Source organism: Halichondria panicea, chromosome 15 (assembly GCF_963675165.1).
Source record: "Halichondria panicea chromosome 15, odHalPani1.1, whole genome shotgun sequence".
NCBI lineage: Eukaryota > Metazoa > Porifera > Demospongiae > Suberitida > Halichondriidae > Halichondria > Halichondria panicea.
This window is the reverse complement of record NC_087391.1, coordinates 2568820-2804387: the sequence shown is the minus strand read 5'-3', so window position 1 is coordinate 2804387 and position 235568 is coordinate 2568820. Positions and strand designations below refer to the sequence as shown.

The 235568-nt window shown below is 40.7% G+C and overlaps 34 protein-coding genes, 4 long non-coding RNA genes and 1 pseudogene across 67 annotated transcripts; 16 read left to right on the top strand and 23 right to left on the bottom strand.

Moving 5' to 3' along the window:
* Window positions 1-3142: 3142 nt before the first annotated feature.
* On the bottom strand, window positions 3143-5077 carry LOC135349035 (uncharacterized). Of its 12 annotated transcripts, none has more exons than XR_010398849.1 (8): window positions 4737-5077; window positions 4622-4691; window positions 4404-4565; window positions 4130-4310; window positions 3918-4067; window positions 3764-3867; window positions 3552-3635; window positions 3143-3487 (listed from the first exon to the last, which is right to left on the bottom strand). It is a non-coding gene; the product is annotated as an uncharacterized LOC135349035 (long non-coding RNA). The 12 variants fall into 12 exon arrangements; XR_010398850.1 differs by having other exon boundaries at window positions 4404-4463; XR_010398852.1 differs by having other exon boundaries at window positions 4755-5077.
* Window positions 5078-5161: 84 nt separating this feature from the next.
* Window positions 5162-9266, top strand: LOC135349032 (uncharacterized). Of its 2 annotated transcripts, none has more exons than XR_010398846.1 (5): window positions 5162-5321; window positions 5393-5496; window positions 6272-6499; window positions 6579-6740; window positions 6963-7150. XR_010398846.1 is itself a non-coding variant. In XM_064547483.1 (5 exons), the coding sequence occupies exons 2-5, from the start codon at window positions 5401-5403 to the stop codon at window positions 9089-9091; spliced, it is 699 nt and encodes a 232-aa protein (XP_064403553.1). In that variant the 5' UTR covers window positions 5162-5321; window positions 5393-5400; the 3' UTR covers window positions 9092-9266. The 2 variants fall into 2 exon arrangements, 1 of the variants encoding a protein (XP_064403553.1); XM_064547483.1 differs by lacking the exon at window positions 6963-7150 and adding an exon at window positions 8879-9266.
* On the bottom strand, window positions 9250-20171 carry LOC135349012 (WD repeat-containing protein 26-like). The gene is made up of 16 exons (XM_064547455.1): window positions 19993-20171; window positions 19802-19878; window positions 19270-19723; window positions 16486-16585; window positions 15915-15971; window positions 15507-15747; window positions 15038-15188; window positions 14790-14925; window positions 14406-14543; window positions 13954-14073; window positions 13172-13317; window positions 12822-12900; window positions 12396-12525; window positions 10137-10369; window positions 9550-10057; window positions 9250-9410 (listed from the first exon to the last, which is right to left on the bottom strand). Exons 3-16 carry the CDS (start codon window positions 19473-19475, stop codon window positions 9385-9387), a joined length of 2271 nt encoding a protein of 756 aa, XP_064403525.1. The 5' UTR covers window positions 19476-19723; window positions 19802-19878; window positions 19993-20171; the 3' UTR covers window positions 9250-9384.
* Window positions 20172-20215: 44 nt separating this feature from the next.
* On the top strand, window positions 20216-31884 carry LOC135349013 (metastasis-associated protein MTA3-like). Of its 2 annotated transcripts, none has more exons than XM_064547457.1 (18): window positions 20216-20376; window positions 22455-22525; window positions 22979-23072; window positions 23237-23384; window positions 23644-23825; window positions 23983-24076; window positions 25027-25241; window positions 25463-25530; window positions 25596-25773; window positions 26018-26100; window positions 26360-26495; window positions 27803-27859; window positions 28183-28220; window positions 28347-28521; window positions 29420-29589; window positions 29684-29825; window positions 29930-30062; window positions 31673-31884. In XM_064547457.1, the coding sequence occupies exons 1-18, from the start codon at window positions 20349-20351 to the stop codon at window positions 31746-31748; spliced, it is 2088 nt and encodes a 695-aa protein (XP_064403527.1). In that variant the 5' UTR covers window positions 20216-20348; the 3' UTR covers window positions 31749-31884. The 2 variants fall into 2 exon arrangements, with proteins under 2 accessions (XP_064403527.1, XP_064403526.1); XM_064547456.1 differs by having other exon boundaries at window positions 22979-23090.
* A 1255-nt stretch (window positions 31885-33139) lies between these two features.
* On the top strand, window positions 33140-37199 carry LOC135349019 (uncharacterized). Its single transcript, XM_064547467.1, has 2 exons — window positions 33140-35967; window positions 36075-37199. The coding sequence occupies exons 1-2, from the start codon at window positions 34950-34952 to the stop codon at window positions 36827-36829; spliced, it is 1773 nt and encodes a 590-aa protein (XP_064403537.1). The 5' UTR covers window positions 33140-34949; the 3' UTR covers window positions 36830-37199.
* A 483-nt stretch (window positions 37200-37682) lies between these two features.
* Window positions 37683-49934, bottom strand: LOC135349011 (serine/threonine-protein phosphatase 4 regulatory subunit 3-like). The gene is made up of 17 exons (XM_064547454.1): window positions 49775-49934; window positions 49493-49655; window positions 49244-49299; window positions 47813-47911; window positions 47066-47395; window positions 46170-46336; window positions 45893-46010; window positions 41402-41584; window positions 41042-41158; window positions 40851-40905; window positions 40559-40662; window positions 40267-40372; window positions 39423-39581; window positions 39159-39328; window positions 38941-39089; window positions 38465-38756; window positions 37683-37895 (listed from the first exon to the last, which is right to left on the bottom strand). The coding sequence occupies exons 2-17, from the start codon at window positions 49644-49646 to the stop codon at window positions 37776-37778; spliced, it is 2379 nt and encodes a 792-aa protein (XP_064403524.1). The 5' UTR covers window positions 49647-49655; window positions 49775-49934; the 3' UTR covers window positions 37683-37775.
* On the top strand, window positions 42857-44180 carry LOC135349030 (uncharacterized). Its single transcript, XM_064547480.1, has 2 exons — window positions 42857-43621; window positions 43736-44180. The coding sequence occupies exons 1-2, from the start codon at window positions 42983-42985 to the stop codon at window positions 44048-44050; spliced, it is 954 nt and encodes a 317-aa protein (XP_064403550.1). The 5' UTR covers window positions 42857-42982; the 3' UTR covers window positions 44051-44180.
* On the top strand, window positions 49915-54289 carry LOC135349021 (organic cation transporter protein-like). Its single transcript, XM_064547469.1, has 6 exons — window positions 49915-50295; window positions 50559-50986; window positions 51202-51552; window positions 51645-51727; window positions 52861-53045; window positions 54073-54289. Exons 1-6 carry the CDS (start codon window positions 50032-50034, stop codon window positions 54205-54207), a joined length of 1446 nt encoding a protein of 481 aa, XP_064403539.1. The 5' UTR covers window positions 49915-50031; the 3' UTR covers window positions 54208-54289.
* A 53-nt stretch (window positions 54290-54342) lies between these two features.
* On the top strand, window positions 54343-58434 carry LOC135349022 (solute carrier family 22 member 15-like). Of its 2 annotated transcripts, XM_064547470.1 has the most exons (7): window positions 54343-54585; window positions 55360-55787; window positions 55869-56219; window positions 56274-56356; window positions 56412-56493; window positions 57895-58000; window positions 58158-58434. In XM_064547470.1, exons 1-7 carry the CDS (start codon window positions 54346-54348, stop codon window positions 58296-58298), a joined length of 1431 nt encoding a protein of 476 aa, XP_064403540.1. In that variant the 5' UTR covers window positions 54343-54345; the 3' UTR covers window positions 58299-58434. The 2 variants fall into 2 exon arrangements, with proteins under 2 accessions (XP_064403540.1, XP_064403541.1); XM_064547471.1 differs by lacking the exon at window positions 56412-56493 and having other exon boundaries at window positions 57903-58000.
* Window positions 58279-62723, bottom strand: LOC135349026 (cilia- and flagella-associated protein 36-like). Its single transcript, XM_064547474.1, has 5 exons — window positions 62422-62723; window positions 60575-60639; window positions 60425-60526; window positions 59065-59736; window positions 58279-58658 (listed from the first exon to the last, which is right to left on the bottom strand). Exons 1-5 carry the CDS (start codon window positions 62513-62515, stop codon window positions 58380-58382), a joined length of 1212 nt encoding a protein of 403 aa, XP_064403544.1. The 5' UTR covers window positions 62516-62723; the 3' UTR covers window positions 58279-58379.
* A 625-nt stretch (window positions 62724-63348) lies between these two features.
* Window positions 63349-68754, bottom strand: LOC135349018 (D-glutamate cyclase, mitochondrial-like). Of its 4 annotated transcripts, none has more exons than XM_064547463.1 (5): window positions 68437-68754; window positions 64665-65143; window positions 63640-64595; window positions 63453-63592; window positions 63349-63396 (listed from the first exon to the last, which is right to left on the bottom strand). In XM_064547463.1, the coding sequence occupies exons 1-4, from the start codon at window positions 68712-68714 to the stop codon at window positions 63458-63460; spliced, it is 1848 nt and encodes a 615-aa protein (XP_064403533.1). In that variant the 5' UTR covers window positions 68715-68754; the 3' UTR covers window positions 63349-63396; window positions 63453-63457. The 4 variants fall into 4 exon arrangements, with proteins under 4 accessions (XP_064403533.1, XP_064403534.1, XP_064403532.1 ...); XM_064547464.1 differs by having other exon boundaries at window positions 63349-63392; XM_064547462.1 differs by lacking the exon at window positions 63349-63396 and having other exon boundaries at window positions 63416-63592.
* Window positions 68755-70923: 2169 nt separating this feature from the next.
* On the bottom strand, window positions 70924-72251 carry LOC135349029 (erythromycin 3''-O-methyltransferase-like). The gene has a single exon (XM_064547479.1). The coding sequence runs from the start codon at window positions 72102-72104 to the stop codon at window positions 71121-71123; it is 984 nt and encodes a 327-aa protein (XP_064403549.1). The 5' UTR covers window positions 72105-72251; the 3' UTR covers window positions 70924-71120.
* A 2370-nt stretch (window positions 72252-74621) lies between these two features.
* Window positions 74622-90868, bottom strand: LOC135349010 (girdin-like). Its single transcript, XM_064547453.1, has 24 exons — window positions 90538-90868; window positions 88406-88491; window positions 88077-88258; window positions 87381-87588; window positions 86966-87220; window positions 85613-85853; window positions 85280-85503; window positions 84943-85062; window positions 84145-84424; window positions 83882-83972; window positions 83768-83823; window positions 83531-83607; window positions 83358-83468; window positions 82424-82706; window positions 81981-82204; window positions 79578-79642; window positions 79416-79458; window positions 78725-78896; window positions 78533-78615; window positions 77658-77946; window positions 77165-77400; window positions 76630-77007; window positions 76239-76449; window positions 74622-75934 (listed from the first exon to the last, which is right to left on the bottom strand). The coding sequence occupies exons 1-24, from the start codon at window positions 90607-90609 to the stop codon at window positions 74843-74845; spliced, it is 5079 nt and encodes a 1692-aa protein (XP_064403523.1). The 5' UTR covers window positions 90610-90868; the 3' UTR covers window positions 74622-74842.
* An 88-nt stretch (window positions 90869-90956) lies between these two features.
* On the bottom strand, window positions 90957-93733 carry LOC135349028 (E2F-associated phosphoprotein-like). Of its 2 annotated transcripts, XM_064547478.1 has the most exons (6): window positions 93563-93721; window positions 92664-92827; window positions 92114-92325; window positions 91754-91984; window positions 91374-91590; window positions 90957-91285 (listed from the first exon to the last, which is right to left on the bottom strand). In XM_064547478.1, the coding sequence occupies exons 2-6, from the start codon at window positions 92678-92680 to the stop codon at window positions 91030-91032; spliced, it is 933 nt and encodes a 310-aa protein (XP_064403548.1). In that variant the 5' UTR covers window positions 92681-92827; window positions 93563-93721; the 3' UTR covers window positions 90957-91029. The 2 variants fall into 2 exon arrangements, with proteins under 2 accessions (XP_064403548.1, XP_064403547.1); XM_064547477.1 differs by lacking the exon at window positions 92664-92827 and having other exon boundaries at window positions 93563-93733.
* Window positions 93734-93777: 44 nt separating this feature from the next.
* Window positions 93778-95798, top strand: LOC135349015 (alpha-glucosidase-like). The gene has a single exon (XM_064547460.1). The coding sequence runs from the start codon at window positions 93778-93780 to the stop codon at window positions 95692-95694; it is 1917 nt and encodes a 638-aa protein (XP_064403530.1). The 3' UTR covers window positions 95695-95798.
* A 2052-nt stretch (window positions 95799-97850) lies between these two features.
* Window positions 97851-98645, bottom strand: LOC135349260 (CCAAT/enhancer-binding protein delta-like). The gene has a single exon (XM_064547768.1). It carries the CDS (start codon window positions 98643-98645, stop codon window positions 97851-97853), a length of 795 nt encoding a protein of 264 aa, XP_064403838.1.
* Window positions 98646-98903: 258 nt separating this feature from the next.
* On the top strand, window positions 98904-113039 carry LOC135349258 (phospholipase B1, membrane-associated-like). Its single transcript, XM_064547767.1, has 33 exons — window positions 98904-99047; window positions 99152-99266; window positions 99620-99714; window positions 99885-99948; window positions 100235-100293; window positions 100674-100741; window positions 100881-100915; window positions 102056-102164; window positions 102653-102704; window positions 103834-103914; window positions 103962-104027; window positions 104122-104213; window positions 104356-104425; window positions 104476-104580; window positions 104725-104823; window positions 105130-105201; window positions 105260-105532; window positions 105776-105905; window positions 107359-107447; window positions 107503-107569; window positions 107648-107706; window positions 110897-110964; window positions 111028-111062; window positions 111128-111236; window positions 111299-111350; window positions 111470-111553; window positions 111654-111719; window positions 111783-111874; window positions 111934-111991; window positions 112156-112251; window positions 112312-112398; window positions 112458-112529; window positions 112625-113039. Exons 1-33 carry the CDS (start codon window positions 98919-98921, stop codon window positions 112886-112888), a joined length of 3012 nt encoding a protein of 1003 aa, XP_064403837.1. The 5' UTR covers window positions 98904-98918; the 3' UTR covers window positions 112889-113039.
* A 128-nt stretch (window positions 113040-113167) lies between these two features.
* LOC135349020 (UTP--glucose-1-phosphate uridylyltransferase-like) lies at window positions 113168-118977 on the bottom strand. The gene is made up of 10 exons (XM_064547468.1): window positions 118810-118977; window positions 118637-118723; window positions 118025-118318; window positions 117642-117838; window positions 117092-117371; window positions 116096-116239; window positions 115763-115841; window positions 115507-115673; window positions 114499-114603; window positions 113168-113447 (listed from the first exon to the last, which is right to left on the bottom strand). The coding sequence occupies exons 1-10, from the start codon at window positions 118864-118866 to the stop codon at window positions 113340-113342; spliced, it is 1518 nt and encodes a 505-aa protein (XP_064403538.1). The 5' UTR covers window positions 118867-118977; the 3' UTR covers window positions 113168-113339.
* Window positions 118978-118988: 11 nt separating this feature from the next.
* Window positions 118989-121696, top strand: LOC135349025 (RNA-binding protein Nova-2-like). The gene is made up of 4 exons (XM_064547473.1): window positions 118989-119148; window positions 119575-119671; window positions 119989-121176; window positions 121477-121696. Exons 2-3 carry the CDS (start codon window positions 119587-119589, stop codon window positions 121155-121157), a joined length of 1254 nt encoding a protein of 417 aa, XP_064403543.1. The 5' UTR covers window positions 118989-119148; window positions 119575-119586; the 3' UTR covers window positions 121158-121176; window positions 121477-121696.
* A 492-nt stretch (window positions 121697-122188) lies between these two features.
* On the bottom strand, window positions 122189-126941 carry LOC135349034 (uncharacterized). Its single transcript, XR_010398847.1, has 3 exons — window positions 126778-126941; window positions 126250-126535; window positions 122189-122442 (listed from the first exon to the last, which is right to left on the bottom strand). It is a non-coding gene; the product is annotated as an uncharacterized LOC135349034 (long non-coding RNA).
* Window positions 126942-126985: 44 nt separating this feature from the next.
* Window positions 126986-129698, top strand: LOC135349033 (uncharacterized). The gene is made up of 3 exons (XM_064547485.1): window positions 126986-127125; window positions 127222-127510; window positions 129451-129698. Exons 1-3 carry the CDS (start codon window positions 127032-127034, stop codon window positions 129548-129550), a joined length of 483 nt encoding a protein of 160 aa, XP_064403555.1. The 5' UTR covers window positions 126986-127031; the 3' UTR covers window positions 129551-129698.
* A 9-nt stretch (window positions 129699-129707) lies between these two features.
* On the top strand, window positions 129708-130769 carry LOC135349036 (uncharacterized). Of its 2 annotated transcripts, none has more exons than XR_010398860.1 (2): window positions 129708-129928; window positions 130500-130769. It is a non-coding gene; the product is annotated as an uncharacterized LOC135349036 (long non-coding RNA). The 2 variants fall into 2 exon arrangements; XR_010398861.1 differs by having other exon boundaries at window positions 130425-130769.
* Window positions 130770-132793: 2024 nt separating this feature from the next.
* Window positions 132794-137310, top strand: LOC135349023 (gamma-butyrobetaine dioxygenase-like). Its single transcript, XM_064547472.1, has 12 exons — window positions 132794-133339; window positions 133389-133504; window positions 133561-133619; window positions 133674-133749; window positions 134187-134231; window positions 134281-134405; window positions 134461-134601; window positions 136275-136335; window positions 136395-136448; window positions 136625-136693; window positions 136762-136866; window positions 136942-137310. Exons 1-12 carry the CDS (start codon window positions 133000-133002, stop codon window positions 137050-137052), a joined length of 1302 nt encoding a protein of 433 aa, XP_064403542.1. The 5' UTR covers window positions 132794-132999; the 3' UTR covers window positions 137053-137310.
* On the bottom strand, window positions 137295-138936 carry LOC135349031 (isoaspartyl peptidase/L-asparaginase-like). Of its 2 annotated transcripts, none has more exons than XM_064547481.1 (4): window positions 138715-138936; window positions 138375-138516; window positions 137830-138315; window positions 137295-137554 (listed from the first exon to the last, which is right to left on the bottom strand). In XM_064547481.1, the coding sequence occupies exons 1-4, from the start codon at window positions 138856-138858 to the stop codon at window positions 137379-137381; spliced, it is 948 nt and encodes a 315-aa protein (XP_064403551.1). In that variant the 5' UTR covers window positions 138859-138936; the 3' UTR covers window positions 137295-137378. The 2 variants fall into 2 exon arrangements, with proteins under 2 accessions (XP_064403551.1, XP_064403552.1); XM_064547482.1 differs by having other exon boundaries at window positions 138375-138485; window positions 138723-138925.
* A 544-nt stretch (window positions 138937-139480) lies between these two features.
* On the bottom strand, window positions 139481-148376 carry LOC135349017 (serine/threonine-protein phosphatase 2A 56 kDa regulatory subunit gamma isoform-like). The gene is made up of 14 exons (XM_064547461.1): window positions 148182-148376; window positions 147849-148019; window positions 147541-147691; window positions 146936-147135; window positions 146196-146399; window positions 145544-145674; window positions 145297-145356; window positions 144581-144743; window positions 142944-143114; window positions 142634-142761; window positions 141937-142038; window positions 141692-141764; window positions 141029-141136; window positions 139481-139941 (listed from the first exon to the last, which is right to left on the bottom strand). The coding sequence occupies exons 1-14, from the start codon at window positions 148212-148214 to the stop codon at window positions 139771-139773; spliced, it is 1866 nt and encodes a 621-aa protein (XP_064403531.1). The 5' UTR covers window positions 148215-148376; the 3' UTR covers window positions 139481-139770.
* A 128-nt stretch (window positions 148377-148504) lies between these two features.
* On the bottom strand, window positions 148505-150983 carry LOC135349027 (dynein axonemal assembly factor 10-like). Its single transcript, XM_064547475.1, has 8 exons — window positions 150754-150983; window positions 150602-150702; window positions 150252-150382; window positions 149985-150202; window positions 149799-149933; window positions 149110-149210; window positions 148814-148946; window positions 148505-148683 (listed from the first exon to the last, which is right to left on the bottom strand). Exons 1-8 carry the CDS (start codon window positions 150934-150936, stop codon window positions 148609-148611), a joined length of 1077 nt encoding a protein of 358 aa, XP_064403545.1. The 5' UTR covers window positions 150937-150983; the 3' UTR covers window positions 148505-148608.
* Window positions 150984-150999: 16 nt separating this feature from the next.
* On the top strand, window positions 151000-160478 carry LOC135349014 (calcium-independent protein kinase C-like). Of its 2 annotated transcripts, none has more exons than XM_064547459.1 (14): window positions 151000-151586; window positions 151774-151834; window positions 154186-154336; window positions 154757-154791; window positions 155027-155115; window positions 155881-156022; window positions 156533-156663; window positions 156966-157124; window positions 157392-157592; window positions 157984-158138; window positions 158761-158899; window positions 159411-159599; window positions 159722-159865; window positions 160099-160478. In XM_064547459.1, exons 1-14 carry the CDS (start codon window positions 151248-151250, stop codon window positions 160246-160248), a joined length of 2085 nt encoding a protein of 694 aa, XP_064403529.1. In that variant the 5' UTR covers window positions 151000-151247; the 3' UTR covers window positions 160249-160478. The 2 variants fall into 2 exon arrangements, with proteins under 2 accessions (XP_064403529.1, XP_064403528.1); XM_064547458.1 differs by having other exon boundaries at window positions 155878-156022.
* A 37-nt stretch (window positions 160479-160515) lies between these two features.
* LOC135349009 (zinc finger FYVE domain-containing protein 26-like) lies at window positions 160516-176318 on the bottom strand. Its single transcript, XM_064547451.1, has 23 exons — window positions 176010-176318; window positions 175822-175906; window positions 175545-175637; window positions 174072-174989; window positions 173714-173802; window positions 172011-173547; window positions 170471-171668; window positions 170110-170310; window positions 169659-169796; window positions 167012-169119; window positions 166360-166843; window positions 165837-165987; window positions 165282-165420; window positions 164409-164866; window positions 163859-164201; window positions 163590-163703; window positions 163214-163411; window positions 162857-163054; window positions 162374-162658; window positions 162010-162246; window positions 161743-161922; window positions 161575-161625; window positions 160516-160863 (listed from the first exon to the last, which is right to left on the bottom strand). The coding sequence occupies exons 1-23, from the start codon at window positions 176249-176251 to the stop codon at window positions 160693-160695; spliced, it is 9618 nt and encodes a 3205-aa protein (XP_064403521.1). The 5' UTR covers window positions 176252-176318; the 3' UTR covers window positions 160516-160692.
* A 39-nt stretch (window positions 176319-176357) lies between these two features.
* On the bottom strand, window positions 176358-178919 carry LOC135349008 (proton-coupled folate transporter-like). Of its 2 annotated transcripts, XR_010398844.1 has the most exons (5): window positions 177671-178919; window positions 177399-177482; window positions 177015-177177; window positions 176818-176888; window positions 176358-176591 (listed from the first exon to the last, which is right to left on the bottom strand). XR_010398844.1 is itself a non-coding variant. In XM_064547450.1 (4 exons), the coding sequence occupies exons 1-4, from the start codon at window positions 178818-178820 to the stop codon at window positions 176435-176437; spliced, it is 1554 nt and encodes a 517-aa protein (XP_064403520.1). In that variant the 5' UTR covers window positions 178821-178919; the 3' UTR covers window positions 176358-176434. The 2 variants fall into 2 exon arrangements, 1 of the variants encoding a protein (XP_064403520.1); XM_064547450.1 differs by lacking the exon at window positions 176818-176888.
* A 131-nt stretch (window positions 178920-179050) lies between these two features.
* LOC135349004 (uncharacterized) lies at window positions 179051-181497 on the top strand (annotated as a pseudogene).
* Window positions 181498-182827: 1330 nt separating this feature from the next.
* On the bottom strand, window positions 182828-185413 carry LOC135349002 (proton-coupled folate transporter-like). The gene is made up of 4 exons (XM_064547446.1): window positions 184036-185413; window positions 183865-183948; window positions 183217-183379; window positions 182828-183147 (listed from the first exon to the last, which is right to left on the bottom strand). Exons 1-4 carry the CDS (start codon window positions 185354-185356, stop codon window positions 182931-182933), a joined length of 1785 nt encoding a protein of 594 aa, XP_064403516.1. The 5' UTR covers window positions 185357-185413; the 3' UTR covers window positions 182828-182930.
* Window positions 185414-185504: 91 nt separating this feature from the next.
* On the top strand, window positions 185505-187515 carry LOC135349003 (proton-coupled folate transporter-like). Its single transcript, XM_064547447.1, has 4 exons — window positions 185505-186772; window positions 186840-186923; window positions 186994-187156; window positions 187294-187515. The coding sequence occupies exons 1-4, from the start codon at window positions 185566-185568 to the stop codon at window positions 187421-187423; spliced, it is 1584 nt and encodes a 527-aa protein (XP_064403517.1). The 5' UTR covers window positions 185505-185565; the 3' UTR covers window positions 187424-187515.
* Window positions 187516-188596: 1081 nt separating this feature from the next.
* On the bottom strand, window positions 188597-190488 carry LOC135349006 (tetraspanin-33-like). The gene is made up of 7 exons (XM_064547449.1): window positions 190349-190488; window positions 190027-190215; window positions 189720-189797; window positions 189510-189605; window positions 189235-189351; window positions 189088-189171; window positions 188597-188886 (listed from the first exon to the last, which is right to left on the bottom strand). The coding sequence occupies exons 1-7, from the start codon at window positions 190424-190426 to the stop codon at window positions 188809-188811; spliced, it is 720 nt and encodes a 239-aa protein (XP_064403519.1). The 5' UTR covers window positions 190427-190488; the 3' UTR covers window positions 188597-188808.
* A 78-nt stretch (window positions 190489-190566) lies between these two features.
* Window positions 190567-200521, bottom strand: LOC135349257 (apoptosis-resistant E3 ubiquitin protein ligase 1-like). The gene is made up of 21 exons (XM_064547766.1): window positions 199580-200521; window positions 197867-197987; window positions 197666-197734; window positions 197294-197482; window positions 196780-196901; window positions 196224-196461; window positions 195828-195982; window positions 195438-195518; window positions 195047-195134; window positions 194815-194933; window positions 194564-194641; window positions 194239-194365; window positions 193826-193947; window positions 193645-193720; window positions 193220-193332; window positions 192318-192491; window positions 191974-192099; window positions 191680-191809; window positions 191316-191374; window positions 191000-191262; window positions 190567-190866 (listed from the first exon to the last, which is right to left on the bottom strand). The coding sequence occupies exons 1-21, from the start codon at window positions 200519-200521 to the stop codon at window positions 190764-190766; spliced, it is 3495 nt and encodes a 1164-aa protein (XP_064403836.1). The 3' UTR covers window positions 190567-190763.
* Window positions 200522-203316: 2795 nt separating this feature from the next.
* LOC135349005 (uncharacterized) lies at window positions 203317-206592 on the bottom strand. The gene is made up of 11 exons (XM_064547448.1): window positions 206457-206592; window positions 206228-206270; window positions 205775-205839; window positions 205650-205726; window positions 205428-205484; window positions 204468-204564; window positions 204363-204417; window positions 204020-204099; window positions 203878-203955; window positions 203710-203787; window positions 203317-203654 (listed from the first exon to the last, which is right to left on the bottom strand). Exons 1-11 carry the CDS (start codon window positions 206469-206471, stop codon window positions 203457-203459), a joined length of 843 nt encoding a protein of 280 aa, XP_064403518.1. The 5' UTR covers window positions 206472-206592; the 3' UTR covers window positions 203317-203456.
* A 1555-nt stretch (window positions 206593-208147) lies between these two features.
* Window positions 208148-214961, bottom strand: LOC135348997 (uncharacterized). The gene is made up of 11 exons (XM_064547444.1): window positions 214830-214961; window positions 214595-214643; window positions 214479-214543; window positions 209440-209537; window positions 209312-209374; window positions 209161-209257; window positions 209016-209070; window positions 208828-208907; window positions 208694-208771; window positions 208560-208637; window positions 208148-208501 (listed from the first exon to the last, which is right to left on the bottom strand). Exons 1-11 carry the CDS (start codon window positions 214866-214868, stop codon window positions 208244-208246), a joined length of 960 nt encoding a protein of 319 aa, XP_064403514.1. The 5' UTR covers window positions 214869-214961; the 3' UTR covers window positions 208148-208243.
* LOC135348998 (uncharacterized) lies at window positions 212004-213656 on the top strand. The gene is made up of 3 exons (XR_010398839.1): window positions 212004-212460; window positions 212528-212800; window positions 213058-213656. It is a non-coding gene; the product is annotated as an uncharacterized LOC135348998 (long non-coding RNA).
* Window positions 214962-214989: 28 nt separating the features above from the next.
* On the bottom strand, window positions 214990-223263 carry LOC135348993 (steroidogenic acute regulatory protein, mitochondrial-like). 8 transcript variants are annotated; one of them, XM_064547434.1, is made up of 14 exons: window positions 223147-223263; window positions 222793-223093; window positions 222669-222721; window positions 221211-221840; window positions 220992-221046; window positions 220655-220722; window positions 220076-220149; window positions 219933-220007; window positions 218893-218989; window positions 216492-216626; window positions 216149-216229; window positions 215653-215730; window positions 215134-215444; window positions 214990-215071 (listed from the first exon to the last, which is right to left on the bottom strand). In XM_064547434.1, the coding sequence occupies exons 4-14, from the start codon at window positions 221265-221267 to the stop codon at window positions 215050-215052; spliced, it is 1053 nt and encodes a 350-aa protein (XP_064403504.1). In that variant the 5' UTR covers window positions 221268-221840; window positions 222669-222721; window positions 222793-223093; window positions 223147-223263; the 3' UTR covers window positions 214990-215049. The 8 variants fall into 8 exon arrangements, with proteins under 8 accessions (XP_064403504.1, XP_064403500.1, XP_064403499.1 ...); XM_064547430.1 differs by having other exon boundaries at window positions 214990-215444; window positions 221211-221540; window positions 221717-221840; XM_064547429.1 differs by having other exon boundaries at window positions 214990-215444.
* An 8852-nt stretch (window positions 223264-232115) lies between these two features.
* On the bottom strand, window positions 232116-234720 carry LOC135348990 (uncharacterized). Its single transcript, XM_064547425.1, has one exon. The coding sequence runs from the start codon at window positions 234426-234428 to the stop codon at window positions 232599-232601; it is 1830 nt and encodes a 609-aa protein (XP_064403495.1). The 5' UTR covers window positions 234429-234720; the 3' UTR covers window positions 232116-232598.
* Window positions 234721-235568: the final 848 nt, after the last annotated feature.

Here is a 235568-nt window from a genome sequence, read left to right as displayed (position 1 = left end):
GGGCGGAGTCCAACCAGCTGCGTGGGGTTCCAATGTCCAAGTTTTGTTCTAGTTGGGCGTGGCCCGACCGTCTCCCTGATGCCGGTCGAGCCACGCCCAACTAGTTTTGTTCCACTGCAGAAATTTTGCAGCCCAATCAGATTGCAGAGTTCAGTAATTCTCAATCAAAATGCAACAATAATAGACAAGCCAGCTTGATCCAGGAACACACCAGGCCAGCTAGTGCAGTGGCAAGCAAAAGTGACTCCAGAGCATTCTAACTAAGCTTAGATCATGTTTGTCATAAATACTGCAATCTGATTGGTTAGAGGAAATGTTCTATCCAATTTAGAAAATCATGTACTTCAATAGAAAATCATGTACTTCACTTAGAAAATCATGTAGCAAAGATTAGGTATAGGATAGACTACACCTAAGAGTAGAATATGCGTCTATGTAACCTCCGCGGTTGCGGTTAGCCCGAGGCGCAAAGCCGAGGGAATCTAACCGTAACCAAGGCGGTTACTAAGACGCATAATTCTACGAGTGGGTGTGGTCTATCTAACTTGGACTTCATTGCACATGCGCGAGGCGTGGTTATAAAAAGCCAGGTTTGATGCGTAGCAACAGAAATTGAATTTGTGCGAGCTGGACGAGCTGGAGCTGTGAGAGACACCAGTTGACAGAAAAAGACAAGAAGACGGCTTCAAAACAACGAAAAACTACAGTAAAACTTAGTAAAGCTTGTGAAACGCTTCCTGAAGATACTGGAAAGAACAGACACGTAAAAGAACATAGAACTATGCTAGACTCTGACTCTGCAACACTACAAGAAGAAGAATGAAGCACTGTGGTGGAGTGGAGGGGGTATAGAGCAGACTGGACCGGCATGGAACCTCAATAGAAAGTGTCAAGCGACTACTAAAGTGTTTTTGATGCTTCCTGGCCCCCCTGCCCATGCCCAACTGGAAAAAGCAATACAAAGCAACAGTGGACATGGAAAGAATGGATATTGACTGAAAAAACTATTGCATTCTGTGTTTTTTATAATGTTTTTGTCATCTTCTTGTCACTTTCACTAAAAATTTCATTCCAACTTTTGAGAACTTCCTGCAAATTATTTGTCACTTCCTGTAGAATATACGTCCATTTCCTGTAGAATATGTGTCCACTTCCTGTAGAATATGCGCCCATTTCCTGTAGAATAACTACCTGACAACTGCGTGGGGTACGGTGCACCGGCACCAGAGGAGGTCGGACATCACTTGAACTTTCACTAATTATTTATGACCTTTTAATGACATTCCAGGCCAAATTGCTTTTGGTTTTTGCTGACTCAGCAGTAGAACATTACTGGATCTAGCTAGTATGGGTTTATGTGCTGATAGGGTTAGGTCCAGTAACCATCATAATGATGGTTACTGGACCTAAGACATAGACACCAAACACAACTAGCTGTCAACAGATTCAGCGACAGAAACTGTGCAGAATTTTGTCTCATAAATTAGTCGCCCTCTATAACATAGACTCGTGATTAGGCCGCCCAACTTTTAGAGGGCGGCTAAAATAGAGACTAGCAGGAAGTACAGTAGTTTTCTATAGACAAAATAAAAGGTGGATGGTACAGAAATTACAAAGTTTCAGTTTATTGGTGGAGGTGGGCCTCCGAGATCACCAGGTCGATAGCCCCAGATCTAAAGGGGTGTCCACTTGACGATCTGGACCCTCTAATGGCTTGGATAGATGAGCGAAGGAGGGAAAAGATTAGTCTGCAACGGAGCCAGCATAGCGTGCTGCTATACGATTGGTCCCATTTCGATGATAACATAGAGGGGAGCCTCTTGTAGAAGGTAGTTGCTTCACGAGCTAGGCCTCCTGTTGCAGAGAGGACTAGTGGGGAAAAGGATGCCTGTTCAATGTCTATAATTCTTTGTTCATAGGCCCTTTTCTTTATTTGCTCATGCTTGCGTTGGATGCAGCGTGTGGGTTAAATACCCTTACATCAAAATAGGTTCTTTCAAAGGAGCCACCCCATACTCCATTGGCTGCAATGTCTAGGCGTGCACCCGGTTGTATATTGGCACTTGCTCCTGCTAGGTTCTCCCCCGTAACCAGTAACAGTTCAGGTTCGGTGCACACGTTGTTGCAGAGAAGTAGTTGGGTGGAGTCCAACCAACTACGCAGTTGGTTGGACTCCGCCCAACTAGCAGAGAAGTACAGTAGTACATCTAACTGCCACCCTAATGACGGAAGTCTGCAATGATGTATGTGTGGAACCGGATCTCCAACCACTCTCCTCGGAGACCATGGCAAGACGCACCGTACCACCGATAACGCCCGACTCGACATCGCGGCAAACGGCTTCTGGGGAGGAAGACTGGAGAGAACCTTTGTAGATGTCAGAGTGTTTAACCCCCACGCACCATCGAACAGGAACACGAGCCTGGAGCAGTGCTTCAGAAAACACGAACTTGAGAAGAAAAGAGCCTATGAGCAAAGAGTCAGGGAGGTGGAACATGCGTCCTTCACCCCCTTAGTGCTCTCCGCAAGTGGAGGACTAGGAAAAGAAGCAACAACGTTCTATAAAAGATTGGCTTCCCTCCTAGCTGAGAAATGGGACCAACCATACCACCAGGTCATAAACTGGCTAAGATGCTCCCTATCGTATAGTCTGCTGAGATCTGCTATACAATGTGTTCGAGGCTCCCGGTCCTCCCGTGGTCGTGCCATAAAGACAATCCCACCAATGGATTTGGTGTCGGCCGAGGCACACTTATGCCAAATGGACTAACAAGTATATTTTTCCTTATTGTATAATTATTTTTTGTTTTTGTCGTACTCTTTATTATTTTGCTTTGCCAGTACAGTACACAACCAAAAAGTCCTGATCTGTTCTGTGTCCGTGTACAAGTCCGTACAGCAATTGAACTTGTACATTTCATCTGGGCAATGACGTGTTACACAAAGTGATAGCACAGATATGTGCGGAAGCTGTACAGTTGTGATTCAGCATTGTACATAATCTGGTACATATATGTAAATATAAGCTAGAGCTAGTAGCTCGGTTGTATATCATTGTATTTACAGTAATTATGATAATTATAAATATAGATCATGCAGTTGGCAGAGATAATTATGTATTGACAAGTGCATGCATGAAAAGGATGGTTAAAATAGCTAGAGGACAACTTATAAAAATTACTATGATAATGCTAAGTTGCTCTCGTTCTTGTTTGATTGTAAAAGGCTGCGTAGTAATGTTAAGTTAACAACGGACAGTCTTGCTCATTGTATATGGTGAAACCCAACTCGAGCTCCCAGGTCGAATTGTCCAGTGTAACATATGTACATGTCAGGAACATGTGTTTACGTGTTCAGTCCGAAGGGTCAAAAGCCTCTCATTTTGGTGAGGGGGAAGGGGGAAGATTCTTCTTCCATTATGGCACAGACCACTATATACCGTCAATTAAGCAATTAGAATGAACAACAGGAGTCCTGCATACACAACCTGAAATATATTGTCAATGGTACATTGTATAATATTATATTCAAAATTGATATTGAACACTTACATTCAAGCAAGAAGTAATTCGCCGATTGAAAACATCCAAGACTATGATGAATGTATATCGTATTCTCTTGGACTTCACACCATTCTGATTGGTGCCATTGAAAGACAATTAAGGCAATATCTGGCAATATCTCTCAACTTGTTGGTTGAGCCTTGTTTTTAGATAGCATGCAAACAAACATAATTATAGCTTAATCCATGCATGTACAATACCTTTCTCAGTGCTGCTCCAGACTGATATAGCCTTGCCAAGATGTGTGATGAGACACCAGGCCATTCCATGCTGGTTGTAGAGATTAGTCAACCCAGCAACACACCTAAATAAGTATAACGTAGGTAAACCAACAGCATAAATTATAATACTCACTGTTGAAAATCTCACTCTGGTAATAGCCACTTGAATAGACAAATCTCAATGCTTCTAATGTTGAAAACGAAGCAGTAATATCACCACTTAGGGCTCGTCTATTTGAAAAACTTTCTTCTCCCTCATCAATATAAATTAAAGGCTTCACACCTGCAACACAAGACGAAGGAAGTGTTACATATCATATATACGTACACAGTTTAAACATTAACCTTTCAGTGTTAATTGAAAGCAGCAGTGGGACCGAAGAGACAGCAAGGTCTTCCACAAGGTTGAGCAGCGGGTGCACTTCCATTTTTTTTAATGTGTGGGTTGCATTCCTTACCAGGTCTAAGAACCCCTTACATACTTGTCTGCTTTCCAAAATGAAACACACTATGCAACTCTGAACACCTAGATACACACGCAGGGGTAGAGTTTGAAATGTAAAATGTAAAATGTACACGTACACACGTCTAAACGTATACGTACATGTAGTGCACTCACTTTTGAAAGTGCGAGCCATTCATAGTTAGTCACATAAGGGGTCACAATAAAAGCAGCCATCTAATAATTGAAATAAATGTATAATCACAAAGTAACAGGGAAGTAGTGGATCATCAATTAACCCCTCGTCTGAATGTTGTCAAATAATGATGACTTTCAAGCCTAGAAATATATAATTATAATTTTGGTCATCAGTGCATACATAGTTATAGACTCACGCGTTTCCACTCTATAGATGACTGACGTCTATAGCTGTCTGGCATCTAGCTGTCTGGCCAGTTGTTCTACCTAATAAAAATAACCAAAGTATTAAACTCTGGTTATCTAACAAACCTTCATGTGAGTCTGCACCTTTCCACACTGTCAACAAGCGTTAATGCCTGCTTCTTAATAGCTACAGTAATAAACAATTTAAATCACAAGCTCTCATTTGCTCACATGCACAGATGTGTAGCAGAGCAGCTCCTTCCTCACTTGTGATACATAGCAGAACATCACATTGGTAATCACGAGTGAAGTACATATTGCACACACATCTTTAACACACATCTGATCCACTTGTATTACAAAATAGATTTCATACGGTTCTGTACTGTGCACACATCAGTATAATAAGTGCACCTCTCACAGATGCTAATCATAATTATACGTGGATTTTTGGTTGTGATAGACGCTACTGCTGAGTCAGCAAAAAAGAAAAGCAATTTGGCCTGGAATGTCATTAAAAGGTCATAATTAGTGAAAGTTCAAGTGATGTCCGACCTCCTCTGGACCCCATGCAGTTGGTTGGACTCCGCCCAACTAGGCTAGGCCGGCCTAGATACTATAGTAGCTAGCTAGCTGTGTTCTTTCTGATTTTCGCTGTTTGTGCTGCGTGCTCTTGATCTTGGCTCTGATCTGCATTTCTGGCGAATGCACGTACGTGAAGCTGTGAAACCTACAATCAAAATAAAACATCTTATAGACATTATTTGAATATGATTCTACAGGATCTAGGATGGAGCTGAAGATGTTATTTACACCTATACCAAGCCTTGCAATAGTCAGATTCTGGCAGGGGCTTGTGGAAATCATCCTTCGAACACTCTGTATCGTGAGTTGACCATTTTAGAATTTGAATTATCTAGCTGGTTTAAAATAGGTATACCGTCTTTCTACAGTGCCACTGTAATAGAAGCACCAAGTCCACAATAGGTAGCCAGCCTGAATAGGTACAACATAACCTCCAAAAAAGATAGCCCAATTCTAATGCATGATAATATAATATACATTAAAATGTGGTTGTAATAATCAGACATAAACACACGAACTACGAATGACTGAAGAGGCAGAGCTGCAAGATTTAAGGTGCTTTTGGTAGCTAAAATTCAAAAGCACCCTTGTGTAGTGCACTTAGTGGTTTTTGTAACTGCTGCTGCTGCTGTCATGCGTAGGATAGATGTAGCTTTATTGTTTTGTGATTATGTTCTAGGGGAGACTTTTAGTAGCTAAAAGCACCTTAAATCTTGTGGCTCTGCCTCTTCGATTTGTGTGTCTGATTAATTAATTTATCAGACGCAACCACATTTTGGTGCATTTTTTTAGAATTGAACTATCATTTTTGGAGGTTTTGTTGTTCATAGGTAGACCTATTGTTGGGTGAAGAATCAGCTTGTTTCGCACATCCGGCAGCTGTCTGATTATACGTTCTATCAAACTGGAATTCTTGTTCTATTAATCTGTGTGCCATTGTGGAAGAAAGGCTGCAGTTTGGCCATCGCGTTACCGCCTGGGGGTAACGTAACCCCCCTACCTGACAATAGTATCTATAGATCTACATGTAAAAGAACAACAATGCAAAGCAGTTATTTTAATTGAATACACCACAGGTGCTGATTGTGTTGGCATTTATTGGTGGTATAGCTGCAGTGAGGGACCTAGGAGGGCCTGAAACACCTGTAGCCCCCATTGAAGCCCTACGGTACAGGACCAGATCACCAAGTGGGTGGATCCTTCTGGTCACTTTAATTGCACTAACACTAGAAGTTCTTATCCTCATTGTTCGATTTTTGGGTTTGCCAGCTGTCAACAAGTACTCCACAATCTTCATAGTCATTGTAAGTGGTACATGCTGTACTGTGCTTAATGTTCGTAGCAGTATACATAATGTTTATGCATTATTCCTCTGGCTTTCAGGATATGTGTATCAGTTTTGCAATAGCCGTTTGCTTCTTTGGCGGAGCATTACCGCTCGGTATACATGCCACCGAATGGGCTAAATGGAGGAGCAGGGGTACAGATATGGAGAATACCATATATGGCCTTTATGGAATTGTACCATCAGTTGGAGCTGAGGCAGTGAGTGTATTTGTGCACAAAATAATTATAATTTTCTTTAACCTCACCCTTAAAAATGAGGAGGGATAAATGTATAATTATTGCAAGCAAAATATTTTTGGGGCACCTGTTATCCAACAGCCAAATTAAGCTATTACCTAGGGATATGTATATAAGCTTTGTTAAGTTTGTGCACCGAGCAGCGTGCGGCAGTTCAAGATCAGATTTAACATTCAACCATAGATCAACTGACAGTATCAGTCTGCCCTAAGACCCCAAATGTTGTAAGACAGGAAGTGCTACAAGTTGCCTCATGAATATATTAATGAGAACAGTTTTTCTTTATTTTTGTTATAAATAAAGGTTTTTAGAGCTAGCTAAGTTGAAATATGTAACAAGAATACAGTTTAACATATGGATAACACTTTGAATTGAGAAAATGGGTCCAAATAGCATAAAGTTGTGTAAAATGATTACGGGAAGTTCGAGAGTTTGAGCAAGCTGTTCACCATCAACGTAGCAAGCTAAAAATTGGTTGAACGATTAACAAGGATCTAAATAACAACATATTCAAGGTAATTGCCATACAAATGAACGGTGTTGGCAGACCAGCTACACAAAGTTCGACATTAATACACAACTTGACAAGAGCATAGAACACATCATGAATGACTTTCAAGCCTTCTAGTTTGCTGCCAAAGCATGCACATTAATCAGATGTACTATTTGATACTTTGAGCAATCACTGATTCCTTTCACATCTGGAGATATGGAGCCATGAGTACCACCAACCACAGAGACTATTCAGAATGGGCCAACTTCGACAGTTTGCGCAAGCTGTTCACACTATCTCAATCTATTCCAAACTTGCAGAGTCAACACATTCCATATTGAACTGATACATATCCAAGTAACAAGTTCTAGCTCAGTAAATGGTCTGTGTTATGAGCTTTGGAAATCCAGAAAAAATCACCGTGAACTGTGCTTCACTACAGTGTTAATTGAGGTACATGACCACAAAAATGTTATTATCAGCCTGGCTTCACCGTGTGGTCAGAGAAAGTTTACACAACAAAAACCTTTCACTAGGTAAGTACAGTGCAGCATGCAACAAGAAAACAAGTCATATGAGTGAGCATAATACACATATAATTCTAGCCCGGTGTATTATATGAGCTAGCACTAATAAAATATAAGGGAATAATTATCCAGGCCATCCACCTCCACTAGCTCAGTTCATCTTTCAATTTTGCCCTGCATGTAAAGAAGAAAGAAAATTATGATGCCAGGACTGTAAAAATACAGCGACCTCTAATGAAGATCCACACTCAGAATCTGAAACTGACAGTGACAGACGATAATATTATGTCAACAAACCACAGTGGATGATGGTAGTGCTACAAACATAGATTACACAGATCTGGACAGCTTGATCTAGCTTATACAGCACATCATTATTCTCATACATACCTTGTGTTGTTGTTGTTTTCATTCATGCTGCAGTTGGCTACACATGACTGAGTCTTGTTGTAGTTTTATGACAATTTATTACATCATCATTATGAATATCATTAAAATATTTGAGGTTTACATTACGTAATGCTTCCTGTCTTGTCTTAGAAATACTGGAATGTTGGGGGTCTTAGGGCAGACTGTATGCACAAAACATAGACGGTAAATACTAAGACAACAAAGACAGTGGAGCAGAGGCTCCCATACACAAAGGGCGCCGCTAGGAGCAGGCCGCCGGGCTAGAGCACAAAGCAATAAGATAGACCTATACAAAAGAAGTGTTAACTAGTAATGAGAACTCATGCGCATGTACAATTAAACAGTAAACATTACAACACAGGAAACATTAAGAACAGGAAATGACTAAAGTGAATAACTAACTAGCAAAGTCATTACAAGCTTCTAGCTTCTATTCCATGCAGTCAACTCACAATCTTTCACAATCACGCAATTTTCAAACTCTCTTATTGATAATGCACAATAGTAATATACACGTTCCACAGCAAGCCATTAAAAATACCAGTTTTGTGAACATCAAACATAATACTAATGTGAGTGTTTAATGGATTTGCAGCCTTCTAAATGTGGAATGTGGATACACAATTATATAGTAACACCATCAAACTGATACTCGGTTGATTACACAGGCATTCTCATTCTTGGCATCGTTCGGCTTTACTGCCCTTGGAATCTGGATGACAGTATTCTTGATCCTGAAGTGGAACAAAAACCTGGACCAGTACATTGTAAACCCCAGGACGATCGAGATTAAGAAGGTAACAGATCTAGAGGCTGATGTACAGCCTGTTACAGAGTTAAAGGGAGGACAACTGGAGTTCACTGAGGAAAATACTGGCTGACATGTGAACACATTTTTTTTAATGCCCCACGACTATATATTAATTTTTAAGATTTTTAATTGTATAATAGATAAACAGCTGGTGGTTACCTTTGAGTGCCACTGGCTGTTTATGCTTAGCCTCTATAATTATATATACATGTACATGTTCATATTAAGGCGAATTTTCAAACTTAGTCATGAGCATGGAGAGCATAATGATGAGAGCATAGAACATGCCAAAACTCTGACAAGATATGATGTGTATCAGGATGAAAACTAAATAGAGGATGCTGCATAAATATGTACCAAAGATCAGACCACTGTTGATAAACTGCCACCTGCATGCAAGGAAGAGGAAAAAACCAGAATAAAATTAATAACACAATTTGTCCTCCGGCATTGGTAACAGATAGAAAGACTTAAACACACTACAATCAATGAAAAAACGCTTTTAAGCACAGTGCATGCTACTATTACCTTCTGCTTCTGCTAGTTCTTGTTGGGAGGTTCTAGTGGTCTCAATACCTTCTGAAGCTGAGAATTGAATGCTCTCTTCAACTTCAGATTGTGATATGTCACCTTGACTAGTGCTGCCGTTACTCGAGTCTAGGGACAATGCTGAACTGTCAGGATCTACTGAGGAGTCTAGGCCATGTGACGATGACCTTAATCTACTGAGAGTGGCAGATGCACTATCTTCAGGTTCTGAGATTGTGGACCATTGTCCTGAATCAGTTCTTGCTGGGCGTCTCTCTGGGTGACTGCCTGATCTTAGCCTAATAGGTTCTGTTCTTTGACTGATAGAAGATTGGGTGATGTTTTCCACTGCAAGGGCTACTATGTTATCATGAAGTTGCTCACTGGAGAGGCTTAGACTAGTAGCACTCTCGTCTGTTCTCTCCAGTTCTGAGGTAGTGTCCATTCCTTCAGTTTCACAGAAGTCGAGTGCTTGAGACTGTCTCTGGTTAGTGGATTCATCAGATATCTGTAGAGGAAGTATTGTATGAACAATATTATTCACCAGGCTATAGTGCTTGGTAAGTTGGTATTGACCATTAACGAACCACTTTCTCTTTTCTTTTTGACAGATCCTCCTTATCCCTAAGTTGCTGATATTCCAACTGAGCCTTGTGTCTTTCCTGTGTGCTCCACACTCTAACCGTACCATCATCACTGCCAGATGCTAACAGCTCATAGTTGACGGGGTTCCAAGAGACACAGTTGACTGATCTAGAGTGACCCTTCAACACAGCCACTGGGGTCTCTCTTCGTGTTTGCCATATGTACACGTTGTGGTCTGGAGAAGCGTACATACTCAGCACATTGTAATCTACCAGTCATACAATATAACTTTAGTCAAGATATAGACTGTATACTACCAAGGGCTTATAAAGAGAAGAGGGCATGCAACTCAGAGTATTCTCAGACTAAATCAAACTCCATTTTAGACTATACATCTATTGATGTACAAATGAGTGTTACAAGTTGCGCTGTGTTAATGCCTCTCGGCATGTTTTGCTTTCGCTCAAAAAGTATTATAAACATTGGCGTAAGCAGAGGGGGGCTCACGGGGCTAGAGCCCCCCCCCCCCCTTTTGTGCTCCATCAACTCCAACTTAGCTAGCCTCGATCCCAGGCTGCACTTCACTTAGGGAAGTGGGCCTGGTATCGACTGCTTGCGCATGCGCTAATATCCCCCCGGTATCTGGGGGCTTTGGATAACATCGTATATATGCTCAGTAAAACTATGACTTCACAACGAACGGAAGTGGATTGAAGGAAGTAGATAGAAAGTTCGATTGAAGGTTTCTAGCCCGTCGGACAGCATTCTCTGATAGCTACCCTTAGCCTGCTATGTTAACAAAAGACTCACAGGCTGCAACAGTGTGGATGACGATCGTATGAATGGAGTGAAAGCTGACAAGACCCTATATGGACAGGCCACGCCTATTTAACACTAACTTTGGTGAAAGTCTACTATACTACTGCTACTGATTCTATCAGAAGAAATAGCTGTACAACAAACCTACACAGCTCTGTCTCTAGACTAGCTATATAGCTCTGTGTATGACTTTTAGGATATTTCCTCTGATGAATCCAGTATTATAGGAAATTTTACGGGAAAAAATATCCAATAATTTTGCGCATGCGCAAGCAGGCCTTCTTTTCTATGAAGGCCGGTGAAGGAGGCTACAACTTAGCTTGAATCACTGTGATCTGTCGATCTATTCTGCAGTACTGCATGCATAGTTACTAGAATGATGCCATGTAATTGAAATGTGGGCAGGGCCATCTGATGCACATGCTTACTGCTGAGGAAAAGTGATGACCTTTTTGTTTTAGTCTATGAAATTCAGTGCCTATGCTCAACTAATTTGAGCCCTGCCCTTCCCAAAATCCTGGCTACGCCACTGTTATAGAAGATGTAGTTAAATGTTTGCATTTGCAATTGTTGGCAAGAAACAAATACATATGTACATGTACATGTAACGTCTTAAATGACCTGTAGCCAAACGGTGGGAGCAAATCTTTGTCAAAGGCATAGTAGTCTGTAAGAATAGTAAAAGAGAATTTAAGGAAAGAAAATACAAGCAGTCTGCAAAAAATGAGAAGACGTGTGTATATACATAATTATCTATACTGTACATGGTAGCATTGTAGTGTTTTGTGGCTTGTGGCTTACATACTAGGGCCTCATGAAAGGAGATGCCAGGATCTGGGGTTGAAAATAGATTATCTGACACGTGGGGGCTGAGTGGGTATGCGCAGTGGATCTACAGGAGTAAGGGGTGTGTCTACAAGAGGTTAAGTTCACACAAATGGCTACTAAACACAGGAATAGCTAGCTGCTTTAATAGCTCTTTTCTCACTGTTGTAGCTCCAAATAGCTATCACTTACATTTCATTGCATTTCCTTTCAATGTGAATGTTTTTATCAAAAAGGGTGGGATCAAAAAGTTCACAATGGCTACTACATTGTACTTTTTTGCAGCTACTTTCTAGCTACTAAAATAGCTAGCGCTCTAGTGCGAGGCCAACGAATGTATTTTGCTATTCAAAACAGCTTAAAAATAAGTGAAAATATGTGTGAAAAATTGGTTAAATACCTTAGAGCGAGTTATGGCCAAAATTTAAACCACGAAATAATTTTATGCACTGTAGGTCTACGTACGTCACAATTCATTTCGTACGAAAATTTGCACCAATGAAATTACATGCTATACGGTACTGTAACCACTGGCCAATCCTAGTTAGGCTTACAGTAATTAAGGGGGGGGGGGGGGGGGGGGGTTTGTACACACATATGCATACATGTATTTGTACCTTCACTTCCACTTGCAAGGAATGAATTGTTGATGCCACCGTAACTAGAGTGTATGGTGTAGAGACTCTGTGAGACACCTTGATACCGCCTCAGTAAAACCCGATCCTTCAAGTCCCAAACATGTACACTCTGAGAATGAAACAATTCAAAATCTTCCACTGGTTGCTATAACGTAATTTATTTTTTGTGGTTTCAAAGTAGTTGTCAGTAAATTAGTTCAGATGGCTGCACTTACAGTATACCTAATTATAAATTTCTCAGAACGCTTTATTTATATTTAGGGAGCATCGGCACCCTAACTAAGGGTGGTTACTCAACTATGTGTATGGGGCCTTTATTGGCTTCTAATAACTACAACCACTCAAAAGAACACATAGCTACTTGAGATACATAGGCCACGTTTTCATTAATGTAACGTACTGTACCTGAGTAGCAATGTTAATTAGGGCATTGCGTCCATTATCTGATAGGACGAATGACATGATTGGATGAGACTCTTGAACTCTGCAGAAGAAGAGTAAATGTGAGAATGACTTTGGATGATAGCGCATCTACTATATTTACTCTAGTATGCATACCAAGTTACATGCATACCAAGTTACAGTTATATATGTAACTGTACAGGCATAATTATAGATAGACCTCGTGTAATGGTAGTACATAGATACAATAATTATGTTCTTTTTGAACAATACATACGTCATACAGGCACATAAAACAAAATCTTGGGCGTAGGTATACATGTACATCAATTACAGCAGTATTCTGCACTCACAGAGTACTTGATGTTTTATCGGCAAAGTTGTACTGTCTGATTCTACAATGGGTGTCTGCAGCATATATGAGGTCAAAGGTTGGGTGAGTGGCTAGAGCTTTAACTCGTACTCCTTCCCAGCTACCAGTTACCAAGCCACTCATTGACTGCATGAGATCAAGGGAAAAGATCAGTTGACAAACTAGCCTACATTGAAAACATTCATATTGACAAAATATACACATGTACCAACCTACTCTACCGATTCTATAAATTCTTTCGGATTTTACTTCGTACCAACATTTACATGTCACACTTTAGTATGAGAGAGTGAACAATGCTATTTTTGCAAATTTAGTGCTACAAAGTCAATAATTTTTGGCTGTTAGTACTGAAACATCTACTGCCGTATATCTTCCAATTTATCAGACAGCAAAAACTAATTATTTTGAAAATTGTCCGGAATAATTAGAACAAGCAAGCAGCTGCATGCGATTAATAGAACAGTGTATGAATAGTTGCACTAGCTATCTAAAACTAACTACTCAAAGCTATCTAACTGCAGCACTCTAAGTCTTACTTGCCGTCTACTGAACGTAACTCAACTTTTCAAGGTATTGTCCGGATATTTAGAACACGTGTAATATTAAAGCACTGGAGTGTCCATTGTATTAGAACAACGAAAATTTCCCAAAAGAGTGTCCGGGGTAATTAGAAGTGTCCGATAAATTAGAATATATACAGTAATTGCTGGTACCTCAGACTCTTCTGCTATTTGGCAAAATCTTGGACTAGGCACTTACACATTGATAAAATTGTCCTTTATTCCCACCGACATAGAACCTGTGTCCATCACTAGACCATGCGCCACAAGTGAGACTATCCTCAGCGGAGTTTTGAATGTGACACTTCACCTCACCAGTCTAGAGCATTAGGATAAAACACGACTGCATAAAAGACCACACAAAGTGCTGTTACAGGACAGTAACGATAACATATTGATAGACCAACAATGGCTGAAACTAGAGCGCTGAAGTGTCAAACTCTTGGCATGGACTTGGTTGTACAGCATATCTCTAAATGCGAGTAGTATAATACACATAAGGAAATAAGCGATTTAGCTACCATGCACTGTTTGAGTTACTTCGCATTAAATTCGAGTACAAAACTTGCAGTTATGTTTATAATCGAATGAGCGATAATAATCCAGTTTCTACGGTACTCTCTAGTTACTACATGTAACTCAGCAACTAACCTCAGTCAGAAACACCATGATTCCTGGGGTACCCTCTCTCCCACAAGAAAGCAGGAATTGGTCATTTGGGCTCCAGGCCATGTATGCTATACCCTCAGGTTGGCCTTTCAAAACATGCTCTTGACGTGGCTGAGCATCCTACATGTATATGTGTGTGTACATGTACTGTATATGAGTGAGTATGCCTATAAAGTTCGATACCATATATAGCAGGTATAAATTTTCGCGGAAATGCCTTTAGAAAGATTTTCACAGATTTAATTTTCGTGGAATAGCATCCTTTTTGCAGCATGCATGCCTGCGATATTAAATTTGCGGTACATACTTAATCTGCGAAAACCACAAACATTTATCATATACGGTACATTGCATGCATGTACTCACAACAAAATTCCAAATGATGATTTGTCCGTCCTTGCATCCAGTAGCTAGTCGTTTCCCATCATTAGAGAACTTAAGGAACCAAACTTCATCAGAGTGGTCAGTAAATGTGTGCACCGTCTCACAAGGGAACTGGCATCTGCCCGTCAACAAAACCTCATTAGCAAGGATACATACATGCATAATTTATACTTAAAAGTCAATTATTCAACAGTCAAACACTTTAACAGTAACTTCTCTGTGACTCTCACTTGGAGCAAATGTGATTAGTGAGGAGAGAATAGTTGCCTGCGTTCTGGTCAAGATAGTGGAAGGGGCATCGCTCGACCTGCAGCTCCTGGGCTTGTTTCATTAGCACCTGGAGCCTTCTAGGAGGGAGCATCACTGAGGCAGGTAGGAAACCTGGGGCAAAGTGAGACGCTTACATGTACGTTTGTGGTAATAATATTATTTCACAAACGAAAGATGATTATATGGCTGCACAATAAACGTTTGATTACGTATGATAGATTAAAACATGCACAGTTCTAGAAAATCAGTTCTAGAACATCAGCTACATGTACATGTACATGTACTTATTAATTTGGCGACGCCTATAATTATACTTAGATTTGCCAAATCATCAAAATATGTATCCACACCAAAGTTACTAGAGCATTATAGTAATACGAATGTAACATTAACACTGATACAATATTGTGTTAACGCACTCAGCATTACCTTGAAACTTTTCAACTAGTATCTGCCTAGAGCCTCCATGCACACCAGGCCAGCTAGCAGCATTACGGAGGTCTTCCTTGTTGGAGTACATCATGTAGCTAGTTAGAGTTTGAATGTGTTTGTCTGAGTGGTGGAAGGGGAGAGGAGCTAACTCGTGTCTCAGGGTGGAAAGGGCCTCCAGCTCTTTCCCACTCTCTAACTGCTCCAGGTACTTTTCCTCAAGCAGAAGGAACTGCATTTTCTAAAGAGTAATAGTATCATGTCACTTTGACAGCCATATACACTGCATGTTGTGACTAATAGGGTAAACAGTAAGTAACATGAAATACACCTGTTTAAGAAAGGTACATATTGAGTAATTTAGGGAAACAGCTATGCATGGTTAGGTGATCATAGATAGGACATTACCTCAATGTTGGTGGGATTCTCTAGTAATGGACCAAGATCAATCAAGGACTTGATGGCCTGAAGAAGAAATCAGAATTTAGATTTAGACTCGAAATTAGTATAACGTGAACATGATGACGGACATGTAACTTAATGATATGTATGTATACATTATTATACACTGCATGTATACACCATTTCTGGGAGCTCTGAATACATGGACAGCTGTATTGCAGTACAGCTACATGTAGCAAAATCATTTTTGTATTCAACCACATGTATAATTATATCGAATGTAAACTACATGATTGTACATAATACATATACAAAATGTACATGACTGTACATGTACATATAAAGATACAGATGTACAGTGTGTACAATACATCAGGCTGAATTAAATTAAATCAAGGCGCACAATCCTAACCCAAACTCTTTACACTACATGTACATATTAAGAAGTAGCATGAATTAGCCAATACAAAATATTTAGGGGCAGGCAAAAACATCCCAACAAGAAATGTTTGTCAAGCATTAGTCCTTCGGCTTCAGAATGTGGCTAACCCGGCCACTAGTAATGGACTGTACACACCTTTTCCCAGTCTCCATTTAACACATGGGCACGAAAATTAGAGGCCTTGGGGTGCTCCAGAGGACATCCTGACTCACTCACTAGACTTTCCAGTGTCTTACTGCAGGGAGGAAGATGTTACTCCTACCAATCATCTTGGAAATACCACAACATAACTAGAGTACTAATTTAAAGTGCTAAAACCTCAGCATGGTTGCACGTATGCATGTCTACAATCAAGTATTTGAGCAATGAAGCCTAGCGACTAGTCTAGTTTCTTGATATGTTTGAACGTCATCCCAGCTAGAGCAAGGTTTTGGGAATTCACAGGTCTCTTCTGAGTAGAAGTGGGCGTGGGACAAGGCTATTGTCTGTCATGCACTAACAAAATGAAAATCCGCCGCGTAATTTTTTGGGTTTATCATAATTATGCATGGGACTAAATTCTTTAACACAACATTTGCCATAGAAGTACAACAAGTTATCTATCTATAAGCAGGACAATACACATCGGTTATCTCTGTGAGAATACTTCACTAGACAAAATTCAATTGGCTCGTCACACCAAGCTACACAGTACATTAGTCAATGGAGCTATCAACAAGGTGATAAAGTCAGGTGCTTGCCTCGAAATTTCGCCCACACATTAAGAAACTAAGTCTTTTCTGTCTGCATCTGAGGCCTGCCAGCTTTTGAAATACAATGAATACATCAATATATAAATGGTAATGCATGGTAAAGTAGTTAGGTATAAAGAAAAGTATATAAGTCAAGATTCTGCACCAGAAGGTTGTTCCTTGTCACTGTCAGATCTTCAACAGAGATTCAGAGAAGAGATAGCCCTTGTCTCTTATACTTGAAATGGAGTAATTACATATCTAGCTATATTCAGAGCTAACTGCTAAACACAAACTACTCACTGACAAAATTAATGCATCATTTCCTGGTGGGCGTATTCTCGAAGCAAATTAGCAGGACTAAGCCTATGCAGGAACTTTTACTCAAAAATGGGGGTGGGCGTAATCTCGGTAGAGTACGGTGTAATTATACATGTATATTAGTCTGGGGGCCAGACCTAATAGCTTGGGGGTAAAATCTAGAGAGCTAGAATTAGGTCTGGAGACTCTTGCAGCATTTCCGTGTGCTCTAGCGAAATGTGGCCAGAGCCAATGAAATGCATATCCTATGTCATGTGATTTTTAACCCAATGAAATGCGAGTATTACCTATGTGGAATTTGGATTGGCATTGCTACATCTACTCCTTCTTCATAACCTCCAATATCACAGTCTCCTCCCTAATTGACATTCCAAGAGCACATGGAAATGTAGCCTCCTTCACCGGCCTTCATAGGAAAGAAGGCCTGCTATCTACTGCTTGCGCATGCGCCAAATTATTGGATATTTTTTCCCGTAAATTTTCTATAATACTGGATTCGATCATCAGAGAAAATATCATACACAGAGCTATATAGCTAGCTAGCTAGCTAGAGACAGAGCTGTGTAGGTTTATTGTACTTCTATTTTCTTCTGATAGAATCAGTAGCAGTAGTATAGTAGAGTTTCACCAAAGATAGTGTTAAATGGGCGTGGCCTGTCCATATAGGCTCTTGTCAGCTTTCACTCCTTTCAGACGATCGTCATCCACACTGTTGCAGGCTGTGAGTCTTTTGTTAACATAGCAGGCTAAAGGTAGCTATCAGAGAATGCTATCCGATGGGCTAGAAACCTTCAATCGAACTTTCTATCTACTTCCTTCAATCCACTTCCGTTCGTTGTGATGTCATAGTTTTACTGAGAATATACGATGTTATCCAAAGCCTCCAGATACCGGGGGATATTAGCGCATGCGCAAGCAGTCGATACCAGGCCCACTTCCCTAAGTAAAGTGGGAAGTGCGGCCTGGGATCGAGGCTAATGGAAGTGCTGCAAGAGTCTCCAGACCTCTTTCTCTCTTCCCCCTCCCCCCTCTGAGAAAAGGTCTGGCCCCCAGACTAACATGTATATGTACGTGCACATGCAACCACATTGTACAACAATCAGACAATAAATCAATGCACATGTACCAGCTGCATTATCAAGCCTCCATAGGTTGTACACAGAGGAGGTGCAACACGAAACTCGTGACCTCTCTTTTATGCAATCTTTTTGACATTGGTTTTCAATGTAGTGTTTTCCCATAGTTATTCTGTGACTGAGGCTTTTTGAAGTCGAGGGTAGTATAGATTAGACCTAGATCAAACTGTTTCCGTTGCTGAACCCCAGTGAACACTTATTCAGTTATGAGATAATTATGCTTGCTACAAGAGGTGAGAGCACTGCACCCTTTATAAATATCTTACGAATTTAACCAGGACCTCAGTCCTCAGCTAGAGAAACACTATAGAGACCTTGAGCAACATATAGAGCTAGCTAAACAGTCTGATACAAACTTTCTACAAGCCTAGAGTTTGTTGTGGCAAGGTCACAGTAAAGTGCCAGCTAAGCAAACGTCATCACAATGGAATTCAATTTTGTACCTCCTCTGGGTTGTACACACGCACTATTACAAAAGTGCTACAACTTAAATGGTAAAGCTATGTGAGAGTACATGCATATTAATAACACAAAGGACTGTTTTTTGAGCCAATTTGAAACTTAAACATGGTCAGTCACTATCTGTCTGTGTGACCTCTACTGTGCCATGACTGTACATGAACAACACACGAGACAAGGAACGTGCGCACAGCCATAAATAGTTGATGACAAGCATTACATGTACGTATTAGTAAGATGGTATTGTACACCGTATGCTGTAATAGACTCACTGATATCCCATTTCTCTCAAATGCTGTCCCATTAGTCTCACAGTATCTGTCTCCATTCTATTTAATTGCCGCGTTTGTTTTTTTACAGCGATTAGGGAAGACTTTTCCTTGTCCAAAACCTCATCATCATCAATATGAGTGCCATTGGATATGGGAATTTTGGCCTTGCTCACTTTTATGTCAACAGGAACACCGTTAGATTGCATCCTAAGGATCCCTTCAGGGGTTGAAGATGAAGATGATTCCCCTAGGGAAACTGAGAATCGTGCTCTTTTGGTGGGTGGGGGAGTTAACCCTCCTTCAGTTTCACTATATTCGTCGGAAGATGCCAGTGCGTATACGTGTCTCTATTCAAAGAAGCGGAGCCTCTCTCTGTTTGAGGGAATGCTCTGCCTCCTCTACGAATGAGTACAGAAAACAGAAGAGTAGTCCAGAGCACACTCTTGTCAATATACTAAATATGCAATGGTGGTGGAGCCGGAGAGGTACGTACGAATCAAATAAATATGTAAGCTACTATGTACGTACGTACGTATGTACTGCTATCGACAGAAAGTCTTTGTAGTTCTTCAACACCACACATAGAACAAATTTAACTCTTCTTAGATCCTACAAAGAAAAGCATAGACAGTATAGACAATCACATGATATGATATGAACTGACACATATATTTAACACTATCTATCTTTATGTACATATTTTGGATATCCATTATTTCTTACATTTACAAAAGTAATTCTTTTGTGTTTTTAGCCAGTAAACTCTCAGCAACTTTCAGGTCAGTCACGACTTAATAGCTAGCTAGAAAAGTACAGTGAGTATCCACATTCCGTCTGATTAGTGATCTTGGTAAACACAATCTCTGCACAATAATAACAGAGAACCGACAGCAACTTTGACGTCATTGACCACAGAAGTCAAATCTATTTTAACGAAAATAATGGACCCTTTTTTCTTTTTAGAAATTACGAGTTGAGCAAAAGCCCAGGGGTGTTCACTAGATCCCAGTCTAGTCAGAAGGCCATTGAGGGGACGTACGAATAGCTGGAATAGTGATAACTGATCAAGGTGTACGACAATGGCAGAAGGCCTGTACAGAATTGGAGGTTTGCTGAACATTTTTACCATAAAAATTAATGTATAATTTATTAGTGGCTAGTTGCAGTAAAAGTAATGAGTTGTTAGCAATCGAGTAGCTATCGTAGCATGCACTCGCGATTCACGCATAATTCCTGGTCTTGTGACCAAATTCCGAACAACTGTATTAAATTGATGCAGCGCTGCGTCAGCATCACCATAAATGTTGAGGCGCACCGTACCCTGTGATTGACGTAATTACAGCGCCAGAAAAAATTAATTCCTCTTCTGAATGGCGCATCTTTTAGACCACAAAAAATTTGCGTTCAGCCCAGCTGGCGCCTAAATTATGGTGGCGCTTTACCTTATGTTTTACAGCTAGTATAGAATTTGTAGAGAAAATGGGCATGGTCTAGCTCAGTTTCACTTGCTAGCTGCACCGTTGAGAGCTGAATGACTCACGAACAACGTTCACGTTCATTGACTGTAGCTAGCTATGGGTTAGACAACTGTTTAGAAGTGTGATTGTGTTTACTTATCTCACATGATGGTAGTTTAAGGGTCAAAGGTGCAGAATGATTGTCTTGATGTCTCAAACAACCCTTTTTATAAACGCCAGAATAAAATAATTCCTCAACAGTTGGCGCTTTTTAGGACCTAAAACATTATGCTGAGGTGACGTGGCGCTGTAATAGACTTATCATTTTATGAGCTGAAGAATGCAATTAGTGTTGATTACTACTTGGTTTACTTCCGTAGTAGTTTTAGCCACACCCACCGCCCACTTTACATGTAAGTGATAGTAGAATTTGCGTTAGGAGGTAAACTAATGCTCATAGATGATGGAACATCTCATCTACACAATTTTGCATATACCTATATACCAAGGGCGTATGAAGAGAAGAGGGCATGCAACTCACTATGTATGCTGTGTATGCATCATATTATTGATGAGTCAGCAGGATATGCTATATTTAGCGAAGCGCCCACCAGGAAGTTGGTCACTAAGATTCACGTGAGCTTATGTTTTCTATGTAAAAACTCCAAACCTATCCAAACTGCTGAGTTGGCACTTTTTATCTACTTTCTTCCATTAGCTCGTTTATCTCTCTTGTATAACATCTCCTGTTAGTTTATGAGTTGTAGTAGTTTAACACTATGATTGCTATACCTGCTACATCAAGACAGGAGTCAAAGAAACCAAGGATTTGAGGCAACAACTCAAAGTCTGTGGTTTCTGGCTTGTTGCTTCTAGTACGACTATGCTACTCACTTTCTAGTTTCACTGAGCATTGTTAGCATCATTTACTACTAGTAGAGAGCTACAATCATCTGCAGTATGTTAGCTTAGCTAGAATAGCTACTTTCTCTGTAAGTTTCCGTATATCTTCACCGTGCACACACAAAAACGGTGCACGTGCAATGCTATTTTTATATATAAGACCCTGCCCATTTATAATATGATAGATTGTAGTTGTATGCCCTCTTCTCTTCATACGTCCTTGTATATACTATGTAGACAAGATGTTCCGCCATCCTTGAGCATTAGTTTACCTCTTAGATCTACTATTACTGCACTTACTGTGTATATACATGTACATGTAGTGGCATCTTCAAGACCAGCTAGCTCACTGACAGTTGATAAACACTCTCTGGGAGTACCTCTCTTGCATCTACCTCGGACGTTGTTTTTTCTGTAGCTCTCTCCCTTTCTTTCTCTCACTCCGATTTTATTATCAGCAATTCCTTTCATATTGAGAGACTTTACATTTTTCTTCCTTGTTCAACTGTCAAGTACTTAGACATCATTTTGGGAATTAATCTGGAGAGAGAGAAATTTGCCTCTTTCTACCTGTGACGAAGTAAGTGAGCAGAGCATAAATATAATGATACGTTTAGGCTTGATCCTTTAAGCAGCCTAGCCATTATTATTAGTTTTAGTGTACGTAGACGGTACCACTCATTATCGTGGAATGCGTTGCCAATCCTTCACTCTTATATTTAAGCACACACAAATATTTAATGCCATGTGTTTGTTTAGCTTCTAAACCTCTATTATTGAGTGGCACTTCTTTTTGATTCTAAGCTCCATGTTTCAATTTCACAGAGTGTATCTACATGGAGGTGTATCCCCCACCGATGCCCTATCAAATTTGCAAGATCGAAGAACTAAGAAAGGTTGGTTTCTATCGAGAGGTAATGAATGATCTGGCTATTAGGTTAATTGTGAGCAGTGATAGGTGTCATGTGTGTATATGAAAGGTTTACCCTGTTGTGCTATACATGCAATGTCAATTTGTAATCTACACTATGCTTAGTTACACTACATGTATATAATACCAAGGGCTTTATCAACTTGTGTAGGCATGCAAGAGAGGGCATGAAACTCAGCCTATTTAAAATTCATACTGTTGCTCGTTAGAACTGCTGCCCATTGACTGCATGGCAGTGCGTGCGTACACTTGCTTTATAGCACGGCTTCTCACATTAGTACCTTGTGAGTTACATGCCCTCCTCTCTTTTATGCCCTCGATAATATTCATGTGGTTTGGTAATATATTACATATAATGTTTTAGGACCATTGCTTGTTCAAAGTGTACCTTGAATACATACGCAATCTATAATTATAGAATTCAAAAGGGAGCGTTGAAGTGGCTGCAAAATGTTTTTACCGCCGAAAAGACCTCCCTGCCAACCTCCTTGTGGCAGCCGACAGACACACCAGTGAGTTCACGCTTACATGTAAGTATGCTGTGTTAAGTGTCCACTATCGTGGATAATGACATGTTTCATAGCACAGTCTAGCTCCTCCCTTTGTACGTGGAACAGCTACGTATAATTATATGCATGTACATTTGTATTAAAATTGAAACTTGTGTACTCTACAGTGGCTACAGAGGAGGAGAATGAAGTGGAGAATCCTGAAGTGGCCAAGAACAGTTTTGACAAGTTGGGAGAATTAGACGGCCATCTTATTCGCCACAGGGAACTTTTCCTGTCAAGACAGGTGGAGACCTACAAAATAGACATGGTTAGGTGAGCTCGATCCTTACAATGGTGATGTTTTGTTGTTCTGTTTTCCCACGCACATGTTATATTGTACCCACATGTACTAATTTGGTTTTGACAATCTGCCAAAAGTGTTGGCATATTTAGTATCAGTTTGTGTGTCCGTTGTATAAGTTTTATATTTCTGTTTTTCTTTAGTTCAACAAAATAATTATGCCTTAAAGATGGCTACATACAGCTGTATAAAACATCCCTCAAATATATAATGTCATTGTGCTTACCTCAGGGGAAAGTGCACGGTGTCTTTACTAAACGAGCTGGAGGAAATCAAGAGCTACATTGACAAGGAAGACACCTTCTTTTACTCCATGGTCTATGACCCCAGTCAGAAGACCCTCCTCGTGGACAAGGGGGAGATTAGGGTTGGCGGCGACTATCAAGCTGAGATTTCACCGTACATTGACCCAGGTGTGTACAATACTGTAGATTTGGGGCGCATTGTTTTGGAATGTGTAGCAGTTGGTATAACCTCACGCATGAATGTACTTGTAAATTATTACCAACCTGTTATTATTAACAACAACTGCACGTGTTGAATTAAGATATATTGAATTTGTTGCCCCAGAGTCTCGGGAGCCAGTGCCCCACCCTGCTGCTCAGATGTGGGCTCCTGGCAAAATGGCCGATAACAAAGTGGAGCAATTTCTCGTTGTTGCCAGGTAGGAGTTTTAGGTTTGAAGCATAATAGTTGTACTGTATGTAGTACATCGCTATCACCTGTTGTGGAACAGGCACTTTACATATACCGTATTTATTCGATTTAAGGCGACCATAAAAATTAATCTGTTTTGAAAGACTCACGTACGTTGCATTCTCTGATCGTGCTTCGGTGTGCACATGTGCAAGCTAGGTCACTGATGTGTGTTCGCGCGCTTGTGTGTGTGCCTGTGTTGTGTATTACTGTTGTAACTCTTCTGCCGTTGATATATGCAGGTGCAAGTAATAGCTCTGTGGACTTCTAGCCACATTTTCAATTTTGAACTTAATGGCGTGGATTTGCAAACTAATTAAAGCTTTAATTTTTTCTTGAGTTATGGCCAGTTGTGCTTTGTGCTCACATTGCGCTCTTTTCGTACTCGTGAGTAGCAAAATCTGTTGATATCCTTTGCTATTCTCTTAGAGTTAGCTCTGCACTAGAGCGCTAGCTACATGTACATGTATTGGTAGCTGCAACGTACTACAGCAGTGAACTGTTTCATGGAAGCAGCAGCCTTAGCTTTGAACTAGTCTTATACAGTCTCTTGTCTGTCAGTGTGTTGTCAGTGTTCTGAGTCTATATAGTCTCAAAGCTTTCTTATGGAGTAACAGCGAGCATAAGTTGAAGCACGATATAGCTAGATGTATACATACACACTGAGCAGTTCAGTCATACCAGACATGATGTGCATACACTTTTTTGTTCTACTTCCCCATGCACCAGGCTACACACTGTTATGCACAGCCTAGTATTCTCCTGGAATACATAATTATTTTCACAGCACATGTAATTTGTAATATACTCATGTAGCTGTAGATATGTGTACAATGTATATGCAGCGTCTTTTTGAGCATGCTGTGATTGCAACGTTCAAAACTGTACTTTCATCATCGCACTGTGTAAAACTCTCAGGTCTATTGGTACCTTTGCTCGGGCGTTACTGGATGGAGCCAAGAAGCCACAGATTAGTTTACGATTGGGGGCTGCTGCTGCCTCAAGAGATATTACCCTGTTTCATGCAATGGACACGCTGCACCTTAATGTGTATGATATCACCCAGGCAACCAGCTGTCTAGTTCCAAGAGGCCCTGTGCTTTGTGCAGATGAGCTAGAAGCCTGGACTCAAGGTATAACATACAGAAGACGGTACAATAACAAGTTGTTTCTGTGTATATGGCCGGGGTTTGAAAATATTTTCCGCTGACTAGATGTTACATGTAAATTGTAGGTGTACTTGTACGCTGTAGAAATTCTCAGAAGTGTGAGAGCTACAGATGTTTGTGGGAATCTCAGTAAGATATAATTATAGCTCCCCTGATGTGATCAATGTGTTCTTTTGTGTGTGTAGATGAGGCAAAGAGGTTTGAGGACGGGCTGCAAGAACAAAAAGACTTTCTTTACATTCAGAGAAAATATGTGAGTATTAGGTTCTATTGTAGCTGAGCAAATGCAATTACGTGTGCTTATATACATGTACACAGTTGCCATGGAAACCTGTCAAAAGCATTGTGGCGTACTATTACATGTGGAAGACCACTGACCGCTATCAGATTCAGAAACGCCATAGAATGATTGAGAAACAGAACGATCTGAAAGAGGTCATAGTTCATTTGAGGACCCCCTCTGGAGGCCCTCCTACTGGGCAAAGGGACCTGTCAGGTGATCATATTCAGCTACAGTACTGTTGCAACCACTGTACTAACCCCAGAGTAGTTGACAGATATTCGGCCTTTCTGTAAACTATCACTGTTCTTATCGTAGGCCGACTGATTCAATATTGTACATGTATGTGTGGCCTTGAAGTGTGGGGTATACAGGTGTGCATACATGTATGCACATTTAGTGTGTGTTGTTTCCGTTAATCTTTTAACTAAGTGTGCTTAAGTATAGTGTTTGTTTGCAGGCAAGGCAGCATCCGCTGGTACCATGCCCACCGATGTCCCTGACTCAAATGTTACTGTGCCCACTGCCAGTGACGGAGAGAAGGTAATGTAATGTAGCTGCTTCTCTTTAATTGTTACGTTCTGAGACATAATTGTTACACAAGTTCTTGCACTGAATTTGGTATTACATGTACGTATGCTTGATTTGCCTGTGAGAAGGAATGCTATAGTCTCTAGAACCTGAATGCAATACTTTATCTCACATGACTGAGATTAAATTTCTTATAGACGGCCATGATTGTTTTCATGCATCTTCGTTATATACGTATAGAATATTTCATTCCATACCCTTATTGAAACAGGGCTGTGAGAGTTGTCTGGCTGCAACATCTGTCCGGTGGTATCAGTGGGGCCCCGCCCATGAGCACTGCAGGCTATGCAACCACTGCTACACTTATTGGAGGAAGTATGGAGGCCTTAAAAGGCCAACTAAATGGGGTATATATTAATTCATTGTTAGTTTTTACCTATGCGTTGTGAAATACTCACTGTTGAACTGTATAATAAATTATTGTATAATAAGGGGTGCATGTCACACTAAAACAAGCATACTATTTATTACCGTATTCTATCGGGATTACGCCCACCCTAATTGCATGCTACACAGCAGCACTATAGGTTGACATTGCCTATTTTCGAAAGTAGTTTCGTCTCGAGTGTACGCCTGCCACCCAGGTGTTTACCTCAAAAAACCACTAAGTGATAAATTCTACCCAACTCTTTCCAGCAAAGTTAATCAATGCAATAGTACAAACAAACAATTGTAATGCATGGTAAAGTATCACATGTCGTCGTCAACATCATCATCATTATCACCACCTTAGTACTAACATAAAAGAAATGTGTTCCTTGTATCTACATTTCTATAGTGGCAATCGAGGAAGCTGATCTTTACAACTAAGCTAATCAGGCTAATCACACTTGACGAACTGCTGTTTCACTCTCACCGTGACATGTATTGCCTCACTTGCTGTCTTCCTGGTGGGCATAGTTTTGTAGCCTATGCAAAAGCAGGTGTGGGCGTAATTTCAGTAGAATACCATAATTTTAGATCATGTTTGTCATAAATACTGCAATCTGATTGGTTAGAGGAAATGTTCTATCCAATTTAGAAAATCATGTACTTCAATAGAAAATCATGTACAGTAGAACCTCGATTATCCGGCCCTCGATTATCCGGAACCTCGATTATCCGGCTTGGCAGTTTTCTTTTTAATCAGATTACATAATTCAGAAAATGGGCGTGTCCCTCAAATGCGCATGCGCGTTTCAGCTGTTACCATGGAGACATGCCTGCTTTTCTTTTGCGCATGCGCAGACAACATGTGGCACTGCTGTTCATCAATAAAGTGGGTGGATCAAGGCGTGGTTTATCTATTCGATTATCCGGCATATTCACTTATCCGGCCAGCTTCTGGAACCAAGGTGTCCGGATAATCGAGGTTCTACTGTACTTCAATAGAAAATCATGTAGCAAAGATTAGATAAGAACATTCAAATCTGATTGGCTAAATACTCATGGTTGCTATGATCTAAAAGACACTGTTTAGGAAGTTTCCACATGATTTAGAAGTCCTCGGGGCTAGTAGAACCCTCACTGCGTTCGGGATACTACAACCAGCCCTTTGGGCTTCTAAATCATGTAGAAACTTCCTAAACAGTGTCTAACTATTATATGGTTAATGAGGTGTAGTTGGTAGTACATTTGAGTAACCATAACGTGACATTGCCACTGCATTATGCAGAAAATCAAGAGAAGAGGACGAGTACTCTAATTCCTGGAATCAAGAAGAGTTTCAGAGGTACGGTAACGTAATACGGTGTACTCGTACGTTGCTTGGAATGTATCTTAACTTTTCTGTTCGGATATTTAAGCACTAAAGTGTCCGCTGTATTAAAACAATGAAAAGTGTTATATTAGAAGATTTACGGTCTGTCTATGTATTCTGAGTCTGCTCACCTGGCTGCCGGCGCGCTGCATTTATTTTTACAATTTCCAATAGACCCATATAATTTATTGTTATCTCCGCCTACCTTATACAATGGGCACCATCCCCTACTTGCTCTAACATAATAATTATGTAATTGTAAATCATTATCACCATCGTCAAACTTTACTCTATAGAACGGTCTGGAATGCAGATACGGCACTTGGGGAAAAAGGTATGAACTACCTGTAGCTATCACTCAGGGCAATGATTTATATTATCGTGTACATGTGATTGATTGCATGATTACCTCGTGTCAACGCAATATTGAACTGTGTACTTTTGATCATACCCTCCACAGTCTTCCAAGCGTGACGATAAGCGTAATGGGGATCTTATCCCCGTGATGCCATTCTTCATGACACCCACCAGGATCAGCTATTACATGAGGGAGAAGCTGGGTGTTACTAGGATACTGAAGGCTGCTCGTAGCCCCACCTCAATCATTGATCTTAAGGACGTAGCCAGACCAACAGGTCAGCTTTCCCTATACTTATTTATCTACATGTAACCTGACAGAAGATGTTCAGTTGTGACTCCTACGGCCTTAGTAGTCGGTCATTGTGTTGTCTGTTTGTTTGTTCTGAGTCTGCTCACCTGCATGTGCGTAACAAGCAATGTCATGAAATCGTTTGTGTTTATGAATTGGCCTGTACAGAAAATGTGCATGTGAATGAGGTTGCGACAGATTGCATGCGGTTTTCTCCCGCTTGCTTGTTTCCATAGTTTTTTGGGCTGATGGGCCTGGTAAATATTGCTTGGCAAATATTGCTTTGCAAATGTTTTTTTTTGTACTTTGATAATTGTAACGAATTATCTCAGTCACTTACTTCGAAGCTGGTATATTGCATAGATCAAATGTCTAATAACCATTTACTGCTCTGGAAGAGGACCTTTCAGATGGCCAGCATACTTACCACCACTTGATTTGCTTTCGCTTGGTCTTTCTTTTGGTGATCTTTGTGAGTTTCTCTATAGTGCTCACCATTGGTTAATCTTGACCTCTATTGGTTTTCTAGTAATCGTAGCTTGATAGTTCTACTGTACCTTCTCGTTTTCAGGTGGTGCCAGTCTCCTAGTATTTTTTGTATCACTTGTACAAAGGCTTTATAGTAGTCGTGTCGGTGAAGAGTCTTTTATTTGCATAATAGAGGAAGACTTCCGTCTGTTACTGTATATTTACGAGCTGCTCTGTGATATTGAGATCTACGAAAGTGTATTGCAATTGCTTTAAATAGTGAAACTGAGACTAATTTTGTGTATAGGCCAAGAAATGTGTTAAAATTTTGATTCATTGCGAGGTATAACAGTTTCCATGTTTTATTCAGCTGTGTTGAGTGTGTACTTGTAGCTCGATCTTTCTAATTTTCACAGCAAGTGAACTGAACCAGTTCACCAAAAAGCACCGTAAGATTCGTCGGAAGCCACGTCTCTCTGAGCCCTTAGTGGCGTCTCTCAAACACAATGTCAAGAGTCCAATTCGGTTTATTCGCCCTAGCCCCACCCCCATTTCCCCCAGCTATAAGTCCAGGACGCACCCTAAGGTACTTTTAACTGGCGATTGCTCTACAATCAACTTGCATCTTAATAATAAATATTGTACTCATTAATATAGCGGTTTACAAATTATTTCTGCAGCTTTCAACTAAAGGAAAAATAACCACATCAGGCACCTATATCCCTCCAAAGTCACAGGTTGAGTCGACCAATCAGCAGCAGGCACAGCCACAGGTATCTACTGCTGGCACATACGTCCCCCCTGAGACCACTGTAGTTAAAGGTGAGTAAGTGTTTCTACTAGTTTGTGCAGCTCAATTCAAAATAGTGTGATAACCTGAAGTTTTAGTTGGACCCAATATGAAGCAAACCTACCATTTTGTGCAGGGCAACGAAAACGTAAGCTAGACACAGATAATATTAAGGAAGGTGATGCTCCCCCTACTAAAGTGGCACGCCCATCATCCCCAACTACTTTTGGACCTGGAGAAATGTTTTTCAAAGTAGATGATGGAACCAAGTATGTTAGCTGTACAGTATTGACGATTTCATGTCGTCTTTCTGTTTTGGACTTCTAAAGTCCTTGAGTGCATAATCGTTATTCCACGTGTAGGTTCTACAGTCAGTATAAACTGCTCATTCCGTTTACATAGTGCACGCATTAGTCCAAATGGAATCTTTTCTGTTTTTCCAGCGTGCTAAAAGTGTTGAAATTTACCATGCCGTAGTCATCTCTCGAGTATAATAGCTATAGATAACTGGTTATTTGCTTAGCTTTTGTATGTCTAGCTGGATCTACAACAAAGAAATCAAACATGTGTTTACAATGTCCTTCAGTCAAAAAGACTTACTATTTCTGTCCTAGTTGCACTGATTATACCAGGAGACCTCACATGTCTATGGGGTGCCGTTTGTCTCAAAACTAATAAAGAGTTGATGTTTACCTACCAGATCGATGTTTAGCGACCAGGTCGATGTTTAGCGACCAGGTCGATGTTTAGCATGCAACCAGATCGATGTTTAGCAAAGCTACCAGATCGCACAAAGTGCAGATATTAGGGCGTGGTTTCTTGTGATACTTAATTAGAATTGTGCTAGCTAGTTGCAAGATGTTATAGCAATTGCTCTTATTACTGCTGTTACAAACAGCGGTTTACTTAGTAGATTCTGAAGATGAAAATAGCACTGGCTATAATTAGGCAGTAGGGCCTAGGGGTGGCATTCATCTCTAGCACAATTCTAATCAAGGCGTATCACAAGAAACCACGCCCTAATATCTACACATTGTGTGATCTGGTAGCTTTGCTAAACATCGACCTGGTTGCTAAACATTGACCTGGCTGCTAAACATCGACCTCCTTGGTAAACATCGACCTCTTTGGTAAACATCGACTGTTTATTAGTTTTGAGACAAACGGCACCCCATACATGTCGGGATTGAAACACATAACAAAATGCTAGCTACATGTAGATAATTGTCAAGCTTTACGATAGCTGCATACATGTAGAAAGTAAACACAACATAGCTACCTTGAGTGTATTTTCAGCTTTTACGTTGCACCGTATCAGCGTGCTATGTACGTACTACATGAACGGAATGAAAACTTTATTAACGCTCAAGAATATGTAAAAGGTTGTATTGTATGTGATAGACCCAAATGTGACATGAAAAAAGGGGTGGATCTGAAAGCATGTGCATGACACTGACTGAGAAACTGAGAAACAGAGCTGAATCTTCAAATATCTTAAAGTTCATAGTGACTGCTGATTTTTGGCAGTAAAACTCTCTCCTAAGACCAAGTAGGTAGCGCTTTAGTAGGCGGCTAACTCATACGTCAAAGAAGTTTATTGGAACACACACGTACATTTAATACGTGTGCAGTGCCCAATCATTTTCCCACCTGTGGTTCTATTTTCTGACTGTATACACACTTTTATGAAAATATAATGTGATACAAATGTAGCCAGGTACAAAACTGGGTGACAGACCATGCTGTACACATGGCTGGCTGTACACGCGGCTTCTAGAACACATCTGGCCAAGATCACTTCATTTTGGTCAGGTGTGTTCTAAATATTACACAATTTTCGTATGAAGTTAATGCACACAATGCTATGCGTTTACTGCAGGAGTGCCAGAGAGCACTTGGGCCATGAGAGTCTATTAAAAGCTGCTCGTTCTCCGAACAAACCCATTACATTCTAGGACAGTCAGTCACCACTGTTTGAATACGTGAAACGAATTATGAACAATTAGTTATTTCACATTTGCATGGCATATTGTTGACCTTTGTCTAAGTATACTTGCACTGACCCCCAAAAAATGTTTGACTTCACCGTTGCTTACTTTACTATAATTATTATGCATGAACATAATATATGGATTGCAGCATGTCTTTGAATGTTTCTTCGTAATAATTATGCCTCGGTGCATATCGCATGCGCAAGCGGGGTATACGGTAGTCTGTCTGTCTGTCTGTCTGTCTGTCTGTGTAGACTGCTACAGCTGCTGCTCAGGGATCAATGAAGAGTTTCTAGTCGTGTTTTTTTGGATTCTATTACTTCGCTTTCGAGTTATGCCCAGTTTTGCTTACTTAGCAGTCTTTTCAGAAGAGTGCATAGCAAAACTTTACTTAATATTACTATTAAGTAGAGTAGCACTCCATGGACAAGTAATATTAAGTAGAGTAGCACTCCACTAGAACGCTAGCTATTGGTAGAGTGCAAGGCTCTACTGCATGTACTGAAGCAACAGCCATTACTTTTAGACTTTTCTCCTTTTTAGCGTCAATTATGGTCGATTATTTCCCACTCTTGGAGGAGTGTGTGTGCAACAGCAAATATGCAGTAGATGAGGGAGGAGAGAGGGAAAGAATGAGAGAGAGTACGTGTTGTACATGTTTTTGTGTTAGATGTGCAACAAGGGGTGAAAGGGTAGACGGGGAGTGATACAACAGGGTGTGTGCGTGTAGTATAACTGCAGATGTGACTATGACAGCAGAGGGAGAGAAAATGAGATTGATAGGGAGTTGAAATGAGGAGAAAAGGTAAAGGGAACAAGAAGGGGGGGAGAGGGGTGTTGGTCAGTTAGCTCTATATTGTGGCAAACAGGGATAAATACGTTCTTGCACTTTTCATTCAAGTTTTTTTGTGTATAGGCACATAGATATGACCCCGTAAATCAGAAAACCAGATTAGTAGAGTCCACCATACGCACTTTTAGCAAAATTGTAAACGTTACAAATTTCGTTAATAAAGATACGCATTATTTTTATAGAATCCTATGCACAGTGTGCGCTCGATAATTTTTTTACCGTTACATAATCCTGCATATTGATTGTATATACATGTACATCATTAATAGTATCGCTGAGTGTGCAATATGGGATTAATAGCACGAGTAACAAGCAATGGCAAGGATACTAATTAAAGTGCTTGTTATGAGTGCTATTAATCCCTTATTGCACGAGTAGCCATACTATTGATTGTTAATTGTTTGTGATGCAGTTGGACATTTTTAGCTGCAGTTCAGTAAAAAAATTAGTCGCAGCCGTTATTCGAACGTGCGGTCGTCAAGGCAGTAATTGCACGTCGTTAATGACGACGTGCAATTACTGCCTTGACGACAATTACTAATACGCGATTAATCACAGTGAATAATAGGACAACCTGCGATTATAATTATTATAAAATGTTCACGGAGACGTCAGCATTCAGCACATGTGGTGCTACATGTCATATAATATTATGGGAGTAATCTTAAGAGTCCATTCCTTTCGGCAAATTCAGGGCCAAATAATGTATCACTAAAAGGATACTGTAAGTGCATGCACGACAAAGGCACATTCATCGGAGTTCAGAGTGGAAGTGCCAAGCAGAAAGTACTTCCACAAGCGTCATTGAGGCTTGTGATGCATGCATTCCATGAAATGCAGTGCAGATATAGCGTTTTAAGGGGACACGATTATAAATCTATAATACCTGATTCACAAGTAGGGTCGGTAGATTATGCTGGCATAACTTTGAACAGAATATAACTATAGTAGGCACATTGTTGGGTTGAGAATTATGCTGGCATAATAATAGGCGCAATTATGAGAATATGAGGTTTTGGAAGTACAGGTCAGTCAGTACGAATCATATATATGTATATATTATGTAGGCCTGATGATTGTGACTCGCTGGCCAGTCCATCCTCAGGGAATTGGGACTGGTCAACTGCCAATCATCGAGTTGTTCTCCTGGAATTTTAATTAGTTGTTAATGTGGTTGTCGTTTGACCAAAGTTGTGTAACTATCAAGTCAATGTTGTTTGGGTTATTATCCGTGGTTTATCTAACACAACATAGACCCAGACCAACTACAACAAATTACGCAGGCGAAATATGTCACATGACATTGCTACTGCACTGTGATTGGTCTCCGAATTCAGTAATGAGAACAACTCAATGATTGGCAGTTGAGCAGTCCCAATCCCCTGAGGATAGACTGGCCAGCGAGTCTAGGTCTTGCTGATGGTGGTTAATTATGTCGCTGGCATTCTGTATTGTAGTGTTAATAGATAGAGTTGTGTGAGCATAATAATAGCATAATAATAGCTATCTACCAACCAGAACTGTATTGAGAATGACTACCTCGTTATAGCTTGTCCCCACTATCTCGACTCCCTCTTTATTTCCCAGCCTATTCTTTCCCCTTTTTTCCACTATGTACCGTATATACCGTATAGCGCATTACTTTTGAGGATTGCTCAAACTAAACATTTATATAGTAGAGACATAGATTGAGTAGAGAGGGATTGGAAACGAGGTACCCTCGAAGTACCATCCGTGTTTCCCCGCGGTTTTAATCGAGGCTTACTTCCAACATGTCTAAACATGAATAATTCATGAGAATTGTTTTTGCTGTCTGTAAAAAGTCCACGAGCAGTTCTGCTGCTAAACATCAACTTTATCAAATACTTGTGGGCATTTGGGACACACCATACTACTTAGTGACACAACCTTGTAAGTTTCCCGGTAAACTTACCCGGGGTAGAAAGCGAAACACGGACTGTTTCTGAGCTCTACATAGACTTCATTGTAAAACATCACGTGAACCACTTCGGTTGCCAATCCCCTTCTACTCTATCTATGGTAGAGAGGTCTTTCAATGCCGGAAGTAAACCATGATTCCCAAATGTTCAAGGTCATGCAAAAATGTAGTGCCTCGAAAATAACCAGCTAGATCTTACGGTATATACCCCACTCATCTTCCTGATCTCCACCAAAGGAAATTATTTTGAAACTATTAAACATTCAATTCTATAGCTATACCCGGCACCTGTCGTGATACAATGTTGTATAAAAAGGATGCTCAATCAATTATAGTGAATACTCACAAGTTGACTCTATAGGAAGAGAACAAGATGAGTGATACAGAGTCCACTTCAAAAAAACCGAAACAATATACCTCAGTAATCAAGCAAAAAGACATAAAGCGGTATGAAGAAATGGGACTTGGTCGAGGAGTTGATGTGACTGATCCCAAAATGTGGAGAAATAAGAGCTCCTTTATTGTCCGGACAGTTTGTCCCAAGCTGTCCAATATCACCGGAACGGACGAGGGTTGTATGAAAGAAAAGTACGAGAAAGAGGTATCAACGGTTGCTATGCATCAACAAAAAATTCGACTCTCACTAGAGGAGCCCGTCAAGATTGCAATCGATGCTCATAGCTCACAAAGCACCAGCTCAGCAAAGACAATTTCTGGTACAAAAGTCACAACTTCAACTATAGCGTTTAAGGTTAATCTCAAAGCCTTGAAGGTTGATTTCGAAGAGTCGAATGCTTTTGAAGACGAACTGTACTCATGGATTCTTTCTTGCATTGAAAGCAGGGATACAGTGGTTGCGAAAAAATTACGTGAGGATACAGCCCACGATGAGCTAGCCTCCTCTTCTCTCAGAGGAAGTGGGCATGGCGACAAGGCTAATGATAAGCTAGCAACAAGTGCAACACTCATAAAAAAACTCGAAGAAATTGGTGAGGATAAAAACAAAAACCGTGAACTTGTGAACGACTGCACAAGGTTTGTTGTAACTTATGGTGTTACCCACTACATTAGTGCAATCAAACTAGGAGCAATGTTGTATCGTGTAGCTTCAGCCCATACTAAACAGACAACGCTAGGAGCCGGAGCCGAGGTTGGTGGGAGAGGCATGGCTGTGAGGGGGGCGATGTCTAGATCAAAGCACATTTTCAAAAAGTTTGAAGCGGAGCAGGAAATTGGGAGAATCGGTAAAGATGGACAAGTGGAGAAGGAGAATGAAGCTGTGATTGGGTGCCAAATTCTGCCTGTTTACAAGCTGGTGAAAATACCACTCATTCAAAAGAAACTCCAGGAGGCCATCAAAGAGTACATTCAAATTAAGGAAGAAAAACGTGGTAATTTAACAACTAAACTTTTCACTGTTAGATAATTGCACAGTGACACATGATAATAATTATATAACTGACATTATAACAATAATCATTCATACACAATCATGCAGCGGGCCCCTTCCTAATATCTTGCCTGATAGAGAAAAAGCCAATCTACTGGACAGTTGACGAAGAAAATGGCCAAATTCTCGGTACAGTAGTGAAAGATAAGGCCTCTCCCTTCTATATCATTCCCACAGAGGATAAGCTACATCCTGCTGACTTCTTAATTGCTTACTATGGTGAACAACAAGACATACAAGAGATGAACCAGAACAAACGTCCTTCTCTTCCCCTCTATCTAGAAGCCAAAAGTAATGTTTTTGGATATTGTAAGGGTCCGTTAATTGTGAAAGACAGCATTGAAATAGCTCAAGCTCGATTTTGCCTTCACAGTAGAGTACAATATTCTCCTTACCTGTGCTCATCTACGCCTGTTAGTTGGAACACTTGGTTGGAGGGTGAGAAGTTCTATATCAACTGCAGTAATCGATCATTCAAAGTTAATGGATACATTGCTGCTATCAAGCAAGAATCAAGCAAACAAAACAGTAGATCCACCTACAAGACTGTAACAGTGCCAAGGATAAAGGACCCACAAGACAGCAAAGAATATGGAATGCTATTTCAGTTAGAGCCGCTCGACAGCGAAGGTGAACCACAAGCATCACAAATCAACTCCGAAGAGCAGATATCGCCATATGAAGCTGGGTCAATCGATACACCTGATGGACCTGATACACCCCGTTCAGGTGCTGAAGCTACTGCAAATCCAAAAAACCCAGATGCTGAGTCAACAGAAAACAAAAAAACTCATTCACAGTAGGTGAAGCAAGTTTACACAATTCAAAGAACTTACACACTGTAGAAATGCAATACCTTACCTACGTAACCAATAAGTTTATTAAGTTAATTCACACTGCATGGATTTCAATTATGAATACACGGCTTTATTTGTACATTTCTAACCCTGTTCAACAATGGATTGATGAGCACAGAAATAATAGCTTAGTGAATGTAATAAGATACTGAAGTTCGCCTTTACTCTGTATACATGTATGTAATACGGAGGAAACTCTGCTTCAGGTACATATAAAATTATGGAGGTTCGACGGTTTATGCATGCAGAAATAATTATGTCGTAATAACTCACAAGCCGTCACTGTTGCACAGTGACGGCTTGCGAGTCTAGTCTAGCATAAATCTGCAAATAATTATTATTATGAGCAAAGCGACAATTAACGTATTATGCAGGTCGATCATCGCAGAGGTGGTACTGGAGGGTTAGGGTTAGGTACGTTGCTAGGTAGCAACTGATACTTCTTGAGTAAGTGGTGCTTAGCATAAGAACGCAAGTCCTAAGGGTACTAGCCGGCCGCGAGGTCCTGTCTAATTCTTCCTGGTTAAGATGCATAATTTTATATACCCTTGATTTCAGGCCGACCGCTTTCATATACTTTGACCCAAAAAATTCATAATCCCGACCAGAATTTTCTTGACGCTCCAGAACAGTATTAAGTACCTAGGGTGACCACTTATATCACAATCATTATCATGTGAATGGAAAAGGCTTAACGTGGCAGTGCACACACGTCGATGGCGATGCATAGACGAGAATGGTTTTTACAAGGGCTATATAGATCTAGCTATTATGACTATAAATAATATTGGCATCCCTAGTCTCTTCGGCAATATAATTATAGTAACCTCTTCTGTAAGTATGGGTGCATAATCATACATGTACAACAATATTATGTGTGGCACAAAAACAGCTATAATTTCAGTCGTTTTGCAGGGTTAGTTGTATCGTCACTATCACTTTCTTCATCTGAATCTTCATCGTAGTCTGTTGCTAAGATCAATAATGCAGGAGAGCTTGTCACGGGCTGTATCTGTGTGCATGGTGGTACCAGAAATCTATCAAAAATGCAGCCCCACAGATAGTTTCAATCGGTACAGACTGAAGTACAACCATAGATTGAAGAGTTAGAGGGATAGGAAACAGTGGAGCCTCGAAAACTATCCGCGTTACGCCCTATAAACGAGGCTATTATGCCAGGTAACTCCCTAAAAATAAGAAAGTTGTGTTTCCTCGAGACATCTCTTTTAGCAATAACACGCCTAGTCCATGAGCCACGTGTAGTACTTGCTAATGACTGACCACACCCAGAAAAAAGAGACTTTCCAATAAAGTTATAATTTATGTTCCCAAGGCTGTTTTAGAGCTAATAGAACGTGTAAGCGTGCTGGTTATGACTACTACAATAGGTATAGACCTTGAAATATAGGTTAGTTGCACGGACTAAGCACAGTTACTTGTAGTTTATTATGCACTGGGTGTAGATATAGGTATTGTTGTGATGGCCTCGATTAAACTGCAGCATAGAGCGGATGTATTCGAGAATACCAACCATTTCCTATTCTCTAACTCTTCAATCTATGGTACAACACAGTAGCTGACCTTAATCTGTGAGTCTGACATGAGAGGTGGTCTTGTGTAGTGCCCGGGAGGGGGTTTGTTTTCTTCTGAAGGACGTGGGCTGTACGACAAGTGTGTGAAGGGAGGGGTGGTAAGTGGGTGTGGCTTAGGGACTAGGAGAGGCTGTGAGTTTGGTAAGGACGTAGTGGGTGTTGTTGTGACAACAGATTCTTCCTCGTCATCAAACCATGCCTCCTCATCTTCATCAAGTGCTCGTGGGTCTTTTCTCCAGCGGAGGAGGCCACGATTTACATGCAGGCCTGCTGACTCTTTGCTGAGAAGGGGGTGTGTGTGTGAGAAGGGGGGAGGTTGAACGAAAAGTACAATGTCATGTACTTAGAGGTAAGACATAACATGCTGAGCAAAATAATCACCCTTAATTATTTCCTCCGTTGTGTGGTTAATCTCTACACACCCTCACACAAAGACATACATTGTACATGCACACGCACACTCACACGTTGGATGTAGGGATCATGTTCTCATGTCGATCTCTCTCCTGGTCATAGGCCAGTTTGAGTCGCTTGAAGGTGTCTACGTACTCCACACTATCCAATGCAGCCATGAAATTGTCTACTGTGTATACTATCAGAGATTTGATCTTTTCCTGCACAAAACATAATATTTACACACTTTCAGACTTTCAGTACTTATTTCAATAGACACAAAACATTACCGTTGTAATAAACTTGAAAAGCTCAATGATTGCTGAGTTAACGAGATTGTATCGCTGACCGTTGGCGATCATAGTTTTCACAATGGGACTAAAAAGGTTATTTCGGATGATGTAACGATTGAAAAACTCATCCTTCAACCCAACTATCCGTCGGCAGAATCGTAGTGCAGCTGTGTGGGAAGGGTAACAACAGTTACATACATGTAACATTTCATACAATGTACAACGTATATTATACCCATAGCGTCGCACACATACACTCACTGAGCACTAGGTGTCCATGGGAAGAGGTCATAAGTACTAACACCCTAGACAGGAGATTTTTGTCGATGATGTAATTCTTAATTTGGTAAGAGTGCCTTTCAATACACTCCGAGAGGATGTCCAGAATGTGGGATAGAAGAACTGCATTTGTACCAGTGTCTGTGGAATGTACATGTATTACCCAGTCAGTATAAATCGTTCAGTTGATCCCAAATCACTGAGCGGCAAAATCTTAAGGTTAGGGTTTGTGGTCACTCGTGAATATTCATGAGTTTTATTCTGTCAGCTTTTTCTCTTTTGCAGATTCAAAAAAGGCTGCTATGCTTATATTGTATGTTCTATTGCTCTTTGTAAGAATGACATGATTCAAGAACGAGACAAGAGGGCATCAAAACCGTAGACTATTTGTTTGTATAAATGCAGTAAGCAAGCTTTATTGGTATCTATATGTAGCTAAGTACCTTCCAGAGGGCCAGACAAAGAGATATCCAGTAAAAGTTCATATGGGCAAGTAAATGATAGGAGTATATGGTTAAGTATCTAAAAATACAAACGAACAGAGAGCTAACTCAGACTGGCTTGACTTGACTTTTCTTTTCGTCTGGCCCTGCCCGGCTGCCCCTACCTTTATTTAATTGGATAGAGCCCTCACTTGAAGATTCCAGGGTTTATCCATGCTAAAATTTATCCCTATGTTTTTAGTGGAGCATCAGACAAGTTGGAGTTTTCTTGCGTCGATATTCATACTCCAAAAATATCGCAGGGGCGAAACAAATACCCTAACCTTAATGATCAAGGGTAAGGGTACCCCCCCTCTCTGCGAGAGATTTAATAAGGCATATACCTTTGCTGATTTTATTCGAGGCAGTCTGGGCCATGAGAGGAGCCATGAGACGATGCATGCTGTGAGAGTAAAAGTTCTTCAAAAACAACGACTTCTCCACTGCAGTCTGGGACAATCATTATGATTAAAGGACAAATGTGGTATACATGTACATGATCTACTAGAATTAAAAGAACTGAAATGCTGTATATAATTTATACAGACATGTTTTTAAGATATGTGATACAAACATTGTACAATATCATGTGTCATGTGCATTGGCTGCATACTGAATGCTAATGAAGTGACTTACTGCTGATGCTGTAGTCGTTGCTTCAGTATCTCCATCCGCTTCAGATCCAAGGTTGTCGGGGGTGATTATGCTCTGAATGAGGCCTACCAGCTGAACATCATTTTCTACAATAATTATGGAATAGTACATTGTGCTTACATGTACATGTACATGTAGTAACAGTGCACACTCAAACTACAGGCGGCTCATCGTAAGGCATTGTACGTGTTATATAATTGTAACCAAAAACATGGCAGGGGAAGACTTGCATGCATGTACATATAACCGAGCTACTACTGGTGATCAGATTTACCTGAAAATTCTCCATCCACCAAAAGGCTAATGACAATGTTTAGCAGGTGAGTGTCCTGTGGAAATAAAAGTGGACCGTTCCCATTCATGGACATGGAGGGTAAATTGTACTCGCTAAATACATACTTATGTTGTCTAATATTCATACTTCCACTTGATTTTCCCTTCGATATTAGACTGAATGGGAATTACCTCAGAATTGGAGTCTGTAGTTTGGAGCATGTGGTCCCAAGTTATGGAACAATTGTAGCTGGTGACTGACTGAAGAATATCTATCGCCAAGGGAACCACCACACTGTCTTCAGATGACTGTATCAACAGAATGGAAACCACCACAACATCATGCAAATGTGCTAAGGAATACACAGGGGCTAAAATGCACTCCTGATGACATGTACATTACAGAACAATTACATGGACGAATATCATCTTCAGACCACGCTGTACATGTACTTGAATTAAGTACATTAATGTGCTGGTATTAAATAATTAGCTGTTGCCGACTATGTGGAAAAATAACAGGCTACACAGCCAAGCTGCACAGTAGCTTACCAACATTCCTTCTATAGCTTTCATGAATCCGGACCAAGTATAGAGCTTGTTTTTTGGGAGTTTTGCAACAAGTGCAAAATTGTTGACCTCTCTCAGCAGCTCTGCTAACTCTCTGTACCTCTCGGCCGTAGTACTCTCTTCAGTGAGCTCTTTGAACAGGGACTCAAGAAAATCCGTGTCTTGCTGTGTGTGTGTGTGTGCGTGTTGTGAACGTATAATGGAAAATTGCATAACATCTAAGCAGCTTTCCCCAACATTTTTGCAGATCTACTAACTTTTGTTCTCATTTCATACATGTATCACGAAGACCAGTCCTGTTTTTCATTTATTGTAGGACTATTTCCCCAAAATCCATTGCTTTTCCAAATTTGCTTATTGCAATGAAGATGTTATCAGGTAGCAGTGTCAGTTTATTGGGAAGTCTATAATCAATTATGACCACCAACACTCATAGCTTTGGAGATGTTGCATTACTTTATCTAATGGTTAATTATTACAACAGAGCAGAACTTTTTGGGGGAAACCAGCGATAATTATATCAAAACAATGATTGAGTAGGGGGAGTCATGTGCTAAGATCAAGATGATTAAGATACATGTACTAGACAATAGCTACTACGAAGTAACATTTAACTATATACAATATTTTGTTCCATGTTACTGTAATTAATGCACATGTAGCTCAGCTCCTTTCTCAGAAGACTGCTCACAAACTTCCTTGATCTAATCCACACACTGTCACACAAACACAAATTTTTACTTCTTGAGGGTGTTTGCATCTACTCAAACAAGTACTTCACTTCCACCACAACAAGCCAACAATTCCTACCAAGAAAGGGAAAGCATTGTTTGAGAGAAGGGAACATTTTCGGGTTTGGGGATACACGAAAAGTTTCTACAGCATAGATAGCCTCCACACGACAAGTTACGAGCAAAAGCTAAGAAGCTTGATTTTGCACGTTGGCTGCAACCTACATGTAGTGACTACATATTATACATGTACATAATTATGGGCTCATCGCTGATGCTGAGAGGACTGTACAAGCAAGGTGTGACAATCAAACAGGATTTGCCTCTGGGCTGAGTCATTTAAAGCTCTGGTGACCTCATCTGGATACACATTAATTATTGCCAATAGCCTCAGGCAACTACAGGGAAACAAGGACTGATTGACATTAATTTTGTGTGGTGGGTATTCTGGACTCGAGAGTTTCACATGAATGAGTATGAGACTAATTAAACGTAAGGGGGATTCTCAGACATGAATTATTTTGGGAAACTGAAGCAAATAGGAATCAAACTAAGTACATGTACAATGTAACTATATATACAAACATAGGTATTTGCATTAACAACATTACTTATAATCATAGAAACCTTTATTTTGAACTGGGTCAAAATAACAGTTTACATTGATGATGAAACTGATCGTACATTATGATAATTAACGAACACAGTCTTGAGTCTTTCCTTATAAGTTAGTAAGTACAATCAGATATAGCCTTCAGTTGATCTTTGTACATCAAAACAGCAAGTACGAATGCCGTCTTCTCATTGAGAAATCTGCCAACAACATTTCAAAATGACAAGGTGTGCTGTGTTTTACTCTAGCTGGTTCATATTGCTGGCTCTACTGTGCATCACAGCAGCTGGTAACAAGAACATTGCAAATGCTTTTGGAATCGTATCTTGTCGAATGACTGATGGATCCATTCAGCCCCTGAAAAGAGTGGTTGTTAAGCTGCTATTTCATGATCGCATACTGTATAACAAAATTGACGAGACTCGTTCAAGCACAGATGGCAGTTTTTACATAGCAGAATCAGTTAAGAATGTTGTTGGCGAACCAGATCCTATTGTTATTCAAATTGTGTACGAATATCAAGGTAAGTACGGACAAATGGAGGTAAACGGACTCGCTGGAATTACAAGAAAATACACCACAAAGAGGAAAAAGTACAAGCAAAACCTTAATTTCGGGGGCATTGTGATTGCTGATGATCATTGCAGAGCATACGTGCAATTTTATGCCGCTATGGAGGACTATTACGCACGAACAGGAATGACGGTCCCATACAAAACCCTGGATGTTCGTACCCAAGTCTTAATTCACGGAGGAACCCCATATGCTATTAGGTCAAGAGTCAACATTCCAAAAGGCTACTTTGTAAGTGTTGCAACAGCAATACATGAGCTGGGTCACACGGTCAGACACACCCTGGTGAGTGTTAGAATATACATGTGCACACTGTGCAGCTAGCCTAGCTACTTTAGTTTTAGACAGTAGTATAGAAAGCATAAAAACATTGTGAAATACAGTTTGTAATCCGTGCAGGATGGAAACCTTGTGCACTTCTTGTATGACGTGGTAAGGTTCAACTATCTGAGGCACCACACATGCAGCACAAAGTCCAACCTTGGTTACGCTTTCAATGAGGGTTGGGCAGAATTTTGGGCCAACTCGTGCAATAACTTTTTTTATGGCACCTCAACAACTGACTATACTATTGAGGGGAATGTGGCCATTGCTCTGAGAAGTATCAAGAAGTCTTGCGGCTTAAACGATGGGCAGATGATCAATGTACTCAGAAAGAACCCCAAAAAGATACACAGCTTCCAAGATTTCAAGAAATTTAGTGGTTGCAGTTGAGCAATATACATGTATTATAATCTGAGACAGTGACTAAACACAAATTTATAACTGGTTGCGTAGTTGATAGTAAACTACTGTGTGCATGCTATGTAGCTGAGCTAGAGAACACATCACTTTAAATTTTGCATTTGGTGAAAAGGATAAGACAACTACTGTGGAAACTGGATTATTAGCGTATGTGCCAATAGGATCAATAGCAGAGCTCTATACACTCATATTTGAGAATGTGATTATAATGCAGTCATTTTTGAGCCCCACCAGCTAACTGGATGTCCCTATGGCGAGTCTTTAAGCTTCTTAGCTCGCTGCATCAGAAAGTGAGCGAGCTAGGCAAGCAGGCAACCTTAACAATATATAATCATAATCACCGTACTCTACTGAGATTACGCCCACGTCCAAAATTACTCACACCCCCACTTTTGAGTGAAAGTTCCTGCCTGGCAAATTTAATTTGCCTCAAGAATACGCCCACCAGGAAGTGCATTGAGCAGTTGTCAAGAAAAGGTTTAGCAGTTTCTTGTGTAAGCTGGTTAGCTCTAAATACAGCTACATTGTAGATATAGATTCTATTTGCAAGTATAAGGACAATCTTCTCTGGCAGTGACAAGGAACAGCCTTCTGATGCAGAATCTTGACTTGTATACTTTCTTTATACCTAGCTATACTTTGCCTATGCATTACTATATTATTGATGTATTCATTGTATTTCAAGAGCCAGCCCTCAGACACAGACAGAAAATACTTAGTTTATTAATGAGTAGGCGTAATTTCGAGACAAACACCTGGGCGGGCTTAATTCCAAGACAAAACTGCTGTTTTCGATTAAGCCCATCCCACTGTAGCTGCTTTATAGCATGCAATTTGGGTGGGCATAATATCAGTAGTGTGTGGTATTAATATACGTGCACTAGACAAAAAGGATCTGCTTTGGTTTCTTGTGTCCAGCCAAGTCAGTTAGTTCTTAGAGATAAGTAGCTTGACGACACCCTACGGATGTTATTGGAAAGGCATGATGTGTTCCTATGGGTCTCCTGTGGTTATGGACCAGGCAATGCAAGAAATGGACGATGCTGTTTAACTGTGCCAAGTATATATATCTACAATCGGTCTTGCTTTTTAGGTTTGACAAGAAGTCATTGCTGAAAGCATTAAACTTATACTCGACACTTAGGAAGTTACACTCAAGCTCTATAAATGAAAGCACCACCGCAGGTGCTGATGCCTCGGTGTAGGAAATGAAGCTACATGTACATGCAGTACTAGCACTTCAGGCTATTATTACGAATACACGTACTGTGCACATTATACTATAATGTGAAAAGAGTGGGAAATGTTGCTAAAAAAATTTAATTTTATGTCAAAAGTTCAAAGTCAGTAATTATTAATGGCTGCTAGCTCACAGTGTGGCTTTGCAGCTCTTTTCTCACTCTAGCAGCTAGCAATAGATAGCGTTCTAGTGCAGAGGTAACTATTAAGTAGTTACATCAACAGATGTTGCTACACACGAGTCTAAAGAGTCTTCAAAGTAAGCAAATTAACCTTCCTCTGTGTAGTTTGCTTGACTTAGTCCATTTATTTACAATTTGTGTTATGAAATTTTTACAGTGTGTAATACTGACTAATATATGAATTATTTCGCATATGCGCATGCAAAAAGTATACCAGGCTGCCTCTCTGTATCCCTGTGGCCTGGAATAAGGCTAAAATTATACACACTGCCACAAATACTGTCATGGCTTTGTGAAAATCACCGAACAAACATGCCTATTCATATCCATTCAGCTGAATGAACGATTCAGCAATTCATGTACCCTTCAACACTAGAATAATTACACGTACCTGAATGCTCTGGACAATCTCTGACTTATTCATAAGTAGGTACGAATTGAGAACAGCAAACTTGTGCTCCTCAAAGAGAGAAGGGGTGGGCAGAAGAACATCTCGGATGTACTGTATTCTATATGTAGAACATTTATCAATCAAGGGAAAACATTTGAGAACACCATGTACAGTATATGCATACGAGGCACTTGTATTTCACAATCTGCATTGTATTACATAAGCATGTGCTAAAGAATTTTATAATTATGCTCTCGTACATGGTTAATAGACTCACTGGTATGTCTTGTGTATCTTAGGGAGTAGAGTTGGGTCACTGAAGGGAATGATCTCTGTACGTTCCGACATCTTCTGTACAATGTCCCGATGTCTGACATGAGGGAAACAGGGGGAGTACTCCAGACAACCAATCACGTTCATTATTGTGTCATCCTGGATCATCGCCTAAGTGTGGAAGGAGAATGACTGCCTTATACATGTACATGCATGTACACATGTGTAAGTCGTAGGGGGTGAATCCATTTAGGCAATCTTTTATGAACCATGATTTACTACTGTGATTTACGTGTAAGTCAGCCATGAAGCATGAGGTTACAGTAATGATGCGCTTAACAAACCAAACTTCTCCATGAGACTATTAATGAACGCTGCTTGAACAGTGACAATTAATATACAAAAATTAATGGTCTAATAAAACACAGTAACACAAACTGTCAGGAATGGCCATCTACATGTATCTAATCGTATATAATGAGTACCTTTTTTTATTCCATAATCTGTTTTAGAAATAATTTTCCCAGCGTATATACACAACACACGCTAAATAAGTTGGAAATTTTTGCTGAGATATGCATAATACCGTACATGTAAATCAGCTCTTTGCTTGTACGACGTAGAGAAAAATAATCACCCGACACAAGGATCAGATAACATGGAGGGAGAAGATACCCAAAGTCATGTACATGTACTAACTAGCACACTCATTGTACATGCACTTAACACATACATGTAGAGGGCAATCAAAACTGCTTACTAATAACACGTCAGCCAAAGGCTATTTCCACAATGGTGTTCGTTATAGACAGGGTACACTGTACATGTGCATACACGTAGTCTACATGTATGTGACTGTGGCCAGCAGTTAATGTAAAATGTGCATACACAACAACATACGGTCAGTAAGTCGTTCTTGTTCAGCAGCAACAGCCCAGTGAATATCTTATGCAGAAACTTTAATCCCTCAGCGTTGTCGAGATCTTCACACACATGAAAAATATCCAAAAGCTTGGAGACGTAATCCTCTTTTTCAATACCAAGGCTTATAATATCATACACGCTCTTGTTAGACAGTGCCTTCTCTATAACGTTATGCAGATCTTCTAGCCGACTCAATTCACAGGGAGGGAGCTCTACTTGTACGTTCGACTCATCAAACCAGTCTGACAACTCCCCATCCTCTGAGAGAGCTTGCGTGGCAGCAACTTCTGGACTGCGACCTTGGATCTAGGAAATTGAGAGCCAGTACCTTATGAATTACCTCTAAAGGGGGTGTTTGGATCAGTGCTACATGTATCATGACAAAGTACAGATGTATTTAAGGGCAACTCAAATACTATTTTCAGTGAGTCTGGTTAATGTACATGTACATGTGCCTAAAGTAATAGCAGGAGTGCATGAATAATTCATGCCCTCCTGGTAATAGTTAGAACTGATAACGTTGACAGTCAGCGTTGAGACACATACACATTACATGTACATGCACCCATGTTTTGGATGCCCTTAGAAACAGCAATTATACTAAAATGTATGTGTATATATCGTCAATGAACAGAATTGTGGTACACATGTAGTATGTGCCACGAAATCCGGTGTTACCAGCATACTAGCTACTACAGTACCTTAATGACAAACAAAGCCTACCTCACAAATCTCCTCCCACATCTCATCACAGCCCACCTTCTCCTGGAAACTCACTGCCAAATCACACGAGTCATCTTCAGTCCATACTATCAGCGTCTCCTACAAAAATGGCTTTAGATTGGAGCAAACTTTACAGAGCATGTACATGTACACCTGTATGTACTGAAGGAGACATTACAAGTTGGACACTGATGCACAACCTTCTTCTACGAACAGGGATATGCCCACACTGGTCAGTACCAGAGGAAGTTGAACACGATCACGTGCAACAAAGTTTGCTGAGCTGGCTCATAATTATTATTGATACAAAAAGTCATTGAGTTCAAGGATTGTTTTGAGAGAATTATTTGGGAGTTCCAGGCTCCTTTGTCCCGATCCCCAAATTATTTCCCCTCTATTCTGACAAATAATTAGTGCATAGTGTTTACTAGATTTTTGCCTGTCAGTATGATGCAAGCTACATACAGCACCGCTGACTACCCCATAGTCTAGCTAACCTTGGGCCAACCAGACGGACAGTAGATACAGCTAGTTAGTATGTGGTGCTGTTTGTGCCAAAATTACTGGACTATATATACCTCTAGCTTATAACACCTAACTTACATGTATGGGGTTCCGTTTATGTCAAAATTACTATTTCATGGAGTTCTAAAAATCAGTCGATGTTTACACCAGTCTACCTTATAAAACAGTCGATCTTTATTACTTAAAGCAGTCGATGTTTCTAGGAGTAAATGTTTATTAATAAAGGTCGACTTACTCAAAACACAGAAGACTGATGATAATTATGGTAACATCGGCTGCTTTATAAACATTGACTCCTAGAAACATCAACAGTTTTATAAGGTAGACTGTGTAAACATTAACTGATTTTTAGAACTCCATGAAATAGTAATTTTGACATTAACGGAACCCCATACATGTAAGTTAGTTGTTATAAGCTAGGTAAAGCCAGAGATAGTCATACCTTCCTATGGTAATGTGAGCAAAGAAACTTAGGAAGTCGCGTGAATGACGACGCGAGTCCAACCTCTTCTGAGTCGGTACTAACCACCTCTTAGACCCATTGCAGGCTATAAAGAAGTCAGGGTGTCATACAGGATTTTGAAGTAGAGGGGGGAAAAGACAATTAACTAGAAAATGTTGCTAAAAAAAGGTCAGCTGGTATTTCAATACCCTGTTAGTATGTAAAGTTGCCAGCTATGGACCCCAACTAGTACTTGAATGCAAATTTTAGGGGGGGGGGGGAATTGGAGCCAGGGGGAATATCCCCCCGTGTACGACCACCATGAGAAGGCATATTAATTTTGTGTGTTGATCTGATCTGACATTGAGGGTTGAAAATAGCCACCAATTAGACATTTCTAGGTACATCCCTGATGCAATACTTTTGATCACACAATCCCAGCCATACAGTAAAAGGACAGTTACCTCCCGTTTCTGATAAGCTCTGTCTTGCAGAATCTTGGACTCCAGCAACACAGAGCCTGTGAGTGACATAGGGAAAGTGCATACTAACTGCGTAAAACTGTTTTACGATTAGCTGTTAGGTAACAATCAAAATGATGGAATGATAGAGCGATCAATTCACATTCAGAATTAATATGTCATTTTACGGACTGAAATATACACCACTAATGACAAACGTAGACCTAGAAAAATCCCAGAGTACGAACTCACCATCATCCTCTGATCGTACAATCACGGTGAAGGCATTATTCCTCTCCATAAAGTCAATTGTCACATGCCCTGTTCCCATATCATCCCACAATGCATTCTCTGTGTAGCTGTACACTTTCACTCTCTTTTTGGTGTCTCGTACTGACTGCGTCATGGCTCAATACTATTAAAATTTATTGGACAAATAAATAATCATGACCATTGATTTATTTAGGCTACATATCATAGTCTAAATGCAATGATGACCTTGGGTGGGAAACCAAAAGAGTGGAATATACTTGCCTTGTAGTGTATGTGTAGAGAGAAAACATTGACCAGGATCCCAGTGCAGTGTATCTCTAGCTCTATGGTGGCCTGGCTGGAGGCATGCTCTGATCTAATCAATGCCCACCAGTATTTCTGCAAACCTCAGCAAATATCACGTGATCCACGTGGCTTGTAAATAATAGCAGAGATAGACGTAGACAACAATAAAAGCTCTGAACTATATAATAGTGGTGTGGTGGCTGTCCTATTACAATCACACAAGTACGTACGGTATGTCGACGACTGGAGGTGGTCATATTGATGTCGATGAGGTATTCGAGAAAATTGGAGGGTTTGGGAGAGCTCAGAAGAAGATATACTATCTTATGAACTCGGCTCAAATAGCAGCTGGTTTTCACACATTGATCCTCACGTTCATTGCGATAGTTCCGGAATGGTCGTGTGGAAATAAACAGGGCCAGGGTGTGTGTACCCAGTTTGATTTAGGTGATTGCAAACCAAAATATGATCCTTCTGTTTCAAGTATCATCGCAGAAGTGAGAACATTAATCGTGTATTCATGATCAAATATTTGGATTGAGCGTTATTAGGTGCATGTGTAGTAATGAAGCATTGATCATGTGTTTCATGGAGGGGCTTGTGAGGTGCTAAGTGCTTGAATGATTCTGCTAACTATGACCTTTCTATTTAATACAGCACAGCACAGCTAACCTTCAATAAAAAAGTCTAACCATTAATTTTAACCCCTAGACACATTTCTGCTCGATGACTGTTTATGTTTGTTATTTTTTCGTCTCAGTGGGATTTAATTTGTGGAGAGTCGGCACTGGCCAAGCTTTCCCAATCAATGTTTTTCGTTGGATCAATGTTGGGAGCATGGATTTTTGGAACTTTAGCTGATCGAATTGGCCGAAGAAAAGCTTACTTCATCAGTATTGCGTTGTCAGCTGCCTCGGGATTCGGATACAGTCTGGCTCCAAACTATTACATTTTTATTATCTTCAGGTTGCTGGTTGCACTGAATTTAGCGGGTGTCATCCTTTCAAGTTTCGTTCTTTCAATGGAGATAGCTGGGGCTGAGTATCGAACATTTGCAGGGCTGGCTTATAGTGCTATATTTGCTTTCTGCTACCCCATTTTGGCAGGGCTGGCATACCTGATCCCCAACTGGAGACTGTTGGGAGTGATTTCCAGCCTATCATTACTCCCTTTTCTCCTGCTGTGGAGGTGAGTAATACAGGTCTGTATGTCTGCATGGCATTCTTACCTATTTTACAGCCGGTATCGAGTGCCCTGGCTAATAACTCGGCTACATAATTATTATGGAACACTGGTATGGTTCAATTTCATGTGCTGTCTATTGGTGTTTTTGTCATTAATTCTCTCTGTACACTCCTACATACATGTAGTTATAATGTTTAAATGACTTCTAATTCACACAGAATCATCCCTGAGTCTCCGAGATGGCTGCTAGTGAATGGACGTGAAGAAGAGGCTAGAGCAGTGCTGACCAGACTAGCCTCAGAAAATGGAGTGGAAATGCCTGCAGGACAGCTCAAGAAACCAGCTGTTTCGACTTCAGCAGATCCTGTCTCAGCGTTGGACTTGTTTAGTGGGAAGGTCATTCGTAGAAGAACTATGATATTATTCATAGCCTGGTTCTGCAACTGTGTTCTCTACTATGCCCTGTCCTTCAGTGCGGGAGACCTGGGCGGCAGTGTATATTTTAGCTTCACCCTGTCAGGGTTAGTGGAGGTCCCATCTATAATGGTTGGGTACTTCCTTTTGCAGAGGTCAGTTTCACCTAATTTCTTATTGAGGATGATGATAAATTATAGTTATAGTTATTTCCTATCGATTGTTCATACTTATCTTTTGCAATCAGATTCGGTCGTCGGTTACCGCATGGAACTTTTCTGGCTGGTGGTGGTGTAGCTTGTTTCTCCGTTGCCATCCTACAATGGCTTGGTAAGTTTAGTTGCGTGATGCTGCGTGTGCTTAACGTATACATGTAATTACAGGGAAGGGAGAACACAATTAACATTAGGCACTAATTATGACATTTTAATTGAACGTTCACCTTTGTAACTCCATTATTGGACACGCCCACCCACGTGACCGAAGCTAAGGATAGCCACATGAGTGGGTGTATCTTAATTAAAAGGTCATAATTATTATATACCGTATAGCTGGTTGTTTCAAGGATTTACCTACAACCTCGAAAATTGGTTTGCTTCCGGTAGTTCTCTACTGCAAGAGTGTGGTCATTTAAACCTTTATCCTTGAAAAATCAAATCTGCGAAATGTTTACTTTCAGCAATCCACGAAAGTTTAGTACCTCGAAAATAACCTGCTATACTGTAGTGCTAATTATTGTGTCCTCCCTCCTCCGGTATAATTATAGTGATCAGTATTGACCGGTTGTCACTTGTTCACTGTCCATTTTGAATTCACTCTTAGTGAGCTTCTTGTAACCCCACCTGTACATGTAATAATTATATTGAGTAAGTGGCCACTCATTCATGTATGGCATACATAAATTCTTTATTTTCGTGGGCAAGCTGACTCGACAAAAAACGGAGGCGTGGTTTCCGGAACACATGCAATGCAGTGCACGTAATGAAACAAAATTTTTTACTCACGAAAATCACCGCCGTTCAAGTTTAACAAATTTTTTACCCCCACAAAAATTACTCGCTATATAGTAACCGTATATGTTTGATCAGAAGCTGCACTCAAATAGTAGCCTCAGTGAACTTAGAGGCTGTGTCTCTGCACGTGGCAGCCATATTGATACTGGTATCTACGGTAGCAGCTTGTTAGTGCTTTTGAAAGACTTTTTCATGGCAGAGTTCGTGCAGGTAAAAAGAACTTTTGATGACAAACTAAAGGTTGTTGAATTAGCTGGGGCTAATAAACGCCTCTCTTGAACAATGGCCTCTCTCAAATTGTAGCCTCCTCTGCCTGCAAAATGAAACATTTAGTAGCCGCGGCCTCTGATCAAGCACATACGATACTTTAAATTATACAATTTTCTCTGAACACCTGACAAGCTCACATTGATTTGTAATTATAGTGTTTCCCCTGTTTTTTAAATTCAGGTTCAAGTGTAGCTCCTAAGATTGTCTTGGCATTGGTTGGCAAGTTTGCAATTGCTGGCTCTTTTGCTCTCATCTATCTGTACACGGCTGAGCTTTTTCCTACTCAAGTCAGGAACATTGGAGCAGGTGTGTGTAGCATTGGAGCACGGTTGGGAGGGATCTTCTCTCCCATCATCCTCTTGTTGGTGAGTCCATAGACTTGGTTTAGCTCAGTTGTGTACTTCAATCTACAGACACTCACTCAATCGTTAATCTACAATTGTTTATAATACCGTATAGCGGGTAATTTCGTTAGTGCAAATTTTCGTACAAACGACCTGTTTAATTATTTCGTATTTTTAGTTTTCGTACAGCTCCGGATAGTAGTGTTTCGTATGATGCTCTTCAATACAAAATATATGAAAATTCCCACCATACGAAAATAACCCGCTATACGGTAAATGACTGCTTCATGCTTTTGCATTCAACCTTTAGAGCCAAAGAATCGACTGGATGCCAGTTTAATGTTTGCTACTGGTTTTCCTGTAGTTTTGCAGCTCGTTTCTCATTCTCGCAACTATCTTTTGTACAGATCAAGTAGAGTAAAAACTACAAACAATTTCAAAGTTGCTGCAATTGCCTTCAATGCAAGCAAAAGGCATTACTCTGTAATGAAGCTTTAGTTAGCAAATCCACGAATTGAAAACGTGGATACCCATAAAAGTCTGATAAGACGCCACAAAGTAACATGACTCCGCACGTGATGAAGTATTGTAAACTTACTAGTAATCTTCTTGTAAATGTTAACCGTGACGTGTTTAGGAGTGTGGTAATTGAACGATGACATCTGATTCTAGCTAGTCGTTCACGTTCAACGTCAGAGCTGCTCACTGCACACTGATAGGGGAGAATCAATTCCTAAAAATCATATAAATAGAGATAACAGTCAGTCTTTACTCACACGCAGTTAACAAATTCTGTGCGTTGCGTAATGGGATTGCAAGCTTGTGCAAAGAAGGTCATCAATTACGAGTTGCTCACGTACAATTGACATCCTTGTCACGTTACTTTGTGCACAGTATTTGTAGGGCTATCAGTAATTCGGCACTCTTCTCTTCTTATATACGCTTGACAGTACATTTAATTGTTAAGCAAATATATAAAACATTAAAACACACAAACAGACTGTCCACATACACACACCAATGTAACATTGTTTTTTCCTCTTTGCAGGCTGATTATAATGCTAGTCTCCCCATGCTAATACTTGGTGTTCTGGGCACACTGTCCGGACTACTCAGCCTGTATCTGCCAGAGACACTCAACACCCCACTGCCTGAGACCCTCAATGAACTAGAATTGTCTTAGATAGAATGTTCAGATTATTTTCCCATTGTATTTTCATTGTCAGACCCATCTGTACTGTATAATTAATTATTTATTGACTGGACTTTGCCAGAGAAAATCCAAAGCTGACATGGCGATTCTTACCAACTAGACAAAAGGATGGAGGTAGAAGAAGTATTGAGGAGAATAGGATTTGGAGGAGCTCAGAAGAGGCTGTATATACTTATTCAAACAATTCATTATGCTTCAGTGTCTCACTTTATTGCCCTTAGTTTCATTGGATTTGAACCTCAGTGGACTTGTGGGGATAAAACTGAACTGGATGCCAAATGCTTGGAGTATGCTCGTGGTGACTGTAAGCCTCATTATCTGGAAGATGTCAGCACTATTATTTCAGAGGTAGATATTTCCATTGATCGATTTTACAAATAGACCTGTCACAAAAATGTTGGTTTGGACCAATTTTTGCTGAAAATAAATTATTGGTCCGCCCTGGAAAAAAGTGGTGCTATAATTATAGAGATCGATTTACAGTTATATGCACATTCAACTTTATATGCGTATGCAACAGCTCTTGCTTTTGGTAAAAAAGGCAACACCGTTTAATACAAATGCTTTCAGAAGCAAGGAATCGCTCGTTTTCATCTTGCTCCATTGCACATTCCTTTCATGATGAGCTTGTAGATAGCTGCCTGTGCATGTATAAGTTATGGAGAGAACTCTAGGTTACCATAATTATGCATTGCTCTAAAAAAAAACTGCATTGCTACTAGTCCAACCACAGATTCGAGATTGTCTAAGTGGACTGAAATGTTCAGGGGGGACCATATAATTGTTTTTCAGACCAGACCAAACTTATTGGTCCCTAAACCATATTTTTTCCAGTGACAAACCTTCCAAACATGATGTAGATATCAATGTACTGAACAATCTGATACCTCTCGCAATGGCTTAAAATTGGTAATAATACCGTATAGCTGTATTTACATTTTCGAGGTTTGAAACCTCTCTACTATAGGGGTGGGGTCATTTGAACTTCTATCCTTGAAAATAAAATTCATTTGTATTTATATGCATACAAAATGCATACAAAATGGGTATCACAAGTCCCATTATAAATAAGATAGGCTAGCTGTACTCTGGTACTCAGAATTACATTTTTTATACATGTAGTGGAACCTACTTTGCGACAAGTCCTCACTGGCCAAGCTCTCCCAATCAATATTCTTCAGTGGAGCTATGTTGGGTGCATGGCTCTGGGGAACACTTGCCGATCGAATAGGTCGCAGAAAAATATATTTCACCACAGTTGTTCTTACCGCTGCTATGGGACTTGGGTACAGTGTTGCTCCAAACTATTACATATTTGTCGTATTTAGATTTCTTGTGGCATTGAGTGTTACTGGATTGATTCTCTCAAGTTATGTACTCTCGATAGAGCTCACTGGGACTCAAGGAAGAACAAAGATTGTTATGTTAAGTAATGCTTTTTACTCTCTGTGCCACCCACTACTTGCTACACAAGCTTACTTGATAACTGACTGGAGATTGTTTAGCAGTGTAAGCAGTCTGAGTGGACTCCTAGTTCTTTTATTGTGGAGGTAAGCTGTTAAAATGTTATACATTGTTATTATTACACCTATTTATGATTGTCATTTGAATAAGCTTGTTTATATTTTAAGAGTCATCCCTGAGTCTCCGAGATGGTTGCTGGTAAATGGACAACAAGAGGAGGCTAGAGCAGTGCTGGCAAGACTGGCCTCAGATAATGGAGTCGAGATGCCTGCAGGAGAGCTCAAGAAACCAACTGACCCAACTTCAGCAGAGCCTGTCTCTGTGCTGGATTTGTTCAGAGGAAAGGTTATTCGCCGAAGAACCGTGATCCTGTTTGTAACATGGTTTGCAAACTGTTTAGTATACTATGCTCTAACGATGAGTGCAGGAGAGTTGGGTGGCAATCGATATGTAAATATTGCCCTCGCAGGGCTGGTTGAGATCCCTTCATACATTGCCGGATACTTTTTGCTTGACAGGTGAGATAATTATAAACACTAAAATTAATGTTTGTTACTGTTTATCCCTTTTAGTATTGGTCGCAAGAGGTTACATGGAGTGTTTCTGACCAGTGGAGGGATAGCTTGTCTTGCTGTTGCTTGTATGCAGTGGTTTGGTGAGCTATCTCTCAGTAGGAATATAAAAATATCATTATAATATTATAATTATAGGATATGACAACCGTCTAATAATGACGTCAGTAGCCTTGTTTGGTAAACTGGCAGTGTCAGGCTCCTTTGTTTGTATCTACATCCGACTAGAAAAACATTTGCAATGTGAAAAATTGCTAGGATTGGCCAGGGGAACCACAAAAAAGCGTGGGAACAAGAAATCAGACGAGAGCATAACTCCAATCCGTTACAACGTCAATCACATGTAGCTACTGGTAGTTTTCCCATGTTTTCCCAGCCAATTATGCCACGCAATAATATATTATTTAGTGATGACCAATCCCTATATATTTATTATACATCCATTTTGGAATGTGCGGGCACATAATCATGATGATTTGTGATGAATTGATGTTCCTAATACATGCAGTGTTGAGCACAGGTATACACAGTCCATCCATGTGTAGTAACATGCACGGACCGTACTGGTGACCTGCATGGAATGATGTGGTGGATGGAAGCTGATAGATGGATCTGAAACACAGTCTATTATTTAATATACTATGTATTGTACATGTTCATGACGTTGTAACGGATTGGAGTTATGCTCTCGTCTGATTTCTTGTTCCCACGCTTTTTTGTGGTTCCCCTGGCCAATCCTAGCAATTTTTCACATTGCAAATGTTTTTCTAGTCGGATTCCCTTTCTTTTTAAGTACAGTTTACGTATCATGACATGCATAAGTGGAACGTCAAGAGGCAGTACAGAAGTTCAAGAAGAGAAGACAGGACTGATCAGATATCTTCTCGAATATCTCTGTACTAATAATTAGTATAATATTGCTTGATATGTTGAATTTGCGAATCAGTATTAAATGATAGCCATTTTAAGAGCATGATATCTAGCCAGTGCATATAGCATGCCTGTCAGAGAAAGGGAGCTAGAGCTGAACAGTGTGAAGAAAAGCAACACCTCAGGCTCTGGAAAAGCACTGCTGCACTGATTTTAGGCGCACGGTTTATTAGCCACGCCTATCTATTATTAATTGGCCACAAAGCAATTGCTGAGTCATTAAAGATGGCGGAATTGTCTAGGTATAAGAGAAATAGAGACTGAGAGGTCATCTGCCTCGTGGAAGCAATCGCAAATCTGAAGAAGCGCTTTGTAATCCAGGTTGTAGTCGTTTGGAAACCCTGTGCAGAATGTCCTGGAGATGGCTGTACTTGGAGCAAATGCTGGGCAAGAAACTTACTTACTTACTTACTTACTTACTTACTTAGTCAGTCAGACAAAGAGCGGTGAAACGTAGAAATAGTGCAATTTTTAAAATGACAATATTCATTCATTGAAATGTTCATGGATTATGAAATGAGAGATACAAAGAGAGAAAAGGCTAAATAAACTATCTGTCTAGCCAGTTCCTTGATGTGGCCTTTCCCTGCAGAGATAGAACAGTTTAAACATGAGTCAAAATAATTGAAATATTGCTAAACACGGGCAAACCCACTGCCAATCCTATGTAAAACCTACTGGTTTTACTAATGTACTCAGCTGAACTATTCCCCACCCAAGTCAGAAACATTGGGGCTGGAGTTGCAACAATCGGAGCACGACTGGGAGGATTTTTTGCTCCTATTGTTTTACTGCTGGTAAGTAATTCTTTTTACTACTATTGGCTCAGCGGCCTAATAGAGTTGTGCATTCCCTTAAATCTAATCACTTTAGACACACGAATTTTATTTAATATACGAAATGCAAAAATTCTCTTGCTACAGTGAATGCCTTACATAGCTATGTGCACATTAGGTCGGCTATGGCGTGGGTCTTCCTATGCTGGTTCTGGGATCTGTTGGTACCCTGACCGGCTTGCTAAGCTTCACTCTACCAGAGACGCTAGGTCAACCAATGCCAGAGACACTGAGAGAACTGGAATGTCAAAAGTTTTAGTTTTTCAATAATTTTAATACATCAATCATAATTATAATTATAATTATAATGGTCTATGGAGTTGAATGGATTGTCCTACAGTCAATGTTGGTATTCTTTCATTTTTCGTGCTATGACATTGCATAGCACTCCTGTGTGAACTTTCTTCTCCTTTATAGCATGTTCTATTGGCTTGACAACAGATCCAGCACTTTGGTCAGAAGTGTGTGTTGCTGGGCGAGACATTGGAGGTGTTTTTTTCTTAGTTGTGTTGTAGGAATCCAGGTCCCTGGCTCTAGCTTGCCGCTTAATTTTAAGTAAGTGATCACGTTGCCGTTTGAGATATGCCTCCCTGCTTTTAAGATCAGAAGGTAATTGTACCTGCACAGTAATAGCACATGTAGCGTATAGCACAAAACATCAATCTTAAGCTATAATCATAATTATGAGCATGAATTGTTATAAGTGTTTGCATGGAATTTGTTAAAGCCTTTCATCAGGTACGTTGAAACAGCAAACCTTGTTTGCATTAAAAAAAAATACGGTACTAGCCTCTACCCCACGCCGATATACAATATTTTAGGGTGAAAAATACTGCCTCGTGTTGATTTAGCTTAACTCCAAGAATTCAGTACAAAGGCAAGCTTGATCCTGCCAATAGAAGTCAAGGAACCAACGTGGGCTTAATGGGGGAGGTATAATACCACATTGGTGGTTTTGTTTAGCAGACTCCGATATATCAATATTGGTCATGTGTATTGTATAAATTATAGTGTTTGACACGTACTGAAACTTTTTGTTGTTCCTCGGCCTGCTCGTACTCATTTTTGGCACTTCGTAACCACATAGAGGCTGCCTCTGATGTGGAAGTGGACACTGCATGCATTGGGGACATGGAAACTAAAGGTGCTTGTTGTGTTGTTTTCAGTGAAGTTTTGACTGATTGCTTCTCTAGGGTAGTTTTCTTCTTATCGAAAGAAGTTTCAAATTTCGGCTGCTTTTCTTTCTCAGAATCTGGGGACATGGAAACTAAAGGTGCTTGTTGTGTTGTTTTCGGTGAAGTTTTAACTGATTGCTTCTCTAGAGTACTTTTCTTCTTGTCGAAAGAAGTTTCAAATTTCAACTGCTTCTCTTTCTCAGATGCTTTCAAAAGCCTCAAGCTCTCATTGGTGGCAATATTGATCAGCTTCTCCATCTCTTCTTCATCTAGAGATTTTTGGGCTTCAAATTCTCTCTTTGACTCTTTCAAGGCTTGTTGAATTATTTCTTCTTCGTTGCTTAGATTTTTATCAAGAGGAGCAGTGGGTGGAAGCAAATTTGGGTCGTAAGCATCCGGGGCATGTCCAAGCTGGGTTTTAAGAAGTTCAAGTGCTTGGAATTCGAGATCAATATTTCTTTGCACCATTAGAGAGTTAAATAGCACAACATTCTCAGCTGCTAACACTTGCTCCAATGGCTTCTGTAAGGAACGAATTTATATAGCATGTAAGTCACGGTAGTATACATGTCATGGTAGTATACATGTACATGTCGGTATATACCCAGCCTATTAATTATTATACTGCTTACAAAAATCACAATTTTCACGGTCTGGCTATATACATATGGCTGTTGAAATAAATGCACGAAATCACAAGGTTCAACCTACTCATTTAAATGTGCACACCGAGGTATATATATACAGTACTACGTGTGTGTCTCTGTGTTTAGACCAGCTGTTCATATATTATGATAATACTTCTGTTTACTTCGAAGCTAGGCCATTTCAGATTCATATGTAGCAAAATATGTTGATATATCAATATAACTTAGCTACAATGTACATGTATTAGGAGTTAGCTCTGCACTAGAATGCTAGCTAATGGCAGCTGCAAGAGTGAGGAAAATAGCTGGACTGCTTGATGTGAATGCAACCATGGACTTTGGATTGGCAACCTTCTGTACCGTCTTAGCAACAATCAGGGTCCCACTCATGCCATTCAAAATTAAATAGCAAAACAGTGTTTCATGTGCTGCTAGCTTTCCACCGAGGCAGAGGTATCAGCACCCGCAGTAGTTTCATCATAATAATTATGTTTCTGTGCATAAATACACACATCCCAAAATAATAGCCCCTGGGATTGACGTTACAGGTAAATTCAACTTACTTGATATAATGCCCCCAAGGTTTGACTCTGCACACAGGCGTGTCCCAACTGCTCCGCTGTGATTCCAAGCTCAGCTGTGAACTTACTAAGCAGTTGATCGACCTGTGGGTATCAGTATTAAATAAGCATCTCTTTGAACATTTTACTTACCAACGTGTTGTAGTGATTGTGAATGTCGACGTAGACGAACTTGTCCTCATCTCCTGGATTGAACACTACAAAGAAGAAATTACTAAAATAATGCCCCTGGTTTTCTATAAACACGATGGTGTATAGGCCTTGGCAAATTACACTTTTTATTTCGCCTATTATTCTTTTTGACTATAATTATATTCTCAAAAAGTCAGCCTATTATTACTCCAAAGACATCAATGAAAAGACAATTTATTTGTACACGTAGTTGTATTGATAGCACTACCTGAGGTATTATAGCCTCGCTCCCAGCCTCGCTGTGTCTCTAGCTAGTATATATTTTTTAAATCGGCCTGGGACCGAGGCTATACCTGAGATAGTATTACAGAAAAAATGAAATATAATCCTCTGTACCGAAAGAGAAAATACTCCTCCATGCCTGCTTAGTGGCTAGTGCGTACGGTACAGATCTATTGTCTATCTATAAGATGTGAAATTAGGTCTGATGGTCAAATTATGCTAAGTGACCTATTATTCTCAATTATGCTTGTTGCTAAAAGTCTCCCTATTATTCCAAAAATTATGCTAGCATAATTTTCCAAGCCCTAATGGTGTAGTCATATCCCCAATATAAAAGCAATGCATGCTAAAACCAATGCGGCTTGTTATTTACTTTAATACTCTCTTAGTCTAGCTGTTCGACGTCACTGCTTCAAGTGTGACGTGCAAATGGTGGCCACTAAATTAATTTATTCACCTATACGTACTAACTCGACACTTTAACAACTTTGCTCAAAAGTTAAATAACCAGGCTCTATTGTGTGCTGCAATTGCATCCAATTGCACAACATGATTGATACTAAAAATGGTTTTTTTTAACTTGTATATAATTATAGAGTTCGTAATGGCTGCTCCCGTGCATCTTTTTTTGTCTGCTGCTCTACCAGTTCTAGTGCAGAGAAGTATTAGACTCTCTGACCAATCCCATATCCACAGATTTTTAAAATGGAACTGTTTTAATATGGCATTTGTAAGTCTTAAAAATCTGGTTGGACTTAATGCGAAAGTGTTTTACGGGGGTTCCTAAGCATTACAAAACGATCAATTTTTTCATCGTGGAATGCGTGGATAACTTATTGCTGAGGATTTTTTGGTGTGTTAACTCAAAAAAGGAAAAGAAGTTATGCAATGCAGCTTATGTTGTGCAACTTGTTCCATTCGATTTATCTGACATATTCTGTTATCCGGCCTGCCTCAAGGTGTCCGGGTTCTACTACATGTATACCTGCTGGCTAGTTTGAGTTGGAAGGCTTAAATTATGGCCTGATTACACACACATGTATAAGAAGAAAAGAGTTTCGAACTACCGATACCACCTCTACACAAAAACGGTGCACAAAGTAACATGACTCGTACGTGATAAAGTATTGGAAACTTACTAGTAATAATCTCCTAGTAAAATTAATGTTTACCGTGACGTTTTTAGGGGTGTGGTAATTGAACAATGACATCAATGACATCTTATTCTAGCTAGTCGTTCGCGTTCATAGCTGCTCACTGCACACTGATATGAACTTCACAAAAATCATCTAAATAGAGACAATAGTCGGATTGATCACATCTTCACTTGCACTCTTTACTCACACTTATTACTACACCCCTAAAAACGTCACGGTTAACTTAATTTCAAATTATGTGCATTGTGTAATGTATGGAGCGCAAACATCATCAATTGCGAGTTGCTCACGTGCAATTGACAGGATGTCACGTTACTTTGTGCAAAGTTTTTGTGTAAAGGTATCGATAGTTCGATACTCTTCTCTTCTTAATACTTGGTATAATTATAGCAGATCTATATACCTTACCAACACAGTTCTTATCAATAAAATTATTGATAGGAGATGTCCATCCAGGAGATTGCAAGAAGCCAATCAAACCGTCTACAATCCAAACTTCCATGTCCAGGACTGTGATATCTCTTTGTTTTCCAGTTGTCAAGACTACGCAGCCAAAATCCACGGGGTCGTTTCTTGTCAGGAGAATGCACGGGGTCTGTTTGCAGCATCATGCTGTGCCATAACGCATGCGCACTATTATAGCAACTACAGGATAACTGGATAGAAATTGTACTTTAGCTAGGTCTGTACAATTTTATGTCATTTTCTCGGCGAGTGTACTCCCTTGCGATCGGCCTGCAATAGAAAGAGAGAAACTAATTATAATCCTCACAGCAATATTATTTTTGTCTGTTTGTGGGTTAAAATACTTTGTAGCGGTCGACGATCGCTTCATTCATAGATACTATACATGTATTTACAGTATGCTTCATTCGTGTAAAATATTTGAGCTCAGGGATTCAAACGAAAACCCCAAAATTACGATAATTATGGTACAAAATAATTATGAACATTCTCTACGGTTAATTATGTCGTCCATTCGATGTATGCAGAACGCGACTTCCTACCTGAAGGGCATATAATTATTGGCACATTAATTTGCTGCCTCGAGTTAGTCAGGGTGCATGTATCATTTTAGTTGTCATCATAGAGTGGCACGCAGGTGTTTGTGACCGCCTTCCCACATGGGTACAGCAGTTACTAAACAGATCGAAAGTCACATTACTTTCTGCAGACCTATCTCGATCTATTTGCTATATGATTATGGGCTCTTGAGTCTTAACTTGTACTGTCAGATCAAAAGTTCAAACCAATATGGCTGTTAACGTTGCCGTGTGATTTAAAAACCCGCCAGGGACTATTACCCTCACTACTTTTGGCCAGTCCACTTACATAGACTTTGAAAAGTGACTCCAATTATATTGACACTGTCGTACTTCCTACCTGGGGGAGATTGGACAGGTCAGCATTACAACACATTGATAAATCCTCACACATACATAATTCACAATAGTGTAAGCATAGCTCCTACTTTCTCTAAAACAGTCTTAATGGGAATAGCATCGACTGATCCACTCCCCTTAGTGATACCATCAACTATGCCCAGAGAGTCATTCATGTACTCCAAAAGTAACACAACCTGCAGGAATAGATTAATTAGATCAAGCACCTCATCTGTGAATATACCTGTTCATTGGATGGGAGGAATTCCGAAGATTTAAACGGCTGAGGAGCCTCCGCATTGATTGCACGACATGTATATCTCCAATGAATAGGACACTGGGAGACAGCATACAGTCCAACAGAAATCGCATAACCAGCCCAGTCGGAGATTCCAGCTGCAACAAGATGATCTGTTGGAGTATGGCAAGCAATGACATCACCGAAATTGATACTCTCGGCAACTCTTTCCCTAACTTTCCCCATTCCAAGTTCATTTCCACCATCTCCAATTCCAATAGTGCTCACTAGCGGATTTGAAGCAGCATACAAAAACAAATCATCAATGGGATCTACAAACATAGATATATCTTTTTTCTTCATCGTACGGTATGTTCCGTCTGCTGACCTTCCAGCTCGTTCAATAGCTACAAGACAATCATAAATCGGAAAATCTTTTGGTGAAGTTTCCATGAGCTTTGTAGCATTCTCAAAGGAGATAACAGAAATATTTGATGTCAACGCTCCAAGTGAAAACATCTTCTGCACGCACTTCTCCAAAATACTATGAGTTGACTGATCGGATACTAGGCTCACTTGCTTGCCAAGAGCTAACAAAGCTTGACACATTGACAGAGCTCCACATATGCCATCCGTCTCTTGTTTCTGCGGTAGATCAACATTGGCAGGAAACCCAGTGGTTATCAAAACCCTTTTGGAATGGGAAAGGGAAAGCACAGACTTCATAAAATCATGCTCCACTGATAAGTGAGCTATGCCCCGTTTACCTGGATCATCAAGTAGTGATTTTTCAAGCTGAGAAAGTATGGCAACAGTTTTGCTTCCAATTATCGAGGCAAAGTATGGATCCTGTGGCCTGGAAAGTTGAACAACTTGTATCGTTTCGGTAAATATCTTCCTTTCTGCTTTTGTATCTGCTATAAACATTGACCCGGGGTAATGGCAAAAGGTAAGCTTGGGTTCTGAAGGGGAAAATGATCAGTAGTAAAGATTATTTTTGTATTGCAATCACATTTGCTTTTCTAACTTACTTGCTGCTGTGATGGCGTTTGTGTTTGATACACCACATGCCCAGAAAACAAAAACAGAATCGTCCTCAAGAGTGACCTGCCAATCTCCTTTGTCAGGCTTGGTGATGTCAGTGATTCCTATTCGAAGTGGATCGCCGATATGAACGGGAGCACCGTGGTGATGTGGGTATTGTGCCGTAATAGTCACAGCGGTGTTAAGAAGAGATTTTTGAATCGATCTCATGCTTACCATCATCTGAATTCCAGCAAATGGACCAGCATCTCTAAGCATCACATCTGTACAGTACATCGAGCAATTTTTTCCTGCTTTGACATTGGATAGTTCAATGCCATTTTCAATCAGAACATGCTCAAAGGTAAATGAGCAACCAGTGTAAAAACACACAACATCACCCCACGTAGAAGAGAATCCATCTAAGTCCATCACATCATCAACCATCTTTCCATTGGCGTAAATTACATACCGAGGAATGTCCCATCTGCAAAAGTTTATTAATATTTAACTTTCGGTGGTTGATATGCCCTTGATAACATGTAGTAGCATACGTGAGAATCATATACTTGTGTTTAGGCTGAGATAACCAAACAACATCTCACGCATAAAATAATATTTTTAATGTGTTCGAGCCTTTAAAACTAGTGAGTGTGCGAATCAGGTGGCATATTTATTTACGGTACCAAAATGATTACTGACTAATGATTAGGTAACAGCCGTGTGGCAAGGAAGGTAGCTTATTTAACAACAGACCCCGTAAACATGAGTATACTTTGTTTTTAATTATACTGTATCGCAGGTAATTTTCGTCTGAACCACTAAGTTTAATATTTTGTATTCTACAGCTCAGAATGATAGCGTAGAGTATAACAATTTTGCAGTTTTAAGTATTATTTAGAACACGTGCACCTAGCCAAGATTAAGGTTACAGTAAAAAGTTTGCTCATGAATATTCATGATTTTCGATTTTGTGAAACTATAAATGCCACGATAGAAGTTTGAAGCACATAAATATATTGGTGTATGACGTACAAGTATCAGTCTTCAAAAGATTTTTCAGTGGAAGCTCTGAGTGATCAAGTTACTAGAAACAATACAAACTAGTAGTCATTTTAAACTTCAAAAACACTTCTAGCTCTGTGTTCTTGCTCTTATATGATGCTTCTTACCATTCTGGAGGGCGGGTCAAAGCATTTTTCTCACTAGGATAAGAAACTCTCACAAAATAATACTTAAAATGGCGGTCGGAGCCAAGGAAAACAGCCTCTTGTGAGCTTTTAGAAGCCTTTTTTCGAAATATCTCTTTGACCCGCCCTGCATATAGTGAAACTACAGTAGACTGTACCTAAGCTATCTAGTCTATTCGAGCCATGAAATGACCGACTACTGCATTTCAGCTGGACTTCCTCACGGTCACTAGACCTAGCTCATGAATAATTAATGAGCAAATGGTTTACTGTAACCTTTAGTGTTTAATCTCTGTGTGCCGAGGATGGACTTGAGGTTAACGTGATGCACCAGACACAGCCGAGTGCATTACGTAACCGAGAGTCAAAATTTACTTTGTAGCGTACTAAACGTTGCGTACTGAACGTTTCCATAAGGGTTGTTTTCCTAGGCCCTGCTAATAATTAATTGACTAAAATAATAATTATATACATTTGGGGAAATGATCAACCTTAATAAAAAAATTATACGTAATTATGCTGAAAGCTCATGAAACAATGCAGCTGTGCAGCTCTTTTGCATACTAGCCTTCTAGTTATATCAACAGGTTTTGCTATGCACACGTTTGAATAGGTAAGCAAAACTAAAAGCCTATACCCTATTACTAGAATCATTAAACATATGCGAAAGTTGATCACTTCCGCTACTTCAAGTGTAACTGTCAAGCAGCTATAGAAGTGGTAACACGCACGCACGCACACACACACACACTCACAATACGCTGCACATGCGCATATAATTATGCTTATAATTAGATGGTGCAAAGGAATTTTTTTTATCACTGCAGTGTCTGAATGCATTGTGTCTGATTATTCTTGCACTCGTGCTTGTGTCTCAACACTCGGTCCCATGCAATATTATTACCATGAGTGCATCAATCTAGTCTCATGATACCAGCCGATTCTCATGAATAGCGTAGGAGGGAGAGAACCGTCCGGTTACTCCGGGTGTTCTGTTCTGTCACCCAGGAATGTTATGCGCACTAAATACCGTATAGCGGGAATCATTTTGAGGCACTTAAATTTCGTGGAATGGCCTCTAAAAGCATTTCGTTGAATGAATTTCATAGGTTGACTGCTTAGCGGAGGCCACGCCTTTAATCTTTGCACGTTATAGCTAATTAAAAAACCATTTTCGTGGACTTAATTTTTGTGTAGGATTGCTAACCCACGAAAACAGTGAACCCCTTGAAAATTTCGCGCTATACGGTAAAACTCTTGTACTCCTGAAAGCTATCTTACATTCTTGTGTAAGCATTACTCTACCAACATTTCATCTGACGAACAGAAAAAGTATGCCCAGAGTAACTAGACGGTTCTCTCTCCCTCCAATGCAGTCGCTTACCGGATGGTATCACGAGACTATGCAATCTAACCTCCTTCACTGGCCTCCCCTGAAGAGAAGGCCTACTACTGACTGCTTGTGCATGCGCAAAATTATTGGATATTTTATCCCGTGAAATTTCCTATAATACTGAGAAAATATCCTGACAAAGTAGTAAAAAACATGCATACACAGAGCTAGAGACAGAGCTGTAGTTTTTTGTACAGTTATTTTAGAGTCAGTAGCAGTACTTTTCATCAAAGTTAGTATGAGATGGGCGCAGCCTATACCAACTGTACTTCTTCTAAAAGAGGCGCCCTTCTAATTATGCGCCACCTAGACTGAAAAATAAATTTTGAGGTCTCCATATAGAGCTTCAGGTGCAGGGTGTCATACAGGGGGGAAAGGGGGATACCCCCCCCCCCTTTTTTTGCTGACTGAGGGTCCATAGCTGGCAATTTTACATACTATAAGGGTATTGAAATAACAGTTTACCTTTTTTTTAGCAAAATTTTCTGGTTACTTTTCTTATTTCCCCCTCTACTTCAAAATCCTGTATGACACCCTGAGGTGGCTACATAAATTATTTTTTGGTGGCGCCTTGCTAAATGGAGGCCAGTATCACTTCTATTTTAAGGTTGTGTGAGACACCTCCTCCACCTGTAGTTGCCACAAAAAGGCCAGTTGGAAGGCCAAGGATACACTCAGGATCATTTTACAGACCTGTGAACCTCGAGTTCCATAATTTTTTTAGGGCGGCCTGAAATTGAGGATACCACTTGCTCAAATAACCTTTATATAAGGCGCCCTTCTAATTATGCGCCTCTATTTTTCTATCTCTAATTATAGCCCTAGCTAATATCGTAATTATTAAAAAGCGGCACCTCTTTTAGAAGAAATACGGTAGGCTCTTGTCAGCTTTCACTCCGTTCAGACGATTGTCATCCACACTGTTGCAGGGCATTGAGTCTTTTGTTAACATAGAAGGCTAAGGGTAGCTATCAGAATACTATCAGATGGGCTAGAAACAATTCAATCGAAATTAATTTCTATCTACTTCCTTCAATCCACCACTTCCGTTCGTTGTGACGTCATTGTTTTATTGAGCATATACGATGTTATCCAAAGCCTAGATTAGATTAGCGACTGCGCGGCGCTGGGCCTTGGATCGAGGCTAGCATCAATCATGCACTCAATATCTACCAGATGGGTCAGACAACAACTTACTTAATGTCTGAGTCTTTGGCAAGTGGAGGAGCGTAAATCTCACCAGGATTACTTCGATACAGGAGAGGAAAACAGCCATAATTATTGCGACAAAACTTCTCAAAATCATCCGCAAGACTTGATGGTAACATGGTCACATTCGCTTGTTCATAGCCAACACAAAACCCACTAGTAGTTCCATAATAGCCATTTCTACGGAAAATGGCTCTAGCATCTTTTGGGGAAAACCTGGCTGCATTTGCTGGAGCTGAAATCGAAACAAGCTTGGTGGCAGACATTTTATTACGGTAGCCTCGTTCCCAGGCCGATTTGTCTCCAATTTAACGCTATGTTGCAATCAAGAGTTCTCTATCATAAACTCTTGATACAATACAATAACTCCCTAGCTCGCAGTTACTCCTTTTTTTGAAAATGAGTGATTGGTTATTAGCCACATGCGCTATGCACAGAGCCAGGAGTACATTCATGTACTCCTGACAGAGAACATTACTGGGACGACAGTTTGTAAATGTGCTCCATCTTCGTCTGCTCCTGGTGTGGACCACAAATGAAACCAATGCACTTGTAGTGATCGATTCAATGCATGCACGTACATCGGACCTTTGATAATACGGTGGTACAGTAGACAAATTCCGGATGTAATTTTCATGTTTCTGGGTCAATCTAAAAATCAGTATCGGTAATTGAAAACTGCAACGAATGTCTAACTACTTGGGAGTACCAATAACATAATTTCACAAACCAAATTAATGCCGAGGGTTTGCACTTATCTAATTACACAGTCTGTAATTTCACTGTTTAGCTCATTTTGCTTGTACATGTATTAAATTCTAGTGTATAGTGCATGAGTGTACAGCCTCGCGTCAAAGCCGCATGGCTAACGTGCAAGTTTGAGCTTTTTAGCTTTTGTTTACTTTTAACATCAAATTAAATACTACAAACACAGCAATATCGCATCCAGGTGAGCAGACTCAGAATACACAGGACGACAGACAGACAAACTGACTGACTACTGCACCTCGAGGCTCGTTTTCTGACCAGACTTTCTTTTCTAAAGCGCGGCCTGGACCCGAGACTAAAACTGACTCACAGTAGTGCCAACAACAAGTTTACATTTACACATGGTGCAGTTCAAAATAGAGTCGTGACTTAGGTTAATTGTGTAATCGAGTTAACAAGATGTACTATGTATTAATTTTAGTGACCGTAATTAGCTAAGGTCCAGTATACTTCGCACCTCCTATGGTAATATAATATAGCACGTCCATGGCGTCGTCATATTGCATTGGGGCTATTTTTCGAATAACAGCCTCAGCTGTTAAAAACTGGCGAGAACTGCATGTGCATCATACAGTAGACTCTTGTTAATCCGGCCACCCTTGGGACAGTGCAGCTTTGGCCAGAGTTACAGCGAGGTAGCTGCATTTTAAAAAATAGCCACGGCAAAAAAAAACAACCTTACAATCATTATCTAATGACTATTTTGCAAACTGTCTCGAGGATAACGAACTCTCTCACCCAAAATTATCTGGCCCTAGCTAATAAACGTATAGAAGACCTAGTTTTGGGGCAGCCAGCACTGGCCAGTATATAGAATAGCGAGTGGCCGCATTTCAGGGCGAGTTTTGGCAGTAAACATAATAGCTAGCAATTAATCTAATCTATGCCAAACCAAATGGCCGGTATATCGAGGTGGCCGTACTTTTGAGAGCCGGAATAGCGAGAGTCTAATGTAGAAATCAATAGTATGGTTATTCGCGCAATAAGCATTCATAACAAGCAGTGGCAAGGTAAACAGCACTCGGCTTCACCTCGTGCAATTGCAATTGCATGTTTGTTACTTGTGCTACTATTAAATCCCATAATTATAATTTCACTCTTAACCATACTATAAACGCATATTGTCCTATTATTCACTGTGATTCGTACAGTGATTAATTGCGTATCAGTAATTGCACGCCGTCATTAACAACGTGCAATTACTGCCTTGACGATCGCACGTTCGAATAACGGCAAATTCTTTTACTGAAACTGCATCACAAACGATTAACAATCATTAGACACTATAGTTGATAAGATCTACATGGGGGAAAAGTGCCTCAGAGCAGGTATACTATGGGACTGCTATTTACTTAGTATAATACCTAGTATTCTGTTGTCAAGTAATTGTATTGTAGTCAAGCGGTTCCTTGCATTCGCACTAGTATCTGAGTTAGACACTGTTTTGGAGTTGTCTATGGGATAGAAGCCCAAAGGCACTGATTTAGTATCCCGAGCGTAGCGAGGGTACTGAAGTGGCTGAGGGCTTCTAAATCCCATAGACACCTCCAAAACTATTACATAGTATGGCTACTCGTGCAATAAGGGATTAATAGCACTCATAACAAGCACTGGCAAGGTTAATACACTCGGCTACGCCTCATGCAATTAGTATCCTTGTTACTCATCCCATATTGCACTCTTCCTAATTATACATCTGTACTACAATTATTTTAACGAGTTAAAACGTTTTTTAGCCTCGTGAACTCACGAAAGGGAAGAGCTTTCAAAAATACGTCGCACTTAAGAAACTAAGTTAAAACCATACAAAGAGAAAAAAAATAATGAACAAGTTAGACTCCTATTGTAATAACATTGTCAACAATACAGACAAACTTGCCTGACTGTAGTAACAACATGTCAAATCACTCCGGCTTACGAGCCCGAACTAGCACTTCTGTCAGGAGACGATGATTGAAAGCCCATAAAATAAGTTCATCCAGAATACGACAAAGAATATACGTAGTGAACCAGCCCCTAATTTTGGTCAACTCTTTCAGAATTTCGGGTCGAATCGACTCTTCATAGTAACCAGGGATGCAGTGTTTTCCAATGTCTTTCACTTCAACATCAACAAAGCCGGCTTCCTCAACACGCTTCTTGAAAACTTCAGGAGAGCACCAGTTTTCTAAAGGTGCGTTCCACAAGCTTGAACAGATCCGTCCAAAGAAGTTTTCGATAAAATTCCTAGGAGGCGTTGGCATAGCATAATCAGCCAGTGACATCCAGCCGTTAGGCTTCAAAACACGAAAAGTCTCATTGAAAAAGTTTTTCCGATATCTGTAGTGAACACCACCCTCAATAGAGAAGACGTGGGTAAAACTGTTTTCATCGAAAGGAATCTGTGTAGCACTTCCATAGTGAGCTGCTAAATGATCTTCCAAGCCACCCTCTTCAATACGCTTTTTGCAAATGATATGGTGGGTGAGTGTGGCTTCTAGCATGTCGATGTGTTCAGGTTTGTACTTATTGTAGAAAAAAATGTCTTGAGATCCCATACCACACGCTATGTCCAGCAGCCTGCTATCTTTGCCAAGACGTACAGAATCTGCCACTTGAGAGAGAAGACCTTCACTTGCCTTGATGTAGTCTTTGTTTGCATCGACCCAGTATCCAAAGTTCAAATAGCCACCATGGAAGTCATGCTTCTCCGTCACTCCAGTTCCGTAAAATTTCTCGACATAGTATTCATGCTGGCTTTTTTTCCACTGTGTGCCTTCTTTTGCAAACTCTTTTTTCTCTCTTCTTTTGAAATCAGCAGCTTTCCTCTGCCTGCTCACAAAACTGTAAGCCACATACACAATTAGAGCTAAAACTGCAGTGCCAACACCGTACAAAATGAAAGACATTTTTTTGCTAGCTAGAGTGCATATACGCCCAAGAGAGAATTAAGTAGAGAGAGTATAACTGTACGGTAGCTCTACTGATATACTTTACCTTTACGTGTGTGCAAGGTCACCCTTCAGAAGCGACATCACACCACGTACCAGAATCCTATGAATGTCAGACCACCACATGCACATGAGGGAACATGTGCCACCACGATTCATATACCTGCCGCACCTCGGTATGACCGCAAATTAGCTGCAAACTCTTCTTGGCTGCATGTAGACGTACTATAGTATAGACTGGTGTGATCCCAAACATCAGCAGGAAGTAGACTGGATCATAAAGGTAGACAGGAAGTGTATAGGCAGAAGAGAACAAATTCTGTTATAAGTCAGTAAGTAATAAGACATGAAGGGTACAAACAATGGGACAAGCCACGTGATACTGGATGCGTTCGTTCACTGGAACTTTGGAGGCAAACAAATTTTGCACTTCTCTGCTCAAAATTGGCTACAATCAATAGACGTACTATAGACTGGTGTGATCCCAAAATAATATCAAGCAGCTGCACTGCAATTATAGCCTCTACACAGGCTCTCCTTTTTCTGTTCTTTATCACAATCGTTCAATAAGATAAAATACTGTCTTAATCGTTCAATGAGATAAAATACGGTAGTTAATTAGAGGAATAAAGAAAGAAATAGACGTAGAGTTAGGAAAAAGGAGAGCCTGTATCGGGAAGTCGCGTGAGGGTAGAAGGGTGGTAGAAGGGTGAAAATGAGCGTGGGCATGCTGAGCTAGAGATGTTGGACTGCCCACACAGATATCTATGACTAATAAAACTTTGCCTGCAGCATGCAAGCTGGACATGGACTTGGAACTGGAAGTTTGCAAGCACTATAGCTAGCTATATACCTTAGGCTTAGCTAGATGATCTACTAGTCTAGATTGTGTGTTCAGATTCTATCAGACTATTACCTTTTCTTGTGTCTTTCTACATGCTAGTATAGATCAAGAATAGCTTAAGTTAGTCATCATTATCATATATAGCAGGTAGCTACTGCCACCAGAGCTGGCCACGCTGGTTCTCTGATCTGACTTGCAGCACAGCTTGGTGGTTGTCTCAGTACAGTCTTATTAACTCTGAATGCGTGGGAGAATACCTTACGTCACGATTGTGGGCTACATATCGCCCACGTTCATAAAAATCCTTGTGGATCACGCGATTTCCCAAACCAGGCCTTACTTTTTCTTAACTGTACGCCCATTTCTTTCTTTGCTGCCTCACTAGCACTATGTCTTTCATGGATGAACAGTGACAACAGCAAGAAAAAGTAAGGCCAGGGAACGAGGCTACTGCAATTATGAGACAGTTGATAGCAATCTCTGGATCACTGTTGCAGATGCATGGCTTCCTTAGGTGACTCAAAACAGAGCAATGGAATGCCAACTGTTTTATCCACACTATTATAATTATCTTCGTATGGTGGAATTTTTGTATAATATTGAAGAGCATCATACGAAAATTAAATGATTCTACCTGAGTAATTCGCAATAACCATCCCTCAGACTCTTAACTGAAATTGTAATGTATATAGGCTACAACATGCAGGTATAACTTTTTTTAGAATAAAATTTGGGTTGCAGAGGTATAAATAACAGTTGGGCATCGGCTAATTTCCAAGCAATTAGCCGGTCATTTAACTATAATATTATACTTGCTCGGTCAACCTTAGCATATTTTCGCGAGTACCGGTATTAATATTAATTTCTGCGAACGAGAATAAAATCACAAAAATGTGTACTCGCAGATAATGGAAAATGCAATGATAAAACCACTTGCGAGTAATTAGAAACGCTATGAATATCACAATTTGAGCAGGATTAGCAGAATTTAATACGAGCTTAACAGTGAAAACGCAAACAAATCTACCCGTGAAAATATATCACCTTAAGGTAGCGTGCAAATACTGAAGGCAAAAAGGTCATAGTTAAGGTGCGCATGCGCACTAAAATAATGATCTCATACCAACCATGGTCTTTGTTTGATGTCAAGAGCAGGCCTAGATAATTATAGCAATGCAGTAGAGTGACAAGTTGATTAGACAAGATTTTATGAAATTTTATGAGCTATACCTTACATTCCCTACCCTCCTTTTTTTTATAGATAACTAAGGACATTGCATAGGTAATTTTTAGTGTGCAACCAATATCACCTGATGACAGAACAAATTATATTATGCTAAGACACTTTGCCAGGACAATCAAGAATGATGTGTTATTTATACATCAGGGTTGAAGCTGACTGTCCTGTGGCTGGGGTATTGTTCGACCCATAGAAGACTAAAACGTCATACATGTACAAGTATGCTGTCAGACGTATCAAAAGGAGACAAAAACACATTGTTAGGGACAAGCTTTAGTAATGTGTAAAAATTTACACAACGCATCTCTCCACAAAGGTTTAGAGGGAATAAATTGAAAGACATCGTTATATGTAATAGATCAAGCACACCATTACACCAAAGTTGACAACCTCATTAATATATAATTATTTTAAAAAAGAGCAAGGACCATTACTGCATATTCTATACATGACATTGTAATGCTACACAAAACAACAGCTTTGTGAGCATTAAAATAAACTTTACAGCTGAGAACACAAAATATTTGAGGAGCAAACTAAGGATGAAATGTATGTACACTAAATATATAGACTTTGTGGAAGTTTTAGTCACGTACCAACATTCTTATTTACCTAGAAAGGGCCATATTCTTGCCATACTGATTCTTCCTCAGGAATTTTTGAGCTAACACTGGCAGGCTGATATAAGGAAGAGAAGCTCCCGTCGATTTTTGAAAAGGGATCAGAATCATTTTCAAATTGAACATTCTCGTACGATTTTCTCTTTGATGGTGTGAATGCTTGGTCAGCTTGTGATAAGTCTCGAGGCTGGTTTATATCTGTGAGAGCTGAAAGATTGGGAGTGCTTCGACGTTTCTCATTCACATGTTTGGCTTCTAATGACGATGTGCTTTGTCTCCTCTTTTCTTCAAAAATTTTCTTTCCACTTTTTGCAGGCTTCCCCATCGGAGGCTTGCCACTATTCACTTTAGATTTTTGTTCATCAACTAAGCCTTCTGTGGATCGATGAAAATTTCTCTTAAACAGTCCTCGGCTTTTTGTCTTCTGCTTGCTATCTTTTTTTAATGCATCAGTACTTTTACTTCTCGACATGTGACTAGCACTTACAGTCGCACTTTTCTCTTCTCTGACTTCATTGAGAGGCTCTAAAAATGCTAACGCTTCTGTCAAGGACAATTGCTCATCTGCCAAAGTTTGTTGTGGTCGAAAATTACCAGTGTAGCTTTGAGAACTGATTTGGGAAGTATCCTGGAAAGGATTAGATTCACTATTAGGGGTAGATGATGAAGGTCCAGATAACTGTGTACCAATTCCAGAAAAAAAAATACTTGGCACAGGGGGATTATTGTTATTATTAAAGTTTGCATTTGCAGCTGGGTTGATGATCACAGGAACACCATCATTTTTGCTTGATAGCGATGTTTGACTAGGTGCAGATTGCAAGCTACTACTGGACTTGGAGCGTTGTGACACAGATTGCTGAGATGTTCTGAAGTCTCTTGCAGCTGAGAGTTGCTGGAGCTCTTCATTTTCAGGAATGGTGCCAGATGCATCTCCAGGATCAAATTTGGATAGGAACTCTGAGAGGTCGAATATTTGACTGCTGTTACTCGGTGGAGGGACAGGTAAGAGCATACTGTTACGAGGTGTGGACGGAGGAGTACCAATGATGAGTGAGGCTCGTTTTAATTCCATCACACGACGCTAAAAAGGGAAATATAGCATAAGAAGCAATATAGATATACACGTACATGTAGTAGTACATGTACAGTACCAAGTCTCTTGCAGCCAGCACTATACATGTACATTGTACATGTGCCGAGCATAAATCACTTCCAGGCAGCTTGAAAAGACAGCCTGGTACACATGATTATTTATTTTGCATGGGCTCAATCACCACTGAGTGATCGAATATATACATAAAATTTTATAAACACCAAAACACAGTCTTCTTCAGTAAATATTTACAAATCAATTCATGCACAGTGTACACCAAAGTTTAAATCACCTTATTAGGAGTTTTCTCACTCTCAGCCAGGAAATCTTCCAGTGTGATAAGGTTGTTATCTGATCTCTCTGGTTCAAAGCTCAACGAAGCACCAGCTTGAGCATGTCTCATCTTCACTGCTCCAGAACCAGGCAGTGTGTAGGAACGAGTTTTTCTTGGACGCATGAAAGGACTGCCATCCAGTGTGGGAGCACGAGGAACATACGAGTTACTGAAGCAACAGAACATTATAAGTCCAACAATTAGAAGCTAGACCTTGTCAAAGCAAAAAACAAGTGGGACGAATAACAGCTAATTATGCATAGCCATATAAATTTACCACATGTACACTAAAAAATGTAAAAGGGTTTGTCTGGTATGGAGGGCAGTAATACATGTAGTTGAAACTCACGATTCAAGCTGCTCTGTCTCTTCCATATCCTCGGAGTGTCTTCCACTGTTGGATGAAGAGATGGACTGACTGCTCTGAGACATGTTTCCATCTATTGCATACAGAGCTCCTCCTAACACGCCAGAGCTACCAGATGGAGAGCCCATTGACCCACTGTTTACGGTGTTGCTACTGCCCAAAGCTCCTGGCTCAGGAACTTCAAACACGTGACTGCGACCTTGAATCTTGCCTTTTAGCTTCTTAAAGCCTTTCTTAAGAATGTTTTTGCTCTTACTTTTCTTCCAATGGTCCATTTCCTTGGAGATGTGCTCTTTTTGATGAGCAATAAGTTTCTCAGTTAGACGAGCCTTGTCTCTTTCTAGCTCACCAAGACGATCACTGTAAAGCAAACATACATTAATACATGTACATGTATACAGTCAATGAGTCAGGAGTGCATGATACAGTACATATACATTTTTTTTATCAATACAAGTATTGACGTCACACTGAAAGCATAAGCCTTGTGCTTGTCCATTAAATCTACCTAACTCACGCCAAAAATCTTTCATCCTCAAAGGCTTGGTCTTTGCTCTCTAAAGTCTTGACCAGTAGCTCTTGGTTTTTCTCCAGCATCTTATTGACCTGCTGCAAGAGGGTCTTTTTCTCTTCCTCTAGTGTCTGGTTCAGTTGCTCTAGCATCTGAAGGCGATCATTGAGCCTCTGGTTGTGACTGTCTTGTTGTTGGATCACATGTTTTGCCTCTAGGAAGTCTCTAGTGAGATGGTTATTCTGTATAAGGAAAGAAGAGCACTGCTGGCAAATGCAGTTGTAGTGTATAGGTCAATAACGGGGGAAAAACGCTTGCTGTATTGCACATTTACATTTGCAAGGCAAGGAAACACCAAAAAGCATGGAAACAAGCACGAGAAAGTCGAATGTCAATCTGTTACACCATCCAGTAATAATAAATATCAATTGGAAACATTGATATGTACGTAGGTGCATAACATATTTCTAAACAAAATTACATGTACGTGTATACTCACCTCCTCTTGTATAGCATGAAACTTGTCCCTGAGACGTAGCGCATCTGCAGCCTGCTCCTTGAGACGGTTCATCTCCCTAGGAGAATGGGTTCTGCTCACAATGCGGGGGCTTCCAACCTCTTTAAGTCTGTCTATACTCATACGAAGGTCCTTGATTTCTTGCTTTTGTTGGTGATTTTCATCTGTAAGTTCCTCTATTCTGCTGTCAAGCACCTTAATCCTGTCATCCTTGTTGCTCAGGCTCTGAGAGTAGAAGTCTTTGAATTTGGACTCTAGCTCTTGGAGTTGCCTGATACATGAAAAAATTGGCAATAACACAACTGTACCCAGCAGTTCACCTATACTCATTTACCCATCGATATGCATATTCTTGTCACTTTTAAAACAAAGTTCCCCCTTTGCCCTTATTCAAGGGTATCTTTATTTTGATGGCTACCCTGTACTTCTAGTCTGTCCAAAGGCATTAGAATTCTAAAATTCTAAGAGATCTTGCATAGCTCTATCATTTTTTTGCAAGCCCAGCGATTCTGTGATATCAACGTCCACGCACACGCACACGCACACGCACACGCACACGCATTGAACCCCATGAAACACAAGTCCTGTTGAATGCTGGCAGAAGATGAAGGTCAAGTTTTTTGTAAACTATCTGACCTCTGCCCTCTATCTACGGGCTAACCACCAAAACAATAACTTCCAAACCATTAACTTCCAAACCATAAAGAGAAACCTTTATTGTTGGGTTTGACCTTTATAAGGATTGACCTTTATTGAATCGACCTTTACTGAAATGACCTACATGTACATGCGTGAGAACTCTACCGGCACACGTACGCCATGTATATAATTATTATTATGCAGACAGGAAAATGCACCTTGTCTCCTGCAAGTCATGCTCATCTCCAACTGAGCTTAATCTACTGAGTCTGGCATGCTGGTTGCGCTCCTTCCTCAACTCCTACAAAAGCCACCAAAACATAAATTACTGCACACATTATTTTATTTACACATGAATGTATAATTCAAAATTTTCTTCCAGTATAGTGAACCAGCAAAAATCACCTCACCTCTTTGAGTCTAGCAATCTCCTTATTGTCGGCATGGATTTGGGCTGTTAACTTTTTGTTTGTCTTTTCGACCCCTGCATTGACCCTCTCACTGCTCTGCTTGAGCACCTGCAGTGACCTATCCAGCTCACGATTCTGCCTCTCCAAGCGCAAGAGCTTTGTCTGACTCTCACTGGAATAGTAAGAGACACACTCAAACATACATTAGGTAAAAAGCAACACACTAAAATATAAAGAAAGGGTCGTACAGTACCGTATATGCTTGATCAGAGACCACACTCAAATAGTAGCCTACCTACAGCCCATCTTCAGTGCAATAGAAGCCCCTTTCAAATAGTAGCCTCAGTTATATTGATACTGGTATCTATGGTAGCAGCTAGCTAGGTACCAACTTGTTATTGCTTTTGAAAATTTAAGTCAAGTTTGTCCAGGTGAAAATACTTTTGATGACAAACTAAAAACTGAATTAGTTGGGGTGTTAGTACATGTAGGCCTACTAAACGCCTCTCTCAGACAGTGGCCTCTCTCGAATTGTAGCCTCCTCTGCCAGCAAAATGAAACATTTAGTAGCCACAGCCTCTGATCAAACATATATGGTACGCCACAGCCTCTGATCAAGCATATATGGTACGCCACATAATATGTACACAATCAGCCACACTTTATTGTACATAATACAAACGCTACTCACAGGTCCACACCACTTGGCTGAGTTTGTCCGTTAGAGTCTGTGTCTATAACATTAAGTAATATTGTTGTTAATAGTAAAATCTGAGGGGTAATAAATATATATCCGCACATCGACTCCAGGAGCCTATAAACTATAGACTCTAGTGGCATTTCTAGTACGAACCTTCATTGGAGAGTTTCAACTTAAGTTGTGCCACATGACTCTTCAATGTCTCAATCTCAACAGACCTATACATACAAATGCAACAGATTAACAGATATCCAAACACTACACAGTGCATGCAACCTGCCGAGTAGAATACCACAAATAACAATCAACTAGAGCATTGATCAATAGCATGTCTCACAACTAGAGGAATGCTGTAAAAGCAGTAGCATGCATGATGAAGTAAGTAGAGAAGCCACCGGCCACTATTAACATGTAAACCTACAAAGCTGTGGCAAGGCTTTGATAATGGGATTGGTAATACTGTAGTCAGGGGCGTTTCTAGAGATTGAAGCAGGGAGGTGCTCAAGAGCACAGAAAAAAATAGGGCGGCGTGCATAGCGCGCAATTTTACACCCCCGCATTAATTTTTTTGTTATTCACTCTATCACAGGCAGAAAGAGTCAAGACGCTCTCTCTCCAGAGATACTGAACATAAACATGATATGGAAACAGAAATCAGTGCAATAGACAAACATTTTCACGTGTGTGCAGCTCTATAAATCTACAATTCAGTCAATTGGTTTGCATGGTTTATCCATTGTCTTGTTGTTTATGCTCCTTTTCTTGACATGATAGCTTTATAGCACCCTGTTCTAGTTCTTGAAAGTAGTTGGAGACTCTCCCTGCATCACACTCAGCCATAGTAGAGCTGCAAACTTTTGCAAATAACATTGCTACTGCTTGCCACTCGTGCTTTTTGCCACTCAAAATGGCAGACATATGTAACCACGCCCCCTAATTAATGAGTTTTAGGGAGTTTTGGCCGGAAGTGGGCGGATCTGCATAACCTCTATAGTTGACAGCGAAGGATCTAGTAGCATCCCTACAGCTGTAGTAGCTCTACGCCTTATGCTGGTAGTGAGTCTGGTGCTGAAAGACAGCTATTTGTTTCGCTTGCCACGCCCCTTTATTGAAGGGGCGGGGCAAGTACAAAGCCACTAAACAGCATTTCATCGAATTTCCATGTTTTGTACATCGTTTTATACTGAAAATCATCATTAAATACAGAAAAATGAGCTGATTAATACTGAAAAGAAAAGTTTCTACTTGGAGGCTCTGTCTGGGGTACATCCTAGCAAACTGGTCAATCACTGCAATGGGGATGTCCAGTCACTCTAGTGTTAGTCATTGCTTCTCAAAATCTCTCAGTGGAGCAAGAGGTGACTGGGAGAGTCCAGAGGATCTTGATCAGCTATTATGCATTACATAACAACATTGGAATATGGCAATGCTGATTGCGCATGCTCAATTGGGCGTGGTCATGACTTGTAATCGTTGTAATGAGATAGAAATCTGCACGTACGTACTTTGGAGCTGCACAGTTAGCTAGCTACTGCACGAGTGATAGGATTAGTTTCATGGTTGTCTGGGAGGACAGGGGGGTGCTCAAGCCCCCAAAGCCCCCCATTGTACACGCCACTGGTAGTGGTAGGTCATCTGGGACTGTAATTACAGCAGAGTCATCAAGGAAACCCTGAGCATTCGCATGGAAACAAATAGGGCTCCACGTGGTTATATTTCGCATATGCAAGGAACTATAAATTAAACCAGTTAATTATGCTAGCCAATGTGCACATTGCACTTCTAAGAATTAAGTCCATTCGTAGCTGCTTTAAGTTTTGTTGAGGGTGGGCCTGGGTGGCCCCCTCAGCTCAGGTGCAGCTCTTTTCTCACTCTTGCAGCTACAGCCAATAGTTAGCCAGCCTTCTAGTGCAGAGCTAACTGAGTAGAGTAGTAGGGTAGAAAAGTTTTGATACGCACTATTTGGAAAGACTGCCATTGTTTGGGCTTAGCTCAAGAATGAAGCATTATTTTGCAAATCCAATGCATATACATGTACATGTAGAAGCCCTTACTTGCACTTCGATGATTATTGAGCAGCTATAGCAGTCTACACAGACAGACACACAGATTGAGAGACACAAATACTGTTACAGTACTCTATCGTATACTTTGCTTGCGCATGCGCACACCAAGGCACAACTAATAACTTGTTTTATGAGGCTTTCAGCACAGCACTTTTGGCGTCCAGGTGAGCAGACTCAGAATACACAGACACAGACAAACGACACTGACTGACTTCTATAACCGGCGGCTGTCTACACATCTCAGTTTAATAATCAACGTAACAGCTAATCCAACCGTATTTACTACTTGCTGTTGATCGTTCTTGCAAAGCCATAAGCACTCACAAAGTTTTTGTAAATAATAATAATTATGTTAGCCACACACAATAATTATACACAATACTGTAGCAACACGGTAAAAGATTTAAAACTAATTATACGTACAGTACAGGCTTGGACAGAGTCATGAAAAGACTGCAAAACAGAAGATTGACGACCATGCATGCCTTACTTGCTGTCCTGGCTCATCTCAAGCTGAGCATTCTGCTGTAGGAGCTCCTGCATCCTGAGTCCTTCTTCATTTATCTCATCTTCCAGACTCTCCACTCTCACATTGAGGGCAGCATTGTCTGCCTGAATGTCACCCAACTGCTCCAGTTTGGCATGCAGCCCAGTTAGCTCCTCCTCTAGCAACACCTTGGTCTCCGAGAGGAGGGCATTCTGCTGACGCAGCTCCTAAGTGAATGACAGACACAGAATGTGTGTAACAATATTGGCTAGTATACGTAACGATCGCCAGATATTTTTATGAACTACATGTTACGTAACAATGTATCTGTGGGTTTGTTATACACACTGCACTAGACTCTCCCAGGTGTGAATGCTGCACATGTATATCTACTAGTACATCGTATACCGACCAGTATGTGCCACAATGTGTCCAGGAGCACTCACCATCATCTTTCTGGTACTAGCTCCGTCAATATCCTCGAGTCGCTCTTCCTGGCTTTTCATTTCAGACTGTTGTATCTCTAGTCGTGTTACTTTGGACCTACTTCCTTGGACCTCTTCCTTAAGTCTGATGATTTCTCTTCGATCAGTGTGAGCCTGTGATTGAAGCTTTTTGTTCATCTTTTCTAGCTCTCCACACTTAGCCTGATAATGCCTCAGAGCCTCTATCGATTTCTCTAACTCACGAGTCTCTTTCTCTAATCTTTGGAGCTTGGCACGAGATGCTCTGGGAAAGGCACAACACACGTCACTGCATTTTTCTATCTTAAAATCGAACTTAAAGTACACACTTGAAAAGGGGGGATATCCCCCCACTGGCTCAAACCCCCCCCCAACATTTGCATTCAGGTACCGGGCAACCCCAAAACCAAGAATTCACCTAAGACCACCTAATTAGCCAGGCTTTCCATAGCTGGATCGGTTACATGTATGTATGTAACACGTATACATGTACATGTACTTCAAAGTGACACTCTGGTGCAAAAATACGTGATAAGGAAAGTATCAACCGTTTACTCCCAGGCATTAATAGAGCTACATTGTATATACAATCATTTTAATAGGGTACCGGGTATTGGAAATGAATAGTAGGTTGAGAATGCGACTCAAAGCATCTTCCTCTAACTCACTGCAATAATTATGCCATATATCGGCCCTACAATGGTTATGCCATATACATGTACTGGGACTGCATTTCCTTTGATCTCAAAGGTCAAAAGGCAACAAACAATGTATACTACACACTAGGAGTGCATGACTACATGCATAGATCATTTGCTACCAAATGAATTGCATACGTGATACCTCAAACTGTATAAGGCATCTACATTGTGCAACTACTACACTGTAATAATCTGTATAAAATTAATGAACATACATTTCAGCTTCTGAGACCCTTGGAGGGCTGAGTATCGTCTTGTGAGCACTCGAACTGCTCCTAGTCTGCAGCTGCAACAATTGGGCTCGCTGTGCCTCAGACTCTTCAAATCTAAAGTGAAAATACAGTGCAAAGCTCAGTACATGAGCTACTAACGCAATCTTTTTACTTACACTTTCTTTTTCTCCAGTTCTAGCTGTGCGTTTTGTTCTAATAGTTCTTGCAGTCTTCTCTGGTCCTCTTCATGTTCCTAAAGTGTTACCACAGTAACAATTATAGCACAACCATTGTACAGTATGTTAACCATAATAATACAGCGGGTATGCAAGAATGTATACAATAATGCTGTGAAGAATACACATTTAATGCAAGCAGGTAGCAGGTATACAATAGTAGTATACACAACTTACTGAGTTATGAGAGTCTAGTTGGACTTTGAGAGAAGCATTTTCATCCTGAATGTGACCTTTGAGTGAATTAATAGAGACATAATGTAAAGCGTTTACTACAGAGACAATACTCACTGATTAGGGCCACTTTAGCCTGAAGGGCCTCCACTTCATCCTCCAGTTTAGCCTTAGCTTCCAAGAGGTTCTCATTGCGAACTTTGATATTCTGAATATAATTATGAACAGCATTGAATTTATTACACACTTCTAAAGATGATGTACATGTAATTGGTGACCACATGTGGTGACCTTTTACCACAAACAGAACAGGCACATTATAGCATGCTTTCTGGCACAGCACTATGGTCTAAATCTCGTCGCACTAGTAAATCACCAACCTTCAACTTTGGTGCTATCCTATTGGCCTCATCAAGCCTTTCCCTCTGAGTGCTGAGCTCCACCTGCAGCTTGTCCACACGACTGGCCTTCACCTTCAACACTTCATTCTCTTCCTTCAGCTTAATTATATCTTTCCTGTCACTGTGTGTCTGAGCATGAAGTTTCTTGGTAGTTTTCTCCAGCTCAGCTCCTTTGGCTTGGGCATGCCTCAAAGCCTCCATTGTCTTTTCCATTTCACGAGCCTCTTTCTCAAGCCGGACCACCTTCACCTTTGATGCTCTGATGGGACAGGAGATTAGAATGAGACACTTCTAAGCATGCACATAGACATTTGCAGAGTGATCAAATTACATTCACATACAAACATCCACACAAGTTATAATTATATTTTGTGTACAGTACAGGTGTTGTATGTGTACAATGTGCAGTCAGGCATGCACTCCTGGTGCAGTACCGTATTACTAGAATGTTTTGCTGGTCAAAACCTTTGCGAATGAGCCAAATCAGCAGCAAATTTTACCCTTTGCGATCTAACCAAATCAGCAGCAAATTTTACCCTTTGCGATCTAACTATTGCGTTCTGGCAAGGATCGTGTGTATTTACTAGTAATAATTTAGGTTTTGCGGATTTTATTGTTGCAAATTGATCAACCATCGCAAAGTTCGCATATGTTTGATGCTCGCAAAACATTCTAGTACATTAGCAATCAAAATAATTAACATCCACTTACGACATTATTATAGCAAATGTTCGTCAGCACTTTGTGTGTGGGAGAAGGTGCGTGTGCATTACTTACAAATCAGCCTCTGTTAGCTCAAAGCTAAGGCTACTAGATTCTCCTGGAGCTCCAATGCTGGAGGCAGACGACTCTCTTAAGGATTCCAGCTCACTAGTCAGCAGAGCACACTTTTCTTGACTGGAATGAAAGAAATTGAGCTTATAAACTGAACGAGTTCCATTCCATTACGGTACAGCTCTGAACAGTGCAGTGCACACATTTTCACATAACAAATAACAAACTAAGCCTTTGGTTGCCATGCAACAGATTTAAGTATTGTACATGCACATAAAAATATGTACAATGTATTTGTGTCAATTAATACTTTAGTTCCACACAATACAACAATACTCACTACTGCCTGTTGTCTATTTCCAGTCGCGTATTGTTACTGAGTAGCTCCTCTATTCTCTGACTGTCCATCTCCTTTTCCTCCTCCAGAGCCTCCGCTCTCACCTTGCAGGACACTACAGCTTCTTGAAGCTCATCCATACCCTCAGTCTTGGCAGACAAAGAAGTGGCCTTCTGCTCCAGGAGCTTTTTGGTTTGTGACATCAGGTCATTCTGGCCTTGAAGGTCCTGAGGGGAAGAGTGAGGTAAAAGTTTTAATATCCTGTACATGTACATAGTACAGTGATGCATAATAGACTAAGAGGATTTTGATATTCACGTGATTGATGAGACTTACAGCAATTCTTTTCTTCAAGTAATCAGTATCTTCGGCCTTCTGCTTGTACTTAATTACTTCGATCTCAAGTTTTTCAACCTTTGCACTTTGAACTCTGAGAGCTTCAACTTCATCCCTGTACACCCGCACACTCTTAGCATCTTCAGCCAACTCTCTCTTTTCTTGATGGAGCTGTTTCACAGCCAATCTCAGTTTGTCACCTTCCTCGCGGGCATCAGAAAGAGTTTCGGCCCTGCCGTCTCTGTGTATGTGGGCAATAACGGTAAAACGGATCAGGCAAGTACTTAAAGCAGGGCTTCATTTAGGGGAGAGGCGCTCGCCCCCCGGGAAATTCTTATTGTCAGTATAGTACCCGAGAATTGATGCTATCTCGGAACAAAAATTTATTTGGATATTAGATAAAGGCCTGCTAAGTTGCTAAATTATACTTACTAACCCTAATACTAAACAAAGGTACAGTAGAACTACAATTATCCAGACACCTTAGTCCAGATGCAGATAAACTACGCCTTGATCCACCCACTTATTGATCCAAATTTAGTGTACCTGGTCGTCTAGGCATGCACAGAAGATATCATGCATGTCTCCATGGAAACAGTTATTCATTGCGTATTTAAAAGACATGCCCATTTTCTGATTTGTCTCCATCGTAGAAAAATTTGTCAGCTGTAGGATTATTATAGAAGAATAACATACGGCCCCATGCAGGCATGCACAGATATTAAGGTGTTTGTCATTAATTGTCAAAGAAAGTAAGCAAACAGAAAGGAGCCATGCTTGACGGTACTAAGACTCCAAATGACGGCAGAAGCACGGAAAATGTTCTCCAATAAGATTGTTAAGCCCTCTATATTATATGGGTCTGTATACATTTTAGCCAAGAAGAGCTTGCAACTGCAGCAAAAGACATCGAATGCACAGCGCTTGGACCTAGGAAGCTCCTGAGCATCCGTAGGACCCGACGTGTTGCTTAACTAGTGCTGCAAAATCCGACATAGTCTTGCAGTATGCATCATGCACTGAATTGTTGCTAGGGGGAGGTCCTTTTATAATGCTGCAGTCACATGCCACGGTAGCAGATATGATATACCACACCTACTCGGAGAACATAATATACATGTACACATGTAGGTACATATCCTCCTCGTAGGTGTGGCATGTACTTCCGGATAATGAGGTTCTACTGTACATACATGTAGTACGTTGTTCATGCCATACATTGTACATGTACTTGGTAGGATGTGTGCACTGGTCACGCACATAATACTAATTACGGGCATTATTATGTGCATGTACCTGTCTACATAAACTGAACAAAGTAACTTTTGTTATACAGATGTCAGCACAACTCACAGTTTCTCTTGCAGTGCCCTACACTTTTTCTTGAGCTCAATCATCTCAGGATTTACAGAGGGTGATCTTATCGGTGACGATACTGGCAAACCGTTTACATGATGAACAGAGAGCTCAGAGTTCTGTGAGTCATGAAGGCTCTTGTAATAATCTCTCTCTAGTAGGATCTCTGTGATATGGTCATAGTGGTGGTCTCGCTCCTTGGCTACACGTTGAAGGTGAATATAGGCGTGCCGACATAGCCCTTCAAGGCTCCTGAAAGCAAGTTGATAGTGTATGTATGACAATAATCTGGAAGTATGTAGATAGAGTATGGGAGTATGACAATACAGACCAAGAACAAATTGCATTGAGCTTCTGCTTGTTTGATTTCACACGTACAGCTATGGAATACAATACTGTTTGCAGCTCTCACTGTTTCGAGATCTCCTCGAGGTCGTTCCAGTCTATGGAGCATACATAGTCGGTGGAGTCAGTGACCTGTTGGATGTGCAGCACAAGTGACTGTTGCTGAGATAGGTCCATGCTCTTCATGTTTTCAATGATGGGGCCCTTGGATTCGCACTGTATGGCACAGCCCAGTAGCAGAGTGAGCAACTTCTCCAACTGGTCTAGACTAAAGTCTGGGGGAAGAACAATTAGCAATTTATGGGTTGACCCCACAAAGTTATGATGCAAGCCTGAGCTATGGGTTTAGGAACACTTACAGCAAAGGAATACAATTCATTTGATGCTTGAGGCATTTACAATGTAAATAGAAAACTTGGGGTGCCATACACACACAAAGTGGCTGTGTGAATTAATTATGCATACTTCATGTTGCATGTACTGTGAACAGGGGCATTTCTAGAAATTGAAGCAGGGGGTGCTCAGGATTTACAGGAAAAAAAGTTGTTGATACCCTATTTGCTTGCTCAATCAAGCCAATAAATGTAAATTCATATGCATAGAGAATTCGATAAAACTGCTCAGTTAAGCTACACCAGTGCTGATAGCTAGATTATATAGTCTCATGGTTGTCTGGGAGGCCAGAGGGGTGCTCAAGCCTCCAAAGCCCCTCGTTAGACACGCCAGTAAGTATACATGTACGTATACTGTATGCTCTACACACCTGACTCTGGATCGTAGCAGATTGACGAGATGTTAGGGAGATTACAAATGACGAGCTGTTGGACAGAAGTGAGGTAAAAGTGCTTAATCCTCTGTACCAAAATTTGGAAGTTTTGTAGACACAAAGCCAAGTCCAAGGTGACACTCCTGTTAACTTTGGACATGCTGTAGGCATTGGGGTCCCTGAAAAACAGATAAAAAATAATTGTATACTGTACATACAATCAGAGGAACAATTCACAAATATTAAGCTGCAAATCCCACTACAATGAACACTACACAATACAAAAAGTGTTTCAAGAGTGGCTGATTACTTTATCATTCACTTACACAGTGTACATAACTTTGTTGAGCAGTACTCCATTGCTCAGGTCATGCACAGTCTCTATTGGCACAGTCTGGTCAAATGTTTTGAGCTGCAGGTATTAATAAAGTTCACATTATGACATAAATCAGACCAAAACTGCCTATTAGTTTGACGGCTCAAATACTGGGTTGGTTAAAATTTAATGGTTGGCATACCCTCGAGGAACATCTATTTTCTGTTCTACTACAAATATTGAAGCCTCTGGCTCAAGTTTGAAGGAACAGCGTTGCTGAAACATAATAGTACATCCACTTTGACATGGAACTCATCCTAAGGCATAATTTCAATTCAATATTGCAACCGAGTGAACTAGGAAACTAGTAACTGCCAACATGAATGTACATCTATCTATCATGGGACAATCAAAACTGAGGAACAAACAAATTGATAATTGACACAAGAGCAACGTACATTTATAGTGCACAATATAATACGTCAAAGGCTCAGCAGCAATTCACACTACGTTGACACACAACCATAGTTGGCTTAATGTACCTTGTCAAAACCAGATAGCTACAAATAACACAGTACATTCGGAGAGTACTATTATAATGGATTCAATTGTATTACTGAAAAGATTGAAAGTTCCTAGAAGCCTGACACGAAACACATTGCACCTTACCTACTAATACTGAGCATATACATGTACATACGTACATGTACCTAATCTTTCACTGTTTTGTACCACACTTACGTCACCACTAATTGATCTCATTGGTCAACAGCTGTATGATACATAGAAAAATAACATACAGTCCCAGGCATGCACAGTTTTCAAGGTGTTTTCATTTGTTCGAAAGTGTAAGCAAAGAGAAAGGAGCTATGCTTGATGGTACTAAGACTCAAAGCGACCGCAAAAACACGGAAGCTGCTCTCCAACAAGATGGCTAATATAAGCCTCCATGGGTCCATGGGCGTGGTTCAGATACATTTTATCCCTTGCAACTCCAGTAAGGGACGTCGAATGCACAACGCTTGGACCAAGGAATCGACATGTTGCTCAACTGGCTCTTTGACGGCTGCAAAATCTGACATAGCTTTGCTCTTTTGCAGTATGCATCGTGGGGGAGGTCTTTTTATAGTGCTGCAGTCACGTGGTGTAAGTCACCACACCTACTCAGAGGATATGCACTCACGTATATCCTCTTCGTAGGAATGGTATATCCTATACGTATCTACATAATTACAGCGACTAAATGTACATTACATACCCATTTTCCCTCATCATAGCAACAAAAAGCACAAACTAATCAATACTGTCGGCAATCATTATTCGATCGCGATAAGCACCTATGAGGAGTGCATAACAAAATATGAGAGAGGGAGTGTGTGTGTGGAAAGTAACATGACATACATGACGTACATGAGCTGCATGGCGCTTTATAACTCATTGTGAAGCTGCTCGCATGCTAGTGCAGTTTAGCTACATGTGTGGCTAGATGTGTGCATAGACAGTCTAGTAGATAGAAGGCGGTTACCAGTATATACCTGTAGAAAGCTCTATTCCTAAACAAAGACAGTAGTTGTCTTGGAGAGGATGGAAACCACTCTTGTTACGCAATAAACTTGATACGCTGAAACGAACGCAATGCAGCACACATGTATAGCTATTTTCGACACTCTTGCTCTCCACCCTCGCTCTCTTATTACCTCTACTTTTGACTGTGTACTACATGTACAGGATCAGGAATTGTATAAACATGAATTAGACAATATAAACATACACTTGTGCGTGTACTAATGGTGTATTTGTACTACAGCGCATCTCTTTACCTAACTCTTTACCTAATAAAGGAAATCTAATTAGCTTATCGACAACAACATCAAAACACCAAGATAAATGTAGTATCTCTCCACACACAGTTGGCAAGAGCGCAAACAACTACAGTAGTCCAGGCTACGTGTGTACCATTGGGACATATGCTACCTTTCGTATATTAAAACCATTAGGCAATGACTTGGAACGTTGATCACACATAATGACACACAATTATCAACTTTAATCGAAGACTAAACAAAGTCTTTTAGCAACAAAAAACCGTGCCATTGAGTTCTATAGTATCTATTAATTAACAACATTTAATACAAAACTCACCCATGCCACTAGAGGAGAGTTCATAAACTGCTCAGCCTTTGTGGGACCAGTGGGTGTTGTAGAGTTAGACATGATTCTCTAGGCTCCTCTCTACAGTACAGTAGCTCTGAATACAGCTACCTGGGTGGCCTTGGTAGCCAAGTTTCCCCCACACACAAATAGACTCCAGTGATTGTAGGATACAAACAACGTCGTATCAGTATCTTGTAGCTCTGTACATAGACTAATACCCAGAGAGCACACAGCCGTGTACGTATAATGATACGTGCCTTCAACAACAACAGTCTAGTCATGTACCATGGGTCTAATACTTTAAAACTTTAAAACAGGGGTTCAATTAGAATGTATCCAGGTGTTAGGATAATGATATTCATACAGATCACATGATCTGCTCCACCCAGAGAACAATTGACTATGAATGTGGTTTTAATCATGAATGCTGTCAACATAATTAATGCAATAAGCACTTGAAGGGAACAGAAATGATTTGCTTCATGGAGCACTAGCTAAAACGTTAAAGAAGTGAAACACCTCATCGTGATCATAAACAGCAACTTCGGTATTGCATTCGTGACATTTTACGGGATGGTAGGCAGACTGTTCCTCAGTCACATTTCCCTTATCCTTCCCTCTTCTCCGCTTCTGACCCTTTTTTCCAGATTTTGGATTATAGGTGAGTGTCTCTTCTTTCACAATCACACAATTGAGGACAAACATCGCTCTGTACTGGCTCACGTATTGGTCATGTCTGTGGCAGGAATTAGGAAAAATTAACATGAAGGTGTATAGTTTATCCACACATGGTGATTAGCTTCAATTTTCAATATTAATTTTACCTTTGACAGTCGAGGCACAGAGTTGTCATGCAAGCAGGACAGTTTAACACAGCATCCGACTTTGACAGGCGTGACTCCAAATCCTGAGCTGCTGCATCTTTCACTGTCTCGTTATCTTCTGTCTTGTGTTCAGACCCAACGTGTTCCCCAGTGTTTGCAGGCTTTGACCAGGCTCGCTTACTCTTCTTTTGCTTCTCGAGTGAATGAGACACCTTAACTGAAGTAAAGTATTAATTCAAGCACAGTACAGTCATTATTGTAAAACATTCTTGTATCTGTATGCTAATAGCAGCTCGTATCCCATTATAATCACAATGTACATGTTGCATGTGCTCGTGTCTTTTTGCCTTATTGGGACATGGCCAACATCGGTAACCAACCATTATGATAAGCCATTCTCTGCCTGTTGACCCATCTCTCGTCCTCGTCGTCCAGACCAGGGTCATAGAACAGCTCGTCATTAGACAGCTTGCTAACTTTCTTGCCCACATATCGGGTGCTTCCTGCCTGGTCATCCTCACCCTCACTTTCTGATGAATCAAAGCAGAGCTCATCATAGACTTCATGAGAGTTCTGTGGTTGAACAATTATCGACTTGGGCTTGGGGGAGCCTGCAACAGAAAAGTAACATTTATGCAGAACCAGTGTGTCCTTCCTCAAAGGCATAACAAAATGAAATGCAACCAAAATGAAAACATAATTCAATAGCGCGGCCTGCAACTATTACTATAATTATTTACCAGTTGACATTGCCGGTTCCTCTTTTGGTTTAGCAATTACTTCACACATCCGGGTAATATTAGTTGCCTGAGCTACGCTGGGTGACACTGAGAACTGTATCTTTGACAATAACTCCTTGTCCATTTCCCTGGAAAACTCATCGTCTGAATCGCCACTGGGGCCATGCTGAGCAGATTTGCAATGGCCCATCTCTTCTCCATCTTCGCCTGAGCTGAGAGAGAAAAGGTATACAAACATGTATTACTGATGATTTACCGTAGAGAGTGAAATTTCGAGGGGCTTAATTTCGCTGTTTTCGTGGGTTAGCAATCCTACACGAAAATTGTTTAATTGCTAACGCTATTCCGGCTCTCTGAAGTACGGCCACCTCGATATACCGGTCATTTGGTTTGGCACAGATTGCTAGCTAGATGTTTACCGCACAAAACTCACCCTGAAGTGCGGCCACTCGCTATTTTGTATACTGGCCAGTGCTAGCTGCCCCAAATTAGGTTTTCAATTACGGCCGGATATGACGTTTTGGGTGTGGTTTGGTTGGATTACACTTACATAGTTGAATGATTCATTATCCTTCATTATCCTCGAGACAAGAACCGCAAAATTAGTCATTAGATTCGAGGTAAGGTTGTTTTTAAGCCACGGCTATTTCCTGAAATACAGCCACCTCGCTATTCCGGCCAAGCTGCTCTGTCCCAAGGTGACTGGAGAGTCTACTGTATAACGTGCAAAGAATAAAGGTGTGGTAAGCAGTCAACCCACACAATTTATTCAACAATATCATTTCTGAGTGGTGCATCTCTTAGACTACAAAAAATTGCGTTCAGTCCAGCTGGCGCCTAAATTATAGTGGCCTTTATGTTCTACAGCTAGTATAGAATTAGCCTCCTTCACAAGGCCTCAGTGCGGCCTGGAATCGAGGCTAGAATAGAATTTGTAGAGAAAATGGGAGTGGTTTAGCTCAGTTTCACTTGCTAGTTGCACCGTTGAGAGCTGAATGACTCGTGAACAACGTTTATTGACTGTAGCTATGGGTTAGACAACTGTTTAGAAGTGTGAAGGGTCAAAGATGCAGAATGATTGTCTTGATGTCTCAAACAAGCCTTTTTATAAGTGCCAGAAAAAAATAATTCCAGCAACGGTTGGCGCTTTTTTAGGACCTAAAAAATTATGCTGATGCTGATGCTGATGTGGCACTTAAAATTAATTATGGTAGTTACATCAATTACGGTAGCTGTTCCACGAGGCTATAATAGCATATGTAGCCTCGATTTCAGGCCGCGTGATAACGCCAGCCAAAAAAATTTACTTGGCGCACGCTCAATTGGAGTATGCGCTTCCAGACTTGGCGCTTCTATTAGGGTGGCGCTGTATTAGAAGAAAGGCTAGTCTCAGTTGCAGGAATTTGCTACAGTGCAGTATGGAGAGCATGTTATAATTATAGAATCTACCTTTCTTTTCCTGAGCAGTCAGAAAACTCTAAGTCACTGTCCTCCACTATATACCCAGCATACAGGTCACCAGGTGTACAGCCAAACTCCATATTTAAATGTGTTCTTTACACCGTACCGATGCACACCACATGCACATACACCATGTGACTTTAACAAAACAACTCTTTAGACACGCCTATCATTCAGTGAAGTGTGCAGTGCTAGTGAATGGAATGGCATCTGAGAAGACTCCAGCGATTAACAATGAGCGGGAAGAGGATGATGATCTTGGAGGTGATGCTGATCTAGACCCAGGGGACACAGCAAATCTCCTGGAAGATGAAGAGGAAGAAGAACTCGAGTATCCAGGCACTGACCCCCGTCCAGAGAAGAAAGCATATAAGATTGCTAGGATAGTTCTTGGCATTGGGACTTTTGTGATTCTTTTTGGCTTTCTTGCTGCTGCAATCACATTGATTGCGGTTTCACCTCCTTGTAAAGGGCAGTCCGATTTAGCCTGGTGGAAAACAACTGTGATCTATCAGTGCTACCCCCTCTCTTTCCAAGACACCAGTGGCAATGGAAAAGGAGACCTCAAAGGAATCGAGAAAAGAGTTCAATACTTCTCAGACATTGGAGTGGACACTGTGTGGCTAAATCCGATATTTAAGTCACCGCAAAAGGACAATGGTTACGATATTTCAGATTTCATGGCTATAGACCCGCTATTCGGTACTATGAATGATTTCAAGTCTCTATTGCAAGAATTACACAGTAGAGGGATCCACCTTCTCATGGATTTTGTACCCAACCATACATCAGACGAGCACCCCTGGTTTGTTGAGAGTCGGAATAATAAGACTAGTTCAAAGAAGGACTGGTACGTGTGGGCTGATCCAAACGAATTTGGAGGACCACCTAGTAATTGGATTTCTGTTTTTGGTGGAAGTGCTTGGACTTTTGATAGCAATCGAGAGCAGTATTACCTGCACCAGTTTTCAGAATTTCAACCGGATTTGAATTACTCCAATCCTGACGTTTGCTCTGCAATGGTTAACATTTTGAAGTTTTGGTTAGATTTGGGAGTTGATGGATTTCGAATGGATGCAGTGATATTTCTACTTGAAGATTCTCGTTTCCGTAACGAGACTACTGATCCATCGTATAGTGAACCCAATAATTGTACTACGAACATTACTGATCCTGCTTGCTACCACAGCTTACTACACAATGAGACCACAAATCTTCATGATATCCATGCAATCTTTCGTCAGTGGAGAGCAACCCTTGATTCTTATGAGAACACCAGGTTTATGGTCGGAGAAGCCTATGATCCTCTCAATCTTGTCATGACCTATTATGGTGATTCCAATAGTTCCGAGTTTCATTTTCCGTTTAACTTCTTTCTTCTCGAAAACAAAAATTGGACCGGTAGTGATGTTAGTAGAATCGTTTCTGACTGGCTGGACAACATGCCCGAAGGTGCTTGGCCCAACTGGGTACTCGGGAATCATGACAATCAAAGAATTGCAAACAAAGCTGGACTGTATCTAGCCAGGGCTCTTAATGTTCTCCTGCTGACTTTGCCTGGAACACCTACCACTTATTATGGTGAGGAAATACTTATGACTGATGTATACGTTCCACCTAATAAGACCCACGACAAATATCAAGGAAGAGACTCAGAGCGAACTCCAATGCAGTGGAACACTAGTGCAAATGCTGGCTTCAGTACAGTTGATCCTTGGCTTCCTGTACCCTCGAACTATACTACATACAATGTTGATGTTGAAAGCAAAAGTAGCAATTCTATGCTTAACTTATACATGGACCTGGTGAAAATGAGGAGCTCGAACCCTGCTTTCCAGCACATCAACTATACCAATGTTCTCAACACTACAGAAATTTATGTCTATCACCGGTATCACAAGAGCAGCAGCAATGAGTTTATTGTAGTTGTTAACTTTTCTGAAGACAAAATGACTGTCAATCTGAACTCGACCTCTGATTGGTTTAAAGATCCTGAATACGAACTGTCCACATTACCTGGAAAGAAAGAAGCAACGGTCGACTTGTCTTCTATTGTTTTGGAGGGAGGTGAGGCAGTGATAATCAAGGGGACAGGAACCAGTAATAAGTCATGTGGTTAATGTCAAGCCGTGCATTCTGCTTATTAGGTTTTGTATTGTAATGTATAAAGTCGTCGCATTATTTTTATTGTAATTGTTGCTGTCTGGTGATATTCGTACTATGACGCAGTCACAGTAGAGACAATCAATATGTTTACAACTATTTTATGCATGGGAATTAAGCCCTACAGCCTCGTCGACCCCACTTCTTATTAATTGCTTGGTCGAGAAACTGCATATAATTATAGAAGGCTTAGCTCTTAAGAAAACAATGGCAGCAGGAGACCATAATAATTATATTATAATACTGTATTATAGCGGGAAATTTTCGCGGGTGCACATTTTCGCTATTTGGCTCAGCAGAACTTTTCGTGGGTTTTAATATTCGCGTTTCAATGCCAGGAAACCCCACCCACCAATAGCTTTGCATGCCAGTGCATGGTAGTTTAATTATCCCTGTTTTAATTTGCGCGTTAACTGCCTGCCTTTGAAAAACGCGAAATTTTAAACCTCACAAAAATTTCCCGCTATACGATAGCTAGATCTAGTAGTAATACGCTCCTGCTACTAGCTAGAGGGTAAAGTGAAAAATGGTTAGAGGAACTGTATGCATGGAGGCACGCCCTCGATCCTTTTTCTGTTCTTTGTCACAATAAGTTAAGAAGAGGAAAATTGGAGGAAGAAAGAAAGAAAGAAGGAAACAACACCGTCTCTTCTTTCTTTCTTTCTTTGTTCCTCCAATTCGTCTCGTATTTTATCTTAGTGACAATTAAAGAACAGAAAAAGGAGAGCCTGTGAAGGAGGCAACATGGATCGAGGCATCAATATCATAATTATATACATGTACAATGTATGTACGTACAGCAGTTTATCGTAGTTCATTGTGCGTTAGGTTTCACTGTCTCAGACATGCATCTCATTGCAACCATTCCTCGTAGCTATATATTAGGTTTCAGAACTATAATTATTATTCCTGACACCAGGATGCATGCTCCTATATATACATACTTGTTAAGGGATTTTCATCGAGCAATTCAATCTGTTTTGTGTGTGTGTGTGCGTGCATGCATGCATGCGTGTGTGTAGCCTTTCCTTGCGGCCTGGAATCGAGATTATGTACATGGCATGGGACCATTTTTATAAGGTGCAGTTTTTGCTTTTTTTGATGATTATGCTATCTTATTCAGCATGCCATTCAGTGTGGAATATTAAGGGTTAGGGTTAGCCTTAGCAACCAGTAATAATTAGGAGGGTAAATTTATAGTAGCGCCATCAAGGGTTAGGGTATTAAATAGCATGCCTATAATTATTATTATGGAGGGTTTATTAGAGTTAGCAGCACCTATGCATGTCGCCCTCCTTTGCTACTGAGGCTAAGGCATTGGGGAGTCCGTTCTGTGTTGCTAGGTGATGCCAATCATCTCACCATGTACATGTGGAATGTTGACTGGATGCAGAACAAAAATAACTAACTTCAATTTCTAATCTTGGCTTTACTTCCTGTGTCTTGGCAACCGCAGAATACCAAAAATAGATTCTGCCATAATTGGAGATTCTAGATAAAATTGTAAAATTAGGATTCCAAAAATAACTTTGCTGCTATTGATACACCACCTGTTGTGCTAGCCCAGCACTCACATGCTCAATGAATAACCCTGACACTATTGTTAAATCTCCATTATATTATATCCATGGTGCAGTGGTGTGTTATTGCTCCTGCTAACCATTGATCGAGCGATCTCTCCTATAATACTTTCATAGAAATTATGAACCCAACAGTATAGTACCCAAATACGACTCTACAGGTCAAGCTTTGGTTTTGAAGATTTTTTTCTCTTATGCATCCTCTACAGTGCTATAAAAAAAAATGAAAGTAATAAAAAGAAACAAAACTTTCAAGGGACTTATGGCCTAACCTATTTGCAAAGGAATTTTGGTGGTAACTAAACGTAATACAAAAGCAACACACACATTCACAACTAAAACTGAAATATAAACATATAAATATAAACCAGTATAGCAACTGTTCCAAAGGATGTTTCGATTTGATCTTCTCCAAAAACTCTTGATACGGCCTAGTGTCCAAAAGCAGGGCACTGACCGATTTGTGTCCATGTCCAGTTATCCATATCCTGATGTCATAGCTTGGTTGTCAGAGAAAGTCTTGGGGTTTGGAGTTACGGAATGTGGGGAACAAGTTCTTCTTTCACACATAGAGGCGGTTGAGAAACTCCAGCACTGGTAAAGAGACTCTTGAGCACATTCAGCTCTTTTGAGAGGAGGGTGATTTTTGACTGGAGGTGGCGATTTTCCTCTTCAAGCTCTTTGACACGACCCTCTGTTTCCTGGATCCTTAGCTTACTCTTTTCTCGACTTTTTCGAACCGCAACATTGTTTCGATCTCGCTTATGCCTCCATTCCTCAGTGTCTTTAACAACGGGCTGTTTCCTTATCTTACGGCTGATCTTTCCAGGAGACGGTTGTGTTCCAGCTAGAGGATCAAGATGGCCATTTGAAATAGAGGAAGACATTGAAGTCAGAGAGACCAGAGCTTCGACTGGATTGTTGGACACTTCCGACGGTAGAGTGATGGGTTGACGATTTTCATTTCCATACATTGTTTGAGCAACAGACACTTGGGGGCAGTACCCAGAGAAAGAAAATACCGACTCCAAAGGGCTAATCGAGCTGGAGACTAAGTCAGGAGTAGAGTTGTAGTGTGGGCTAACTTGTGGAGGGGAGAACACACTATTGGGAGAGCTCACAGCGGTTGTAGGTGACGAGTTGCAAGCCTCGAGGATAGAGGTAAGGTCAATTGATTCTTCGTCTTGGTAAATTCCTTGGACGTATTCACCTGAATAATGGGCCGTACTGCTAACAGGAGTTCGGCTAGTGGTACCAAATTGTACAGGCTTCTCGTCCCCACCGAAGAACTCAAATTGCCTCAAATCTTCAAAAAAGCTACCGTCCATATCTGAACAAAGACAAAGACAGATAAATCATATCCTTTTCATTTAATATACATGCAGCATTATTCTTTAATATGTTGGTCAACTTACATTGAAGGCTATTAGGAGAAAAGGTAATGGAATTTCTTTAATAGTTAGCACTGCTGTTTCCACGTTTAAAACTTGGTTTTCACAATATTCACTGATCTGATGCAATCGGCACAGATCTTATAGTGTGGCAAATAAAACCGCATTACGTCATGATTTTGTGTGTTATATTTGGCAACGGTTGTGCGCATGTCACGTAATTCTCGAAGAGGGGGCAGGGCTGAGTCACATGCTTATTGCAAACGCGGCGCAAACAAGGTTTCAGAGCCACAGACTCCAAGTTACTGCACAAAGAGAAGACCAGTGCAGTACAGCTGTGTGAGTGCTTTTCTAGCAGGTTTAGCACTTTTCCCTGAAACAATAGATCTAGCTAGCAAGACACTTCAGTTGATAAATTAATGTTGTCATTATTTTGTTTTTAGGTGTACGTGTCAGATCAGCCAGTTCACTTGTGGATTGAAGCCATGACTAGACTTGCTTTCCTGATTGCTTTCTTGGCTGTAGTTTTGCTGCTATGTCGTACTGCACGGTCAGATGGTAATTTGTGATTTGTGTGAGGGTGTATAAACATACTGGTAGTCAATCACTGATCTGATGCTTATTGCAATGTTACCAAACATAAATTTTTCTTTACGCAGTAAACAGTGCATTAAACGGTATGCGGCTATTTTATATGTTAGTACTTCAACCGAAGCCTCTCAGATATCCACTTGTGTGACTATCTTTATGCGCTTAAATATTTATCGTACTCAGAGCAAACAATTACCGGTTGTATGTGTCATGCTGACTATGGCCATTTAAATTGTGCTCAATGAATACATGCAGTCACATGTGTTTTCTAAGTGAAACTCAACAGGTAATATTCATTGTTGTGATACCTCTTTGCACAGAGCTTTACCTGCAACAGTATGAGAATGCTATGGTAGAGTCTGGAATCCTATACAATGAGACACTCATCTTTGACATATTATCCTTGGAGTCGGAGGTGAATGATGCATGTCGATATATCAATTTGAGGCAATACAACTACGTTTAACTTAGCACTTGTTTTCTGTTGTAAGTTTATGGTGGTGAGGTGATGGTGCAATTGTGTGATGCATGACTGCTCAATGAGTATTCCATCGTTTATCGTTTATCGTTTTCCCTTTTTCTCAGCCTCAACCTACTGAATACTGCCCACCACTGCCAGACTCCGTCATAAAGATTCCTGCTACATCAGGCACGTTTTGTGATAGCCAGTCACCATAGTCATAGCAGACAACTTAATTGTCAGTTTTGCAAGACAAAATGTCATACAAGTGAACTGATGCCAGATAATGACAATCAGTAGTAGAGTACCCATCCAAAATTTACGTCAGGTGATGTATAGATTTAGTTACAAAAGCAGATGGTTAATTTAGGAGCTCTGGTTAAATGTTGTACAGACCCCGTATACCATTTATTTAATTTGGTTGTGGATACATGTGTATGTTAAATTGACTTTCACTTTAGTGTTCATTCCACAGTGCATGCTCTGTCTCCGTACCATATCAAGGTCCTTGGTGCTGTGGGAGATTCAGTTACAGTGAGTTGAACTAACTCGTTGATCATATTGCTGTTTGCAAAATACAATGCGAAACAGTATTGGCTTCGACATGTATTCATGATTAATAATTATGTAGGTCACTTTGGGACCAATAAAATCTGTACAGTATAATTATGCAGTGAAGCTTTTTCTTGCTATCACTCTTGAAAACCCAATGGGTTGTAATAAAAAGTTAAGTAGGCTGCATGCTATTTTAAATCGAAAGATGCACATAGTTATATTGTAGTGAATTAAGGTTGTGGGGCTATAATTGGAGAGTGACGTACCTCCATTAAAAGACGAATGACAATTAGAAAGGCCTCACTGAACATGCCACCAAACAATTGATATTGTACGTGTACAATCCTGCATTGCTTCAGGCTGGTTTTGGGGCCAAGGCAAAATGCTTGTTGCAAGCCTTGACCGAGTATCGAGGCGTATCCTGGAGGTAAGTAACCTTGTGTGCGTGTGTGTGTGTGTGTGTGCGTGCGTGCACGTGTGTGTGTGTGTGTGGTTTCACTGACTGTTCTTCCTGTGATGTGCTGTAAAGCTACCGTTACTACAAGGATGTTGTTTTTCCTATGCAGTATTGGGGGGGACAGTGGTGCTATGACTCTCCCAAGTAAGTTATACCCAGTGTTGCTGCGTGTGTGTGTGTAGCTTACTACATTATAAGTCAGCTATAATATTATTATGGTAATGTGCTTGTGTTTACTTTACATAGCAACACACCTACTCAATTTTGGGAATAGTGCTATATATACATATGTAATTATGTATCAAGGCAACAGGTTAGCGATTAGAGCAATGTCAACTATCAGATGTAGAACATTCTGGATTAAGTATCCATTATTTTGTAAACAGAAGCCCAAAAGTCACTTCCTAGCTTATTTCCATAATGCTTCTAGAGTCTTCTTCTTTTAGTCGTGTAATTTAGTGTGATGTAATGGTTGCAACAGGCGGTTTCAAATTTGCTGTATTTATACACACACAGAACCATAAAAGGCAATATGTAGTAAGTATGACTAGTTTGACATCAGCATCCTAAATGCATGTCACCTCTTCCCCTGAATTCATACATGTAGATTGAAGAGAGAGGGATTGGCAACGGAGGCAGTTCACGTGATGCTTGTACATTCAGTGTACACAAATGGGCCTGAAACCATCCGTGTTTCGCCCTAAAACTCTCGCGAAAATCCGGGAAACTTATTGTGTCTAACGCATGCTTCTCAAAGACCCCTCCAACACTTAAACAAATGCCCCTGATGATGAGTATCATTTGGAAATGAAGCATAATCATGATTGTCGTGAAGTAGCTAGATCGAGGTACACAGAGCACATTTTCATGCTTGTGTTCCTATACCACCTATGATATAGATTGTGTTACTAAGTAGTGTGCTATGTACCAAATGGCCATAAGCATGAGGTTAAGTTCATGTTTATAGCACCAGAACAGCTCGTACACTTTTTACAGACAGCAAAAACAATTCTCATGAATTATTCATTAGACTCCCACATTAGGAGTAAGCCTCAATTGAAACCGCGGGGAAACACGGATGGCACCGGAAGCACACCCCGTTGCCAATCCCTCTCTCTTCAATCTATGATTACATGATAATTCACGGTAGAAATGGACATAGCTCGAGGAGGGTATGGGGAGCAAACCTATGTGGTTGTAAGTATAGCTGCACATAAGGGGAAAGAGCAGTGTGATTGAACGAAACAATATAATATTCATATATACACGCATACATGATTATAGACATTGTGAGGTCGTTTAACTCAAACGTCAAAGGATTCTCTGTAAAAACGGGGAAGCAAACGTCAGTGAATGCACACTTTAATCGAGCCGTATCTGGAGCTGTTTCAGAGTGAGTTGTACATTCTACTTACAGCAATGTATTCTGGCATAGACTTAAAGTGACAGTGATGAATAGCAATTAATACCTTTTGCTATAGAAATAGCTTCTGTAAGTGATATCATTGTTGGTGTGCGTGCCCGTAACACGCAGACTTAATAAGGAATAGTTGAGTGTTTGTGGTTTAAAACAAGGAAACACTTCTAAGATGTCTGCTTTTGGCCATCCACTCCATTTTGCAGCCTATACATGTACATGTTTAAATCTGGGATTGTGAACAATGTATATCGTATCCTATGATGCTGAAAATTTCCCTTTCCATGACTACTATCATTCTTGGGCAAAACTGACATTGAGACTTGATCTATCACTTGTATGCCAATCTATAACAATACAAATCTCATACCATTCCAATGACCGTTGAAAGCTTCTCTTTCGTTAAACACAAATATATGAAACTGTATGCACGTGGTGTGGCATCAATTTTAAATTCTATGCAGTCAAATACCGGGGGAAGTGCGGGAGCTTGTCAAGATGATAAAAGCAGATCAGGTATATAATATTTGTTATTGCGCATGCCAGTACGTAGAGTACCGTATAGCGGAACATTTTCACACAGTGCAAATTGTCACGTTTTTCGGGGGCAGAACAGTTAACGTTTAGACTAAAACCGGGAGAAACTCCCACGCATCAGTATTTTTTATGCAAAGCTTGTTGGTGGGTGTGGTTTCTTTGCAGTGAACCGCAAATATTACAACTGTGAACATTTATTCTGGGGACTCTCCAGCCATTAGAAGGAATTTGCACAAAAATTGCTCGCTATACGGTATTATTATGCCTCGATACGCATGCGCTATATGGTAATAGTGTGTGTCTGTCTGTCTGTCTGTCTGTGTACACTGCTACAGATGCTCAAGGATCAATCGAGTGCAAGTAAGAGTCTATAGGCTTCTTATCATGTTTACTCTTGGATTTCAATTTGTGGATTTGCAATATAATGCTTTGTTCTCAAGTTATGCCTAGTTTTGCTTACTGGTAATGCCATTGCAGCCTTTTCAGAAGAGTGCGTAGCAAACTTGTTCACCGAGTGTTGCTACTCTACTTAGTAGTTAGCTCTGCACTAGAACGCTAGCTATTGCTAGCTACAAGAGTGAGAAGAGAGCTGCAAGGCTCTGCTGATGCAGCCATTGATTTTAGACTTGAACTTAATTTGGCATTGATCAACCATCATGGTTGATCATTAGGCCTACCCACTCCTTGAGTTTCCCTGTGATTCTGGATTCTGCCTGCATGCAGCAAAATCATAATTATGTGTATAAAAGCTATTAGTAGCATAGCGTTGGCACCTGCACCGAGGCATCAGCACCTGCGGTGCTTTCATCTCCTACATAATTATATCGAAACTTGTTGTGTGGTGTTGCAATGACTGGATTTTTGTTACTACCCCCAGATTCTGGGTACAGTTGATCATTAGCTTTAATTTAGAAACTTCGATGCTGATTTTGGGAAAACCCAGGCATTCATTTGTATGCTTTTAGCTGCATGCAGGAACACATGCAGGAACACATGCAGTATATACACCACGCCATTTGTGGTGGTTAAATACTGCTTCTGTTTTGCCTGGAAATAGCCACTCTGTGATGACTCAGGAGTAACATACATGTGCCATTTAATTGCACAGAGCATCAATGTGGAGGAAGACTGGAAGCTCATCACTTTGTGGATTGGAGGAAACGATCTGTGTAACTACTGTAAAGAAAAGGTAAGACTGAATGGCACACAAACCTATACTTCTGGTACAACTTCCAGGTGAAAAAGAGTGCAGAAAACTATGTGAAGAAGATTAAAGAAGGGTTGGACATAATACGAGCTGAGGTATGCACTTTCAAACATGTACATACAATATTGAATGTGGATCAAGCCACACCATCCGGGCCTCTTGTGATGTTTCTATATATCTTTTGTGCAGCTGCCGAGAACCTATGTCAATGTTGTGGAGATTCTGGATGTCACTAAACTGGGAGCACTGAAGACAGGATTGTTTTGCGACCTCATCCATTTGTGAGCTAATTAACTGTGATCATAATTATTGTCTCTAGTTTGTACACTTAAGTGTTTCACAAGAGTTCGATGTGGTCATCATTTTAGACTCTGAATTTACTATGTTGCATTGGTATTAACAACCTCACATCTCCTAACCCAGAGCTGTGTGCCCCTGTGTTGCCAACAGCAAGTACTGGAGCGAAACATCTCAAGCTTCCAGGGACTACAATGTAAGAATTCACTGTCTGATTTTACTATAATTATTATTAACTACTTGCAGGATCTTCTGGAAGATATGATAGAAAAAACTCCCGAGTATCATGACTCTGACCAGTTCGCAGTGGTTCTTCAGCCATTCTTCAAGAACACAGGTCTCCCCTCAAATGTAAGAACTTACTATCCAGCACACACACACACATCTTCTTGTTGTGCTGCATGTACATTCAAGGCCTTGATGGCACTATAGCCAATTTGTACCCTACATTTAATTGTTCAAAGTCTTGTACATGACTTTCACCGATTCTCATAGGCTGATGGTGATGGTGACCGGTCATACTTTGGACTGGACTGCTTTCATTTCACTGTCAAAGGTCATGCTGAGATAGCCAGTGCTCTCTGGAACAACATGGTTAGTTAGTACATGTATGCTACGTACATTATACATGTAACTGCTGTATAGAGGGTGTGTTTCAAGATTATAAACTTCGCGTTTTTCGCTGATTAGGCATGTACCGCGAGCATTTATACCCACGAACATTAATATCACTTGCACGAAAGGCTAATACTCTATGAACATGAAATCCGCGAAATCCTTTCTAACCGTCCTTTCACAAAAGTTCCTATACCATCGAAATACACCTGATAATTATAGCTCTTGTAATGTAGAACACTCTAGTTTTGTTTCAAGTGTATTAGTGTGTGTTGTACATACTAGATGGAACCAGTTGGGAATAAGGATGACAAAGTTGACTGGGGAACAGAGACAAAGTTAAAGTGTCCCTCCATTGTGAGTCCTTGAACGTGTGAACCTTTTAACTATTTTACATGCCCTCCTCTATCCCCAGGACTTTCCATATTTCTACACTGATAAAAACTCCAAGTCTTTCGTCTCCTCAAATGGTGAAAATCCTGACCCTAACACTGACACTGACACATCACCCATAAATCTCCTTGCTGTGTTGCTAGGAACAGGATTAACAGTGGTTGTAGTTGTTGTAGCGATTGCTGTAGTTGTTGTTGCTATGGTGTACAGACGAGGTCGCCGTGGTGTTAGAGCTGGCGGTGTCAGTGTGGGCGTTTCTATGGATACTGAGAAAACCCGGCTCATATTCCAACAATAATGATTAACAACAATAACATTAACTCTGTGTTCCACTTTGTGTGTGTGTGTGTGTGTGTGTGTTTTTACTCCGGGGGAAATGCAGGTGTAAATTTGAAATATTGATTTTAAATTGTTGTAATTGGCGCATGCGTACATATAATTATTATTTTGCACGAAGGTGAAAGATGGGCAGGGCTGGTCACATGCTGCTGCACACCATGTGATGTTATGTTGAAGCATTACATAGCAGCATAGATAGATAGCAGCTAGAGATACTGGTGCAGTAAAATCACTCAGCTTACGGTACCAAGTTTTCAGTAAGATGAGGATCATTGCTCCATTTTTTATCAGTCTGCTGCTGGGAATCTGCTCTGCACAGACTAGTGAGGGTGAGTCATAATAATTATTAATAAAAATCTATACTGAGCCAATAATTATATTTAATGGTATGCATGTATATAGTACCAGGCTCCTACGGTCAAGTACTTCTTGTGACTTGTGCGAAACCTGTGTAACTTAGTTTAGATCCACAGGGAGTTAGTCTCGCGGAAGAAGCCAGACCCAAAAATAGTAGGTACCTCCCTGATGAAACGTCTGGCTTGCAATTTAGACATGGAATCTTAAATCTGCGGGTTGCATGACAGTACCATAGTTGATGTAATTACAGCGCCACCATAATTTAAGCACCAACGGTTCCTGTAATTAATTTTTTATGGTGTTTATAAAAGGCAAATCGCCTTTATACTTTTTGGCCTATAGCAGTATAACTTTGTGCAATCATGCATTTGATGCATATAGCTGTGTTGTGTAACGGTTGTCTATATGTGGCTGTAGCATACAGAGACCAACAACGAAACAGTAGATCCACCGATTAAGTGCTAAGAGACTGCACTAGATACTACACTAGCTGTAGCCCATAAGCTAATATTAAGAGCTAGTTCATAATTTTGTGGGTTCTCAAAAGTGCGCCGCTCTAAAAGTGTATTATTTTATTTTGGCGCACCTGTAATTATATCAACTACAGTATAGCTATAGTAGTAGAACATGATCGTACTCACTTATTATATATTACTGTATTTTGCGAGTGAAAAGCGATCCAAATCAACAGATACTTTTATTTTACATTCTGGCAAGGATTGTGATGTCATACAAGCACTGGTATAGGTTTTTGAAGAGATTAACACTCGCATATGCTTGATGCCCGCAAAACATTGCAAGTGCGAATGTCAGACAATTGGGTAGCTAGTTGGCCTTGCATAAACTCTGCTGGCTACAGTTCGCTGCGCTGCATAGTCATTAATAACTGGAACAGAAGTATACAGAATTATAGAATAGAATTATTAGAACACATCATTCTGTGTAGAGGTCGAGTACTACTGGGTAGAGCAATTTCCTGAATCAGAGGCAAGGGTCTGTAAGCTATTTATTGCTGACTCACAAACTTGAAAAAACTTTTATTGCACATAGAACAGTAGATTCCTTGAGCTAAATTATTACTCGTGTGTGTGTAATGTTTAATTGTGCATAATTATTATAATAGTGCATACATGTACAATGATACCGCAACCTGATTAAAATCACATGAGTTTTCATTGTTGACTGGGGATTTAATGTTAACTGCGTATTTGGAGAATGTATGAAAGAGCTGCATGTGTGTATCGCAAGGCTAAACCTATACCATGTCAAGTTGATTTTTCTCTCCCATAAATGTAACACTCATTTAGCCGAGTTATCCGATATTAGGGTTACATGTGCCTTAATTGTGGCTGATCGAGGCTATAATTTAAATCTATTATTGTACAGTGAATGGTGAGGTAATTTTACTATCACCACATTATGCAGAAATTTTCCTTAAGAAGTATGAAGCTGCCCTGAATTCAACTGGAATCCCCTACGATGAGACACTCATCTCAGACTTATCTTCTAATGAGGTATTGAATCTAGATGCATGCCATAGTAATTATACGATCAGCTGAAATTTTGCAGTGCATTGTTCCTCCATTAAATTGCGCTAAACTACCGGACCACTATATCAACACAAATCCAACTTCAGGTGAGCGTATTTTCACATGCAGTTGGTTACCTTTCTCGATAAACGTTTCTTTAATTGCCATTTATTCCCTCCACATAGTCCATAAGCTGACTCCGTACAATATAAGAGTGATGGGAGCTGTGGGGGATTCAGTCACTGTAAGTGGGCTGCCATAATTATTTATTATCAAGAGTATATAAGAAGAAGAGTGTCGAACTACCGATACCTCTACACAAAAAAGTTAAACGTGACATCCTGTCAATTGCACGCGAGCAACTCGCAATTGATGACGTTTCCGCATACATTACGCAACGCACAGAATTTGTTAACAGTGAGTAAAGAGTGCAAGTGAAGATGATCAACTCGGCTATTGTCTCTATTTAGATGATTTTTGTGAAGAGATCGTCTCCTATCGGTGTGCAGTGAGCAGCTCTGAACGTTGAACGCGAACGACTAGCTAGAATCAGATGTCATTGTTCAATTACCACACCCCTAAAAACGTAACGGTTAACATTTACTAGAAGATTACTAGTAATCACAGGGAAACTAAATGAGTGGGAAATTATCGACCATGATTGATGATGCTAAATAGGATGCTCAAAGTCTACTACAACTGTTTATCTAGTTTGCTTGATCAATGTCCTCGAACAAATCACTGACAAGGCATTACCTGCCGACATGACTCAGTTTGAAGTGTGTGTGTAGTCACCTGAAAAGTCTGAACTGTCCAAATGATTAATTATGGCTCGAGGCGTAGCCACACGAGGGATACAGCAAAGCTGATTGTGTCGTGCGTGCGTGCGTATTCCAGCTGTAACTGCTCCAACGGTTGCAATGCGACAAAAACTAACAGGCTTCAAGCTACATTACATTCTTTTGGGTTTGATTCGTGGGTTTGCAAACTAAAGCTTTGTTCTCCAGTTAGGGCAAATTTTACTTACAGTGAAGGCTGTTGCAGTCTCTGCAGAATGTATGTTCGCACAAAGTTGATTCAACTTATGATGTTAGCCTTGCTCTAAAGCGCTACTTTTTTGTTAGCTGTAAGAGTCAGAAAAGAGCTGCGAAGCTGTACTGTAGCAGCCGTTGCGAACTTTAACCTATTGATACACCCCTTTTTATGCGCATGCACATTCAATCTCACGTGTGTGATATCGTAAGACAGAATACAATTTCTTTTTCTTTTCATGAAGTCCTTAAGCCACGAAACACTATGCTACCATGTAGATACACAACTCTTTCCCCTTTTTATTTTGGAAATGTAAAATAGTCTGAATTAGATCTACATGCAGTTGCTAGTCTGGGGGCCAGACCTAATAGCTCGGGGGGAAAAATCTAGAGAGCTAGGATTAGGTCTGGAAACTCTTGCAGCATTTCTGTGTGCTCTAGCGGAATGTGGCCAGAGCCAATGAAATGCATATCCTGATTTTTAACCCAATGAAATGCGAGTATTGCCTATGTGGAATTTGGATTTACAGCCAATGGAATTTGGATACAGCCAATGAAATGAGAGCATTGCTACATCTACTCCTTCATCCAATATCACAGTCTCCTCCCTAATTGACATTCCAAGAGCACACAGAAGTGCTACTAGAGTCTCCACTCTCCAGACCTCTTTCTCTCTAAGTCTTCCCCCTCCCCCCTCTGAGAAAAGGTCTGGCCCCCAGACGAATGCAGTTGCTTCTATAGATTATTACCCGAGGCGTGCATGGGCGGCCACAGGTATAGTACTACGTTGGTTTGTTACCCGAGGCGTGCGTGGGCGGACACGGGTATAGTAGTCTGTTGGTTTGTTTGTTTGTGATAGCCTTTTCTACTCACCTGGATGCCACAGCACTGCATTTACAGCCTTCACACAACAATATAAATAGTGGCAGGTTTTGATGTTAAAACTTCTTTGGGCTTGAACTTGCACGTTGCACGTTGGCAGCTAGCTAGCTAGCTAAGTAGCTACACGTGGCAGACTAGGTATTTGCAGCTGAAGTGATCCCGTACCAGGAACAATGGAATAGGGTCACTAAAGTAGAAAGCTAGAATTGTGACTGGTTATTGGGATCCGATCCAGTAGCTAGCTCTTTTATCTATGCAGCAGCCTGGCAGGTCATACTTCTCTAAGACTCCATGGCCAGGTTTCCACAATGCATGCCTCATGTACCACTGTTCTCAGCATGCATGCCTCTCCAGTCTGGTTTAGTTTTATCATAGATTGAAGAGTTAACTCTTCAATTTATGGGCTATTGAGTTTCTACATGCACTGCATTACATCACTATACTCTTATAATCATGGCACCAGCCGAGGGTTTGCACTTTAGTGCTCTAGTTAAGTTATTAGTTTTAAAAGTCGCAGATTTCGATGTTAATTTAAAGCTTTGTTGTCGTATAAAAGCGAGCAAAAGCTAAGAAGCTAAGAAGCTTAAACTGGCACGTTGCCTAGACGCGACCTTTATTCGAGGTATATCTACATATTTGCAGCTGAAGTGATCTTTTACCAGTCTCTATTAAAAGTAGAATTGTAAGTTGTTACTCCGCTGGTAATTATAGATCTATTAATTTATTCATGTCAACAGCCGAGGGTTAGCACTTCAGTGTCTCTAGTTCATCAAGCCATCAGATATAAGACTTCTGTTCGTTAATTCATTCATTGTCACAACAATTGCATAATTATACAACATATAACGATACAACGATACAAAGCAAACTATAATTACCTCTTCTATAACACTCTAAGCGAAAGCAAAACATGGCGAGAGGCATTAGCACAGCGCAGCTTGCAGCACTCGTTATACCATCACTTCGCTAAATCTTATAAGAAAAACAACTCTTTGGCTTCCATCTCCTTGACAATTAAGTACATAATCTAAATAATGTCAAAGGTGAGTTCAGTAGTCCAGTTCAGTGAATAGAGACTCACTGTTTTACTAAGAAGAGCGCGCACCTGCTGTGAAAATGCCTTGATAAAGGTATTTTCTCGCTACTTCCAAATAGTATTTCTTGAGGGAGTGCATGTGCATTTCTTATCAATGAGTTTATCCCTAATAATTACACCAAAAAAGGTCTTGCAACTCTTGTAGCTATCAAATGCAAGGCCAACTAGTAAGTCAACCTTTATGCTAACAGATTTTTACCAACAAGTCTGAAGAGAGTATATACTTCACTGCCGTCAATGTCAGTAAAACTCTTATAGCCATAACTCGAGAACCACGCAAGCTTTGCCGATAGAGAATTTCTTGAGCAGGAACAGCAACACGTACACAGCACACACACAACTACAACCGTACACCTCTGCGTAGCGTAACCAGTAGCAATGTTATATAGTTACCCTTGCTCAATCATTACTAATTTTATTACCAGGCTGGGTTCGGTGCCTTGGCAACCAATATTTTTCAGGCGCTAACAGAATATCGTGGTGTTTCGTGGAGGTAAGTCATATTTACTTTCATGCCGTACTAAGTTGACAGTTCTTATTTTTACTCTATTTTTAGTATCGGCGGTGATGATGGCTACACTACGATTCCAAGTTAGTGATGAATACAGCTTATAACTTTTGAAATTATGTATAATATAATTATTATAATGTGTTAGATATTGTGAAGGAGTTCAACCCTAATGTCAAAGGTTTCTCTGTTGGAAAGGGAAAGGCAACTTCATCTAATGCTCACTTCAACCAAGCAGTATCTGGGGCAATAGCAGAGTAATTTGCACCTTGTTGAAGTTATCAGGCAAAATAATAATGTATGGCTTTGTTTTTCACAGGGATATACCAGGACAAGTTAGAACCCTCGTGGACAAGATAAAGAATGATATTGTAAAGCTTTGATGTCATTTATTGTATCTATTACCTCATAATCAGTTTGTACATTAGGCAAATTTCCTTGGTATTCTAAGCGTTTATTATGTGTCTTTTGAATTTCATTCAAATCACAGAGTATGGAAAGCTTTAATGAAGACTGGAAGATGATAACGATATGGATTGGAGGAAATGATCTGTGTGCTTACTGCAATGACAAGGTAAAGCTCATTGAAATTCAATGCGGTTTTACTCGGCATGAATTCAGCACTTGTAATTAGTCATTTTATAGCATACAATTAATAAATATTTGTTGTGCAGACAAAGTATAGTCCTAGTGAGTATGTGAAGCACATTAGAGAGGGCTTGGACATCCTTAAAGCTGAGGTGAGTGATCCGTTATTACGATTCTACTGCCTGTATGCCTCATCATGCATTTCCACAACGCAGTTACCCAGGACATTTGTTAATCTGGTTCAAATCCTTGATGTAACCGAACTGGAGGGTTTGAAAGGAAGTCTGCTTTGTTCTGCAGTAAAATTGTAAGCTGTGTTATGTAACGTTGTGCTATATAGTGTTTACGCTTTACCTTATGTGACAGGTTTGCCTGTAGCTGTAACAATGACGCCTCTACCACCAAAGCATCAGGGTTTTATAATGTATGTCTCGTATAGTTTGTACATACAATTGATATCTATACTAGCTTGCAATAACAGCATTATTACGTACCTTGATCTCCACGACTCCATGTTTTTGCACACATCTTTGTACATCCTGACAGTACCTTTTGGGACCTACGCATGTTATGTATACACATGTATAGGATGAGCTGGAAAACATTGACTTCAACAGTTATAACACGGATGACTTTGCCGTTGTTCTTCAGCCGTTCATGAAGAACTTGAAACTCCCAGATAAGGTGAGCTCTCGTTCAACCATAAACTTTAACGCTGTCTTAATTTGCTGCTGTTATACATAGGACCCCAACTCATACTTCGGACTTGACTGTTTCCATTTCAATCGTAAGGGTCACTGTGAAGCAGCTCGAGCACTCTGGAACAACATGGTATTTGTTTGAATATGTGCAAACTATCTATTTTATAGCTTGTTATACTGTTGGTCCAGATGTCGTTTAAGATGGAAAAGAAGGACTCTATCAACTGGGAAGAAAATCCACTATTAAAGTGCCCAACTGAGGTCAGCCAATCCAACCATACTTTGCTGATTCTGTATGAATTTGGTGTTTTGGTGATAATTATTTATGGTATCAATATCTCTTGTTGCTCCTCCAGGAGTATCCGTACTTTTTTACAGGAGAAAATTCACCACCCCCCTCCGGTTTCGGTGCTGTAAACCCTGACCCCAATGTGACTCGAAACCCTTCTCAAACTGGCAGCTTCCTGGGCATTCTGCTCGGAAGTGGATTAACCACATTCACTGTTGCCATAGCCATCGTTATTGGTGTTGTCGCAGCACTCGCATACTCTCGCCATCGAAGACACCGTAACTCTGTCAGCATGTCCACAGACTCTGATGAAAAAATACGACTTGTTTAGTAACTGATCATACATTAAAGACTCAACGGCTGGTTCGATGAGGACATAGTGTGTGCTAGCTGCTTTTTATAATGTGTGGTTTGTTTTTACAGGTAGTGTACAATTGTGATTGTATATATAGGTTTTTTTGAATAAATGGATAATAATATTATGCCGGCACACAATATAATTATAGTGCATGACAATCAGGCAGCTTACAAACATAATTAATGTTGACGTCCATGGTAAGCTTGGAATATTATTAGCTTTTTGTCGCTTTTATTCGACAGCGATTGAAGCTTTCAAATGAGGTATCTGTTTTCATGGCCACACATGCAATCATAATATTATCATTATGCACAATTAATTTGTTCGTTACATTCTCTAAAAATCGATATACTACACTCTGACTATTAACTATTAATATATAAACCTGAAATCTGTAACCTTAAAAAATATGTTTTTTTTTTGTTTAGTGGTCTCTAATACGTAAGTTCCCAGATACAATCTTGTTCTCTAGGCAGGCATTGGCAGGTATGTCTATTCTGTCTCCATGATTCGCAATGATGATCACAGTGCCCTGAGCGGAGGAAAGCAGCAGTTCCACAGACGACATAAATTATAGTGTAAGGGGGTGGGGTACAGATGTGCAGACAAGTATACTTAATAATTATAGACGGCTAAATTAAAAACACCATACTCTGGAATGGCCCTATGTAGTATACGTGAATTTCAAATCTATACCTTTGTGGGGTAAGGTAAAATATTTATTATTTTCATGGGCAAGCTGACCTCCACGAAATTTTAGTGTAGGCGTGGCTTACCGTAACGTAGGAATGCAGTGCAAACAATGAGACTAAACGAAATTTTTACTCACGAAAACCACCGTTTTTCGAGTGAACGAATTTTTTACCCCACGAAAATTACCCGCTATACGGTAAACGACACTGTTCACGTACGCGGTGCTAATTGCCTTGGTGCACGTTTGTTTCACTCAAGTATTGAAGTGTTATGGAAAACACAAAGGTAGTAGTGGTTTTTTAGAGAAAAGAACCTCGATTATCAGGACACCTTGGTCAGAGCCAGGACGCATAACTCAATAATTATGCTGGATAAGCGAATGATTAAACCACGCCTCGACCTACCCACTTAGTTGATGGAACAGCAGTGGATTTAGGGCACGTGGTCATCGCAGAAGATAAACAGACCTGCTTCCATGGTACAACTGTTATTTGCGGATGCGTATTTAAGGGACACTTATACAGCCTATTATAATTTTGAACTTGGAGCCTGTCGTAGAAAAATTTGCCAAGCCTAATAATCGAGGAGGTTCTACTTGTACATTTAAGGACTTTATGATCAATCAAATGCTAGGAATGCTCCACATGGGGGTTGCATGAGTATGTAAGCACGTCAGAATCAGAAAAGGGGGGTCACCAGTGGACCTGCAATAGAGGTCAAAGTTTGGAAATGGTTGCTCCTTTCTGGGCATGCAGTGACTCTTTGCACCTATTTACTCCTGTAGCTACCAAATAGCTAGTGATCCCTAGCATTCTAGTCGGAACATGACTCCTAAACATCTAAATACACCTTGAGTGAGACACCCTTTCCACAATTACACCTAAACACACCTTGAGTGAGACACCCTTTCCAAAGGTGACGTCCCCTGACACAGTGAGATGGTCCAATTCAAGAAGATCGGGGATGCTGTCAAATCGATCCAGAAACTCTCGTACCTATGAAAGAATAAGATAAACTAGAGCACTGAAGTGCTAACCCTCGGCTGTTTTACGTCTCACAACCATGCAGGTAACGATACGGTACGTATACATGAATATGGAAGAGCTTAGCGGCAACTACCTAAACTATATTAGATTTGAACCCTATGACAAAGTTTTGAAAATAGTAGTGGTGCATGGGGTCAGACATACACTAAGACTATTAGGACCACAGCAGAGTCAGCAGAAAGAAGCCTAAAATGTTATACAAATAAGGTACATGACATATTTTTTATATGCACTGTGGGAGTCCTGGGCCGTTATTTGGATCACAGCAGAGCAGGCCTGAAGTGTTAAAAGAAGGAAACCAGGCTGACATGCAGTGGGACCAGCAAAAAAGCCTAGAGTCTCTTCCCATGAAACATTTTTTTTCCACGTGGCTGTAACAGTGCCTCGAGTTAAAGTCGCGTATATCTAGCTGGCTATAGCTCTATGGCCAATGTGCAAGTTCAGCTTTTATACAAATAACGACAACAAAGCTTTAACATCAAAATCTGCCACTAATAACTTGTTGTGTGAAGGCTATCCATGCTGTAAACGCACCGCTATGGCATCCAGGTGAGCAGGCTCAGAAATTACAAACAGACAGACAAACCAACGGAATATTATACTCGCTGGCCGTGGCACAGCCTCGGGTAACTACTGAGCTACATGTACAGTCATGTTCAACATGCATGCTAGCAGGTATACACTACAGTCATACATGTAGCACAGTGTACAGAAAGAAGAACATAATTTATTTGTAGAGCAGACTATACATAATTTCTGTCCTCTCATGCTAACAATTAGTACTACTACATTTCCACCCATAGTTATACTCTGTATACATGTACCCTCACACGTTTTGAAGAAATGTCCTACCTTAGTAAAGTCTGGGTCTCCTAACTTGACCAGTGGTAGAGAGGGGTAACTGCGGGCAGGGTTGTTGGTGAGGGCACCGTGTCGCATGGTGAACAGGTTTGACATGGTGAGTAGCAAGTCAGAGGTCTTCTTCACAGGAAGGAATCGACTGCGAGGCACATTGATACCTAAATGTACCAGTTGCAATAATGGAAATTTAGCAGTGTATTCGGAATGAAATAAACTAACTCATGAGCATACATCAGCTACCACTTACCAATGGCTCCTGTGAAGTTTCTCATGGCTGCACCAGCTGCAGTCTCCAGCTGAATCACGTTGGTCCCATCACCAAGAGTCTACGATAGAGGGAAAAACAATCAGTACGTTTAACTTCCCATTCGTTTCTTGTGTATTCCTGAAATGGGCGTACAAGCTATAACACAAAGTAGACACTCAGTACCTCCCCACCAGTTTATTATACTATAGCATGCATGTGAATGTAGAGTTTTGGCCGCTAGATAGCAACAAGCTTGATAGAGCAATGTCATGTTGGCAAAAATACCTGTGCAGTGTACACACTGTGCATGTGCAAGCTTAAGATAGAACAAACCTTCCTATTGGCGATGACCTCCGTCTGAATGCTGTCTGCCTTAATGAGTCGGTCTATGGCATTGAGATTTGCCCACAGGTTATTGGTATTGAACACCTTGAACTTTGTAATCGACTTAAATTCATCAACATGGTCTTTGGGTACCTGCAAAAAGAATTACTATAATTATATAATAGCACCTTATATGTACATGTAGTTTTAGATAATAGTTCATAATTATTGTTACTGAGCAACACCGACACACAAAAACATACAACATAAATACGTACTGGCAGTTACATGCCTTCCTAATCCAATGAAAGTACTGCGGTGGAGGCACCAAACATGAAGCTACTACCGTATAGCGGGTTGCGGATTGCAAACTAAACACTTTACGGATTTTTTTCGAGGATAGAGGTTCAAATAACCACACCCCTACAGAATCGATCGTCGAGAAATTTACAAAAGTTCGAAATAATCAACCACGATTGTTGCTAAGAAGGATGCCAAAAGTTCGAAGTCCATAAAAGGATGCCGCATGAAACAGCTAAGTCCAGCTTTGACGCTCTTTTCTCACTCTTGGAGCTACCAATAGCTAGCATTCTAGAGTGCAAAGCTAACTACTAAGTAGAGTAGCAACCATGGAAAAGTTTTGCTACGCACTGTTCATTCCAAGTAAGCAAACCTAGCTGTAACTCGAGAACGAAGTATTATTTTGCGAAGCAATCCAAGAAAACATGACTAGAAGCCTATAGAGAAACTTTTACTTGCACTTAGTTGATCCTTGAGCAGCTGTAGCAGTCTACACACACGCACACCGAAACACAACACAATACCGTACACCTTGCTGTGCATGTGTAACCGAGGCGTAGCTACAGTACCACACAACATTGTTTTATACCTCACACCCACCCTCTACATGAAACGATACATTTCAGGGTTCCTTGAGTGCTCCGCCCATACCATGCATGAACCTGCTGTGCACTTAACATAATGTATACACACTACATACTGTACCTGTGCTATCTCAAGCAGTTGTAGCCTGTCCTCAAACATAATAAGTGTGCCTCCCTTTACGTCGGACCGTGTCTTGTCCGTCACCTCCATCACAAACTCTGCTGGCTTTGATCCTTGTGGAGGGTTCAGTAGGAAGTTGAGGATGTTGAGGTCCACTGTAGCACCTAGATTGTCAATGTTTGAGATGAAAATAAACTCTTTGCCATCTTTAATGAACTTTTCCAGGAGACCTGATCGTTTGAGAGAAGCATACACATCCCCATGGCCTGGAGGGTACCAGCTGTGTGTGTGTGTGTGTGTGTGTGTGTGTGTGTGTGTGTGTGTGTGTGTGTGTGTGTGTGTGTGTGTGTGTGTGTGTGTGTGTGTGTGTGTGTGTGTGTGTGTGTGTGTGTGTGTGTGTCACATGATGAAAACACACATTTCTAAGCATGGAAACTGGACAATACGCAAAATAATATTATACTCCCAAAAAAGGACACAATAATTTGTCGCTCAAGAAGACTGCAATACGAAATCACTGCGTGAATGTTTAGACGGAATTTAACCTTACCAGCCATCTTTAAGGTCAAACTTTTCCGGATAGGGTCTGAGAGTCTCTTTGAGCACACGTGGGTAGTAGCTCTGTTGAAACATGTGGAGGTCAACTCGTCGCTCGTATTTGAAGCGGATCCTCTCCGTGTCAGCGTGAGTATTAAAAGAATTCATGAGTACCAGCGGCACATTGCTTCCATACTTGTTGTTCATGTACTGTTGGTAAGGGATGGAAAGTAGTTATAATTACATCATCATTATTGTCAAGTGGTATCATAATTACATCTCTAAGGGAATTAAGCACCAAACGTCACCAATTCATAAATTAAGAGCGCACAAAATCCTGTATCAACTAAAGAATAGCACAAGCAAGTACACATTTATCTCAGATGACATACTCACCTCAATCTGCTGAACATTGAGGTCTAAGAAAGTGGAGTCATCACGTACTGAGATGAGACTCTTTGGTCCCACACACCCCATACTGGTCCCCAGTCCTCCATTTAGTTTTAGCACTACCAATTTGTCCAAGAGAGCCTTCGCTCCACTCGTCACCTCGCTAATTGTAAAGTAGGGGAGCACAGCGTCAGGTGGGAGGGGCTGGATCTTATCCCAGATGATGTGATTGCCAACACGTCTATCCACTAGGAAGCGCTGGAAAAGATGCTCAAACCCCTCCAAGTGAGATTTGAGCTCCTGGATTAGGAGAGAAGGTATGCGGAACAACAATCAAAGAAGCACCTTTGATGTAAACAAAACTTGAGTATGCAACAGGGCCCGAAATAAAGCTCAAGGGGTAAATAGTGCTAAAATACCTGCTGGTAATAATGGTCTGATCAGTGGACGACTGGTCCCACAATGCACTGTATTACTACTGTTTTGCGAGCATCAAACGTATGTGAGGTTCCTATACAGATACTTGTATGGCATCACGATATTCATAATATCGCAAACGATGATTTGGCTCATTTGCAAATGTTTTTCACTTGCAAAAACATTGTAGCAATACCGTACCTCTCTATTTTCAGAGGGTGACTTCATGATAAGGTTAGCCAGATCCATCTTGACAATGTGCATGGCATCACTGCTGTCAAGCATCACCTATTATAATGATATTCAATGCAAGCAATGAATTGTTCATGTACATGGTACATCGATCACTTTAATATACACATGTACGTACTTACCACTGACTGATGTCGCTCCAGCGGAGGTGTTCCCATTCTTTGATTTTTTGAATCCATTTTGTACAACAGCAGACTGGTGTTCAGTTGCTGGGTACGAGCACTATCTTTTGGATTCCCTTTACACTTCGGCCCAGGTGAATGACCTTGGCTGCTGCTTCCCACGACCTTTGCTATGACGTGCTCACGTGGTAAAACACACAGTCCCCGTGGTCCACAACTTGATCGTGACATTGATATTGCATTGACATGATATTGATGCCTATAAACAGTTGGCCTTTAGAGCTACATTAGACTACATCTATCGTCAGTTGTCTAGTACAGTGTGATCAGCGGACAGGGGTGAGGGAAATTATATGTGTGTGTGACTTCGACTTGATTGTTTGGTTTGAGGCATGCTCCATATTAAACTGGCAGATCCAAAGTTTATCTCTTCTCTGTGATTTTAGTGATTATTATCATTATTGTCATACACATTATATTGCAGCAATTTGCGTAAGTATTTAAAGCTTGCACTCACTGCACTGTGCATCATGTGGTGTACCGCGATTTAGAGGCCTCGAATTATTAAATTGTGCGATATAATTATACAAAAGTATGCGATATGTCCTATCGCATACTTTTGTTAGCTGCTCGCATAAATATCGTTAGTTAGTATCACGCATTAATTTCTAGCAGTATGGTATCATGGTATGCAGCCACGCCTAACATTTGTGGTCAGATTTGCATGTGTACGGTATCACAATTTATTACATAACATTTTCACAGTGCTCTTGCAAAATGGCTGATCAACGTGTTGGAATGAAGAGATCTCGCAATGTGGAGGATGCTGACAGTCCAGAAACAAAGAGGGTCAACCAAGAAGGTACATGCAACTATGTACCTTAAAGTGACATATTTTCACGAGTATTAATTTCTGCTATTTCTGCGAATGAGAGTAAAATTGCAAAAATTTTTACTAGCAGATAATTGGAAAATGCTCATTAAAACCACTTGCGAGTAATTAGAAACGCTATGAATAACATTAATTTCACAACTTGTGAACAAAATTTAGTACCAGCTAAACAGCAAAAACGCAAACAAATCTACCTGTGAAAATATGTCACCTTAAGAGACATTTTTTAAGATAACATCCTTCAGAATCACTTTCACATGATAAGGAGACTGTTATTTTCTTTGCAGATGATGTAGATGAGACGTTTATCAAGTTTCTACTGCCAGAATTCGCCTGTGGAATGATCATCGGCAATGGAGGCTCAACTGTCACAAAGCTAATGGCTGAGACTGGAACAGTTATCAAGTTTTCTCCGGGACGTGAGTGTTACCCAGGCACCTCTGAGCGTGTATGTATCGTCACAGGGAAGATAGAAGCAATCTCTCATGCCTTGCAAGTTGTCTTTGATACTCTAGTGGCCACTACCCACCCACGAGGAGAGGAAATTCTGGAGTCGTTAGGTAACTTCAAGATGCTTGTGTCCAATATTGCCTCGGGCATGGTCATCGGTAAATCAGGAAGTACAATAAAGGCACTGAAGAGCGAATACGGAGTAAACCTCCAGGTTAGCTCCAAAGACGAAAATTCCCTACCCGAACGCACCCTGACAATTACTGGAGAGAGACATAGTGTGTTGAGTGTGACTTCACGGATATTACAGCACACTATCGGAGACCCAGAAGCCTCAAAATGGAAAAGACTAACTCGCTATGGTAAAAATTCCACTAATCAAGCAAATTGTGGCAACAGCTCGTTTGGAAATGCTATTGGGCTCGCTCCATCTCGTTCACACTCCCAATCCCCTCAAGGCATCATGGCGGCCCATACCAATTCCCAATCTGCAGCTTCCCTCGGTTACGGTGCAGCTGCTGCTATGCCCAATAGCTCAGATACTGGTGCCCAATTCTTAGCCTTCCTTCAACAACAGCAACAGCAGGTCCAGGCTCAAAGTGTCTTCTCTGCCCTTCAGAATCAGAAGGACAGTTTCTCCCAGGCTCAACTCTCATACGCCTATGCTCAGTCCCTTGCGGGTGTGTCTTCATACTACTCCAAGTACAACCCGGTCTTGGTGGATGGTGTTAACTTGCAAGTACCAGGGGCTACTGTTTCGACCATGGAGATGGCCATTCCTGAGGTGATGACCAGCATGGTAGCCAATGCGCAGACTATTGCTGACATTAAGCAATCGACTGGCGTGAGGATCGAGCTTACTGGGAAAGGAGAGTATATCCCCGGAACATACAACCGAAAGCTCACAATTGTGGGTCCAATTTTGTCAGTCCAATCAGCTCACATGATCTTTATTCAAAAAATTATTGTGGAGCAAGAGAGGTTTCAGAAACAAGGCTTGCTCTAATTGGACCGTCTTTAATGAGGTACGTGGGTTAATCCCCGGTGATTATGACTGTTGGTCAGTCGTCATTCATTGACTATAGAACCATCTCATGCCAGTCATTGTCAATTATGTAGGCTCTATCATTTTCATGGGGAACAAGGCTTATTCATGGCTGAGTTTGTGCGAGGCATTACCTTATCAATTGCCAAATATGTGATTCATTCATGCTCCATAAACTCCTTTAGTGAACTGGCGTTCGGTCACTATTATAATTAGTACCTGTGATCATAATATGACATTGCCTAAGCAATTCAAATTCCATTTTTCGTACTTTTTTCAGGGCTCTCATTTTGCAATATCCAGTATTGGTACCCTATCATCGATCAGTTCATGCAATCAGTCAAGTATCAACAACATGCTACGCAGCTTAGTATTAATTTAATACCAATCTTTTTTTGTTTTATTCAAGTCACATTCTATTTGTACATTGTTGTCTACAGAATTATGATAATGTTTTTGTCTTGAATTATTAAATTCTCAACGTTTATAATTAACCCTGCTGTTTTTAACTCCCTTTTCGTGTCAATGGAGGCCAGAATCACACAAGTGAATTACAAAACAAACACACGGTATCGTCTATAATCGGTACCAGGTTTTTCTCCATCCCCCAGGAAACTGAACTACCTTATTTAACACTACGTCCACTTTATAATTTTACATATCCAGCTTTTCACTCTCAGTATAAAAATTATTCCATCTGCCCAGAGTGTATTATTATAGACTTCATATAGTGTGGTGTGAGCATCTGTAATTATTATGAAGAACTGTAACTTCTGCAAGTGTTATGTGTTACTGTGTTGGTGTTGTACTTAGGTGCATGTGTGCCTTACTGTTTTTTTTAGCTTGTATGCATCCTACTCGTTTTCTACTGCTATTAGCCAGTGAGGTCAACTAGCTACTTGCATGTAACTGAGCAAGCCACGCGGCCATGCCTGGGGATAAGGCTGGCGCCGGTGGCCACGTGGTACCATGAAATGCACTTTGTAACCATATGAAACACTCCATTTACAGTTGTTGTTTTTACCATGAGCACGCGCACACAAAGTATAGGAGATAAAAACATTAAAAAATATATCACAAAATAATTATACTCATTCATACATCATGTATGTGTTAGGTGTCTACTTCAGGTGTCTACTTCATGTGCTAGTCACAGCAAATACAGCAGCAGCAACACACCACCAGCAACAGGATGATCACTAGTAGACCACCAAGTCCAATTCCTAGACCAAGGGCCAACTTAAACCTGGAATAGAATATTTGAAAGGGTTATGACAGATTAGTTGGAATTGAACGTTGCAAGCTGCACTGTGCTAATGCCTCTCGGCATGCTTTGCTTTGCTCAAAAGTATTAGAGTGATATATAAATAGAAGAGGTAATAATAGTTTGCTTTGTTGTTTGGCAGTTTGCAATTGCATGTTGACAATGAACATACTTCACACACAAAGAGTAGTTTAATGGAAACAGAAGTCTGTCTGATAACTTGATGAATGCATATAGATCTACAATTGACTCGCAGGCCTTCACTTTTGCGCGGCGAACAGAGACTGGTCAAATTCCGTGTAGAACCTGGTGTTACACAGTCAGCATATCAGCGGTTTTCATGGCGTCAGTCTACTGCACGTGATGCCTAGATTTAGCTAGAGTTTTCTAGTGCAATGATCTTGTGGTAACCGCATGCGGTCTAGCCACTTGATTTGCCACAAATATCGTCGCACGAGTCTCTACACACGGAGTTTGACCAGTCCTACTCATCGCCGTGCAACAGTGACGGCGCGTGAGTCTAGCTAGACCTACAATGTATAAGTTTTACTAAAAAGGGGTGGATTTGCAAGAGGTCATATCACACATGCCCTGCAGCTCTTTCTAACTCTAAAAAACAACTAGCGCTTTAGTGCAAGGCTAACTCGTAAGTTAAAATAAAAGTTTGTGCGAACAGATGATCCTATATATAAAATAATACAAGCTGATAAACTTGCCAAAATTCAATGATCATGCACTACAAACTACATGACTTATCATTACTTTCAAACATGCTATTCTTTTTATGTAAATACAGTGGAACCTCCATTAACGACCACCTCCTAAGAGCAACCACATGCTATATAACGGCCAAAAAGCTCAGGTTCGGATTGAAACTACAATGACTTCAATGTAAAGCAACCTCTCAGGAGCGGCCACCTCTCTACTCCATATAACGAGCAGCTTTCTAGTCCCCAACAAGCTTTAGCAATGGAAAACAACCTCCCAGAACGGACAGCCACACCCAGAATCACCAAAAATTATTGCTGAGATAGCATTATTTTGCACAATCGTGAAAATCTAGCTGTAGCTTGTCCCTACAGCCTTTTCAAAGCTTGTATGCACATGATCTAAAGAAGCAGTTAACAAAGCTCCAACATTCATTTGCAGCAAGAAATGACTCGTAGAGCATATGTAGCTGGCAATCGAAACCTCCCAAAGAAGACCACCTCTCTAAACGGACAAAAGGCTGTTCCCCTATGGAGGTTCCACTGTAGCTGTTTTTTATGGAACACACTTCCACGTTAACTACAGATAATCACTTAGGCAACCTCTTTTATCTAAACAGCTTATTTACTTTCAATGTGTATACACGGGGAGCACCTTGGGCGGCCATAAGCCTATTGTGCCATGTAAAAGTAATTTATTGATAAAAACGATTGATGCCAAAAATTCAAGTCTAAAATTAATGGCTGCAGCAGCAAAGCCTTGCAGTTCTCTTCTCACTCTTGTAGCTACCAATATATAGCTAGCGTTTTAGTGCAGAGCTAACTACTTAGTAGAGTAGCAACATTCGGTGAACAAGTTTTGCTACGCACTCTTCTGAAAAGGCTGCAATGGCATTCCAAGCAAAACTAGGCATAACTCGAGAACGAAGCATTATTTGCAAATCCACGAATTAAAATCCAAGAAAACATGACTAGAAGCCTATAGAAACTCTTAATGTAACTATAGCTATCGTATCATATACTGCAATTTTCAAGTTGCTTGTTTTGATGGCTTTACTCTCTCTTCTGCTTTATGCTTCCTCTGACGTTGCGGTACTGATCGACTCCACCATTATGGCAACAGGGAACTATAAATCATCAGAGTTGTGAGCCAATTGCCCTACTAACTGTCTGCACAATCTGGAGAACGACGATTTACGTTTAGGACTACATGTATATCTATTTGTTTCTACTTGTCATTATAGTGGCGAGCAAGGGCCCAAAGGTGAGGGTCGCTAAAATTGCCATTTATATCGCACGAGATATAATCATGCAGCATGATCGTCAAATTATAAAACCGCCGATAATAGTTTAATTGCCTCATTCGCCAAATGCTACGTGTATACCGTCAGGAGCACATGAAGGGATAGAGCGTCTTACTATGCGGATTCTATATCGTCTAGCTATGTACTAATTATGCCATAATTATATATGTCAAACCGCTAAGTACTGCTAACATTATTCTTTGTACTCACTATTATTATATCAAACGTGTTACCGTATTAGAAACTGGATTATTAGCGCGTGCGCTCATAGGGTCAATAGCACAGCGTATAATTATTATATTCGAGAATGCGCCTATAATACAGTCATTTTTGGGCTCCACCCAGTAACTGTAATGAGAGCTGGCTCGTAAGCTAGCTAGAAAGTGAGCAAGCAGGCAACCCTACCTGGATCTATTGTCATACTATTATGTTACAGTTCATTTTACAACATTTAAATTCATATTGACCAGGAACTGCCATGGATATGTATCACATTCTCTCAGCATGATCAGACAAGTTAACAGCATGCCCAGAGAGTCCTTCCAGATGGATATTATCAGCTATATAGCTACCATCACTGTACAAGCTAGCTAGCTCATAGATAAACAATGAAACAATTCTAAATATTCACTAATATATCTTTCGCATAATTGGAAAAGCGCTTCAATTTGAGTACAAAAACCTGCAGTTGAGCACGCGCTTAAATAAAGATACGCTTATAGTCGCGTAAGCGCTAATAATCTAGTTCTACGGTATCAGCCACACATGTACAGAGCACTTAGCACATTACAAACAAGGAAATGTGGTTAAGACGATAGTGAATTCACAATACTATGCATAGTGTAGGATCCCCTCATTTGCTCCTGATACGGTATACAGATACATATTTTTGTGATAGAGTAAATGATTATTTTCAACTAATTTATAACCACCACGTCGGTTTCCACACACTCGCTTTGTGGTTAAACCGTTGCATGATCAAGTTTAAGTGCATTTACAGAGAGTTTTACTACTATAGATTCCACGCATACACAAGCAGTGAATACCAGGAGTTGAGGCTACCATGCACAGGGATGCGCAATAAAGTGTCACTTTACAACACACCTGTAGACAGCTCCCTCCCCCCACACCATGAATATTGTCAACAGTCACATTCCAATGCATGTGTGTTGACACTTCTTATACTGTATGCATGACATGATGTATATGGGTGATTGGTTTTAAGTAAATATCTGATCACAAGAAGGCTGGTACTGTCAGTGGGTAGGGCAGTGAATCAACCATGCACCTCGTAGAACCATAGGACAAACGGTGTTTTGAGACTAGAAATGGGTGTAACAACACTTAAACTATGTTGTAGACATACTAGACCAGTTATAATAGATAACACAGACATACCGTATTATAGCCAGTAATGTTCGGGGGGCAAAACATTCGTGGTTGAGCAATACTTGTCACTTCGTGGATATTTTCGTGGCTACTGCTTGCACCGCAAGTAAAGGTAGGCAAGGTCGCTTCATTCGGTAAATTATGTGTGGTCAGAGCTCCAACCACGAATATTTTGTCCCCTAGAATTACCAGCTACATTTGTACACGGTACTGCCGCTTTCTGATTATACACGGAAAACAGTATAGGGAAAAAAATCAATTAGGGTTAGGCAGTCGAGTAGGCATGCACAGTAGCAACCTCTTGAAACAGGATACAAACAAAAATTCTTCCCACTTAAACAGGATGTGCCGTTCAGCTAGACACCAGTACAACAGTTACATCCACTCACAGCAGGTCCAGAAAACTGTTTTCACTTTCGCTGCAGCAGCCGTCTCTGAAATAGACGCAGCACTGGTTTCTTAACTCGGCTGGTGTGACAGCCGAGTCATACACCAAATCTGAAGGGAGGCGATCAGGACATCTTGTAGAGCCACAATCACGGGCTGCATTGTTTGCCTCCATTGCACAGCACACCTCATCCGTGGACAAGGGATTACTTGTGGTCGCACAACATCCGTTTATGGATGGACAACACACACCACAGTAAACTGGGTTCACTGTCGAACTACACTGGTCTTTATAGGGGAGAGAATGAACATTCAAACATGGCCGGCTAGAATAAGAGTGTCTGCTAGATATATCAACTAATAATTTGTACCTCATATTCATACAAATGTTCAACTTAATAGCTAGGGGTATTGTTGTCTGTTCACAATAATTATAATAAGCAACTGGACATTATTTTATACAGACAGTCTACGGTATAAAATTAATTAAGAAGTCAGAAGCCTGACAACTGCAATTTAGAGAAGCTTACCTTGTGCTACCGCTATTCCTACAAGCAGTGAGACTAACGCAATCCTTCCTAACATATTTCCCCTTCTGATAAGAAATGTATAGACAACTATTTCTTGATGTGCCTGAACTTAGCTTTGTAATCGTGTATGTATGCTAAAATAGCCCCACCCCAAACACAGACTAGGTGCGCATGCGCATCTAGTCGCATGGCATCTAGTATACAAGCTCTGTATATACAATACAATATAAAGTTTAATTGATGTTGGCTTGTTCATGAGTTGTACAGTTTACAGTATGTTGTTTTCATGCAGCTTTTTGTACTTCATAGTTCTTGTAGGTAGATCTATAGATCTAACAGTAGCACAAGGTAAACATGATCTAGAACCACCTTCATAGATCTACTCATGACTAATTATGGTGACTGTCATAATTATAACAATATAATTATACTTATGATTTGCAGATCAATGCTCTCTGCAGACCTACTGTGGTGAAACATGCTGCTTGCCAGTTATTGAGCAATGCTGTGCATTGTCAAGTAACCTTACTAGTAGGTTATCCACATGCTGTACGACTGTTTCTGTGTGTGGCTCGTTGCAATGTCCCAGCAGTCTGCTATCAGAAGACATTTACGATACAACAGTAAAAACCACTGGATCTACTGGGGAAACTGCGCAGCTACGAAACCAATGCTGTGTGTACTTCAGAAAAGGATGTTGCAGCCAGAGAGAAAACAATTTTTTAGATTTGCTGTAAGTTAAATTTTCACAGTTTCGTGTCCTATAGTGGCATACTATACGCATACTTTACTGTGTGACAATATCCCTTTTCTCTTACTAGAACACGTACAGTAGAATCCAATTTGACGAACAGTTTGGCAAGCAACCATTCCTTGTTGCTATCAGTTGAATGTCCATTTCAGTGCACTGTATGCAATTGGTATAGGAATTTTGGCACCAGTTTATCTTCAACAATGTACATGTTGATAATTATTCTGAGTGTTGGCAGAGGATCTAATACCTCGGTTAGCTTAGCTAGGTCAGACGGACAGAGGTTCAGGTAACAACAATCGGAATCAGTATACACATGCACAGAGACACACATGCTACACACATGCTATTTATACAAACGGAAAACCAAAAGAAGTTTCTAGAACACTAAATTAAATATAGAACCAGAAGAAGTTTCTAGCGGAACACTAAATTAAATATAAATACGGTCTCATGCAACTAAAGCAACCACTACAACTAACGAGTGTTGCAAGGTGCGCTGTGCTAATGCCTCTCGCCATGTTGTGCTTTCACTTAAAGTATTAGAGGGCATATAAGTTGTTTTCTATAATGAATTTTACATGTATTTGCAATTGAGACAGCGCGTTGGCAATGAAAACTTTGATAGTAGTAGAATACGAATTGAAGTCCATGAGTTAGCTGCACATACTTTATTGAAGTTCATACAAAAAAGTGTAACTGGGAAGAAAAGACTTGGTACATGCATCTATAGTATCATTGTAGTGTTTTGTGGCTTACCAGGATCTCAAGAAAGAAGAAAATTGTTTATGCCAGGAGATGGGGTTCAAAATGGATTCTCTCACACGTGGGGGTGAGCGCGCATGCGTATTAGATCCACAAGAATAAGGGGTATGTCTGCAAGACGTCAAGTTCACAAATAGCTAAATAGCTAGCTGCTTTAACAGCTCTTTTCTGACTCCTGTAGCTAGCAAAAAGCTAGCGCTTTAGTGCAAGGCTAACTCAGAAACTTTGTGCGAACAGATGATGATATGAAAGATTCTGAGCAGGCTGCAACAGCCTTCACTGTAACCAAGAGTGCATAAGAAGAGAAGAGTGTCGAACTACTGATACTTTTACACAAACACTGTGCACAAAGTAACATGACTCGCACGTGATAAAGTATTGTAGTAATCTCCTAGTAAATATTAACCGTAACATTTTAGGGATGTGGTTTTCGAACAATTCTAGCTATTAATTGTTCAATGTTCGCGTTCAACGTTCAGAGCTTGTGGAGCTGCTCACTGCACACTGATAGGAGACGATCTCTTCACAAAAATCATCTAAATAGAGACAATAGTCGAGTTGATCCTCTTCACTTGCACTCTTTACTCACTATTAACAACTTCTGTGCGTTGCGTAATTATGCGCAAACGTCATCAATTGCGAGTTGCTCACGTGCAATTGACAGGATGTAACGTTACTTTGTGCACAGTATTTGTGTAGAAGTATCAGTAGTTCGACACTCTTCTCTTCTTATGCACTTTTGCTGTAACTAAGTAAAATTAGCCATAACTGGAGAACAAAGCTTTAGTTTGCAAATCAAATGAGAAGTAGCTAGAAGCCTATGTAGAAGCTGTTAGTTTTCGTCGCATTGCAACCGTTGAGCAATACTTACAGCTGGAAATACACACACACACACACACAGTCAGCTTTACCTATCCCTCATGTGGCTATACACCTCGAGGCATAACAAGACTTACTAGTGACAGTTCACTATTCACAATAAAACCATATTTAGTACAAGTCATGTGTTAATGTCCTTAATTTCCACACTGTGTGAGTTGTCCATAAAACGTGCTTTTGTTCCTTGGTCCGTCTAATCATAAATTGAAAATAGTTATTCATGCATGCATGCATTGGACTGTGTAAAATGTAACAGCGATTGGTTTCCCTGCATGCAGGTTCAAGTTGACCATTGGTCTAGGAATTGGACTTGGTGGTCTACTAGTGATCATCCTGTTGCTGGTGGTGTGTTGCTGCTGCTGTGTCTGTTGTGACTGATATTTTATGCAGCCTGCTTTTTTGTTAGCCTCTACACAGGCTCTCCTTTTTCTGTTCTTTATCACAATCGTTCAATAAGATAAAATACTGTATTATTCGTTCAATGAGATAAAATACGGTATTAATTGGAGGAATAAAGAAAGAAATAGACGTAAAGTTAGGACATAGATGATACAGTACTGACGTGGATGTGAAACGGCCTAGTATCCGGAGGGGTCCACGGGAATTGTCTGAAGCTATCATCGTAACGAGCAGATTATGTTAGAAACCCTGTAACTGTCATGTTTATATAGCAACCAGAGCGTAGTAAACAGTGTTCCGTGTCTGAAAACTGGTGAAAATGACCGGCACACATTGATACTTGCAGTGGGCTTGTAGGTAAGACTAGTTTCTCTAAGCTCATGGGAGAATATCATATTTTAGCATAAATTTTCCTGTAAAAATACTTTGTGTGAGATTTTTGGCTTGGACAGTAAATATTCAGGTTACCATTCAGTAGTAATACTTGAAGTACACTGTAAACTACGAGGAGAATCTATGTTTGACAACTGTTATGAAAGTTTAAGTGCTATAGAAAGGGCTAAAGCATGAGTTAGTTGCACTTTTTGCGTGAGGTTATTTCTAAACCTGTTGAGCCTACTTTTTGCATATTTAGCTGATGAAAACCTTCGTGTATTGATGCAGCAGGAGAATCTATTAACTAAGCATACAGTAAAGTTATTGGAAAAATACAGCCTCAAGAAAAATATGTAAAATCCATGTACATGTACTGTTAAACAAAAATTAATGCTACGTTCTTATTACAACTACAATTATGATTTCTATCAATAAGTTCACACGTACATGTACATGTCATTAACTTTCCAAATTGCAGTGTTGTCTTTCGCTGAGCTAAGATATCAATTGCCAAATGTTAGCTAATTATACTATCAAGTGAAATTTATCCCAGGACCTACTCGAGTGCTACTTCTCTAGGCAACACCATCGGTGAAGACAGCATTAACGTCCAACCTCTTTTCAAGTGCCGTGTATCTACACTTGTATAGGAATTTCGAACCGGCAAGTTGGAATGTGTCTCTCTCACAGCCACTTCGTAAACGATCAAGAAACAGTTTATCGTGTACTATAAATTAATACTCTCAAGACTATTATAATAATTATTAGCATGTACACGTACACGTACACGTACAGATCATCAACAATTTCACCCGTTTGCTTATCTCATGCTAGTGTTACGAGTCAGCCACACTTCTTTTGATCTACATGCATGCTACCAACATTGAGTGGCTTGCTTTTTGGATATAATTACATGGGTACAGGGGTAGATCTACTATAAAATAATAATTATAGACTATTTACTAGACTAATTATAGAATAGTTAATATCATCTTGCACTGGACTGTACTTCCTCTACTCATTCTACCTCCTCACAGTCACTACTACTGTCTTCGCTTAATACACTTGCAGCATCAATATCCTTTCTGTTAATACATAGATTCTCTTTTATCTGTCTCTGGCCAGTTCTGCCAACTCACTTACACAGCTGCTTGGTATAACCTCGATAATTTCCTCGGCGTTTATTTGGATCAAATTGCTTAATTTACGGAAACTAGTAAATTACCTCGGATATGCTCGTTACTATGATAGCTTCAAGCAGAATACCGGAATCCGGAAACGTTTCACATCCACGTCAGTACTGTATCATCTATGGTTAGGAAAAAGGAGAGCCTGTATCGGGAAGTCGCGTGAGGGTAGAAGGGTGGTAGAAGGGTGAAAATGAGCGTGGGCATACTGAGCTAGAGATGTTGGACTGCCCACACAGAGGTCTACGACTAGTAAAACTTTGCCTGCAGCAAGCTGGACATGGACTTGGAACTGGAAGTTTGCAAGCACTATAGCTAGCTATACCTTAGGCTTAGCTAGATGATCTACTAGTCTAGATTGTGTGTTTAGATTCTATCACTATTACTTTTTCTTGTGTCTTTCTACATGCTATAGTAGAATAGCTTAGTCATCATTATCATATAGCAGGTAGCTACTGCCACCAGAGCTGGCCACGCTGGTTCTCTGATCTGACTTGCAGCACAGCTTGGTGGTTGTCTCAGTGCAGTACAGTACAGAATGCGTGGGAGAATACCTTACGTCACGATTGTGGGCTACATATCGCCCACGTTCATAAAAATCCTTGTGGATCACGCGATTTCCCAAACCAGGCCTTACTTTTTCTTAACTGTACGCCCATTTCTTTCTTTGCTGCCTCACTATGTCTTTCTTATGTTTATGGATGAACAGTGACAACAGCAAGAAAAAGTAAGGCCTGGGAACGAGGCTACTTTTTTGTATCCAAATCAATAAACTAATTGTATTCATTACGGTACATAAATCTAGGTAATAGTTATGACATTGTACTATATGCACACCATAATTATTATTATAGTATTAAACGTGACCTATATAGCCAAGATTAGCTGTGTGCCAAGGACAGGCTTGAAGTACACAAGACGAATTTAGATCATGTGGCTATAATTGTAGTGTGTTCTAAATGATCTACCACGTGTACAGTTCAACCGATTTTGTACCTGGCTATACAATGAACATTTCATGTTGTGCACAACTTAATACCGTAGGTACAGTCGTGCAACTATTAATAGCCAAGCTGATTGGTGAAGATCATGTGATGAGCACTTGGTGTTGTCATTAAGTCTCTGTAAATACTTCTAATGTGGTGTTAACAGTACAAAATGGACTTCAAGGAGAGTCAATAAGTATAAAGTAGTGTATACGCGAGCTTCTCGTTTAATAACTACATTTGTATTGTAGAATTCAATTTTTCATGTGAATAATGGACTGGCTTGCAAGCAGGGGCCTAACCATAGATAGAACAGGACTGTTCTACTTATGGCCTAATCATATAGGAGGTTGATCTCTCGGCAGCCCGCACCCCTCACGCCTGAGTGTAGTGCAGCATAATTTGTGTTTGGCTCAGTGAGATCTTAGTATACTAAGATCTCGCTGAGCCAAACACTTCATGATCAGGAACTTCAGTTTTTCATGATTTAGTAGATTAGCTTTTTATTTATTTATCATCTAGCAGCTAGTAGATGCATAGACTAAATTGAGACTGGTGTAGGATGAATTCAAAAGTTTGCATGGTTTTCTTTGATGTTTTGTCGTCCTTCTAATCCTACTATAATTTCTATTTTCTACATGTGTACTGTATTCCAAGTCTTTTATCTAGGTTTGTCTAAAAGAGTAGCCTCGATCTCAGGCCTCTTCAGGGGAGGCCAGTGAAGAAGGCTAATAAAAGAGAAGCCATGTAAATGAATGGTATGAAAAGGGTGGATCTGCAAAGATAGGGCCAAAGTTCATTGATAGACTACGTACTTCTACATAATTATTATAAATATAAAAGTCTGATCTACAAATCAACCTATGACTGATGAGTATCAATGTTCAAACCAATGGAGCTTCGGAGACTGCTGATAGCTTCAATTAAATTTCACAGGAATGCTCATAAACCATTGCTAGGTCCCTTGGCTAGTCAATGTAGCCTCCGATATATGAGTTGCTTACAGTACACTCATACTCCCAGTGGGAGTACAAGTGCTAAACTGGACAACCATGGTAAAAGTTTAATAGTACAAGCCAATGGCGAAGATTCTTCTTATCATTCGACCTGGTTGAGGCACAACTGCCAGTGCCCCTCCTGTTTGGCCCCCAGTGGACAGAAGACCATTGACCTCTCTGAGATTACGCCGTCAATTACGCTTAAATCTGTTGCGCTCATAGGTTTGTGATATTTTGTAAATGTTGGTAGAAGTTGCACTCTTTTTGATAGATGGCAGGCTAAATCTCTTCTGGTCCAGTGGTCACCATGGCTACATTCAGATAGATTATTTACAGACGAGAAGAAATTTACAGCAAAATGCAGACCTGTCCACTCCTAAAACAGCTGTAAGTGTTTATTCATACCACATACATGTAGATACACGTGTGTTCATTGCTGTCAGATTGACCTTCCAGTAATGAGTGCCACGGGATTGACGAATGACAGAGAGAAGCTATGGAGGCAAGTCCCAATTTGTAGTGCTTATACAATGTAATCAAGTATTGGTGTGAACAGGTGGCTTTATTTGCTCAATGAGTATGGTGTGTGTCTGCTGACAAACATGGGGGAAGTTCAGGAAGAGTGCAAAAAGGTCAGCTAAATATATAGTCAGACTAGAAAGCAGTTTATTCAGTTGTCTTGAGTCTCTAGTAAGGCACCTACGACTAGACTACAATGTGAAAAGTTGCTAGGACCACTCCTATGTACTTAGGTAGTTGTTGCCTAGCAACAAAAGATAAGCAAGTATATCTGGCAACAATGAGTAAGTGCTGCTAACATTTTCATGATCGATATTTACTATTATTAGATCAAACGCGATATCAGCCGCACATGTACAGAGCACTCAGCACATTGCATTGAAAGACGCTCCATCTCCTCATGTGCTCCTGATAAAACATACCCCAAATTCTTTAGAGAAAAGATAGTCATTCATTGTTGGATAATGTGTTACATAATGGGTTCATGCATAGACAGACATGTTCTAATTCACCTGCTAATATTCCACATGTACTCGCTGTTGTGTATTAGCTCGCTGAGACCATGTACAATGTCCAAGATACAGTATATGGAGAGGTAGGTCAACACTGCTAGCTGAATGATTATATAAATTTGTATTTGAAAGACATTCCATGTGGAAGCGCAAGAAGATTTTGTCAACATCGCCTATAGCAACCAGACTCTAACATTTCACATGGATCTAATATATTATGAGTCGCCTCCTGGTCTACAAATACTGCACTGTCTCCGGTAATGATTTGTGTTAAAACGACTATATAGTCACATGCAGATCGATTACGTGCAGTTTTGACGATTGTGTGGAGGGGGGCGAGAGTGTGATGCTAGATATGTTCCCAGTGGTAGAAGAGCTACGAGAGAAGTGGCCAAAACACTTCAAAACACTATCAAGGGTGCCTGCCACGTTTCAGAAAATACATTATGAAAGGTACATGTACATAGCCGTATATTTTTTAATTTATCAGACAGCAAAAATAATTACTGCTGGGTATAATTGGCACTATTGCACGTGGTATGCCTGGAATAATTAAAACAGGCATCCGAGCTACTAGCTAAGTACAGTGTACGACTGAACAGTTGTGCACTAGATCTAACCACATTAAAACTAGTTAAGCTTTGAGCTATCAAACTGCAGAACTCTTGCTATAACTATAAAGCTACGTTGTCTGGAATGTATCTTAAATTAAAGTGTCAGCTGTCAGTATTAGAATGACGAACATTGCCCAGAAAAGTGTCCGGAATAACTAGAAGATAATTTATACGGTATATACACCGTACTCACCCGAAAATGCGCCCCCTTCGTATTTAACCCCCTCCTAGTACACCAGTAGGAGCAGGAATGTATTGCTGTAATATAGCATCGATTAATAGCAAGAGTACGTAACAAAAGAGAGAGAGTATAGAACGAAGCTATACCTTGCATCGGAAAGTAACGTGACTTCCTGCTTAGTAGCTGGCCAATCCCAGCACCTGATTTGCCTTGAGGCAGCAAAATGTTTTTGCTAAATTGTCATTATTGATCACGCGTTTCAGACAGTAAGTCACGTTATTTTCTGAATACTGATGCAAAAGTATGCATGCTGTTGATACTCTCTCTCTCTCTTACTACGGACTCTTGTTATAACTATTATATGATGTAGCTTTTAAATCTAAAGTCTAACGTTTAAATAGATGGATGAAAACTATCTAGCTAGCTAGAGATCTCATGATACAGTTAGTGATTACAGTTATAGTGACCCAGTTCTATGTTGCGGAAGAGACTGGTGCAAAAGTTCGCTACTCTAGCCAGTAGCTTAGCTAGAGATCCCTGCATGGTACTGTTAGTTCGCAGATGACCTGTCTTCCCTTTGAAGATGTGTTTACCTGCATAATTATGTACCATGCATAACGTGAGTCAGCAGCTAAGCAGGAATTTTTGAGTCCCACCCCATGATTTTATGGTTCTATGCAAGAGGGAAGGGAGTGTATTTTCGGGAGAGTACGGTACAAATCAATGGGGGGCTCTCTTGAATGTATAGTAAAAATTGTTTTTACAGATACGTACATATACTGACTCTCGTTAATCCGGTCACCCTTGGGACCATGCAGCTTGGCCGGAATAGCGAGGTGGCTGCAGCTCAGGAAATAGCCGCGGCTTAAAAACGACCTTTCCTCGAATCTAATGACTACTTTTGCGGTTCTTGTCTCGAGGATAATGTAGGATAATGAATCATTCTGTTCTCTATTTAAGTGTAATCCAATTTTATTTGCTAAACCACACCCAAAACGTCATATCTGGCCATAATATACGTATAAAATTACATTGAAAACCTTGTTTGGGACAGCCAGCACTGGCCGGTAAACGGAATAGCGAGTGGCCGTACTTCAGGGTGAGTTTTGTGCAGTAAACATAATTATAGCTAGCATTCCATACCAAGCCAAATGGCCGGTATATCGAGGTGGCCGTACTTTCGAGAGCCGGAATAGCGAGAGTCTACTGTAGTTGTTGATTTGATACATAGAGATGTGTTACGAGTCTGTGAAGTGCTGCTTTCTTTGAGAATTGTGATCTACACACATAATTAGGCAGGCCTTAATTTATGTGCTATATACATATTTTAGAGAAAAGCCTGTGGAAATGGTGTCCTATTGTCCACATATCCAGCTGGACAGATACGGAAAGGTGTGTCACAATACCTGCATGGGTTGGGTACCTAGATGCTTTTGTCTCACTGGCTGTAGGTTGTGCGAATGTCATGGTCTCCTCCCTTTGAAGGACCACTGGATGTACCCAAGGTAAAGTTACAGAGGCAGCATAACAAAGAAATGAACTCAATTCTGAGTAAGCTAGTGGCCAAAAAGTCAGATTAAAGCTATTGCAATGTGCATTGAAAAGTCTACAGTTACCTTAATGAGCAGCATAATAACCGTAGTAAATTTTTGATGGTGTTATGTATGTCTATATTGCTTAGGAAGATGTTATTCCTTACTATGAGGCTTACCACTGTCTCGCTCAAATGTTGGATAAATCCAAATTGAAAGCAAGTTCATTGTTTGTGTTTGTGGTGTGAGTGTGACTGGTGTCCATGTTATATAATTACAATTATAGCTGAGCCATCGACTTAAGCCAGGGGAGGCAATGACGTTCAATAATCGAAGAATACTGCACTCCAGGAAACATTTTACTCTTAACGGAGGACAAAGACATCTGCAAGTATGTGTGAACTGTATAGAATTCTTGTTGTTAGTTAAATATTTTCCTTGTGATATATATTGTTTGGTATTGCAGGGTGCTTATGTGAATATTGACCACTTCAAAAGCACTTACGAAGTTCTCTGCAAACAACTCGGAAAAACTGAAGTTCCCATCAGACGAGTTTTCAATGTGAACTCATCATAGATTATAGCCGCTATTTGGGGCGTCCCCTAATAGAGAGATGACTGCATGTATTCACTCGGAGTGGCCTATGTAGTCTAATGTAGATGACAACCATGTTTTTAAGCTGTATCTTATACACCTTGTGTGTACTGATTACATCTCTATTTATAATAATTATTATGCATATAAAAAATTATATACCGATACATGTAATATTATTTCCGTAGCTAAGTGCATATATTAACCCATTTTCAACGATGACATATTTTTTGCTCATAATTGTATTTAGTTTCACTATGACATCACATCTTATTTTGAAATTGGTGTCATTATTGCTGTATAACAAGCTATATTCCAGAGTCCAGTTGTCCTGTCTTGCTGACAGAGGCCCAAGCCATTCCTTTGGTGGTGTAGTGTCTGGCCACACACCCCTCTTTTGTCACCATGATTGCTCCACCACGCCCGCCAACACGATCCAACATGTACCCTAGAGACTCACTCAGGGCACCTTCAGCATCTATACCTGTGTGTAGCCCATATGCTTTTCAAAAATGGGACATTTGCAATTGATACATACATCATCAGGAGTGCATGAATATTCATGCACTCCTGACATCATAGATAAGCCTAATTTTAAAGGGCTACAAAACAAAAACGAACTTGTTAAATGGCACGATCCAAAATACCAAAGGCCATGCAGCCGCTCAAAAAAGAACAGTTACTAAATTATAAATTATTGCATGTAAGGTATTTTATTAGGTACATTCTGGAATACTGGTGTCCTGTTTACTGTAGTACCATTCTTGGCCTGCAGTGTTGATAGAGACCTCTGTGCCAGTAACACTTTAGCAATTGACTCTCCATGACCAGTACAGGATATGCCTCCCACTCCACTATCAGCAATTGCCCCACACCCAATCAGAGGGCAATCTCCTACTCGCCCAACACGCTTTAACGAGATTCCACCAGTTGAGGTACCGGCTGCTATGTTTCCACAGAGATCGATGGCCACGGCTCCTACAGTGTCATGTCCTAAGTGGTTATCTATATTGAACACGTTATCCACCACACTAGAGTATTGTTTGAACGTCTGATAGGCCTCCTTTGCTTCTGCAGTGACCAGTTCATCAGGGTCCACCTCAGGTACACCCTTCTCCTTGGCAAACAGGTTGGCCCCCACTCCAATGAGCATCACATGAGGTGTGTCGTCCATCACCATTCTAGCCAGAGATATAGGATGAGAAATGTTCCTCACTCCAGCTACAGACCCAAAGTTGAGTGATGCTGTGAGGTTACAGTGGACTCGATAATAATGTAAACTAGATGTATGCGGACTGTCTTACATCCATCTGTAATGATAGCATCCATTTCCACTTCTCCTGCTGCATTGAGGACTGAGCCATGGCCAGCATCCATGAGAGGGTGGTCCTCCAGGACACACACAGCCAGCTCAACTGAAGTTACAAGTGGACATCTAGAATATGGCTGCAATTAACCCTTCACCTCACTTAAAAATAATTATGGAATGTAGAAATCTTAGTGTATATATATATGGTGTGGTCTCGTAATGATTTACTAAGACGTTAGACGTCTATGTACACTATATATAGCTGTAGCCGTTGACTTATGTTTTTTTTTATGTGTGAGGTGAAAAAGAATGGTAGATTCTATATCAATCGTTACCATTTTACCAGCATCCACTGCAGATTTGCCCTCAGTTAATGCTTTGTGTGCTTCTTGTGCAGCCTTCTTACATCCTTCTCTCAAAGGATCAGCTTCGTGGTCTGGAATGTCATATGCTCCAGCATGCACAATAACAGCAGCCATTTTTGATAGGTACACAGGAGGCTGGATTCACTTATAAATTGACCTTGGCTAATAATTATTTAATAAGGTCACTAATTAATTTTCTCCAAACTCTTGAATCGTTTTTTGCTTGAGTGCATGGTCAAATTAGACATTCTTATGCTTGCGAGACTGAATTTATGGTGACAAAATTTGACCACCTTTAAAAAATTACGTTCAACTTTTAAATACAGAAATAGACTAGACTAGGGCATTGTTAAATATGTATACAAAAACACGAAGCGGCTTTATGTTAAGAGTCAAATCCACATTCTATGTTATAATCCTGCATGTATAAGGGCAAGCGAAGCAAACACAACATAATTATAGTGCTCAGTGTTATGCTTATGGAGTTATAATTATTTAAGGAAAATATACATACATAATTACATTCAAACATCACAACTTCTCTTAATACACAAAATAATCGTTTAGGTTTATAACCCATTATAAGTTATACAATTTGCCTGATCACCCAAATATGCTCTACATGCTCCTAGTATAATTATACAGTCATGTATATAGACAACAAATCTATACCACTATAGTACAACATAGCACACGTTCTGTGCCATGACATGATGTATATATTTTACACTGAGAATTTGAAATTTGTCACAAGCATAGAAAGAGATAATTAACCATAAAGCAATGAGAAAAAGTTAACATTGACCACACATTGAAAAGGGAAACTACAAACATTAAATCACGTACATGTACAACATCATGTACTTAACTAGCAAAAAAATATTGAAAGTCAAGTTACCCAACCTGACAAAATAGAAATCAGTCTTATCAATATCTATATACTGGCATTGACTGCCATCCAATACAACTATAAACCTACAGCTAATGAAAGTGTGAAAACACACACCGAACAAACGGAACATTGGACTATGTCTCTTGTGAGGAGGGCAATACAGAGTCTACAGTGTTGTACTGCTGTAATGCCATTGCTGTGTCATAATCTGCAGGTAGATATGATTTTCTCCGGATCATGCTACGGCCTGGCTTGGGTCCACTGGCACTGTCAGGGTTCTCCTGAATGGTCTTATTATGTGGTTCCTGCAATGAGGGAGAGGTGCGAGATTCACTGAGTGTGCAGTGGGAGATACTGATGGACAGGGAAAACATGCAGTCACGTTACGGCAGGGTCAATAAATAGAAGGCACCCTTGAATAGCATTACTCAGTACAACTTTGCATCAAGTCTCTTCAGAATCGTGCGTAAAAAATCTGTAGCCTGTGTATGTCGAAACTTTCTATTTGACTTATTAGCGATAGGGAAAACATGCAGCCACGTTACGGCAGGATCAATAAATTAGAAGGCACCCTTGAATAATTACTCAGTACAACTTTGCATCAAGTCTCTTCAGAATCGTACGTAAAAAATCTGTAGCCTGTTTGTCGAAACGTTGTATTCGCTACTTAGTAAGGCTGATACTAGAGCATTAGAAAAAAATCCATTTGCATGTAAACCTCTTTTATTTGAGATTGATGTACGACTCTTTCCCTTGCTTTGGTGCTTTCCCTGGACAAGCAACGAATTGGTTGAGTTCAAGAAAACAAAACAAGACAGGAATAAGCCTTTATTTAAAGTAGTACGTGAGACAGTCACACAAAAGGATGGCGGAATTGTCTAGGTAGGAGAAGTCAAGCGAATTAAGTCAAGCGTGAGAGGTAATCAGCAATCATCGCAAATCTGAGCAAAACGCTTTTAATCCAGATTTTTAGTCGTTTGGAAACCTGAAGCAGAACTCTGGAGATGGTTGTACTTAGAGAAACTGCTCCTTGAGAAACTTACTTACTTATAGCCAGCCATACAAAATATACCTACAGGATAGCCATGATACCGTATAGCAGGTATATTTCGAGGGTATAAATTTTCGCGGATGTGCCTTTAGAAAGGTTTTCGCGGATTTAATTTTCGTGGAATAGCGCCTTTTTTGCAGCATGCATGCATGAAATATTAAATTCGCGGTTATAAATGTTCACGGTTCATGCCTAATCCGCGAAAACCACGAACATTTATACCCTCGAAATATACCCTCTATACGGTAGCTAGCCTGACTTATCTAACTCTAACCCTACAGATACATCCAGACCTCATAAACTCCCTGTCATGCACTCTCTGTTGAGATATCATTACTTACAAGGGGCACAGACGAGGGAGGGGCCTCTCCTGTAGTGTCCTCCATCGGCTCGGGTTGGGGAATATTGAGTTTTGTGGTGATTGCTTCTGGTCTAGACAACTTGATAAACTGCAATAACAATGAATAGTAGTTAATGAATTATTGTTCATCGTGAAAATTAATGAGTAGGATACACACCATATCGTACTGTTGCTTAAACATGTACTGTATTTACTTGATTAAACGCCCGGGCGTTTATTTCAGATCGAAGTCTTTAGAGGGGGCGTTTAAACGAGGAGGGCGTTTAATCCAGGAGGGCATTTATTGTTATGTCTCCTCCAAAACTCTTGCACAGCAGCAGTTATTGTGCTCTTCTTGGGCTGCTGTCTCAGCTTAAATTTATTTCTAAGCTTAAATTTAAGTCATAGGAGTGCCCTCTGTGTCGGTATCTCTCTCTCTGCCATCGATGCATCATAAAAAAGTGTTTTTATTTTTTATTCTATGCTGCCACGCTTGCAACTGGGTTCCACGTGCTATTTAGCTCCACCCACAGTGCCACGCCCCATACATGGGCGATTATTTAAGATGGGCGTTTATTGACAAAGACAGAGCTTTTGGGTGTTTATTCAAGGAGGGCGTTTAATCAAGTAAATACGGTATATTGATCAAAGAACTATACTGTACCTGTGGATTTTTCAGTGCTAATTTCTCGATTTTGTTCCAAGCTTCTTCTCTATCTCTCAAGTGGCCCTCAGCACTGTGGTGTAGCAACAAGTAACATTATACCACAGTAGTTAATCTCTAAAAGTGGATACTTTTTGTAAAACATCAGCGCCTATAATACAATAAGCACAACTATTTTACAGGTAGAATCTTCTTCACTTCTATAGCATGTAAAACGGTATAATTATACTCAAGTTAGTACTCACGCTTGGCAGTCTTCCTCGTATTTCTGATTGCACTCATCAAAAAGTTTCTGGTTCATCTCCATGAATATCTTGAGAGCATTATAGATAAGTCCACTGATAGTTCTACAAACAGAGAAAAGAATTACCACTGAATCACAAGCTAACATTGCTACTTAAAAAGAGCATGCAGAGTAAAAGCGCATCGATACGCAGGTTGGAATAACACTTTTTAACTACCACAGCATCATTTACGGTGTGCTTGAACCAAGAAGTCTTCAACTAGCTAGGCTCCATAATTATAGTAAGAACTGCATGTATATAGCATGCTTACTGTAAACTTGTAAGCTAGCTAGGGCACTGACTATGCTAGCATCAACATGACCAGTAGCCTGTGCTAGTTTAAGCTACGGTTTAAGGCTATTTTGATCTACTTTCTACATAGCTGGCTCGCTCTACACTTTTGCAAAATTGGATGGGGTCGTCTCATGTAGAAGTGAATGGCTGAAATGTTAATGTACATGGCTAAGGCGTCATATCTAAAAGCTACAATCAAGACAGTCGCACTAGGGACAAAATAACTATATCAAAATCACAGACACACTACTGTAACGCCTACGCGACTCAGGTTAAGAAGGTTGCTATAATTATAAGTAGATGCAATAATTTACAAATATCCTTTACAGGGGCAGGTAAAGCTTTGTCAAAGGTAATAGCTCACTTGTTCCAATGTGCCTTGGAATGCTTGTAGAGAGCTGGTAGGATAACGGGGAAGAGTGTTTGACTGTTGTCACTTATCAGGCTCATCACGTAGTCATTGCTCCAGTAGTACAGCGCTCGCTCAGCAACCTGTGTGTAACCATGTCAGTGTGTTGTTTGCATGGACATGTACAATCTGAATCTAACACTGAGTCACTGACTGTACTACAGTAAGAGACCTACTACATGTAGCTACAACAGCAGGCATGTATATGTACTACAGACATTGTAAACTATCAGAGACACTTAGTGCAACTGTACATTCAACTCACCTGGAAGTGAGGGCTTGAGATACAGCGAGCGATTTGCCTGAAAAGAGAGGTCATTACTTTGACAAACTCAATGGGTTCCATGACGTCCATAATCTCCTCAAGTTCATTCAAAAACATCACCTCCTTGGTGCTGTGGACTTTGGGCCAATACTTCAGCAGCCCTGTTACCACCTGAGATTACAATGCACAGGAATAGGGTATTATGATAGTGTACAAGAAAGCATCTGTGGACCATACCCAAACATATACAGTGTGACAGACAACCAAAAGAGTAGATTTTACATTTTGGCGAAGATTTTCGTAAGTAGTGGTGTTTTGGTCAATTTTAGTCGAGTTCAGGTAAAGTTATTGGCGCTTACCTAAAACCACCACCTGTTACATCCTCATTACAAGATGGCTGCTTGAAGATGAGAACAGGCGAAAATGATTTTATGTTAGCATAAAATCAGCCTAATTTTTTTTTTATTTGTGCACGAGCTTCTAAGATTCAGCAGAAGTCTAGGCTACTAGTACATGTAGATCCTGTTGGTTTGTGGTGGAAAAATCATGTTACTCATTATGTTGATTTTTGAGGAGCATGTAATACAAGAGTGTAGTTTTCATCTATACCCTACCTGGAGGATATCTTAGCTGCTAGTCTAGAGTAGCTCTATTGCACGATATTTTAAACTTTTTGCTGACGCAAGCAATGGTAATCCTAATTAGTGACTCCACGAATCATCTTGTCGTTACATACAAACCTCTGTGATGACAACCTCTCAGGTAACACTCATAACATGTCATGGCGGGCGTAACAAGGACACTGATACGTCAAAACAAAGTATTTACAGGAATGATGCTGAATATGCTTCTAAGATGTTTTGTTGGCTATACATGTAACTCGATCAAGATATTAGTTACATACCTTTCAACAGTTTACCACAGAAACCATCTGGTAGAGTTTTTGTATAAAAAATCTACTCTCCTTGGTTGTCGCACTACCAGAAATTAGGTTCATCAACTATACCACACATGACATTTTTTTATGGTTTTACCAAACTTTATAATATGCCAGGGAACTACAGTAACACGTAACACACAGTTATAACTTCTTATAACTTTATGCACCGCCTAATAAAGGTTAGGTAGTACATAATAATACTTATGCATACATGTATTATCCGTATTTACTGGCAGAAGAGCAATGAAAAGTGTTTCAACATACATGTGAAAAGCGTGTGTAATGAATATGTCGAGCCTACCCAGCCCAATGCACAGATAGTACACTATACCATACAGGGCTGCATTGAGGGGGGGAGAGGGGGGTAATTTACCCCCCCTGGGCACAGTTTCGCCCCCCCCCCCCCCCCAGGATCTGGCAGATTCATTTTACTGCTATAATTCTGATGACTTCGCCCCTCCTACATTTTTAATTTGCCCAATTCACCCCCCCTGATCCAAAATCCTGGATGCAGCCCTGCCATATACCCTATAATTTGCCCAATTCTCCCCCCCTGATCCAAAATCCTGGATGCAGCCCTACCATATACCATATAGCGGGTACTTATCTGTGGTCTGACCTTGATAAACTTAGGCGTGGTTTACCAGAATACATGCAACGAAAACTACCCGCTATACGATAGGTATCAGCCACTCACAGATTCAGTAAGTGATGGGTCCTTCTCCAGGTACTGCACTACACAATAGGCAAGCTGGGGGTGGTAGCAGCTCAAGGACTTGACTTTGTGGAGGGGAATGAGTACTCGAAGCAGAAAAGATTTGTGCTCTTCTTTGAGTGGCAGTGCAAATCCATTGATGATACTGTGTGATGTGGAAAATGTTGTTTCAACATGGAAATTATCAAAGGGACTGTATAATGTTCTAGCCAGAACTTGCTATGACATAATTCTTTCAACATGCTAGACAGGAGATCATGTATTAAGAGGTGTGAAACAGTTGAATAAAACCCGCTAATTGTATTTAGCACCTTCGAGTCTGTATTAAATTGCTACTACCCTTGACATACACTCTGTCTGTTTGAGAACAGCTACCAACACATCAAAGCATTGGGGATGGCTGGCTGCATCTATGGCTACGCTTAATGCCTAAACCTCTCTCAACAATTACATGTACGCCCATAGGAACTTGCCGAATTTTCAAACAATATTAGCAGAGAACCCCCTCAAAACACTCCTGTCTCACTCACGAATATCCAAAACTACATATAAGGTGCTGATGTTTCCTCTGCCATAAACCATAATCCTAAATCGCGTAATTGACACGCCCCACACCTGTCACTAACATATGCTCCTCAAATTGATACAATGATTCCTGATACTTGATGTTACTACATGTACAACCAGAAAAAACTGACCTTCCAAGAATCTCCAGTAGCTCTGCTATTCCACTATGCTTCTCTGTCTCATAGATAAACCTACAAAAGACAACGCACATTGACCAAAATGACAAATGGCAGTGTGTAAAGTGGACAATGGACATCAGTATGCATTAAACTTACATGTTAGTGTATACTGATATTGTTACTGTATACATGTAGCATAGAAGCAACACTACAGTCTAGTAGTGCCTAGTGCAAGACTCGGGTTCTACACTACACTCACTTATAGAAGATATTGCTGATCTGTTTCCTAATGTGCTGTCTGAGACCCAGGAACTTGCCGTAGATCCTGTGTAGAGTGGTTTTGAGAAAGTCTCTTTCTCGTGGGTCCTCGCTGTCAAACAACTCCAGCAGCTGCAACGAATCAATTATCATTGCAGGGAATCTAAGTACATTGTACATCACCATGGCACTTGTTATGGTTATTCTTATGCAATTCCTTATAAAATTGTATATGATAGCTGCCTGGTGTACACGTACAATACAAATATTATATTGTCATGGTGGTGATATGTAAGAGATCATGTGATACGTGTACATTTGAAAACACAACACACTGCATATGAGTTAGAAAGGGTATAGCCAACTTAATCATAATAGGCAAAAGAGAATCACTACCAGCCAAGCTACTATTATATTGCTGTATCATAGGTCGTTACTGCATGATCACTTAGTAACTAATCTGCCATTCAAGATTGCAAACGCACATAGCTGTTACCAGTGACAACCACTTTGAGATATAGACACACGAAACGTTTTGCCACAATTACTATCCAGTACTATAGAATATGATGATACTCTACATGTACTAATTTTACACTGTAGTAGACTGAATGACAATGACTTTCTCTAACTCATAACAGCATACATCTAACCTGGATGACAAACTTGAGGTCAATATATTTCTTGGCAGTGGATGGTTGAAAGTCCTGAGACTCCAGAAACCGGAGCATGAATTCGTAGACTAGTTGTAGGTGTGGCCAACTTGATTCCAGGGTAGGCTCATCCTCTTCTGGGTCAAACTCAGCCCCTGAGGGATTGGTGTTAGGTGGAAGGGCTCGGAAGGCATTTGTTGCAAACTACATGTGTGTGTGGGAGAGGAGGGGGTCAAACATACATGTAATAATCACACAAACAACTAAAAACATTGACAGAATAAGACTGTGGCCACTCTTCATGTAGGATTTCCCACTACTAATGGCGCTCTAATGAAATCGTACAAAGTGTAATATTGAATATCATTTGAAACGTGAACTAAGAAGATCTATATCTATTACTATGTCACTCAACCCAATATTATGTTTCTGTACAACTGTGTACGAAATAATCTCTACATTTGTATAACCATGACACAAGATCTCCTCACTCCTTTATTTAAGCTTCAAGAAATAAACTTACAACCACTCCTTATGCAAGCTCAGTGAATCAAATTTTAATGGTACAGAAATAGATCTAAAATGACCTAATAGTACTGTAGTATGCCATGCAAGCAGTCATCCTTTGGGTTCATGGTCTTTCCAGCTAAGAAGTAGTTAGGTTACCAGACTGACCACATAAGCACTCAAGCATGATCATAATTATGTAATTGACCAGTCTCAGCATACGTGCAACTTACCAAATTAACTACTTCAGGATAGATGTTCTCTGTGATAACTCCCCTCTGTGTGGTGATGTACTCAACCAGTTCATTGAGAGCTGCTCTTTTGATCTCCTTGTACTTTAGATCAGACAGTGGGTCGAGGTTGAAGTCGAAGATCACGCAACATTGATGAATCTTCTGGATAAACACCTCCTCTCTCGCTGATGGGGCAACATCTGTAAGTGAAAATACAGTACAGAAGTAAATAAAAAGCATTTTAGGGTGTGCCAAATGCACACTAAAAACACCAGTTGCTCAACTTGGCAAAGCTATATTTAGTACAATGCCACTATGTACAATAAGTAAACCAATAAAATGTGAGGCATACACGTGTGTACTCAAATACAGACTTGTGTATAACTCCTATGTTAATTCACATACGATTTGCCTGTACCTTTGTACACTGATTGTGAATGTGCGTGTGCCTAGAGACATTAAGTGTTTTCAAGATCATACACCAAACTTACTCAGCAGTACGTTACAGTAGTTAACTCACAAGCAGTGCTTGGATCTTAATAGTCAAATACTTATGTACACTGTACACACTGGACCGATCTGCGAGATAGTAGACATAAATGTACCTTTGAGCAGAGGAAGCTTTTGTATCTCCCTCTTTTGACTGATATTGAATCTTGAGGAGCCTCTGTTCTTGTCCTTGCGGATATGTGGAGAGGTGAACTGTAGCCTGGTAACCACAGTGGGGAATGTGGGAGTGGGAGCTACTGTCTTCGTCTGTGTGAGTGCACATAATTAATTATGAGGAAGGGGTTTATGTATGTATGCATATGTGTACACGTACGATGGGTGCTACAGTGTTTGTGTATATATAGGGGTCCTTCCATCTTAGTCAAATGGTGGTGACAGATACACCAGCTCTGAATAAACTCACAGGGTGTCCAGGCATGTGAGCGTCGTGCTTGGTAACTTCCGTCATATTTCCTTTGGTATTCGACGGTGTGCCAGCTGTTGTAGTAGTCCCGATCCCGCTTGTAGTCGCAGTGGAGCCAGCCTTTGTGGACTGAGGGGTAGAGGTCTGGCCAGCTGACGGGGACTGCTTTGACTAGAGGATAGAAATTACTAGAATGATTGTGAAGACCACAAGGTAAGTGTGCACTAATTCATAAAACAATGTTAGACCAAACTTGGTCTGGCTAAGCATACACCATAATTATACTTTATGGCAACAACAGTTGTACATACATGTAGTACCTACAGAACTGACCTTATCTTTGTCTTTTTTCCCTTTTATTGGCATCTTCCTTTAATTTACTACACTGTACCGTAAAAGTGTAACTCACTCCCTATGTACTTCTATGTAGCAATGGGAGTGCAAAGTTACTGGCTGCCTCTTTATAATAGAGATGGACAATTCTCCAGCCATAGTTGGGCAGGCATGCACACGTGAGGCCACATGACATGACTGGGTTGGCCTAGACGCGGCTTTTTATCGAGAAAGGCTCTGTTTAGCCTCGATTTCAGGCCGCATCGTATTTTAATCGGCCTGGAATCGAGGCTAGGCTCTAGTGTTATGTGCAAACTGATGACTCGACTATACACACAATGTACTACATATAAAGGACGATTACAATACATAAGTGAAATGAGCCATACTATACAAAATTACTCATAATAATATGAAAGCTATGGAGCTACACAAGGTTCAGCTTAGTCACAATAACCACTCGAACAGTTTGGTCGAACGAGCAACAAGCGAGCAGACCTTCCTGCAGCGGATACAAAACAATTCACAAACAGATTACACACGTATCATGCAGTTGGTAAAAGTGGCTGGTATAGTGGTACTCCTGGTAAGTTAGAAATGGCATGCAGTAGTTACTTGTACATAACACACACCTTATCGTGATTCCAGTCCATGCTGGATATAGGTTGTGAAGAGAGGACCACGTTCTGCAGCAGGGACACATTCCCGACCACACCCACATCCCGTCCTTTATCGTCCTGCTTCACACGACTGTCCGGGTAAGAACTGGGGAGGAAACAAAGGTAAACAGACACTACATGGATACTCACTGTACCATGCAGCTTAGCTAATAAGTGGACACATTAATTTTATGAACATAAAGGTAATAAAGTGCTGATGCGAGGATACATGTCTATCAGGATGTACAGTGGACATGTGTGTCTGTTACTATTTCCAGAGGTGTAGTGATCCTGATCCCCCACTGGTGATGAAGATGTCTCTGTTCTGGGGGAGGTGACGTGCACACCATAGAGTGGACGCCTTTGGTACCTGCAGCAATACACATTACCTTAGTTTTAGCAAAAATTATGGTAAAAATGTCACCAAGCACCTGTGGTGCCTCGGTGCAGGGTTTTTTCTCAAGCTCAAACAAGTGTTGATGGATTTACATTTGATACCATAATTATACAGTAAGTTGTATTCAAAAAGGGGTGGATATATGCAAAAAGGTAAAGGCTGCTGCTGCTTCTGGCAGCAAAGCATAGCAGCTTTTTTTTTCACTCTTGTACACGTGGGGAGTAGCTCTGAAAGTAGCTGTACTAAATAGTGTAGGACAAACTAATAGAACCTTTCTATGAACATATTTGTCTACGTACATTATGCAAGTGAAAACTAGCTTATAACTCGAAATGCAAGACACCAGGTTGCACTCGATATGCCATCATTGTGCATATACAGCTGGAATAAACAGATGAACATATGCATATATATACACACAATGAGCTTTTTAATCACCGTATACCTCTGTGGCTACACCCTGACAAAAAATTAGGGGTAGACCGATAACGGAATAAGAGCTAGTACTATTACTGCCAAATAGAGTTACAAAGCAATCATCCCAATCAATGTGGCACACACCTTTTCAGTGAGGGATGTGAATCCCTTAGTGGGATGCTGGGTACGCAGGTCATAAACATTAATGTTTGACTCCAGAGTGGTAGCCACTAGCTTGTTCATTGGTATGTCTTTCCTGTCAAACTCTAAACAGCAAACCTGAGAAAAGCAGAAAAATGTAGGTACATGCACTACTCAAGATAAACTTACTCCGTTCTTCACATTAGTCTCCCATCTACAGGTCATCTTCCGCATATCAAACATCTTGATGTCTCCATTATCATATCCGGCACAGACACACCTCTCTGTGTCATTGTAAGAGTTCCCAAATGCGACAGTCCAACAGTCTCGTCTCGTCTCTCCCTCAGCTGGCTCCATGCAGGCCACTGGGTCATTGGCTTGTCGAGGGTCCCACACTTTTACACTTCCTGCCATACAGAAATTGTAACCTAGATCATACAGCCATAGCATACTCACCGTCTCTGCTCCCTGTGACAATCTCAGGAGCCCCACCACCTATTCCGAGACCACCCACAGCATCCAGACAGTTTACTATCTGCTCGTGAGCCTTCACGGAATAGACAGGTGCCTCAATATGACTGAAATCCCTGCAATGGTGTTGTCAAGTTATAGGAATGGTCTATGTTGGAGCAAAAACACGTGTCTTGTTTCTTTACTTGTCAATAGTATAACTGGCTGACAGTCTGTACTTGCTATCATAATTATTAGTGCACCTATGCATGTACAAATATCTAATTTTGATACATAGTTTTGCAAACCATAATTGTTTTTAGTGTCGCCACGGTGCATCTGTTGTATAAACTCGCCATATATTGAGCCGACCCCCAAAGTCTCCAGTAGCAAATCTGCGCTTGTGCAAACTGGTCGCTCCAAAACTGCCACATTTGAAAGAGTGCCTCTTCTCAGACTAGGAATCATGACACGAATGCAGCATATCTACTTTCCAAAAGAAGCTCACCTCCAAAACGAGTTTCAGCTCTCCATTGGAGATTTCATACACCTGCAACGCACCAGTATCGCGGGGATGTGAGCCCAGCACCACAACCTTAGCACTGCTGGGCATCCATTTAACGTCAAACACAGTGTAATTCAAGCTTTTCTCTATGTGAGCAATGATCTGAGGCTTCCCAAGGACTTCCATGCTGCAAATCAAAAAGGGTAATCCCAGGAAATCAGCATGATGTCATTGTTGACCTCCTATATCCGGTTGAAGATTGTAAGTGGATTGCTCAAGATGACAAAGTGAAGGGTGTTGCCAACTCTTGATCTTGTCTGGTCGTATCATATCCAGTAAACAAAGCATATTGCAAAGATTCGAGAAACATTAGACACAGTGCAAGCTGCTTTCATCTCCAGTTCCCTAACTCTAAAGATCAAGACTCTGTCTTCTCTTCAGACTTCAAAGTTGAAGAGATTTTATCAAGTCTTGAGTATCTCCTATAAACGGAGCAAATGGCGACAAATAGCTTCACAGGAGTAGCCAGCATTCACATCATTGAGGCTACAGGACTGAGGCCTGTGGCACTGCCTGGGGGAAAGACACTCAGCATTATGGACCCCTATGTAGTTGTGGACTTTAACAACATATTCTTTGGTAGAACTGTAGCCAGGAAGCAAACTGTGAATCCAATATGGGGTGAAACTCTGACAGAAAGTGTTACGGATGCTCAGATGATGCAGTTCACACTCTTCCACAATTCACTCATCCCACCCGATAGATTCCTGGCACATGCTCAGATCTACGTATCAGAAATGATGCAGCTCAATCAGCAAGGCCATGAAGAGCACGAGGTATATATTGAACGTCACACAACTGTTGTGCTGGGAAGCAAGCATGTGACGAATGTGGAAGTTAAAGCCTTGATGCTTTAATATTGAATGAATGCATCCATATCATTTTGAATGGTCTGTGCATCCATCCTTGAGCTCTCTGTTGTGTACACTGTTTACTACTCTATTAATCTCCTCACTCCTACAGTACGGTCTGGAGCCAGCTGGGAGCATTCGGTTTCGCATTGATTTCAAAGAGCCCTGGGGAGGTAAGTATACCCTTTTAATCAGTTATAGCAGCTCTGGTAGACTGTAGAATACAGTGCTGTGTTGTTTTGCTTTTTAAGTGTAAAAACACACACAACAATTAGCTTGTGAGTAACAAAAACAAGGTTCACTTTATTGCGTAGTCATAACAGCACTGCTTTGTCTTATGTGTCTTGTGTCTATTTGGGGCGTGTCATACAATGTTGCTGGGTAGGAAGTTACAGTTAGCTTGTTTATTCTAGCTCAGTTCAGTACGACACCATGTTTGTCCAAATCACTATGTGTACACAATTGAGAGGGTGGGACATTGCAAATGATAGCCTTTGGCTTCAATTGAAAATATTATAGGCAAGTGTGTTTGCAAGGATAGCCACAAGTGAAAATAAGACCAGCTTTAACTTGCATGATGAAAGTGCATTCTGTAGTATTAATACGTACGGTATGTGCACAGTAAAAGTTTACATTGCAAACCACCTAAGTTAGCTCTATGCTTTCTTAATCAAGTGTAGCTGTTCATTTATCACCTTAATATCTAACTTGCACTGTTTTTTGCTTCCACGTCGTATTTGAGGGACGTAGATCCCCGTATTTTTATCACCACGATCTTAGTAATATTTGTTGAATATACATGTACTAATTACTCGTTGTTTACCATGAATGTTTTCAATATGTCACCAGTTACTAAATAATCCTGATGGTTTATCTAACTGACAAAGTATAGCGTATTTGCAGCTTCTAAAGTACACAGCAGATGTAGATGTGTTTTACTTGCTGGCTGTTTAGTTGTGTAGTGACCAGTTTTTCCACCTTATAGGTTGCAGAATATGAAATGCAAAGTGTAGGCAGTTACAGATTGAATAGTCAGTCATACCACACTTGACCAATAATTTCGGTTCTCTTTCACTGTACTGCAATTCCCCTTGCCTGTTTGTCCTCAGCAGATATTGAGCGTCAAAGTAATGCTGACATGTTTTTGGCAACTGTTATTCAGTCTTCCTCCTTTAGTCATGCACACTGCTTTGTGTCACCTCTTTCCTTTTATTTGTCCATTGTCACTGATTAGTCATCAGTGGTAGTGTGATAAACTGATAACCCCCCCCCCCCCCCACCTTGCTGGCCTACACACTGATACATGACAGTGATGTAACCCTTACCTAGCCCTCTTCGATGCATGCATGCACATTGCGAGACTCTGTTGATTATGTATAGACATGCATTGATAACACCTTGGTTACTACTGTGCATACCTGTAGCTGTAGCCATGTGCAGGCTGCAAGTTGGCTCCTTTGCCAGTATTACATACAGTAGTAGAATTGAAACTGTGCTCAAGAGCAGAGGGTTTCATTGTGTGTAAACATTCGTTTCAGATATGTTTTTCATGTTCTTATTTGCTCATTAAAACCCAATAAGTGTGACACGTGTACTCGCAGCTTCCTAATAGCCTTACATGTATGAGTAGGAGTGCATGAATAGTATTTATTAACTTGAATAATCTAACATAGCCAACTGTTTGTCTGATCACCACTTAGCACGTAGTTTAGTGATTCTGTGCAATGTCATGTAATTACGGTAGCGCATTGCACCTTACATGGGTGTGTGATCTCACCAGTGTACGCTCCTGTAGCACTAGCTATAGCCAAGTTATGCTGTATGTACATGTATAGTGATGTATGTATGAATAAAACCAAAGCTGCTTCAGTGAATGTCATTAGAATTAATGAATGTTACACTGTGTGTATTATATAGTACACTGAAAACTAAAGCTACCATTCTCGGCATTCTCCAGTCTAGAAGGACGTTACATGTCATACTAGAGTTTATTTTTGTATGTATAATTATGATCAGACAAGATTGCTAAACTACTTTCTGTGTATAGTGATGCTGTTTGTACGTGTATAACAGTCTGCCTCTATGACTAGTATCAAAAGCAAATTTGAAAATGCCGTTTCCCATGAAGCCATTTGTTTGACAACTTAGCAGGTACACAGGTAAAAGTTTATTTTCCTGCACTGTACAGGTTAGTGATAATTTAGCAATGACATAATGGTTATTTCTCAATCCACTAGCTCCGCCCCATGATCTCACCACTTTAGTATACATGTACATCACCTCACACGTATCCAGGTCGTTAAATTTGATGTGGTTGATGGAATAATATTGTTTAGGGAGGAAGTGCCTTGGCACACATGGCTAGGTGTATAGCTGTTTGTAGAAAGGGAAGCCAGTTATGCTCAAAGAGGTTTCCCTTTTGCACATTTTTACTGGGTGTAGTTTAATTGGCTATTCAAAATTCAGTGATATATAATACATGTCTTCAAGCAAGAAATTAGTATTATCTTCCCTGTGTCCACAGGAACAAGAAGGCAGTTTGTTGCCAGGAGTCAGGTAAGGAGGGGCCACAGAGGGGCTGTGAGGAGAAAGATACACATTGTCAATGGCCACAAGTTCATGGCAACTTTTCTCAGACAGTTCACCTTCTGTTCTCACTGCAATGAGTTTATCTGGTGAGTTTGGGTGTGTTAATTGTGTCTTCTGTGAAAATTAACCTTAAAGCCCCCAAAGTATGTGAGTCCCCTTCTTACAGTAATCACAAGCATACAAATAGCAATTGTGCAATTCATGTAGTGATTGATAATTAATACTGTCTCCACAAGTACATGTATGTGGCACAGCCAAATGTAGTGGTTTCTGCACTAGTGTGTATGTGTGGGCGTGCTCATCCTGGTACCAACCACAGTGAAAGGAGCAGACAAGTGTATCCATTGAGACAGAGCATGTGTCAATACCACTAACTGACCATTATTGCACACACGCTGCCCACTCATAGCTAGTGGAACATCCATCTACTTCTTCTTTAACGTTTTGTTTTTGAAGAAGAAATTAATTTCATTTGGTACATTTATGATTCCTTTGTCCATCTACAGGGGTATTGTGAACAAGCAAGGATATCAATGTGTAGGTGAGTTACTTGGTGTCGTTAAGATTAACAATGTATGTACACGTAGACCATTGCCATAGCAACTATGTTTATAATCGGAACTTAGTGTGGGGGAATGGGTTTTGTAAGCAATTTTATTTGTAGCAGCTGGCACTGTTAGCTCACCAACCTTGTACAATATAAATATAATGACATTACTTTCAGCTTCAGTACCCCGCTATATTAAGCCATACCCATTATGTACATACCCCCACAGTGTGCTCGCAGGTGGTTCACAAACGCTGTCACACATCAGTGCTCACAGAATGTCCAGGTAGCAAAGCAGAGGGATCAGTAGTTCGCAGGGTGAGTAGCCCTGTTGTCAGGTGTGGTTGATATTTGGGAAATTGAAAGTGCCTTGTTGTTGCATACACCCATACACAAACATTATGTTAGTTATGTATGGAGAAAACCAAATGTTTAGAGTTGTATACTTTACAATGTACATGTGTATATAGCCACTGCCATTCAGTAGTCATCATGCATGTACCTGAGTGAACAACATGTGCATATAGCTGCTAGTCAGCATACACTACTGTATGTACCTGAGTGAATCAGCATGTGCACATAGCTGCTAGTCAGCATACACTACTGTATGTACCTGAGTGAATCAGCATGTGCACATAGCTGCTAGTCAGCATACACTACTGTATGTACCTGAGTGAATCAGCATGTGCACATAGCTGCTAGTCAGCATACACTACTGTATGTACCTGTCAGTGAATCAGCATGTCATTGTGCATAATAGCTGCTAGTCAGCATACACTACTGTATGTACCTGTCAGTGAATCCTTTAGTTATAAGTCCCTTGCCTCTGTGTGATTTGATAAGAGTATGTTTACTGGCCCTATGGCAGCTGGTTCCCGCAAGGCAACTGTACATACATGTACATCTTACTTGGTATAAACTAATGGTCAAAGTGTAAGATGCACTGTATACTGCATATACCTATAGGTACCTGTACATACATGCGTACACATGTGTATGTTAAATCATTGGAATCTACAATCACTCGGAATGTGTACTCAGCACCATCATTTCTATATATCCATACATCTGTCCTCATAGAAGGAGTTGGATGAGAATGCTACTGGTCGATTTAGCATCAACGTCCCTCACCGCTTCAAAGAGCACAACTACAAGAGGCCGACCTTCTGTAGTCTGTGTGGTTCTCTTCTCTGGGGAATTGTACGGCAAGGACTCAAATGTGACAGTAAGTTACCCTCTTCCCCCTACTCACACATTTGGAAAGTTTACTCCAATAAGCCTGGATTGATTCAAAGTAGCCATAAATTATGGTTATCACAAATAAAGTTCCTGCTGCTACATGTGTACATATTAGTTGTGCTTGCATGTGAGCCTAGGCCTACAATATACATGTACATACATGGATATGCCTTGTGTAGTGTGTACATATCTGTGGTGGCACTCACTCCATTGTGCAACCTGCCCTATACCTGTGTTTATTGCCTGTTTTGGGGTTCTTCCTGTGGGGAAAGGGAAAGTTTCATCTCGTACAAGGAAATGGACTTAACACCTTCAATTGCATGCACTAGCTAAGCATTGTATATATATACATAATTATTATATATATAATTATATGTAAGATGTGTAAGTCGTAGAAGTTATATTGATCTGACTCTCAAAGTGGTCACCATCCGTGTTTAACACATACATGCGCGCGTGCACACACACACACACACACACACGCACAAACACACAGTCTGTGGCCTCAATGTTCACAAGCGGTGTCAGCAGTCTGTTCCATGTAACTGTGGCATCAACTCCAAGGATCTGGCTGACGTGCTCAAGGAGATGAGAATCACACCAGAGCAACTCAGAGCAAAACCCTCTGTGAGTCTATATTCTCTGGCTATGGTAACCTCTTTAGAACCCTTAAAAGTGTTGCATGGCATACATGTACATGTACATGTGCATGTACGTGTTACCTAAGGCTAACTGTACAGTGTATGAATTCCAAAAGCAACTACAGAAACACTGATCCCAAAGTACCCATAACTCATAGGCTCCACACTAAACATGTACATGGACACTATTGCCTACTTTGTACACTTTTATCTCTATTTTATGCGGCACCACACTGTACAAAAACAAACTACATGTACATGTACATGCATGTTATTGTGACCCTGCAGATTAGTCGTCGGTCGCAGGGCCCTCCTGCTGAGAATGGTCTCCCCCCCGACAGTTCCTCTCCATCTATTCCCGCTCCAATACGAGCCAGCAACATACCCATAGAGCTGCCCAAGAGCCTTGACAGGAAAATGACTTTAGACGATTTCAGTTTCCTTAAGGTAAAGTCAATACTTTTAAGGTTTTGTACTCTAATACACTGTATGTGTATAATTGAGATCGTATGTGTTTAAAAGTGTGGTTTTGAGTATTAATTATTAGCACTACAGTTTCGTAGCTACAAGTGCATGTACACTGTGCACCCAACTTCTTAGCCTCAGCGTGTCTGTTTACAATGTTAATTGGTTGTCACAGCACCATTTTTGTTTTCTGTTTCTACATCTGCTATGTTGTGTGTTAGTCATCACCACAACTGTCTCCCCACTCAGGTACTTGGCAAGGGCAGCTTCGGCAAGGTGATGCTAGCAGAGATGAAAGGCTCGGACCAAGTCTTTGCCATCAAAGTCCTTCGGAAAGACGTCATTGTTCAAGATGACGATATAGAGTGTACGCTGACAGAGAAGAGAGTTTTGGCCATGGCGGGTCAGCATCCTTACCTAACCTCTATGCACTCTTGCTTTCAGACTGATGTAAGCTAGAGTAGCATAGGTTCTTTATGATTTTGATGCTTTTATGCATGTGGAAGATGATACCAAGAGTCCATAATAAAGAGAAAGAGAGTATCGAACGTAGCATAACCATGCATCAGATGTATTTGTAAAGTAACGTGACTTGCTGCTTGGTAACTGACCAATCTACTGCCTGGAGCCTCTATAAAAGACGCCTCGAGGCAACAATAATAAGCCAAATTGTTATTGATGACGTGTTTAGGCAGGAAGTCACGTTACTTTCCGATGCACGATTATGCTACAGTTTGATACTCTCCCTTTATCTACTTTTGATGATACTTGTCAGTGTAGCTATGCTCAAAAAGCTAACATTGTACAGTAGTTATACTCACCCACACACACGCACGCACAGAACCGCCTATTCTTCGTGATGGAGTACGTCAATGGAGGTGACCTAATGTTCCAAATTCAGAGGGCACGGAAGTTTGACGAGGACAGAGCTCGGTTCTACTCAGCAGAAATCATCCTGGCTCTCCTCTTCTTGCACAACAGAGGAATCATTTACAGGTGAGGGAATAGTTATGTATGTGCACCCTCATGTAGTTTTCTCCTAATTATTATGGGAATATTGCAGTGTAAAAATAGTTTCTATAATAATTATTATAATAAATTATTTTACGTGGACATTTAGTAACTGCTAAGCCAAGGTGTTACAGTAATCTATAAGCCTAGGTGTATTGCAAAGCCAAAGTGTAATACTATAAGCCTAGGTGAAATGGAATCCCAAGGTATAATGCGCACACCAAAGTGTACTGCTAAACCAAGATATAGTGCTATTAAAGCCTAAAAAAACTTCTAAATATCCGGACAAAAACTCTAATGTTGATAATTTTGCGTACTTATACGTACATGTATGTTCCAAGCACCATAGCTTTATAGCTAACAGAGCTGGGCTTAGCTAGTCCGTTGCACACTGCCTAATGTACACGTGTAGCTTGCATGGACCTGAATGACTGTTCTAATTATATTCTGGACATCTCACTATGACTGGTTCCAATTGTACGATTTCCAGCAATTACTTTTTTGCTGTCCAATAGAGGATATATACGGTAGTTGTACTGGGGAGACGGAGCTGTTTTGGTTTCAGAAAATGTTGAAAGTGTGTACAATTGTTTTGCTGTTACCATAGAGATCTAAAGCTGGATAACATCTTATTGGATGCTGATGGTCATGTGAAGGTAGCAGACTTTGGGATGTGCAAGGAGAACATACGGGACGGCAAACTGACCTCAACCTTCTGTGGTACCCCAGACTATATTGCACCTGAAGTGAGTGCCTATATTATTATACGCCATGACTTCGATATGCACAAATCCCACATTCTATGGTACATTGTAAACATTTCTAATGTCTCTGAGCATTAGCCACAGAGAAACACAGCAAATTAAGCTGCACGTGTCTGCATGAGCTTTTATAGGCTTCTATAGCCACGTTTTCTTGAACTTAACTCCTGGATTTGCATGCAGGCTACTACATAGAACAGAATCGGGCGTAGTATAGTTAGCCTCGCACTAGATTTACTATGTTTTTAACCATGCATGCATGTCGGATTGTTTCCACTATTTAAAACTAAAATGTGTACAACTCTTGACCTCATTTACACTTCTTTGAGTGAGACAAAACCTGTAGCAAGGCATTTTGCACCACAGGTGCTTGAGTGTTTTTTGTTATTGTCAAAAGTATACTCGAAATTGACCATCAGCTTTTGTAACATAATATATACAGTGTACTCTCTCACAACCCATCTATCATCATGCAATAATTATGTACACACTCCAGATCCTCGAGGAGAAGGACTACGGCCCGTCTGTAGACTGGTGGGCCCTGGGGGTGCTTATGTACGAGATGATGGCCGGGCAGCCACCCTTCGAGGCAGACAACGAAGACGAGCTGTTTGAGGCCATCTTGAATGACGAGGTTCTCTACCCCGTCTGGCTGAGCAGAGAGGCCAACTCCATACTCAGAGGGGCAAGTGTATTAATTGTGTTGTGTGTGAGGTTATGTGTTTACTCAGGACTTGTATACTGTAGGCAGGCCAATTGCTTGTAATCTGGCCAGACCATTAATTTTTATTTTTACTTTCCACACAGTTTCTGACCAAGAACCCAACACGGCGCCTGGGTTGTCAGCCCGGCATTGGAGAGCGGCAGATCAAAGGTCACCCCTTCTTCAGAACAATTGACTGGGAGGGGTTAGAGAATAGGGAAATACAGGCACCATTCAGACCCCAAGTTGTGAGTACATGTATAGGGGTTTGGATATAAAGTGGTGTACTTTCATAATAATCGTTCGTAATTATTATAGCAATTACATGCAAGGGTTTGAAAGATAATGAGGCTACTGGTGCAAATCTTGGTAAAGGTCATTATACCATGTTTTTCACTAGAACGGTAATATTATACAGTACTACACTTCCACAATGTTAACTAAAGCTCTCGACATAGCCACTTCTTTTTTACCATTGCAGAGATCAAAACGGGACTTCAGTAACTTTGATGTTGACTTTATATCAGAGCGAGCAAATCTCACACCTGTTGACAAAGATCTCGTCAAAAGTGTTGTCAATCAAGGCGATTTTGTAGGATTCACGTACACTAATTCTGAGTTCCACGATTAAAACTATATATAGCCAATTTCTTTTTGCGTTCATGTGCACACATCTGCTAGATAGTTTCCAAAAGCATATCCTTGTAAGTCACTGTTTATTTTATTGCCTTTTGCATTCTCTAAATGTAGTTTTTGAGTATAATTATTATTATAATGTACAGCTGAGATTTGAAATTTGTGTTTGTTTGTGTATAACTATAGAGTTTGGTTTTTCAGGTGCTATAAACTTTCTTCTCTTTGCGAGTGTTGTCTGTGAATGGTTTATTAATTAGCAGGGTTTCTGTGCTCCTGAAATTCATGACAACGTAGTTACAGTACAATCATACTTATGCTGGCAGTACACAAATTATACTCACACATACAGGACAATCACTGTTAATAAAACAAACAAAATCATATAAAAAACAATTTTCACCTAGGTTACAAAATCCGATGTCCACAGGACACACCTTAATTACCTGTGATGTGCATGTTCGTGCAGCCATTTCTGGCAAATGTCTCTAACGGCAATTTGCCCTGCTTTCCCTGCCAGCTCTGCAATGTGTCTCACTTCTTCCACCTCTCCCGCCTTTACTGCCACCAAGTACGCGTTCTTCAGCTTTCCAGCCAGAACAAAGGCCTTGATCTGCATGCATGAGGAGGATGTCATATGTCACAGGTATGCAACTGTTCATAATGAAAGCACCATGGGTGCTGATGCCTCGATGCACGGAAGTGTTAAAATATAAAGCTATTCAATAGCTTTTATACACATATTATATCGTTTTGAACCTCTTTGCAATATTAATTTTGCTGTATGAGGCAGAATCCAGAGAAACTCAATGAGTAGGTAGGTAATGATGGACAATGAAAAGAATCGACGCCAAAAGTCTAAAATTAATGGCTGCATCAGAAAAGCCTTGCAGCTCTCTTCTCACTCTTGCAGCTACGTATACTAATAACTAGTGTTCTAGTGCTGAGCTAACTACTAAGCAACACTCTATGGACAAGTTTTTCTACGCACTCTTCTGAAATGGCTGTATTGCAGTAAGAGAACCAAGCATTATTTTGCAAATCCACAAATTGAAAACATGACTAGAAGCCTATAAAAACTCTTACTTGCACTTCATTGACCCTTAAGCAGCTGTAACAGTCTACGCAGACACAGACACACACATACTACTGTATACCTTGCTTGCGCATGCGCACCGAGGCATTGGAGGAGCACGGTGATGCAAAAATAAACTGTTGAGTAGACACTACAATCAGGAGCCTTATGTACTCCTGCTACAATATATGCTTTAAGTAGATCTCTTCAAGTTATGTACAAGTCATGATCAACTCTTGATCACTGTACCTTGCTTTTTTCACTGGAAAGTAGGTTCGCCAGCTTTTCAATCTGCTTAGCCTACAATAATCATATACATAATTATAATATTATATCATGGGTGGAAATACAACTGGGATTAAAATATGCATTATACAGTAGCATGGTAAAATGAGGACAGAAACTTCAACTCCTTACCTCTTTTGGCTGGTTGGCCAACACTTTAATGGCAGCCATAATGATTTCATCATAGAGGGAAGGTGATGTGTGTGCCTTTTGCAGACACTGAAGGAGAATCCTCAAGTCTCCATAGCGTCCCTTGAGGGAGAGCGATCTGGCAGTCCCACAATAGATCTCAGTTTGAGAGAGTCGGTAAGCCTGTGTAAAGAGGGAATTACAAATTTTTCACTGCAGTGCTTCAGTTAAAGTGTAAAAGACATAATCATGCATTCTGCTTCTGCTAACCTGAATGATTTCTCTTGCAAATTCAAAGCCTTCCATGATGTCTTGAGAACATGTGAGAAGTTGAATGGCAACCTCCCCCCTCATGTGTGCGTTACTGAACAGTGTGGCAGGTTGCCCTGATAATCGTCCTCCCGCGGCCCCAAGTGAAGATGTGGGATCTGCCAAGCCTATTAGAGAAGGGAGGGGCACACTGACTGTTTGCTGGCTCTCTGCCGACTGGTATAGAAAGTGGGTCACCTGGAGAAAGATAAGAGCAGACATGCAATGTATATGGATGGTGCACGTATATTAATTATGAGGCGAGTCGTCTAACTAAGAAAGGCATGTAGGTATCGTTCACAGAGAAAACCAATATAACACATACTCTAGTCTGCATCTCAATGGTGGCCAGATGCTGCTGCACTTCTGACATATCTAGAGTCTTCACTGAGGAGAGAAGGACTTGCAAACTGTCCTCATATTGTCGTGACGACCTAGACCACCCCCCTCGTCTGTCGCCAATCCTGCGATTCACTTCGATATAGGTCTGAAAATATTTTTTGGCCTGAGAGAGATAGTGGAGGCGTGAGAAGAGATCAGCTATGGAAGTCACTCGTCCAGAGAAACCAATGAAGAACTTGATGCATGTCATGCCAGCACGAATATAGTCCTGTGCAGGGAAAAAAATATAGCTACAGATGGACATGGAGGATTTGATGGAATAAGTTATGTATATAATCATAATAATTATAGTAGTATGGGTGTCTAAAAGAAAGTGGACAGTGTACTTGTACTGCGCATGTATATAGTCACCAACTCAAAAAATATTCACCAGAGTTGGTACACCAAAATTTTGCATAACTCCCACCTTCATGAACAGTTGTGTCCTATAGAGTACAGAGAATAACCCCTTCTTTGTGAAGTAGCGACAAGCAGCTGTCAAATAACCCTCCCAAGTGCTGAGGGTGTGATCAATCCGCTGTAGACAATCCTCTACATATTCTATCTGCCCAGTCTTCATAGCAGGTACCCAAAGATGGTCGATGAACACATCTGTGGAGCAGTTCTAAAGAGGTGTGTGAGGGGACATACATGTATTAAGTAATGGTTGCATATACATTTAAACTGAAATGGTAAAAATATAGGTGGTACGATTCATTCAAGGGGGTTCATAACTGTACTACTTAGGAGAACAAAAATAATCAACCTCCCACTCGATCCTTACCTTATCTCTGATCATCTTGCAAGCCATCAGCCAGCATCCGTGCTTGACATAAAAAGAAATTAGGGAAGAGTCATTTCCATAGGCAGTCAGGTAATAGACACACTCGTTGAAGCGTGTCTTGTCGAGGTCACACTCTTCAGACCATCGCTCGGGGATGACGGTGGAGCTGAGTAGGAGGCTGGACCAGTCCTCGTTGTACTAACAGAGGGAAGGGTTCAGTAACAGGCAGCCAGACAGCATATGCAATATCATCAGAAATGTTTATAAACTGATGAGCACATAACAGTTTTATGACCATTTTCAAAAGCGGTCTAGCTATACATTGTATAATGCATAATATAACATCTACATGTACGTACTGCGCAAGGACACGTACCTGTGAAGTCTTGGCATTGATGGCCAACGGTATTTGCTCTATCAACTCAACGATTCTCTGTAGCAGTTGCAGGTTGTGAGCACCAGAGCTGGAAAGTTTGGAGTGGGAACTCACCTAGGGAACAAACAACCAATAACGGTCATAACAAAAATGTAAGACTCGATATTAATTAATTTGGTGCAAATGCGTATCGCCATTAAAAAAACGAACAAACACAACTTAGCTTTTATTAAGCAACATTAGTTAGCAGTACTCAAACAGATACCTACTTGAAAGCAGTTCTTGAACTTTGACCTTGCAGAGGAGAAATCCCCATACTTGAGACAGGCGATGCCCCAGGCCACTAGTACATCCCCAGTGTCCAGCTGGCACTTGGTGGACATCTCCATGGCGAGTTTGAACCGGTTGCTCTGCATCAGCTTGTCCCTGACACGGCGTGCCAGATCTGGTTTGGTGAGCTCCTGTATCGATGGTATTTTGGGGCAACGGGAGGACACTAGGAGACGAAGCAGGTCCACTCTACTTAGGTAGGTGTCACACAGCTCCACCCCCGAGGAGTCCTCGGCCTGGGCAAAGCGCACCTTGGCATTCTGGAGTAAGTTTTGAATCAACCTATATGGGGCAAAGGCAGGTCAAGAGAACTCCATGAGTTAGCGATAAACAGAGATTGAGGTACATGTACAACAATGTAGTACTACATAATTATGTACATATATTATGTGTACATATACACACACATCTCTATTGCAGGAGAGTGAATATGTTATATACAGGCAACAAAATAGGACCTGATCACAACATAACGTAAACTAAGCTCACCCAATTACGAAGTGGTGGTCTACTTCTTCATTGACCAAGCCCTGAGCATTGGGCACCAGTTGCCCGGATACCGTGTGACAGCAGTCCAGGATAAAGCCAGCTGCCACTCTCTTATCAACAATCAGATCCACTAGAGACAGAAACAGAGCCGTGTTCGGAGCTCGCTCATAGTAAAACTCCCTACGAATATTTTGATTGAACATTGGGTCTTTTGGGAGGAGGGTGCAGTTATGTATATGTTCATTTCTATAATCAGATCCTGGAAGAAGCGAGTTTATGTCGAAAGGAGGTTGAGCAGTGGGCAGGGTTTCAGATGGCTTTTCAGAGGTGTTGAAAGTCTGGTGACAGTCATTACATACTCTGACAGGCTGATTGTAACTTTTCACTTCTGAGAGATGGTCGGAGCATCCAGAGCAGACAACACGCCCACATCTTCGACAGTGGTGTCTTCTACTGAACTGCATGTTCATGAGTACAAAGATACTGAGATCAATATTCCACAAAATCAAAATAGTGTATACATGTACATGTACAATGTATGCATGAATAATAAAATTGTTCCAGCAAAATTGTTCGTTATTTAAAATGATCTGCAATAACGTGCGAAGATGGAAGGCGTGACCTGGGAGTGTTTCTGGTAAGCAGTCTCAACAACCCACGAAATTTATTCGACAAAAAGAAATTTAAGAATTTCACGCTATACGGTACATTGTACATGGTAGTGATGTGCTGAGTTTTTGAAATGGTGAATCCTAATCGCAAGATTTTTGTCTAGCTCTAGGTGGTTATAAGTACCAACCACCACCAACCAGTATAGGCGCATCTGTTGTCAAAAGTTCTTAGTATCAGCTCAAGCATGCTACAAGCACGTACCATTCCAAAGATGACAAGTTTGCAGATGGGACATGATCTCACTGCCGAATCTCTCTCCCAATCGTTTCGTGCGGGTGGGACAGTGGGTGGTTTGAATGAGCTGTCCCTTGTCTCAGTAGGGGGTAGGTTAAAAGATGGCCTGAGGAGGAGATAATAATTATGAGCTATGTCTAATCAATACATGCTACCCCTGTATGTACCATGTAAGATTATGCATGGCGACAGTAAAAATTCTTCCAGATACATGTACATAATATACCGTATAGCGGGTAATTTTCGTGGGGTAAATTATTCGTTATTTTCGTGGGCAAGCTACCCTACACGAAAAATTTCCCCACGAAAACGTAGGCGTGGCTTACCGTAACGCATGCAATGAAGTTAAACAAAATTTATGCTCACAAAAATCACCGTTTTCCAGATAAACGAATTTTTTACCCCACGAAAATTACCCGCTATACTGTAGACAACTGAACCCCTCAGACTCGATCTGTCAATTATTTACTGCTACTGTACTTAAAGAGAGCTAAATGTAAAAATTCTTCTGCCAGAAATCACCTTCTGTGATGAGAGAAAGATGCTCTTTTTGGTGTGGCTGAAGGGTAGGGGTTGTCAGATTCCATGTACCGAGATTTACTGCCAGTATAGGACTGTGAAAATGAAGCTCCTGGTGAAGGAGGTCGTGTTGGCATTGCACTGCCAGCTAGGGCTGAAAAGAAGAGACAGGATGTCAACAATACAACACACTACGTGAGTACACCACGTACATGTACATGTACCTACGTAATGTAATATTCGTATTTCAATACCAGGAAACCACACTCACCAAGAGCTTTGCACATGAAATATTGGTTACTGCTCTGCCCTTGAAAAACGTAAAATTTTGCACCTCATAAAAATGTTCCGCTATAGACACTATCAAGCAAAATCAAACTCCGCTACTGTGAAAGTACTGTACATGCTACAAGATACATGCACTACATGTAGCTTCAGTAAGCTATAGTCGTAAGGGGGTTGTGTTGATGCACATACATGTAGACAGTGGTTTCACCAAACTATACACCCTGTCACAATTGCTCACATTGTGCTGGTGTGTTCTGCACCAGTATGGGTTGTGGAAATTCCAGTGACTTGATACAGTAGTACATAATGGTCCTCACGAACGGGTCATGTGACTCCTCCTCGTCCGAGAAGGTTACCGGGGTATGGTCGAGAATGGGTGTGTCCATCTTGTTAATGTGCGTGAGGTGCTCATTGGTGCGTAACTGTTGTATCACTGAGCATGCCCAATCGATTTTCATATCGATGAGCAGCTGTTCCACGAGCAGCATGGGTTGCATAATCAAACCAAGGTACTGCTTCCTGAAGTTCTTGGGGAGACAAAGTAAAGCCCTTGCACCAAGGAGCTTGTTAGAATAATCTTGTGTCTTGGCATAGTGTAGACAGTGTGAGAGTTTTGAGAGCATGTAATGCAGCACAAAGATGGTCACCTGCAGATTAGCATGCTCCAATAAAGACTCACAGACGTTTAAGGCAGTGGTGTCTTCAGACAGACTGTCAAGAACCTGAGGAAATATTAAAAACAAGCATTGTGAAGCAGGACTGATACGTTTCAGCTATGAATAGGGATCTGTAAAATTAAGGTACACGTGCACACAGGTACTACATGTATTACATATACGTACACTATAGGTGTGCATAAATACATGTATATTGAATTAACATCCACTCACCTGCTGTGCGGCAATGGGGTCATTTGAGTCCCCCTCCAGCAAATAACTCAAATACTCCACTTCAATCTGCTGACTCAGCTCTGGCCCTACGTTGTGCACAGCTGCCCATTGCCTAGCAACATCAAAAACCCTCGAGGACAATAACATTCGTAGCACATAGTCTGGTCTAGTTTTTGAGTCTTTGGCAATATCATACCAATTTTTCCATGGGCTTCTTGAAGAATGAAGTGGGCTTTTACTACTTGATATTATGAGGGAGTAATTTCGCACACAGTCGAGTTTTTCTTTGACAGTCTCACTCAAAAGTGAAGAGGGTGGAAGATGGTTTTTGCAATAGCTGAGTAGGTTTTCACAAATGCCTACAGGCCAACACTCCAGTGACGCAAGTGTCAGTCTACTAGCTAGCTCAGAATTGGAGATTTGCGACAAAATAGTTAGTGGGTTTCGTTTTTCAACTTCAACTTTGTATGACGTCTTCTGGCAATTCGAGACAAAGGCACAGCTTAGAATAATGTCCGACAGAAAAGCAATTTTCTCAGGATGTCTTGAAGCGGGTTCTGAAGCAAGGAAGCTCACAGCCTCTATAACTTGGCCTTTTTCAAGTAAATTTTTCATGACATAGCTACAAGCTTCTCCTAGAGCTTCACAGGAGGAGGGCAATGCGGCAAGTGTTCGTAGACAGACCTTGAACTCTTTGCAAGAGTCAGGAGATTCCTCTAGTGGATCATCCCACGGTATCAGGGAGTGGAAAGGGGAGAGTCTGGCAACAAGGTACTGGTGCATGGGCCGTGCTGTCGAGAAGTGGGAGAGTACTTTATCGTACGTCAGCTGCCATTCCTCAGATTGCTTAGCAACACTGTCGATACTTGTGTCTTTCTTCATAGTGGAGGTAGTTGCAGATGATTTAGAGACTTTGATGCGGATACTTTGAAGTATACCCCCCATTTTCCCCACGGCAGGAGTGTTATCTTCAATTGTTTGCTCAACTGTCTCAGTCTTTTCGTCAACACTCAACTGATTGGGTGTGGGGGGAGAGAGCAGGTACACAAGTGCCGCTAACAGTGGTGCTCGTTGCTCTATAAACTTGAGGATTTCTATGGTAAAGGTATACTTGCGTTTTGCTTCTTTTGTCTCCATAACAACAGAGTGATGGGAAGGTGATATGCGTCTTCTGCTAGCCTCTTGTGAGATTTTTCTTTTTAATTTGGGAGATGTTTTCAGACTACTACGCTTGAGTGTAAAGTTGAATCCAATCTGAGGATTATTGGCACGTACAGTGACATTCTTCGTCTTTGAGAGCTCGCTTGCCTCAAGCAGAGGCTGGAGAATATCTCCTTTCTCCTTGTCTAACTTGGAGTGGATGTATTTCAACAGAGAGAGATCGGTATCGGAAGATTGCTCAATCTTCAGCAGGTCTTTGCAAGAGTCAAATAGCCATTCTGGAACAGATATTTCCTTGTTCTGAGCATCGATGTTGATACTAGAGGACAGGTACCAGGATTCAGTGAGAGTGAGTTCATCCTCTAGGTTGTCTTGTGTTAGGGGGACAGGAGTGGGAGAGGACAGACGACCATCATGGATTACAAATACAAGCCGAGGGTCAGAAGTTGAAGGAGCGTGTACTGCCCACGGATCTGGAGTCAAGGGCTCAATGCGAGCTTTAAGCTCTACGCCTTTTACCAGTGTGGGTGGGGTTAAACCTCTTCTAAGGATTGTATAATGGAGATCAAAGCAACTTATCAGTCCTAACTGGCCAATAAAGTATCCAACTTTAGTAAAGTAAGATGTTTGAATGATCGACGATGTGTTGACGATTTCGAAACTGAGACCGCAGCCATTTAGGAGCACCAAAATATCCTCTAGCCCCTCCCAATTCGATGGTTTGGTTTCCATGGCAATTGCAAGCAACACAGCATGTGTGTAGAGAAAATTCACAATGTTGGAATAGAATACCATCTGTTTGGTGGGCGTATCCAGGGACCGAAGGTCAACAGATTCAAGGTCGTGCGTTTTATGGAAAAGGTTGTAGAGTTCTGGGTTTTCGAGGGCCAGTGTGAGATCTTCAACAGTGATGACAGTGTCACGTGAATGGGATTGAATACTTGAGCCTGAATGGGAACGAACAGCATGCAAAATCATGAGGATACAGTTTATAGAAATATGTGCCAAATGTTGTTTATTCATCTGTCATTTATATAAACAAGTGCATGTTCTCTAGAGCTACTACGACCAACAAGAGAACAAAACATCGCTACATACTTGGCAGTTTTGGAGAATCTGGGTAAGGATTGTCAAATTAAAAATTTACCGAACTGCACATGCACACGTTTATCTAGAATAAGATACATGCATATAACCCACTGCCCTAAGCCAGCTGCTAACTGCACGTAAAAGCTGTGTGAGAGGCCATCATATCACTTATCTATAAGAATTGCTGTGCTAGACATGTTGATACAATCTATAGCACTATATCAATGCAGCATGGTCGCTAAAATTAAATCGCAATCATTCTTCATTTGCCTCCACTTGCCAAATAATTACTTCTGCTATACACAGTATAGGGCAAACACATACCGACAATCATGGACTATAATCGAGATTTTAGTTTACATGTACATGTATGCACATAAATCCACTTATCCCTGACCTTTAATAATGGTGACCAGCTTGTGTAGCAGTTCGTGTGAGTAGGAGCACAGGTCAGTGACTACTTGTACACCCACAGACTCCTTGTTGCCCGATGGAAGCTGGTTGAGAGCAATGAGAGAACAAACCATTGGCCGAACTGCAGGAGGTACAGAGTTTTGATTAGGGTTAGGAATAAACGTCTGGTGTACAATATTAATAACAGTATACTGAAGCATGTGAAAGAGTGTCACGAAATATGCACAATCAGCATAAATAATTATGTGTAAAAGCCCCGAGCTTCTTACTGTATAAAATATGGTAGAGTTACACCGTTTGCCTACAAAACACAAACTATAATGTTGCAGTAGACCAATGAAGAAAAGCAATGCAACTGTAATCAGTTTGCATGCATTTTTCAAGAATGAGATATACTGTACATGCATGTACAATTTATTGATCCGTACACTTACCTGTGTTGGAATGTGGGGTGATGCTGGGTAAAGTGGGACAGCAGCACTTGATAATGACCTCCACCACGTGGAGATGGGAGAAATCCTGCATGAGGCTCTCCAGTCTGTTGGGGGTGATCCCCTGCTCAAACACCAGACGCCCCAATACCTGAGATGGCGACTCACGAAGGAGCGTGAGGAGCAGTGAAGCTTTCGTGGGGCCTGTGGTGGATATGGGTGGGTGTACGTGTGTGAGGATGTGCACATGAGGTAACGCAAGAGCACATATAATGCGCAGTTAAGAGTGAAATTTCTACAGAAGCCGGCACATGTGTACTTAATACACAATAGTACATGTATATGACAAATTCGATGTACTCACAAGCTCCACCTAGACCCAGACAGCGGGTGAGAAACTCTAGCAGTTTGCTGACGTAGCGGACGAACTGCCAAAGGAAGCTAGCCATGCCCACATCACCCACATCCTGACTGGAGTGCTCGTCCCTTGGCAGTACCACCTGCTTTCCAGAGCACAGGGCTCGGATTAACTCGTCAAACACACTCACGGGACTCGTCTTAATACGCTGGGAAAAGGATGAGGGCTCTTCAACTGGAGTACACTCAGACAGTTCTTCAAAAAGATTTTTTTTAGTCTCAGATGATAACTGGACGAGTTCCCGCTCAATTTTCTCACGAGTGTCTCTGTAAGTGTCTATGAAGGTCTTGGACTTGACAATGGACTCAACTTGTAGCTGATGATCTCCGCTTGTTAGTAGGGTGTGGGGGGATGAGTAAATAGGTGTGGTCAAGGTAGGAGCAGGGACATTTATTCCAAAGTTCATAAAGTACCCTAACACATCTGACAACATTTGCAAGAGAGCAAACGGTCCACCGACAGTCAAAACATCATGAGTTTGCGAGACTCGTTTGCTTACTCCCAACTTCTTACTTGCACTCTGAAGAACATCCAAGGATCGACTGGTAGCTAGCTCCACAATCCTCTTAGCTGTGACAGCTTCCAACTTGCTGCTACACACAATGTCCAACATCACAAGCGCTGGTACATGCTCAAAAAGATTATGAAGTAGAGTGGATTCCTCAGCAGCTTTCTCTAATGCTTTATCTCCACTGAAGAGCATTTGCGTGACTTGACTTGTTGCCAGGAGACGATGAAGGCTCTCTAACGTCTCAGATTGTGTAGTTGCAGTTCGAATAGCCAGCTGAAGGTTGATTGTTGAGAGGGAGGCAGTTGAATTAGACACCTCAATGGAGCCTCGAGGTGGAGTTTGTGAATGGGAGCCAGATCCACTTACTGGTGCAGATGATGAAGAGGGGGGTTTTTGACCCAGGCCCCTGCTTATTAACTCGTATTGCTGGGAAAAGTCAACAAAGAAATCTCCAAATTCTCCAGTCATGTTAAACATTTTAACCACCTCCTTTGCCCGCGAATAATTGGCATGCTTGACACACATACGCAAGAGGGAGTCGGGTGAGGCAAGCATCTGGTAGATAAAACTGCTTCGAGCAACGATGCTATCTGATGGGTCGGTCAGTCTAGCACGCCGCTTCCGTACAGCTACCTATACATGTATATGAATAGGAAATGTGAGCATCATTATTTTACAGCAGAAGCGGCATCACCAAGAAGCTTCTCGACAATGCGATACCACACAGTGCTAACGATGAATATAACAATATGGGAGTGCATAGTTGTGGTGTCAGAGACGTACTACACACATGCATGTATGTAATCATTTGCATTTGTGCACTTAAAATGCACAAATACTTCAAAGCCTACTTGTATGTCCGCACTCTGATAGGCAACAAAAGGAAGTACTTAATCTGTATCGTACATTTTACAGGTACAAAACACAGTTATCTACAATTGCAAATGGACGAAGGAGAAAATAAATTACGTGTACCTGTGAATTGCGGGACCGCAGTCGCTTCTTTTTCTTCAGCTCTGAGTCGGGGGAACGGTCTTCTACATCTGCACAATCTCCACTGTCCTCCTCCGCCTGCTTTACCGGACTTCGAACCTGCCGCTTTCCCAACCTCGTAGAGTTCAGTGGGCGTGTTCCTTTAATCGAGGGGCGTGGTGCTGGTAGTGATGAAGAGAAAATCGGAGAAGGGGCTCGAAATACCGGGGAGGGGGTTTGATTTTGTCGGTCAATGAGGGAGTTTTGTGACTGATGAAGACCTTCTTTAGCTCTCGATAGTAGAATGCCCGGTTTCTTGTGCCTCTTTCTCTCCTTTTTTTTGCCCTCCTCTGGTTCACTTTCGCTCAAATCTGACACACTTTCATCGCTAAAACTGATATAATCCACATTGACTTTAGCTCCAGATTTTGTTGGCACTGCAAGAATACCACTTTTAGATGATACTAGTTGCAGTCTCCATTTTGCCTCGTTGATGTACTGTTCCAGTTGAGCGCTCCTCTGCTGTAACGAAGTGAGTGGAATGGAAGATTTAACAGTACTTGTGGTTCTTGTCTCACGAGAGAGTGAGCTAGTTTGCTGTGTTTGTTGAAACTTGGCAGCACGTAATTCATTAATACAGTCTTGCAACAACAAGAGCATATCAGAAGCTATTCTTTCCCCCATTAAAAAACCAGCTTTGCTACGAATGAGAGCTACTGAAGAGAAAGCACTTGAGAATTCATTAGTCCATCTTGATGGAAGAGAGCCCTCTAATTTCATCTCACCGTCTTCACTAGGAATTTCCTTTGTCTCACTGACACTCAATGGCTTTATGTCAGCACTCGTTAGGAACAGAAGTGAAAAAATGTCTTCCAAAATCTCTAGACGATAGTTGAGAGTTTCGATTTGAGAGATATAGACCTTGGCCTCCTGCAACTTGTCTACAACACCAGAAGAATAATGCATGCTGCTACCATTAGGCTTAACAAGTACTTCATTCTCTGTAGAGCCATCTATGAGTGGACTGGATCCAAAGTCTAACTTTCTGGCAGCCTTTGAACTTTCCTTAGGCTCAATAACGATAGGGAGATTATTAGAGGGTTTTCTTTCATTGCTTTCAAGTGTTGCTAAACTACCGTTGGCTATCTCCACCGATGTCCAAACAGCATCAAGGATGAGTCTAATTGCACAAAAGCTTCTGAATATCGAAATATCTCTCTCCTGTTCTGGTCGGAGAGTTTTGAGAGAGAGCACGGGGAAAGACTTCTGAGTATCATTGGGAGGTGGGCTGTCAGAGTCACTGGGGAACTTCATGGGTGTGGTCCCACGTGAGAATTGAGGGGGTGGAGTCATAGCTGAGACAGTGGAGACCAGCGGAACACGAGGTCTCATTTTGAGGATGTCGATGACTTCCAGAGGATTAAGAGAGGCCAGGGGTGTGTAGTGGTGGAGCACAAAGAGGGTAGAGTGAGTTTCTAGTCCCTTAAACATTTCTCCTGCTCGGTGGATCGTGAAGGAGGACAGGTGTTGTAGATGAGGTCTGTAGAGAGACAAGTATCCATAGTAATAAAACGAAATAATTATAGAGAGATTTTATGGAAAACATAACTACATCTAGTGTTCACAAACGAGATTACGGATGTGCATGCATGTGAAGGTATTTAGGGCAAAACAAATACAACCTTTATCCTCCTGCTGTCACTTACTTCGCTTTCTCAAGACACCATTGGACAAGCTCTACTTGGAAGGCAAGTTTGCAGCATCCATTGAACAATAGCTGCTGCCTCATTGACATCTAAAAGAAAACATTGGTTTTGACAGTTGTATTGATTCGAAGTAGACTAGATGTCGATACATGTAACGCAATGCTCGAGGAGCACTCTGTCACAGTACATGCAGAAGAAAACTTATAATAATATCCTTCAATTGCCGAGAAGTTAGGCCCATTAATCAAGGGTTAAAATACATGTACAAAATACAATGTACACGGTTAAAAACTATGCAAAATGGGTAACCATGCGATAGTTTTAATAACTGCTGGGTGATTTTAGGTTGAGCACTCACCTCGACTGGCCAGAGTACATCCAGTAATTCCTTCCCACTACCCGCAGCGGGGTATTTGTCCCAGCCCATCAGCAACATAATTGGACGGAGCGGCAAACACTCCTGCCTCTCCATCAACGTTGCCACCTCCGTCAATTGTCCTGTCAGTACCAGCTGCAGCCCCGACTCCAATGTGCTCTCTAAAAAGTGTCGGTGGTCATAGAGGGCCTCGTAAAACCTCTTTTTCCATTCCTCAGTAGATTTTTGAACTGTTAGATTTGATTTCGTGGTCAGCTGGAGTGACAGTTTCATAGGGGTTGAGGAAGATGTTTCATCGGCCTCAGGATGCATTCGAAGGTATTCCTCTACCTCATGCAGTCTGTTGATGAGGAACGGGGTGCTTCGACCCAATAGACAAGCGTATATCCGGCCCGTCTCAAATGAAATTTGTATCTCCGTTGATATGACATATATTTTTCGAAGTAGAGTGTGAAAGACAGTGTCAATCTTCTTAGTTAGTTTAACCATTTCATGGCTCGGGTCCATAAGTGAGAGTAGATTATAAATCAAAGATACAATTTTCTCAGAACTTTTTTGGGTGCTTCGTATTCCGCTAGCTGGGTGATCAGACTCGTATTGACTGTCGTAGGAGGAATCTGGTTCTGGGGAGCCTTCACGGCAGTTCAATTTTGAGAGCAACTCCAAACAGTCGTTAATACACTCGATGTAGATCAACTGCAATGACTCATTGTTTGCAAGGTGAGCAGAGCTATTAGGCACACTCAGACTTGTGATAACAGCGTGTCCTAGGGCAGGGCTAATGGTTGTGATGATATCGTGGATGAAGGAGACAATGAGGCCAGTGAAGTGAGGGATTAAGTCGGAGAGAGCACCAGGAATTCTGAGGACGTGGATAGCATGGTACTGGCAGAGCTGTGTCTGTATGTGTGTATGTGTACGTATGCATCACGTTAGGTTATTATGTATTATTTACATGTAGCATGATGAAAATGAATCTTATTTACCAATAATTACAATAAGTGATAGTCAGTGGGGAGGGAGGTACATGTGCAATTGTAGCATATTTTATACTAGCCAGTGGATCAGTGTACAGGTACCACGATCACACTTCTAAAAAAGCACTGAAGAATACAAAGAATCCATTGTGTGTAGAAATGATAATAATATAATAACAGCCATTCTCCTACACACTACGCCTCTAACAATAAGGAGTAGCGAAATTGTTGTATATAATTATCAGGTACAGACCCTTTACCATGCAGTGCAACATAAGACAATGTGTCACTACTTCTATAGTACTAAACCCCAAAGCATGAATGAGGTACATGTACATGCATTTCAGACAGATTCAGGTCAATACAGGTAGTTCTCACACTTCAACAACAACAGTCAATGGTAAACTTGAAACTTGAAACTAAAATTACACAGCTCAGTGAAATTAACAATTCTTACAGGCCTCAATTGTTGACTTACCGCGACCCTGCTGGAAAAGGAGACAACTCCATTGCATGAGTAGAGGAGCAAGCGAAACTCTATCAGGTCTTGGAGGTAGTCAGGCAGCTTGTCCTGTTAGGGTTAGTTTAGTGTTTGCCATTAAAGTAGATCTACATGTACACATGCAAGACTTTTAAAATGTCAGTTCAGTGACCGAGATAAAAAACCAGGAGTTAATGTGCATTATTAATAATCATGCTGGTGAGTCTAAAAAGAGCAAAGGTGTGTGTGCTGTGGGCATTATTTGCTTGCTTACGTTCTCTTTGGTAAAGAGCTCTTTGTAAGCGTTTAGAGCCAACCAAGAGAGATGGTGAGGGGACGGAATGGCAGCCGATTCACTCCTACAGTGCAAGGGGATGACTTTGTATAGATCTACACACTTTTGTGGGATACTGAGCTTTGACATGTACATGTGTGGGTTTATAAGCTTATTAAATTTCATACCAGTAATTGGCTGCTTCCACAATCAGTATCTTGAGGAGCTCTCTGGCGTTTTCACGTGTTGCTTGATCATCAACAACTGCTAGTTGATCCACACAAGCCCTGGCTGCCTCCCATTGACCCAAAGAGACGTGGTTGAATACCAAGGATTCAAGCTTCTTTGTCTCATCCTCGCATGTCAGGACCGACTTTCCTGGTAACTGCAGGGCTATAGGTGTTTCTGTCAGTGGTGGAGCTACAGCCATGTTACATGTACTGTACTAACAGACTGTACTGACATGACCTTTTCTCTAGCTCTACACCTGATGGAGGCGTGGTCAAGCAGCTAAACTTACATGTAGTATCAAAGAGTTTATGGTAGTATTCACCCCAATTAAATTTTAAATGAATAACAAAAAACTGAAAATAATGAGCTCTAGTTCTAATCATCATTTATCTTTAGATGAAATCAAAGGGCTAGTTTCAGAGGAGGAAATAATATCCGGGTTGTTTGTGGAAAAGGGGGGAGGATCTGGGATACCCCGGGTGCTGGTGTCCTGCACCTTTGTCCGGCTTCTTCTCCTGCCGCCACAAAAGAGCAGAAACCTGGGAAAGAGAGAGAGGTTATCATTTTTTGTAAGATTATAATGCTAGGAAGCTAGCTATCAACTGCCATTAGGCAAGTCATTGTGATACTGAGATATAAATCAAACACATCATTCACATGCTGGTAGACTCATTAATCCGGCCACACACCCAAAACGTCATACTTGGCCGTAATAAACGTAAAAAAATTAAAATTAAAAATCTAGTTTGGGCAGCCAGAACTGACCAGTTATACGGAATAGCGAGTGACCATATTTCAGCGAAGTTTTGTGCAGCATTGTTGATCAAGCTAGCAATCTGTGCAATATGAAACAACCGGCCAGCCGGTATATATATCGAGGTGATTGTAATTCAGAGAGCTGGACTAGTGAGAGTTTACTGTATAATACCCTTCTGAATCTTATAACGAGCTAATAAACTCACAGTAATAATATCAGTGGCAGGATGCACAAGCTTGCCATGAGGAGGTAGACCACTCCTGGAGAGAGGCCATGCTGGAGGGCCAGAGGAATAACTATTGGGAAGATGAGAGCCGAGACAAGTGAAGCGCCATTCTCTACTGCTGTTACCACGGAGAACAGTGCACCTATCAGAGAAAATGAATGAGCTAATGCAATCATTCATGCTTTATGAAAGAGTATGATAGACGGACTTCAATTAATGTGTATAGACAAATAAACAATAATTTTCCAGGGATGTCAAAAGGCCTAAAAGTAGGAGGTACTTTCAAGCAGTCAACAAGCCAGGAAATAGGCCGTCATTACAGTTACCATTCGTTAATTAGGTTTTACAGATCATGTGATTCACCTTGATCTGTCTTGTCGACTGCTTTAGACTGGATACTCCTCAACGGTGGAAACACAATAGCTTCCGCTCCTTGTATCACACCAACTGCACAAATTCAAGCATTAAAAGGGGTCACACCGTAAATCAAAACTTAAATCATTCTGAAACTTGTACAAAGGCACACCACACTAACTATAAAAACTATCAGCGAACAGAGGAAACTCTTATTATAAGGGACCAGATTAACACAGCCTGCATTGTGTATACATGTGATCAGTCAAGAAAAAACTTACTAATGAACATCTCAAAGGTTTTGTTTGCCAGTCCAGTGAAAATGTTCATTCCAGCATTAAAGCCTAAGCCTATGATAGATATCAGAGCATCCGGTAGCTTCAATGCCACCAGTACAGGCAATACTATTAACAGTCCAAACATGTGTGATAGTTGCACAGTCATTTGGTAATAACCGATTGTTGAGGAATCCCAATCAAAAGGCTTCTTGGCTTTGAGAAAATAAACAGCAATTCGTTCTGATGTCAATTCCATGAAGAAAAACGCTATCAAAGCAGCCCAAAGTACCCATACTGTATACTGTTTGATTTGACAGAAATATATCTTGGATCCACGAATTAAAGAATCAAAACAAGTAGATCTGTCTAGAGCTCTTCTTTCCCTCTCTTTCCTCGGGAGCGATTTCGGCAAAAACAGCACTACATACGCTATAATAAGAACATGGCAGGCAATGAACACCATGATTGGTGGGATAAAGTTACAGTTGAGCATCTTAAACCAAAGTCCACCAGCACCTAGCGCCACTGCCCCAGCCATATACATCATTGCCTCCACTACACCCATCCTAAAGGTGAGCCACTTTGAAGAGCTGACATCAGAAATGTATGCAAAAGAAGCCATAAGCACAGAGGAAAAATCACCACCCACTCCAGCAACTGCTCCACTCAACATAAACAGATACACGCTTAGGTTCCAGTGGACAATTCCCAATGAAAGCATACCTTGAGTAATGGCTGACAAAGAAACAATGACAATTACAAGTCGTCGACCGAATCTGTCCGATAACGGGCCATAGAGAAGTGTGAAAATTATTGATGGAATTTGGTTGCATAAAGAAACATAAATATTTAAGTGTGAGGATAACGTCTCCACTTCCACATACGTTCCTTTTCCACCATACTCGTCTGTGAGGTTACTGGTAAGGCAGTAATACGTGCTGTTGGGTAACTCGGAGGAATTTCCAATCACATTTTTTGCAAACTGGTTGAAAAAGTATTGCTGATACAGAGGAAAGTACAAGTTACTACCAAACATGTACAAAAAGATTACAGGCTCCACTGTAAGGATCCTGGCACTGCGGAATCTAAGAAAGAATGTGATAGGGTTGAGAGAGACACTTCTTTCGACTCTCAACGAAGCACTCTTGTCCATATTTTTGTCACTGCCAGCTGCAGCCGGCCATTCATGTAATATTATCTCCTGATCCTCCTGGCTTGTATCAAGGGCGTATACGTCCTTGCTTGTATTTAATGAGTTAGAAGCCAGGGAAATGTCCCAGGGCTTCAATGAGCATGCGCAGAGCATGCACGATCAAAAATTTCAAGGTGATGACTGGTCCAGCTAGCTAGCTATAGAGCTATTTCATCACGTGATCCATTTCATCCATCCGCCCACGCATGGTGTACTGTTCAACACAGGCGCTAGGCAGGTGTAGCAAATACGGCATTTAGCTATCGTGCAGATGCAGCATCTATCTTCATACGCTGCAACTCTGGGATTGGAGGCTATAAAGCGATACAAAGAGAAAATAGCAGTGATTGGTGGTCTAGATCCATTTTCAGCAGCCCTTGGAAAGCCAGTAGATCATGTTCCACCACTAGAGGCAAGTGATATTGTCTCTTACTTGATCCTGCAGACTAGTTTCATCACATCTAAACAATTCAAAGCCAGAAAATCGCTTGAAGCATACAATCAGTTTGTTTGTGGATGGGTCAAGGATGTCAGTACCTGGACAGTGTGTGGATCATACCTCACAGTTGGCCGTGTAAGTGCATAGATAATGAGATGCATGTACTGATTATGACACTGATGAAGTAGTATGCAATGCTTGAATTCACTTGCTCATGTAGCTTACATGTAGATACGTATGTACTATATGGACAGTAAACAAATCTTTTCTATAAATTATAGGTTCGACATTCTCAGCGCTTAAACGATACTCCTTTGGCATGTTGGATCATACTTGATTTGACAGGTGCTGTGTCTTGTGCTCACTGTAATTGTATGGCTGGCCTTGGAGAGGTTTGTACGCATATAGCGGCAGTACTGTTTTATCTGGAAGCTGCTTACAGGATTAATGGAAAGGAAACGTGTACGCAAACCAAGTGTGAATGGCTTTTGCCATCTTTTTTGAAGAAGATAGAATACAAACCCGTCAGGCACATTGACTTCACTTCTACAAATAGTAAAAAAAGAAAATTGGACGAAATGATCGATTCCTCCTCTACTTCTAAACAGCAACAATCTGATAATCATCCTGCTACTAGCACAGAGCAAAAGGTATACACAAATATCCCTGATGAAAAGGAAATGAGTGATTTTTTTGAGAGCTTAAATCATTGCGGTACAATACCAGTAGTACTCTCATTGGTTCCTAATTATTCGGACAAATTTGTAAAATGTAATGAACTTCCTAGGCCTCTTCAGTTGCTTCATGATCCTAAATTCATGACTCTAGAATATCAAGAGCTCCTTAACGAATGTGCATCACTTAAGATACTTTTAACTAAGAATCAAGCAGAAAAGGTTGAAATCGAAACCAGGAATCAAGCTAAGTCTAATCTTTGGTTTAAATTTCGAGCTGGAAGGGTGACTGCGTCAAAAATGAAAGCTGTGTCACACCGATGCCTTAAACCCTTCCCAGAGCTTAGTAAAACGTGTTTGTTATCCCGAGGCTTTTTGTTTCAAAAGCAAGCAAACTACCTGGGGTTGCAAACACGAAAAACCAGCAAGAGATCGATATTTTGCAAAATCTACTCAAGTGCATGCTGAGTTTGAAGTACAAGACAACGGTTTATTCATTAGTAATGAATGGCCATATATCGGTGCCTCACATCAAATCAAAACGCAATATCCTGATTCGGACAATTCAAACGAATTTTCATCATCACAAGCACAAACTGTTGGAAAGAAGAAAGTTTTTGGCATGTGTCTAAACAGGTTTGTGATGCTGTAACATGATCAAAAACTGCTTTCAATACTCTGGCATTGGGCAATCCTGTATAGAACCGGACATCATCATCTTTCTGAAGAGATCTTATACAAAAGGGTGGCAATACTTCGCTAAGCCTCTTAGACATATCTTCAATAATGCTACGGCAATCGGTTAACTTCTTCCTTAAATCAACAACACTGGATGATTCTTCTGTTTGTGTATATGCACACGCACTGTTCTCATCTACAGGTACACTCGCACTCGCACGGTTCTCATCACTGTCTATTAGTATAGGTACACTCGCACTCGCTTGGTTCTCATCATTGTCCACAGGTACAATCGCACTCCCATCTACAGGTAAACTCGCACTCGCGCTCGCGCTCGCATTATCATCAACAGCATCAGAGTAAATCGGTAGTAAGCTGCTGCTCCTTTTTTTGGCTCTCTCCCATCTTGAGACATCAGCAATCATTTGTTTCTCATGGCCAAGGTGTAAGGAAGGCAGCCAGTCAGGATTATTCTTATCAAAAAGATAGGCGGGCTTCCCAGAAATGAAATGTCTTGAACAAATTCGATCGTTCACCAATATCTTATTGGTGAGACCTTCTCGTGAAATGGCAGCCAGAAATCCGTTTCTCCTTTTTTTACTGAGCTCTTTCTCAACAGCACTCCTGCCATTTATTATAGCAGGAATTCTATAGAAGGATACTTCTTTATCTCGCCCAGAGCGCTTCGAGCAGCCTATCACTACGCACAAAACCATGACTGTGATTTATAGTATCTATGGTGAGCCCCACCCTTCTTTTTGGCTGTGATATTATGAATATCTGTACACCAACATGGCTGACTAGGCATTTTTCACGTGACTGTGACGTCACATGAAATAGCTCTATAGATGACAGACAATAAATTATTATTGCCAGGTCTCAATTCAAGACTTCAGTTTAATAATTCAAGACTTCAGTCGAAAACACGTAGAAGAGAAAGAAGGTAAGCTACATGGAATTCAGCATACTAAAGCATACATAATATTCGTATAGGGTGAATGATTCTCCTCATGATCATAGACCTGAATGATTCTTCTCATACACAATAAATTAAAGCGACCCTCCAAATATGTGACACCCTCAATTTTATCAATTTTCTGACCTCTAAAAGTAGCGACTGCTGCGTTGAAATTTTGTCACGTCCTAAATATATGGAGGTCAAAATCAGAAAATGTAGCCTTAGGTCCTAGCCTTTATTCTAGGCCACTTGAAACAATGTAGTTTTTAAGTGCGGCCTGGAACTGAGACTAGTAGAATAATTAAATTCATGTAAAAAAGTAGCGACTTCTTGGCTTACATGCATGCTGCAGAAAAGCTGCTATTCCGCGAAAACTTAACGGTCATTCCGAGAAAGTTTATATATAATACCCGCTATACGGTATAAAAAACAACATTTTCGTTAATGCAGAGGATATACTGGCTCCAAAACTGGTCAACTTTTTCGGTAATGCACCCAACCAAGTATCACTCACTCCATCCTATTACAGTAATAAGACTAAGTTTAGCAGTGGCGTGTACAATGGGGGGCTTTGGGGGCTTGAGCACCCCCCTGTCCTCCCAGACAACCATGAAACTAATCCTATCACTCAGTAGCTAGCTCGCTAACTGTGCAGCTCTATCTCACGATTACAAGTCATACCCAATTGAGCATGCGCAATCAGCATTGCTATTCCAATGGTTGTTAGTTTGCTAGGATGTACCCCAGGAGAATAGTGCATGACAAGACGACTGACTCATAATTATGTCTTATTATCACGCTATGCATGTAAAAGACGCGCCGCAATAAATGCGGGGGCGTAAACATTTTCTGTTCTCTTGAGCACCCCCCTGCTTCAATCTCTAGAAACGCCCCTGTTTAGTACTTATCATTGGCAAACACATAACAAGTGCAGAAGGGTAATTTACAGCCAATCTGAGGCAGGCTTAGGAAAAGAAAAAGAGTAACAAGACCATTGATGTCATTGAAAACAGTAACAGAAAATATCTCCTACGTTTTTGCGGTGGAAACACATTACGTAATAAGTTTAATGAGTGTTGCAATGTCACTCTTCAACCCAGTCGATGGCATTTGACATATAACCAGGATGACTTATTGTTCAGGGCCGATGTACATGAAGTTTTATAATTTTACCTCTACACTAGACTGATACCGAAGAAATTAGATTTAGCAATGCTCCTGACAAGTGGTTTAACGATTCATGTCATCATACAAGTATACATGCATATAAATTATAATAGTGCATTTTGTTATAAGCAAACATTGTACACAACTAAATCATTTCAAATCATACTCCTGACTCCACTCCTATTAACTTGACGCTTTCCAGTGGTGCTATAAGGATAGGTTCCACGATGTCCAGGGGCCAACAAACTGTCCTTCTCCGTAGAGGTACTGAACTCCGGACTGTTAATGTCCTGAGGAGGGACATTAGCAATCTGTGTCTTCTCCTTTTCTTTCTTAAAGAGATTCTTTCTCTTACGGCAAAACAGCAGCAACCTGGATATAGCAGACAGACTCATTTGCTCATTAACCTTAGTCTAACATTTTGTAATATAAATGACTCACAAGAGCATACAGAGAGGGATGATGCACAGGCAGGCCATGAGAAGGTAGTCTACTCCGGGAGAAATGCCATGACTAAGCACCAGTGGGATGATAATAGGGAAGATGAGACCAGAGACGAGAGTCGCTCCAACCTCCACCGAGGCAATCACAGAAAACAAGGCACCTACACAGGCAATAAGTAAAGAGGGTAAACAAGTGTTTGGAGTGAACGATACGGCATATAGGGTGATAGTTAAGGGGTAGCTGATAAAAAGGAAAGTCTGGGGTGTATACCGTATAACTGGCGAATGAGCCATTTGAACCGACTTGGTGTCACAGGGACTAGACGTTGGAACACTTCAGAACCCTCAGCGTTATATTAAAATAGCATAGTCAAAGCACTTTGCCAAAATTATTGTCCGCAGAGTACATCACTCCCACATCCGGGGCAAGGCCTTCCACTTAAACGGCATTTTCACAACGGAATATAAAAACTATGGCTTTTGGGTGGTATACGCAGAGCGTGCGTGCGTATAGACTAAATGAAAGCTACTTTAGCATGCAACGTGCCAAGTTCCAGTGTCTTAGCTTTTGCATTCAACAACGAAGTTTTATGAGAAAATCTATACCCATGGCTCTGCAGCGCGCCTTGGATTAACTACAACTCACCTTGATCTGCCTTGTCGACTGCTTTAGACTGGATACTCCTCAACGGTGGAAACGCAATAGCTTCCACTCCTTGTATCACACCAACTGCACAATGATAAAACATTGTCACATGAGTTGACGAATTAGTCTGTAGCACAATAGCAAGTGCAACAGCTGGCAAAACAAACTTACTTATGAACATTTCGAAGGTTTTCTTTGCCAGTCCAGTGAAAATGTTCATTCCAACATTAAAGCCCAAGCCTATGATAGATATCAGAGCATCCGGTAGCTTCAATGCTACCAGTATAGGCAATATTAACAACAGTCCAAACATGTGTGACAACTGAGCAGTCATTTGATAGTAGCCAATGGTTGTAGGATCCCAATCGAAAGGTTTATTAGATTTGAAAAAACTAATTTGAATTCTCTGAGAGCCAGCCGACGTCATTACAAGCACAAAAATCGCTATCAAAGCTGCCCACAACATCCAAACCGAATACTCCTGGATTTGACACAAGTAAATCTTAAAACCCCGGATCAGAGAACGAATCCCCTTTGGCTTGCCTAGAGCTCGTCTTTCCCTCTCTTTCCTTGACAGTGACTCCGGTAAAAATAGCAGTACATACGCCATAAGCAGTGCATTGCAACCAATGTACAAAGCAATTGGTGGAAGAAAATTGCAACTGAGCGTCTGAAACCAAAGACCACCTGTTCCTTCGGCTAATGCACCAGCCATGAACAACATAGCTTCTGCTAGTCCAATCCTAAATGTGAGCCACTTGGCAGAGCTGATATCAGAGATATAAGCAAACGATGCCATGAGAACGGCAGCAAAGTCACCACAAACTCCAGAAACGGCACTGGTCAATATAAACAGATAGACACTCCAATTCCAATACACAACTGCCAGTGAAAGTAGACCCTGAATAATGGCACCCAATGCTACAATCATTAAAACTGGACGTCTTCCAAATCTGTCTGACAACGGCCCATACAAAAGAGTGAATATGATCGAAGGAATTTGATTGGCTAACGATATGTAGATGTTCAGATACGATGATAACGCCTCCACTTTTGTTGATGTACCATTTCCACCATACTTGTCAGTCTCGTTGCTGCTTAGACAGTAGTAAGTCGCATTCGGCAGTTTCGAGGAATTACGAATTTCTTGTATTGCAAACTGGTTGAAAAAGTACTGCTGATAAAGAGGAAAGTACAGATATGTCCCAAACATGTACAGGAATATCACAGGCTCCACAGTAAGGATTTTAGCATTTCGAAAAAGCATGAAAAGTGCACAGGGATTGAAAGAAACAAATCCAGACTTTCTCTCTTCTTTCAAAGCTGAGTCCCACTTTCCACTAGCAGAGGTCATGGTAGCTCCTGTAGCTGTCAGCCTTGAGCTAGCTGAATGGTATACCTCAGAATCCACAGAGTTTACGGACTTCTTTCTCCCGTATTCGCTTTGCAGCAAGGAGTCATTTTCTCCACTGACCTCAAAAACTGTCTCCATTATTTCTTCTTTGGTGTGGTTTCATTAATGACCACTAAACCATAATAGTAGCCTCCTTTACAAGGCCCTTTGTGCGACCTTGAATCGAGGCTAAGATATGCTAATAAGCGAGGTGACCTTTGTATGCAGGGCAGCCCCACCCCATATGCTCTAATCATAGCCTAGCCACATGACCACATTATATCTAGAAAAGATCATGCCCGGCCAGTATGAATAGATCTACAGAGAATGAGGAGTTAAGTTTACAGAGTGCACCTTTTCTAAAGAAAAGGAAAGAGGGCATGGAAATGTCCTACATCAGAAGACCATGGCAGATTGTGTCTCTGATTTACAAAAGCAAAGTGTTCAAGATTGAACCACTTCTGTTCCTATACATGTTCTCTAGATTTTTCTTTACTCCGCTGTACCAGCAATACTACTTTGTTAGGTTTGGCTCAGATTTATTGCAAAACACTTCATTTCCATTCCCCAATGGCTCTTTCTGCCTTAACAGCTCTCTGGTGGACAAGTACGCTGGCTGTAATGCTCACAAGACAGTGGAGTCATATTCCACAAATCTGTTGCTGTATGGACAGCTTGCAGTGCGTATACCAGGAATGATAACTGTGCTCATTGTAGGTCCTCTGTCTGACCGCTTCGGTCGCAAACTTGTGTTACTTTTGGCTCTGTTTGGTAATTTGCTACAAAGTATACTAGCATTTTTTATCATCTGGTTTCAATTGAACCCATATTACTTCATTTTATCGAACTTCTTCACTGGTTTGTGTGGAGATTTCACTGGAGTTCTCGCTGGATCGTTTTCTTACATTGCAGATGTCAGCTCACCAAAATGGAGAACATTTAGGATTGGAATAATTGAAGGCATGTTAGCCATTGGTGGTGCATTGGGACAATTTTTAAGTGGGTATTGGCTAAATCAAAACAGTTGCAACTTCTTACCCATAATGGGTTCAGTAGTAGCTTGCTGTCTAGTTTCCCTTTTGTGGGTTTTATTCTTGGTCCCCGAATCTTTATCACGTAAAGAGAGATTAAAAAGAATTGAAGAAAAACCAAATGCCGTGCAAGTTGCTCTGCGAGGCCTGAAAATGTTTTTGGGCAGAGTTCCACAGTACTCAGCGTGGAAGCTCTGGGCAGCAGTTGTAATGCTGAACCTACCTTTATTTAATACCGAAGGAAATATTCTAATCAGCGTTTACTTTCTTAAAGCCCCTCCATTTGATGTTGATGCTACAGTTATTGGAATTCTCCAGTCTATGCAATCAGTTGCTCGAGCTGTAAGTGTGACGCTTGTTTTGTTCTCCTTTAGTGTTGCACTAAGACTACCCGATAGCGTGAGTGCTTTTGTGGGAATATCATTTCAAATGGCTGCCAACATATTGACAGGCTTTGCTAATAAAACCTTTCAACTGTATTTCAGTAAGTAAACACACATTTTATATGCACATGTGTGCTATACAATGTCATTTCGATTGTATACTTGCAGTTGTTGTGGTGCAAGGTGTAGAAGCGATTTCATGGGCTGCTGGAAGAAGTTTAATGTCTAAACTGGTGTCAAAGGGAGATCAAGGTAACCAGCTGCTTCATTATGTGTGTGACGATGTCTTTAGAACCAGAACCACCCTCTTCGTTTTCTGCAGGAGCTCTTTTTTCTGTTGTAGCATCAATTCAGTCAGTTGTGTCCCTACTGTCAAGTTTACTATGGCCTCCCCTCTACCCTCTAACGCAAACTAACAATCTACCACCAGGGTTTATTTTTCTTATCATGGCCCTGTTTGACGTCCTGGCATACCCAATGATCATGTGAGTACACGTATATAGCTATTGTGTCATTGTGCTGTTGATATTATTGTCTCGCTCTGTGTACATAATTATGACGCTGTGCAGTTCGTTTTAGACTAGAACTAGATCTAATGCTGTTTCTTATAAAACTAATGCAGTGCACTGATGGTGTCACAATTGTCCCAACGATGGAAGAGTAGCAAAGTACCATCAAATACCGTGACCTCAAGTCAGGATAAAGAAACTGATAAACTACTTGTTAGTGGACAAAAATTTTACTCTAGCTAACAAGATCAGAGAGACTTAGCTAATTTTTTACTCTTTTGTTTTATAGATTTGTAAGTGTGAGGATTCTGTGCCAAATTTGCTTTTGCACAAGCTCAGCAGTCATAGAGTATTCTGATCAGAAGACAATGATGCACTTTCTCAGAGCAAATTTCTGAGGATAGACATTTCTCTACAGATCATCAAAATTAATTTTCATTCCCCAATGGCTCCTTCTGCCTCAACAGCTAGCTCACTCTGCAGCTCACTGGACAATTACGCTGGCTGTATATAATGCTGACAGAAAGGTGGCCCTATACTCAAATGATCTGGTACTATTATGAACAAATAGCATCTTGCATTCTTGCATGCCATGATGACTGTGCTTATTCTAGGTCCCCTGTCTATTAATCCACAACTTTCTCACTGGTTTGTTCGGAGACTTCACTGGAATTCTGGCTAGATTGTTCTTACATTGCAGATAATAATCAGATCACCGAACATTAATTTTAGGATTGGAATAATTGAAGGCATACTGGCCATAGGTGGCATTGGGACAATTTTTAAGTGGCTATTTGCTGAATCAAAATCACTGCAACTTCTTACCTCGATCTGGTGGGTTTAGAAGTAGCTTATACGTTGCTTACCTGCTCTCCTAAGAGAGTTGTTGACAACAAATGGAGCTCAATTAGCTCTACGAGATTTAACCCAAGTAGACTCTACTTGGCATGGACACTTTGGCTGTGGTTTTTGTACTTAACTTTCCAATATTCAATTCGGAAGGAAATTGCAGTGTTGTGTTCTTCCTAAAAGCACCCCCCTTCGATCTATACTGTTATTGGAATACTCCAAGCACTGGAATCCATACATTACGAGGTTATTTTTTAACGTATACTGCCACGGGTGTGCATTCTCAGTGGTAGCCTCACTCCAGTCTGTCATTTCACTATCCAGTGTACTATGGCTTTGTTCTACCCATTGACACAACAAGCTACCAACCTCCCCTCGGAGTTTATCTACTTCACCATGGCAATGTTTGATGCACTGGCTATTCCATTAGCTCTTAAGTATAACTGATAGCATCAGACCATTATATCATATTGCTGTTGTGAAGGGATAAATGGTCGTAACTTCCGCAACTACAGCCCTGATTTTTGTTTTTGTTCTGTATGATTGACTGCGCAGTTCAGTTCAAATGCTTAATCATTTTTCTATGTACAGTACTCTTGCTGTAACTGAAGTTATCCTAAGACAACAAAGTACAAAAATACGACAGACAAAGAATTACACTGATAACCTGATTTCAAGTGAGCATGCAAAAAGTTCCTATTAAGTATACAGGTCAAAGTGAACAATAGATATTATTACCCTTCTTGAAAAATAGTTACAAAATCGTTGATCGAGTTTTGTCATGTGACTCTGTAGTAAGTCTCTGTACTTTTTTTGATTGATACACAGAGACCACCCATCATTAGCAATGACAAACCCTGTATGAAATATGTGACCTTCACGGATGTAATATGTACAAGTACTAAGAATGTGTTCGACAGTCATCTCCATGTCCACTACCATAATTATTATTGAAAGCTTAACCTTGACCTATAATTACTACATGTATTATATAGGGAGAATTAAATTTATGCCTATAATTATAATTATAACAATACATGATATTGACCCTTGCTCACCTGCACAGCACCAAATAGAAGGCCAACTAATGCTAGTATGAAAACACCCTCTTTAGCGAACTCAACCACGCCGTCTTTGCAGCCCTATAGTGACAGGAAAAACCGGTTTTGAAATTGAAACTCTGTTACTCTTTGCCAATTACTCACATCCGCCCATAAAAGTGTATCTTTGTCACAGAATAGATCTGCCGTTGTGCATTGACAACTGGCTGGTACAGAGGAATTGCCCCAGTCCAATGATGAGTTCCACCCACAGCAAGAAAACTGATAGACGGTATATTACATCACATTATAATGGTGATATGGCTGATGTTGCATTACAGTGCATGCATGTGCAGAGTGCATGCATGGCATTAAGGCACTAGTACTGAGTACGTATAGACACTCGCTTAATCTTGCCCGTTAAGAAAATACTGTATTACCTGGGCCTGTATTAAATCCACTGCATTGATTGTATCAGTTTTGTTGAGTCTATAGTCCTCAATGGCTCGATGTGCTAACTGAGTAACTGTTCCTTCCTGCAGTAAAGTTAGCAGTTGTACATGGGGGCAAAATATTCGTGGTTTTCGTGGTTGGAGCTGAGGTTACATGCATGCACCAGTCCTGTGTTTTAAACCTGACCATGTACTCACAATCTTGTCTTTGTGGACGAGACCCAAAATCCCAGTGATCAGCTCTAACATCATTACCAGAGTAACAGCTATTAAATACTGCATGGACATAGAAAATCAATTAACAGCATTATTTTATGTTAATGGAATCGTGGGAACAAAGTTTGCCCATAATATCATTTTTATGCTTGTTGAACATTTGTTTTGTACATACATGAACTGTTTGTTCATTCGAGACTATAGGATACGTTGTTTAGGAGGATCGAGCTATCTGGAGTTCTACTGCATAATTATATACCCATGCAATTTAGCTAATGAAATAACTCACGAAACCAAGCAGTGTTTTTGAGAGCAGAATGGCACCCACTAACCCACTGGCAGAGATGATGAAAGTTACTAGTCCAGCCAATATGATGAGGGTTGCACCACCCACTATCACACTCCCAGTCAGAAACTCCAGCAAGTTACCCGTGGCAACCATGATGCTTCCCACTATGACAAGGGCCATACCCAGTACCTATACACAATGTGTCCAACTTTCGTAATCTGAACATCTTTAAAGTATATAAACATGATTATACAATCCATGAACTTTCGTTCTAAAGTAGAAGCTTTGTAATATTCAAGTATTACTTAGTGAACTCACATACCCCCAGTATCACGTTGAAAGCTATGAGGCTCACTCTCAGCAGCTGCCCACATAAACTGAGCTTTACAATGCGAGCCATCTATTCACAACTAGATCTATAGTATAACTTGATCTAACTCTAACTATTATGCTCCAATAATGTTACGTACATTTAGCTTAATATAAGAGAACTGAAACTAAGCAAGTTTGCTTGTGGCTCAGAGGAAAACAAACAAAAGGTCTGTAAAAAAAGAACAATGTTATTATTTACAGTCAGAAAGGAAGAGATAATTTATGATTTGCCAACACAGTGCAAAGAGTAAGAATAAATTAACTCAGCTTTCAGCTTTAAGCAACTCTCACATGATTATTGTGACATAAAAACAGTCTTTTTTAAAAGCTGATAAGTGCTAACATACAGTATTTTATATTGCATGTTAGACGAGTCCAAATCCTTCAGTTCCTTCATTAAGAGCCATCATCAGGGAGGTCTGGAACTGCTCACATGAGTCGTAGTCAGGGAGGCACAGCTGGTTGAAACTAGAGGCAACGAATAGTGATGTATATAATAATTAGGCTGATGACTCATTGTAAATGATCAATTTGGTACAAGGTGCGAACACATCTCATAACAAGTACGTATAATGATCTGCTGGAAATGGTTTGCACTCACCATGTATGGGCAGTTGGTAATCTGCCTCTAGTCGGAGCAAATGTGATCTGAAACTTGGGGTTTAGTTCAGTGAATCCACCAGGAGGGAGTTGTGAGCAGCCAGTGACAAACTGAATCAACTTGGCCATCTCCTCTTGTGTGAAGCTGCTCACGATTGTCCAAAACCAAGACAAGATGATTCGGAATCGAGTATTGGACCCGCTGATGTGTGCATGTCGTTTCAGGTCGTCAAAACTCACTCTACCCATTCCACAAATAAGCAGCTGTGAGGACATGGCATGGCTAAGTAATCATAGCAGGTTAAGATAATTCTTACCTCTAGCTCATTTTCATCAAATATACTGAGCAAATTGTCTGGCACAATCTCATTTAAACCTGTTACAGATAATTATAATGAAGCTGGTGTAAGCATAGCACACATGTATACAGCAGTTGGACCAACTCAGCATGATCTGATCAGGGTGTCATACATACAGGAGGGGGGTACCCCCCCCTAAAAGTTGCAACCAAGTACTAGTTGTATGACTGACAATATACAAATTAAGTCAATCCCAAAACCCACCAGATTCACCTAAGACCACATAATTTTCCAGTGCTTATTTCCCCTATACTTCAAAATTCTGTATGACACCTTGCTAATGTGATGACAATGTGAAATTGAGTTGGTTGGGCCACAATACCTTTTAAGAAAGCATCTATTTCCTCTTTGACACTCCTGGCCAGTCTGTGCTGTGCCAGTAAGTCTAGGTACTCCATCTTATTCTCTTCTGTGACATCTAGCTCAGCTCCATTCTCCTTCAATGGGACAACCTGAACAAACACAACCATGTTACTACTGTCTACTACATGTATACCTCCCACAAAAAGTATGTAACCCAAATACAAATCAGTGGCTACATGTACCCTAAGTAGAATAGCAAATATAAATAGTGCAAAATGAATTCCAGCACTGACACAGTCTGTACCACAATCACCTGCGGATTCCGGCCATCCTTGTCGAACTCCTCCTCAGCAAAAACCACACCTAGATCAGTGACGTCATTCTCTCGTATGTACTGAATCTTGGTTATGTACAGATCAGGGTCGTCCGTTGAAAAATACTGTGTCAGCAAAATACATGGTTTGTCACATGTATACAGTAATGGGCTGCATGTGCTTGTACAGTTACATGCATGTCATATGACATCCTACTCTGCACTGACTGAGAGTTAAAGCAGAACAACCAACATTACCACTCTCCATAGGTTATGCAATGATTACACTATAGCCATTCTTGAACATACAAATAACTGCTAACAAGTCGAGCCATATCCCTTACCTTATAATTTATTCTGAGTCCTATAATCTGTGCCAGAAAAGACCGCGTGAACCTGGCCTTGACCATGAGTGGGTTGCCACAGGCACTCTCATACAGACTCTTTCCCACTAATCTCCCGGCAAACTCAAAGTACTTTAGCTGCAGGTGCTCTGGTCTGTTAGGGTTAGGGTGCACCTGGAGAGGCAAACAGAGGGGCATCATACTTGAGCTGATTGGGACATTTGCAACAGAGCCACCAATACAATCAAGAAATAATGACTCCTACATCATAACATCTATCAGTGACACTGTATCAAAAACACCACGGGTGCTGATGCCTCAGTGGAAGCTGCATGAATAATTCAAGTTTGCACGCCGCGAATGATGAAGGATGCTAAAAGTTTGAAGTTCAAAACAACAAGACGTGGTATACTAAGTTGGGCATGTGCAGCATTGATGCAATGGCTGCTCATCAATGTTGGCAGTGGAACTTTTGTAGCTATTTTATAACTCGGGCAACTAAGCGCTCTACTGCAGAGACAACTAGAATAGCTACAGATTTCGCTACGCAAGAGTCTGGCCTCCAAGTAAGCAATAACTTGAGAACTAAACTTAAATATACGAGTTAAAATCCAAGAAAAAGTGGCTGGAAGCCTATAGAAGCTATCACTTGCACCTGCGCATTGTAACAGTAGAGCAGTTACAGGTACATCAGTAATACATAGCCACACACACAGACACACCTCGGTGTGCCGAGGTATAATAAGAGACATTAACGGCATGATAGGTTAAAGGCAACGTGCTTGTTAAACCTCTGAGCCACAAAAAATACTGACAGGTAAATAGTCACATGCATAATTACACTCGTATGAGTGCAACATACGTTACGATGTGTCGAAGTCTCATGCATGGCACATACTAACCAGAGCCTGCATATTTTCCTTGTTGAAGCTGGTGAACATATTGTTGGAGACATCAAAGCACTCCACAGACAAAACATGGAAAAACTCTCTGCTCACCCCACCCCAATCAAGCCCTAGAGACAAAAGAATGTGTGTCCACATTGCCAACGAAAACAGTAGAAAATGTTTTTAGCAAGAGTGTAGCACACCAATAGCAATTTATTTCATGAATTCATATACATGTGATGTCCACTTCGTCACACTCTCAATCTGGTATTGTTTGAATTGTCAGAGTGTCATACAGGGGAGGGGGGAATCCCCCCTAAAATTTGCGACTGAGTGTCTATCATACTAATAATTGACCCTTTTTTTAGCAACATTTTCTGGTTACTTTTCTTATTTCCCCCCTCTACTTAAAAACCCTGTATGACACCCTGATTACTCACCTTCTTCTCCCTGGAACTCTATCACAAACTTACGACACCAGTCAGACACTCCAAACTTCTTAGTTGCCTTACGGGCCTGCATAGGGGATGGACACATACAATGTATGTGTCTAGTAAATGCCCAAGTTTCCCTCTTTGTATCGACAGGGATAATCTAGAGTGTGTGCGTGTGCGTACTCACACTCTCTAGGAGGTCAAAGCGTGAGACAACAACCTTCAGATCACTCCTGCTACATTTACTATGGCACTTCTTTAGCTCTGTGTAGAAAAAAGCTTGCTTGTCCTGAAACTTCTCAGAGCCACCTGTACAAAGAACATGTACATAAAAGTACGTATAGAATGGAGCAATTAATTGGTAATTAATTAAGAGCTACGAATCTCATCTACACATGATACAATAAAATGTTGTCACTTAAATATCGCGTATGTGACTCATACAGAAAAGACGGTCCTGTCTCCGTCTCGTTTATACATGTACTTGTACTTCAACCTGTGTTATCAGGCTACCTTTTTACTGCAGGCAGTTGATCTAGCTACATGTAGCTATGAGCAACCGTTACACACTATTTGAACGCTAAAATAATCCTTGCGTACCGATGTTCTTGAGCACAAATTTGTAGAAGGTTGCAGCAAGGACATTCCTGCTGGGAGAGGTGAGAGTGACTGGCTCTTGGTATGAATCGTCAATGGTGAAACAGCCAGCCTCGGGGTGGAGCTTGATCTACAGAGAGGAGAATAGGGGGTGGAGAAGGAGAGGAACAGAGCTGATGTAGGAGCTCTTAAACTGACTTGTAACAATTGCAAACTTATGGGATACAGTGCAGTTTGGTATGATGATGTGTGCAGGGCCAGTTACAAAAATTAATATCAGCATTAGAATTCCAGGGTTTCCCGAAGTCCAGTGCATGCAATGACTTACTCTGGTAGACGGACAGACTTTGCAGATGAACACTCTGGTGGGAATAATCTTCATGAAGTACTCCCGCACTTGCAGTTGCTGCATGGAGGTCAGTAGGAATGAACACAGTATTTGATTTGCACAATGTATATATAGACATATCGGAATTATCATTTTTATTCCATAATACACGTGAACCAAACAAACAAAGTGAGTGAGATTTCTGCCACATGCACTAATATAAAACGTAACAAGTGGTAACAGCTGTATACCCTGGGGGAGATGTAACAGTAGACGGTCTTGGTCTTCCCTTTAGAAGTGAGTGTAGCCTCGTACCACACGTTGAGATTCTTTTTATGTACGTTCTTTTCCACCACTTGACTGTCATTGTCTGTGAGGGTGTGTGAGAAAGAATATCAGATAGTAACATACTGAGACAGAGACACGTAAAACTGGTCAAATGTCAGTGATTTAATTGTGAGAGACAAGCTTATTAGGTTGTACCTGATAGAGAGATTATGGAGAAGCTAGGTGGTCCTATTATTTTCCCCCCGTATTTGACACAGCTCACAAAGTAGCCCTCCTCGTCCACCTGCCAATGCAGAAAGGAATATATGCAGTATGTGTATCATTACCTTATAGTCTAATAATGGTGGACACATATCAACCATGAAACAACTAACACCAACCCATCTTGTTTGTGTAGCCAACCCTACTTTCCCCTATTTTTAATCAACATGTTTTAAACTTGTTAGAGTAAGCATCACCAGTGAAGAATGGATATACATGTTATTTTTTTTATAAACGCCATGGACATAGCTATCTACACTAGGGCATGGTACAAATGGCTTAAGAAGGCGACGGGAGAATGAAGATAAGATTAGTGATGCTTTACCTTGAGCAGTAACTCGTATCTGTTTTGCCGTTCTCGTTCCACCACACACTCAGGGTTCACTGGAGGACCACTGGCACTGTTCTGTACGTCAATGCAGTGGGAAGTAATACATGTAAGTCAGCTTTAACTCAAAGCATACCGTATGTACATTAGAATACACCGAGAGTAGATAAGAGTAATACACCTATACATACAAACACAACACACATTTATTATCTTGCAATAGTCCAGAAAAGAAAGCTGCAATGCATTGGGTATTGTGGATACGAAAATGTCACCGTTACTACCACAGCGAACAATTTGGGTGTTCTACACATTCAATCATGCATAAAATAAGTAAAAAACATTTTGGTATATTCCTATCTAACATTCAGGATAATATGTACATACTTTCCTAATTTCCACAGTGAGCTCTTCCTGGGAAATGGCTGCCGTATTTCCGAAAGAGTCTCTGGGAATAACACTCATGGCACTGTATATCCCCTTAGTGACTACCACCACAGCCGTCTGGTCAATGAACACTGTCTTACTGGCATCCACTGGACCTGTTGTATGCAATGGGTTAAATAAAATATCAGCTCCAGCACATCATTTGTTTTGTACATGTTAGGTAACGATTAATGTGAACGCAGCATATTGAAAGTATTTTCCAACACACTCATTATGCATAGACTAAGTCTATCAAGCTGTTGCACGTATACTGAACCTAAAAACAACTTGTATATGTACGATCATGTAAGTCAATACCACAGGTTAGGCACAGATAAGTTAGAGAATATAGCTTGCCTGGTGTATAGTTCCTGCTATAAGGACTTGCTCCGACATTCTTCCCATTGATCTTCACCTCTATTGAGTATCTCCCTGAGGTACGAGTAATGAAGGAGACCTTGAGTGTGCTCTGATCTGTGAGGGGGGTGGGCTCCACCACATGCGGCACCACAATGCTGCTGGATGTGTGGGTAACTGTACACTGGAAGTTATCTGATGTCTGGAACAAGTACGGGGATGAGTTCTTGCATATTAGCTGTGTGTGTGTGTGTGTGTGTGTGTGTGTGTGTGTGTGTGTGTGGGGGGGGGGTGGGTGGGTAAGGAGGTGAAGTGTACTCAAGAGAGAAAAGCGTGTGCCACTCTGCAATTACTTCCAGGAGCAAGAGCAGGCACAAGCACAAGAGACGGAGTAGTTACTCTGATGATGGTACCTCTAGTGAGTTAGAGGATTGTCTGGTGCAGCATGAAGCAATTCCTTACAATAAATGATGCTCTACTGCTATAAACGTCTAGAAAACAACCATTCCCTCTTTACAAAACATGAACTCAACATAATTGTATATTATGAGCTCACCTTAATAGTGGTAACAGAGGACCCGCCCACCGTGTCGTCGTCCTTGTGGTTCCACTCCACATGACATTGGGCATGGTCAAGGTACGACCCACGAATACGATCGTACAAACCAAGACTAAAGGCTGCATTGAGATTATAGATAGCTAGTGTTCCATACATTTGTTTTAGCAAGTCACACATGAACGCATTTAATTGTACCAAGGGCGTATGAAAAGAAGAGGGCATGCAACCCACAATGTATACTGTGTATGCGTCGTATTATTGAGTCAGCAGGATATGCTATATTTAGCCCAACCGCCCACCAGGGAATAGAGTAAAAACAAGGCTAGTCTAGAGTATAAAGTGCACGTGCAATAAATTCTTCAGACATAAACCTCCGCCCATTTATAATACGATAGATTTTCGTTGCATGCCCTTGATTGTACAAAGTCATGTAGGTACTACAAATAAGCACCTATTTACGGTTTATTATACGTGTAGGTATTATTTGTACTTACTAATAGCTACTACTCACTGTTAGTAGTATTCGGCCTCCTCTGACTGCGTGTCTGAGTGTTGTGTCGAGGCGCAGCCACCCTTTGTCCAGTAATGGCAGACGCAATGCCAGCAATGACAGCGCCTACAACACCTACAATCACAGCACCGATTGCTTTACCAATTGTCTCAGCAATGGCCTCTACCGTGACCTTCACAACAAAATAAACTGCAGCAGCAAATAGTTAGGAAACTATTAGGCACGTCCAAGCTAAGTACTTGCATCACTCTACAGATACATACAGGTACTATAATAGTAAAAGCTATTCTTGCTAAATGAATTCTTCTATTGAAAGAAGCTGATAAATCACTCTGATCAAACACTATAGTGTTCCATGTGGCGTGGACTCACATGTCACAGCACTGATGAGGCCACACACTGCCAGAGCTACCACCACCTTGAACACCAGCCACAGCGTATCTATGGAAGTGCATGGGAAACAGGAAACATCTAAACTTCAATGGTTGTGAAACAAGAGCAAAAAATAGCACAACCAGCCGTTGACTAAATATGGCTAGAACGTGTCTCACATACAATGTAGCACAAACGTACCTCCTAATTTCCATCCAGTGTCCACAACTAACTTTTGCTCCAGACACTCACTCTTTGTGAAACTCTCGAGTACAGCTTTGAACTTGCTACCTTCGGAAGCAGATAAGCGTCCCTCTACATTCTGAACAGAGGAATACATGACCATAATACTATCTAGCACAATTTAAGTTGTGGCTTTCAATTTCAATTTCAGCCATACTACATGACAACTCACTAAATCAACTATACACCTAATTGACAGAAACTCCAACATTGCAGAATCCCATACATGTATCTATTGCTCGACATTTTCTATGGCGCAATATTAGTGCCAAAATTAGAGTATATACGTATTTGTATCTAGGGGGTACTCTTTTTGTTAACTGGTATAGAAAATAAACATTCAGGGGTACACTTTTTAGTGTAGACTATCACTTGGGGGTACTCTTATCAGTTTAGGTACACAAATAATTCTTTTGAGGGTAGCTACTCTTCCATATTATAATGACCTGATCATAGTTTTACAGGTCTGCTCGCATCAAATTTGCTGCTGTCAACTATAATTATACCACAATTTAAAAGTGTTACAGTGGGTGTTAACACCACTATAACGAGTGTTGCAAGTGTGCGCTTGCTAATGCCTCTCGCCATGTTATGCTTTCGCTCTAGTGTTATAGTAGTTTCTATAATGAATATTACATCAAAGTTAGCTTATCCATATAAACTCACTGAGAAGAAAAGACTTATTTACATGCATCTATTGTTGTTCAGGACCTCAAGAAAGAAGAAAATTGCAGATTGAAACTAGGCGTCCTCAGATTTTACCCGCACACCCCCACATATAATTTATAGATCAAGTACAAACAGCTGCGTGTTTTGATTGTGACTGTTTTGATTGTGACTTTGGGTTCAATTGCGAATACCACAGAATCACTGCAGTAAGTGACAAGATTTTCTTTCTCTAATAGTACACCGCGCTTGCAAGACTAGCAGTACTGAACATAATTATGTTCTTGTATCCAATGGCGTACCCAGGAAAGGAACCAATCTACAGTCGTTGACATTTATATACATTGTACTTATGTAGTAATGTCAATACTTCCACTCTAAAACGAACAAAAGCTAGCTAAAGCAGTGGCAGTTTCTAAGCTTCTGATCGGGTTGCAAACTAAGTCCTTTTGCACAATGAGGGTACCTGATCACTTGAGTCTTTTTCTTATATTATACCGTTACACATGTAGCGCGAAATTTCCGAGGGGCTTAATTTTCGCTGATTTCGTGGGTTAGTAATCCTTCACGAAAAATTAAATCCACGAAAAGTGTTCTTTAATTAGAATTATCTGCTACAACATGCAAAGATTAAAGGCGTGGATTCCAGTAAGCAGCCATTCCACGAAATATAAGTGCCTCGAAAATTTCACGCTATACGGTAGTCTAGGGCCACGGAATTAGGCGTTTCCCCTCCAATAATACGCTGTGTTCGTGAAACTCATATCGCATGCATTTGTACATAATGAAAACTATATACAAATTGCATGGCCTTTTTAACTCACTTTTTGCTGGTTTCACTGGAGGTTTATGTGAGGAACATCGACCTGCACTGGTGTCTTCGTACGATTCCAACAATTTAACTATTTCAGTATGCTGTTTGTCAAATGCACACGTAAGTGCAGTTTTACCGACTGTATCTTGGATACTTGTATCAGCATGATGGTCAAGCAGTATTTGAGCTACTTTTTTTTTATTATTATGACATGCTAGCATCAGAGCAGAGCGCCCATCTTTTTTGTGCATGTTTAGCTGTGCTCCTTTTTCTATCAATATTTTGACGACATTGTAACGTCCATCTTGACTAGCTGTCATCAAGGCAGACCACCCATCATTATTTTGTATGTTCAATTTTGCTCCTTTTTCTATCAATATTTTGACGACAATGCTATGTCCACTTCGACTTGCTGTCATCAAGGCAGACCACCCATCATTATTTTGCATGTTCACTTCGGCTCCTTTTTGGATCAATATTTCGACAACAACGCCATGTCCACTTCGACTTGCTGTCATCAAGGCAGACCACCCATCATTATTTTGCATGTTCACTTCTGCTCCTTTTTGGATCAATATTTCGACAACAACGCCATGTCCACTTCGACTTGCTGCCATCAGAGCAGACCACCCATCATTCTTCTGCTTGTTCACTTGTGCTCCTTCTTCTACCAATATGTTGACGATGTCGCTATGCCCGTTTCGACTTGCTATTATTAGAGCAGAACTCCCATCGTTATTTTGCATGTTCACTTCTGCTCCTTTTTTTATCAATACTTTTACAACATTGCTATATCCATTTCGACTTGCTACCATCAGAGCAGACAACCCATCATTCTTCTGCAAGTTCACTCGTGCTCCTTTTTCTATCAACAATTCAACGCTAATGATATGTCCATATCTACTTGCTAGCATAAGCGCAGACCACCCATCTTTACCTTGTTCGTTGACAGCAGCTTCTCTAGCCAGTAAAAGTCTCACAATATCTGTGTGGCCATTCAAGCATGCCCATATGAGAGGGGTTCTTCCATCAGAGTCTATGCTGTTCACATCATATCCATCGTTTAGGAGAGTTTCCACAGACTTATAGTGACCATTCTTACAAGCAAAATGAATAGGATACTTTTCTTCCATGTTTAAAATCTTTGTACATGTACAGGGTCAGGGATTTGAGGAGTTCTTGCAACTGTAATGTCGAGAGCGGAAGTACCTGTCACGTGAACATTACTTATACCACACTTACGTCACCACAAATTGATCTCATTGGTCAACAGCTGTAGGATATATAGAATATTAGCATACAGCAGGGGCGGATCCAGGAAAAACAAAAGGGGGGGGCTAGCTAGAAAGGGGCGAAGCCGCCCAGGGCAGCCTCGCCGGAGGCGAATTTTTTGCAAGATTTGACCTTTGAACTTTTCTATTAATGAGTAGAATACGTTGACCTCTGCACTTACTTTTAATACTATGGTGATACTGTACTGATCAGATGTACGTACGTACGTACGTACAGCTAGCTAGCTAGCTAGGTACGTCCAGCTAGCTACCCTAGATCCTTTATACTCCTAGTAGCTGTTGTCTAGCATCTCTCAAGTGATTTCAAGTGAGTCTACAGATGCATAATTGGTGGCAAAATTGTTGTAGAGTCAGACTACAACACATGGTAGTTTTTTCAAAAGGGGGGGGCTTCAGCCCCTCAAAATCACCCCTGGATCCGCCCCTGTACAGCCCCAGGCATGCACAGTTTTTCAAGTTGTTTTTTAGTTTTTTCATTTGTTCAAGAAAGTAAGCAAAGAGAAAAGAGCCATACTTGACGATACTAAGACTCAAAGCGACGGCAGAAACACGGAAGGTGCTCTCCAACAAGATGGCTAAGCTTCCATGGGTCCATGGGCGCGGTTTAGTCTACATTTTATCCAAGAAGAGCTTGCAACTCCAGTAAGGGACGTCGAATGGTCAACGCTTGGACCAAGGAAGCTCTTGAGCATCTGTAGGAGTCAACATGTTGCTCAACTAGCTCTTTGACGGCTGCAAAATCCGGCATAGTCTTGTTCTTTTTTGCAATCTGCATTGTGATTGAATTGTTGCTAGGGGGAGGTCCTTTTATAGTGCTGCGGTCACGTGGTATAAGTCAGATATGCCACACCTACTCGGAGGATATGCACCCTATATATCCTCCTCTTAGGTGTATATCCTATACGTAATTATGGCTCATTTCAAACCAATTTTTCTCCAATAAAGCCTTTAGGCCGGGAAAAAATCGACCTATACAGGAGGCTTTGCTCTGCATATAATTATCTGCAAGCCTTTGCACCACAGCTAAAGCTAGTCTCGCGGACCCAGACCCTGAAAGAGGGTCTGGCCAATTTCACCGTACAGAGTTGTGTTGACCGCGCCACAAATATCGTGGCGCTCTAGTCTGGGGGCCAGACCTAATAGCTCGGGGGCAAAATCAAGAGAGCTAGGATTACTCTTTCTCTCTTGCCCCTCCCCCCTCTGAGAAAGAGGTCTGGCCCCCAGACTAGTGGCGCTCTAAGTGGCTGATAGTGTTTGTAGTAAGTTGTGAAACCGCACAGCTGCACTGGTAAAATAGATTTGGCAAATCTAATTATGTGGTTTCACACATCCGTCCTCCACCCACTAACCACTTATCAATATGCAATGCAAACAGCCACTTAGACCGCTGCACAAGTAGCTAGCTCATGTGTAATTTGCCAGACGATAATATATCGGCTGGTCCACGAGACTAAGCTAAAGCTATCCTTGAGCCCAATCGTGAGCTACTACTATTAGTCTGTCACACAAACTGTGTATCCAGCTGGAGCTAGCCTAAGAGAGATTTTACTGAGATTTTACTTTTACTGATTTTACTGAGACTAGTGATACACTTTCAACAGCTTACGGGCAGGCTGGGGCAAAATTCAATCTTGTTACCAAGGTTCACGTGACAGGTACTTCCGCTCTCGACATTGCAGTTGCAAGAAGTCCTCAAATCCCTGTAGATCTGCAAAAACGACAAGACTTTGCACGTGAACCAAGGTTCAAAGTTCACACGTGGTAAATGTAGTGGGGCACTATTTCCGCTTACATTCCACGCTAGATCCATTCCTAGGATACCAGTAGGAGCAAATTTACCATTTTTTACTATCTAATAAAGGCACGTACTGTACATCATGTTATAACTTAGCCTCGATCACAGGCCATGCACACTTTAAAGTAAAGGAGGCTAGTTGTGACTACGATGATTTCCACACACTACATGTAGTTAGTTGCCGCCTAGAATTTTGTTACGGTTATAAATATGTACTAAACTGGTCATTTTTGCAAAACAATGTTTGACCCTAAACTGGAAACCACTCCACTTGACTAGGTTCTGGGGACTGTCAAGCTGCCGTGTTGAGAGTTTTCCCGTTGGAATGTAATTAAAACAAACCACAAAATGCGTAATGCGTGGGTGATATTGCTTCAGCCTCGAGAACAGACCATCAGTAACGTACTTATACTCGAGGCCGATAATATTTTGTGCAGTAATACTGTATATAGCGGGTATATTTCGAGGGTATAAACTTTCGTGGAAATGCCTTTAGAAAGGTTTTCGCGGATTTCATTTTCGTAGAATAGTGCCTTTTTGCAGCATGCATGCATCCATGCGATATTAAATTCACCGTTATAAATGTTTGCGGTTCATGCCTAATCTGCAAAAACCACGAACATTTTATACCTTTGAAATATACCCGCTATAATTATGGTAGTTATCGCGTGGGCAGTGGCACATTACATTTGTGATGTTTGCATTCTTGTGGGAGCGTAACATTCTTCACGCACTGGGACAGCTCTCAACACAACAGCTTGCCAGTCCCCAGAGAAGGGGAGTAGTTTTCAGTCTAGTTTGACGCTTTATCTGTGGTTGAGCTCGCCCGAGTTGAGTATCATAATCTAATATCTATGGTATATCAGGAGTTCAAATCGTGAGTATACAAAACATAGAACACTAAATACAAACAATATACAACACCATTAAAAATAAAATCTACGATGCCTTAATTCCGGTCGTCTTCATTTAATAAATGTGCTACTGGAAGGGAATATTTATGCTTGTTGACAAGCTGTGTGCTCTAGAACGCCGCCTGAAATTGAAACTGGAGAAAAGCCATGGTGATTGATGACTCTGTGTCGTGTTGAAGTGCTTTCTGAGAGCTTGTATGGCACATACAGGGTGTGCTTTTAGAATCTTTGACATTATGAACATGGGGACACCTTTCAAGTCAATCTGCGGTATTATATACAATAATGCATGCTCAATCTCTACATGATAGATTTCTTACATTTCCCAGATAATTGAATAGTGTTCGTGATTCATCTCCTTGGTATGGTTCCAAAACAAAACCACAGCCAGCTCTTGCCTGCATACATGAACAAGAAATTAAACGCATGCAGTCATTCAGACTGACTCTGCATCTATCTATACACTGCATGCTGATGCATGCACTTACATTCACCCTAATGATATCCGGGTTATCAGGATATTCAGGGTCTTCTACAGAGATAGCTGTGTGTACGTACTTTCCATCCTAGAAAAAAATTCTGATCTAAAATTAATGTACAAATAATTATTGCAATAAGCTTGGGGCTAACCAGATAAGCACATCGTACAAAGTAGAGCATGTCTCTCTTGGTTGTAACAAAGCAATTTGTATCTTCCCATCTCTGATAACCTGCACATTAATATGTCTGAGTCAAAAGCTACCAATAATTACCAATCTACAATCTTGTTATAAGTACACTAAAAAAAAAAGTTAACTGTTATTGGGTTAGGGTCTTGGAAACCCCCTCTTTGCTTTCACATAGCGTTGAATTTTACCTAAAAAAAGGTCCAACATTTTACCGTTTTCACTCTACTTATCCAAACAGCAAAACATTTTAATGTTATAGGTAAATTCATGCATGTGCGGTTTAGCAGTAGTTGAAAAGAACTCACCAATATAATCTGTACATGTTTCTGTTTCTTTCAAAACCTTCAAATACTTTGCCTCCTGGACAATAAAAAGATAGGATACAGAAATTCCAGTCACTCTCGCCTTACCACTAACAGCTTGTCCCAGATGCGTGAAGAGCGTACATCCTTGACATACTCTGCAACCACTCTAACTGGAATCTCTATGACCCCTCGCCCCAGCCAACTATGTAGTACATGCAGTGAAAAAACTAATATTCAATACATACCAGTAGCAGATCCACTGCCAAGGCATGTGAAGTAGGATAATTCTTTATACGCCTTCCAAGGAATTGGGTGTGGCTTAGAGCAGTATACGTTACATGGCATGCATCAATCAATATAGGTACATGGGTTTTAAAAAAACAATTGGAAAATTCCTGGATCTGCCCCTGTGTACTCAATAAAATGTTGCTGGGACCAATCAATGTCATATTAACTCATAGCCTCGATTCCAGGCTGCACTTCACTCAGGGAAGTGGGCCTGGTATCGACTGCTTGCGCATGCGCTAATATCCCCCTGGTATCTAGGGGCTTTAGATAACATCGTATATGCTCAGTAAAACTATGACATCACAACGAACGGAAGTGGATTGAAGGAAGTAAATAGAAAGTTCTATTGAAGCTACCCTTAGCCTGCTATGTTAACAAAAGACTCACAACCTGCAACAGTGTGGGGATGACGATTGTCTGAACAGAGTGAAAGCTGACAAGAGCCTACATGTATATGGACAGGCCACGCCCATTTAACACTAACTTTGGTGAAAGTCTACTATACTACTGCTACTGATTCTATCAGAAGAAAATAGCTGTACAACAAACCTACACAGCTCTGTCTCTAGCTAGCTAGCTATATAGCTCTGTGTAGACTTTTAGGATATTTTCTCTGATGAATCCAGTATTATAGGACGAGGAAAAATATCCAATAATTGTGCGCATGCGCAAGCAGTCGATAGCAAGCCTTCTTTTCTATATATGAAGGACGGTGAAGGAGGCTAATTACTCAAGGACTTGAAGAAAATCGAAAACCATGCATGCATGATTACTTACAATGTTCTTTCTGATTTCTTCTTTAAAACAACAATATTGTCCACTTCAGAAGAAAATCTGCCATGGAAGACAATGATCAATGTTACTGGAACAACAATTATTTATGTGAACTCCTTTTGTGGAACAAGGCTCTTTGCATAGTCAGTGTCGTGTAAAGAGCCTATAGCTATACAGTTGCTTAACATAATTACGTAATGCTAAGGATATGCATGATTTACTCACTCCCAGTCTGTGTCAGCGGTGAAAGACTCGGTGGTCGGTATACCATGCTTTTTGTCAACGTACGAGGCATAAACAACCTGAATTAAAATGCATACTGGTTAATTTGCAGTTGTGGATTATCTAACCTCAGCTAGCATATTCCCTGTGATAATGTTTCCTAGTGTATCCCAGTCCACAGAACCATCTTGATCTACGTAGGATTTGACAGACAGCAATAAGCTATTGACTCTGTCTGCTATTGAAGCCATGCACACCAAATTAATCTTATGTTTCACGGATTTTCTGGGTTATATTATTTTTTGCAGAATGCCCAAAGAATTTAGTGGTCCAGGTTAGAGGTCAGAATGGCCATGTGATCTAGAAAACGTAGTAATGTTTTGCTATTTAAAGTTACTTTTGTGGTGTCTTGTGACTCTGTTTGTGGTTTTATAATGATATTCATCAATTGTTTTTCTTTTTTTGCCTACCACCGGCATCCTGGTCTGTTTTTGGGGATTAAAAGTCCGTTAAACATAAGATCATAAGATCAATTTGGTGTGGCCTGAATAGCAGACAGAGTTGTCTTGATTTATACTTACGATAAGGTAGTTCTGTAATTGAGCTACCAGAATATGATTGTGCCTGGAGGACAGAAAGAGTCACAACTATACATGTGGATCTATAATCAGAGCTAGCTTAGTGCTATAGATCTATATTAAATATTACACACATGCATGATACATAACTCTTCAGGACAGCATGCACATTTATACTTCATTGAAAGCATAGCACACTGAGTGACTGGTTCAACCCTTGTAGACTACTTACATTTTTTGAAGCCATCTTATTCTTGATCAATCATCATATCCATATTGAGTCCAATTCATAGTACAGTACTAGATCTAGTGCTAGTGTATCATGATGCATCCAACAACCGGCCAGAGCAGAGCAGAATGAGGCCATTTCTGACGTCATTTTTAAAGCCGTGCATAATTATTGAGATCCACCCACTAGAAGGAGGAGCTCAGTTGCAAAACCATAGCTATGAAAACGATGATGACTTTCAACAGCAGCCTGTCAGGTAGCCTCTGGCCCAACTAAGCAGCTAGCTGAAGCTATCCTTGAGATTCTAATCCTTTTGTGAGCTACTACTTGCCCCAGCCTGCATTTGTGCTCTGTGGCTATATGAGAGGATTGGCGAATACACTCCTGTTAGTTACTATACCAAGAGTTCATAATGAACTCTTGTTACTACTAAGCTGTGGACCCTTGAATTGAGATCATATAGTAGTATAATTCCTATAGATCTAGCCAGCCCTTCAAGGTTCTAAAATGGCACATGTTGTATCATATGTGATTTGCACTCTTAGATCCTGATATGTGTCTATGTGCTACTACCTATAGTACCTGTATTGGTAGTACACGCACACACACACATGCACACAGATAAATTAGTATGTCGTCTACCAGCCAAAAGCACAGGAACTTTGTCGGAGAGCCCCATGCATGCATGCGTGACAAGGAGGTTACTGAAATGGCTGGAATTGGACCTGCTCTAGGAGGAAGAAAGATTTTGACAGAGCCTACAGGCTACATTGTACTTGGCCAGTTTCTTGTCGAAGAGCTATTTCCAAGATTGCCTAAACCAGACAAGTGGGGCTAACACAAAGCAACGGAGAGATTGCTCCAATGTCTGACAGGCTGGTGCATGTGTTGCATTCCTCTAATTGTTACTCTGTCTGGTGTAAAAAGTTAAGTGCTTTATTAGCAGACTATCCCTTATTCTATATCATAATTATAGTACTGCCCTTTGCAGCTCACTTGGAAGTTTAAGGCAAATAGTAAATTGCAAAAAAACCACTTGAGATAAGTGTAACAATTTACATAAGTAAATCACAATACTATAGAGCAAGAGACAAAGTTTAAATTTTGGAATAGACCAGATCTTGTTGTAGTTTTTCACGCTATTTGTTGTAGCTCACGTAAGCTCACGTGAAGTTTTGGCAAATAGTATTACTGTAAAATGCAAAAAACCACTTGAGGTAAGTGTAACAATTTACAGCTAAACCACAACTTGCCAAATCTCTATCTATAAGTAGCTGTACGAGTAGCTTGATTACGACATAAACTGCCTGTTCGTCTAGCTATTTTTAAAATTGTTGACTGAGAAACAGCCTGCTGCTGAACCAGTCTCCAATTCTCTGCCACAATGACATAGTACGCCATTTAACTCCTCTTGATAAGGATTAGTTTTTCATGGTTACCCAAACTAGTAGTTTATGCTGAATACTGTACTAGGTATAGCTAGATCTATATATCCACATAAAGATCTGAATCTTCTATTCCAAAATTTAAACTTTGTCTCTTGCTCTATAGTATTGTGGTTTACTTATGTAAACTGTTACACTTATCTCAAGTGGTTTTTTTTATATTTGCTCCAAACTTCCAAGTGAGCTGCAAAGGGCAGTATATGTCAACTCCAACCAATCTGCATACTAAGCTAGTATATGGTGCAGATATTATAAAAGCAGCGTCAATATATATACATAGAGCGTTAAGCTATGTAATATGAACAATGCATGCATGATTGTGTATATAACATAAACATCTAGCGGTTACTGTTGTTTTTCTGATGCTCTAGTTAAAAAATGGTTCACTGGTAAGTTATCCTGATATCGTTTACTGCTGTCCGCAGACTCATCGTGATCAACAGGCTGGTACCTAGACGAACGGATTGTCAGTTCCAGCTCAGGATCCGATTGTGATTCTATTTGCGGTCTTTCGGTAAGTTGGTAGCGGATGTAGCGAAGAGCAAGTGGGTGTCTTTTCAGTACTTGGTTCATCATGAAGTTTGGAATACCTTTGAGGTCCGTCTATATAATTATATAGATGTCAAAATAATTAAGACACGCAAATTAAAACCCAGCTTACATCTCCAATATATGTGACGAGTGTTTTGCTGCTGCTTCCATTGTAAGGCTCTAGATACCAACCAGTTCCCAAGCGAATCTAATGTATAGCATGGAATGCATGTCTAAGGAGTTTTTGTTTAACTGATTACAAACCTCAATTCTCTTCAAGCTAGCAGGGATCACATATTCTGGATCATCCACTGAAACTCCGGCTTGAATGTAGTTACCATCCTAAGCATAATTATATCGAGCAAAGTAAAAACACCTTTGATTGAGAAATCTATTACCTTATAAAGGCACCTCACATAGTAGAGCATGTCTCTGTTGGTCTGCAAGAAACATTTTGTGGACTCAAAACGTTGATATCCTATAGAAAAAATAAGCATTGTTCTGTTCAATACATGTACATAATAGATATACTGGGTATCTGAATCTGATCCAACTTATGCACCTGCAATACACACCATGCACTCACCAATGTAATCAGCTTGACTTTCACTCTCTGATAGCGTCCTCACATACCTTGCTTCCTACACACAAAAAGATGTAATTCCCTGAGCAAAACAATAATTCTTCTAGTTGATCTATATATACACTTATAACTATATATATCATCATACAACAAGCAGGTTGTCCCAGGTGAAGTTATTGTCTACATTCTTCAAGAACTCTGCCACTGTCCGCAGTGGAGAATTAATTACTCCTCGACCCATGAAGCTACAGGTAAAAAATTTAGAGCAAGATGCATGATCACTGCTTATTGTTACTCACATTGTGGAAGAACTCCTGACGGGCTTTTTGAAGACCATTATGTCGTGTTTCTCATGGACAAACCTGTAGAATTCATACATGCCGCAGCTAACATTCAACCCATGCATGCATTGCCTCATGTGTTTTACCTCCATTCAGTGGGAGTTTGACTCTTTCGGGATCTATGAGTAGGACTTTTTGAGCCCTGCCCAAACTTGAAGTCAACCAGCGCAGCCACACTTGCAGTCTATAATAGTTAGACACGCATGCATGCCAGTAAAATGTAAATGACGCATGGTAATGTCTGGATCAAATAAATACTGCAGAACGAGAAACTTTGATAATGGCAAATAAGCCATTGGCGTCTCGGGTGTGGCTACTGTATAAAATGAAAGCACTGCAGTTGCTGATGCCTCAGTGAATGTGTCAAAGCTACAAAACATAAAGCTACTAGCTATTGCTACTGATCACAGATATATATCATCGGTAATAATTATTGCTGCATAATTTTGTATCAGTCTAATCATAAATACAGGAAGAGAGGGATTGGCAACAAAAGCGCCTCGAATACCCATCCGTGTTTTCCTGTGGTTTAATCGAGGCTGCCTATACTTCAACGTTGAAAAAAATGGCCAAAGACACATAAAAAAGAGACAAACGATTGTCTTACTGTCAGTATAAGAATTTTACTGCTTAACTTTAGGCCATAATACACTACTTAGTTAGGCAGTTCTAGCTATATATAGTAGCTAGGTACATATAGCGTCGCATGCGAGATAATTATTAGTTAGGGGTGCACGTGTCATATTTGTAAGGCCCCCAGCCATTTTGCCAAACACTGCCTGCATGGTATAGCAATCAATATTGGTGAGTGTGCGCATGCACAAATCCTGTAAATTACGTACAATTAATTAGCTAGACATCATTACAATAGATCTGTACTGTAAGCACTAGCCACTAGGCAGGCATGGAGGAGTAGTTTCAGTTTTGCAACACTCAGCACTAGGATTATATTTCACTTTCTGTAATGCTACAATACAACTACAAACAAATTGCTTTTCAGAATGAGAGTGATGTCTTTAAACAGGTACACCAAACTGGAATAATAGGATGACCTTTTGAGAATAGTCAAAAAGAAAAAAAGCATTATTTGTCAAGGCCTAATAATTACGCATGATTATTGACTGATTTTAAACTGCCACATGTAGCCTATAGGTGTTAGCCTATCAATATTCAAGTTGCAGTTAGCCAGCAGTTCTAGACAGTCGATAATTGATTGTTTTGATCGAATTTATTTATGCAGCTCTATATATAGTTCAGACAAGGAGGAAGGTTTGCACTGTATTATTTTCCAGAAAGTTCTGCTTAACCCTTGGTCATTGTCTGTGAGAGGACCACTTTCCAGCTCTCCTGGTTTGAACATTGATTGCCGACTCTAAAAAGTCTAAAAGCTAGCTGCTGCATCAGTAAAGCAGCTCTCTTAATTATCATCTTGCAGCTACTGCAGAGCTAACTACTAAGTAAAATAGCAACACTCCATGGACACATTTTGCTATGCACTCTTCTGAAAAGGCTGCAATAACATTCCAAGTAAGCAAAACCAGGCATAACTCGAGAACGAAGCATTATTTTACAAATCCACGAATAAAATCTATGACTTAAGACGCCTACAGAAACTGTTCATTGATCCTTAAGGGTGCTGGAACACCTACGCCCACGTACGCCCACACACACGTTGCTAGGGAAAGCTAACTATGAAACTACCTGCAGGGGAGACATGGATCCTTCACAGGATTATGAAGCAACACTCTACTAGTGTGCATTCCAAAAATGGAGAGGAAAGGATGATGACAACAGATTTTACACTTGATTTTCATCATATAGCTAAAAGAAGTTCCGCTTAGGGAACCAGTAGAGCTATGGACTTGATTGTTTGTTTGCAGGTGCACTACACACAGCTCTTCAACCAGAGATACAAAAGAAAGGGGATTGGAAACGACCGCCCACGCCCTATGTAAAAGGACTGACATCCGGTGAAGCACTCCGTGTAATTATTGCGCTCGCAAATAATTACATGGAAAAGTTTTATATCCCTGGTTTCTAGCTCTCCTATCCACTAGAGATCACTCAGGGCCTGGGAGATACTTGAGAGAAGTAAGCTTATACCACTGACAAGCTCTAAGTCCGTTGTCTTTACTCTGTTTCCAATTTTTTTGAGTTTAGCTTGAATTACTCTATGTCAACTTTTCTCTGTCCCTCCTGTGAAGTCAAAACAGCAAAGGACATTGCTTGACTTGGTTATTATGTATCTAAGTGCTACATAGAATGGCTTCATGCTATAGATAAGCTGTACTGTTCATAAACGTTTGCAGTATAGTCCTTCAAACTGCTTTAGTATACTTTTAGACACGCCACGGGCCTGTCCCTCCTACGACTTCATAGTAAAGGCTATTTCTTCTTGCATAGCATTTATTTGTCTAGTAATAGTGGCTGCATGGCTTAGTCGACTTTTTAGAGCTAAATTCTCTTTACTTTTTAGAAAAATCAACATTAAAAATGATCAATTTCACTGTTTGTATGTACAGCACATTGTAGAGCAGTCAAGACTGGTAATGAGCATGCTGACTATAAATATAATCCTTTGTAGTTTTAGCCACGCCCTATAACGCGGAATGCTTCACGCAAAAATTTCGTAAAAATTTCGTTTCCAATCCCCTTTCTTTTGTATCTCTGCTTCAACATTACGAAGAGCTTTTGTTGTAAAATCCCTTTGTTATCTATTTATGAGAATTTTTTGTCATGACACACCCTCTAGAGAAAAATCTAGACCGTATATGGACAAAGTCAGCCCGTAACTTTGTTCACCTTACCTAATTATAGCAGCATGCTAAATATAGACCAAGTCCTGTACGTAGATAGTCAGATCGAACACTTTTTATATCTGGCTCTAGCGTACGTGTACGCTAGAGTATAAATTAAGACGTAAGCCTGTAGACCACGCCCCAATTGCGTGCGTAGAGTGCAGAATTAGCGTTGAAGATCAAGAGCCATTAATTTGTTAGTAGCCTGAAGAGAAGAGATAGGCAACGCTGGGGCTACAGACAGTGCTGACAATTGGCTGGCTCATAGACTTCTGCCAGGGTTGGCTGCTGTTTTGATGGACTTTGAAGGTAAACTATGAACTAGCTTTGCTAGCTTGATACACAGGGCCTTGCTTTTCACTCCCTTCCCCTTCAGAGCTTCCATGAAAGCCTGTGTGTAATACCACTCTTGGACCTCAGTGTCACCAGAGTGCTGTGCTCCAGGCCAAGTTGGACCAGTCTCTTTGTCTGGGCTGCAGTAATGCTTGGCTTCCCCGGGCATCAGATTGGTGGAACCTCCGCTTTTGTGAGGTCCACACAGCTCCATCTGCTTATTAGCAGACCGAATAGGGAGGTTGGGGAGGCAGCTGATCAGTGAATGGTGTGTCGTAACTGCCTCCATCGCCAGGACATCTGGAAATGAGCTTCTGTGAGTGTGATACATAAAATAAATAATAACACAGATTGCCAACCTTCCAGACGAGTTCCTAGCGTGTTTGTAAGTATAGGTCCTCCATCCCAAGTTTTTTGCCAGAAAGGTGACTGTCCCCTTCATCTGGACAATACATGTGCATGTACAGTGAATAATTATGTAGTGGCACCGGGTCAGGTAGAATCCATCCATAGGAACCAACTTATTTTTGTCATCACCCCTGTTCACAATATTTTTTTCGTACCTGACCACAGGACCATTCTGCTAACTTGGTGGCAAGGATCTCCAGCTTCTGAAGGATGCGATGCCATTGTGTGCTGGAACATGGTGGAAGACCCAACCAGCCACTCAACCGGACGTATCAACATGCAGGTGGCCATTGAGGAGAAAGGACAACACTGGATAGTGCCATGAACAGCTCGAATCGTGGATAGTACACGTCTAAAGCACTGAAGAGAAACGTCTCCACTCGACACAAATGAAGACAGTGTGTATTAACATTAAAAGACAATCCAACCTGCTGTGTGACTAATGCTAGTTGAGGAACTCGGACACTCGTGCTGATTGTACTGAGACTGGGGTCTATTGGCACACTTACGTTTCTCCCATCTACTACTGAAGGCACTCCTTTGCTACAAATCTGGCTCTGTATTTATTGGATTGTGTTATTTTGTTATTGATTTATTAGTTTGTGTAGTTACCTGATTTTCTTTTGCAGCTTGTAGTTAATTTAATTGAAGACATTCTCACAAAACCACTATGTTGTTACTTGTGGTTACTACTATACTAGCGCACGCATTGAAATTAAATACTGCGTGTGCAAGTCTCAGGATCTAAACGTTGCATTTTTGTGGTTAAATTATGTCAATTTGTTACTATGTGCGGGCACCCTTAAGCAGCTGTAGCAGTCTACACATGCAGACAGACATACATACAGACACACAAACACACTACTGTATACCTCGCTTGTGCATGCGCACCGAGACATAATGACGTGTGCCCTGTCGCTTAGCTTCAACATTGTCGGTTTTATTGGTGATCTTTGGTAAAACTTGCCAAAACTCTGCCAAATTTTCTGATTACAGTGAAGAGCAACCACACGCTATAAAACGGCCAAGAGCTCAGGTCCGGATTGAAACATGACTTCAATGTAAAGCAACCTCTCAGGAGCAACCATCTCCCTACTCCATATATAGCAAGCAGCTTTCTAGTCCCCAATCAGTTTTAGTAATGGAAAAGAATCTCCCAAAACGAATTAATAGCCCACACCCAGATTTAGCAGAAAATGATTGCCGAGATAGCATTATTTTGCACAGACGTGAACCTAGCTGCATGTAGCTTGTCCCTACAGCGTTTTTAAAGCTTGTATGAGTTAGAGAAGCAGTTAACAAAGCTCCAAGATTTATTTGTAGCAGGAATTGACTCAGAACATGCATGTGGTTGGCAATCGACACCTCTCAACAAAGACTATAATTATGACGGCCAAAAGACTGTTCCCTATGCAATGGTGTCCGTTTTATAGAGGTTTCACCCTTATAGGCTATAATTATCCCATGTCGTCTAGCTCTATAGTGAATGTATACTATCATAATATACAGTGAGTAATTAAAATTTATGATTACCATGCAAGTTTAATATTTCACGAAAATAACCTACTAAAGTATTCATACAGTACCTCCTCGGTGACATGTTTAATCCCCATCTCTCCCACACAGTTCCAGTCAATGTCTCCTTCTCGGTCTATGTTTAATATGTTTATCAGCATGATGACACAGACATTGAGTCACTCACCAGCATACACTTCAACAGTGCAGTTTGTACCAGAAATGGACTTGGTTACCTGCATATAATTATTCTCTATCTAGCTAGCTGAGTTTATGTGACATCTAGATAATTATTACAAGATCTTTTACTATTACACTTTAATTGTTCTGCCTATGGTTCTACAATGTAGATCTAGAGCTGCTTATAAAAAGAGTTATATGCCGGTAGATCTATACCCATGCATGCATGTATATCAGATTACCTTATCAACAGCAGAACGAGCTCCTACACTGGTTGCCATATCATGTAAATAAAGATGCTATTACACTAGACTTGTGTACGTACGTGTGGCATCAAGAGTATTATTCATACACTCTTGGTAGCGTGGTTTAATTAATAGTGGTGCCCTCCCACAATTAATGTGGGTTTGATCAATGATTATTGTTAAGGAAACACACACACACACACACACACACTCAATATCAGTTGAGAGCTAAGAGTCCTGAGACAGTGCGCTGCTACTTCTAGCATGTGAATTACTTCTGGAAGCTGAAGAGCAGTCATCTTCATCTGAAAACTCGTCGTGTTTCTTTAAAGATGTTTTGCTTGCTCCCATGAAATGATCAACACCCATTTGCTCTCGATACAAAGTACAGCGCTGACTGTCAACACCGAAAAATGAATCTGTTCCATTTACAGTACTTGTGAGTGAGGTTTCCAGATCTGCTTCAATCCTTGAAGTTCTGCGCGCTGGAGAAAGACCTCTTGTGACCTTGTTTAACGATTTCACAAACTTCTTGAGGTAGTATATGGTGAGGGGTTGGGACTCCAACAGTCGACTCGTTAAAGAGGTGGAGAGTGGGGTACGAAGATCAATCTGTAGTGAAAATAATCGCTGATTATAATCCATGTAATCCATGTATATTTGCGAGCTATTAGTAAACTTTCAGATTGTTTACAGAGCATTTTAGGTTTCGGTATGATCTGTATGTACACAGACAGACAACCTGAGTAACAGACCACCTGATGTAGACAAAGGGAAATGTGCATAACCATGAAACCATAACCATAACCAGCTTGCGTACATTTGCAATGTATGTAACCAGGGTTTTTCCTGGGTTGTCCTCATAGGGCTCCAGCATCCACCCAGACCCAAGACACACCTACAGGAACAGGAGACGATAATAATTTATGCACTTAGAGGGAGAATAACTTAGAGTCAAAACTATACTGATTTCATGACACACCATTGGTGCATACAAATACCTATTACAGCAATGATAATTAAGTCTGCATACTGCAGCCACATGTATACACTAATGGCAAGAGTCCATTTAAAGAGAGAGAATATCAAACATAGCATAACCTTGCATCAGAAAGTAAGGAAATTAACTTCCTGCTTGGTAACTTGACCAATCGATAGTGCCCGGAGCCGCTACTTGCCTCGGGCAGTAATAGTTTTTATCATTAATTGATCACGCGTTTCATCCGATGCACGGTTATAGGCTATGTTCTATACCCTCTCTCTGACTCTCTAGTGGCATGCAAGTGCTGGATGCCCCCCAATCTTCCCTAACTGACATTTGCTCTGATGGTACCTCTTACTAGTGGACAGCACGGGTGATCAATTGAGATGCCACAGTTGACAAATTTTCCGTCCTCCTGTTGAGACGGATTAGCAGCGTAAAATAAACAGTCAAAAATACTTCTTTGTACGATTATCACAGCATTAATATGCTGTTGGATAAACACTATCTAATAGCATAACAGTATCCTCTTCACAAACCAGGTATCAAAGAAATATGCTTTGTCTCATACCGAAAGCTTTGAACGTGGTTACATAATTTATCTACACCATTAGCAGAAATTGCCAACATGCAGTGAGTGCCCATAAACAAATATGGGGACCTTTACACTTACGTACCCTGAATGTAGAATGGGAATACATAAGAAAGTCTCTTCGTGCTCTGACAAAGCATTTATTGTTCTCGTGCAAGAAGTATAGCAGGTGGTCTCTTGAGCTCTCAGTACTCGATATTTCCTTTACCACCCGATACTCCTGGATAGTGCAAAAACACGCATGTGAGATAAACAAATACTTTTCGTGAAAGTAGAAAGATTCTGTCATCATCGTGCAGTAAAAATGACTCGAACTGTTCACACCCAATACAATTTATCACTAGAAGTTGTGCTTTATTGTCTACTATCGTAGAAACTGGATAATTAGCGCTTACTCGATATAAGCGTGTCTTTATTTTAAGTGCATGCTCAGCAACTATGCGAAGGATATTAATTTAGCTAACTTCGTTTATCAATGAGCTAGCTAGCTTGTACAGTGGATGGTAGCTATATAGCTGGTGATATCCACCTGGAAGGACATCTGGGCATGTTATTTTGATCATAATTATCATGCTGAGACATGGGGCTCGACCTTTTTTGTTCCAGTTCCTGGTATGTTTTTATTACGGTCAATTTAATTGTTTTTGATCTCCCCCTCAGGCTCAAATGGAAGCTCTCCAAAACACACACAAGTACAGTGGAACATCCAAATAAAATTATGGACACTTAGGGAGCAGAGCTTTCGCCCTCTTTTCGGAGGTTCATTTAAGTTACTATTTATAGCCATATCAAAGAATTATAAACAGTATGGTCTGTATGGACCCACTAGTTTAAGAAGCTAAGGAACTTGCTGAAATCAAATATATAAAGCATTCTTTGCAGTAAGCCAGTAATGGCAATATGATTAGCAATAACATTACAAACTATGAGAGGTGAATAGTGCCAAAAGAAAACGAATTTGCTGTGTTAGGAGGCGGCGGCGGCAGGTGTCAGTTGTTGGCGGCGGCGTAACTTCCAGGGTGGCGGCGAGTGTCAGTTGGTGACGGCAATGTGGTTGGTGGCGGCGGCTTAGCCTCGAAAATGTAAAGGCCAGCCGTGAATATAGATGAGGTTAGAACCACTTGACCTTAGCTAATAGAGAAACAGAGGGTTGCTCCTGTGCTAGCTAGCCTCGAGACCATGAGCAGCCTGATATCAGGTCAGCGCTAGAGCAACTGTCTGGACTGGTCTTGACCACTCCACAATCCCTCCCAGACACTAAAAACAAGCTTGAGAAGTAGTCTGCCAAGATAACTTTAAAGGTCAAGTGGTACAACATTATCTTATTCACATCTACATTAATATATTCGAGGCTAAGCCGCCTCCACCAAGTAAACCCGACATAACCTCGAGGTTAAGCCGCCGCCACCGTAGATAGAGTCTCTACACTCCATGCCGCCACCAAAAAACACTAGCCGCCACCATAGATAGAAGAAGGAAACAGCCTCCGCCACCTTCGAGGTTAAGCCGCCGCCACCTTCGAAGTTAAGCCGCCGCCAGCAAGTAATCACCCGCCGCCACCAAACAAACACCCCCTCCTAAAAACATCCTCCTTTTGGCACTACTCACCCCTCATAACAAACGACCTCTACCATGCCATATTACTAGAATATTTTGCGGGTGAAAAACCTTTGCGATCTAACTATTGCGTTCTGGCAAGGATCGTGTGTATTTACTAGTAATAATTTACAAATTTTATTGTTGTGAATTGATCAACCCTCGCAAAGTTCCCAAATGTTTAATGCCCGCAAAACATTCTAGTAATACGGTATTGGACATACAATGTGGGTGTGGTTTCCTGTTTGTCCGTTATAAGAGGCAGTTTTGCACAAAAGTTGGTCAGTTGGGAGCACGAAGCTTTCCTCTGTTCGGAATCAAGGACCGCTTGTGGGAAGTTGATTCTATTGATTTCAATCCGTGCCTAGTGTCCTTTATAGAGATGTTGTCCTCTAGTGGGAAGGTCAGTTATGGGAGGTTCCACTGTGCTGTGAACCTTGAACTTCTATTTACTAGATTCTTAATCTAGCTTGTTGTGGGGTACGTAGCTTCATTATATTATTTGGAGCCTCCAGATTGCATATTGTGAATATTATGGGCCTAATATGAATTTAAATGTGAACGATAACATAATGTAGTATGATAAAGGGTTGACTGCTTGCCTAGCCTGCTCACTTTCTAGCTAGCTATCTAGTCATCCCTCGTCACAGAGACATTCGGTTACTGGGTGGGGCTCGAAAACGACTGCATTATAAGCGCATAGAGCTCTGCTATTGACTCCATTAACGCATACGCTAATCATTTTCTACGGTACCTAAGCTACGACAACAGGGGATTATAAATAGTACAGCTAAAAAGTACTTAACTACAGTAAACATCTGAATTACAATTACTAGAGTACAAAAACAAAATGGGAGAACGCCCATGCAAAGAAAATATTAGCTGCTTACCGTTAAAAATTTGTTCCACTGGTTCAAATAGTTGATGTTCATGATGATGGATGCCACATGCTCCACTGGATAGTTTATAACACCACGACCAGCAAAGCTGCACGTAATTATATGACACGTATATGTCATTCGTAGAACTACAGGTTTTTAATAGGGACTTCAATTTGAATCTTGCACCACTGGTCATAAATACAATGCATGAGCTAACATAAAGCTTAATTGCTTCTTCTATCATAATGGAGTTCATGATCAATTTCAGAACATAGTAGACTTTAAAAGTTCCTACAGTTGAGACTCGATCATCCAAAACCAGATGATGATTCCATAGCAAAAACCAACTAGCACATGCATATGAAGTGTCCACGTGGTTGGAAAGCTATGGCGTTGCTGATAGCGGAGGTAGCTAAACGCTTCAGCTTAGCCTAGCAGTATAGCTCGCTACTTCAGCCATCCGGATGAGATGGGGACGCCAGATCGGATAATTGAGGCTCAGATGTACTACGTACAAAATAATAATAAAAAACAGTTGAAAGAATCACAAGTCAACTGTCCATTAAGTTTATTGCTAATGTGAATAACAGTGTAAGTAGTGTGTGGGATTTTCTAAACAGAGTGAGTAACTTTCACTTGCAATGACTATATAATAGTTAGACACTGTTTAGGAAGTTTCTACATGATTTAGAAGCCCAAAGGGCTGGTTGTAGTATCCCGAACGCAGTGAGGGTTCTACTAGCCCTGAGGACTTCTAAATCATGTGGAAACTTCCTAAACAGTGTCTAAGCATTTTAGATCATAGCAACCATGAGTATTTAGCCAATCAGATTTGAATGTTCTTATCTAATCTTTGCTACATGATTTTCTAAGTGAAGTACATGATTTTCTATTGAAGTACATGATTTTCTATTGAAGTACATGATTTTCTAAATTGGATAGAACATTTCCTCTAACCAATCAGATTGCAGTATTTATGACAAACATGATCTAAAATTATATAATTATACTAAAACAACAATGAAACATTACAAGCACGGTATAATTACCAAATTAAGTTTTGTCCGCTGGTAGATGCCACATCTTTCCTCAGCACAATCACTTCCTTGTCTTCATAAGCAAACCTATGGAGTAAGCACAAGTTGTTTTGTTTTTTATAGGTGTGTGTGTAAAGAGACTTAATTTAACTCACTTCCAGTCAATGTCCAAGTTGCTGCCCCTAGTCATCCTACCGTACTTAAAGTCTGCATACGATATGAAGAGCGCCTGTGGTCATAAATATTGTTTTGTGTGCTTATTTCAACATAATTACTTTAATTCAGCCCTTCCAATGTGGCGGTACTCACGCTGGCAACATGTAAGAATGAAGTTCAAACTTTTGCTATTTCTTGCATATTACATGGCCAGTGAGACTAACAATTATCCATGCACTTTCCAAAACAATCTGGCTAGCACCAAATATGGAAGGTTGTTTTGATCATATGACTGAAAGTACGCAAACAAAATGTGTGAGCTCGCTTGGGAACAACTCTACACCCTTGAGTAATCATGCACTCAACACAAGAAAATCAGTTTAATACAGTTGTACACAACATGTATGTACTATATAAAATCTAGCCTGTGTGCCACTCTTCACAATACACAACACAGTTGGAACAATAAGCCCTGATGTTTGATTGATTACTGCACCTATATCATTATTATCATTGTTGGTCTACCCATGCAAGGTTGACCACTAGAGATGACTTATAACTCCAGATGTTCTACTCACCTCTCCTAGTACGCTAGCAGTGAGTACTTTGCCCAGGGTCTCCCAGTCCAACTCGCCATCCTCTCGGCCTGTCATGTGACATGCATGTAACAATTATTGACGATCAGCTACAGCTATCAAGAGATCAATTAACCGCAGCCTACCACACATAATAATTATGGAACCTCCCAGGATCAGGTGGCATATACGGCACCGGATGTGGACACGCCTAATTCTTGTTATTTTCCTAAGCTAACCCGAACCCCTCCCCCTTCAAAATTACATCCGGTGCCGTATATGCCACCTGACCCACCTCCCACACCCAAAGGCATGAAAGGCGAAGCCTTTTAGCCCTTACGTTTAACCAGGTCCCCAGCAACAGTGGCTATAGGTTGTCGTGGTCCAGGGCTCTCCTGCACAAGAACACAGAAGTACACTCATAACACCTAGGCTCTATATTGCTACTAGCTATAATTATAGCTATAGCTACAAAAACCATGAATATAGCTACTACATGTACGTACAGCCTTGGAAGTATATTTCTCTATGAATAATTACATACAGATTGTACTCTTACATCTTGTGGTCTTCCAGGTGCTGAACTAGAGTTGTTACTTGAGCTGGAGGCAGCCATTCTTCAAGTTTAGATCTAACTGTCTAGTCTATTATAAAACCTTTCGATATGCAATCTCTATGAAGGGATCTTCCCTTTATAACGGCTTCCTTTCCGGATCCATTAACAGGTCATGAATATGTTAATCACAATGAAAATTGGTGAGAAAAAATAATTATTTGTCAGCTAATTATTAATCATGTGCAAACATTGCTTGACACATTTTCTTCTCAGTTTTGGCCTGCTCTAATTCTTTTCGCTGTAGCACCTGCAACTGCTTTTTTATGCCTGCATCTAAACATTTGAAAACATTGAATTATAGTGGAACAATGACTGTACAACTTAACTCGAGAGCCTCGTTTCCAGGCTGAATTCTTTCTAATATAATAATGCTATGTACATGTAGTCCTGAAAACAAGGCTAGCACAACTCTAGTAGTTTTCCAGAACGAATACAAGTAAAATGTGTACCTTTGGGGTCGATGGTCTCTGCCTTTCTCAACAGTTCTCCAGCCTGGTCCAGCCTGCCTAAGTTGAGGCAACACAGTCCTTGTCTGAACAGGGCCTTCACGTTCCCAGGGCGCAGATGAAGCACCTGCCAGGGAGGATTTAAACTAACTCAGCAGGGCTACTTCCAACTAGGCTAGTATTCGCCTCTGGCATAGTACACATGCAGGGCCGCATCCAGGATTTTGAGTCAGGGGGAAAAATTGGGCAAATGAAAAATGTAGGGGGCAAATCCCTCCACGGCACATGCATACACTGAAGAGTAGTGCCATTTTTTTTATATTTGAGGGCCCTAGATTGATTCTAGTGCAATTTCAACTTACACGTATATATAGCAGTACAAATGTTTATTAATGAATATGCGAGGGGGGGCGATCACTCCCCTCAATACATGTACTTACAAGAACTAGAAGTTGAGGATCAAATTGTTCAAGCAAAACACTATGAGTCTAAGGAAAAAACCTGCACATGCATACCGTACAGCGGGTATATTTCAGTGGCGTAGGCAGAGGGGGGCTGACGGGGCTAGAGCCCCCCCCTTTTGTGTTTCATCAACTCCAACTCTCAGCTTGATCTATTCTGCACACTACTGCATGCATGCGTAGTTACTAGAATGATGTCATTCAATGGAAATGTGGGCAGGGCCATCTACATGCGCATGCTTACTGCTGATGAAAAGTGACGACCTTTTTTTTCAAGCTATTCAGCGCCTTCTGGCCCTGCTCAATGGATTTGAGCCCTGCCCTTCCCAAAATCCTGGCTACACCACTGTATTTCAAGGGTATAAACTTTCGCGAAATAGCAGCCTTTCTGCAGCATGCATGCATGTGATATTGGTATAAATGTTCGCGATAAATGCTTGATCAGCGAAAACCACGAAGATTTATACCCTCGAAATATACATGCTATACGGCACCTTTGAAGTATGGTTCCTAGCTTTCTCCCAGTCACAGACTTTCACAAGACAAGCTGCAAAAATAGTTGTGCATGATCAATAACACCACCAACACCACTTCATCCATGCTCAGCCACACACACACCTGCAATGTTATTGTGCACGGACACCAATAATTCTTCAGCTTCTCTCTCCTCTTCTTTCGTAGGCTTATCGAACTTTGTAGGTATGGCCAACCCCATCAACTTATCAGGACGATCAGTCACCCCTTTTGCGTACATTAAAGAATGGTGGTATTTTTTGATGGCTTTCTTCCATTCTTGTCGCTTAAAGACTGCATTTCCCTCTTCTTTGAGCACCCGTGCTCTGGCCAGTTTGTCTGAAACACTGTCTGGAAGCTTGGCTCTTGACTGGGCCTGGGATGGATGATCAAGATTGCTGGGAGACTGCTAGGAGCATTGAAATGCATGGATTTGACTGAAACACAAGAGTTACTTACTTCTAATTCTGGACCTGAAATAGATTTGATATCCATCGATTTCATCAACTGGATCTAAGGGGGAAAAAAGCACATAATAGGGCGTGACCCTTGCCCTGATCTAGGTGTGTTCTGTCACGCCCAACTAAAACACACCCAGTGTTAATTTGTACTGCACATGCGCAATGCAATGTTGACCTCGTGGTAAAACGAGTAGCAGAGAATAATCTCTAGATCTATGACAGAGGAAGACTAGGATCTAGGACGAGGATGCTGGATGATTGGATCTCACGTACTTAACTTGGTGAGGATTGTGCTAAGCTACGTAGCTGGTTATTTTCAACTTGTTGTGACTCATGTGTAAATAGAGTAAACAACCTATTTTCGAACGCTTGTTCTCGAGGACAGCGGCTCAGAGCACTATTAAGCTGATAGAAGGTAAAGCTCTATTCAAGTCTAAACTCACGGCCAGCAAAAATCTTCTTTGGTGGAGTTTTCGAACGCTTGTTCTCGAGGACAGCAGTTCAGAGCACTATTAAGCTGATAGATTGTAAAGCTCTATTCAAGCCTAAACTCACGGCCAACAAAAAGCTTAAGCTTCTTCGGTGGAGTTTTCGAACGCTTGTTCTCGAGGACAGCAGCTCAGAGCACTATTAAGCTGATAGAAGGTAAAGCTCTATTCAAGTCTAAACTCATGGCCAACAAAAAGCTTCTTCGGTGGAGTGACCCAACAGGCTCATGGAAAAGCGGCGTGTTTGACCAGTCAACGGTTGCAATGCGATAAAAACTAACAGCTTCTATAGGCTTCTAGCCACGTTCTATTGGATTATTATTCGTGGATTTTCAAACTAAAGCTTCTTTCTTGAGTTGGCTAGTTTGACTCACTTGTCTCTTCAGAATCTTTCATAGCATCATCTGTTCGCACACACTTTCTATTCAACTTAAGAGTTAGCCATGCACTAAAGCGCTAGCTGTTTGTTACCTACAAGAGTCAGAAGCTGCATTCCTTCACCAGGGGTGTAGCTACCATTGTTTCCTGGTTGCCCAGAAACCCCCCCCCCCCCCCCCCCCCAGGAGCTGCTGAGAAAACTGGGCAGGGCTCCCCTACAATTGAAATCAAGCAACCCTGCCCATCTTTTCATGCACGTGGCTGCAATCAATCATCAGAGATAGCATGCATAGTGAAGCGTTTCACTTTGGCTTTGTCTCAGCTAGTCTTAGCTAGCTAGCTACCTCAAACAAAGAAAACCAAGACAAGTTCTATAGTATCAATACTGCATGCTCCAGTATTCTCAGACTCAGCTCTATTAAAGTACAACTTTATTCAGGAAGTACAAGTTTAGAACAATCTCAGCTACATGAAACCTCTCAGGTAAATGACATTTAATTGTGCTCAGCTAGACTAGGAATACACAATTGACACCTGCCTTTTAGTGTCTATAGCTAGCTTCTCACAAACATGTAAAGTCGTCATTATATGAACAGTAGGTGTGGCACCGGAAATGGGCGTGGTACCAAAATTTTGCTGCGCTTCCGCGCCGGTGATTTTTCTGCAGGAACCCCTGTCTCAAAAGTCTGGCTACGCCCCTGTTCACTGTACTGCCAAAGGCAACCCTTGTATCAGAACTAACTAGATTTTAGAGTACTAGATCTAGCACTAAAATATTGTCTGGCCATTTTGTTAGAGCACATGGCAAATTGATCGGTCACTTGCACTAAATAGTCGGTAAAGGGGGCCGATTGCCGACCGTTATAATAAGGACTGACCCCAACAACAATAATTATAACACTCTGATACAAAGAACATGGCAAGAGGCATTAGCACAGCGGCAGCTTGCACGACTCGTTGCTACAGTATTCGTACTTGACTGCATTTATTCTACTATACCAGGAGTGCATGAATACTGACTATACTTTTCCTACTGGACTGCAATTGCAGCATGTCAATCGAGATCTTATTAGATTATTGATCCGTGGAGCATTCTTCTGCAGGTGAATTGTACAAGAGCATTTGTTTGGTTATGCGGTATTTATAATTTATATTGTATTAACTCTTTGTATTAACTCTGAGCATCTTTCTTTAATTATTATGTCAATCTGGACAACAGCATCTTTGAGCTCAATCTGTTCCCTGTGTGCCTGCATCAAAGGAATTAATCGGAGGCCACTAATCTTAAGCTACAAATGTGCTACCATCATCACTATGGAGGTTTGAAGTATTATGTAATCAATTTATTATAGGTTCTATCATCGTACCAAGAAATTTGTGTGCAAAAATTTCGAGTAACTTTCATAGCCCAATCTTAAGTTGTAAGATATTTTTTTATAGTAAGAAATGTCATGTGGTATACGGGTACGCATACGCACGGTAGTGTGTTTGTGTGTGTCTGCGTAGACTGTTACAGCACCAATGAAGTGCAAGTAAGAGTTTCTATAGGCTTCTAGTCATGTTTTCTTGGATTTTAATTCGTGGATTTGCTTGGTTCCTCGAGTTATTATGCCTAGTTTTGCTTGCTTGGAATGTCTTTTCTGAAGAGCATAGAAAAACTTGTCCATGGAGTGTTGCTACTCTACTTAGCAGTTAGCTCTGCACTGGAACTCTAGTTGTTGCAAGAGTGAGAAGAGAGCTGTAATTAAGGCTCTGCTGATTGCAGCCATCATAATTTTAGACTTTGACTTTTGGCATCAATCGTTTTTAATAAACCACGGATCAACTTCTGGCATTATACAGAAGTGATTATGCGCATGTGCTCCGTTTTCAATCCCCTTCCTTACCAAAAGACTGTTTTGTGACGTCAGATTAATTTTCACTGTACGCCTCATGTACCACTAGATGGTGTGGTAACCAGAAATTATTCATTCATTATTGGTGAGATCAGAATGTATTGTTCGGTCCGGATGGTGAGAGAGTGCTCTCTGCCACTGCGTGGGGGTTGTCACCCTGTCGAGGGGTGGGAAGGCTGATAGGTCGTTGGTCTAGCCATGTTGAGGCATAAGAGATCGGCCGTGTTACGGGTACATTTGGTGCCAGTTAGGGTGTACAATGTATAAAGCGTTGGTTAAAGCCCAGGAATCTACCAATACGCCATCCCAAAGTATTTAAATTTTTGTAGATAGACCTAGCAACTGGTTGTCAGGGTCGTTATTTGTTGACATAAGTGGACTGTTGAGTAGTAGAGTAGGCCATGAAAAAAACACAAAGATTAGCCACAAACGGGTGGAATAGACATAAACTTACATGAATGATCTGAAATCATCCTCGACTTTTGCTAAACTGAATATGTGGTAAAGTAAGAACTTTGAGACATCATTTTTGTATAAGTTCTTTTGGGTTAGGGGAATCTGTAGAGGAAAGATCACTCTGGGGAAGGGGACAGGAAGCGGTGACGTGTATCAGTACAGATGAACGCACCTATAGCAAGTACAGTGGCATCAAGGAATTTGTTTCCATATTTCACAGGGTACGTTTTGCCTTTGGTAATACACAAACCATCATTCTGAGTACGGATCTGGATGTGCTTCTCTTGCACAACAGTGACAGTCTTCTCACAATCCCACTCGACAAGGAAAAATGTCTCTGTGTTTAATAGAGATCAAGAATTAATACTATTTACTGTGGCTATACAGCAAAAACAAATAACTACATGTATACATGTACAGTACAGTGTACATTATCCATGAACACACTCACTGTTTCGAAGCTGAAGTTCCTTTACATGTACAATATACAGTGCATCCAGTCTAAAGAGTAGAATACCAAATGTGTGAGTAGTTGTACTTAAATGTAAATATCTTATGATTGGAACATCTCTAAGAAAATCTGCTGATACCATTGTGTAGGTGAATGAATAAGCTACAACATATCCAAAATTATTTCCATGACAACATAAGGTGGTGGGTTTGTGGTGATTAATAAAACAGTACCCAATTGTTATAGTGGATAATCGGTTAGGGAGAGAAAAGGCCAACAGTTTCCGGCTAAGGTTTGGAACTTTGTCACAACATCTATAGATAGTTTGGCTATCTTATGAAAGATTTGATGTTACTTAAATATCTACACATCCTCCGCAGTGCTCAATATTGCTAGTTTTTAGTGCCGTTTCGGTTAGGGAGAGATTTGAAGAAAATCTCACGGCTAAGGTCTAAAAATTACACGGAGTAAGCTTGAATAAATTGTCTAACTTTTGATAAGAAAAATGTTTCCAAAAATACTTTAGTTCCAGAGATAATTGATGTTACGTACATTTTTTTACGATCACCCCCATTATCTCCTAAAATTATTTCCCACTACAACAACTTTTGGGGAAATATTTTTTAATCATGTTGTAGTTTATTCTTTTACCTATACAATGGTATCAGCACAATTTCTTAGAAATGTTCCAATCTTGAGATACATCTAAGTACAACGTACTACTCACCAATTTTTGTATTCTACTCTCTAGACTGGATGCACTGTAGTGTACATATAATTTATTTCCAGACTGGCTGAACACACTCACTGTTTCGAAGCTGAAGTTCCTTCAGGGCAGTTCGAAAAGCCATAATTACGAATAAGAAATTGTTGCTTGATCCTTGATCCTCTTAGAACGTTTGATGAGTAGTCTAGTAACTAGATCTTCATCAGTTTTATACTGCTGACATTCCAATCACTACCTGTCAAGAGTCCAAGAGGTGTAGATCAATCAGTAACCTTTGAACAATGTAGACCTGGAAAAGCAGCATTCTCTTGGACTTTCTGTACGCTGTAACATGGTTCCTTTGCAAGCCCTGAAAGCTAGCTGTCTCTGTTACTAACAGTTATTACTGACTCAGCAATTCATTTCACCAGTTTTTATCCCGTCCAACGGTACGTAGTAATGCGTGCGTGCGCACGTGCGTTTATGAATAACACGCTACCGTTTAGTTTGCGTTTTTTTCGACTCATAAAAACGGAAATGGGACGGGAACTTTTATATGAGGGCTACTGTATGCACGTAATGAGGTAGATAATGTTTGTGGAAGTGCATGAGAATGGGCGGCAAATGGGGTAGGTTCTTTGGGGGAAAATACTGGCACGTGTTACATCTTGGGTGGTTGCAAGGTGTCTTGTGGATAGGATATATAGCAGCACCAAGATGGTGAGGGTGCTGTTTCCAGCTGCACGGTGAACCCTGTAGCCTTGTGGTATTGCTTGCATTTGTACATGTTGGCAAGTTCGGAAAGACTGTAAGTTTTCCGGCTGAGATGTGATTGGAGTTTGAGGTGCCGTTTTCGTGATGATAATGTCCATGAACTGCTTGTCTGTGGGGAATGTACTGGATCTGATGATTCTTTGTAATATGATAGGGCCGAAATTGAAATTGATATTTAGTGTGTAGTAGTTGTATGAGAAGGTTGGGGTGAACAGTAGAAGTTTTTTTTGTTGCAAACATAATGGTTGGATGGAGGGATATAGACTTTCAACATCTATGGTGACAAGGATGGCATTATCTGGCATTGGAAGATCTTGTAATGTTCTGAGGAGTGGAGAATTTGAATTGATCTTTGGCCAACTGCCTGCAACTCAGTTTGTAAAAATAGTCGTCAATGTACGGAGTTGAGAACTTGACAATGGGACGGATTGGAAGTAGGAAATCGTAATTTTAATGTATGTATTTTTGGGATCCCATAAAATTTTATAATTTGTGAACGTTTTAGGTCTGGTGAGAGGAAGTCATGGAGTTTCTTTTGTACTCTTAGGGATCATGAGTGCTCCCTTAGAGTTTTATGGAGTTCTTTTTGTATTACTGAGGATTTTGCTGGTGTTTGGATTGGCTAGATGGGGGTGTTTTATCAGCTGGTTTTGTGGTGATCTTGTTGTGTGTACATTAATCGAACTGGTTTTTTGTTGTGTGGGGAGAGGAGAGAAAGAAAATCCTTTGATCAGTAGAGTTATCTGTAGGGTCGATTGAGCTTAAGTTGTGTATACTATGAATTGTTCAGGTATCCTTGTTGTAGTAATCTTTGTTTGAAAAGTGTAATATTTGCATACTGCATGCTGTTTGTTCGTATGTAGAGCTCCTTGTATTATTCCTCGGTGATTTTGGGTGTTCTGAGTTTGTAGTGGAGGTATTGGTACAAAGTTTTTGCTTTTTGAAGTACAGTGAGGAATGCATTCAATGAGTGAGGATAATATTGTCTATGTACCGTTTTAGCAAGTGAGGTTTAGATTTTGTGTTTGTAGAAAAAGGTCGAGTGTAACTGAGAGAAATAATTACGTTAGCGGTTGTTGAAGAGAAGAACCTTTGGTCTAGCTGTTGGGAGTATTAGTGTGCGGAATTTGAAGAAGTAGTCATATGATGAGGTTGGGTAATACTTCTTTGTGATGCATTCTGTCTGTGGTATGGAGCAGGTACCTGGACGGTATCCCGAGCACTCTTTTTTTATATGAACGGGGATTGGAGTGGTGCTAGTGTGAGGGGCCAGGATAGCTAGCATTGAAGTGTTGAAAGGGGGGGGGGGGGAGAGGAGACTGGGACAGGGGGAGTCAAAGTGACCTTGTCTCCATCTTCTTCAATAGAGCTTTTTATTTTAACATTTTTATTGACAATTTTAGATATTAATTTTTGGTAGCTAATTGGTTTGCGTTCGCAGTGATGTGCATTGAGACACTGCTTACAAGGAGAATTTTAGGGGGCCAAAAATCAGTGCGAGGCACCTGCGTATATATGTATTCGTATGCCCTAGTCATCATTTATTATGTGGCAAGAGCGACACAATGACGCTTTGGCAGCCATTGTAAACTTTTGTGGAGGAATTTATTAACATCACTTAAACAAAAGCAAAGAAACTGAGAGATGTGCACAGAGTCCCTGTCAGTCAGCATGTGACGTAGCCTTGAAAAATTCATAGCTTCCTTTAGGAACGTAATTAGTCGTGGAGTATGTCAGGATCTCTTTCTCCCTCTACATTCTTAATTGCTGCCAGGTACAGGTTGTAACACAAGACAAGTTGACATAAATCATATAAAGTACGTGTGATCACTTTATTAGTGCAGTGAATGGAAGCCCCTGATGAGAGAAGCTAACATCTTCACGTCCGTCCAATGAACATGTTTAAGATCTCTTTCTCCCTCTACATTCTTAATTGCTGCCAGGTACAGGTTGTACCACAACACAAGTTGACATAAATTATATAAAGTACATGTGATCACTTTATTAGTGCAGTGAATGGAAGCCCCTGATGAGAGAAGCTAACATCTTCACGTCCGTCCAATGAACATGTTTTAGATCTCTTTCTCCCTCTACATTCTTAATTGCTGCCAGGTACAGGTTGTACCACAAGACAAGTTGACATAAATTATATAAAGTACATGTGATCACTTTATTAGTGCAGTGAATGGAAGCCCCTGATGAGAGAAGCTAACATCTTCACGTCTGTCCAATGAACATGTTTGAGGCCACACGTGTTGACCTTAATATTCCAAAAAATTAATAGTCAATAGCACAATGAAAACATACCCCAAGTGGAGAAAAAAATGCTTGTCTGTCGCTACGTACCTTTGTACTCTAATCAGATCAAATTATAACAGTAACATATAGGCCTCACAAAGGACAAGTAGTACACATTAAGAGACCATGATCACGGGAACTGGTAACTGAGTATGACTAACAATGAATTCTACTTTAATTTGCCAGCTATAAATAAGTTTATGTGCTCTTCACATAAACTAACACATGCATGCTAACTCGACGAGAAACTCAGATTTTATCCTCACCATTCTCTTCAGATGAGGAATACAAAACAATTGGACTATCAGCAGACTTACCAATTGAGCTAAGCTTCTGAACACTGTAATCACATGGTTTCTACTGCACCATTTTTCTGCAGGACACCCAGTCCTGCTATTTTTCGCATCATGTTGAAAAAGGAATACCCTGAAAACATTCTTGCCTAAGGTCTCCGAAGGTTGTAATAATATGCATGCCTTTCAGGATGCAAATGGCATCACAGATATAATTATAAATATGCACAAAATAAAGTGCACAGCGATTGTTACGATACAGAGAGTATATAATATTACAGACTGAACCCTGGGGGGCAACATCTCTTGCTACATCTCAGTCTCTGGCTTATGTGTCACAATATAAAGTGATTCGAGGATGCGAATGACGTCACATAAAATATAGTTATGCACAAAATAATAATAATAAAGTGCACAGCAATTATTACTTTAATTGTATTTAAACTCTTATTATTGACTGAAGAAGAAATTTACTTCACGGAAATGACACAGTTAATTGCAGCAACTATGTCTGTGCGTAACTGGTTTATCTTTGTATGTAGACGAGTTACCATAGGAAGTACATGTGCATTATTAGTGCAGTGAACGGAAGCCCCTGATAAAAGAAGCTAGCATCTTCACGTCCAATCAACATGTTTGAGGCCACTTGGTCATCTTGAAAATGCAGCTCCAGAATCTATTTGAGATCATTTTTGTAACCATGCTGCCAGGTTGATGAGTTAGTATATAAAGTCAGTGAACGGAAGCCCCTGATAGCATCTTCACGTCCGATCGACATGTTTGAGGCCACACTTGGTCATCTTGAAAATGCAACTCCAAAATCTATTTTAATTTAATTTTTGTAACCATGCTGCCAGGTTGATGAGTTAGTATATAAAATATAATTATGCCCTGCGTTGCTTTCTAAATTTCCTTCGACACATTCTTTGTTCCTAAAATGTGTGTGAAAATGATACAATATACCACACATTGTCTTACCATGCCTCTGACACGTACTTTGCGACCTGCGCCTGCATATCATGAGCTACCTCGATGACTTCAATACCTAGATTTGGCAATAATTATTATGTGCATTCATTTATTATGGGGATAAACCTCTGCTTTGCATTTGAGGGATAACAAGCTTGGTACACGCAAGTTCTGTGGTCTGTGCAGTGGAGTGTTCGGCCCGAGAGAGAGTTGATATGCCGAGTATCTTCTTGTTGCTGAAAAAATACAAAATAAATACGGTGCTCCCAGGCATATGGCTGGTTTTTTGTACAAAAATATGATTGGTCACAAGTTTTGTATACTTGACTGTTGGACAATGAAATTTCACGTACATGTACCCTGAATATAAAAGATATATATAAACTAATTAGTGTATCCATAGCAACAACCAACATCCACCCACGCACCACTAATCATTTTACCTATTTTGGTTATCTACTTCGATAGCGAAGGTCGTATGCTAACCAAATTTGAAATGCAAGCTTAATGTATGCTAAGCTAACATGTAATAGAGGGTTTTTTTCAATACACATCAGTTCAAGACTGAAAATAGATTCTTGGTGTAATATCAATGAGTTCGTTAAAACTCTATAAACACAAAAACAGAAATACATGTGAACATAAAACCAAGTGTAAACTATAGGCAAATACACATACTTAAATGCAATAAGCTGCTTTTAGGCTAATTGTTCTCGATTGCACAAATATTAATAGTCAAACTTCAGTCTTTTTCAAAAACACGACGGTGCGATTTATATTCCTTTCCAAATTTCTGTACTTCCTTTTCCATTTCTTTCCCAGGCTGACTTCCTTTCAAATAGGAGAACATATAGCTTCTGGACCTTCTGATATAGTTGGCAATTGTTTCACAAGAGATTGAGTTTAAAGCTTCTGGTACTGTTCGCCGAAGGCTGTCGAACCGATAGTCGCAATGAGCTCTCGTGTATCGCTTTGCATGACCCCACACTCTCTCAATTCCATTAAGTTCACAATGAAACTTTGGCAGAAACATTACCATGTGTCCTCTCCCTTCTACAAGATTGTGTAGAGCACTTCTCTCGTCGCGAAAATCTTCGTGGAAACTCAGTACGATTTTCATATCGGCAAGTTTCAATGTTTGTGTGTTGATGCCACGTTCCTCCAAAATCAGTGCTGCTCCTTTTGGTGTTCCATCATCCATCACCAGCCTTTGAGTCTTTCCAGCCCATGTGGTGTCCCTCATCGCAGGCTGTTTTCCTCCGGGCTTCTTGCCAAGCCTGGATACAACTAGTGCATCTGGCGCATATGCCGTATGACCACAGGAATGATCAAATATCCAAACGTGGTTGAAAATTCGGCTCGGATATTTTGCCTCGGCTACAGCTACTGCCGTTTCCATTTGCTTCATGAGATCTTCACTGGTCCAATAGCCCTCCTTGTTCTTACCATACTCAAAAATGACTCGCGCTGACTGCTTTAAGGTTGGATTGCCCTGACTCAGAGTTGTGTGCATGCTATCAGATAGGGCCAAATATCCATCTCGCTCCTCAATAAAGTCAGACACCATCAATCCTGCTCCTCTTCCTTTGGGTTTAATGACCTGCATTGTGTCGTCCTTCCACATTGTGACTTCATCATCATTAGCATTAAAAGTGCTCTCGTCATGGAACCAAAAGATAGTGTTCTCCCAGTTGGTTTTTAGTTCCACATCTTTCACTAACTCTTTGGCTTCTTCATTTGGAGCATTGGAGGGAAGGAGAAACCCATTCTGACACATGTCATTCAGAAACGTCTTGCGATCTTCTATCACATCTTCTCGCTCATGACCATCATAGTACAGGCCCTTGGTAATGCGTTTAACGTTGAATCCCATTGAGTGAAGCCAGTTTCGACTAACTTCAACACCGATCTTTCGAGGTGCTCCAGGTTCAAGATTGGAGCTTGGCAATAGTTCATCGTTCACCCACGTGCAGAATGACCTTGCTGTCATATTAGGGGCACCCTTCTTGAAAGCATTCTCCCGGACATGTTGAGTGGCCACTTCTGATAACTCTTCGTTCTGGGCAATTGCATTTCTTCTGTGGTAGCAGCCGCGTAAATACTCCGGTAATTGACCTTGGTTGTTGAGGAAATCGATTCTCCACTTCTGTACAGTTTTGTGGTGCTTGTTCACATGACGGCCAATTATCTTAGAGCTTGCTCCTAGAAGAAGTTGAAAATCTTCAGTGAGAATATGAAAGAGTAAAAGTGAGAGTGAGAAGAGATCTTCTCTTGCCAGTGAGGCTATCCAGTCGTCAATAAACTCCTTAAGAAGAGCAGCAGGGTCTTTCTTCAGTTTGTTTTCAGGGTCGAAATCAGAGTCAGAGTCAGAATTAGCCAATAATGGCTGATCAGAGAGAAGCATTGCTGCAGTTGGTGCAGATGCAGAAGACGATGGCAGAGGAGATTCATCCGTTGAGTCTAGCACAGTTGCAGCTTGAGAACTAGTGGAAACAACGGGCTGTGTGGATTCATAGGATCTCTTAGATCTAGCAACAGCCAGATGAGCATTTCGCTTCTTCCCTTTCGGCATTGTAGAAGTAGAAAACAGGTACTTTGCAGCAGTTATCACTTTTTGTCTTTGCAAAATAGCTAATTGAATGCGTGGGCGAAATTATGATGTAATGCGCATATTGGCCAATCCTTTTGCAGATTTAGCTCAGCTACCCCTAGCAACAGTGCACATGCTCAGAATCATTCTAATTAAAGTTCTAAATAAAGGCAGTAAGAAATATTGAAAGTTTTGTGCTTGTTGCTAAGAAATATCTTCAACCATTCGTGAGATACGCTAGTGTAAACAAAACCAGGTTTATGCCTGGGAGCACTATACAGAACTGACAGGGACACACTAACTTCCCACCTTCCAGACAGGCAAGGCACAGTTGTGTGGTCTTGCCGGGCATCAGTGATTACCCACTAAGTTTAAAACAACAATAAAATTATTTATTACAACTATTCTAGTAATACGGTACAGAAACACACCTCTCCTTTGTTGGTGGTATACTCAGGAAGGGCCTTCACATCAAAAACAGCCGACATCATGCTCACGTTTGCTGTCCTTTGTACTATGTCACGGTAACCTAGCTTTCCGTACACTGAGGAAACACTCTTACACTCTGGGTATAGTTGGAGTGAGCTAACCTTGTCGGATATAACTTTGACCAACAGTCCCTAAACCACAGAACTGCACTTCTGGTTCACCAAATAATGGCCTCTAAATACGCGGGAGCTAGACCACTTTCTCTTCTGCACCTTACAGCGTCGGCAGCAAAAAAGAGCTCGTACCACATGTCCTTTCTACAACAAAACACATGTGTATTTTATAAAACTGATAGTCAACTGTCAACACACACCTGTACTATTGACTGGACTTCCCAGGGACTTTTTTCACTAGGTCAGTGAAACAATGATACTCCGTGGCAAAGAGTTGTTGCCCATCGGAAGTATCGTTTTGTACATACCTGCATGATGCTTCATAGAGCATTTACTGATGATGCTTGTATTGCTTACCATTGTTGCTCATAAAGCTCCTGATTGCAGTAACAGGGGTAGGGGGAGGGTGTGAGTGATCTGGGTCACCTTCAACAGAAGCACAGAGTGTGCTCAACAGGCTAAAGTTGTCAAGCAGAGGGCTTCCAGGAGGCTTTAGCAACTCACGGACGTGCTTTAGGCG

What these genes read in the sequence shown, in the direction of transcription:
- LOC135349032 (XM_064547483.1), top strand. Translation starts at nt 5,401, where the DNA reads ATGGAGCTGAAGATGTTATTTACACCTATACCAAGCCTTGCAATAGTC. An exon ending in TCCTTCGAACACTCTGTATC is followed by an intron (nt 5,497 to 6,271) that starts GTGAGTTGACCA and finishes AATACACCACAG; the next exon opens with GTGCTGATTGTGTTGGCATT. An exon ending in CCACAATCTTCATAGTCATT is followed by an intron (nt 6,500 to 6,578) that starts GTAAGTGGTACA and finishes TCTGGCTTTCAG; the next exon opens with GATATGTGTATCAGTTTTGC.
- LOC135349012 (XM_064547455.1), bottom strand. Translation starts at nt 19,475, where the DNA reads ATGCAATCTAACGGTGTTCCTGTTGACATAAAAGTGAGCAAGGCCAAA. An exon ending in AGAATCCCACCAACATTGAG is followed by an intron (nt 15,748 to 15,914) that starts GTAATGTCCTAT and finishes ATTACTCTTTAG; the next exon opens with AAAATGCAGTTCCTTCTGCT. An exon ending in TCATCATTTGGAATTTTGTT is followed by an intron (nt 14,544 to 14,789) that starts GTGAGTACATGC and finishes ATATACATGTAG; the next exon opens with GATGCTCAGCCACGTCAAGA.
- LOC135349013 (XM_064547456.1), top strand. Translation starts at nt 20,349, where the DNA reads ATGGCAGAAGGCCTGTACAGAATTGGAG. An exon ending in TTTACATTCAGAGAAAATAT is followed by an intron (nt 25,531 to 25,595) that starts GTGAGTATTAGG and finishes ACATGTACACAG; the next exon opens with TTGCCATGGAAACCTGTCAA. An exon ending in AGTCCAGGACGCACCCTAAG is followed by an intron (nt 29,590 to 29,683) that starts GTACTTTTAACT and finishes TTATTTCTGCAG; the next exon opens with CTTTCAACTAAAGGAAAAAT.
- LOC135349019 (XM_064547467.1), top strand. Translation starts at nt 34,950, where the DNA reads ATGAGTGATACAGAGTCCACTTCAAAAAAACCGAAACAATATACCTCA. An exon ending in AATTAAGGAAGAAAAACGTG is followed by an intron (nt 35,968 to 36,074) that starts GTAATTTAACAA and finishes ACAATCATGCAG; the next exon opens with CGGGCCCCTTCCTAATATCT.
- LOC135349030 (XM_064547480.1), top strand. Translation starts at nt 42,983, where the DNA reads ATGACAAGGTGTGCTGTGTTTTACTCTAGCTGGTTCATATTGCTGGCT. An exon ending in ACACGGTCAGACACACCCTG is followed by an intron (nt 43,622 to 43,735) that starts GTGAGTGTTAGA and finishes TAATCCGTGCAG; the next exon opens with GATGGAAACCTTGTGCACTT.
- LOC135349011 (XM_064547454.1), bottom strand. Translation starts at nt 49,646, where the DNA reads ATGACGCAGTCAGTACGAGACACCAAAAAGAGAGTGAAAGTGTACAGC. An exon ending in TGTGGGAGGAGATTTGTGAG is followed by an intron (nt 47,396 to 47,812) that starts GTAGGCTTTGTT and finishes TCAATTTCCTAG; the next exon opens with ATCCAAGGTCGCAGTCCAGA. An exon ending in CTACAGACTCCAATTCTGAG is followed by an intron (nt 40,906 to 41,041) that starts GTAATTCCCATT and finishes TTATTTCCACAG; the next exon opens with GACACTCACCTGCTAAACAT.
- LOC135349021 (XM_064547469.1), top strand. Translation starts at nt 50,032, where the DNA reads ATGTCGACGACTGGAGGTGGTCATATTGATGTCGATGAGGTATTCGAG. An exon ending in TTTCAAGTATCATCGCAGAA is followed by an intron (nt 50,296 to 50,558) that starts GTGAGAACATTA and finishes TTTTCGTCTCAG; the next exon opens with TGGGATTTAATTTGTGGAGA. An exon ending in CTCCCATCATCCTCTTGTTG is followed by an intron (nt 53,046 to 54,072) that starts GTGAGTCCATAG and finishes TCCTCTTTGCAG; the next exon opens with GCTGATTATAATGCTAGTCT.
- LOC135349022 (XM_064547470.1), top strand. Translation starts at nt 54,346, where the DNA reads ATGGAGGTAGAAGAAGTATTGAGGAGAATAGGATTTGGAGGAGCTCAG. An exon ending in TCAGCACTATTATTTCAGAG is followed by an intron (nt 54,586 to 55,359) that starts GTAGATATTTCC and finishes TTATACATGTAG; the next exon opens with TGGAACCTACTTTGCGACAA. An exon ending in TCCTTTGTTTGTATCTACAT is followed by an intron (nt 56,494 to 57,894) that starts CCGACTAGAAAA and finishes GGTTTTACTAAT; the next exon opens with GTACTCAGCTGAACTATTCC.
- LOC135349026 (XM_064547474.1), bottom strand. Translation starts at nt 62,515, where the DNA reads ATGGAAGTTTGGATTGTAGACGGTTTGATTGGCTTCTTGCAATCTCCT. An exon ending in ACAATCACTACAACACGTTG is followed by an intron (nt 60,527 to 60,574) that starts GTAAGTAAAATG and finishes TGATACCCACAG; the next exon opens with GTCGATCAACTGCTTAGTAA. An exon ending in CCTTGGGGGCATTATATCAA is followed by an intron (nt 59,737 to 60,424) that starts GTAAGTTGAATT and finishes CGTTCCTTACAG; the next exon opens with AAGCCATTGGAGCAAGTGTT.
- LOC135349018 (XM_064547463.1), bottom strand. Translation starts at nt 68,714, where the DNA reads ATGTCTGCCACCAAGCTTGTTTCGATTTCAGCTCCAGCAAATGCAGCC. An exon ending in GCCAAAGACTCAGACATTAA is followed by an intron (nt 65,144 to 68,436) that starts GTAAGTTGTTGT and finishes AAACTTTTGCAG; the next exon opens with ATGGGACATTCCTCGGTATG. An exon ending in AAACGCCATCACAGCAGCAA is followed by an intron (nt 64,596 to 64,664) that starts GTAAGTTAGAAA and finishes TTTCCCCTTCAG; the next exon opens with AACCCAAGCTTACCTTTTGC.
- LOC135349029 (XM_064547479.1), bottom strand. Translation starts at nt 72,104, where the DNA reads ATGTCTTTCATTTTGTACGGTGTTGGCACTGCAGTTTTAGCTCTAATT.
- LOC135349010 (XM_064547453.1), bottom strand. Translation starts at nt 90,609, where the DNA reads ATGTCTAACTCTACAACACCCACTGGTCCCACAAAGGCTGAGCAGTTT. An exon ending in GGATAGCACCAAAGTTGAAG is followed by an intron (nt 83,973 to 84,144) that starts GTTGGTGATTTA and finishes AATTATATTCAG; the next exon opens with AATATCAAAGTTCGCAATGA. An exon ending in GAACTGGAGAAAAAGAAAGT is followed by an intron (nt 83,469 to 83,530) that starts GTAAGTAAAAAG and finishes TTTTCACTTTAG; the next exon opens with ATTTGAAGAGTCTGAGGCAC.
- LOC135349028 (XM_064547477.1), bottom strand. Translation starts at nt 93,654, where the DNA reads ATGGAGTTTGGCTGTACACCTGGTGACCTGTATGCTGGGTATATAGTG. An exon ending in GAGAATGGCTTATCATAATG is followed by an intron (nt 91,591 to 91,753) that starts GTTGGTTACCGA and finishes ACTTTACTTCAG; the next exon opens with TTAAGGTGTCTCATTCACTC. An exon ending in CTGTGCCTCGACTGTCAAAG is followed by an intron (nt 91,286 to 91,373) that starts GTAAAATTAATA and finishes TTCCTGCCACAG; the next exon opens with ACATGACCAATACGTGAGCC.
- LOC135349015 (XM_064547460.1), top strand. Translation starts at nt 93,778, where the DNA reads ATGGCATCTGAGAAGACTCCAGCGATTAACAATGAGCGGGAAGAGGAT.
- LOC135349260 (XM_064547768.1), bottom strand. Translation starts at nt 98,645, where the DNA reads ATGGACGGTAGCTTTTTTGAAGATTTGAGGCAATTTGAGTTCTTCGGT.
- LOC135349258 (XM_064547767.1), top strand. Translation starts at nt 98,919, where the DNA reads ATGTCACGTAATTCTCGAAGAGGGGGCAGGGCTGAGTCACATGCTTAT. An exon ending in GTATCTGGGGCAATAGCAGA is followed by an intron (nt 111,237 to 111,298) that starts GTAATTTGCACC and finishes TGTTTTTCACAG; the next exon opens with GGATATACCAGGACAAGTTA. An exon ending in GAGCACTCTGGAACAACATG is followed by an intron (nt 112,399 to 112,457) that starts GTATTTGTTTGA and finishes CTGTTGGTCCAG; the next exon opens with ATGTCGTTTAAGATGGAAAA.
- LOC135349020 (XM_064547468.1), bottom strand. Translation starts at nt 118,866, where the DNA reads ATGGATTCAAAAAATCAAAGAATGGGAACACCTCCGCTGGAGCGACAT. An exon ending in TGGAGCGACATCAGTCAGTG is followed by an intron (nt 118,724 to 118,809) that starts GTAAGTACGTAC and finishes TCATTATAATAG; the next exon opens with GTGATGCTTGACAGCAGTGA. An exon ending in TCAATGTTCAGCAGATTGAG is followed by an intron (nt 117,839 to 118,024) that starts GTGAGTATGTCA and finishes CCTTACCAACAG; the next exon opens with TACATGAACAACAAGTATGG.
- LOC135349025 (XM_064547473.1), top strand. Translation starts at nt 119,587, where the DNA reads ATGGCTGATCAACGTGTTGGAATGAAGAGATCTCGCAATGTGGAGGAT. An exon ending in AAAGAGGGTCAACCAAGAAG is followed by an intron (nt 119,672 to 119,988) that starts GTACATGCAACT and finishes TTTTCTTTGCAG; the next exon opens with ATGATGTAGATGAGACGTTT.
- LOC135349033 (XM_064547485.1), top strand. Translation starts at nt 127,032, where the DNA reads ATGAGTTGTACAGTTTACAGTATGTTGTTTTCATGCAGCTTTTTGTAC. An exon ending in AGATCTAACAGTAGCACAAG is followed by an intron (nt 127,126 to 127,221) that starts GTAAACATGATC and finishes TATGATTTGCAG; the next exon opens with ATCAATGCTCTCTGCAGACC. An exon ending in AACAATTTTTTAGATTTGCT is followed by an intron (nt 127,511 to 129,450) that starts GTAAGTTAAATT and finishes CCCTGCATGCAG; the next exon opens with GTTCAAGTTGACCATTGGTC.
- LOC135349023 (XM_064547472.1), top strand. Translation starts at nt 133,000, where the DNA reads ATGTTCAAACCAATGGAGCTTCGGAGACTGCTGATAGCTTCAATTAAA. An exon ending in TAAATCTGTTGCGCTCATAG is followed by an intron (nt 133,340 to 133,388) that starts GTTTGTGATATT and finishes TCTTTTTGATAG; the next exon opens with ATGGCAGGCTAAATCTCTTC. An exon ending in TGGATAAATCCAAATTGAAA is followed by an intron (nt 136,694 to 136,761) that starts GCAAGTTCATTG and finishes TTACAATTATAG; the next exon opens with CTGAGCCATCGACTTAAGCC.
- LOC135349031 (XM_064547481.1), bottom strand. Translation starts at nt 138,858, where the DNA reads ATGGCTGCTGTTATTGTGCATGCTGGAGCATATGACATTCCAGACCAC. An exon ending in TGCTATCATTACAGATGGAT is followed by an intron (nt 138,316 to 138,374) that starts GTAAGACAGTCC and finishes GTAACCTCACAG; the next exon opens with CATCACTCAACTTTGGGTCT. An exon ending in AACACTGCAGGCCAAGAATG is followed by an intron (nt 137,555 to 137,829) that starts GTACTACAGTAA and finishes GGCTACACACAG; the next exon opens with GTATAGATGCTGAAGGTGCC.
- LOC135349017 (XM_064547461.1), bottom strand. Translation starts at nt 148,214, where the DNA reads ATGCCAATAAAAGGGAAAAAAGACAAAGATAAG. An exon ending in TCCAAGGCACATTGGAACAA is followed by an intron (nt 142,039 to 142,633) that starts GTGAGCTATTAC and finishes CTCTGTTTGTAG; the next exon opens with AACTATCAGTGGACTTATCT. An exon ending in TAGCACTGAAAAATCCACAG is followed by an intron (nt 141,137 to 141,691) that starts GTACAGTATAGT and finishes TTGTTATTGCAG; the next exon opens with TTTATCAAGTTGTCTAGACC.
- LOC135349027 (XM_064547475.1), bottom strand. Translation starts at nt 150,936, where the DNA reads ATGGAAGTCCTTGGGAAGCCTCAGATCATTGCTCACATAGAGAAAAGC. An exon ending in AGCTGAAACTCGTTTTGGAG is followed by an intron (nt 150,703 to 150,753) that starts GTGAGCTTCTTT and finishes CATGATTCCTAG; the next exon opens with TCTGAGAAGAGGCACTCTTT. An exon ending in AGACTAATGTGAAGAACGGA is followed by an intron (nt 149,934 to 149,984) that starts GTAAGTTTATCT and finishes TGCTTTTCTCAG; the next exon opens with GTTTGCTGTTTAGAGTTTGA.
- LOC135349014 (XM_064547458.1), top strand. Translation starts at nt 151,248, where the DNA reads ATGGCGACAAATAGCTTCACAGGAGTAGCCAGCATTCACATCATTGAG. An exon ending in AGGGATCAGTAGTTCGCAGG is followed by an intron (nt 155,116 to 155,877) that starts GTGAGTAGCCCT and finishes CTGTCCTCATAG; the next exon opens with AAGGAGTTGGATGAGAATGC. An exon ending in CAGACTATATTGCACCTGAA is followed by an intron (nt 158,900 to 159,410) that starts GTGAGTGCCTAT and finishes TACACACTCCAG; the next exon opens with ATCCTCGAGGAGAAGGACTA.
- LOC135349009 (XM_064547451.1), bottom strand. Translation starts at nt 176,251, where the DNA reads ATGGCTGTAGCTCCACCACTGACAGAAACACCTATAGCCCTGCAGTTA. An exon ending in GCTGGTCACCATTATTAAAG is followed by an intron (nt 169,120 to 169,658) that starts GTCAGGGATAAG and finishes GTTCCCATTCAG; the next exon opens with GCTCAAGTATTCAATCCCAT. An exon ending in ACCCCATTGCCGCACAGCAG is followed by an intron (nt 166,844 to 167,011) that starts GTGAGTGGATGT and finishes ATATTTCCTCAG; the next exon opens with GTTCTTGACAGTCTGTCTGA.
- LOC135349008 (XM_064547450.1), bottom strand. Translation starts at nt 178,820, where the DNA reads ATGGACAAGAGTGCTTCGTTGAGAGTCGAAAGAAGTGTCTCTCTCAAC. An exon ending in AACCTTTGAGATGTTCATTA is followed by an intron (nt 177,483 to 177,670) that starts GTAAGTTTTTTC and finishes GAATTTGTGCAG; the next exon opens with TTGGTGTGATACAAGGAGCG. An exon ending in AGTCGACAAGACAGATCAAG is followed by an intron (nt 177,178 to 177,398) that starts GTGAATCACATG and finishes TTTCTCTGATAG; the next exon opens with GTGCACTGTTCTCCGTGGTA.
- LOC135349002 (XM_064547446.1), bottom strand. Translation starts at nt 185,356, where the DNA reads ATGGAGACAGTTTTTGAGGTCAGTGGAGAAAATGACTCCTTGCTGCAA. An exon ending in AGTCGACAAGGCAGATCAAG is followed by an intron (nt 183,380 to 183,864) that starts GTGAGTTGTAGT and finishes TTGCCTGTGTAG; the next exon opens with GTGCCTTGTTTTCTGTGATT. An exon ending in ATCCCTCTCTGTATGCTCTT is followed by an intron (nt 183,148 to 183,216) that starts GTGAGTCATTTA and finishes TGCTATATCCAG; the next exon opens with GTTGCTGCTGTTTTGCCGTA.
- LOC135349003 (XM_064547447.1), top strand. Translation starts at nt 185,566, where the DNA reads ATGAATAGATCTACAGAGAATGAGGAGTTAAGTTTACAGAGTGCACCT. An exon ending in AACCTTTCAACTGTATTTCA is followed by an intron (nt 186,773 to 186,839) that starts GTAAGTAAACAC and finishes GTATACTTGCAG; the next exon opens with TTGTTGTGGTGCAAGGTGTA. An exon ending in GGTGTCAAAGGGAGATCAAG is followed by an intron (nt 186,924 to 186,993) that starts GTAACCAGCTGC and finishes CGTTTTCTGCAG; the next exon opens with GAGCTCTTTTTTCTGTTGTA.
- LOC135349006 (XM_064547449.1), bottom strand. Translation starts at nt 190,426, where the DNA reads ATGGCTCGCATTGTAAAGCTCAGTTTATGTGGGCAGCTGCTGAGAGTG. An exon ending in TGGATTTAATACAGGCCCAG is followed by an intron (nt 189,352 to 189,509) that starts GTAATACAGTAT and finishes ACCGTCTATCAG; the next exon opens with TTTTCTTGCTGTGGGTGGAA. An exon ending in ATACACTTTTATGGGCGGAT is followed by an intron (nt 189,172 to 189,234) that starts GTGAGTAATTGG and finishes CTGTCACTATAG; the next exon opens with GGCTGCAAAGACGGCGTGGT.
- LOC135349257 (XM_064547766.1), bottom strand. Translation starts at nt 200,521, where the DNA reads ATGGAAGAAAAGTATCCTATTCATTTTGCTTGTAAGAATGGTCACTAT. An exon ending in TAGCAGGAACTATACACCAG is followed by an intron (nt 195,983 to 196,223) that starts GCAAGCTATATT and finishes TGCATACAACAG; the next exon opens with GTCCAGTGGATGCCAGTAAG. An exon ending in TTACCAACTGCCCATACATG is followed by an intron (nt 190,867 to 190,999) that starts GTGAGTGCAAAC and finishes CGTTGCCTCTAG; the next exon opens with TTTCAACCAGCTGTGCCTCC.
- LOC135349005 (XM_064547448.1), bottom strand. An exon ending in ACCGCTGACACAGACTGGGA is followed by an intron (nt 205,485 to 205,649) that starts GTGAGTAAATCA and finishes CTTCCATGGCAG; the next exon opens with ATTTTCTTCTGAAGTGGACA. An exon ending in TTGTACGATGTGCTTATCTG is followed by an intron (nt 203,956 to 204,019) that starts GTTAGCCCCAAG and finishes ATTTTTTTCTAG; the next exon opens with GATGGAAAGTACGTACACAC.
- LOC135348997 (XM_064547444.1), bottom strand. Translation starts at nt 214,868, where the DNA reads ATGGCAACCAGTGTAGGAGCTCGTTCTGCTGTTGATAAG. An exon ending in CTCGTTCTGCTGTTGATAAG is followed by an intron (nt 214,644 to 214,829) that starts GTAATCTGATAT and finishes AATTATATGCAG; the next exon opens with GTAACCAAGTCCATTTCTGG. An exon ending in CACTGTTGAAGTGTATGCTG is followed by an intron (nt 214,544 to 214,594) that starts GTGAGTGACTCA and finishes TATTAAACATAG; the next exon opens with ACCGAGAAGGAGACATTGAC.
- LOC135348993 (XM_064547429.1), bottom strand. Translation starts at nt 221,267, where the DNA reads ATGGCTGCCTCCAGCTCAAGTAACAACTCTAGTTCAGCACCTGGAAGA. An exon ending in TGCTGGGGACCTGGTTAAAC is followed by an intron (nt 220,723 to 220,991) that starts GTAAGGGCTAAA and finishes GTCACATGACAG; the next exon opens with GCCGAGAGGATGGCGAGTTG. An exon ending in AGCGGACAAAACTTAATTTG is followed by an intron (nt 218,990 to 219,932) that starts GTAATTATACCG and finishes AATTACGTGCAG; the next exon opens with CTTTGCTGGTCGTGGTGTTA.
- LOC135348990 (XM_064547425.1), bottom strand. Translation starts at nt 234,428, where the DNA reads ATGCCGAAAGGGAAGAAGCGAAATGCTCATCTGGCTGTTGCTAGATCT.